The 282885-nt window shown below is 52.5% G+C and overlaps 7 protein-coding genes across 22 annotated transcripts; 2 read left to right on the top strand and 5 right to left on the bottom strand.

Moving 5' to 3' along the window:
- Positions 1-9215: 9215 nt before the first annotated feature.
- NUDT2 (nudix hydrolase 2) lies at positions 9216-22567 on the top strand. Of its 2 annotated transcripts, none has more exons than XM_004600201.2 (3): positions 9216-9323; positions 19466-19607; positions 21991-22565. In XM_004600201.2, exons 2-3 carry the CDS (start codon positions 19481-19483, stop codon positions 22305-22307), a joined length of 444 nt encoding a protein of 147 aa, XP_004600258.1. In that variant the 5' UTR covers positions 9216-9323; positions 19466-19480; the 3' UTR covers positions 22308-22565. The 2 variants fall into 2 exon arrangements, with proteins under 2 accessions (XP_004600258.1, XP_054998904.1); XM_055142929.1 differs by lacking the exon at positions 9216-9323 and adding an exon at positions 11369-11389 and having other exon boundaries at positions 21991-22567.
- Positions 22568-50332: 27765 nt separating this feature from the next.
- On the bottom strand, positions 50333-58614 carry MYORG (myogenesis regulating glycosidase (putative)). Its single transcript, XM_055145203.1, has 2 exons — positions 58489-58614; positions 50333-54193 (listed from the first exon to the last, which is right to left on the bottom strand). The coding sequence occupies exon 2, from the start codon at positions 54119-54121 to the stop codon at positions 51983-51985; it is 2139 nt and encodes a 712-aa protein (XP_055001178.1). The 5' UTR covers positions 54122-54193; positions 58489-58614; the 3' UTR covers positions 50333-51982.
- A 1230-nt stretch (positions 58615-59844) lies between these two features.
- On the bottom strand, positions 59845-77586 carry C1H9orf24 (chromosome 1 C9orf24 homolog). Its single transcript, XM_055124008.1, has 7 exons — positions 77064-77586; positions 65805-65952; positions 64182-64300; positions 62883-62955; positions 62404-62677; positions 60751-60837; positions 59845-59968 (listed from the first exon to the last, which is right to left on the bottom strand). Exons 1-7 carry the CDS (start codon positions 77196-77198, stop codon positions 59869-59871), a joined length of 936 nt encoding a protein of 311 aa, XP_054979983.1. The 5' UTR covers positions 77199-77586; the 3' UTR covers positions 59845-59868.
- Positions 77587-77722: 136 nt separating this feature from the next.
- FAM219A (family with sequence similarity 219 member A) lies at positions 77723-129825 on the bottom strand. Of its 10 annotated transcripts, none has more exons than XM_055124019.1 (7): positions 129381-129423; positions 114458-114569; positions 85310-85358; positions 82038-82140; positions 81707-81787; positions 80634-80688; positions 77723-80314 (listed from the first exon to the last, which is right to left on the bottom strand). In XM_055124019.1, exons 2-7 carry the CDS (start codon positions 114461-114463, stop codon positions 80156-80158), a joined length of 453 nt encoding a protein of 150 aa, XP_054979994.1. In that variant the 5' UTR covers positions 114464-114569; positions 129381-129423; the 3' UTR covers positions 77723-80155. The 10 variants fall into 10 exon arrangements, with proteins under 10 accessions (XP_054979994.1, XP_054979989.1, XP_054979990.1 ...); XM_055124014.1 differs by having other exon boundaries at positions 85259-85358; positions 129381-129420; XM_055124015.1 differs by lacking the exon at positions 114458-114569 and having other exon boundaries at positions 77723-80311; positions 129381-129825.
- On the top strand, positions 128054-204579 carry DNAI1 (dynein axonemal intermediate chain 1). 4 transcript variants are annotated; one of them, XM_055124003.1, is made up of 20 exons: positions 128054-128710; positions 155005-155037; positions 156656-156754; positions 156963-157043; positions 169524-169650; positions 169896-169996; positions 170233-170352; positions 171232-171291; positions 172227-172361; positions 177235-177319; positions 182509-182626; positions 182884-182927; positions 191333-191580; positions 195149-195238; positions 195352-195439; positions 195975-196054; positions 198038-198186; positions 198277-198376; positions 200316-200501; positions 204289-204579. In XM_055124003.1, the coding sequence occupies exons 1-20, from the start codon at positions 128594-128596 to the stop codon at positions 204385-204387; spliced, it is 2160 nt and encodes a 719-aa protein (XP_054979978.1). In that variant the 5' UTR covers positions 128054-128593; the 3' UTR covers positions 204388-204579. The 4 variants fall into 4 exon arrangements, with proteins under 4 accessions (XP_054979978.1, XP_054979979.1, XP_054979981.1 ...); XM_055124004.1 differs by lacking the exon at positions 128054-128710 and adding an exon at positions 130098-130330; XM_055124006.1 differs by lacking the exon at positions 128054-128710 and adding an exon at positions 133857-134024 and having other exon boundaries at positions 156963-157030.
- Positions 204580-204657: 78 nt separating this feature from the next.
- On the bottom strand, positions 204658-206586 carry ENHO (energy homeostasis associated). Its single transcript, XM_055138952.1, has 2 exons — positions 206362-206586; positions 204658-205387 (listed from the first exon to the last, which is right to left on the bottom strand). Exon 2 carries the CDS (start codon positions 205224-205226, stop codon positions 204996-204998), a length of 231 nt encoding a protein of 76 aa, XP_054994927.1. The 5' UTR covers positions 205227-205387; positions 206362-206586; the 3' UTR covers positions 204658-204995.
- A 6411-nt stretch (positions 206587-212997) lies between these two features.
- On the bottom strand, positions 212998-270272 carry CNTFR (ciliary neurotrophic factor receptor). 3 transcript variants are annotated; one of them, XM_055145737.1, is made up of 10 exons: positions 270095-270272; positions 261564-261678; positions 249662-249746; positions 245605-245838; positions 237899-238016; positions 237626-237792; positions 236587-236750; positions 232815-232995; positions 232307-232478; positions 212998-214375 (listed from the first exon to the last, which is right to left on the bottom strand). In XM_055145737.1, coding segments are annotated over exons 3-10 (1122 nt in total). In that variant the 5' UTR covers positions 261564-261678; positions 270095-270272; the 3' UTR covers positions 212998-214374. The 3 variants fall into 3 exon arrangements, with proteins under 3 accessions (XP_055001712.1, XP_055001698.1, XP_055001705.1); XM_055145723.1 differs by lacking the exon at positions 212998-214375 and adding an exon at positions 231123-231748; XM_055145730.1 differs by lacking the exon at positions 212998-214375 and adding an exon at positions 231125-231745 and having other exon boundaries at positions 270095-270271.
- Positions 270273-282885: the final 12613 nt, after the last annotated feature.

The following is a 282885-nucleotide window of genomic DNA, read 5'->3' as shown; positions in this document are numbered from 1 at the left end:
ATTATAAATAATTTCTAAATATACATATATAATGCGTGTACTTTTATAAGCACATATTTATATCTATATGCCTTTCCATTGATAAAAGGCATGCAACATTTGAAACTTTAAAAAAAATGTATTATTTTTACTTTTGAATACATCATATATTACATAGTAACAACAAAAAATGTTTTAGGGGCTAGAGAGATAGTACAGTGGATAAGGTGCTTGCTTTGCATGTGGCTGACCCAGATTCAATGCCTGACATCCCATATGGCTCCTGAACCTGCCAAGAGTGATCCCTGAGCAAAAAGTCAAAAGTAAGCCCTGTGGGCTAGAGCAATAGTACAGCAAGTAGGGCGTTTGCCCTGCACGCAGCCAACCCGGTTTAGTTAGATTCCCAGCATCCCGTACGGTCCCCCAGCACCGCCAGGAGTAATTCCTGAGTGCAAAGCCAGGAGTAACCCCTGTGTATCACCGGGTGTGACCCAAAAGGCCAAAAAATAAAATAAAAAGTAATCCCTGAGTACCATTTGGGTGTGGCCCCCAAACAAAAAACAAAAAACCCGAAAATGTTTATTGAATTTTAATAAACTTTAAGCCAAGAAAACTTCAGAGTGCAAGTGGCTAAGCTTGGGAGCAATTGCCTAAAAATAAACACAAACTGTAGAACCCAACTATCTTAAAATAATGAAAACCTCTATTACTAATAATAGAGGTTTCATTCTGAAAGAATTCCCAGAACAGCTGGTAACCAAAGTTAGGTTTAAATTCATTGCTTAAAAAAACTTTGGTTTTGGGGCTGGAGCGATAGCACAGCGGGTAGGGCGTTTGCCTTGCACACGGCCGACCGGGTTCGGATCCCAGCATCCCATATGGTCCCCTGAGCACCGCCAGGGGTAATTCCTGAGTGCATGAGCCAGGAGTAACCCCTGTGCATCGCCGGGTGTGACCCAAAAAGCAAAAAAAAAAAAAAAAAAAAAAAAAACCAACAACTTTGGTTTAAAAAAAAAATAAAAAAACTTTGGTTTACAGATCAAAATGGATTAAAGACCTCAACATCAGAGCACAATCCATAAAGTACATTGAAGACAAGTTCAGCAAAACCTTTCATGACACTGAAGCTACAGGTATCTTCAATGATGACTCGCCACTGACCAAGCAAGTGGAAACAGAGATAAACAAATGGGACTAACTTAAACTGAGAAGCTTCTGCACCTCAAAAGATACAGTGACCAGAATACAAAGACATCTAGAGAATGGGAAAGGATATTCACCCAATACCCATCTGATAAGGGGTTGATATCAAGGATTTACAAGGCACTAGTTGAACTCCACAAGAAGAAAACATCCAACCCCATCAGAAAATGGGGTGATAAAATGAACAGAAACTTTCTCAAGGAAGAAATCCGAATGGCTTAAAGACATGAAAAAATACTCATCACTAATCATCAGCGAGATGCAAATCAAAACAACACTGAGATACCACAGAGACTGGCCCACATCTAAAAGAACAAAAGCAACCGGTGTTGGCACGGATGTGGGGAGAAAGGGACTCTCCTTCACTGCTGGTAGGAATGCCGATTGGTTCAGCCCATTTGGAAAACAATATGGATGCTTCTCAAAAAATCAGAAATTGAGCTCCCATTTGACCCAGCAATACCACTTCTGGGAATATATCCTGGAAAGGCAAAAAGGTATAGTAAAAATGACATCTTCATCTATATGTTCATTGCAGCACTGTTTACAATAGCCAGAATCTGGAAAAAATCTGAGTGCCCGAGAACAGATGACTGGCTAAAGAAACTTTGGTACTTCTACAGAATGGAATACTATGCAGCTGTTAGAAAAGATGAAGTCATGAAATTTGCATATAGGTGGATCAACATGGAAAGTATCATGTTAAGTGAAATGAGTCAGAAAGAGAGGGACAGACATAGAAAGATTGCACTCATTTGTGGAATATAAAGTAACAGAATGGGAGACTAACACCCAAGAATAGTAGAGATAAGGGCTGGAGCGATAGCACAGCAGGTAGGGCGTTTGCCTTGCACGCGGCCAACCCTGGTTCGAATCCCAGCATCCCATATGGTCCCCTGAGCACCGCCAGGGTAGATTCCTGAGTGCAGAGCCAGGAGTGACCCCTGTGCATCGCCGGGTGTGACCCAAAAAGAAAAAAAAAAAAAGAATAGTAGAGATAAGTACCAGGAGGATTACTCCACAGCTTAGAAGCTGGCCTCACATGCTGGGGGAAAAAGCAGCTCAGATAGAGAAGGGATCACCAAGCAAAGGGTGCTAGATGGGCCCGCTAGGGATGAGAGATGCAGGCTGAAAACAGACTATAGACTGAACATGATGCCTACTTAACACCTCTATAGCAAACCACAACACCCAAAAGGATGGAGAGAGCACAAGGGAATGCCCTGCCACAGAGGCGAGGTTGGGGTGGAGGGGAGGGGGGGATGGGGTGGTGGTGGTGGGAGAGATGCTGGGACCATTGGTGGTGGAAAATGGGCACTGGTGGAGGGATGGGTATTCAATCATTGTATGACTGAAATGCAAGCATGAAAGTTTGTAAGTCTGTAACGTTATCTCACGGTGATTCACTAATAAGAAATTAAAAAAAAAACAACTTTGGTTTAATCCAACTGCAAGAAGTTTTATTTGCAGACTTTTGCTATCTTTCAGTCATAAAATATTTTAAACAAAATATATTTCACGCATTTAATTTTAAAACACTACCATAAGTGCTTATAAATTATTAAAATATAGGTAATAGATTTTACTCATTATCACAATGGCATTGGAAAATATTTTAAAGAGATGACAAAAATTAAAAAATTCATTTGCTGATATTAAATTATTAATATAAAATTAATTATTAACATATAATTAAGTGTGCTACTTGAGTAATCATCTCAGACTTTTTTGAGAGAGATGATGATTATCATTATTTCTCTTTATAAATAAAGAAAACAAGAACACATGTAATTTATTCAGAACAACTATATGGAGACCAGAGAGATAGTACAGTGAGTAAGGTGCTTGTATGCACTTAGCTCACCTAGGTTTATTCCCAGGCACTGCATGCAGTCCCCTGAGAATCTCTAAGAATAATAGCTGAGCACAGAGCCAGGAGTAAGTCTGAGCAGTCAGGTGTGAACAAAAACAAAACAAAAAAAAAAATCAGGACAGTCTGATTTCTTTTTTTTTTTTTTTTTTTTTGCTTTTAGGGTCACACCCAGCGATGCACAGGGGTCACTCCTGGCTCATGCACTCAGGAATCACCCCTGGCGGTGCTCAGGGGACCATATGGGATGCTGGGATTCGAACCCGGGTCGGCCGCGTGCAAGGCAAACGCCCTACCCGCTGTGCTATTGCTCCAGCCCCAGGACAGTCTGATTTCTGACAGGTGAAATCTAAAACAATCTAAAGGAATCACACAGAAAAAGATCAAAAAGACAATGTCAGGAGAGCACTGCCCTACGGTGAGAGTGAGCACAGTATGGATAAGCAGATCAACCAACAGAAGAGCAATTTGGCTGTGGCACAGATGAAAGGAGCCTGGTGTGAGGTGGGACAGGAAGGCAGGGGCCAAAGGAGGTCAGGTCTGTCGGGCCAGGTAAAGATGTCTGGGTTTGAACTAAAAGTGAAACAATTTTTTCTTTTCTTTTCTTTTTGGGTCACACCCGGCGATGCACAAGGGTTACTCCTGGTTCTGCACTCAGGAATTATCCCTGGCGGTGCTCGGGAGACCATATGGGATGCTGGGAATCAAACCCAGGTCGGCCTCGTGCAAGGCACACACCCTATACCTGCTGTGTGATGGCTCCAGCCCTGAAACTCAATACCTATACTGCAAACCACAACACCCAAAAGGAGAGAGAGGGCAAAAGGGAATGCCCTGCCAGAGAGGCGGGGCGGGGGTGGTGGGAGGGATACTGGGATCATTGGTGGTGGAGAATGGGCACTGGTGGAGGGATGGGTACTTGATCATTGTATGACTGAAATGTAAGCATGAAAGTTTGTAAGTCTGTAACTGTACCTCATGGTGATTCATTTAATTTTTTTTTAATTTTAAAAAAATTTCTTTTTCCTCTTTTGTGGACAGCGTCCAGAGGCATCAGAATGGTCCAGCATCTGATACAAGGTTGTCGGCTAGTGCACATCATAGTCTCTAACAAAACTAGGCTATCCTGAACTCCTGGTGATACAACAGTTTACCTTTATAATTAATCCACATGTGGCGTGTGCCAGGCCAACTTGGAGATCACCACAGGGGAAGGGCTTCCCAACTCTAGGCTCAAGGAGAATTGCTATGTGGGCCCTGGATGTTGGTGCTCAGGGGCCACACTAGATGGACTGAGGTTTAACCATTTTATGTCTGCAGACTGGGGAAAATAGAATTACTTTTATAGACTAGCTAACAGTTAAGACAGAGACAAAAACCAATGTAGATGATAATTTATTGTTTTATTAATTAATGGTAAGTAATCTATTGATTTAACCCAGCATTTTAAAATTTATCATTTTTGGCTACTGTGACATCTGCCACCCTTAACTACTACAGGTTTGGCAAGCGGGGGCATTTGATTTCTGCCAGTCCATAGACCACAGACTGAAGAACAGAAAAGACAGAGATAGGACAGAAGGGGCTATGGTAGGTCCATATGGTATACTAAACATAGAATCAAACATGTGTGTTTTTTTTTTTCTTGGCAGGAGTGGGGGCGCACTCAGTGATGTAGGGGGTACTCCTGGCTCTGTGTCTGGAGATGCTCCTGGAGGTGCTCAGGGGACCATGCTGAGCCAGGGATTCAACCTGACCTTACAAAGCAAACTCAGTGCTCGAGCCAACTGATTCATCTCTCCAGTCCAAGCACGGTTCAGTGTGAGAAGCAGAAAATGGCTGTGACAGTCTTAAAGACATAAGGACAATGTCAAGTAAATAAAAAAAAAAAAGAGGAAGAAAAAAAATCAAAAGGTTTATAATTTTTTTTCTTTTTAAGTGAGAAGCCAGGGACGTTATTAGATTACAAGCCTCAAATGTGGAAAGCCTGGGTTCGATCCTAGCACCACATGCAAACTGTAGAATGTGTGCCCCACCACCAAAAAAAAAAAAAATTAAAGAAAAAGGATGTCACTATAGGATTCAAAATGGGGAATGGACATGACTTGATGTGTGTATTTCTCTATCTTTGGCTTTGGGCCACATTAGAAATGCTCAAGGCTTACTCTGCACTCAGGGATCACCCCTGGGGCACTCGGGGGACCATACAGGGTGGCAGCATACAGAGTAAGTGCCCTATCTACTGTTCCATTGCTCTGGTCCCTAATATGTGTCTTTTAATATCACTTGACCTGTCCGGTAGGAATAGATTACTAAGGCGTGGGCAAAAATGAAAGAAGCTAGATAATTTTAAGACGTTGCTACAGAGAGAGATAGAACAGGGCTGGTTATGCCTTGCACACAGTCGACCCTGCTTCAGTCCTTGGTACCACCTCATGGTCCTTTGAGCAGTGCTGTGCAGCCCAGCTGGCCAAGAATCACCGGGAGGGCCCCGGGCCATCTCATCACTGCTTCGGAGCCCTGTACCTTCACCAAAAAAAAAAAAAAAAAAGTAGCACTGTAGCACTATCGTCCCGTTGTTCAACGATTTGCTTGAGTGGGCACCTGTAAGGTCTCCATTGGGAGACTTGTTACTGTTTTTGGCATATCGAATATGCCACGGGTAGCTTGCCAGGCTCTGCCATGCAGGCAGGATACTCTTGATAGTTTGCCGGGCTCTCTGAGAGGGACGGAGGAATCGAACCTGGTTCGGCCGCGTGCAAGGCAAATGCCCTAGCCACAGTTAAATAGCAAAAACACTTTTCTGACTTGAAAAAGATGTCTTATGAGGATTAAGTGGGATAATGTAAAAAAAAAAAAAAGCACAATTCAGTTTCTGATATATAAGCATTCAATACTGAAATGGTATAAAATACTAGAAAAAAATTATTGATCGCCGCCTTGCATTCCTGGCACAGAGCTCCTAAAGCTTATAGTATCTTGGGACTGGGGAGAAAGCTCAAAAAGCTAGTGCACATGCTTTGCAAGCAAACAGTCAGATGCGACCCTGGCACTACACAGGTCCACCGAGTTCTGTGCCTGGAGCAGTCACTGAGCACCACCAGGAGTGACCCGGAAAACAAACCAAAAAACACCAACCGACAACAACAAACCTTGTACTTTCCTAAATGATGAGAACATTATTTGTTCTAATATTTAGTCCTTGATCCCTGACACAAGAGTCCACAAACCTTATCCATGTCTAAGTGATGAGAACATCAGGAACATGTTTTGTTGTAATAACGCCATGCTGGATAGGTTTCTGGACAGCTCCTGATAGGGCCCAGTTGCCAGAAAGACCAATTAGAAACCTGAACTTCTCAGCCCCTGCCACACAACACTAGCAAGGGGAGAGGACCTGGACGTGGAATCTTTAACTCAGGCTGCCTATAGGATGCAGTCTCCACAAAGTCTCTACAGTGACGTGGTTCAGAGTGCTTCTAGGGTAGTAAACACATCCACACTGGGAAGGAGATGAACCAACTCTACGGGGACAGAGCTCTGGCACCTGGGGCCTCCCACACTCACCTTATTTATCTCTTCGTCTAGCTCTTTATTTGTATCCCTTAGATCCTTTAATAAACTGGTAAGCAGGGCCGGAGGGAAAGTACAGGGGTTAAGGCACTTGCATGCAACTGAACCCAATTTGATCCTCAGAACCATAGGCCCCCCCTCCCAGCCCTGCCAGAGCACAGCGCCAGGAGTAAGCGGAGTGAGCACTGGTGGTGTTGCCCAAAAAAAGCAACAACAACAATAATAATAGGGCTGGAGAGATACTACAGCAGGTAAAGTGACCCAGTTTTGATAACACAGCACCACATACGATCGTGAGCACCCCAGGAGTGATCCTGAGCACAGTAAGGTATGTTCCAAAAACCAAAAAAAGGGCACATTAACATATTATAATTTTATTTTATTTATTTTTTTGCTTTTTTTTGGGGGGAGGATAACACCTGGCAATGCACAGGGGTTACTCCTGGCTCATGCACTCAGGAATTACTCCTGGCAGTGCTCAGGGGACCATATGGGATGTTGGGAATCGAACCCGGGTCAGCCTCATGCAAGGCAAACTGCCCTACCCGCTGTGCTATTGCTCCAACCCCAAACATACTATACTTTTAAAAAAGAATTATTTGTCAAGCCCTAATGAAGTCCTTGGCACAGGACTTCAGCAAGTACTGTGCTGAATACTCAGCAAATACTGCCAGCTGCAAAGCCACAGAAATCCTAACTGAATTCAGCTTTTTGATTTTCCAAATGAAGTGAGGCTTAAAATGACCAGGTGATCCCAGATAGACTAGCCCAGGCTGAAAACTCTGGGGCTTTCTCAATTGGGGGCTGGCAAATCCCCCTTTCTGCCTGAAGGCACAGCAGCCCACAGCCACACCTGATGCACCCTAGCATATAGAATCCAGCTCCACAGCCGAATCTCATCAAATTGCCAAAAATCATTCCAGCTCCATAGCTCCTGGCCTCCCAACACCTTCAAATTTCATAGTGCTACCATCCCAGTAGGAGCACAGTAATGTGCCGGTAAAGCTGTATAGAGGCCCCCAAGCTCGATGCATGAAAACAGTGACGCAGAAGATTCAATTAGCACCAACCAGCCCAGTAAATTCTCAATGGCTTTAGTAACACCATTGTGAGATATAACAATCATCACAAATTGACTTTCATTGATCACATTTTTTCCCCCATAATTCCACTTGCCTCGATGTTGTAACAAGCAATTCGATATAAACTTGTCCTGCCTGCTAAAGGGGGTGTGGGGGGACAGGCTAGGGTGGTGGATGGGGACGTTGGTGGCAGGGAAGTCACACTGGTAGTGGGATCCGTGTTGGAACACGGAGTGCCTGAAACAACTGCATAACGAACAACTTGGCAAAACACGGTGCGTTAATAAAAAATTTAAAACAAAAGGGCCAAGTGACTTGCAAAAGCCCAGCACAAGTTAGAAATCGGGCCAGTCTGGATCCAAACCTGGACACCCCGTCCAATTTTCCATTCCATGTCCAACAACATAGAAAGAAAAGAAAGCGGGGGGTGTGGGGGGAACAACACTGAACTGGAAGGGAAAACCGGGATAGGGAGACAGGGATGAGATGGGGACCCAAACCTACATCTTGCGTGGGTGCGGGGGGGAGGGGTGTCGGGTAGTCAAACTCAACCCGTATTTCCGGAAGACTTTTTTTTTTTTTTTTTTTTGCTTTTTAGGTCATACCCGGCGATGCATAGGGGTTACTCCTGGCTCATGCACTCAGGAATTACTCCTGGCGGTGCTCGGGGGGACCAATATGGGATGCTGGGAATCGAACCCAGGTCGGCCGCGTGCAAGGCAAACGCCCTACCCGCTGTGCTGTCGCTCCAGCCCCTTCCTGAAGACTCTTAGCGGGTTAAGACGCTGTGAATGATGCTGACCTCCGAGTTACACGGGAGGACACGGATAATCAACCCGAGGCCGAATAAACGCGCTCGAGTTTGCCGGGGTCGCCGGCCCAAACGCAAGACGGTTCCGAAAGCTTCCCTGCGAGAGCGGGCGTCCAAGAGCATCGCTGGAAACAGAACTACGGGAACCAAGGGCGGGTGAGCGTTCGGGTAACGGCGAGGCACCAGCTCTCGAGCCGCCGCCGGCGGGACCCAGTCCTCGGCGGGCGCCGGGCGCAGCCGCTTCCCCCTGGGCGGGCGCCACAGCCCCGACGCCGGCTGCCTGGCCCTCCACCCCCCACCGCCTTTCTCACCTCAAAGTTCCCTAAAGTCCCGACTTTTAGGTCAGTCCTGACCTAGGAGGGCAGGAGAGAAGGCCAGCGGCGGCGGCCAGTCCCAAAGCAGGGGCTCGAAGCGTGCTGTCACGAGCCAGAGGCTGTAGTCAGGCCGCATCCCCATGACAACGCCGCCCCGCGCCGTTTCGAACACCCGCGCTGTCGCCCGCGCACCCGGGACCCGCGCCGTCCGCCAATAGGCATCCAGGGATCTAGTGGACGTTTTCGGCCTTCTCCCAAGAAGACCAATCAGCGACTCGAGGAAACTATCAATTTCCGTCTTGCAACCAATCATTCGGAGGGGCTGAAGATCTCGCGACGTTCTCCCAGAGGGAACGGCCCCTTTCTGAGGCGGGTCGAGAATCCTTCTGCCCTTTACTATTGGTCGGGCAAAGTTCAACGGCGCTCTCTGGATTGGTCAAGGGACTTCCGCCTCTGGCGAAGGCCCGCCTCTTGCCTCCCTTCCTCTGGCGGTGAGTAATGCGAGCCTTCTGGCTTATTCTCTTCGGGCACCGGGTTTGGAGACTGGAAGGGGTTAGAAACCCACCTCTGACTTGCGTCGGGTGGCTGCAGTCGAAGGTGGCTGCACCCTTCTTTAAGCTGGTCTTGAGTGGCTAAATCAGGCCCTGGTGGCTTGCAGGACCAGTTTTGTTTTGTTTTGTTTCCTGAAAGCACAGGCAGAAGGGAGGGTTCAGTGGTGCTATGAGCCAAACTTGCACAGATGCTGGTGGTGATGTGGTAAGAGTTGCGGGACCCCAGGGTGCCCGGTTAGGGCTCTCTGGCTCGAGTACCTCTCCTCGGACCTGCCTGTTCACTCTGCCTACTTCTGGAAGAGTTTATAGCACCTGTTTCGTTTATCGAATGCATGATGTGGTGGTGCTAGCAGGAGTACAGGAAAGACGAATCTCTCACCTTTGGTCTGTACTTATCTCTTAAAATGTGTGTGTGTGTGTGTGTGTGTGTGTGTGTGTGAGAGAGAGAGAGAGAGAGAGAGAGAGAGAGGAGAGAGAGAAGAGAGAACGAGAGCAGTCAGATGGAAAATGTGTGTCTCCTACTAACCGTGTCATGCCCTTTAAACAAAGGTATCATGCCCGTTAAATAGGAGCCCCTGAACGAAAAGTAACCCTAGAAGAGAATCCAGCCCTTAAAGTCTTTTGTCGGTCAAGACCCAACTGGACTAGTCAACTACTGGAGCCAACAGGTTGACTGTACTTAGGTGCCCAATTTAGCTCAAAATTGTGCTTAGAGAAATAACTAATAGGCAAACAGATCTGCTCAAAAGATTTTCCCTGCCTTGTACTGAATGTTAAATCGAATTTATTTCCCTCACACATCATAACTATATTTAGTGTGATGAACCATTAAAAGGCCCTGTGCTGTCAACAGAATAGTTTTTTGTGGTGTACTGGGGGAGTCTTTGCTTATACTCCTCCCTTTGCCTGAATACCCATTAGCTCTACCTCTACTCTGCTGATAAACTCAGCCACCCTTCAAAATTTTGGGCCAGTGGCCAGTCGGGCCACATAGATAGTACAGTGGGTAGAGCACTTGCCTTGCATGTGGCAGACCCAGGCTTGATTCCCAGCACCCAGTATGATCCCCTGAGCCCACAAAGAATGATCCCTGCTCAGAGCCAGGAGTAAGCCGTGAGCACAGCTGAGGTTGGTCCCCAAACAAACAAAAACCAAAAATTTGGGCCAGAGAACTACTATAGGAATAAGGTGCTCCATGCACACACTTGACCCTAGTTCAATCCCCAGCTCTTCATATAGTCCACCAAACACCACCAGGAGTGATCCCTGAGCACAGAGCCAGGAGTAATCCCTTAGCGCATCCAAGTGTGGTCCCAAACAAAAAACCCAAAATATTTATCGGAGGGTACCCTTCTTTTTGCCTCCTTTCCAAATCTTACACATACCTGCAGAGACTCAAAATGCACAAGCAAAATATGTGTTTAAATATCTTCCACTTCTCACTAGGCCGTGAAGCCCTCAAAAGCAGAACTTTGTAGCCATCAGCTTCTTACCTATTGTTTAATCCCACCATATTTCCCAGGGCCTGAACAATCAACAGATATTAGATAAATAAATTAATGAATCCCTTCAGGCGCTGTCAGAATTCCCCATGTTTGTTTTCCAGAATTGTACAGCAGATGGCACTAAGAGGCCATGTAAGAGATTTCCCCTTGCCTGGGAGTGACTTTTCTCTCAACCTTGTCTGACTTTGACCTCCTCCTGGAAGCCGGTATTCCTGTCCTTGCAGGGGACATCTCTGGTTTCCTCCCTCAGTGAAACAGCAGACAGTAAGATGATTCAGCAGCTCCGTCTCAGAAAAGACAGTTGTCCAGGGAAAGGTGCATCTGAGGAAAACAGTTTCTTTGTGTTAGTTTATGCGGGGCCTATGGGGCTTTTTTTTCCTTTTCTCTTTCTCTTTCTTTGTTTTTTGAGGTACTGCTCAGAGTTTACTCCTGGTTCTCTGCTCAGAGATCACTCCTGGTGGGCTTGGAGGAACCATATGGGTTGCCAGGGATTGAACCCAGGTACAGCTGTACTGTCCCTCGGTCTCTCTCTTCCCCCACCCCTTATCTCCCTCTCCCTCCCTCTCTCCCCTTTCCTATCTAATCCTCTGACAGTGAATTGGCTGATTAGAAAAAGGACTGGGGCTTTTTCTAAGCTTTGTGGGGCTGGAGTGATAGTAGTATAGCGGGTAAGGCATTTGCCTTGCATGCGGCCGACCCGGGTTCGATTCCCAGCATATGGTCCCCTGAGCACTGCCAGGAGTGATTCCTGAGTGCTGGGTGTGACCCAAAAAGCAAAAAAAAAAAAAAAAAAAAGGGATGTTGTGATGCGGGGAATGTGGGGAAAGTTGGGAGTCGGAGTTGCCGTGGGCACACAACCTCAGCGTTGAGTGGCCTGGGCCGATTTCTTGGACATCAGGGCCCTGAGTGAGGTGCTGGTGTGCTTGGCCAAGGCGAGCACCGGTGCCTGGTGCCTACTGCTGGAGAGAGCGGAGAAGGCTTTGAATCCCTTCTCAGATAGACCAAGCAAGGGGACCTCTGGTTACATTTGACCCCTTTAAAGCCAGCTTTGGAACTTCCTCTGCACCCTGCTCCAACCAAATCCCCCTCAGTGGCGAAGACTGCAGCCAGGCGTCTTAAAAGCCCTCCCTATAAACATGAATCAAAGACACTGGAAGAAATGTGAAGAATCATTTGCTCAGCCTTTGCACCGAAGCTCTGTTCTTTCACCATCAGCAGAGCTGTGTAATGGGGGGGGGGGGGGGGGCGGATATACAGACTTAATTTTATTTGTGGTTTTTGGGCCACACCCAACTGTGCTCAAGGCTTACTCCTGGCAGGGCCCAGGGGACCATAAAATACAGACTTTAGAGTTAGACTTGGATGCAGATCCAAAGCCATTCGACAACCAGCTAGGCTTGGGGCAAGTATTTTAATCTTTTCTAATCTCAGTTTCCTGATGTAAACGGGAGGTATTAAGTAGTTAAAGTGAAAGGTCGACTAGAGCTGTTTTTCAGCCTTCTTCCCACGAGGGCCCCCACCCAGCCTTGTTGCCTCCTGGTGTGTGTGCCCTCCCCCTTTACTGGCTATTCCTCTCGTCTCATGCATGTGTGGCCCCTACTTACACGGTTTTCACTTGGACACTCTTGGGGATTACTTGGCCCTCATTGAGAAATGCTGGCCTAACGCATTAGAAAAGATACAAGAACCAAAGAACAGAGCATGTGCTTTGCATGCAGGAGACCAGGTTCCCTCCCCAGCCTTGCATGGGGCCTGAGCGCCACTGGGTGTGGCCCCAAAAAGCAACACGACTTGAAGTGTAGAAGCTTGATGGGTAGCCTGATTTTAATGTCTTGTGCTAAAGGGATTTTAAACTCTGAAGAACAGGTTGGAGGAAAAAAATGATAGCTCTTCCTATGCCCAGATGTATGTGTGTGTGTGTATGTGCGCTTTGGGTGGGGGGTGAGTCCTGCTTGCAGTAGCACTCTGATTAATCCGATGAAAACAGTGGAACACAACACATCAGCATCGCCACTTATCTGTGAATTATTTTTTGGCACCTAGGCTCTGAACCTCCTAGACTGTGAAGGGATTGTATACGTAGAGAAAGCCAAGAGCCCTTTTTCCTTAGCTTCTGGAACTTTCTGATGACATTGAAGCAGAGGTTTTTTTTTTTCTTTTGGTTCCCAATTTTTAAAAGCACACACACACATGGAAGGCACTCTGCCACTTTCCTAACGTGTGAATTGCCTGCTGTCAGCCTGGAGTTCTCACCTCCAAAATCCTGGCTACAGGCATATTTGTATGTTGGAATACCGTGTGCTTTAACCACCACCACCACCACCACCACCACCACCACCACCACCCACGCAGATCTGAATCCACTTGGTGTGGGTCTCTGTGTGTGTGAAGACGGGGAGAGGGGAGAGAGAGCAGGAGGGAGAGAATGAGATGGAGAACTCGCTCCGGTTGGCTGCCTTCAAACCCCCAGACCGGTTCAGCTTCAAGGTCTCCAGAAAAACAGAAACCCTCCCAGCAGGGCTCCGTTGACTTTTATGTAAATGACACTCTTTAGGAAAACACTGGGCTCTTGCCCAAAGCCCCAGAACAGACCCTGAGCATTTGTTTCAGTGGGAGGTGGGGAGAGTTCTGTGGAGTCAGTGAACATCTGTTGGGAGCTGTGGAGCTGGGAACCGGGAGACAGCTCCCCGGCAGGCCCGCTCACTGCTGCCAGAGGCGCCGGGATTTACCCTGCTCCGTATGCACGCTCGGGGGGTGCCTGGGGACCAAGTCCACTTAGCGCAGCTGGAGCCAAGTTCTCAGCATTCCTTTCCTCTAGAGGAGGTCAGTCTTGACCTTCGGAAATTTTGTGCGAGATTTGGAAAGCTAGAGTGACGTGGCCGATGGTCCACACTGAAGTCACCGCAGCGTCCCAGGTGTGGTGACGAGGATTTATTTGCATACAGATCTGCGGACTCACCCAGCGCTGGGTCCTGCAGCTCCCCCCACCTCCTGCTGAACCTCCTCCTTCTGGGACTCTGAATCCAGGACCAGGCTTCCGTTGGTGTCTGTAACCAAGGGGTCTGGCTCCTCCCGCTTGGCTGTGTTCCCCCACTTCACATCCACCTTTCCTTCCCACTGCCTCACTGAGCCGCGCCCAGGCCCAGCCCCGAACGGAGAGATGGCCCCCTGGCTCTCTCGGTCCCCTCACGGAACTGCACCAGCTCCCATCCTTCTCTCAGTCCTTCGTTCGCTCTCGCTCTTCCGTGTTCTTCTCTGCTCAGTGGCTCTGGAGCATTTTATCCATGTTAGGGACCCCCAGGTGGAGTGCTGAGATGCCTGAAGGCTTTACAGACCAGGTGACATCATTGGAACTGCTTCTGAAAGTATGAGTAGGAAATTGGGTGGGGATGGGGGTGTGGGTGTGTAATGAACTTTAGAAAACAGCTGCCTCAGGACAAGCAGTTGCCAGGGCAGGTGGGAATTCTGCCTTTCCAGAACCTCTCCTTTTGCCTTTGGTGCAGAGCACAGGTGAAAGTGAGTCTGTGGGACTGGGAGGGAGCTCACAATGGCGTGCTAGGCCCGAGTTGGAAGTGGAATCTGGTACCGCATGGCCCCCACCTCCCCGCCGCACCTCCAGGTACTATTTGCCCCAGTGGCCCCCGGTAGCTTCACTGAGCCTACGCACTGAATCACAAGGCCCACAAGGCCAGGTCGAGTTGCTCTAGGAGTGGTTGGTTCCAGGGCCCCCTTGGCACTGCTTGGGAGGATCCCAGAAGAAAGAAAATTCAGGAGAATAAAAAGGATCAGTGGGTAGGGCAATTTGCCTTGCAGGGAGCTGATCAGGGTTGATCCTCAGCATCCTATATGGTCCCTGGAGCCCCACCAGGAGCGATCCCTGAGCTCAGTCAGAGCCAGGAGTAAGCCCTGAGCACTTCCAGGTGTGGCCCCCAAAGCAAGAGGACAGTGAACAGGTGAACCTAAGTCATGATCCAGCCTCTTCACGTGCCACTGAGATGAATCACTGACTGGCTTGTTTCTTAAATGTGGTAACCCCTGCACCCTGATGTCCGCTGAGGTATATTTGTTAGGGGCACCCTTGTCACTCCCTCAAGCGTCCTCCCTGGAGGGGTCCATAGACCTGCCGCCCTTTCCCTGGTGGCTTCGCTGGTCACCCCAGGCCGGTACATCTCGCCCCTCAATCTTGGCCTCCCAATGCTGTGTTGAGTGACATGAGGAAACGCTCTGGGGCCTCCTGTGGAGGGAGAGAGCAGTGTCCTCCCATCCAGGGTCTGTAAACTTCTCTGGGAGCTCCCACATTCCCTCCTGCTTCTCCACACCCGTCTTCTGTAATGCTTGCCGACTGTCTTTTTGCGGAGTGTGGGACCAATTCCCTCTTCTCTGCCTGAGCCAGGTGCTGGTCCTTTATTCGCCCACTCTGTGGTGGCAGGGTGCTTCCGTCTGGCCTTCCTGAGCAGGAAAAGTTCTCAGCAGAATTGGGAGAACAGGGGAAGCAGAACGGAATGTTTAATAAAATGCTACCACTTTACAGGCAAATTTTAACGCTCAAACAGGATTTCAAGTTTAAATATGTATAATGCTATTTTGAGATACGCTCTTCTAAACCCTACTTTCTTTCACCTAGCCACCTGAAAATCTTTATACAAGCTGCAAGTTTAGTACTGCCTCTTTGTTGTTGATTTTGGGGTCACTTGCAGGAGCTCAGGACTTACTCCTGGCTCTGTGCTCAGGGATCACTCTTGGCGGTGCTTGCAGGACCCCATGGAATGCCAGAAATCAAACCCATGTTGGCCAGCTGCATGCAAGGCAAGCGCCCTGCCCACTGTACTCTCTCTCTCTAGCCCCACCAGCCCTATTGTTTTTTCTCTGTATTTTTTGGACCACACCCAACAGTGCTCATGGCTTACTCCTGACTCTGGCTTTGTGCTCACTGATCACTCCTGGCAGTGCTCAGGGGACCACATGGGCGTTCCAGGAATCAAACATAGGTCAGTTGTGTGTAAGTTAAGTGCCTACCCACTATCACTATACCATCTTTCTGGACCCAAGGCCTTAACCCTTGTACTATCTCTCCAGCCTTCCCACAGTTGGGTGGGGTTTTTTTGGGGGGGCGGGGGGTGCTGCACTGGCAATATTCAAGGGTTACTCCTGGCTCTGTGCTCAGGGATCACTCCTAGCCAGCTCGGGGGACCACATAGGATGCTGTGAATTGAGCCCGGGTTGACTGCGTGCAAGGCAAACACCCTACCCGCTGTACTATTGCTCTGCCCCCCCTTTTGGATACTTCTTTTGACCTTTTTTGGGTCACACGTGGAAGTGCTCAGGTCTACTCCAGGCATTTTTCTTAGGGGTTTGCTCCCTACAGTGGTACCCAGGGGATCATGTGGTACTGAGATGAAAGCCAGGCCTCCTGCATACAAAGCATTGGTCAGCCCTTTGAGTAATCTCCCCAGCTCTCATTTTGACGTTCCAGACAAGAGTATATTGAACATCCCTGTGTATACATCTGAAAACTGCTCTCTGCATATCTGAGTGCCTAGAAATGGCATTGGTGGGTCTAAGGGAATATGAATGTTGATAATTGTCAACTTGCCTTCTTATGGATTCAGGCCTGTTTGCTCTCCTTCCCACTGTCTAGGAGAGCACAGACATTTGAAAAACCCATATTGACATTCTTTCTAGCCTTTAAAAACTCATTCCAGGGGCTGGGGCAATAGCACAGCGGATAGGGCATTTGCCTTGCATGCGGCCAACCCAGATTCAATCCCCAGCATCCCATATTGTTCCCAAGCCAGGAGTAATTCCTGAGTGCAGAACCAGAACTTCTGCATCACTGAGTGTGACCCAAAGAGCAAAAAAAAAAAAAAGAAAAGAAAAGAAACCTCATTCCACAGTTTTAAAAGGTTCAGAGAGGTCATGGTGTGGGGTATGACTAGCTCTTTGGTGAGAAGAATAAAGTTCCCTAGAGCCTACCTTGGTCCATGCCCTCTTGGGAAATTCCCTGGAGCCCAACTTCTTTCTTAACTGTGTTGTGACCTGATGTGGAGGTGGTTTGAAAAGAAATTTCTGCGTGACGTGTCACCAGTAAATGTTTGGTTTCTATGCCTAACTCATACCTATACGCCAGGGTCATGTGACAATTTCTCGGGCGAGAAGGGATTGAGAGTGAGCCCGAGAGCCAACTCCTCGGGCCAAGTGTGTGGAAGAGCCGGCCCAGTCTCCTGCCAGCACAGCGTCAGCTGCCAAAGAAACCAAAACAGAAGAGGGAAGGGATTGTGAGTGGGAGAAGTTTAAGCAGCTTTGCCCTAAACCACTGTGTTATCTCTCAAGTGACCCGCACCCCCTTTTCATTGTTGTGGGGCCCCCTCCCGACTGTGCCTTGCCTTGCAGTGCTTGGGAGCTGTCGGGGCCACTGATGGTGGTGCAGGGCCAGGTTTGGGGCTGGAAGATGTGGTGAGCACTATTCCAGGGCTTTGCTCTCCCACTTGAGTCCACAACCCCAACCTTAAGGCAGCCTTTAATTCGCTTCGCTATTTTATTAAATCTGCCTCCCTTCATAGGACATGAGCTGCATGAAAGCAAAGGCCTGGCACAATCACAGTGGCTCAGTCATTTCTTGTTGGGACTGGAGCCATAGTACAGCAGGTACGTAGGGCGCTTGCCTTGCTCACAGCTGACCAGAGTTTGATCCTGGCATCCCATATGGTCCCCTAAGCACTACCAGGAGTAATTTCGGAGTGCAGAGCCAGGAGTAACCCCTGAGCATCGAAGGGTGTGTCCCTCCAAAAAAAATCTTGAACTTTTTTTTTTTCTTTTTGGGTCACACCCTGGTGATGTACAGGGGTTGCTCCTGGCTCTGCACTCAGGAATTACTCTTGGTGGTGCTCAGGGGACCATATAGGATGCTGGGAATTGAACCCAGGTCGGCCGCATGCAAGGCAAACGCCCTACCCACTGTGCTATCGCTCCAGCCCCAGAACTTTTTTATTTTTTATCCTCTAGAGCAGGGCTTACACTCTGTTACTGACCCCCACCCCTGGGCCTTCTCTTTTCTGTTACCTTGTTTATATGTTCCCTTGCAGATGACAAGTGTTTTTTGTTGTTGTTTTCACTTCTACAGCTATTCCTTTTTTTTTTTATCACTTTCCTACCTTTTGTTGTTGACATATTTCCCCCCTGTGGGGAGGTAAAAAGAAGATTAAATGCAAAGGCAAAGAGGAAAACATTGTGGTCTTTATTGTATTGCTGATTTTAAAGTTAATAAATGTTCTCTGTGAATTTCCAAATACAGAAATAAATGGAGTAGAAAATGAAAGTCTCTCCATAATCCTGTCTCCAGAAAACACTATTAATGGTGTGTGTCCTTCCAGACATTTTTTCCAAGCATGCTGAAATCTATTGAGTGCTTATTATGTGCCAACAACTGTTTGAAAGCACTCTGCAGTGTGTAAGTCATGTAATTCTCAGAGCAACCCTTTGAGGTAGAACTGTTATTATCCTGTTTTAGAGAGAAAATGGAGGCAGAGGAGCTGGTCACACAGCAAGCACACGGTGGGGCCAGAACTTACTTGAATCCAGGCTCCAGACTCAGACTTGTGACCACCTTGCTAGTTTGCCTCTGATGGGATGAGAAAAAAGACTTTCCGCCATGAATTTTCTTTCTTTCTCTTTCTTTCTTTCTTTCTTTCTTTCTTTCTTTCTTTCTTTCTTTCTTTCTTTCTTTCTTTCTTTCTTTCTTTCTTTCTTTCTTTCTTTCTTTCTTTCTTTCCTTCTTTATTTTCCTTCCTTCCTTTCTTTCTTTCTTTCTTCCTTTTTCTTTCTCTCTTTTCTTTCTTTTTCTTTCTGCTTTTTGGGGCCACATCCTGTGGTGCTTAGGGTTACTCCTGGCTCTGCACTTAGGAATCACTCCTGGCAGTGTTTGGGGACCATATGGGATGCCGGGCATCAAACCCGGGTCGGCAGTGTGCAAAGCAAACGCCCTCCCACTGTCCTATCACCCAGACCCCCATGTGCCATGAATTTCAACTCACATGAATACATAGTAGTAAAAAACCATGGATAAACAGAAAGCCAGAAACAACCCACACCCAAATCCATTCTTAGTCCATCAATCCCCTTCTCTAGGTCTCCCTTGGAGCATTTAGACAACGCTCTGTGTGTGTGTGTGGGGGGGGGGGGGGCGGGGCGGGAGGTTGTCTCTTGGCTCCCAAGGTGCAGGCTGGAGGAACATGGTTTTGGGGACTGATGACCAGATTGCACTGCCTCTCCCGCATCTGAATTCCTGGGGTTTGCTTCTGGGCACCTCCAGTCTCTGAGTGGACACACCCCAGCCTGTGTTGCAGCAGGGAGACCTAGAAGAGTCGGGCTAGAATTCTACTAACAGGGTGGACCCCAGGTTTCTTGCACTGACACACATAAGCCCGTCTCTGAGTCCTGACCAAAGCCCCCCATCCCCGTACACCCCCATGGCTTCTTGGCCCGCTCATGAGGTCACTCTGCTCCTCTCCAGTGCCACAGTGAGGCCCCCAGTCTGTCCCTTCATGTTGGTTGTGTGTAACTTTCCGCCTCTTTTGTCAGGTTCTCACATAGACCATGGCCCTGAGAGCCTGTGGCCTGATCATCTTCCGGAGATGCCCAGTTCCCAAGGTGGACAGCAGTGCCATTGAGTTCCTCCTGCTGCAAGCGTCCAACGGCATCCACCACTGGACTCCTCCCAAAGGTGAGCGTTCCAAGGGGCTGTTTCGGTGGGGGGGGCTTCGAGGGGAGCGGGAAATGCCGAGTGGTACTAGAAGTCCACCCTGCTGGGCCCCATGCAAGATTGGCTTTACTTTGGTCTGTGCACAGAACAGGGGGTAGGCAGGAGCCCTGGAGCCTTTCTGCATGCAAGGCCTCCAGGCCAGAGCAGAGCTGGAAATAGAACTGTGACTGAATCCAGGGCAGAAGCAGCACCTGTGGTGTGTATGTGAGAGAGAGGGGCGGGGGTGTACATTTTGGTGAGTATCATTCGCCAGAACATCCGCCTCTGGGTGGGTAGGAGAAAGAACCCTGGACTGGGGGCGGGAGACCTGGGGTAGAGTCCTGGGCTAGGTTTTAGGGGTTCAGCGCAAAGAACCCCCAGACAGAAGGGAAAGGACAGGGGATGAAGTCGACCCAGCATGGGAAGAAGACAAGGCACTGGGAATAGGAAGCCACTTTTGCACATTTGAGTTTTACTAGGTAGAAACAGGGTGGGAAAAAAGAAAAAAAAAGGAAGAGAAGTGTCCCCGATACTATGAATAGGAATATTCGCACTTGTCTCCTGACCACCCCTCCCCCCCAAGTCACACTGCAGGGGGGCTGCTCACCTCGGGTGTCATAGGACGCTCCTGCTCTGTCCCTGCTCCGGCCAGAAGGGGCCCTGTTCACGTGGAGGGGCAGCAGACCACCAGAGAGGGGCTCCCCCAGACCCCTGCCTGCTACTGCGCACCCTGGGTCAGTGTCTTTCCCTCATACGTGGGGCTCTGCGAACAAGTCAGCGAAAACCCCCCTGAAGCCAGAAACTAGGATGAACCTTGAGGCGCTGACCTCCTGGTCGCTTTCCGTGGGAGCCACTGATTGGAGGCACTGCTCCGAAGCCCCTGGGGAGGAAGTGGGCAAGGGTCTAGCCCTGTGTCCAAACCCAGAAGGGGACAGCAAGGAGTGCCTGTTCCCCGGGGAGCTCCTGAACCAGGAGGTCCCCAGCCACTTGCCGGAGCCCGTCCTCTCCGGCGAGGCCCCTCTGGCCCTCGGAGAATGTGCCGGGAGGGCCGCTCAGGCTTCTCCAAGTCTGCAGAGCTTCAACTTCTTCTCCAACAGTTTTTTGGCAGCTGTCTGCTCGGGCTCGGGTCTTGCCAACAAATTTTCTTAGAACTGGCTCTCAGCTGGTCCTTAGTCTTAAGTTCCCATCAGGCCCTTCCCTATGAAAGTGGAATCTGGCCTTGCTCAGTTAGAAAGATGAAAACAATTTAGAGAAGCCGTGATAGCTACTTGGAAACAGCTGCTGGCGCCTGGGTGCGGGGTTCTGAGCCGTCTGCAGGGCCCCGAGACTTCAGGAAATCCTCACTGCGGGCTGTCGGCAGAGCGCACCGCCTCGGCCTACCTGCCAGGAAGGCCCTGCCCCTCCGGGAGAAAAAAATCACTCACAAGGCTTCAAGGGCAAAGTGGTCCCTGAGAACATGAGGTGCAGGGAGTCCCAAAGAGCCAGACAACAGGTTTGAGGCGGCATCTTGCTCCCCGCCCAAAGCAGTAGTCTTCAGCCTCGATGCTTAACACTGGGTTGCAACCCCATATGGGGGTGCAGAACTGAACGTGGGGGTCGTTGGAGAACTTTCTTTCTGATTTTATTATTAGCCAGTGTTTGATGTGTATACCTATTTCTATAGACCTATCTGCCCAGGGTCATGTGAAAGCTTCTCAGGCAAGAAGGGTTTGGCAAGTGGGAAACATTTTTTTTAGACTTTTTTTTTTTTTTTTTTTGCTTTTTGGGTCACACCCAGCAATGCACAGGGGTCATTCCTGGCTCATGCACTCAGGAATCACCCCTGGCGGTGCTCAGGGGACCATATGGGATGCTGGGATTTGAACCCGGGTCGGCCGCGTGCAAGGCAAACGCCCTACCCGCTGTGCTATCACTCCAGCCCCTAAGTGGGAAACATTTAAGAAAGCCTGTTCTAGGGGCTGGAGTGATAGTACAGTGGGTAGTGTGTTTTCCTTGCACTCGGCTGACCCGGGTTTGATCCTCAGCATCTCCTATGGTCCCCCGAGCACCGCCAGGAGCAATTCCTGGGTGCAGAGCCAGGAGTAACCTCTGCGCATCTCTGGTGTGACCCAAAAAGCAAAAAAAAAAAAGAGAGAGAGAGAGAAGAAAGCCTGTTCTAGATGAGACTTGTCCCACACGTCTGTTTCCCTCTGTGCAGAGAAGATGGGATTGGAAGGCTAGCAGGGGTTCTGCAGAGCCAGAAGCTGCCCAACCCAGCACCCCGAATCCCTAGGCTGGCTTGAGCCTCACTCCCATCTTTCAGTGATCTGGCCTGGCCCACCCAGCTTGCTTGAAAGGATCTCCTCTCTATCTTCCTTCCACGCAGGCCATGTGGATCCCGGAGAAAGTGACTTGGAAACAGCTCTGCGGGAGACGAAGGAAGAAGCAGGCTTAGAAGCAGAGCAGCTAACCATCATTGAGGGCTTCAGAAAGGAGCTCAACTATGTGGCCTGGGAGAAGCCTAAAACCGTCGTCTACTGGCTAGCGGAGGTGAAGGACTACAACGTGGAGATCCGCCTCTCCCATGAACACCAGGCCTACCGCTGGCTGGGCCTGGCCGAGGCCTGCCAGCTGGCCCAGTTTGAGGAGATGAAGACAACGCTCCAAGAGGGACACCAGTTTATCTGCTCCACTGCGGCCTGAGTGGGCAGGAGCAGGGGCTCTGGCCACAGCAGGAACCTGGTGGGCCTTCTGAGATGACCTCTACCCCCCCACCCTCCATTCCACTGGGGGAAGGTGATACCAGTGTGGGGCTCATCCCAGCAGAGAGCAGACAGGTGATGAAACCAGCTTAGCATTTTCGGATGAGAAAGAGAGACAGGGGTGGGGTGGGGAGGGAAGAGAGAGTAACTATAAACCTGAGCTGGGAAGAACGGAAAGCAAGGAGGAATGGAAGGATGAGAGCAGGCCCAGCTAGTGCATCCTTGGACTTTATCAATAAACCTCAAGCTGTTGATCAGGCCTTCTAACCCTCTATCTTTATTTTATTTTCACATGTTTGGCCCTGGGTAGGGGAGAAAAAAGCTAAAGGGAATGGGTAGGGTCCTGTGTCCGTGCACTCTGCCCCAGAGAAGCTAAGGTCAGAGTTAAGACCCAAACTGCGGGGGGTTGGGGGAGCTGTCTGGCTTTCAGCATGCACACTCACCCTGCCTCCACCTGCGTCTAAGGCTCAGGGGCCTGCTTGCCTGCAGGATATGCAGGGAAGTGGGACTGGAGTCCAGGAGCGGGGTCTGTTCTCACTCACGCGGCCCTCTCAGCACCAGGCACATATGTTGCAGGTGCTTAGTAAATATTTGCTAAAACCATTAGGGACCTATGGAACTCGGGGCCGCATCCCAGGGCACCATAGGGAGAGGAAGGACCGGGAACCCGCAATCACCAACCTCTCAGTGTCAGCCTGGACCTGTCAGCTGTGACCGAGGTCACTGGCAAGAGGCAGGTCTGGGAGGGGAGGGTGTGTGTGTGTGTGTGTGTGTGTGTGTGTGTGTGTGTGTGTGTGTGTGTGTGTGTGTCCTCAGCCGGGCCACCCAGCAGCCCTGTCACCACACCTGTCACGCTGCCCTCCTTGTCTGCAGCTGCCTTCGCTGCCTGGAACCTACCTTCACTATTAGCATTTCTCTCTTCCTTCCCACTTCCTCCTCTTCCCCACAATGCAAAGGCAAAACCCAGAGGTGCAAGAGTTAGGGCTCAGCCCCCTTCTACCCTGCTCCTTCTCGGACTGCAGGAATGTGGGGCAGGTGTGAGATCCCCCAGTCCTTCCAGGAGCCACTCAGCGAGATTCCTGCAGATCGTGGTAGAGGCCGGTGGCCCGATGAAGTGCAGAAGATTGAGTGAGAAGGGGCACTGGGAAAGGGCAACCTGGATTACCAGGGTCAGGACCCCCCCTATAAGGGAGAGAGAAGTGGCCCAGGCCTTGAGCAGGCTTCCAGATGTTTTCAGTCACTGCTTGTCCGTGCAGACACAGCAGACGCACTAGCGAACAGGATCTTGGAGGCCCGCCAGGGCCCTGAATGGTTTTGTTCCTCCCCCTTGGAGTAGTGCTCTCTGAAGGAGGCCTGCTGCTGCAGGAAGTTTTTGGAGCTTAATGTTCTCTTTCCAGGCCAGCAGGGACCACATCCCACTGATTTAATAAATGCCTGCTGGGCAGTGGTGCCAAGCCACAGACTCGCTGCCTGCGGAACAAGGGCTGGCTTGCCCCGCACGCTCGGCATGGGAGGCTGGGGAATCTCAAGACGCTAAAAACTCAGATGACAGCGGCAGGAGGGAGCTGCACAAGGGCCCGATTCTGCTGCTTGCTTATGGATCTGGGGAACTGGAGTCTTAACAAGGAGGATGGCCCTGGCCTTTCCTGACCTGTGGGGTGCTCTGACGGGGAGGTGCCAGAGGAAACACTCTGCTTTGGAATATATTGGGCAAGGGGGGGCGGGCAGAGAGACAGTTCAAAGGGCTAAGCAGGCTTTGCTTTTACTTTGTTTGCTTTTGGGTTCACACCCAGCGATGCTCAGGGGTTACTTTTGGCTCTGCACTCAGGAATTACTCCTGGCAGTGCTTGGGGGGAACCATATGGGATTATAGGATTCTGGGGATCGAACCTGCTTGGCCACATGCAAGGCAAATGCCCTACCCACTGTTGCTCCAGTCCTGAGCACAGGCTTTGTATGTGGGAGCCCTAATTTCTTCCCCAGCATCACACCCGGTGCCCTGAGCCCGGTCTGGGGGCAACCCCTGAGCATAGAGCCAGTAGTATCCCCTGAGCACAGCTAAGTATGGCTCCCCAATTTTTTAAAGGAGGTACATTAAATAGGGGGATAGTGGTAGTACCTTATATACCTGCTTGCTTTGCAGCAGAGGTTCCCAAACATACCTACTGTTCCCTTTTCAAAAACAAAACATTACTCAGTGCCCCGAATTGCACTTGAGGCTACTCCCCTTCTCCTCCGCATCATGCTGCTGCCCCCCATATCACTGCTATACAGGAAGAACTGATGGTGGGAGGGCTCAGGGCATGTTCTAGGAGAGGCTGAGGGTGGCAGGGAGGGACTGAGATGGAGCAAGAGACAGGCTGTGTCCCACTCTCCTTCCATCTGGACTCGTGAACGGGAGCAGAGCCCCAGAGCACTGCAAAGCCCCCCTCCCCTCCTTCACGTCTACCATAGTTGTCCCAGTTGATAGAGCCACGCCATGCCCAGCCTGCCCCAGGGCCGTGCTGCAAAGAGACTGGTCACAGACTTGTACCCGTTGGAAGGTTCTTATCTGGAGGGCAGATTGGCCAGGAGAGTCCTGCCTGTCGGGTCCAAGCTTCACGCTGCCCTTTGGGACCTGAGACCTGGGCACTGCTTCTGGGTTCTGTGTGTAGAGATACAGGGGATCGTGTGAGGAAGGCAAAGGCAAGCGTGGGGGGAGGGGGAGCTGCTGCAGGCTTCCTCCCATGGCCCTGTGCAGTCCTGTCCCCCAGGGAGCTGGAGAGGTTTCTGGGGCACCTGGGGTTGGCTCTGCAGGACAGAGTGGGTGATCAGGAGAAAGGGGACATGTTGTCCTCCAAAGACAGGACCACGGCTTGAACAGTAGCCTCTGCCTCGAGAGGCCTCCATGGAAACATGGAAATAACTGGCGCTTTTGTGGATCTAAGGCGCCACCCTCTGTGGCTTTCCTACACTTCTCCATTCCTCTAGTGACTTCTTCCTGGAGGACCGCTCAGGACTTGGGAATTCGCTGAATGGCATGGCCTGGGCTGAATCAATCCTGGTTCTCGGTTCCTTCTTCATTCGGCTCAGGGATCTTCTTCTTTTCTTTTTTTCCTTGGGTCACACCTGGCGATGCACAGGGGTTACTCCTGGCTCATGCACTTAGAAACTACTCCTGGTGATGCTCAGGGGACCATATAGAATGCTGGGAATCGAACCCAGGTCAGCCATGTGCAAGGCAAATGCCCTACACACTGTGCTATTGCTCCAGCCCCAGGGATCTTTCTTCTTCTTTTTTTTTTTTGCTTTTTGGGTCACACCCGGCGATGCACAGGGGTTACTCCTGGCTTTGCACTCAGGAATTACTCCGGGCGGTGCTCAGGGGACCATATGGGATGCTGGGAATCGAACCTGGGTTGGCCGCGTTCAAGGCAAATGCCCTACCCGCTATGCTATCGCTCCAGCCTCAGGGATCTTTCTTCTTAACTGGAATGACCTCCCTTTCAGCAGGACCATGGGACTCTTCCAATCCTAAGGCTTCCCTCCCATGTCCCTCCTGGAACACTCCCAGAGACCCTTCCCTGAAGCAAAGGCTCCAGACAGTGGGAGACAGTGGGCAGTGTGTGCCTGGATCTGACTCAGGCTCTGTCACTGTGGTACAAATTGGATTAAAGCTCAGGTGTTTTTTTTTCTTTCATCTTTTTAAAAAATTTCACTTGTATCACTTGTCATCCCATTGTTTGTCAATTTGTTTGAGTGGGCACCAGTAATGTCTCCATTGGTCCCTGTTGCATGCTAGTACTAGTAGACCAATGGCTTGCTCCAAGAACACCAAGAGCCTCAAACCGTTCATTCAGGGTCTTGATGAAGAAGTCTGACCATCTTGTAGGTGGGTGGCCACACGGTTTTTTGACGTCCTGTGGAATCCAGTCGGTATCAGCTCTAGTCGAGCGGTCATCTCTAAATCGCATTACTTGTCTGGTCCATCTGATTTTCGACACCTTGGCAAAGGAGACAGCGTTCCTGATTCTTGATCTTTGACGGAGGTCAGAACTCCAGATTCCTTCTCTCACGAGTGAAACATGATACTCCAAGCGTAGTTCTTTTGATTCTTCTTTGAGATACACAAATAGCGTTTTCATCTGGTTTTTGTAGGGTCCAGGTCTCTTAGACATATGTTAGTGCAGGAAGAACAGTGAACTCAAAAAGATGTGCCCAGAGCCGGAGGTTCTTCATCCTCTTAACCACTTCTTCGATGTTCTTGAAGGCGTTCCATGCTGCTCTCTTTCTCCTGTGCAGTTCAGGTGCCAGGTCGTTTGTCATGTTGAGTTCTCGACCTAGGTACACATAACTGCTGCATTCGGAGATGTTTGTTCTGTTGAGGGCAAATGGAACATCAGGAATTGGTCCATTTCTCATGAACATTGTCTTGGTGAGATTCAGCTGCAGTCCGACCTTTCCACAATCACAGTCGAAGTCGGCCAGCATTCATGCCGCTTGGCTGATAGTTGGTGTTATTAGAACAATGTCATCAGAGAAGCAGAGGTGGTGTAGTTGCCGACTGTCTATCTTCACTCCCATTCCTTTCCATTCCAGTCATCGAATGATGTTCTCGAAGGTGGCACTGAAGAGTTTCGGTGAAATGGTGTTGCCCTGCTGAACCCCTCTCTTTACATCGATGATCACTTCTTTGCAGAATGGTGAGATCCTGGTGGTGAGTCTGTAATAGAGTTCATGGAGGATCCTGATGTATTGAGTCTGAATACCCTGTTTGGCTAGGGCTTCGATGACCACTTCAATCTCAACAGAATCAAAGGCCTTCTTTAAACCAATGAACTTTAGACAGAGCAGCATCTTGATCTCTCGTGAAACTTCAATGAGCTTGGTCACCATGTGGATATGGTCGATGGTGCTGAATCCTTTTCAGAACCTGGCTTGCTCACTTAGTGTTGTCCTTCATCTAGTGTTCTGCCAATCTTATTCAGGATGACTCGAATGAACAACTTGTAGACGATGGACAAAAGGCAGATCGGGCGATAGTTGCCAATGTCGTGGATGTCTCCCTTCTTGTACAACAGAAGGGTCCTACTGGTTTTCCAGTGGGATGGAACCTTGCATGCAGACAGGTAGCATGTGAAAAGCCAAGCCAGTGTATTGACGAGTACTGGCAGCAGATTCCTCTGGTGTTCGGGTCTGGCCTTGTCTGCACCGGGTGCTGGTTTGATTTAAATTAAATTAAATTTTAATTTTAATTAAATTTCATTTTAAATTTTAATTTTTATAAACTTTATATAATTGCTTATATTCAATATTTCAGCACCAATCCCAACACCTTTATTTAAAATTTTCCCACCACCACTCAAGCCTGCCGCACAGGCAAACACTAAATAATTTATTTTGTATTGCTTGTTATGAATAGTATGAGATGTCCCACAGTTGCTTTTGTGGCTGCATGCTCCTGGAATTCTAATTTTTTTTTTTTTTTGCTTTTTGGGTCACACCCGGTGATGCACAGGGGTTACTCCTGGCTTTGCACTCAGGAATTACTCCTGGCGGGACTCAGGGGACCATATGGGATGCTGGGATTCGAACCTGGGTTGGCTGCGTGCAAGGCAAACGCCCTATCCGCTATGCTATTGCTCCAGCCCCTAAAATTTTTAAATATTCGGGGTCCAGAGGCATCTCTGTGGCATGCTAGTCTCTTTCAAGATTCATTTGTGAACCTCTGAATCACGGCAGTTAATGCGCTTAAATTTTAGGCCTGATTTTTTATCTCTTCCAAGACTCATCTATGGGTCTCTGAAGCAACGCCAATAAATGAGCTTGTATAGCTGAGCCGGAGGTAGTTTGTGGACGTGACTCCCACATACCTAACTTTTGGCCATTTAATTTCTCGGGAAACTTGGTCCTAAGTCGTTGGGGTCTGGCCAGAGGCACAGTAGCAATTTTGGGGTATCAGGAAGCCAGAGGGCACCATCAGGATGCTGATGCACTCTCCCTGCGGGTACAGCTTGACTTGCTGGGTGACATTATACACCCTAAATTGCAGTTTTTGCTTTTCTCTTTCAGTACCCTTGGAATTGAACTGAAGCAATAGCACAGTGGGTAGGGCGTTTGCCTTGCATGCGGCAACCTGGGATCAATTTCTCCATCCCTCTTGGAGAGCTTGGCAGGCTACTGAAAGTATCTCGCCCACATGGCAGAGCCTGGCAAGCTACCCGTGGCATATCCGATATGCCAAAAACAGTAACAACAAGTCTCACGATGGAGATGTTACTGGTGCCAGCTCCAGCAAATCAATGAACAATGGGACAACAGTGTGACAGTGCTATCCTTGGAATTAAGAAATAGTTTATCTTAATGTGTTGTTTTAATGATGGGCAAGTTAAAAACACTCGCAGATAACTAAGCACGGTTAATTGGGGAAGCAGCCAGAGGCTGGAGCTATGAGTGACCCATTTTTGGAATGGATTATATGTCAGAAAGCTGATCAGAAGAGAAGGACCCAAATCTACCTGTTACCTGTTACCACCTGAGGCAGGAAGGGAAGCAAGGCCACAAAAACAATTAGTAAATTAATAAATGTCTCTATGGAACCTAAAACAGAATTTATCCACCACAAAGATTCCCTGCAACAAGGGCCCCCTCTGTGTCCCCTGTGGTGTCCCTCCTGCCTCAGTGTCCTTCAGTGTATTGTTATGATGCAACCGATCAAGAAGCTCCATTCTTTTTTTTTTTTTTTTGAATCACTGTGAAATACAGTTACAAAGCTTTCACGTTTGGGTTTCAGTCATACAATGATTGAACACCCATCCCTCCACCAGTGCACATCTTCCACCACCAATGTCCCCAGTATCCCCCTCCCCCCCACCATCCATCCCAGCTCTTCCTCTTCCTCTATGGCAGACAATTTCCCCATACTCTCTCTCTACTTGGAGCATCATGGTTTGCAATACAGATACTGAGAGGCTATCACATTTGGTCTTTTATCTACTTGCAGCACACATCTCCCATCCCACACGATCCCTCCAATCATCATTGACTTAGTGATCCCTTCTCTATTCCACTTGCTTTCTCCCCCAGCCCATGAGGCAGGCTACCAACCATGGACCAATATTCCTGGCCCTGTCTTTACTGTCTTTGGTGTCAGTTTCATATTATGTTATTTTATATCGGAGCGATAGCACGGTGGGTAGGGCGTTTGCCTTGCAGGTGGCTGACCCGGGTTCGATTCCTCCATTTTTCTCGGAGAGCCCGGCTGCATGGCAGAGCCTGGCAAGCTACCCGTGGCGTATTCGATATGCCAAAAACAGTAACAACAAGTCTTACAATGGAGACATTACTGGTGTACGCTCGAGCAAATCAATGAGCAAGGGGACGACAGTGCTACAGACAGTGCATATTCCACAAATGAGTGAAGTCATTCTATGTCTGTCTCTCTTTTTCTGACTCATTTCACTTAGCATGATACTCTCCATAACCATCCACTTGTAAGCAAATTTTATGACTTCATCTTTCCTAACAGCTGCAGTGTATTCCATTGTGTAGATGTACCAAAGTTTCTTTAAACAGTCATCTGTTCTCAGACATTCGGGTTGTTTCCAGATTCTGGCTATTGTGAACAGTGCTGCAATGAACATACAGGTGCAGATGTCATTTCTACTTTGGAGAAGCTCCATTCTTGTGCCCTTTTCTGTTTAATTATTGCTATGATTGCCAGAAAAACTCCTATATAAAGTGTTCCATGTCCCTGCTCTGGGCTGCAACAAAGTAATTGCCTATTTGCGGTTAAATCTCCTTGCTTTCTTGTCTAACGATGTGATTACTAAGTGTACTTCATTAGGACATTACCACTGAGTTAGAACACTTTCCAACCTCTTTTTTTGTTTGTTTGTTTGTTTGTTTTTCCCTGTTTGTTTGTTTGTTTGTTTTTTCTCTCTCTCCTTTTTTCCTGGAGTAGTCGGGTGCACATCTGGCAATGCTCAGGGGTTACTCCTGGCTCTTCACTCAGGAATTACTCCTGAGTGGAGGACCATATGGGATGACAAGGATGGAACACAGGTCAGCTGCGTGCAAGGCAAATGCCCTACTGGCTGTACTATCACTCCATCCCTCATTTTTGTTTAAACCACACTGGGCCACACACCCTCTCTGGTGCCTGCCTCATCGGACAGATTTGAATTTTCATTTCTTCACTTAGTTTGAAAGGCCAAACTTTGAACAGACTCTTCCTCTCCAGTTACTCTGTGCATCTAAGACATTGGTTTTCTGACTCTTAGAGTCCAAAAGCTAATCATACATAATAACCGATGATCCAAAATAACATAGAGAGACAGTTCAAAGGGCTACTGAACATGCCTTTGCTTACAGAAGGCCCAAGTTTGATCACTGGCACCAAACGGTACCCTCAGAGTGACCCCCGAGTAAAGCGCTTGCAGTAGCTGCCTGAGCACCCCTGAGTGTGGCCCCAAACCCAAAACAAACAATTATGAATATCCAGTAGTAAAGAACTAATACATTGAACACATATTTGACATGTGGTATGATACAGCTATAAGGAAAAAAAGGGGGATGCAGAGTGGTAGTAATTGCCTTGCATGTGACTGATATGAGTTCAATCCCCAGGACCCCTAGCTCTGCACTCGGGGTCCTCCTGGTAAGTTTAGGAAACCATATGGGGTGCTGGGGTTGGAACACAGGTCTTCCAGGTGCAAGGTAAATACCCTACCCATTGTACTATCTCGCTGGACCCACGCTTTTATTATTTGGGGGGGAAAGCGTTGGGCCATACCCAGTGGTGCTCAATGGCTCTTCCTTCTTTTGTGCTCAGAAGTCACCCCAACAGTAATCAGGGAATCATATGTAGTGTCAGGGATTCGAATTTGAGTTGTGGCTGCAAGGCAAGCGCCTTACCTCCTGTAGTATCTCTCCAGCCCAGCCTTGCATATTTATAAAGGATATTGGCTGATCATTGTTTTGTGATGTCATATGAGGACAGAGTAATGCTACCTGCATATAATGAACTAGGAAGCTGTCCCTTCTTTTCTTTTCTTTCTTTTTTTTTTTTTTTTGGTTTTTGGGTCACACCTGGCGATGCACAGGGGTTACTCCTGGCTCTGCACTCAGGAATCACCCCCGGCGGTGCTCAGGGGATAATATGGGATGCTGGGATTTGAACCCGGGTCGGCCGCGTGCAAGGCAAACACCCTACCCGCTATGCTATCACTCCAGCCCCCTGTCCCTTCTTTTCTATTTTTGGAAGAATTCAACAATTATTGGTGAAGTTTTCTTCAAATATCTGGTAGAATTCACCGAAGAGATTATTTGGTGCTGGTGTTTTTCTAATTCCTATTTAATTTCTTTTTTGGTGGGAAGGGGCTTGGGCCACACCCAGCAGTGCTCGGAGCTTACTCCTGGCTCTGTACTCATTCTTTGTGAAACTCAGGGGAAACATATGGGGTGCTGTGATCAAACCTGGATTGATTATTTGCAATAGGAACTTCCCTGTTATACTATTGCTCTGGCCCCAAATTTCTTTCTTATAGATCTATTTAGTTTTTATTTCTTAAATCAGTTCAGTAATTTGTGTCTTTCTAAAATTGTATTTAGTTTGCTAGCATATTTTATATATTTTCTGATTTGCTCACAGCATTGCTTTGCTTTGTAATTCTCTTTCTGTAAAGTAGATAATAATGTTTCCTCCTCCATTCTTGATCTTAGTAATTATAGTCTTTGCTCTTTTTATAATAGTCAATAGAGCCAAAGGTTTTGTTTGTTTGTCTTATCCAGTTTGGTTATTCTTCTTTTTTAAAAAAAGACTTTTGCTTTTATTGATTTTTACTTATGTTTTCAATTTTTGAATTTATTTGTTCTAGTTTATTAATTTCCTTCTTTCTTCTTATTTTGGGTGTATTTAACTCTCCTTTTTCTAGTTTCTTAAGGAGAAGGTTTGGAGTAATTTGAGATCTTTTTCTAAATAGATGTTTACAACAGTAAATTCCCTTTTAAGTACTATTTTCATTGCTTCCTGTAAGTTTTCCCTCCTCCCTCTTCTCTCTCTCTCTCTCTCTCTCTCTCTCTCTCTCTCACACACACACACACACACACACACACACATACACACACGCAAATGATTTTGAGGCCACGTCTGGTGGTGCTCAGAAGCTACTTCTGGGCCTGTGATTGGGATGGAGGGGGGAGGTCACTCCAATTCCCTAAAGTGCTCAGGGAAGCAAATGCTGCCAGGGTCTGAATCCACATCCCCTGCATGCATTCCAGCCCATTGACCTCTCTCTCCAACCCATTCAAATAATAATTCTGCGGCCTTTTCTTTTCTCTTCTCTTCCTGGAATCCCTATGGTACTAATGTTCATTCCTCTTGATGCTGTTTCATAGAGAACCATGCTTCTCTTTGTATGTTTCTTTTTAAATGATTTCTACTGTTTCACCTTTGAGCTCCCCAACTCAGTTTCTGGCTTCTTCCATTCACTATTAAGTCCATCTCTATATGTTCTCCATTTCCCTTCTGTCTCATGATGTAGTTGCAATGACCAGGAGCCACATACATACTTCACGATGGTGCATGCACAGTTGGTTTGTACTGCTACCCGGATGAGCATATTGCTTGGCCACAGGGCCCAGCAGGGGTCACACTCCCTTGGTTGTGGTTCTCATGTGCATTCCAGTTGTGCTCTCCAGGGCTCACACATAGCCTAGCGGGGGGCTGCACACTGGTCTACGGTGCTTGCACATCATTTTGTCCTTTTGCTTTTAATGTTCGCCAGAGGTGACACCCTTACATTGTGGTGCTCACACACCCCAGGCATGACTGAAGCCGAAAATGGTTTGTGTCGTGGATTTCAGACAGTAGAACTGCTAGGACTGTGGTCAGGGCATGCCACACACCGGGTCTGGAACTCATGGCCTTATACTTACAAGGCAGGCTCTTTAGCCACTGAGCCATTCCCCAACAATCTCTATTATAATTCTGCAATTGTATTTTTGTTTTTGTTTCAGGGGGCTTTGAGGCTGCATCTGATGGTACGTGGGGCTTACTCCTGGCACTGTACTCAGGGGTCACTCTTGGCATTGTTCAAGGGACCATGAGTGATGCTGATGATTGAATCAGGACCTGCCGTGTGCAAGGCAAGAGCCTTACCTCTTGGATCATCTCCCCGGCTACCAGCAACTGTATATTTGAGCTCTATGTTCTGTCCAGATTTTTCTCAAACTTTTCTACTTTTTCTGTCTTTCATGCACTGATCTCATTCCAGTGAGCATCATTAGGATTAAGATGGCTGTTTTGATGTTTTCTCCAAGTAGCTTTCATCACTCTGTCCTATTAGGAGTTCTTTTTTGCCTGTGGTCTCGATCCACAGTGTAGATAAGTTCCTCCAGCTCCGTATCATGTCTGGTGCCTCACCTGGGCCTGTGTTCAAGCAGGCCTCAATGGAGATTTGGGAATTTATACTCTAAGGTATCTGTGTTCGCTGTGGCTTGGAGTTTCAGCAGGCCTGAGGTTGTGACTGGGCTATGTCTCAAGCTCCTGGCACTTTTTGTAATACCAAGATTGAACATGGCTGAGGTGACCTCAGTGGGCCGTTCAAGGTCGCCAGTGCCAGCGGCCACTGGGTGTGTGACTTGCTCACTAACTTTCAGAGGGGCCTGGCAGGAACAGGGTCTGTTTGTCTGTAAGCACTCTCGATAATTATCTCTCTGCCCACAGCCAGCTCAGTTATTTGTTAGTGGTGGGTGGATTGCTCAGGGATTTGCCCTCTGGCTCTGTTGCTATGGAGACCGAGATCAAATATGGTGTCTAGGGTCATGGTTTATCAGCAGGACTGAGAGAGGTCATCACACTGGCACTCCCCACCAACTCAGACGCCTGTTTATATCTGATATTTGAGGGAGTTGGGTGCCTGAGCAGCACATAGTGTGGCTGGGGTTTACTCCCAGGAGTGCTTCTGGGACCAGGAGGTATTGAGCATGGTACTGAGGTCAGCTGCAAGGAAGGCAAGCACCTTAAATCTGTACTAATTCTCTGGACCTATATCCGATAGTTTCTCGCTCTCGCGCCAGTATAGGACAATGGGATTTGGGTGCTGAGTGGCTCAACTCTTTACTGTTTCCATAGGGTAAAGCACCTTAGAAACCTCTTTCCCAGGGGAGCCCAGAGAGATAGGACCATGGGTAGGGCTCTTGCCTTCATGCAGCTGACCCATTTCAATACCCTGCACCGCATAGGGTCCACTGGCACCGCCAGCAGTGTTCTCTGAGCACAGATCAAAGAGAAAGCCCTGAACACAAGTGTGGCCCCAAAATAAACAAACATACAAAAAAATGAAAAGCAAAAAGTAAATCTCTTTCCCATGGCAGTTTCTTGATCTGTGGGGAATTTTTGGGCTTGATGGCACCTGTCCTCCCAAAAGTCTTAATTAAGGGTTGGAGCGATAGTATAGCAGTAAAGAGCTTGTCTAGCATGTGGCAGACCCAGGTTCAGTCCCCAGTACAACATGTGGTTGGTGCCTGAAGTCAGGAGTAAACCCTGAGCACTGCTGGGTGTTGCCCCAAAACAAAACCCCAAAATCTTATTTTATTCTTCCCCCAAAATTTTTTTTTTCTTTTCTTTTTGGGTCACACCCGGTGATGCTCAGGGGTTACTCCTGGCTCTGCACTCAGGAATTACTCCTGGCGGTGTTGGGGAGACCATATGGGATGCCGGGGATTGAACCCAGGTCGGCCAATTGCAAGGCAAATGCCCTACCCGCTGTGCTATTGCCCCAGCCCCAGATTTTTTTATTTTTAAACATTCTTTGGGGGGTGGGGAGGGGGGAAGAGTGGGCACACCCAGTGGTGCCCAGGGATTACTCCTGGCTCTGTATTCAGGGATCACTCCTGACGGTGCTTAGGGAACCATATGGAGTGCTGGGGATTGAGCCCAGGGTCAGCGTGCCCTACCCACTGTACTATCTCTCCAGTCCCAATCTTCCCAAAAGTTTCTTTTTTAATGTATTTAATTTAATTTTTGCTTGTCTTTTGGACGAAATCCAGTGGTGCTCAGGGCTTATTCCTAACCTTGTACTCAAAATAATTCCTAGCAGGCTCAGTAGACCTTAAGAGATGCTGGGGATCAAACTGGGTTGACCCTGTGCAAGCCAAGTGCCCTACCTGCTGTACTATCTCTCCAGCCCCTTCCCGAAAGTTTTAGTAGTTATGTTCTTATTTTCATTCACTTCAAAATTGTCCCTAATTTCCCTTCTGACTTCTTCTTTAACCACTGATTATTCGGAATTGTGTTTTTTAAATTCCATACGTTTGTTTATTTCCCCAATTTCCTTATATGGTTGATTTCTAATTTCATTCTATTGTGACCAGGGAATATACTTTTATTATTCCAATTCCTTTAGGTTTATAGAAATTTATTTTGTGGCCTAGTAGATTGTCTATCCTGGAGAATGTTCCATGTTCTCTAGAGAAGAATTGTGTGTTCTTTTGTTTGTAAAGAATACGATAGATGTCTCTTTGGTCTAGTTGACTTGTATTGCTGGTCAAGTATTCTATTTCCTTATTGATCTTCTGTCTAGTTGTTCAATTTATTATTGAAAGTGGGGCACCGAAATGTCCAACTATTATAGTTGAATTGTCTGTTTCTTCCTTCAATTCTGACACTTTTTTTTTCTCTTTGTGTTTTGGAGATTTAAAAAAATCTGGTGAAGGGGTGTCAGAGAGATAGTTAGGTGGGCCAGGCTTTTGCCTTGCATACAGCCAAACCAGGTTTGATCTCTGATTCCACATATGGTCCCCGAAGCTTTGCCATGGGTATCACTGATCACCTCTGGGTGTGGCCTGAAAGCAAACAAAAAATGGATCTTGTGAGTTTTATTTTTCCTAATAAATTTACTGATAGAAAAAGCACAATGTTACACTGATATTTAGAAGAGAAGGCGAGTGATTAAGTGGAATAAACTATGTCCCTTCACAATCAGAAGCTGACAAGAGTGTGTGTGTGTGTGTGTGTGTGTGTGTGTGTGTTTGAGGGGGCTTATGCCGGAAGGTTTGCAAAGTGGCCAGTTATCTCCTGCAAAGTCTCAGGCACAGGCTGGGAATTATGCAACACTGCTGACCTCAGTGGCCCTGAGCCCTGATTGGGGGACAGGAAGGCGGGGCTGAATCAAGACTGTGGGAGGCAGTGAGGGTAGGTGGTTCTTTGTTTGCAGATAAGGTTTCACCTATGAAGGAATAGATGTGGGTTTGGGACCTAAATTTCCCCTCCAGGTGAGGCCCAGGGGCACTGCCTAATGCCAGAAGCTTTTTTTCAGTACCCACCCTGTCCCAGGGAGCATGGCGCTCCTTCCCCACCACATTTGAAGGGGCTCCCCTTGGAACAGCCCCTGTGATTCCCCTCTGATCTCCCCACTGCTCCAAGGAGAAAAAACTGGGCAGAGCCGGCTTCTTAGGCTTGTTCTGCCTCCTCCCTTTCTGGCCTGAGAACATGTGCCAGAGCTGCCAGGAACGCTTTGGATTCGTGATGCCTTTGATTTTGAATTAAATTTGGCTGTTGCATGCCCAGAGACTTTTTACCATTGCCATTCCACACCCCTTCCCCCCCACAATCCCTACATTCAGTTTTGTGAGCAAGATGAGGTCATGGTCCATTGTTGAAGAAACTATACTCAAGGCTGGAGAGATAAGTACAGTGTGAGCGGGTAGGGCTCTTGCCTTGCAACTTGCTCAGGGGTTATTCCTGGCTCAATATTTCAGGACTTACTCCTGGTAGTGCTCTGGGGTCCTTATGGGATGTTGGGATCAAATCCAAGTGCCCTACCCGCTATATCTCTCCAGCTCCAGTGAGGCATTTCAAGCAGAAATTTAACAATACCTGGAGACAAATGAAAATGAAAACACAAGTGACAGAAGCAATGGGATGTGCAGAAGCAGAATACTCAAAGGAAGGTATCAGTGATGCAGACCTTCATAAAGAAACAAGGAAAATCACAGTTTACCCTCACAGCTAAAGCAACTGGAAAAAGAACAAATAAAATGAAAACTTAGTCAAAGAAAGGAAATAATAAAAATCAGAACAGAAATAATGAAATACAAACAACAAACCAGAAGATCAAGAAAATAAGAGTTTCTCTTTGGGGGGTTGTGGTTACCTGGCAGTGCCTGAGGCAATTATTCCTGGTGCCATGCTGGGGGACCATGCAGCACCAGGGTTCAGGCTTGCAAAGCATGCCCCCACCCCCACCCCAGCCCTTTGGGCTGTCTCCCTAAACTGAGAACTGCTTTAAAAAGAAAAAGATAAAATTCATAAGCTTATAGCTAGCCTTATAAAGAAAAGGGCAGAGAAAAACCAATAAACAGAGTAAGAAGCTTAAAAGGGAGAAACTAAAACAGATACTACAGAAATCAGAGTGATAGAAACTATTCTAAACAACTATATACCAATAATTTTGATAACCTAGAATAAATGGATATGTTTTTAGATAAATACACCCCTGTCAAGATTAAAACAAGAACTAGAAACCCTGCATTGACTGGCAGTGTATGGACATGAAAACAATTGTCATCATCATCAGCAGCAGCAGCATCAGCATCAGCATCTCGTTGATCGTCAAATTTTCGAGCAGTCTCAGTAACGTCTCCATTTGTCCTAGCCTTGAGATTTTAGAAGCCTCTCTTTACTCGTCCTTTCCAATGGATGATGCCGCATTGGAGGCTCTTTCAGGGTCAGGGGAATGAGACCCATCATTGTTACTGGTTTTGGCTTATGAATACGCCATGGGGAGTTTGTGAGGCTCTCCCATGTGGTCAGGAAACTCTTGGTAGCTTGCCAGGTTTTCCCAGAGGGAGGACAAGGCTATAAGATGGCTATAAGCTTCCAGGAGCTTGGTTTTATAGTCTCTGGATGTTAGCCGTTGGTGGGATTACATGACTCCGGGGGTAGTCTCTGGGTATGACCGCCTAGCTACTGGAAAATGGGGAATCTGGGCGGAAGAGGCCCAGTCCTGATCTGAGCAGGCTTGGAGGTCTCAGCCCTGGGTCCCACACACCTGGGTTCCTCTGCCAGTTCCTTTCCTTTCATGCGTGATGAAAACAGTAATTTTTAAAAATTCTCCACATGGATGTCCTGGGCTCAGAGACAGAGTCAATGGACGGAGAGCATGTTTTGCATGCTAGAGGCCCAGTTTGATGGCCAGCATGGTTCTGGAGTACTGGCAGGAGTAACCCACTAACACAAAGTCAGAGGTAGTGCCCTGCACTAGTGCCACAGCGTGTGGCCTATAAACAAAAACAAATAAGCAGAGGCAGTCTGATGAGCAACGCGGCCGGAGAAATGCTCCGGACCCGAATCCGGGCCAACAACACCAGGGATCCAGACGGAGGAGGTACAGCGGGCACACCTTCTCCAGATGGAGCCCTGGTGACACTGAGAAGCAACTAACACGGCTCCGGGTTGCGGGACTGGAACACATCCGAGCCGCGCGGCCGCGTCAGTGATAATATTGTGGGTAGGACCTTTTCTAAAAACTGAAAACATACAATCTTTTAATGACAAACCAATTATCAAATGCTTCCTTAGTAGGGCTGTCTTCCTTGGGGGGAAACTCCAACAACAATAGTGAGTTTTGTTTTGCAATATGGAATGTAATCAAGGTAGAGAGAAAATGAAGTGAAATTCATCAGTTATACAGTTGGGGGGGGCTGTGGCGGGGGGTATACTGGGGATTTTGGTGGTGGAATAGGGGCACTGGTGAAGGGATGGTGTTTGAATATTGTATAACTGAGACATAAACCTGAAAACTTTGTAACTTTCCACATGGTGATATAATAAAAATTTTAAAAATTTAAAAACAAAACAAAACAAAACAAAACAAAAAACAAATAAGCAAACAAAACAGAAGTCCTGAACCAGGTGATTTTGCCAATGAAATTTACCAAACTTAAAATTTCACCCTTTCCTCTCTTTGTTATTGTTTCTGTGGTGACCAGGGGGGGTCATACACATTTAAAGTAGTTCTCGCACATTTCATTTTAGTGCACAGGATCGCAAAAAACACAATGGCTAGAATTAGGTTCAGGTACATGGGTGGTTAGGGGATCAAACCTGAGGCCTCACTGACCTCACACTTGTAAGGCTGATGCTTTAACACTGAGTTATTCCTCAGCCCCTACCACTGTATGACTGTATCACTGTCATCCTGTTGCTCATTGATTTGCTCGAGCGGGCACCAGTAATGTCTCCATTGTGAGACTTGTTGTTACTGTTTTTGGCATATTGAATACACCACGGGTAGTTTGCCAGGCTTTGCTGTGCGGGCGGGATACTCTCAATAGCTTGCCGGGCTCTCTGAGAGGGACAGAGCAATCGATCTCGGGTCAGCTGCGTGCAAGGCAAACACCCTACCCACTGTGCTGTCGCTCCAGCCAGCCCCAACCAAAGTTTTATTTTAAATTTAAAAAAATAATTTTAATTTTGGAAGCCAGAGAGATAGTATAGCAGTTAGGGTGTTTGCCTTGCGTGCAGCTGACCCGAGTTTGTTCCCTGGTATCCCATATGGTTCCTTGACCCCACCAGGAGTAATCCATAAGAATCACTCAAAGAATAAACAGCGGTGAAAATAGATTAATGAAGGAAAATAAACAGTAACCCAGGACAAAGTGTCTGGTTACAAATTCAATATACAAAAATCTGTCACAGGGATCAGAGTGATAATATTGTGGGTAGGGCACTTGCCTTGCATACGACCAACCAGTTCTATCCCTGGCATCCCGTCTGATTCCCCCAAGCACTGCCCAGGAGTGATCCCTGTGTGTAGAGTCATGAGTGAGCTCTGGGCATCACCAGGTCTGACCTAAAAACAACAAACAAATCTGTTGCAGGGGTCAGAGAGAGAATATAGCAGGTGAGGTGCTTGTCCACACGGGTGTGATCCCCAGCAAGCCATATGGTTTCCTGAGCACTGTCAGGAGTAAAATCTAAGGGTAAACCACCCTCCCCAATAAAAACCAAAAATCTGTTGCATTTTGATTTGTAAATAGCTAGATAAGGAAAAATTTGGAAAGTAGGACCAGAAAGATAGTAGGGGTGGGGGACAGTAAGGTATTTCCCTACCTGGGTTTGATCCTGGCATCACATATGTCCCCCAAGCCCTGACAGTAGTAATTCCTAAGTCTACACTCAGCCAGGAGTAAATCCTTAATCCCGCTGGGTATGGACCAAAAAACAAATAAAAGAAAAAGAAATTAGGAAAGTAATCCTGTTAATAATTACACCACCAAAGAATGGAAAACCTAGGAATAAATTTTACAAAGGAGGTGGAGACCTATGTAACAAAAACTACAAGACACAGTTAAAAGACAAAATAAGACATCTTATTATAAAAAGGTACTCCACACGTGAATGAGGAGAGCTAATATAGCCAAAAAAGTACAAAGGTTTAATGCAATTCTAATCAAAATTCCAATGACCATATTTTAAGTTATTTATTTATGTTTGGATGTTACCCCTGGCAGTGCTCAGGAGCTATTCCTGGCTCTGTGCTCAGGCGTGACCCCTGGTGGTGCTGGGAATTCAAACCAGTTCCATGACTATTGCAGTCACAGGAGAAGCAGATGCCTTCCCTCCTATATTGCCACTTCAGCCTTCCAAGGACATCTTGAAAGAAAAGAGAACCCAAAATATTAAGGTTTAAACCCCTCCAAGAGTGATCACTGAGCACAGAGCCGGGAATATACTCTGAGCGGTGTCGAATATGGCCCAAACAAACAAACAAAATTAATCATTTTATGATGAGTAAGGAATCATAAATGACCTTGAATAGCTACAGCAGTTCTGAGAAAAAAGACAGCAGGTTACCTGACCTTAAACTATACTACTTGAGTGGTAAGAATTAAAAATTACCAGTGGAAGAGGGTGGCATTAGAATAAAAATAGACACTAATCAATCACTGTCACTGTCACTGTCATCCTGTTGCTCATCGATTTGCTTGAGTGGGCACCAGTAACATCTCCATTGTGAGACTTATTGTTACTGTTTTTGGCATATCGAATATGCCATGGGTAGCTTGCCGGGCTCTCCAAGAGGGGCAGAGGAATCGAACCCGGGTCTGCCTCGTGCAAGGCAAACATCCTACCCGCTGTGCTATCGCTCTAGTCTAGACACTAATCAATGGAATAGCATAATAGAAATAAGCTCATACATTTACTGGTAATTTATAATAAAGAATCCAATTAATCTAATGGAGAAAGGAATAATTCTCTTCAAAAAATGGTGCTGAAACTGGAGATATGATAGTACAGCGGATAAGACACTTGCCTTGCATTTGGCTGACCAGAGTTTGATCCCCGGCACCCCCAAGCCCTGCCAGGTTTGGCCTGTCACATGAAAAGCAGGTGCCTTACCTCCTATACTATCACTTGGGCCTCCCAATGACATCTTGAAAGAAAAGAGAAAAAATACCCCACCAAGAGTGATCTGAGCTGTGCCGGGTATGGTTGAAAACCAAAACTAACTTTAATCATGTCTGATGAGTGAAGAATCATAAATGACCTTGAATCGCTAATTGCCAGGAGTGGTCCCTTAACACAGAGCCCAGAATAAGCGCTGAGCACTGCTGGGTATGGCCCAGAAAAAAACAATAAAATGGTGCTGGAGAAAACTAGGCAGCCATATGCAAGGCCTGAAACTATACTTCTCACCAGAATTACTGGAGCCACATTTGTGGCTGTGTGACACCTTAAATTCTATGCCACTGATGTACCAAGAGTGGCACACCACATTTTTTTTTTTGCTTTTTTTTTTGGGGGGGGTCACACCTGGCGATGCACAGGGATTACTCCTGGCTGTGCTCTCAGGAACCACCCCTGGCGGTGCTCAGGGGACCATATGGGATGCTGGGATTGGAACCCGGGTCGGCCCTGTGCAAGGCAAATGCCCTACCTGCTGGGTAGCACACCACATTTGATGGGGTGTAAAGTAGAAGGCAGTCACTCTCAAAAAAAAAAAAAAGTTATTAGCACACAAGTCTCAATCTGTACTAACATGTTAGTCATCTCTTATACAAGGGCTCCTGGGCTCCAGGGCGAGATACAACAATCTTCACACACTTTCCTCTCAGGACACTTTTTGGCATCATTTTTTGCAGATGACTCATAACAAGCAATACAAAATAAATTATTTAGGACCTGCTTTGGGGGCAGACTTCGGTGGTGGTGGGAAAATTCAAAATAATGGTAGTGGGAAGGTGTAATGGTGTTTGGATTGGTGTTAGATTATTGAATATAGTTAGTGTAAACAACTTTATAAAAATTATATTAAATTTAAAAAAAGAAACAGGACTTCTCTCTAACCCCACATACAAAAACAAAATTCAAACTGGATTCAAATTCTAGATGAAAGGCTGAAACAGCAATGTGCATAGAAAAGAGCAGGTGAAACATTCCATGACACAGGACTAGAGAACTCTTTGGGGACTTGACTTCAACAGCAAGGAACATGAAAACAAAGATAAGCAAGTATGGGGGGCTGGAGCAATAGCACAGCGGGTAGGGCATTTACCTTGCCTGAGGCCGACTCAGGTTCGATTCCCAGCATCCCATATGGTCCCCCGAGCACCGCCAGGAGTAATTCCTGAGTGCATGAGCCAGGAATAACCCCTGTGCACCGCTGGATGTAAAAAACTAAGGCACGCGGAGGGCCATGTGCACTCACGGGCTCTCCGAGCGGCTCTGTCTCACCACCTGCGTTCGGTGCTCTGGAACCACTGTGTATGGCCGTTGGCCAAGGACAGGTGAAGGAAGAACGAGGACCAACTGGTTGCTGATTAGTTACCGTTTATTCAATCTTCCATCTTTCTCATCTCCCGAACTCGCACTCCCAGCTCTGTCCTCTTTCTGGATCTGCTTCTGCTTCTCTTGTCTCTCTCATCCCTCTTTCTCTCTCCCCCTTGCCCCTAGGCTACATACAGCCAGGTAGCAAAATCATCATAAGAAAGCCCTTCCTGAGGGCTGGGCATTCCAAAGTCCTTTAACATCTTAATACTAGTTATTTTTGTATGGACATAGCAAGAGATACCTTGAGGCTTGCAAGGCAGCTCTCCTGGCAACATCTTACCACAGACTCAGACAGACTACGGCACTCAGGCCAGATTAATCATTCCTCACCCAAGCAGGGTCCAAATCTAGTTATATTGTTTGGATCATGACAACATTTGTCCATGATCAAGCTCTTAACTTATAGTTAAGCATTAGGCACTTTGGCAAGGTCCATCTCGATGCCATGGTAGCATACAACTCACCGCTTGCCCTGGGTTCATCTTGTCCCTCGTCGGGACCTTGCTTTTGGGGGTGCTAGGAAGTAAGGGCAGCTGAGGCTTAGGTTGAGAGAACAGATGCCCAGCAGGAAAATAATCATGTTACAAAAGCATAGCATTTGCTAAGTTTTCCTGTGTCCATACAAAAAGGACATGGCTCTGAATAAACTATGCAAAGGACTCAAGGAGAAGAGAAAAATAATATTTGCAAGTCAACAGAACACTAAGAAAGAAGCTACAAATAAATGAAGAGGAATGCGGGCACTGTAACGGGAGTAACCCAATAAACCTAAACTACCTGAGGCTATGTTATCTTACAGCTGGGTGTGACCCAAAAAGCAAAAAAAAAAAAAAAAAGATAAGCAAGTATGTCTATGTAAAATTGATAAGATTTTGGGTTTGGTAGTCTGGGTTTTGAACCCAGGGCCTTACACTTGCAAGGAAAGCTATGACTAAGCTATATCTCAACCAACAGTTAAATAAAAATGTTTTTGTATGTTGAATGTAATATAAACAGAACAAAAAGGCAACGCTAAATGGGAGAAGATACTTCTACATAACGTCTATGAAAAGACATTAATATCCAAGATTTTCTTTTCTTTTTGAGTCACACCCGGCGATGCACAGGGGTTACTCCTGGCTTTGCACTCAGAAATTACTCCTGGTGCTCGGGGATGCTGGGAATCAAACCTGGGTCGGCCATGTATGTGCAAGGCAAATGCCCTACCTGCTGTACTATTGCTCCAGTCCCTATCCAAGATACATAAAGAACTCACTTAACAAAGGAAACAACCTAATTTGTTTTGGGGACACATCTTGCCATGCTCAGGGCTTACTCCTGATTCTGTGCTCAGGGATCACTCCTGGCATAGCACAGCGATACCGGGGACGAACCTGGGCCAGCTACGTGGAAGGTGAGCACCTTAGCTGCTACACTATCTCTCTAGCCTAGATTTTCTTGTTCTTTGGGAGAGAGAAGTCCACACCCAGCAGCGCTCAGGGCCACTCCTGAGGCCCAGGAGACTATCTGGTGCTGAGGCTAGAACCCCATAAAGGCTGTATGCAAAGGCTTTGCTCAGCTACTTGACCTCTTCGTTCTGGATAGATTTTAGTACACAGTCTCCAAAGAGGACAGGCAGTGGTAAAGAGGCATATGAAAAGCTGCTCATCATCATCATCATCATCACTACTTATTAAGGAATTTCAAATTAAGACCCTCATGAGGTACAACCTCACACCTGTAAGAACAGCTTACTTAATAAGAAGCAGTAACCAGTACTGGCTGGAGTGTGAAGAGAAAGGAACTCTCAAACACTGTGGATGGGAAAGTAAGCTGGGGCAACCATTTTGGAACAAAGTATGGAACTTCCCCTGGAGGCTAAAATTAGAACTATCTTATGATCTGGTAACCCCACTTTTAGGTCAGAAGAATAGAAAAATGTTAACACAAACAAGTTATATCCATTCTAATGTTTATTGCAGCACTACTTTTGTTTTTTTAGAGGGGGGAGGTCACAAGGGCTACTGCTGGTTATACTCAAGGGTTACTCCTGGCTCTACACTCCAGAATTACTCTTGGTGTTATTTGGGGGACCATGTAGGGCACTAGGGATCTAACTCCGGTTGGCTCTCTGGAAGGCAAGTGCCTTACCCACTATGCTGTCCCTCTGGCCATATTGCAGCATTACTTATAACAGTTAAGACATAGAAGCAATCCAAGTGCTTATTGACAGATGACTGGATAAAGAAGCTGTGGGATATTTATATAATAGAATTCAGTTACTAAAAATATAAAGTTCTACCATTCACAGCAAACTGGAAGGTACTTGAGGGAATTATGCACAGTAAAATAAATCAGAAGGGAAAAAGACATTGGATGATTTCACCTATGTGTGCAGTATAAAAATGAATGGATGAAACAAAGACAAACCAGGGACGGGAGGTGGCCCAGAGAGCTGGAGCAAATACTTGACCTGCAGGAGGCTCCATTTGCATTCCCACACCTAAAATTACCTGAGAAGAGGAAGAGAGAGACAAGGTGGAGGTGTGTGGGTTAAAAAAAGAAATGGGAGCCAGGGACATGCTCTAATCCCCACAGGCTCTGATTCCTGGCACCGTGTGTCACCCCAGGGATCACCAGGAGTGAGCCCTGAACCCCATTGAATGTGGCTCCCCAAACAACAACAACAAAAAACAAAAAATCCAGAAAGAAACAAGTGTGTAGGAATGGAGGTGCCCTTTGTTGGGGAGGAAAGCATGGACCCCATCAATGGTCCAGCCCAGAGCCCAACTGGCCTCTGTTCTGCACGGGGACTGGAGGGCTGTTCCCGTCCCGCATCTCTTCTGTGGGAATCCAGCGGGACTTGCTCTTCGCCTTCCCTTCTCTATGCTCCTGAGTGGGGTTGGCTACTAGGAAGTTTTTAGCTGGATTCTTGAGGTGGGGGAAGAGAATGGGGGGATGGACAGGAACAGCATCACACAACAGCCTAGAAGCTGAACTTCGTCCTGTCCCTCAGGCGGAACTCCCAGGCCCCAGACCTCCTCTGAGTCCTCCCCCAACCCCAAGACCTGCCCAACTCAGCGTTTGCCATAAAGGCTAACAATTCTCCCTCAGTTAAAGCTGCCGAAAGATTCCTGGGCACAAATAAAAAAAAAAGGGGGGGGGTTAGTTTTAAGATAAGAGTCAGGTTGTTCCTTGGGAACTGGGATATGCAAGGAGAGGGGACGTGTTTGCAGAACTCCTGCTGAGTCGGACAATGGCAGGAAAGGAGATGACTCAGTTGCCTCCCGGATCTCTTCAAGGCGTGGTCCAGCAGGCCTCCGCTCAGCCAGGTTTGGCTATAAGCTGCAGAAACGGAAGGTAGGATTTCTCCAATGCCTTTCAAGAATTCCCCGGGCCTGAAAGTCAGCTCAAAGGGCTGAGCACAGGCTTTGATGAGCCCCACCCAGCACTGCAGGAGACTTCAAACACTGCCTTGGAGTGAGTCCTCCAACATAAAGCCAGGAGCAGCCCCCAAGCACTACTAGGTGTGGCCCTGAAACACAACAAAAACTAGCATTAAGGATAAGGAGCGCTGTGTGGGAGCAAAACCGAAACAGAGGTGCAAGTAGGATTTAAATCACAGAAACCTGAATTAAACCAAAGCCTGAATTAAAGGCTGTGATCACGACAACAGGACTGATTGCAGGAGTATCTGGCTGTGCTGTGGACTGGAGGGATTCAAGATCAGAATTGCCAAGAGGCCCCAGCAGGGATCCAGGCTAGAATGAATACTCTGGTTGGGGGCATGGCCAGAGGATAGGGTCAAGGTGGTCCTTGTACTTGAGAGGAAGAGAAAGAAGCAGAAAGAAAGTTCAAGGGGGGGGAGGTATCATGAGGGGGCTGAGAGATAGTACAGGGGCTAAGGCGCTTGTTTCTGATGCTGCTGACCCAGTTTAGTTTCTGGGACCATAAAAAAAAACCCTGAGCAACACCAGGGGTTACTCCTGAGCATGGAGCCAGGAGTAGCTCGGTGACAAAATCAGCAGAAGACTTACTTTGGAGCCAGAGTCAGAAACACTCCATCTCAGTTTGGGGAACGTGGACAAACACTCTTAGAAAACTCACATCATGGGCTTAGAAGGACGGATGGGCTTTAGGGCTTAGGGCTCAGGTTTAGATGATGCGTATGCTGCTCAAAAACAAACGATTGCAGGCAGAGAGATAGGAGGGTAAGGCATGTTGGGGAAAAGCACTGTCTGGAATCTAAGGCAGCTAAAGGAGCCTGGAAAACCACGGAGATGCAGAATTCGCAAAATTCCAGGCTCAGAGCAGAGCTGGGACCCTTGGGAGGAGAGGCACCAGTGAGTGCCCCACTTTGTGGTGGAACAAAGGCCACACTAAGAGTATCAAAAGACCATCAATGGTTTCCAAGCTCACACCCCCTTGGCAACCACCCTAGCAACGGACTTCAGGGGGGAAGTTTGGGAAATTGTATATAAACTAACTTGGCAGAGGAAATTTGCTCTCATTTCCCCCTAAGCTATGTACTTTCTTTTTTTAAAAAAAATTTTTTTTTTTTGTCCATATCCATAGTGCTCAGGGGTTACTCCTGGCTCTGTACCCAGGAATTACTCCTGGTATTGCTCAGGGGGACCATATGGGTGGCAGGGATCATACCTGGGTCGTCACATGCAAGGCAAAACTCCTACCTACTACTGTACTCCCCTCTCTGGCCCCAAGATCTTTTCTAATTTTACGGTACATTTCCCCATTCTGGGGAAATGGCCCACACATCCCTGTTTGGGCTGTGAACTTTGCTTTTTTCTACTTTGGAGAAAGCTGTGTTCTCTCTAGTTTTCCCTCCCATTATTTTCTGAATAAACTTATTTCTCTGCACTATTCATCAAGTCCTGAAATTCTTTTCTGTGAGGGAAGGCAATGGACCTGGGTAAGATTTAGGACTGACTTTCCTGCAAAGAGCAAGTGATTGCTCCAGGCTCCTGGCTTCCATGACTCCCTGAGAAATCGCATGACAGTGATCATTTCCCAAGCTAAGCCAGGAGGAATAAGTGGGACCCAGGTTTGGTTTGGCTACTGCACCCTGAGACTGTCGAGATGGTGATGTCTGAACCATGCAGGGGATCACAAGTGACTCTCATCAGTACTAGATCTCCCTGGACACTTTCCACGTTACCGAGGTGAGTAGAGAGGGAAGCAGTAGACATTCTTTGGGAAGCTGCTGCCTCTCCCCTCCCCGCTGCACATAAGCCACCCAGGGAACCGGACTCCTGCTGGTGGGAGTCACATCCCCCACTGGCAATAAAACCAAGGCCATCTCCCAGAGCACACAGGTTTATAGAATGGGGGCATTCGGCCCTGCCCCGACTTCTTGTAGTGGGCACTCCGTCCCCACAACTTCTGGAGGAAGGCGCTCCCCATTCCTGCATATAAGCACCTGCAGCAGTTGAGTGGTACCGGGGACTCTAGTGAGAAATTCTGGTCCTGACAAGGCTACTGGAATCTCCGCACAAGAGGAAGTGCAGAGAGAAATGTGGAATGTTGGGAAGTGTTGGCAGGCAGGGGTGGGGGGCTGGACCAGGCTGATATCTTAGTTCTGGGGCAGAAAGAACTTCCCACCCAGTTCTCTCCCTCCCCAAGACCCAGCTCTTTCTCATGACTCCAGCCCGCCCAGCCCCACGCCCACTCCCAACTGCTCACACCTCTCCTTTTCTAGCATCGTATACAGGGGATACACTCTTTGGATGGGAATCCAGCCCCCTGGGTGTCGGCTTCGGAAAGGCATTTTGGCTGCTGTCCAGGTAGAGAACTCTATGGAAAGGTGAATGTTTGTCGGGCAATTTGGGGCCTCCGGATTCAGCCCATGAACCTCTCTCGTGGTTACTAATTTTCTTGGTGACCTCAGGCCTCGGCCATCCTCCTTTCCGCTTGTTTGCTGCTTTGCGCTTTTGTGATTAATGAGGTCAATCACAGAGCCAGACAAGGCGCCGGATCACAAGCCAAGAGCCAGTTCCCTGGAACTTGGCCAAAGGCGATCTTCCCTTCTGGCCTGCCTGAGCAGCACTGAAGGTCAGCAGCAGGTGTGTGCCTCTCTAGGGCCACATCAGACCCTGCTGCTCCCCTCAGGGGCCCTCCTGAAGGGGCTGCCACTGAGGCCAGACAGCTTAGGCCTGAGAGGCAAGCTTTTCCTTTCCATGCCCGAAACACACGCAGCTTGGGCCAGTGCTGCCAGCATAACTTTGTGCGACTATGGAAATGTTCTATGATCTCCAGTGCCTGGCGCGTCAGCCACCTGTCATACATCTCACTGAAATACTTAAAATGGGCCAGTGTACCTGCAAAAGTGGACTTTACACTTTGTGGATCTCGGGGAAAGGACTAACCCCCCTACCCTGTTTCCCTGACCCTCATTTCCCATTTTTGTTTGTTTGGGGCACATCCAGTGGTACTCAGGGCTTACTCCTGTCTCAGCACTCAGGGATCACTCCTGGCAGTGCTCAGGGAACCTTACAGGGTGCAAGGGATCCAACCTGGGTCAGCTGGTACAAGAGAAGTACCTTATCAGCTGTACTATTAGTCCAGCCTCTGTGTGTATGCACGTGTGTATGTTTGGGTCATACTGGCAGGACTCAAGGCCTGTTTCTGGCTCTGTGCTCAGGGATCACCCTCAGTAGGACTCAGAGGACCACACTGGGCCAGAATCAGCTGCATGCAAGGCAAGCACATTAGATTACTCCTGTACTATCTTACTGGCCTTGGAATCCTTTTTTTTTTTCCGGCTTTTTGGGGTCACACCCAGCGACGCACAGGGGTTACTCCTGGCTCATGCACTCAGGAATTACTCCTGGCGGTGCTCAGGGGACCATATGGGATGCTGGGAATCAACCCAGGTCAGCCGTGTGCAAGGCTGACGCCCCACCTGCTGTGCTATTGCTCCAGTCCTGGAATCCATTTTTTTTTTAATGTTTTAATTTTAGGTATTTTCAGAGGCCACATGGCTGCCGTGTTCAGGAGCTACTTCCAATCCAGTGCTTGGGAGTTGCTCCTGGTATTGCTCAGGGGACCATGTAATGTCAGGGATCAAACCTTGGTTTCTTACTATGCCGGGCACGTGCTCAGTCCTTTGAGCTATCTCTCTGGTTCACGTTTCTTTTCCCTCCCCTAAGTAAACAAAACCCAACATTTTAATAGCTACCTTTTATTGAGCACCTACATGTGCCAGGCACTTCACATTTGTGCTTATAATTTCCACTACAACCTAGGAGGTAGGCATTATCATCATTTTACAGGAAGAAATGTAGGCTCTGCAAGGTTCAGCAACTTGCTCAAGGTCACACAGCTCATGCACGAGTGGTAGAATCACCACTCAACATGGCCAACTGTGAATGCCCCCAAACGTTCAACCAGCCATTCTTCACACTGAAAAAGTAGAGGTGGTGGAGGATGGGCAAAGGCATGCATCGTCTCTGTTAAAGGGCCGTTTCTTGCTGTCCAAGCAGAGCCCTGCCGTGTTTTCCACCTCCCCCCACTCTGGTGAGCCACTCCTTTCCCCAGGCTCAGCTGCAGAGTCAGGAAAAACTCTGCGGACAAGACTGCTCTTCTGAGAAAAGGAGAATGGCTGACAGGAGGACTGTGTGTGTGTGTGTGTGTGTGTGTGTGTGTGTGTGTGTGTGTGTGTGTCTCTGTGTCTCTGTGTGTGTCTGTGTGTAGATGTCCATGTGCCCATGTTCACAGGTACGTGTGAACAGGAACACTCCATTGCTCCCTTTTAGACCACATCTTCCATAGGTGCAGGGATGTGGGCATCTGAGGAATCTTGAAAGGGTGTTTATTTCTTATAGGATTGAGGGCCGTCACCTGGGAGGGGGCCAGCTCAACCATCAGAATCTCAGCAACAAAAAATCTGAAACCTCTTTAGATTCAATTCAATTCATACCAATTTCTCTCATGCTCTCTCTCTCTCTCTCTCTCTCTCTCCCTCCCTCTCTCTCTCTCTCTCTCACACACACACACACACATACATACACACACAGGTTCTTAAGCTAAGGCACCAAGTCTGGCCTTCATGACCTTGAAAGTCCTTGCCCATGGGGCTGAGGCCCCGGCCCAGGGTCGAGTCCTTGACAGCCAGGTCAGTGCAGCGTGAGGAGTCTTTTCACAAATGAGGGGTGATGTGGATGGCTCCATGCTGAGCCCAGTCCTTTCTCCAAGAAGCCTCCTGGTAGGTTGGCCAAACACCTCCATCCCTTTTTGCCAGCCAGGTTAGTGTGTTCAAGTCAGTGCTGGGAACTCAGGGCTTGGCTTCCCCCCCAAGATCAAAAGCTGTGTTATTTCTGAGTGTGGCAGAGGGTTACTTGGAGGTGTCCACAAAGGATTAATCCCTCCTTTCAAAAGGACAAAAAAAAAAAAATGGCAATTTCGTCGGGGAATAGAGGGTGAGATTTCTCTCTGCTTTTAAAACCTGGCCACCTGTCATGAGAAGAGAGGGGACCTTTTCCACGTCCAGCTCAGAGCCCCCTCCTCCACTCCAGGGAAGAAGTTTCTGCAAGTGTGGACGGAAGTGGACGGAACAGCGGGTTTAGGATGATGTGCTGGAGTGGATGGCTGCTGCCGCGTCCCCTCTCCTAGCTTGAAGGACCCGACTCCCGTAAACGTCGGGTAAGACCCACCTTGTGGGTGGTGCGGAGGCTGGGGGACTTCCTGGGGCTAGGCGGGGTGGTTGTGATGGGGGCGGTAAAAGACCTGCCTGGAGATGCGGGTTAGCGCTGTAGGACTCCGGGGTGCTAACGGTGGGGGCGCGGCTGGCAGGGCGGGCAGGATCAGGAGACCCAGATGAAGTAAGCGACCTCATCCAAGTCGACAGGGTAGTCGGTGAGCAGCACGGGCGTCTGGTCGAAGAGCTCGCCCTTGTAGCTGCGCCACTTGCCCGCGGGCAGGTACACGTCGCGCTCCTGCTTGCCCGGCTCCAGCACGGGCGCCACGAGCAGCGTGTCCCCAATGAGGAACTGCGAGTCGATGCGGTGCGCCGTCTCGTCTCCAGGCGCGATCCACCAGAGCGGGCGCACGATGGGGTCTCCCGTGTGCGTCACCTCCCCGGCCAGCTCCAGCAAGAGTGGCGCCACCAGCGTGGCGCGGAGCGCGGCGAACTTGTGCGCGATGGCCACCACTTCGGCGTCGTACTGCCAGGGCGGGACGGAGAACTGCAGCGCGGGCATGAAGGCGGCTACCTCGAGCCAGCGCACGTAGAGCTCGCGCTCGGGCACCGTGCCGCCGCCCTCGGTGCGCTCGGGCACGGCGTTGCCCCCCACCATGTCGGGCAGGATGAACGGGTAGCCCAGCATGCTGACGGTGAGCACAGCGGGGATGAGCGAGCGCAGGCCCAGGTCGTGGCCCCACACCGAGTCGCGGTCCACGAGGCGGAAGAAGCACGAGATGTTCTGGGACTGGTAGCCCACGCGCACCTCGGCCATGGCGAAGAAGGGCAGCGCCATCTCCGTGTAGCGCCGGCTCCACACGCTGGGGTCGGACAGCGGCCGGTGCGTGCTGAAGTCCCGCGGCAGGTAGCTCACCTCGCCCGCGTCGAACTTGAAGGAGGCCACGCCGTAGCGCGCGCGCAGCCCCCGCAGCTGCTCCTCGAACCAGTCGCGCGCCTCCTGGCGCGTGAAGTCCAGCACGGCGCCGATGCCGTTCCACCAGCGCACCAGCGCGGGCAGCCGGCCCGTGGGCTCGCGCACGAACAGCTCGCGCTCCACGCCCTCCCCGAAGCGCGACGAGTTGTAGTTGACGAACGGGTGCACCCAGAGCGTCACGCTGAAGCCGGCGTCGCGCAGGCGGCCGAACATGTCACTGGCGTTGGGGAACTTGGCCCGGTCGAAGTCGAAGTCGCCGTAGGCCGGCGTGTACATGTCGTCGATCTCCAGGTGGCTGCTGTTGAAGCGGTGCTGCCGGATCTGCTGCGCGAAATGCAGCACCTTGCTCTGGTCCACGGCGCGCCCGTACAGCACCCACGTGGACCAGATGGGGTCCCGGAAGGTCTCCGGGGCCGGCACCCTGGACGGCTTGTTGAAATAGCGCCGGACCATGTACTTATGGATGGAGGTGACGTCGGAGCCCACGCACACGCGGTAGCTGAGCTCGGGCGCCGCCGTGCTGCCGGGTGGCGGTTTGTAGGGCGTGTCGTGGTAGCGCGCTTGCAGGAGTAGAGACCGCTCCGTGACATTCCAGCCCAGGTGGAAGGGCACTGAGTCGTTGACCTTGATCGCGGCCGCGCGCGACGAGAGCCAATAGCGTTCCAGGATGCCTCCGAAGGCAGAGTCGGAGGAGTAGACGTCGCTGGTGACAAAAGGCTGGGGTTCTTGGTGGCCCTCCAAACGGATGGGCCAGTGCTGCGTCCTCATCTCGGCGCCTCCGTACCAGTGCGCGGTGGCGTCGCCCAGGAACATGGCATGCTCCACCGCGCGCCCCGGCGCTGCCGTCTCCTCCCAGCGCACGCGGTAGCACATGACCGTGTCCTTGGGGCGCACAGTCTGGATGAAGAAGTGCAGCGGGCGGCCGTCTGCCGTGCGGGAGCAGCCGAGCAGTGACCCATTCCGGCTGCAAGAGTCCAGGTCCAGCGCGCCTGAGCGGAAGGCCAGGCGGAAAACCTGTTCGCCCTTCTGATTGCGGATGGAGAAGCCTGCGGCGTTGAGGTCCAGCAACTCAGCGCGCAGACGCTCGGCCTTGCGTAAGGAGACGCTGTAGTAGCACCAGGCCACCACCGCGGTCAGCACCAGCAGCAGCCCCAGCGCGCCGGAGAGCAGCAGCGGCCTCAGCTCTTTGGACGCCTTGGGCTTGGTGGGCGAAAAGTTATCAGGCAGGAAGGTGTACATGATTCCCGCGGCGGCGGCCTCCTGGCCCTTCGGGCTCCCAAGGGTCCGGCGCGGGTAGGCCTGGCTCTGCTCGGGAGGGTTCTGAGACATCAGCTCTCCATTCAGGCTGGAGGGTGCGAGAGGTCACCAGGTGAAACCCATCTGAGCCTGGCTTGGCCGAGTCTGGAAGGGGGAAAGAGAGACGACTGAGCTTTCTCGTTCCAGTAAAGCGAGGTTTGGGATGTAAGGCTGGGAACATACGGTTTGACTTAAGCACTCTTCTTTTGGGGGCGGGGGGAGTGGAGGGTGGGAGAGGGCAGGGATTTGTGCCATGCTTAGTGGACAAAACTGGGATTGGCTACATAGTAAGGCTAACATCTTACCCCCTGTACTGTCTCTGGCCCCAAAGCTTTTCACCCCTGCAGTTCTGGGGACTGAACCCAGACCTCAGGCATGCGAGGTGTTCACTTTACTACTGAGACTCACCCCAGCCCTCTCTGTGTGACATAATCACCCTTTCTCCTGGGCCCTATACTACTGGCTGCCTTAGAGTTCTGAGGGATGGGCAGATGCTGTGCCAGCCGTTTTGCTGGTGGAAAAACAAACCCAGACAGGATAAGGGAGCTGTCCAGGATCATAGAGTTTTTGCTGTTATTGTTGTTTTTGGGCCACCCTGGGAGATGCTCAGAGTTTACTTCTAGCTCTGTGCTCAGGGATCACTCCTGGTAGGGGCGGGGGCAAGCACCTGTCCAGCTGTACTATTTCTCCAGCACAATTCAGTTTAATTTTGCTTTTGTTTGTTTGTTTGTTTTGGGGCCACACTCAGCGGTGTCCAGGGGCCAAACCTTATTTTGTGCTCAGCGTCCATGCCTGTCAGTGCTCAGGGCACCATAAGTACTGCCAGGAGTCAAACCAGGGTTGTGGTTGTAGCCATTGCTAGACAAGTGCCCTAATCTTTGTTCTCTCTGGCCCCCCAGAATCACACGTTACCTTAGACTTCCCAGATCACACATGGGGATGAGTCAGAGAGAAGGGGAAGGCTCAGGAGAGAGGTGGTCATGGTGTTGGGGGGAGAGGGGACAGTCAGCCTTGAGACGGTCAACAGGGCACAAGCTGGCTCCCTTGCCCTTGGAGGGGGAAGAAGAGAAGAAGGTGAAACAGCTCAAGCATGGAATTTAATCTTGAGTCAGAAACCAGATTAAATCTGGAGATTAAATACCCAAAACCAGACTAAATTCTAGGGATGAAATTTTCTTTTGTTTTTGGGCCACACCCAGCATAGCTTGGGGGCTATTTCAAGCATCAGGGGGTTGCTCCCAGCAGTGCTTGGGAGACCTTGTGGTGCCAGGGATGGAACCAGGGTCGTCTGCATGCGGGGCATATACCTTAACCTTTGTACTGTCTCTCAGGCCCCTAGGGACTAATCTAGATGGAGGGAGGGGAGTTTTGGAGCCTGGAGGGGGAACCCTGGTAGCTTCTCAGGTCCCGTCCCCCTTGGCCTCAGATTTCCCTCTGATCTTAGCCATTGACCAGCATGTCCACTTCTCTGTCCACCTTTCTGCTCTCCTCCCAGTGCCACATCTGCAGGCCCATCTACCCGCCTTGGCTTTGTCTCTACCACTTACCTACTGTCCCACTGCCCTTGACGGAGTTTGAGCCCCGTTTCTTCTTCCCCCTGTTGTTATAACGCTTCCCTAGTTGGCCTCTGCTTTCCCGGCAGTGCTGTCTGCTCAGAGCAACCAGACAACCACCCTGCACCACCAGACCGCATCTCTCCCTCGATTAGAAGACAGCTTGGGACACCCCCTCCCCGACGAGTTCAGAAGTAGCAGCTTTCTACCTGAGGCTCAAAGTATGATGCTATGGTGTCATCTACCATAATTCCATCTCCAGACAGCAAATCCTGCCACTGCCAGCTTTATCCCTGCCCTAACCAAAATCCTTTAAGGCTACTTGCTTCTCAGAGATTTCATCCACCAACCCTGGTCCGCTGTTGCTCCTCCACCTACCCGCCCTGCCAGGATCAGTGTCTTCCCACCCCCTCTGACACAGTGCTCGTGAAACATCCAGACGTGACTGTGGGCAGCCGCAGCTTTGGCGGGGGGGAAGAGCGAGCACGTCTGAATGTGCTGCTTCAGGTCACTGACCCTTCCTGACCCAGCCTTCAGGACAGAGTCCAGAGGAGAAACAGCACCCTCCACATGGACACACACACAGACATACACACTGCCAGACAGCAGACAGACAGACAGCTGCCACCTGCTTCAGCTGGGGGGGCGAGGAGGAGGTTGGCAAATAGTAATTAGCCTCCTCCCAGTGCCAGCCCAGCACCCCACCCCACTATACATCTCCAGGGACTTGCAAGGAGAAGACAGAGCTGCTGAGGGTCCTCACCTCCCCCCACCTCTCCCATGAACACTATTAAGAATGCTGGGTGTAGATGAGATTCCACAACCCCACCGCACCCCCAGCCCCTGTGCCAGGAACTGAAGGCAGAACCTCATGCTTATGCTGCCTGTGCTCTACCAGGGACCCACATCCCTGGCCCCTGCAGATTAGAATTTTGACCCCAGGGGCTGGAGCAATAGCACAGCGGGTAGGGTGTTTGCCTTGCACGCGGCCGACCCGGGTTCGATTCCCAGCATCCCATATGGTCCCCTGAGCACCGCCGGGGGTGGTTCCTGAGTGCAGAGCCAGGAGTAATCCCTGTGCATCGCCAGGTGTGACCCAAAAAGGAAAAAAAAAAATTGACCCCAGATGTCAATACACACAGCCGCCTTGGGGTGGCGCTATTTCAGGGGAGCTTATTTCTGAGCTCCAAACCCACAGCTCTGTCAGCAGGTTAGCTCTAGGAGGTCCACAACAGCCTCCTATCTGCTTTTCTCTTAGCCCAGCACAACTTAATTTTCAGAACACCCCCATTCCAGAGACTCCCCAGCTCCTCTAGGCAAGGGCTAGAAAAACCATCTCAGAGATGCAGGCACTAGCCTCCAATAGATGTCCTCAAGGATCGGTTTTGCTCATCCAAGGCTAATTCTGTTGTACATTTATAAGTGCTCACTCAAGACAGCAAGCCCAGTTCTGGCAACTAAGGTAATGAGAGGAAAAGTTTCTTGTCTGAGTCAGTCAGTCAAGCTTATTCTCAGGACCTCATATTCAGTCAGCCACCAAAGAGACTCAAAACCTTTCCTAAGAATTTCCTAACAATTTCTTGAGAATCTTACCTTTCTAGGATTCTGAGGTTCTTTTGCGAACAAAACCCCACAAAACCTGAGCACCAACCACACCCTGCTGACCACTGCACCCCACCAAGTCCCTCTGATGGTCTCCCAAATGCCACCACAGCAGTCGCCGTCAAAATTAATGCCAGACAGGAGGAAAAAAAACCCTATGCCTATTTTATAGATGTGGAAACAGTGGCCCACGGAGAAGGAATTTATTTGAAGTCACTCTGATAGTAAAGTTGCCTCAGTCCCCCCAGACCCCCCCCCCCCAATTTAACCAGACCTAGCAGAAGTTTCAAGAGATTGTGCTGCAGCCCAGGAAAGTGAGACAAGTTTCCATCAAGCAGACTTGGGCAGTGAGGCCTGTCTTCCACCAGGCTGGCACTCCTGCTTGCTCCAGGGAAACTTCTTTAGGATAGAAAAATGATTTAAAAATTATTTTTATAATTACTTTTATTTTATTTTATTGGGGTAATTGGACCACACTCTGTAGCTCAGAGGCTACTCTTGGCTCTGTGGTCAGGGGTCACTCCCCGTGGTGCTTGGGGGAACCAAGCAAGCCACCCAGTGCCAGTGCCCCAGTAGCACTGACTTCCTCTCTCTCTCTCTCTCTCTCTCTCTCTCTCTCTCTCTCTCTCTCTCTCTCTGATGATTTCAATGACAACGGGAGGGGGCGTTGTGCAAATAAAACTGAGCTTGTGAACCTTGCAAAGTCCTGACCCCCACCCCCACCCCCCAGGAAGCCGCTGCGTCCGCCTTCTGGCGAACCACAGGCTCGCGGCTGCAGGTAGGGTAGCCCCGGCGAAGCCGCTCCCCACTTCACACTCAGCCTCAGCCTTGGCTGCCAGCCTTGAGCCGCTCCGAGGGCCCAGGCCCAAGTGGGAGCCGGCCATGCCACACTCAATGGTTTGCCCAGCGCAAATCCCAGGAGCTGGCAATGTTAAAGGTAACTCGATCCGGGCCATCTCCCTGCTCGGCCGGCGCGACGGGATGGGGGGCACACCGGGTGGGGGTGGGGGAAACGAATGACCTCCTGCTGCAGCCCAGCACCCCGCCCCGCCCCGACAACGTCCCGAAGGGACAGGCTGAGGTCAAAGGGGGCCGCTCACCCTCTGGGAACCGAGGCTCCAGGAGGGACCTGGGTGGTGTCCAGGCTGCTTCGCCCTGGACGAAAAGTTCACCTACTGGGCTCCCTGCTTCCCGCCCTCCGCCCCGCGCCCTCTGCAAAGGTCCCCCCGCGCTGGGCTCACTCACGGCAAGGGGTCACTCAAGTGCGGGGTGAAGGGAGCTTCCCGCGGATCCCCTCCACGCTGGCGGGAGCCGAAGAGCCACCGCGGTGCGGGGCGCTGCCGGGCTGGGGACAGCCAGGGCCCTCCCCCGCCCCGCCCTCTGCCTGCTCGGCCCCGCCCTGCCGCTCCGAGGCAGCCCCGCCCCGCCCTGGCTCCTCCCACATTGTCACGCGGGGTGAAGACCCCGCCCCCTAGCCCCCACCTTCCGGCGGCCACTCGGAGCCCGTCTCCCAGCAACCCGGGCCCGGGGCCCCTGCTCACCGCGGGCCGGCGCGGTTCTCTGGCCCGGGCCTGCTGGGGGAATACGGTAGTTCTGCAGGCAGGCGTCGCTGTGCAACGTCGGGGTTCTTGGCACTGCCCAGGCTAAAGTGTGGGGTGGGGATAAGAGCGAGTGAGGTGCCCCAGGGAAGATGGATAGGGTTGTACTCAGGATTTGCCCTTCCTTATTTAGGCAGGCAGGATGTGTTGGTTCGATATATAGCGCTCGCACTAAGTTTCTTATATGGAATAAAGGGTAGCGACGCTTCCGGGGGTCGCTCAGAATCTCAGTGCAGTGCCGATTCCATCAAGGACTCTCGAGAAAGGGGCTTTCCACCAGCGCTCACCTCCACCCTGTAGAGAGAATGTGGGTGTGACCCACCATATACCTGTCGCCCTACCCCAGAAGTGGAGTGGAAAAATATTGGCGATGTCCGTGATTACAAAATATCTCATCCTTGGCTTCCTGACGGACAGAGAAATGCGGTTTTGTTTTGTCATTTGAATTTCTTGGTCAACAAACACTCCAAAATGATGTTTGAACCCCTTTGACTAGGGCTGGGGGGAGAGAGCAAAAATATTAATATAGATGGGGAGGACTCTGAACATTCATTCTGGAAACAGATGAGAACTTTGGACTCTGGCCACAGAATGGAGGATTTGGGGTTCACAGAGATAAGAGGATGAGGGGGGCATCTCATTTGGGAATTATTGAAATGTCAACCAGTAGGCCTTCTGGGCATGGGTGGGGAGAGAGGGGGTAGATAGGTCCTCCTTGCAAGGAAAGGTGAACCCATTAGTTAGGGCTCTGAGGTGGAAGGGTAGAGGATGCTAGCTGGGGACAGGCCCGCTGTTAGGTGTCTGGAGACCCCTTAGAACACTCCTATAAGATGAGGGGTGGAAGGGCTCAGGGACTTTGAAAAAGTACATCTCAGTTGAGGGGGTTGGGCAGGGGCATAAGTAACTGATACTTTGGGATCCCGCTGGGTTAGAACACAGCAGCAGCTGTAAGGACACTGCTGGTAAGGATACATTGGAGTAAAGAGTATTTATTTCTCCACCCCTTTGTTCCCACCAGCCTTGGGTTCTAACAGCCATCAGGATAGATCTCTGATGTAAACTCAGGATGAATTACATAGTTGTCTTTCTCTGCACCACCGGTCTTCTCGAAATGACTTGTTTCCCATCTGTGGAGGAGAGACAGAAACCCTTTTGGACCATCGCACTTCTGATTCCAACTTTCACTTCCAACCTTAGCCCAAACCCAACATTTTGTCCCAACACTGATGATCTGACCTCAGGTTAAACTTCTCAATCTAAGTACCAGCTCCCTAGCATTGACTTCTTTGTTTTGTTTTTTGTTTTTGGGTCACACCTGGCGATGCACAGGGGTTACTCCTGGCTCATGCACTCAGGAATTACTCCTGGCGGTGCTTGGGGGACCATATGGGATACTGGGAATTGAACCCAGGTCGGTTGAGTACAAGGCAAATGCCCCACCCGCTGTGCTATTGCTCCAGCCCCGCCTTTTTATTTTTACCCTCAAGCCCTGAAACTAACCACCTTTGCTTTTTGGGTCACACCTGACGATGCATAGGGGTTACTCCTGGCTCATGCACTCAGGAATTACCCCTGGTGGTGCTCAGGGGACCATATGGGATGCTGGGACTCGAACCCGTGTGCAAGGCAAACGTCCTACCCACTGTGCTATCGCTCCAGCCCCAATATCTAATATCTTGATTCTAATTCCCACGGCCAACCTAGAGCCCCTCAAACTCACAGTGTCCACCATTTCTTTGTCAACTTTAATACTAGCCCCATGATACTAGCGCCCCCTGGTGTCCTCTTCCACCCGTGCATAACAGCGGACAGTGATCAAAACACCTGGCGCCAGGGCCCTGGAGAACCACGTGACCTCCCTCCCCAGCGCTTGCAAGCGCGCGTCTAGGTAGGCGAGCACTAGACTTACTTAAGATTGGGACAAGGGAAGAATGACGGCGGGGGCGTCAGAACAGCACACTGCATTCCGGGCCGGTGATCGTACGGTGATATACTCCTGGAAGAGGAAACAGTGGGTCAGGGAGAGGGGTTGGGTCTTTTGGTGTCCGGTTTCCATACCCTACCTAGACCCGGAATCAGAGCGCCCCAAGAGTCATTTCTGTGCCCACTGTCACCTCCCCACACCCCACTAAAAGTCAGTGGGGGAGTGCCTAGAGCAAGCCAAACTTTGAGCAGGGTCAGGTTTAATTGTTAAGGTCTTGGTAGTCCCTTACCCCATCCTCGCGTGGGAAGGTAATTATTCCAGAACTAGGGACCTCTTTGATTTTCAAGCACTTTTCTCTCGCTCCCACTTCTGCGTGAAGCATAAGACCTGATCTCACACAGCAATTCAGGCTTTCTCGGCCTTGGGAAGGGTAGGGGGATTGCCATGGGATTGGGGTGAGGCTCAGGGCCTGCCCCATCATGTCGAGACTAACACTGACTTTGCACCTCTCCCACTCACCACTCTCAGAGCCGCCAAGTGCCTGGACAAGGCTGCACCGCGGTCTGGGGCAGAGCGCTCCCGCCTGCGTTTCTCGGCACTAACTAGTGAGGCTGTCTACCTCGTAGTGGTGTGGGCTCTGGGGAGCTCAGGGTCCCACTGGTCATGCCCCCACTTCCTTGCTCACTTAGCACCTGGCCGTAGCCCTGCGCTTTATCCACAGCACAATTCTGAGGACGCATGACTCTGCAGACTAGAACCTGCATTGCCCAGAGCCGGGTGCCCAGGTAAGAGCTCCTGCGGGAGTATGAATGGGATGCCACGGGTATGCAGGGATGTGTGTATGTGTGTGTGTGGGGGGGGGGGGGCGGTGAGGACTGTCTTTCTCAAAAAAGAAAGAAAACACAACCCTTTCGGCAGGACCTCCAGAAGAGATACAAGAATCAGGATAACTTTGAACCCAATGCAGGAGAAAATGTAAAGGACTCTAAGCGCATGTTCTCTAGCTTCAGAGGTGGGCTCCGACACTGGACAGGGAGTGCGTGCATGGCAGAGCGGGCGGGCCGGGGAGTAGGGTCTGGCAAAAGGGACTTAAGGAGCCAGACGCGAGGCGGGTGGCGAGTGCTTAGCGGATCTGGGACTGGACCCTAGGGCAGTGTCCTGGGGCGTGATTAGAGGGCGCGAGGTTCTGGGGGCAGAGTCCTGAGCGTGGTTGGTTGTGGGCGCGACGAGGTTCTGGGGGCGGAGCTCTAAACTTGGCTGGTGGTAGGCGGGACGGGGTTCTGCGGGCGGAGCCCTGGGCGTAGCTGGCTGGGCAGGAGTTCTGGGCGTGGCTGGTCGGGGCGGGGCTGGGTTTTTGGGGCGGAGCCCTGGGCGTGGCTGGACCCCAGGGGTGGAGTCATGAGCGGGACTGGGTTTGGGGGCGAGACCGAGGGTGGGGCCTGCTCTGGGAGCGAGGCCATGGGCGTGCGGGTGGCCGGAGCGAGACTGGATCTGGGGGCAGAGTGATGGGCGTGGCTGGATACCAGGGGTGGAGTCGTGGGCGGGGCTGGGTTCTGGGGCGGGGCCGAGGGTGGGACCGGTTCTGGGGGCGGGACCATGGGCGGGACTGGCGGCGCGCTCCTGCCGGGTCCCGCAGACCTTACAATCGGTTGTTGAGGGCGCAGTGACTGCCGACTGGTCTCGCTGCAGGGGTCCTCGGTAACTAAGTAATCCATCCCACGCAGACAGTAGTGGCGTCCAGAACAAGAACTTTCATAGCCCTGGTAAGGCATGCGACCCCGGAGTGGGTCAAGGCAGCCGTATCGCGGTGAGATCTGCGGCAGCGGCTGGTACCGGGACAGCGAGTGCATCATGTTCGCCATCACCTGGTTCTCTGAGGCACAAGGCCTCAGAGAGTACTGAAGGTCCAGACCTAGAGCCACAGGAAAAGGACGAGGCAGGCAGGGGCAGAGACAGACCAAAAAAAAAAAAAAAAGGACAAGAGACAAGGTTACACTCTGTAGGGCCCTCAGCGTCCAGCCCGTTTCCCGCCCACCACCTCCAGGTCCCATGTCCCGAGCGCGCCCCCCCCCCCGCCCCGTGTCCCCCGCTCCTCTCCACCGCTGCACATCCATTACCGCAAGGACTGAATCGCTCGGGTCTACAGGGACACTCCTCCAGCATTCCTCCACTCGTCTCCATCCCTGGTATCTGCAACCAGCACAGCAAGCTTGTTCAATCTCTGACCGCCAAGACTTTCCCCTTCCGGAGCATCCATTCCCGATATAGGCTGCAGCCTCAGCGCCAGCGAGATGCCCACCAATCCTCCGAGGCTCTCAGAATTTGGGAGGGCTGCTGGGATTTGCATTTACTCCTCCTATGGGGGCTAGCGGGTGGGGTAGGAGGGTTGAAGTGCTCATTGCAATGAGAGCTAGAAAGTGTCTGGAACGCAGCCAAGTGACCATCTGGCCTAAGTGTTTGCCTTTCCTTTGACCCCTCTCTTGATCTACTTGACTGTCAAGAGGTCTCTAAAATACGCTTTCAATATTGCGTACCCACCGAATCATTTGGACACTTACAAATTTATTTTTAAATTTTCAGGCCACTCCCAATTGTGTTCACAGATTACTCCTGGCTCTGGGCTCTGGGGAGCTGGGGGATCCCAGGGGGTGCCAGGGGATCCCAGGGGGTGCCAGGGGTCAGATTCCAGTTGTCATGCATGCAAGGAAAACCCTCTACCTACTGTACTGTCACTCCAGCCCCTTATGAAAATTTCTGAGTAGACTTCAGCCACTCTACAGTTAAGAACCCCAGCCTTGGTCTTAGATTCGCCCTCTGATCCTCCTTTAGGACTGTGGAGGACAGCTCCTTTCTCCTCTGAAGGTTCCTGTCTGTTTTACAGGATCATTTGACCTTGGGATAAGATCCTGGGGGCTGGAGCAATAGTGCAGCAGGCAGGGCGTTGTTGTGCACACAGCTTGACCTAAATTCAATCCCAGTTCGCAGTGTGGTACCTGGAGACCCACCAAGAGTGATCCCTGAGTGCAGAGCCAGGAGTAAGTCCTGAGCACAGTTAGGTATGGCCCCCAAAGAAACAAATAAGGATTGCGCAGCAGGAGACCCTGGATGCTTGGGCTGGACCATGTAGAAGGGGGACAGGTCAAGGTGTGCAGGCAAGGCCTGTCCTCCCACAAGGCCCTGTCAAAGGACCCAGGGGCCCAGGAGCCCAGTCCCAGAGATCGGGATGCAGGGGGTTCTCGGCAAAACCCAACTCCTGGACTCCCTAGAAAGTATAGATCTGAGTTTCACCAGTGGGAAAGAACAGGATGAGGGGAAAGGGGTGAAATGCCAACAACATGACATCTCATTCACTGCCGTTTGGAAAGCAAAGGGTGCATGTCCCAGAGCCTGGAGGTGTGTGCAGGGTGAGGTGTTACCTTGGGCAGCTGGGGAAGGGGTGTGAGGTATCTGTTGTTCCAGCTGGTGTAGTAGGAAGGCTCCATCCTCCAGGGCTTGTACTGGTCTTCCCATTGGTAGTTTGGGGAGCATCTGTTAGCTTGATCAATCATAGGGGTGGAGAGGTCATATAGTGTTCTGTCTTCCTTTACTCTAGCATCTGTGACTCCCATGCCCCCAACATGTTTCTCCTCTGATCCCGGCTCAGAACTGGACTCTCACTCATCTCAAGCCAGACAAGCACACTGTGTCCCAACACTTGTCTTAGACATTGAGGTGCCCCCCCTTTCTGCCTTAGCTTCTGAGATGCACCCCATTTATGCCTTGGTTTCTCAGGTTCCTCTTAGAGCATCACTTTTCACTACAGCACTACTCTCTCTGTCTCTGCAAACTTAGAAATAAATTTTCCCCTAATTCCTTCTTCATGCTCATCTTCCACAACTGTACTCCAGTGTTTGCTTGTTTTGTTTTTGTTTTAGTTTTTTTTGCTTTTTGGGCCATACCCAATGGTGCTCAGGGGCTACTCCTGATTCTGCACTCAGGAATTACTCCTGGCGGTGCTTGGGGGACCATAAAGGATATTGGGGATCGAACCCAAGTCGGCCGTGTGCAAGACAAATGCCCTATCTGCTGTACTATCTCTCTGGCCCCAATGTTTGCTTATTTTGCCTTCTTAAAATTACTTGATCCTATCCTGCACCACCCCCCACCCCCAAGCCCCCTTTAGTTCTACAGGGTCTTAAGGAGGAGACAATTAAAGTCATGATAATAAGTATGGACTTTTCAGGAGGTGTGGGGGAAGGATGGGGGTGTGACACTATTGCACAGTTCAGCTCTGCAGCAAGGTATTAGCTGGGTGAATTCATTTATTTAATTCTATTGAATTTTGTTAATAGCAGGTAGCTACATTCTCCCTCATAGACTTGTGAGATATTTTTCAGGTTGCACACCCAGCGGTGCTCGGGGGCCTTCTCTTCCTCCTTCTTATTGAACCTTCCTCTTTTCTAGGACTGTGTCTTTTGAGGGAAGTTATTTACCATTTGATGTTCTGGGTTTTTCTTTGTGGGGGTGGGGGTGGGGAGGTAGGGACACACCCAACTATGCTAAGGGGTTAATCCTGAACCTGCACTCAGGAATCACTCTTGGTGGTGCTGGGAGACCATCTGGGATGCTGGGGATTGAACCCGGGCTGTGCATAGCCCTACAAGTGTATTACTCTTCAACCCCCTTATAATTATTTTTTGAAGATAGTTTCTAGCTCCACTAAGAGCTGTGAAGACATACTGTGCCTTTTAAAATAAAAAAGATAAAACAGATCTCAGTTGGCTTCAGATTGAGGATGACTCCTGGGGGCTGCTCTCTGGAGTTAGAGTGGGTGAACAGTGAACCCTACCTGGGGCTGGAGCAATAGCACAGCGGGTAGGGTGTTTGCCTTGCACATGGCCGACCTGGGTTCGATTCCCAGCGTCCCATATGGTCCCCTGAGCACTGCCAGGAGTAATTCCTGAATGTAAAGCCAGGAGTAACCCCTGTGCATCACCAGGTGTGACCCAAAAAGAAAAAAAAAACCAAACCAAAACAAAACAAAAAACAGTGAACCCTACCTGCCAATGGAGAGATCCAATATTTCTCAGGAAAGTAGGGGTGGCCTGTGAAAGAATCTTTATAGGGGTAGTCCTGCACAGTGCAGTTCACCATCCTCTGCAGAGCTGTGTTTGAACACTCCGGCTGCTGCCTGCGCTGAGTAAGGCCCTAGACAAGTGAAGAGGAGAGGAATAGGCTCAGGGAAGACACACCCAGCACTGGGGTTCTGCCACACATAGATCCAGGAGGTCCTAGAGAGTCAAGGCAGGTGGGTCTCCCAGCCCCTCTCCCTTCTACCAGCAGGGGCCCCATGCCAGCCTTTCCCCACTCCCCATTGGTCTTCCCTTTGAATCACTCTCTTGGAGGCAGGCGTTTGCCCTCAGTCTTGTGTTCTCACTTCTGTCAAGGAGCACTTCTGTCCTTTCCTTTCCTTGACTAGGAGTTTTTTTTTTGTTTGTTTATTTATTGGTTGGTGGTGCCAGGGATTGGATCTGGGTTGGCCACACACAAGGAAAAGACCCTACCCACTGTGATATTTCCTTGACCCAGACTGGGTGATCTTTAAGCTGGTATTCCTTTTCTCTCCCTTCCAGACAGTGCGACCAGGGGAGCAGGACCTGGGTCTACACGTATGGAACACTGGACCCCTAGAAGAATCTGGGCCTCGACCTCAGCATAGCCCTGCCCTGGGGAACTGGCCACCTTCTGCATATATATTTTTTTAATTTTTAATTTTTATTTATTTTTTTATTAGCGAATCACCGTGAGGTACAGTTACATACTTACAAGCTTTCCTGCTTGCATTTCAGTCGTACAATGATCAATTACCAATCCTTCCACCAGTGCCCATTCTCTACCACCTATGATCCCAGTATCTCTCCCACTACCCACCCCACTTTTGTGGCAGGGCATTCCCTTTTGTTCTCTCTCTCAGTTTGGGTGTTGTGGTTTGCAATAGAGGGAGGTATTGAGTGGCCATTGTGTTCGGTCTATAGTCTACTTTTGGCATGCATCTCCCAACACGAGGCGTGTTCTCCAAAAACCCTTTACTTGGTGGTCTGTTCTCTAGCTGAGCTGCCTTTTCCCCCAGCATGTGAGGCCGGCTTCCAAGCCGTGGAGCAAACCTCCTGGTCCTGATTCTTAAAAATTAGAAATTGAGCTCCCATTTTACCCAGCAATACTACTCCTGGGAATATATCCTGGAGAGGCAAAAAGGCATAGTAGAAATGACATCTGCATTTGTTGCATTTGCAATGACATGTTCATTGCAGCACTGTTTACAATAGCCAAAATCTGGAAAAAACCCGAGTGCCCAAGAACAGATGATTGGTTAAAGAAACGTTGGTACATTTACACAATGGAATACTATGCAACTGTTAGAAAAGGTGAAGTCATGAAATTTGCATATAAGTGGATCTACATGGAAAGTATCATGTTAAGTGAAATGAGTCAGAGAGAGAGGGATAGACAAAGAAAGATTGCACTCATCTGTGGAATATAAAATAACATAGTGGGAGACTAACACCCAAGAGTTATAGAGACAAGGATTAAGAGGTCTGCCCCACAGCTTGGAAACTGGCCTCACATGCTCGGGGAAAAGGCAGCTCAGATAGAGAAGGAAACACCAAGTAGAGGATGTTGGGAGGACCCATTCAGGTTGGAAGATGCGAGCTGAAAGTAGACTATAGACCGAACATGATGGCCACTCAATACCTCTATTGCAAACTACAACACCCAAAAGGAGAGAGAACAAAGGGGAATGCCCTGCCACAGAGGCAGGGTGGGGTGGTGGGGGATGGGGTGGTGGTGGTGAGAGGGATACTGGGATCATTGGTGGAGGTCAATGGGCACTGGTGGAGGGATGGGTAAACGATCACTGTATAAGTGAAATGCAAACACAAAAGTTCATAAGTTTGTAACTGTACATCACAGTGATTCTCTAATAAAATATTAAAAAAAAAAACAAAACTCCTGGTCCTTATCTCTACTATTCTTGGGTGGTAGTCTCCCATTCTGTTACTTTATATTCCACAGATGAGTCCTTCTGCATATATTTTAGACAGGAAAGGCTCTCTGTACTTGGTGCCTTGAAAGAGGCAAAGGGCAGTAGGTACTACCTGGGGGCAGGTACCTACTTCATAAAATTGAATTTTCTGGGGCCAGGGCAATTGTATAGCAGAAGGGCCCCTTGCCTTGCATGTGGTCAACCTTGGTTAAATCCCCTGTATCCTGCTAGGAGTCATCCCTGATTGCAGAGCCAGGAGTAAATCCTGAGTACCACCAGGTGTGGTGCGCGCGCACACACACACACACACACACACACACACACACACACACACACACACCAATACCCACACACATACCAATCCCAATTCCATGTTGACCCTGATCCTGCCATGGTCTAACCTGTCACCAGCATCCACTTTGTTGTGATACTCTCTCTATATTGATCTTTTAGCTGAACTGAGGTTTTGTTTAAGCCCTGTTCCTACTTTTTTTGTTGTTGTTTTTGGGTCACACCTGGCGATGCACAGGGTTTACTCCTGGCTCACGCACTCAGAAATTACTCCTGGCCGTGGTTAGGGGACCATATGAGATGCTGGGAATCAAACCCAGATCGGCCGCGTGTAAGGCAAATGCCCTACCTGCTGTGCTATCGCTCCTGCCCCCTCCCCCCGTTCCTACTTCTTAAACATTGCTTTTGGGTCAAGCATGGTGTTTCTCAGGGCTTACTCCTGGCTCTATTGGTTCTGTGCTTGGAGATCACTTCTGGTGGTGCTCTAGGACTGTATGTAGTGTTGGGGATCAAGGGGATTTGGCTGATCGCAAGGCAAGCATCTTAAACCCTGTACTATTTCTTCAGTCCCAAGATAAAAACTTTTCTCATATATATCTTATATATATTTATAAGTAAATATATATAAATGTACATATATACATATATATATATATATATTTGAGATTACACCTTGAGGTGCTCATTCCTGACTGTGTTTAGGGGCCACTTCTGGTGGTACTCAGGGTTCCCCTTGCTTTTTGGACTTCACCTCATATCCCATCACTTCTTGGAGGGCAAACGGTGGGATGCCAATCCAGTCTTCCTTTTGGGACCTCCTTGTCCTCAGCTAAGGGCAGATTGGAAAGTTAGTTGTAGTACCATCGGCCCTGCAGGCAGCTACAGTGAAAGATCACAGGGCTGAAGCACCTGGTAAAGACAATAGGAAGAGTGTGCTCACAGCGGGCACTGGGGACCCGGGACACTATCACACTACCACACACAGTTCCCCTTTATGATTGAAAGAGCAGAGTTTCACTCTAGGCTGGGCTGAGAACCCGCATCTTCTGGTGCTCCCACCATCTTGGAAACAGCCTCAAGTGAGGAATTTCTTGGATGCATGGAATGCAGCTGAAATCTTGTTCTGTGGATGAGTTCTGTGGGTGGAGGAACCCATCACTCGTCTTGTTGTTGATGAGCCTTACATACACACAAACATGCACATGTCCAGACACCCAGATACGCTCTCAGACTCCCAGCCAGCTGCATATGTATGTGCATACACACACACACACACACACACACACACACACACCACACATAAATGGTCAGAAGCAGCACACATCATCTGTTGGAAGCTTTCTTCAGCTGCCTGTAAACTTTGTACTGTCTTCTCATGTTAATGAGGAAGAGGCTGAAGCATCTTGCTGGAAGTCTTGCACTCTGGGTAGGATTTTGTCAACCATGAGCAACGGGTCATCTGTTTTTCCAAACTGTCAGTCTCTGTCGATCTTTTAATTTTGGGGGTTTCTGGGCCGCACCTGGTACGTGCTCAGGGATTATTACTCTTAGTTCTTCACTCAGAAATCATTCCTGGTGGGCTCGGGGGACCATATGTGGTCTTGGGGATCAAACCTGGGTTGCCTGTATGGAAGGCAAGCACCTACCTGCTGTATTATTGCCTTAGCCCTCTATAGATCTTTTAAAAATCTGAACAAATCCCTCAAAAGAGACTCCTTTCCAACTTTTTTTTCTTTTATGGAGGAGGCTTACACCCCATAAAAGTCAGGGCTTACTCCTGGCTCTGTGCTCAGGACTCACTCCTGGTGGGATGTGGTGGAACCATATAAGGTGCCCAGGATCAAACCTGGATCAGCCGTGTATAAGGCAAGCATCTTTCCTACTATACTATCTCTTCAGTCCTTGGTTTATGATTTTAGATCACCAGAAGTTCTTAATTTTAACATTGCTGAGTTTATTAATCTCTTCTTTTTTTGTAGGGCTTTTGTTTAGGAAACTCATTCATACTCCAACATAATTGGGATAAAATCCTTAATTTTTTTGTTGAAATATATACAAAATAACTTTCTTTTGAGCTTTTATTTGAGCTTTTAATCTGTTAGTAATTGCTTTCTGTGTCTTTTGTGAATTAGGAATCAATTTTTTTATTCATGTGGATAAATAATTGTCTCACCAAATAGTTTTAAATAGCTTTTCTTAATCCACAGATTTGTAATGCCACCCAAACCTGATGTATTGCATTCCATTGCTCTACTGTCAATGATTTCTGTTGTATAAATTTCCCATATTATGTAAATCAAAATGTTTTATTCCATTAACTATTCTATACTATACTAAAACTATGCCTTCTGAATTTCAATAGCATTACAGTAAATATTAATATCTGATCAGACAAGGCCTCTTCTTCAGTTGTGTTTTAGCTGTTTATTCAAATTCTGTCCTCCATAAAGGTTAGCATTAAAAAAAACCATATTCTGGGGCTGGAGGGATAGTACAAGGGTTAAGGCATTTTCTTGAATGTGTCTGACCCTGGTTAAATCCCTGGCATAGGAATGATCCCTAAGTATAGAGTCCGGAGTAAACCCTGAGCATCGCTGGGTGTGGCTCCATCCCCACAAAAATATTCAAAGTTTTATAATACTGTCCATAGTTTCTCAAAGTTTAGATTTATTTCTACTTATCTTTTTGTTGATAGAATATATACTTTATATTGTGCTTTCTAAATATTTGCTCATGTAAAAAGTGTGACTTTGTTGGGTTGTGGTTCTGGGGATCAAATCCAGAGTCTTTGCATGTATGATCAAATCCATATCAGACATCCCAAGTATGAACTTTACCAGTGAGCAATATCCCTAAGTTTTTAATCTTTCACCATTCCATTGTAAATACCCATATTCTAATGATCTATGGGTTCTGTACATATAACTATCATCTATAAATAATGGCAGTTTGGAAAATTTTCTTTCCATCTTGTTTCTTAGGGTAGAACACCTTCTGCACGATAAGAGAGAGAGAGAGAGAGGGAGAAAGAGAGAGAAGAGAGAGCAAGAGAGAGAGAGAGAGAAGAAAAGTGCTAGGCAGGTGGGGAGACAGAGAAAAACTGGAGAAACTGGTGGTGGGAAACATACACTGGTGAAGGGACCGATCTTGAAACATTATATGACTGAAACCCAATCCTGAACTACCTTGTAACTGTGTATCTCACCGTGATTCAATTAAAAAAAAAAAAAGAATGAGAGGGACTAGAGAGATAGCACAGGGGTGGGGCACTTACTGTGCATGTTGCCCACTCCAGGTCGTTCTCTGGCACTGCTTGTGGTCTCCTAAGTACCACTCAGGAGTGACCCCTGAGCACTGCCAGAAGCAGTTCCTGAACACCAAGCCAGGAGCAGCTCGAGCTGTTCAAAGACCCTATTCCCAGCAATAATGTTATCCAACTCTTCGTGTTCCTGGAGTGAGCAGATACCATTGGGCTACACTAGCACACAACAGGGATGAATGAAGACGTTATGAGCGCCCTCTCAAGCAAATCGAAAATCAACGGGATGACAAGTGATACAAGTGAATGTTATCCAAAACATTCTTAGTATATTTTCCTTTTTTTTTGTATTTGGGTCACATTTGATTATACTCAGGGCTTAAAGAGGACTCTGGCTCAGAGATCACTTCTGGCGGGGTGTGGGGGATTATATGGGATGTTGAAGATCAAGCCCAAGTCATCTGCGTGTACGTCAAGTGCCTTACCCACTAGGCGATCTCTCCAGCCCCCTCATCCTGCCTTCTGCTAGATTCATCGTTATGACTTTTTTGTTTACTTATCACTGCTCTTTCTTTGAAAGTTGTTCAGACATTTGTGCATTTTATGAATCTTACCAGAGTACCACTTTGTTTTTTCTTCCTTTCTCTTTGTTGTTATCATGGCTATGATGACCAGGGGTCGTACATACTTGCTTGTGGCATTCACATTCACATGCGGCTTAATCCTGGCTCTGGATTTGTGGTGCTTTGTTGGGCTGTCACTGTCACTGTCATCCCGTTGCTCATCGATTTGCTCGAGTGGGCACCAGTAATGTCTCCTTTGTGAGACTTGCTATTACTGTTTTTGGCATGTCGAATATGCCACGGGTAGCTTGCCAGGCTCTGCTGTGCGGGCGAGATACTCTTGGTAGCTTGCTGGGTTCTGTAAGAGGAGCGGAGGAATCGAACCCAGGTTGGCTGTGTGCAAGGCAAATGCCCTACCGCTGTGCTATATTGTTGGGCTAGTGAATTTTATTTATCATTATTTTTAGGGTGATGCATTTTATTTATTTTTTTTACATTTTTTTATTAGTTTATTTTTAATTAGAGAGTCATCGTGAGGGTACAGTTACAGATCCATACATCTTTGTGCTCATGTTTCCCCCATACAAAGTTCGATAACCCATCCCTTCACCAGTGCCCATTCTCCACCACCAGTAAACCCAACATCCCTCCCCCACTCCCCAGTCCCGTCTCCCCCCACCCCACCCTGCCACTATGGCAGGGAATTCCCTTTTGTTCTCTCTCTCTGATTAGGTGTTGTGGTTTGCAATAAAGGTGTTGAGTGGCCATTGTGTTCAGTCTCTAGTCTGTATTTGGCCCACATAGGGTGATGCATTTTAGTTTTGGTGTGCACACACTGTTGTGACACCATACATTCTAGAAAAAGGAGTTGCTTGAAGTGACATATGTGGGCAGCACTGAGATAGGACTCATGGCCTCAGGCAGGTGCACTAACCACTGAACCATCCCTTCGGTCTTCGGTCCCAAAGAATCAACTTTTTTTTTTGGAGGGGGGTGGTTGTGGACACACCCAGTGGTACTCAGGGATTACTCCTGGCTCTGTTTTCAAGGATCACTCCTGGCAGTGTTTCAGGGACAATATATGGTACCAGGGCCAGCTGCATGCAAGATAAGTGCCTCACCACCTCTATCTTAGGCCCCCAAAGAAGCAATACTTTTGCCTGATCTTGTTGAATCTTTACTTTCTAATTCGTTGATTTTTTTCTTATTTTTATTATTTATATTCTTCGACATTCTTTTCATTTACTGTACTTTTTATCCCAAATTCATAAGTTTGATTTAAGAATTTAAATGTCAGCATTTAAATATTTTTAGCTCATTGCAACTTTTCCCTCTGACAAGCATTTAGGTTCATCGTCTTTTCTCTCAACCTCTGCTACACTCCACAGCTTCAACATGCAGCCTTTTCCATTCTGAGTCTTTTTTCATTTTAATAAATTTGACCTGTTCTTTAGAATGGCATACTTTGTATTCAACCTAAGGTAATTTTGCATATCTTACTTTTGTTTGATCTGTAATTTAGTTACCTTAAGGTTAGAGTCAGGAATTTGTATGAAGATATTTACTTGAATTCTGTGAAGGTTGCATTTTGATATACTAGCTGGTACCTCATAAATGATCTACAGTGCCATTCCTATACCCCATGGTGCTCAGGGGCTACGAGGTGCTAGGGAAACATCTGGTACTGGGAATGGAACGAGAGCATGCATCCCAGGACTACTTGGTAAATTTTTTTTATAGTGTTCTGCTGCTTCAATGTCTATTTCTATTAATGTTAAATCAAGTTTTCAAAATATTTATGTTTGTAATATTTAAAATGTTTTCAAGTATTTTAGAGATTTTCTTTTTGTGTATCACTGTTTTACATCTCTCAGGAACTGAGGCATGTTAGAATATTATTAGCTGGATTTTATGTTTCTTCTTTTAATGTTTGTATTAGGTGAATACAAGTTTATTTATTATTTTTTGGTTTGGGGGCACAACTGGTAGTTGGGTATGTGTATGTGTGTGTGTGTGTGTGTGTGTGTGTGTGTGTGTGTGTGTGTGCACGTCTGTGTTTTGGGGGGCTCAAAAATGGTGCTCAGAAGGCCTGTGGGTCCCACTGTGGATTCTCAGCCACCACTGGTTCAGTGCAAGGACCCAAGGATGTGGTGCTGCTTAGGCCCTGCAGTGGTGAGGATACCTGGGTCACTCTGGGGGTACTAGAGGCCTCCAAGGCCACACCCAGCGGGGCTCAAGGGATCATGTAGTGCTGGGAACTGAACTTGGTAAGGTGCATGATGTGTATGTGTCCTAACCCTTGTACTATTCCCCAGCCCTGCCCCTCTTCCCCCCGTGGTTTTCAGGGGACGATGTGCAGCAGGAGATCAAATGTAGGCCTCCTATGTGGTAGGCATGTGCTTAGCCCATTTAGCTATTTCTCTGGCCCAATGCAAGTTTAGACTTGTAGGGCCAAAGAGATAGTACAGGGGTTAAGGCCTGGGTTCAATCCTGGCACTGCATATGGTCCCCCGAGAACCGCCAGGGGTCAGTACTGAGCACAGAGGCAGAAATAGCTCCTGAGCATTGCCAGTTGTAGCCCATGCCCTTTCTTTAAAAAAAAAAAAAAAAAAAAAAGTATTATTTACTCAGAGAGTGGAAATTTTGTCATTTATATGGGGATCCATCTAAAAAATGTATGTGTTTGGGGCTGGAGCACAGTGGGTAGGGCATTTGCCTTGCACGTGGCTGACCCGGGTTCCATTCCCAGCATCCCATTATGGTCCCCCAAGCACGGCGAGGAGTAATTCCTGAGTGCAGAGCCAGGAGTAACCCCTGAGCATCTCCAGATGTGACCCAAAAAGCAAGACAAACAAAAAGTATGTATTTAATATTAGGTTTCTTTTGTCTTTTGCTTATGAATTTATTCAGATTTTAGTTTTTTTGTTTGTGGGCCACCCTGGAAGTGCTTAGGGATTACTCCTGGCTCTGTGCTCAGGGGTCACTTCTGGAGAGGTTTGGGGGAATGTATATGGTGCCGGGAGTCGAACCTGTGTTGGCCACAAGCAAAGCAAACGCCTTACCTACTGCGCTTTCTCTGTAGCCCCAGCTTTGCATTATTGTATCCGAACCAGTCAACTTTGGATCAAAGCAGCAAAAACATTAAGAGTGACACAGCCTAGGGTATTTGCTCTGGGGATTAAAGATTTCACAACTGTGGGAACTCAAGGAACTCTGCACGACTGTTGACTCTCTCTATTGAGCCTGAAGTTGCAAGAGGTCAGCCTTTGTGGAAGTCAGGAAGGAGAGGGTTGGGGTAAGAGTAGGGCAAGAGTAAGAACAGAACCTGCCTGTGCCCCAGAGCAGGGATACTTGGCACGGCTATGCAGGTCAGAAGGCCCTGTGCATGGGCTTATAGCATACACAGACCAGGGTGCTGGGAGCCGCCAGGGCCACCCCTAGAGGTCTTCAGAGGCACCAGGGCTACTCCTGGAAGTGCTCAGAGGGTCATGAGGGGCCCGAGATCAAAGTTGGGGCCTTGTGTGGGCCAGGTATGTGCTCCAGCCCTTCAGGTTATCTCCCCAGCCCCTCATGGCTCCTGATGTTGATGATGGGATGATCTGGAAGAGACAGTGTGGAGATGCACCCTGAGGAACTGAAGAAGGTGCTTCCAGCTGGAGCTCAGGCTGCTGTAACGTGACCAGACACTGCCCTATCCCTGTCTGGTGAACGCAGCAGCTGCGTGTCCAAGCCGATACGTCCTGAACCTTTGACACAACTTCAGCCTTCAGCAAGTGAAATGCGTGGCTCAGACACTTAAGCTGCCAGATCACGTGCACTTTTCTCTCGTGGCCTCTTGGGGGAGGGCTTCCTGTGAGGAGCAGTTCCAGCTAGTTGGTGGCTTAAAAAACACAGCATCATCGAATCTGAGGATCACAGGATGCCCAAACTCTATTCTCTTTCAGCCAGCGTGATATTCTCCAGTATCTTGGTTCTTTCTTTAAGTTTCACAAATCGAGAAGCATTATGGTACTTATTGTTTAAGGATGGTGTTTACTTTAAATGTGTCTCACACCCATTTCTCAGCTCACCATTGTTTTCTGCACCTTAGATCATACTTCTGTGATCTTCCTTCTCCCAGAGGAAAGCCTTTGGAAGTTCTTTTATTGTAGTTCTGATGGCAGTAAACATTTCAGTTTTAGTTTTGCCTATCAATGTCTTTTCCTTTTGTCCCTGAAAGGATGCCTCTGAAAACAATTTCTCTCTGCCTGTTTTGAAGGCCATCTCTTAAGTTGGGTTTGATGTGGTTTCACTGGCAGAAGTGTTTATGGGGAATTTTTTCTTGCTTTCCTTAGTTCTGGAAACTTTGAGCCCTTTTTCTCATTGGATAATGCCTATTCTCCTTTGCTGCTTCCTCTGGGAATCCAATGAGATGAGTGTGTCCCGTCTCATTCTCTTTCATGCTTCGTATTCTCTTCATATTTTCTCCTTGTCTTTCTATGCTGTACTCTGGGAAATTTCATTTTTTCTTTTGATTTTAATTTTTTCATTTTTTGTTCTGGAAAATTTCTTTCATTTTATTAACACTTAAACTGTGTGCAATCCCCCTGCCTGAGTGTTTTGAGAGTTTGTTTGGAGGTTCGAGCAGGGGAGCGCAGAGACTGGAATACCCTTGACCAGAGAATGGTCAGTGTCTGGGGAAGGCCGTCCTTGACCGAGCATGCGGCTTCGGGAGGGACTCTCCGGGGCCTCTGCCTTGCCAGCCAGATCAGCCAAGTCAACCCTGGTGATCACTGAGGTGATGGATGTCGCAGCTAGATCACCCTCACACCCTCAGTGTGTTCTTTAGGGGGGGGCACACCCAGCAGTTAACTGGGGCTACTTCTGACTCTGTGCTAAGGGGTCACTTGGGGTGACCTGGTGGTGCTTGTGGGATCATTTGGTATTGGGACCAAACCTAGGCTGCTCCTTACTTGCCTGCTTTGATAATTTTGCATTTTGTTTGAAACATGTATAAATTGGCATTCTTTTTATTTTAGTTTAGTTTGGTTTTGGGGTTTACATCTGACAATACTCAGGGCTTGCTCCTGGCTACAAAAATGTGAAAATACCTAATTGCCTGTTATCCAGACACAAAGGACCACACACTCTGGTCGGTCTTCCCTTCCCGATAGCCACTTACCCTGGTCACAGACTTATTGGCCTCCCAGACGCGGAGAGATGGGTCCTTGTAGACCTCTTTGATGGAGGTAGGAACTCTGTAGGAATCAGTGTAGGTGCTGATGGGGGTCTTGGTCTTACGTGAGAAGAGGAACATATTAGGGCCTAGGGATGCTGTAATGGGCTCTGCCAATCAAAGGCCCCTGGAAAATGTCCGTGAGAACCGTCTCCCCCAGACAGTCAGCAACTGCTCGCTGTTGTATGAGTTCCTCCCTTTCTTTGGAGGATCTCTCAATTTTCTTCCCCCCACAGTCTTCCTGCTCCTACCACATCCTGCTTCTCCCTCCACCCCGCCGCAGGCTGGGCATTGCCCATTATGATATCACCTGGCTGAGGGAGCAGACTCAATTTCCTCCTGGTCCCCATCCTCTTCCTGCCTCAAGCCTTCCCAAAGAGCTCAGTTTCCAAAAGTCCCAGGGGCTCCTGGAGATCTGAGGCCAAGTGCTTCACTTGGACAAAGAGAATCGAAGGTGCTAAGGGGTTCGGGCAGCTTGCCCGGAGTGGTGCGGGCCTGACCTGGGACTCCTGCCTAGGAGGGCGGGGTGAGCTGCCCAATCAGTCCATCAGTTCTCCACCCACCCTCCCCTTTGTCCACACCCAGGTAAGGGAGCAGAGGCTGGCTTTGTTTGATGCTTTTTAATATCATTATTTGTGTTACACGATACACAACCAAGGATGATGATCAATACTGCGATGGAAAATGTTAAAAAAAAATATTTTACACGGCTCATGTCTTCCACACACCTTTCTGGAAATAAATTAGTGAGCGCGGAGAAACCTGGCTGGGTGGCAGCCGGAGCTGGGGGTAGGGGGAGTGTTAAGGCAGTATCTACAAGGGCGAAGGATGGCGAGGGGGCAAGCTAAGGCCTCGGTTCCTCCCCTCCGAGCTCCCGGGCCAGGCTGAAGGGATCACGCCCTCTCCTAGACCCAGAAGTTCCAGCTACCAGCTTCATCCCTCGCTCCACACTTGCATTCTGCCTTGTTGGAAGCCCTCAGCTGTCAGGGCACTAGGAGTATCCTGCGGGGTGTTGAAGTGGGGGTGGGGCGGGGCGTGTTCCCCTGGCTCTCGGTCCAGAGAGGTGGAGTAGTGGGCCAGATTCTACACAGCAGGCCAGCAGCACATCATCCAGAGTCTAACTGAGCCCTGTCTGGAAAAGAGGGGAGGACCCACCCATACTCTCAAGGGCTGGCATTTGTGGGGTGATGGCAATAGTGGGAGCTTTGCTCCGGGGCACAGGGGCTGGGAGAGGGGTCTTCAGAATGGTCCTTGCCTTCTCACTGGTATTTTGGCATCATCTAAGCCTGCACCGGAGGAGGAGGTGTGGATGGCAGGTGCTGAAGGGGGGGAGAGATGCACCCCAATCCTTTGGCGTTGGAGCCCCCCAGGTGTGACTGGGGAGAAGGGCTCTCCTTCCCAAGCCAGCAGCCTTGACTTGCCTCTCCCTCATGGCTCCAGCACCCCTGTTCCCGTTGGGGATCGGGGGGTTGGCCCGCATGCAGGAGCGGACCCCCGCTCTGGGAGAATGGGGGTGTTGGTGGGGTAGACCTGAGTGGTCTGAGGCTTCCCTTTAACTCTGCTTTGGGGACAGTCCCAGGGGAGGACCTTGGCCACTGTGTCTCTCCAGACCTTCATCCTTAGCTTTGGGCAGGCGCCCTCGCCCCAGGCGGCAACAGCAGCATCTACTTCCTGATATCCAGGCACCCCTGAGCAGCTTACACCCACCAGGTAGCCCCCCAGCACACATTCACACAGACCCTCTCCCCCCCCCGGCATGGGCAGACCCATGTCCCCATCCCCTTCTCTCGCCTGCCCACAGAGGCCTTCTCGGGAAGCCGCCCTCGCATTCTCAGACACCCAGATGCGGCCCTGGACACCTCTCCAGACGGTCCTGAGAGGACCCTCCTCCAGGCAGGAAAGGGCTTTCGTTTCAGCCGCGGTTCGTCCTGTGGTCCTGCGCACTGAAGCCTCAGGAAGGCCAGCAGCTTGCCGGGAGAGCTCAGAGCTGGGGGCCAGAGCCCACACGGTCCACAAAATGCCTCAGCATTTCCCTGCCATGGCCACCGACACCTACAGTCCAAGTGGGCAGCTGGTGGACACGGCACACAGACCCGGGCCCCAGAGGCCAGGGACACAGCCACCCTCAGCCCGCTCTCCCTGCCTGCCCGGGCAGCAGCTGCGTGTTCCCGGGCCTGCCTCCCGGAACAGGCTGACTCACACTGGACCCTTGAGGTAAGCCTCACCTTCCGCTTCCAGCCTGGGACTGGGACCCCCGAACAGAGGCTGCTGTGGGGAGGAGGGGATGATGGCTGCGTGACAGAGGCATTTGCCGAAGGGGCCGGTGTGGATAAGATGGCACGACCTCAAACTCTGACAGTCACTAAAGCCCACCTTTCCTGCCCCTTCAGCCCGAGCCAGGAAGAGGGCAAACAGGGCAAAGAGGAGGAAGGAGGCAGTGAGGGGGTCGGGGTCGGGTGTTCAGTGTCCAGCTGGGCAGCTTGGCAGGTCTTCCCATTTGTAGCCAAGGGGAAAACAGTGTCCGCCAGGGGTGTAGAGCCAGGGGTTAAAGGTGCTGGCCCTGAACCCACTGACCCTCGTCTTTCTCCCTCCCAGCCCCCCAACCCTTTGCTCGTTAGGCTGTGGATACGAGGGTTCATGGCTTTGCTGGGGTGGGGCCAAGCCCCTGGCTTTGTGATCCCTCCCCCCACTCTTTGTACACCGCCCCCTCCCCCAGCCCACCCCTGGACCTCAGCTATGGGGAGAGGAGGGCGCTGGGCGAGGTCTGCTCTCCCCGCAGGTTAACTGAACCAACAGCCCCCCCACCCCCCTACCCCGGGTGGAGAGAGACCCGCTCTGGGTTTCTCCGGCTCCATGGACACACAGAGGTACATGTCCTACCATAGGAGGAAGCAATGACTGGTACGAGGTTGGCGGCTGTTTGGGGATGTGGGGGCCGGGGGGCAGGCGGATGAGCGGCGGGGAGGGCTCTCTGCCCCTTGCCCCATCCAAACCCGGCCCACGGGCCCTGCCCCGCTCGGCCGCGGGGACCCCGCCCGCTACTGAATGTGGCAGGCGGTGGAGGACGTGGCCTGGCAGCACATGCAAGTGGGGTTCACGGACTTGGGGGGGATGAGGTCCAGGTCCTCGTCGTCGGGGATCTCGTCTAACCGGTAGCCGTCCTTCAGCAGCTGGATGTTCAGATCTTGGTTGATCTGCTGTAGACAAAGGGCAGGGAGGTCGGTCTCGGGGGCATCAGGGAGACCTCCCCCCGCCAGCTGGGCTGACATCTCCCCGGAACCTCAGGCTTCCACCCTACCCAGGCCCCGCCTCGCTGGAGACCCCACTTGGGCTAAATGAGGCAACTTCTGCCTAAAGTATCCATGTCTTTCCCGGGTGAGCCCAACCCGTGGTCTAGTGGCCACGCCCCCTCCACGCCCACCCGCCCAAGGCCCCGCCCCCCAGCAGCCCGCCAGGCTCTGCCTGGACCTGGTCCCTCCAGGATGCGTCTAAGGCAGGGACGGGTAGGGGCCTCACCTCCGCGGAGGAGTAGCCAGAGGAGGAGTATCTGGACATGTCAAAGTCATCATCGCTGGCCATGGAGAGAGAAGACAGGGAGGGGAGTGATTGCTGGAAGTGAAGTAGAAAAACTGCCAGCACCCTCATCCCCCCAGATCAGTCAAACCGCTCCCACAGTGCCACACAACCCATGCTCGATACAAAGCACGCTTGCAGTGTAAAGGGGGCATTTGCCTCGTATGCGGCTGACCCAGATTGGATTCCAGGCATGCCTCAGAACCCTGCCAGGAGTGATCCCTGAGCACAGAGCACCTGAGCACCACCAGGTGTGGCCCCAAAACACACTAAAAAATTAAATAAAAATAAGAATCGCTTGCTGTGCAAATGCAGTCCTGAGAGTCTCTTGATCCACCTTTCTAAATCACCACCCCTTTGGGTTTTAGAAGGGTCAGTGAGGGGGGAGCCAGAGGACATTCCCCAGAGCCTGAGACACAGGAGGGGGTAAAATTGCCTCTCAACTACTTCTCTTCTTCTTTTTTTCTGAGCAACACTGGGCTGACGCTGGGGATTGAGCCCGGGTCAGCAGCGTGCAAGGCAAGTGCCTGACCCACTATTTCTTCTCTCAAGTCTCTCAACTTCTCAATTTTCTTCTAAATAGAGCTGCTACTCCCTTCTCTCCCATACACTCCCTTCCCCCACTTTTTTTCCTTGACTCAAATGACCCTGATTTATTGCACTGTCCCAAAGTCCAGGTCTAGCTAGGCAAGTTTCAAGAGGGGGGACGGGGGCCTCGCAGGGGGCAGGGGTAGAGGCAGGGCTTAGAGCATCACAACTGCTGTCCAGAGACAGCTCGGGACCCATTTTAGGGGACTGTCACTGACAGCAGCAGACTGTACCCATCCCCCATTTCTCTCTCCATCCTCCCTCACCTCCAGGTAAAACGTTCCTTGGGAATTTGCCCTTGGCTAGCTGCTGGCTGTCTTCGGAATGCCCCTATCCTGACAATCTAGTGGGCGAGGGCTTGTCCATCCATTTGTGTGTTCTGAGGGTTCCCAGGGCCCGCCTGGCTGTCCCACAGTCCCCATACACACCTGTCCGTATCCAGGGCCACCAGTGGCTTCTCATCTGGACTCTGATCAAGTGAGGAGTAGCCTTTATTGGGAACGACCAGCCTGGGTGGAGAATGTGGGAGACTGGATTGGCAACTGGACCGCACAAAACTGGCCAGGAACTGAGCTGGGCCCAGTACCCCACTCCTGCTCCCCATGTCCCCCCCCTCAGCCTGTGTCCAGTTGCAGTTCACTCCCTTTCAGAGAGGAGCTGGGCCTGAAGAGGGAGGGAAGGAGAGGGAGGGAGGCTTGGGATGAGCCACCGCTGGCTGGCAGGTGGGTGGGGTCCAGGTGGGATTGCAGGGTCCTGTACCTTGTCCGGGCCATGACGTTGTTCTTCTTGGGTTGCTGGTTGACGGGGCTTCCCATGCTGCCGTTCTTCAGGGAGCCCTTCCGGGCTAGCTCCCGCTGCTTCTCTGCAGGGGCACAGGGGAAGGAAGCTGTGTCCCACCCTCCGAGCCCCTTACTTTCCGCTCCAGGCAGCCTGGGCCGGGCTTCCACTGGGAAATCCTTTCCCTCTCTAGAAACTGGGGCAGGGAATCTCAACTCTCTCCTCCGCTTGGTGGAGGCAGCAGTGGGCTGTGCCCAGCCGGAGGCACTCGGGCCGGTGAGGGGCAGAAGGAGCTGAGTGTGTGTCAGGGAGGACTGGACTGGAGGGACAGAGCAGCTAGTCAGGGTTTCCTGCAGGCGCTGCCTGGGGCTGGAGGGACGAGGAACTCTAGGACGGTGTCTAACCAAGTGCACTCATGTGAGCCCAGGAGATCAGGCCGGACAAGAAGGATGCGTTTCTTCAGCAAACTGCCTCACTAGCGATGTCGCGGGTCCCACGTGGAGGGGTAGGGACTTCCTTGGAGAGCAAGTCAGAGCCTGAAACTCTCAAATTCCAGGCAGAAGAATTGGGGACTGATGACAGGCAGGAAGGAAGAACCAGTGAAGGTTGTAGATGGGAGGGAAATAGAATGAGGCTCAGGGGGTAGAGGGCGGGAAGCTGGGGAACCCTCTGCCAACCTCTCAGTTCTCTGAGGCTCCAGAACCTGTCAGGCCCACGGGTCTGGGGGACTGGGCCATCAGAGGATCCGCTGTTCAGTGCGTGGCTCTGTCACCAGCAGCCAGGAGTGGAGGAAGCTGCATGCTCTTTCCTAACTGTCACCAGTACAGACCAGGTGCAGAGGAAAAGATTATTAGGTGGAAAGGGGTGTTAGGAGAAAGGAAGGACATCTCTAGCGACTGTGATACTGGGATTTCCCCTGACCTCCAGGTCCCTTATCTTTCTTCTCTGTTCATCAGACTGTGGGGAAGGGAGTGGGGGGAGGGGGGAATAGTCCATTCTCTTTCCAGTCTGGAGGCAGTTGCTATTACAACTCTAGGCCTCTAGGGGGTGCCCTCTGCCTTAAAGTTCCCAGTGGTGATTTTCTTGTCTGTAACTGAGACATGGGGGTGAATTCTCCTTGAGGAGCTTTGGTGGTACAATAACGGGGACGCAAAATGTTATTTTGTTTTGCTTTTTTGGTATACACACAGAGCTGTGCTCAGGGCTTATTCCTGGCTCTGTGCTCAGGGATCACTTCTGGTGGGACTCCAGGGACCATATGTGGTGGTTAGGATGAAATCTGGGTTGACCGCACCATATTATTGTCCTGACCCTTAAATGCTATTTTAAAAACCTTATTAAACTTTCTGAAACAACAACAAGAAAATTGCAAAGAATACACTGGCAAACCCAAACTATGAACTACTATGCAACCATTTAAAAGACTGAAGTCAGACTGAAGCGATTGCACAGGGGTTGAAGCATTTGCCATGCACTCTGTCACTGCACATGGACCCCCCCCCCCCAGCACTGCCAGAAATGACCCTTGAGCACAGCTGGATGTGGTCCAACCTCCTCCCTCTTAAGATAAAATAAAAGATTAAAGCCAGGGTCCCAGAGCTTGCTCAGACGGATAGGGCACATAATTTGCAGGCAGGCGGCCCAGGCTATATACTTTGCATCTCATGGTCCTTTGAGCACCACTGGAAGTGTCCCCTGTGCACAAAGCCAGGAGTAGCCCCTGAACACCACTAGGTGTAGGAAAAACCAAAAACCCAAACAAAACAAAAACCAAACAACATACAAACCCCCCCCAGTTCCCCCCAAAAATAGAGTAAAAGAATGAAGTCGTTCTTATTACTCTAAGTACAAAGTAAAAATGAGTTTCAGAAAAATGTGATCAAAATGATAGCACTTAGGCGAAAATACAAAATAAAACTGGGAACATTGAAAGAGGTTGGAATGATGGTCTCTAGGGAGGAGAATGTGATGAGGGAGGGGAAAGAACTCATACTTGTTAAGATACTTCTATGGTTAAATTCAACAGTAATGATGGGTTCCATCCCTGGCTCCATGCACACAAAATTAAACCATAATGAACAAATAAAACTGGCTGCAATGGGAATCTGATGTCCTAGGAAGATGAACCAAGTCCAAGGAGCGAACTGTCCTTTCCTTTAGAAAAATAGCCTGAGGGGCTCCCGGGATGAGTCTGGCAGGAGAAAGTGAAGTTTAAAAAAAAAGAAGAAAAGAAAAAAGCGAAGAGAAAAGAAAGCAGAAAAGAAGAACAGGACTCTGGGAAGATGAGGTGGCAGAGGGCGACGGGAAAGGGCCCTGAGGACAGAGAAGATCCCTTATTTGGCAGGTGGAGCGCCTGAGAGAAAAGACAGACCACGGGGCGGCAGGGGTGCTGAAGTGGAGGCGGAGAGCTTTTGTTTCACTGTAATCTCTTTCCTGTGCAAGCTGTGTTGTAATGTCTCCCCAAGAAACCGGTTTTGGAAAGTGTGTTACAGAGAAGTCTTGAGTGAGTGAAGCTGTGGTCCCTGGAGGGACGGGGGGGGGGGGGGGGGGCAGGATTTGGTACAAGGAGGAGTGGCAGGGGTGGAGGGTGCGAGAACATTTGTAGGAACTAGGGGATGAAAGTTGAGAGCCGAGTGACTTCAGAGGAGCAGGCTGCAATCTTAGATGACTTTGGAGTGGCCAAGAGAGTGAACACCCAAGAGAAAGGTCACCCTAGAGAGAGATGTGGTTTTCCTAAGAAACCAAAGGGGGGGGGGCTCCCTCAGACAGAGCCGAACTGGGCCCTAAGATATCCAGGTGGGCTGAGGAAGGAGCGGGGAGATGGACTGAGCTTCTAGGCTTCAGGACCCTCCTTTCTTCCATCCCTCAGGGCAGCCAATACCCCGTCTATAAATAAGAAAGCTTCTTCTCAGCCTGCTCCAATGTGTGACAAGTCGTCCCACCCTCTCTCTGCAGTTCGGTGCATGCTTTTACCCCTAAAATTAATCCCTGGAAGACCTGGCCTCAGAGCTGCCCCCGAGACTGCCGGGCACTGCCCTGGCCAGGCGGGAGATGCGGGCTGGGCATTTGCAGTGATGGTGGCCTTGAGTCTCAGAATGGTCTAGTCTGAGAACTGGCTGTGTGGTGGCCTCTCCTTGCCAGAGCTCGCCCGGGTTACCTCGTCTACTCCCCACATCTCCCTCACCGCCCCCAGACACACTCACCCAGCTTCATTTGGAGCGGGGATGGTTTGTAATTCATGGCTACTGACTCACCCTCCCGGGCGTCACAGTCTCCGTCGGAGATGGAGGCGGCAGCTGGGTCCTGGGGGGATAAAGCAGAGAGAACCAGAGTTGTTGAGAAGCAAGTACGGGGCGCTGCTCTCAGCCTGGAAGCTGGCCTTCCTGCCTCTCTGGTGAGCTTTGTGTGTGTGTGTGTGTGTGTGTGTGTGTGTGTGTGTGTGTGTTTGGAGGGGGGGAAGTAGGGGGTGCAGTGGGCAGCAGACAAAGAATTCTGGGAATAGGGATAAACCCATCAATCATGACCGAAGAGCCAAGGACCTAGCCCTAGCCACCTGGATTTGTCTTCAAGGTCCTGTGTGATCCAGCCTCCTCCAGAAAGTCCACTACGATCCCTTCGACCCCCAGGACAACCTCCAGTCTCCTAAACTGGTGACCCTGCTCCTTAGCGCCCTTCCTGTGCGCTGCTCTGGAAAGGTCTATCTAGCATCCTGTGACACTCTGGATGAAGGTCAGCACCAGTGCGCCTGAGACAGGCCACCTTCCCCTGTTAGTTCTATTCCCTGACAGGTCCCTTGACAGGACCCAGGGAACTGACTAGCTAGGCCAAGTTCCAAGGTGGCAGCCACTGGGCTGTATTGAGTTCTGACGAGGCGTTCTCCATTTGCAGCACGGAGCCAGCAAATCCTATGCTTCTCTGAGTGCCGATGTGGGGCCTGAGTCCACGAGTGACAAGCCAGGTACGTTCTGGGGGAGTACCCAAGCCGCCCATGTCGGGGTCCGCCTCGGTCAGTGGTCAGTATAAGGGTTGCGGATTGCAGAGGGGATCGAATTGTGCTTATTCTGCCTCTAGGGGTGCCAAGCGCAGAGACAGAACATTCTAGAACTGCCCCAGTGTGTCTAGCTTGGGGATCTAAGTGTCTGCTGGTAACTGCACAAGAGAGGGACTGTAACTACTAGAGAAGCTTCTATTTAATTTATTGATTGGGGGGGGTGCTTATCCAGCATTGCTCAGGACTTATTTCTGATTCTGTGCTTCAGGAATCACTCCTGGTGGGCTCAGGACCACATAAGATACTGGGGATCAAACCTGGGTTGGTCGCATACATGGCAAATGCCCGGCCTACTGTCCTAGTGCTCCGGCCCAGTTTCTATTCCCTTTAGAAGGAGGTACTGGGAATAAAAATAAGTTTGTCACTAAGGGGGACAGGGAGAAAGTCTCGGAAGTTTGGTCTTGTCTATGTGTCTCCCAACCCTTCCAGGGTGTGAGGCCCTGGGGAGGCTGTGTGGCCGTGCTGAGGTGATGTTTGAGTTCCTCAGGGCAGAGCCTGGGTCTCCTTCCTCTACTCAGACCTGACCGTCAGCCAGGGTTGAGGAGGAGGAGGGGCAGGGGGCTCTGGAAAGATCGATGCTGCAGCACCCACATCTCAGACCACTTCCAGTGCCACAGACCACTCCAGACCTCCCTCCTCTGCCCCGCCGGAGATACTCCTTATGACACTGTCTGTCCCCACGTGGCCTCGGAGAAGCAGGCTGCCGAGGCCTCTCTGAGGTCACAACCGTCTCCCAGGTGCCATCTGAAGAGGGGGCTCGCTTTCCCCCACAGGCCCCAGGGAGACTCATTCCCTGAGCAGTCCAGGGCAGGCGTCTCACAGGCTCAGTCCCATAAATGTGCCGGGGGGACCCTGCTGGGAACATCTCTTCAGCACGTTCCTTGACCGTTGACGGCATTTTCACATGTCCCGAATCCCAACCCATCTGGAAGTGGTTTCCTTCCGATCCTCGGGACATTGTGCTCCTGGGCTCATTTCACCTCTTTGACCATCATTTCTGTCTCGCCCTCAGCTCTCTTTTGTATCTGTGGGGAACGCCCGATGTCTCTGAGAGTTCAGATGAGCATTTTCCCACCGTGGACACACGTGTGGCCTTGTAAGCTCACGCCTGCTCTGTGACCCTCCACCTGTCCCGGGATGGTGTGGGCTCACTGTCCTTTCCCCATGCTGGACTCTGGAGGCAGGAGCTGCAGCCCTGGGGGCAATCCTTTCTCTCCCGAGCTCAGGTGCCTCTGTTGGAGCTGCTTCCTCTCCAGAACCTTGTGGTGTGGTGTTGGGAAGTTGTGGGGCAACTCTGGCCACAGGGATCCACACAGATCCACACAGGGCAGGCCCTGTTGGCATTTGACCCCTGAAACTGCCTATCCCTTTGGGTAGGGAGCCAAGGTGCAAAGCGCTAGGCTGAGAGGTCCCACGCGGAGCCCCCCTACTCAGCATCGCCCCTGTCACTTAAGTCCTGCCTCAGAGACAAGAACAAAGATCTCTGGCACGGTGCCTGCAAACACAAGCCCTCGCTGTGGCCTTTCTGCATGTCTTTCCTGAGAAACACAGCCAAGGCACCGAGACCAGCACATGGAAATGTAATCAGGGAGATTAAATGTGAAATAGTCACGAGTATAAGTATCAGAGAGGAATCCGGGCAGAAGGAAGCGTCTGGCTCCAAGAAATCAGGGAGAATTTAAAATGCCCCCAAGGACATCTGACAGGAGTTAGCTAGATCCGGGAACCAGAGTGGGGATTAGCAAGATTATTAATAAACACTCAGCAGAGACAAACAGTGAAATGCATCTCTAACAGCAACCCGGGTTTCTGCAACCCTTCAAACAAATTCTCCAAAGACTGCAGTGATGATTAATAGCCCAGTCACACTGTTTCTGGGACAGGATATATAGGCTAATGGCTATAGTGTAAAGCCAATATAACTAGAAGAAGACAGAAAGTACAAAGAGAATCCTGGTTCAGTGGGCTTTCATGAAGCTGCATTGCTTAGCTCTGTGCCCTGGGTGAGGCTGAGGGCGAGACAGAAGCAACAGGGTGCGTGTGTGTGCACGGGGAGTTACAGGGCTCTTTCCCGTACTGACCCACTTTCATCTCATTTATATATTAGCTTTCCCATGAAATTTCGGTTTGAAATGTTGGAGTAAGGATTGCTCCTTAAAAAACAAACAAGCAAGGGTAAGGTTCATTTGTTTAATCAATCTGAATTTTGAAAAAAATATCTTACTGGTCCAGGGAGGTAGCACAAAGGGATGAAGCACATGGTTTATGTGTTAGGGCCTGGGTTCAATCCCTGGCATCACATGTCCGCCCCCAAGTTCTCCCAGGAATGACCCCCAACCATTGAGCCTAGAATAGTCCCTTGAGCACCCCCTGATAGCCCCCAAACTAAATAAATGGTTTATTAGGAAAATTATTACATTTAAAAGCAAAAAGACACATAGATGAAAGAGAAAATATAGTGGAATATTCTATCTACTATCGATTGCTATCACTGTATCACTGTCATCCCGTTGTTCATCGATTTGCTCGAGCGGGCTCCAGTAACGTCTCCATTTGTTCCTGTCATGTGCTAATGTAACCTAATGGCATATTGGGGGCTCTTTCAGGATCAGGAGAATGAGGACCGTCATTGTTACTATTTTTGGCATATTGCGTATGCCACGGGTAGCTTACCAGGTTCTGCTGTGTGGGCGGGATACTCTCGGTAGCTTGCTGGGCTCTCCGAGAGGGACAGAGGCTTTTGGGGCGACCTCTAATAACCTTTACAGGTATTCCTAGTCTACTCAATGTAAGCTTTTGGTCAACTGGCATGTTGTAATGATCTGCACACTGACAAACAAGCACCTGCCTGCGTCTCTGGGCAGCACCTGGGACATCTGCAGCCTCAGGTTGATCTTCTTGAGGTTGATGGAGTGTGCCTGGAGGTTATTGAGTAGCTGGCAGAGCAGGACCCTATTGCAGAGGGTCTGTGCCAGGTCGAACACCTATGCCAAGTCCCGGTCACCCAGTGGTTGCCTGATAGCACCCCACAATGGATGAGCCACTGCGCGCACTGCTGCCAAGGTTCTATGTCCAATGGTGCTTTGACTTGGCCCCATTTCTCTGTGCCCTGCCAATGCCATTCTGTTCGAATCTTGCCAAAGAGCCAGCAATGTCCATCAGGAATCCCGAGTAGAGTTCCCGCAGGGATCACCTGTAGAGTTCCATGCCTGGCATGCTGAGCCGTGCATTGTCTAAGGCAAGATGGTGAGCTGGGTTTGGGAGAGTGGAGGGGTTTGGGCAGTGTCGGCGTCATCTTGCCTCCAATCAAATATGGTGTGGCAATTATGGAAAATGAGTAGGGAGTGTCTTATGATGTGTCACGCGGTCGTTTTTGCAGCTGCGTGGTTTAGGAATATGTTCACTCATACGTGAAGCTCAGCCCGAGTGAGTGGAAAGTGGCCTGGAGCGTGGCGGTGGTTGGGTTGTGGAGGTCGGCTGCTGGGGCTGGGTCCCTAGGGGCAAGAAGGGCTCTCACCCATCCCCCTCTGGGGCACTCAGTGAAAACAGCCTGGTGCAGAGTCCAGTGGCATGGTTATGGGGGGCCTCATTTTATGCCCCCTTCTAGGAGAAGCAGCCGTTAAGTTCTGGACAGTGGCCAATGAGGAGATTATCTCCTCATCAATTGAGACAATCTCCTCATCTACTGCTATATTAAAGAGAAAGTATAGTAAAATCCCAGATTCCTATCACCAACTTCAACAAATATCAACTTATCAACCCATCCTTAAGATCCTGCCTCTTGCTTTATTAGTTGTGTGACTTGGGCTTCATTCCTCTGTAAATGGGACTCACTTGTTAGAAGATAAGGTAGGTTTATATTTTTAAGCCCTTATGGTACACACGGAGCACTACATAGCACACACTGTGTACATTCAATATAGTAAATACATTAAACTATATAGTATAGATGAAGCACTATGTAGTATAAACTGAGCCTTACATAGCATATACTGAACACAAGTATAGTATATACAAGCACTGCATAGTATATACTAAGTGCTATACAGCATATACTCAGCACTTAGTTTAACACACAGGAGCACTATGGGGTATATACTCTCAGCACTCAGTATCATCTACATCGAGTGCCATGTCCAAGCTCCCATGCAATGGTTAGTAGTGCAGGCTTGGTGAGGCCCACGCAGCCAGGTGTGCCCTGACAATAACTGAATGGCTCATAGTTGTGGTCCTGGTATCACAGTGGGGGAGATACCTGTGGGCTAGGGGTCTCTCCACAGGATAAGGAGGGATCAGGGGGCATTATGCCTCCTTTCCCTTCCCCTGTACTGTGCTGCAGGCTCCTCACTTATTAATGACAAATAGAGACTAGGTCCATTTTCAGGGAACCCCTTAGGAATTATCAGTAAAGATAAGAAGAGACATGAAAAGTAAATGGAAAGGGATAATAGGGGGATGGGGGTGACGTGGTCAGAGGAAAGGTCACAGAGAAAGACACTTGAGATTGGAAACCATGAGTTCACCCGTTAATTCAGAGGCAGGAGGAAGGAGATTCTAAGACACGTGTGAAGGCTCACAAGCAGGTACTCACATAGCATGTCAAGGAGAAGCTGGTATTCTGCCATGCTTGAAACCAAGCAGTGTGGTGAAAGGAAATGAAGTCAGGGATCAGGAAGGCTCAGACCATGGTGAAAGAGGGGCTGTGATTTCATCTTTTTTGTGTTTGTGTGTTTCCACCCCCAAACCTTACTCAGGGGGACCAGGGTCATTCTTGGTCAACTGAGACAGTGTTCAATGCTACTGCCAGAGGATGTGGTGCTGCTCAGGCCCTGCAGTGTTGAGAGGGGGGTGCTCCAGGACCACCTTAGCAGTGCTTAGAGGCCTCCAGGGCCATGCCTGGCAGTGCTGGGGGCCATGTCGTGCCAGGGATCAAAGCAGGATCGGCTGCATGCAAAGCATATGCCTTAGCTCCTGTACTATTACCTCTGGTTCCTAATTTTATTCTTTATTCAGAAGATGATGGGGAGACAATAAAGCCATAGCAGGGAAGTAACAGGATCATATATGAGACAGAGAGGGCCCCTCTGGTCATGCGGCAGCTGGATGGGACGGGACTAAGAACCATCAGTTGGAAAGAAGTACAGCAGTGCTCGCCAGGAAGGACAGGGGCCAGAACTAGGCAGAGGCTGAAGGAGAGGAATGAGAATGTCAGGAAGGTGAGGTTAGCAGTATTTAGAGGTAAAAATGTCAGAGGCCAGATATTCCTCCCCCCCAAATCTGGAGTAATGGGGTATTCCTTGCTAAGACAGTGCAGGAAAGACAGCGACAATGTCAGGAGTCAGATGTGGGCAGTGTGGAACATGTTGAGTTTTGAAGTGCCTTTTAGGGACCCAGATGGCATTAGTAGTTTATGGGGGATTTTAAGGAAAGCAGCCTGACTGTAATAGAAGCTGCAGAGGAGAATAAGTCTCTCTGAAAGAATAAATGGAATCAGATACAGGACCAAGGTTGAAGCCCTGAGGAATACTCAACCTCAGGAAATAAGTGAAAGGAGACTCGTAAAAAATACAATCACGAACCTATGAAAAGATCTATGGCCATTTAAATAGAACCTCAAGAAAGAAATAGTCAACAATGTCAAACAAATTGGTCAAAATGATATAGACATTTAGAAATAAGAAAGTCATATGTGGCCTCAGCTAATATAGTTTTTAGTTAAGGGTAGGAATACGTCCAGATTATAAGGTATTTAAGTGGAAATAAAACATGAGAGGTATAAATCATGAAAGCAGACTAGTTTTTCAAAGAGCCCCCCCCCGAAAAAAAAGATAAAAATGGATGACAGGAAGTTCTGAAGATGAAGAATTTGTTTTAATTCCTCACCCCTTTCTTTTTAGTTTTTGGGCCACACCCTCCTGGTTCTGCACTCAGGAATCTCTTCTGGAGGGATTGGGGGACCATATAGGTTGATGAGGATCAAATCTGGATTGACTCTGTGCAAGGCAAACACCCTACCTGCTGTACTATTTCTCTGGCTCCTGAAGAATATTTGGGGGGGGCACTTACTAAAATGGAAGGGAGGTTAAGATGGGTGAAGTGATTGGAGCAGAAAAGGGGGTAGGAAGGAAGTGGGTGAATAGCAAAGGTTTTGAGGAAAGGGGGATCTTTGGTGGGCGACCTGGAAGATCAGAGGAGCTCCCAGGTAGAAAGAAATCTGCTTGTGGTTGGTGGGATGGTGGGAGCTCTCCGAGGTGCTGAATGAGTTCTCCCGCCTGTGCATGGTGCAGGGTAAAGACTGGTTTCCTTTTATTCTCTACAGGGAAGGTAACGTGTCTTCTTACCTCTAAGCAGCAATTCTCTAGAAGATGGAAACTAAATTGGGCTTGGAATGAAGTAAGAAGAGGTCAAGTGTTTGTGCCAACATTATCTAACCTTTCTTTGCCAAACACACATGAATCTTCCACTAGCTTTAGGAGGGAGTTTGGTGAATACAGCTCTGGGTCATGAAGTGCTAAAGATTATTTCTGGAATAGTCAAACTTTTTTTTTTGGTTTGTGTATTTTGGGGACACATCAATAGAGGCTCAGGGCTTGCTCTTGGCTCTGAGCTCAGGGATAACTCCTGGAGGGTCTCAAGGGACCATATGTGTGGTGCTATGGATCAAATCCCAGTTGGCTGCATTCAAGGCAAGCACTGTCCCACTGTATTATCCCTCCAGCCTCTCTATAAGTCCTATCCTATCCCTACCCAGTTCCCCTATGTGAAGGCAAGAAGCAAGGCAGAGCTAGAGCAGAAGCAGAATCAGGAAGAAAGGTAGTTCTGGTAAAGAAACAGGGAACAGCCTCCCTGAGAATACATACATTCATACATATACATATATATACACATATATATAGGTATCAGTAAGCCAGAGCAAGATAAGACATCATAGACCAACTCTGTTTCTATCACAATTTGGCCAGGGGGCAGCTTCTAGTAGGAACTACCTGTCTATGATTTCTCTGTTCAGGTCTCTGTCATTCCTCCAAAACATCTCTTGTCAGTTGGGGGTAATAAGCATTCATAGATATAACATTTTAGAGGAAGAGTCAGAAAATACAGCTCAGTGTCCATGCAAGGTAGAAATGTGACACTTGCAGTCTGGATGCTCCTTAAACTCTCTACTCCTCTCAAGAGGGTTGTTTATTCCATCTCCTAGGCATTCCATTCCCATGCATTTCTCACTCTGTACCTCAACAGCGAAACCTCTCATCAAAGGGCTCTTACTCTAATGTGTTGGGAAGTGCTGAATCCCATTTGCTAATTGCTGGCAGCTTATTTCCTATCTTCCCTTCTCCAGGATTTCCCCAGGAGTCATCTGCATTTCCTGGCAACTGGTCAAGATTTTGGTGCCTCAGAGATCGTACAACAGGTTGGGTGCTTACCATGCACACGGTAAATCTGGGTTTGATCACTGGCATCTCATATGGTCATCTACAGGGATAATTCTTAGGTGCAGAGCCAGAAGTAAGCCCTCAGCATTACCAGGTGTGGCCCCCAAACAAACAAAGCAAAACAAATTTCTATCCATTGGGAACACATTAAGACCTTAAGGGTCCCACTTAAAGGGTAGAACAAAGACCTTACCTCAGAGGGGCCTACCCAGGTTTGATCCATGGCACCACATAAGGTCCCATGAACCCCACCAGGAGGGACCCCTGAACGCAACACCAGGAGTAAGTCCTGAACACCACCGGGTGTGGCCCAGAAATAAAACACAACAAAAATGAAAATAAAACTAGGAAGATGGACTAAGGGATGAGTCAGGATTCAGGAGTGTGGTCTAAGAGCTAAGAAAGGCTCAGGGCAGGGAGCATCAGATCAGAGAATAGATCTGATGCTCCGAAGAAGCAAACACAAGCCCTTACCTGTTCCCTAGGCTTCAGGCTCTGATTTTATGACTTATTCTATTATTATTTTGGTTTTAGGGCCACCCATGGCAGTGGCCAGGGCTCACTCCTGGCTCTGCACTCAGGGATCACTCCTGGAGGGCCCCCATGCTGGGATCCATCCTGGGTAAGCCGCACACAAGGCAAGTTCCCTACCTGCTGTGCTATCTCTCCGGCCTTAAATGCCTGGTCTTAGATACTATCAAAGACCCTACCTAGAGTTAGGGTTGGGATGGAACTCAGTGAGAAAATGGATGCTTTGCATGTATGAGACCTCCTGATTGGCACGGCGTGGCCCCAGTTTGATCCCCAGCACTACATGGCCCCCTGAGCATCACCAGGCATAGCTCTGGAGGACCCGTCCCCCAGCACAACTAGGGTGACCCTGATGACCCCTGGCAAGGAAGGGCTCAAGCAGTGCTGGGTCCTTGCATCAAACCCTACAGCCCGGAAGCTGAGAATGATCCCTGGGCACTGCTTGAGAGGGTCCCCAAACTAAAGAACTACTAAGAAAAAATGCAAATTGGCATTAGAACACAGTCTACTCTCCATTTTGTTACTGTTTTTGTAACCTTCAGTGTAACGGCTGCATGATACCCATAGGAGATGTGTAATAACTTTTTCTTGGAGGGGGGCTGTGGGGATTAGGCCATATCCACCAGAGCTGGGGGGTTGCTCCTGCAATGCCTGGGGACCAAACAGGGCTTGGCTGCATACAAGAGAGGCAAGTGCCTTAACCACTGTACCTTCTCCCTGGCTCTAACTTATTAACCATTCTTTTTGTTTGTTTGTTTGACATTTAGTTACTTGAAAATTTTCGCTTTTAATTAAAAAAAAAAAGGCTACACTAGGACATATACAGAATGATATCTCTCCTGCACAGTGAGGAAATACCAAGTGACTAAAGGCAACAGAAATTGAGAACTGGTCTTCAGTAGGGAGTTTACCACAGCAGAGGGATGGGAGGCAATGGTGCAGGGAAGCCCACACTCTGGGCGAGGGTGTGGTGTTGGAATGTTTTGTGCACAAAACCTACCATTAACAGTATTATAAACCACGGTATTATAAACAACAGTATTACAAACAGTATTTATTACACAAAACTAGCAGTTTATAAATACCATTATAAAATTTTTAAAAAACTTTTTTTTTAGCCATACTGAGTGGTGCTCAGGGATTACTCCTGGCTCTATGCTCAGGAATAACTCCTGATGGGCTCAGGGTAGGGTTAGGGGTAACATCCTATGGGATGCTGGGGGCCCAACCCAGGTCAGTTGCATGCAAGGCAAGTGCCCTACCCACTGTACTATCTTTCGGGCCCCCCAAATTAAAAAATATATACATTAAAAGAAAATGGCTACACTGAAATTCCCTAAATAAAGCAGAATAGTTCAGTCAAGAAGCATAATTGCTTTTAAGGTCATTAATGCATCTCGCCAAACCACTTTCCCAAAGGATTGCTCCATTCAACAATGCTTCCAGCCTTGACTGAGAGCCACAGCTGGGTTCTGGAGTTTCATTTTTCACTGAGTGCCAGGGAATTTCAGGTCACTACATCTCTCCCCCATCTTTGAGGGCTTTCTGCCTCCGTGACATTTACCTGGGTTCCTCAGAGCAATCTCCTTTCAAAGCACAGAATTTCCTCAAGGCATCATCTGACAGTTAAAATACTTCTGCCTGGAAGCCACCCGTGAAGAACAAAAGGTGATTAGGCTGTTGAATGAGAAGATGGTGGTGGGGGGGAGTCACTGCAGTACCCTGGCACCAGCTGAGCCAGCTACACCACAGTACAGGTCCTTGGTCAGCTGAACTAGAAACTGCAGTGCCAGGAGCAAACCTCACTGGCTAGAGGTGGTGTCCTTGCTTTCAGTTCTGGAGGAGAGCACTGTAGCACTGTCTTTCCATTCTGTTGTTCATCAATTTGCTCGAGTGGGCACCAGTAACGTCTCCATTGTGAGACTTGTTGTTACTGTTTTTGGCATATCGAATATGCCAGGGGTAGCTTGCCAGGCTCTGCCATGTGGGCGGGATACTCTTGGTACCTTGCCGGGCTCTCCAAGAGGGACAGAGGAATCGAACTGGGGTGGGCCACATGCAAGGCAAATGCCCTACCCACTGTGCTATTGCTCCAGCCCCTGGAGGAGAGAACGAACCCAAACCCGCTCAGTGATCTCAGGGCAAATGGCAGCTCCTTCTCTTAACCCATGATTTAGTTTTCCAAAATAGCTGCTCCAAAATGGGAGAGAGCAGGCAGGATGATGAACAAAACGAGGCTACGACTGTGATGGCAAAGAACTAAGATTCATCTTGAAGACCACTGGTGCTCAGAGGTTACTCCTAGCTCTGTGCTTAGAGCTTATTCCTGCACCCCCCCACACCCCCACTTCTGGGTGGTCAAGAACAACAGCTCAGCTCTTCCCTTGCCACTAAGAGGCTCCAACAAGTGTCCCAGAGACGGGCCAAGAGACTCTAGGGAGGTGGGTGCAGTGTGTAACTGGCAAGACAAGCAGGGATGTGGAGTCCTCAGAGTGTGTGAGAGACGGGGCTTCAGGCCTGAGCAACAGTCCAACGGGGAAGGCACTTGCCTTGCACGCAGCCGACCGGGGTTGGAATCCCCGGCATCTCTCATGGTCCCCCGAGCCTCTCCAGGAGTGGTTTCTGAGTGCAAAGCCAGGAACAAGCCCTGAGTATGCCCAGGTGTGGCCCAGATATATGAGAGAGAGGCAGAGAGAGGAAAAGGGAGGGAAAGAGAGGGGTGGCCACAAAGGTTTAGATCCTCCAGAGGCTAGTTCTGCAGTTTTTCTCTCAACCACCACACTGTGTGTATATGTGTGTGTGTGTGTGCGTGCGTGCATGTGTGTATGTGACAGAGAGAGAGAGAGAGAGAGAGAGAGAGAGAGAGAGAGAGGAGAGGTGTGCTAGTTTAATCACAAAGACTAGCGCAAGCTCAAGCTCAAGGCAAGTCTTCTGCAGGGAAGCCAGCCATGGGCTGGTTTTGCATCTCTCCAGGGGAACAATGCTCATTTGCTGAGAGTGATGGTGCTGGTCTCTGCGGGTGTGTTTTCCCAGGCTCAAGGTGGTCGAGACTTCCCAGGCCCGTCTGTCACTCCCTGGTTGGTGCAGAGATGCGGTTGGGCTAACTCCGGGCTACAGCCTCGTTCTCAAGGCGGGGATAGGCAGCCCTGCGGCCCAGCCTCTGAGGAGCAATCCCTTTGCTCTCCCCGCCCCTCCCAGCTCCTCTCCACCAAGGCGGGTGCCCCTCATCTCCAAAGCTGCCACTGATGCTGACACATTGGCTCAGCCTCCACCCTCCACCCTCCACACCTGCTGAGCCGTCTGCGCGTCTCTAGGAGATTGCTGCTTAAATTATTATTATTATCATCATTACCATTATTACTATTATTATTATTATTATTACTATTATTTGGGTCTGACCTGGCTGTGCTCAGAACTCACTCCTGGCTCTGTGCTCAGGGATCATTCCTGGACATGCTCAGGGGGCCAGATGGGAAAGCCAAGAATTGAACCTGGTTCCAAGCACCCTGCCCTCTGCATTATCGCTCTGGCCCCAAATGCTGCTTAAATTTGAGTAAGCTATAAGTTCCCTGGGACCTAGCACTGAAATGCAGATTCTGGTTCAGGGCCTGCCATGGCACCAGGGCAGCTGCAGATCATACAAGCTCCCATACAGCCCTCAATACTCTCAGTGAGGGGCTCTCTGAACAGCAAGACTCCAGGCCAGCCCTGCTCTGCTCACACCACCCCCGGCACAGGCCTCTGCCCCTGCGCATCAGTGGTGGACAGTCCTCTCAGGTTCTGGCTGTGCCACGTGCGACATCAGGCTCTGGCAAATGTCAGCAAAGACTCCAGACTTCTAGTTCCCTGTGTCGGGCAGCTCGTGCAGCCCTCAGAGGAGCTGTCTGTGTGATGGGTTTTCTGGAATCCAGAACGCCTGCCCCAGTGGCTGTGTGCATCCAGCAGAGGCTCCCTCTCACCTCCCCGTCTCTGAGGGAGCATGGTGATGGGGTGATTGTGAGCTCTCACTCTTCAAGCCACCAAGAATGCTTTTGTGTAAAAACAAGAGTCAAATCTATAACCACTTAATTTTTATCAACGGGCCCCCTCAGGTATTATAATGGAGTTAGTTAACTGCATGACTTCACGGGAAGAGACAGTGAGAAATGCTGCCAGTTCTTCATCTCCAGCGTGCCAGCAAGCACCTCTGCTTGGGGAGCTGCGTGCACCCAGTCAGGCAGGGCGCAGAGGAAAGCAGAGGATTGTCCATCTCAGCAAGGCTGAGCTGATTTCTCCCCAAACCCTGACCTTGGGGACCTACTGCATTTTGGAAACACCACGTGGGGGTGATGAGACCCCATGCTTCTTTTTTTTTTTTTTCAAAAAGAGTCCTGAGGCTGCTGCCAGGTCCAAATGATCTGTTTTGACGCTCTTTGATGCATTTGAACTAACCCAATAAGCTGATTTTTTTTTTCCGTGAAAAGAATACTTGGTCTGTGGAATTAAATCTTGGTTATGATTCGAAAAACTCCAGAAGTCCCTGTGTTTCCTGGCCTGAGAATGGCGCTTTTCTCTTCACTCACTTCATAACCTCCTTGTTGCTTACAAGGTCTCGCATCTGGTTTTTAAGGAGGCCTGGAATAACTGTTTCCAGGAGTGAGCTGGCTTTCAGAGGGACCCCCAATTTCACAGGTGGTAATAACTACCTTACTCCTATTATAACTTCCTCTCTTCCCCCTACTCCTTTCTTGTACTCTGGGAAAAGTGCCGTGTTGGTGCCTCCGTGGTGACTTCTGGCCTATCCCAAAGCTGAGGGGCGTCATCGTTACTGTCATGCCCTAGTTACAGTTGTGCGGGACGCAGTGAGTTCTTTCTCTGTGTGTGTGTGTGTGTGTGTGTGTGTGAACTGACAGTCTACAGAGAGAAAAGCCCAGATCCCAGACTCCATCAACCCTGGGCTGCTCTGGATTCTGAGAGAATTTTGCCACCCACCCCCCACCCCCCACCCCTCCTGGCCCGGCTCCAGCCAGCTGCAAATTGTCTGGATCGAGCTGCTGCAACACGCTGATGTTATCGGCCCCAGTGCCTGGAGCATAGAGATAGGAGCGGGCAATGGCGCCGTCTCACCGGACGTCCGTAATGTAATTTAGTGTCTGAAATCCAAGTATAAAATCATGAAAGCTGATGTTTTTTATCTACCTCCGGAGGGGGGCAATGGTGGGGAATTCCCAGAGGAACCATCTGAATAGGGAAATGGTTTCTGTCATGTATTAATAAACAGTTCAAAGCCCTGGAAAAACGCACAGAGAGGGTTGGCAGGGGGAGTTAAGTGCCTCGTCTTTCTTGCATCTCCCCTCCTCCTCGCTCCGAGCTGTGCGGCCAGATGAGGCACGCTTCATGTGTGTGACGCCCAAGTGGGGTAGAAACGCCCCCCTGCAAGAGAGCATCCGGGCCGAGGGCTATGGGCTGGGCAGGGGTCTCGCTGGGGTCATGCCAGGGAGTTCTGGGTGGATCCTGATGAGCCCGTTTTTGAGGTATGAGCTATTCAGAGCTGGCCAGAAAGGATGGCAAAGAAACCCTCACTTGCCTTGCCTTCCTCTGCCCTTCTCAGCCACACCACAAGTCCACCCGCCCAGATTTCTATTTTGTTGTTGTTTTGGTTTGTGGCCATACCCAGTGGTGCTCAGTACTCATTCCTGGCAGTGCTCGGGGGACCACATGCGGTGTCTCGAATGGAATCCGGGCTGGCCGTGTGCAGCCCATTTATCTCTCACTATCTCCCACTATACTATCTCTCCAGCCCCTGCTTTCTATACCTTTCATGCCTTCTCTTTGTCCGCCCCCGCCCCCCGCCCCATGAAACACCAAGATCTTTTCAGTTCAGGCCCCATTTCTGGTGAATTTATTGCCTTTTGTGCTTTGGCAGACCTGTCTCTCAAAAGCACCTTCCTGGGGGCTCTGGACTTTTAAATCTACTTTCCTAGCCCCGCCTCCATGAAGTTCTTTCATGCCCTCAGTAAATCTGACATGATGATTTGTATAACTTACTTGCTTATCAAGTGCCGGTGAAGGCAGGACCCTGTCTGTCTCTGCTGTGTCGTCTCAGTGTCCAGCAAAGGAAAAGACAGGCTTCCATCTGATGAGGGACTGCCAGGAAGCTCAACAGAAGTGGCAACAGGCTGGTGGCCTGCCAGGACCATGCCTAACTGTGTGCTGGACAGATGCTTTGAGTGGGTTTTCATCAGCGTGCTAGTCCTGAGAGATTCCCTTCCAGGAGGAGTCCCCGAACCCTGCCTCTCTCCCTTGCTCCCCTAAAAGCCTTGTTAAAACCCCACATCAGGTGCACAGCCTAAGTAGCAGCTTGACTGGGTCAAGTTCTTGCTGGGAACTGAGCAACATCAGAGCAGACCCGCGTCCTCTGTGACCCAAGGGCCAGCTCAGACTTTGGAAACTTATATAGCCATTGTTAAATGGGGAAGGCCCGACTCTTGTCTGTTTGTCTGTTTGTGGGGCTGCATTTAGTAGAGCTTGCGGAACTTACTAATCCTGGAACTTACTACTCCTGGCTCTGGGCTCAGGGGTTACTCCTGGTAGGGGTCAGGGGATCATCAGGGGTGCCGGGGATTAAAGCGGGATCGGCCGCATGCAAGGCAAGCAACTTGCCCTTTGTGCGATGTTTGGCCCAAAAGGCCAGCGGCAAACGAGGGGTGTAGGAGAGTAGCCAGGGTGGGACTAAAACCATCGGGCCGTCCCGGGAGGGAGGAGCTACTCAGACCCTCTGTCAGATCGGAGTGTTTGAGGGAAACGAGGGACTTATGACCAAGTTGGCCAGCAGTGAACGGCTCACGAGCTCTCGGGAGGTCAGATCAGGGTGGGAAGGTGGCAGAGCAGTACAGGAGCCCCTCCAGAAGCAGTCCAGCGCCGGCCGCGGCTCTGACGCTGTCTGGACAGGCCACTCTGCTCCCCGAGGGCCAGGTCTGCTTGGATTCAGGCCCTGAGAGTCTGACTTTCTGAAAAAGTCTTTCCCCAGAAAGACCCTCCCGGGCATCGAGTAAATGAGCTGCCCGGGGTCAATGCCAGATGGCAGCCCGGCATTTGGAATTCGAGGGCCCTTCAATCCCAGCCAGCTGCTCCCTCCCCGGAGTCCTGAACCGTTTCTTCTTGGGAAAGCTCAGGATTGTGTTCAATTTACTAGGGTTTGTGGTCATGTCATCACGGCCCTTAAAGACAATGCTGGCTACAGAGCGTGTGCTGTCAGGAAGGCAAACACGCGGGCTGGGGGAGTGGGGAGGGCTCTGCCCGCTCCCCCGAGAGCGAGCGGGCCAGAAGCAGGGTCTGGCTGAGGTCAGGCCTGTTCTGCTTGAACAAAAACCAACACAAACAACTCTCTTGGGATCTGACAGAGTCCTTATCTGTTCTCGTGTCTTCTCTAGACCTCTTTGTGCGATGAAAGCCTGCACTTCACCCCACGGTAAGGGCCTCTCCGGGGAGCTGGAAAGCTGGAAAATGCTTTCCACAAGCAAGAGAAGGGGCTGAGAGGGATGCCTGGACTCAGGTTCCCGAGAATCTTTTCATCCATGAGTTGGTGGCTACCTTGCCAGCACTCCCGTCTCCAGACAGACATGCAGTGACAGACATGCAGTGACAGACATGCAGCTGCAGTTCTTTAGGTGGGGCAAGGGCCACCTGACTCCTCCGGCCCTGGCTCTCCCAGGTCTACTTCTGTTCCTTGAACCCCCAACATTCTCTTCCTCCCCCCACCCCCAGCAACCCTGCTGTTCCCAGCCCTGGGGGTTTCACTAACGCTTTAAGCTCTTTCCCCGGGAGTTTCTTGCAGGTGCACGTCATGTACTGGGCCCTGGGCTCAGTGGGTGTCTTCAGGAAGGGCCCCGGGAGTTTATGGGAGCTGAAGACAACCATGTCCAGGAAGCAGGAGGGGCCTTAACCCAGGCCCAGAGTGGGGTTAGCTTCGGGAAACGGGATGGCGAGTGTTTTCACAGTCTTTATCTACGTGGACTCGCGTCCCTCCTCGCTCAGCAGCTCGGGCGAGCTTTATTGCTGTGTTTACTCAGGTGCAGGGGCTGGTACCTGGGCCTTACACAGTGGGGCATGTCAGGTGCTCTACCACGGAGTCACAAACCTGGCTCCCCGTGCAATCTTTTTTGTTTGTTTATTTTCAGTCTTCTAAAACTGGGGGGAGGGGGTGTGTTCCGGTGATGCTCAGCCAACCGGGCCTGTAGTTCAGGGTGAGGCCCCAAGGATGTGCTCCTCAAGCTCTGTGGTGCTGGTGATCCTGGGAGTGCCCAGAGGCCCAAGGCTAATCTTGCTTGGGGACTTCCAAGGCTGCAGCAAGCGATGCTCAGACGACAATGTGGTGCCAGGGATGGCACAACCAAGGACAGCACTTTAGCTTCTGTACTATTTTTCTGGTCCCTCCCAGGAGAATCTTTTTTTTGTTCCCCCCTTTGGTATTTTTGGTCACATCCGGTGATGCTCAGGGGTTACTCCTGGCTCAGCACTCAGGAATTACTCCTGGTGGTGCTCAGGGGACCATATAGGATGCTGAGGATCGAACCTGGGTTGGCTGCGTGCAAGGCAAATGCCCAACCTGCCTGCTGTACTATTGCTCCAGCCCCTCCCCAGGGAATCTTAAAGTGAGAGCACAAAAATCTGTGTGGGGGCCCTGGTTTATTCAACTCTGGAAGAGACCAGGAGGTAGAGGAGGAACTTCCAGCTGAAAATGTTAATTCCTAGTAGATAATTTCGGCTCCTCACACACACCTCTCCCTTCAGATGTTTCGGGAGAATCGCCCTGCTCCTCTACAGGGCTACCTCAACTCTCCTCGCCCTGGGAGCCACATACATGGCCTGGGGTGGGGGTCCAGGCAGGAGCCACCAGACCCAATTGTTTCACATCCACTCCTCTGTGTTCTGCCTGTCCCCTTTACCTAAGTACATCAATGCCCTTCCCCTTAACAGAGAAAAACCCCTTGAAATCAAGTGCACCCCTGCTGCTTAACGGCAGGTGCTGTGGCAGCCCACACAAGGTTCCGGCTCAGCGCTCCTCCTTAGCTTCCGGTGCTTCCTGCCTGCCCCCCCCCACCCCCCACCATGAGTTCCAGATGGAAGCTGAACTCCGTGTTATTAAAGACAAAAGCTCTTTAAACATGCCCTTGTTCCATGAGACTCTTCCGGCCCTCCCTTCTGCCTAGAGTCCTTCAGGCCCTGGCTGGGGGGCGGGGGGGGGGGGGGGCAGCTCGGGAGATGACACTGTTGTCTTGAAAGCTCATTTCACCTTCAGAAGGATGGTGGCCTCACCAAAGAGCTGTTAGCACAGATGTGGAAGCGGGAAAGAGGGCCGGGGCCAGAGGGCACAAGGAGTTCTGGGATACACGGGGCTGATCCTGGAAGGAGAAGCTGAGCCCCGTGTGGGAAGGGAGCAGAGCTCAGGGACCCGGCACAGACCAGGCTCATCTCGGAGCTCTCCAGGGTTCTGAACGGCCTCCGCCTTGGAGACTTGGAGACTCTGGCCCGGAGCCCTGTGGGAAGGCCAACCGTAAGCGCTGCTGGCCCCTCTCTGTCCATCCTTGAGGCCAAACGCCCGCATGGACCGGTGACCCTCAGGGCCTGAAGCCCTGCCGTATAACTCCGCTCTCTCTGTGTCTGCCTGGGCTTCACGCCAGCAGCCTGGCTCTGATCAGATTTTCAGCAAGGGCTGGTGAGGCTGAGGATCTCAGTGTCTGTGCAAAAACACCTCCCACCCAGTCCCATGGAAGCCCAGGGCTAAGGAGTCCTGGCGCAGGGACAAGGTTGCGACAGGAGAGGGAGCGAGCTCTCCACGTGGCAAGTCCCAGACTATGTGGCACCTCCTCCCCACAGTGGCCACTGCATGTACGCACACACGCACACACACACAGACACACACGTGTACCCGACCGGCCCCCAGTCTGCTGGTCACAGCACAGCCCGTCCTGCTGCGGGGAAGGTAGGGTCCCCTTCGTCTGCGCTTGAGCAGGATGCACCTGCTTTGTGTTCTATCCTGGATCTGACAGAAGGACGGTGAAGCAGCCAAACTTCAAACTTATATAAACAGAATCAATTTTCTTTTCTGAATTCAAGGTGGAAAAAAAAAAGTCACTGTAAAAAGAAAACAAATGGAACACAAAAGAAGAAAACAGGGAGCCTGGGAGACGGCCCCGCGGCTAACAGCGTCTCCATCTAAGTAGGAGGAGTTGGTCCCTGGCGCTGTCCTCAGTGCCAAGTGTGGTCTCTCTGCCGTCTGGGCTCCAGTGGCTGCCATGGTGTGTAGGATCAGAGCACCAGAACTTAAGACATGTGAGCACTGTGGTCACGAATCTGACCCCCGGCACGCACACACACACACACACACACACATACACACATGAGCACCACAGCAGCCCCTACAAGCACTGCAACCAGAATGTGGGGAGGGGTCACAACTGCATGAGTGGGATGCCCAGTGAGCAGAGGCCAATGCAGGAACACCACAACCAAGCATGCATGGCCCCTGGTCACCACATCAATAGCAGTAGCAAGGGAAAAGGAAAGGGAACAAAAAGAAAAGAAATTCACCCTTAGCTGCACCATCTAGAGCTCTGTCAGTCGCTGGCAGATGGCCTAGGTCTGTGTGTGTGCACGCGTGCGCATAGGTGAGTAGCAGAAGAGGCAGTATAGTCCAGTGGTTAAGAGCATGAGTTGGGGGCGGGATATGGGCAGGGAGATAGTACAGTGGATAAGATACTTGCCTTGGATGTAGTCAAGTTCGATCCCCAGCACCGCTTATGGTCTCTAAGCCAGCCAAGGGTGATTCCTGAGCATAGCCAGGAATAACCCAACACCACCTCTCCCCCCCAAGAAAACCCCCAAAAGTATGAGTTTTGAAGTAAGTCCTACATCTCCCATTAACTTGTCTGTGTGGTTTTAATCAAATCTTTAACTGCTCCAGATCACAGCTTTTCATCTGCAACAGGGGAGAAACCACAATCCTCATTTCATAGGGTTAGTGGGAGGACTAACTGTGTCCATGTATATCAAGTTCTTACTGCACTACCTAGCACATGGTAATAAAATACACGCAGGAAGTAAGGGGTGGCCTTATTTATACACATATTTTCCCCTCCTGGAAAATATTCCGTAGCACTGCTTCATGCCTACTTTAAAGCTGTAGCTGATTCTCCACCTCAGAAAAGAGCTGAAGAGAATGAGTAAGTTCCACTCCATTTCCCGTCTGGTCTAATGTTCCAGATCACCGTGGATTGTCTGGGCCTTGGGAAACAGGATGGTGTCCTGGCACAGAAGGGGAGAAGCAGTCTAGCGCTTCTTGCTTTGGGCCTGAGCTCTGCAGACAGGAGACAGCAGGGGCGATCTATGGTCAAGTCTGTCTCTTGTTTTTGATATTTGTGATGACGTCCTTTGGCCCACTGGACCTTTGGACAATGTTTTCTGCCTCTCTGCCCAAGAATACCCCACTCTCCTTCCCCTGGTACCACACAAATCAATTTGCCTGGTGTGGGTAAGCCTGTTCTGCTCCATCTGAATCCTGGACACTTGATTTCTACATCCACCACACCGACACCTCACCATATATCTATATGAATGTACTAAATGCTTTAAAATTAATATAGTTGGAGTCATGCTGTTATGAAGTCAGCAGTGGGCTAGTTAAATCTCAGTGGTGCTGAGTTTTCAGGTGATTTTCTTATTGGCCAGGTCTTTATAGGAATTCATCATTTACGAAATTGGTCTCTTTATCCGTTTTAACCCTTTTCTCTACTGCACCTCCTCTTGTATTTTAGACACAGGTGCTCTCCCCAGTGTGATCACTGGCTCTTTCCACTTCTTCTCACATGTAGAAATAGAATAATAAAAGTCCTCCACTACCCCGCCCTCCCCCACCTAAGTGATGGCTCTCAGTTTCCTCTGTTTCTATCTCTAATCTCTCTGGAGCTACAAACTCATATTTCCTACTCCCTAGTGCTTCCACGGCTGTCTTGGTCTTCCTCTCCCCTGGTGTTTCACTTGCCACTATCCATATCTTGTTAACAGCACAACCACTTTCCGCATTAAATAAATGAAGAAGAAAATAAGGGGCCATTTGAAACTTTTATTTTGGAATAATTTTATAATTTTGTATTTACAGAGGTGTTACAAAGAGTGCAGAGCCCTGACATACCTTCACCAGTCTCCCCTAATATTACAAAATCTGGTGCTTAAGCAAATTGGTATTATCAACTAAACCACAGATTTTTTTTTTCTTTACAAATTTCTCCACCTTTTCCATTCATCTTCCTTTTCTGTTCCAGGATCCATACTTCACTTAATTGACATAGCTCCTTAGTCTTCTTGGCTTCTCAGTCTTTTCTTGACTTTCATGACCTTGAATTTTATTTTATTATTAATTTTTTTCTCTATTTTTCTTTTTTTTTTTTTAAGAGGGAGTGTTGGGCCACATCTGGTGCTGTTCTAGAACTACTCCTGCAGCAGATGCTCAGGGGGGCTGTGTAGTGCTGGGGATAGAACCCAGGCCTCCTGTATGTAAAGTACATGCTCCAGCTCTTTGAGACACTTCTCTGGCCTGGACTTGACTTATTTGGGGGTGTGTGTGGTGGGGGGGAGGTACGCCCAGCAGTGCTCAATCTGACTCCTGGCAAGGCTTGGGAGACCAAATGGGGTGCTGGGATCAAACCCAGGTTGGGCATGTGCAGGGCAAACACCTTAAAACACCCCTGTACTCTCTGCACCCCCCCCACTTTTTTTTTATTTTAAGAGCAGTTCTAGGTTCAAAGCAAAACTGAGAAAGTACAGCCATTTCCAATACACCCCCTGCTCCCACGTATGCATGGCAAGTCTCTTCCTCTACCAGGTGGTACTGCTGTCCTTGGACGATCTACACATCATAGCACGCAGTGTCTAGCGCCTGTCTAATGCTTCACTCCTGGGGCTGTTCTTTCTATGGGCTCGGACAGATGTGAAATGACAACATGACCACTGCCTAGTAGTTTCACTGCCCTGGACACCCAGCACCTGCTATTTGTCTGGATTACACACAGAAGAGAGCTAATGGCCTGAAACGCTGAGCAGCCCCCCTGAAGTCCTCTAGCCGGGACCTGGTTCCCAGCCCTTTGCCCACTCCACCATCTTAAAAGTCCATCTTGAAAATGGCAAAGAACAAGAACACTAATAGGGAGAGGCCAGAAGCCAAGGGAAGCATTCAATGCTGACACGTCAGTCAGTGGGGAATGAAGAATAATTTTGTTCCCTTGCTTTTCTTTTATGGTGAAGGCAAATTGGCAAAAGGTAAGAGTCAGGAGTCTCTCTGAACACTGCATTTTCTGCTCTAAGGAAACACCCTGTCTCCCACAACCTACAGGCTCTGCAGAACTTAATGAAGTGAAGAATTGAGTTATGGATGACTGACCAAAACTGGGGGTGCCTGGCAGGTACAGAAATGGCCGGAGAAGGCCTGGAGAGTACAGAGGTTAAGGCATTTGCCTTACATGCAACTGTGGCCTCAACAGTGGTTGGAAACCTGATACCTCATATGGCCTCATAGGTCACACCCCTGAGCACTGCTGGGTGTGGAGCCCCACCCCCAAAGGGCCCAAGAAGTGGCAGAAAGGTATCTTGGCAGTGTTTCCATAGCTTATTCATCTCACCAACTTATCAGTCCACCTCCCTGACTGCAAAATATGGGAACTATAAGGCAAAAGCTTTATTTGCTGGGCAGGTATGTACGATACAGTAGAAAGAGCATGAATTTTGAGCATTCGTTTCCTAAAATGGAAAAAAATTATTAGGGAAAAAGTAACACTGGTTTGTCACTAAACATTAAAATATACAGGAAATCATGAAAGTTCTCCTGTCAGAAGTGTTGGTCAGTTTACTGTACATGTTCAGGCTTTTAAATAAGTAATCAAGTGCACAATTTAAAAGAGAATGAGATGAATCAGGTAACCCATACCCCAAATGTATGTGAAGATGGCAACTTTTATGTTATTTGTATTTTATTTTTTAAATGTATTTACGTTCTATTACAATAAAAATGTTTATCTGGAACATATTTTATATATATATATATATATGTATTTTTTTTTGCTTTGAGGCCACATCTGATAGTGCTGAGGGGTTACTCCTGGCTCTTCACTCAGGAATTACTCCTGTTTGTGTTCAAGGGACCATATGGGATTTCAGGAATTAAACCTGGTTCGGCTGCATACAAGGCAAGCACCCTACTTGCCGTACTATCTCTCCAGGCCCAATGTGTCAATCCATATTAAATCTTGCCTCCTCCTCCTAAAAGCTGAGGGCCGGAGAGATAGGACAGAGATTTCGGCGCTTTGCCTTGCATGTGTCTGACTCCGTCCAATCCAATGGTCCCTGACCAGGAATGACCCAAGCACAGACCTGGCAGTAGTCCCTGCGCGCCATCAGCCCAACCCTCCTCCCAAATAAGTAAACAAACAAAAAGGTAGCTGATTATATATCTTCTGTGCCATGGTTTAGTTGATCAATGTACATTGGTAAAATTTATATATTTTTCTTTTCCTCCTTTTATTATAAAGTAGCTATTAAACTACTATAGTATCATATATCTATAAAGATTATATTGCTTTTTAAAAGCCTTTACATATTTGTATTACAGTTTTTTCTTTTTGGGGGAGGTCCATCAAGTGGAATTCAGGGGCTGCTTCTGGTTCTGTGCAGGGGCTGGCTCCAGGTGGCATGGGGGATGGAACCTCCTGCAAGCACACACGCAGTCCACTGAGCATCCTTCCGGCCCCTGATCCTTTCTTTACTTGAATACGTTCTAGTGGAATTGCTGAGGAGATGGATGGACGTGCATGTTCCAGGGAGGTTGTGAATATGCAGCTGCTTACCGAAAGAGTGCAGGGAGGACTAGAGAAAGTTTTGGTTAGAGGCCAGCCAGAAAGATAGTGCAGGGGTTAAGGTGCTTGCCCTGCCATTGGCTGGGTAACCCCTGAGCACGGAGCCAGGAGTAGTATCCCTGTGGAGTACTGACCAGTGTGGTTGGCCCCACCAATCACCACCGAAAAAGGGAGAAAGCTCTAGATTAGTTCTAAGACCTGATGGCTGTATGCCATTTGGCAAGTTTCTTCATGCCCCTTTCCTTTCTTTTTTTTTTTTTTTTTGCTTTGTGGGTCACACTTGGCAATGCACAGGGGTTACTCCTGGCTCTGCACTCAGGAATTACCCCTGGCGGTGCTCAGGGGGCCATATGGGATGCTGGGAATCGAACCCAGTTCGGCTGCGTGCAAGGGAAATGCCCTACCCACTGTGCTGTCACTCCAGCCCTGCCCCTTTCCTTTCTATGGGTATGGCATGATCTATTTTGGGGTAGGGGGCTCCCAAATGGTACTCAGGAGGGTCCTGTCCTATAGTTATCAGCTAACCAGACCAGCAGTTTAACACCAGGGCCCCTGGATGTTGGGATTGCCTGGGCCACCCTGTGTCCAGGAACCTCCATGGCCACCCTCTGCCGTGCTGGGGGGTGTCAGGATTACACCCTGTGATGTTCAGAGGGCCACAAGGTGCCAGAGATCCAAATGAAATCAGCTCCATGCAAGGCCCCAATATTACCTACTTTGAATGATCTGTTATGAAAATGAAATAATGTGTGTAAGATACTTTACACATGACAAACACAGACAACAACTGGAATGGGGTTTTATTTTATGTTGCTCACTCATGCTCTGTTTCCTTCTAAAGCACTCACCAGCTGAACTTCCCTGGCTACTAAAAGGAGTTTGGGATATCAATTAATTTAAGATTTTCTAATCAACAGCAGGAGATATTGCCTTTTTTTTTTCTTTTTGGGTCACACCTGGCGATGCACAGGGGTTACCTCCTGGCTCTGCACTCAGGCAGTGCTCAGGGGACCATACGGGACGCTGGGAATCGGGGAACCCGGGTTGGTCACGTGCAAGGCAAATGCCCTACCCACTGTGCTATCGCCCCAACCCTGATATTGCCTCTTTCTTACTGAGTCTGGATTTTCCAATTTCTGTTCATCTTGAGTGACTAAATCACAACAACAACAACAAAGACAGCCAAGCTCTCCCCCTTGGGGTGGTTTTTCCTAGGCTGTGAATCAGGCCAAGCTTACTCCTCAGGACACTGCTGATCAGGCCATTTCAGCTGCTGGCCCCTCTGCTCTTTCAAACAGGAGATTGCATTAAGCCCTAATAAAGGCCAACAAACAAGGGAAATGAGTCCTGAGCCACATGCACCTGAGACTCTGACATGGACAGGTGGAATTTCCTTTCCTGAGTCCTTCCACAGGCTGGCCCCAAAGCAGGAGGGCAGAAACCAAGCTATGGTTTCGTGGGCGTTAGCTTCTAAAAAGCACTGATATAGAGTGGAAACCAACCTCCCTCCAGAAAGAGAAGGCTGGGCACACCGACAACTCTCCAAACTGCCAAAAGGGGGCAGTGTCGTGTCATGGTTAAGCTCCTGAACGCCTCAGCTGTGTGACCTGGGGTCTAGTGAGCCTTCTCTGGAGATTAGAGGAAAACCTTCATATTGTTGAAAAGATTAAACGTGTGAGTGTATGTGTGTGTGTGTGTGTGTGTGATGTCAGACATGAAATAAATGCTCATGAACACCTGGTAATCGGTATATAGTTGAACTCTATGGTAAGATATGGCATAGGACTTAAAGGTAAAGGAGAAATGAACTCAGTCATTCATTTGACAGTCAGTGGCTGTCTACTATGTGTGGGGCACCTTGTAAGGCACTGCAGATATCACGGGAAGTGAAAATAGGTATGGTGTCTGCCTTTACAAAACAGCCTTCAGAAGGACTCATGTGGGGCCAGAGAGATGCTGCAGTGGGTAGAGTGCTTGCCTTGCATGCAGCACATTAAGGTTTCAATCCTCAGCCCCCCACCCCCACCCAGCCTTCCAGGAGTGATACCTGAGTATAGCGTGAGTCAGGATTTAAGTGCTGAGCACTGTCAGGTGTCACCCCAAGACAAAGAAAGAAAGAAAGAAAGAAAGAAAGAAAGAAAGAAAGAAAGAAAGAAAGAAAGGAAGGAAGGAAGGAAGGAAGGAAGGAAGGAAGGAAGGAAGGAAGGAAGGAAGGAAGGAAGGAAGGAAGAAAAGATAGAAAGGACCCATGTGAGTAGAGCAATCCTTGAAACACACCTGAAATTATTATTGAAAACAGTGCAACAAGGAGAAGATCACTTCAAGTAAGTCTTCAGTTCCAGGAAGAAATTATAATTGAGCCAAGATCTGAGGTAGAGTAAGACCCCAAGCTAACAAAAGCCCAAAAAAGGACAAAGACGAGGGAAAGGGCCTGGGGAGAGGTAACGACACACTCAGGGGTCCTAAAGCAGATGGGGATCTGTGGGATCAGGGAGTAGGAAGACAAGCTGGTGAGGGTGAATGCAACGATGGGGCTCGGGGGGTCTGAGGTGAGCTGGAGAGAAAGGCAAGAGTAAGACCTCCCAGGCACCTTGAGGACTTCAGTCTTTAGGAGCCCGGCGGTAGCTCATGGCTTAAGAATACCTGCACCACAAGTGCGAGGCTGCAAGTTCCATCTCTGGGGCCCCCACATGTGCTCAGGGTGATCCCGGCAGCTGTGCTGACTGACTGTGATCTCTGGTGTAACAAGCAATTGTCAGCCTACTGTGGTCAGGTGTGTGCACACACTACAACTATAGAGTGTGACCCTTAGCAGGCACGGGTGCAAGAACCACAACTAAAGGGGTGTGACTCTCAGCGAGCACTGTGGCCAGGTGTGGGAGCATCTCAGCCTAATGGGTGGCCCTCAGCAAACACCACAAATAAACGTCTGAGCACCAGAGCCAGGGAAGTGAAAAAAAAAATGGAGAGAGGAAACTGAGTCCTTCCATTTAGAGAAAGAGGCTGCTGAAATTCAAGGGCCCACCCTGGGCATCCCTGCTAGCTGGCAATATTTTGCTCTAATCTCTCCTTTCATAGAGATGAAGGGGGTAGCACTGAACAGAAAACCCGTGTGGCTGCCCAGGAGAGGGAGGCAAGGAAGCAATCTTGCAATATGTCTTTCCCCAAAACAGAATGAGGCCTCTGGATGATCTACTCTGCCCGGGGAAAACCAGTCCAAAGGAGGGTGTGGTGGTGGGGGCACCCAGGGATAGGAGCCCATCAGAAATCCTGTCCTGGGCATTGGGCCGTCACAGCAGAACCCTGCGTGCTCTCTGGCTGCCACCCGGCCAGGCCTCTAATCAGCCTCCACCTTTCCTACTTCCTGTCACATCAGATTCCCCATTGTGTTAGAGCGAGGGAGGAACTAACAGCTTGTGGGTTGGGGGGTGGAAATGTGGCACCCCCATGGGCAGTAGCGGTGTGCAGGCAGCTGCTCCCCACCTCGGGGTGCCTTCCTACATGGCTGTTCACAACACCCACAGTGGGCCGGAGGGACAGTGCAGGAATGATGGCACTTGCCTATCACAAAGTGACCCCAGTGTGATCCCCGGTACCACATAAGAGTCCTGAACCCCACCAGGAGTCAGCCCTGAACACCACTAGTGCATGGCCCAAAAGGAAAAAGAAAGAAAGAAACCTACAGATCCCATAGTCCATGTACTGTGTGTATCTGGAGCTTGTGCGTGTACACACGTGTGTGCGCGCGCGCACACACACACACACACACGCTGGTCTCTCCAGGGCCTCTTGTGAGGACAGATGTGGAAGTGGACCCTGGGCAGCACAGGATTGCTCAGGTCCTGGGTGGTGGTAGCCGAGCCGTGTCCCTGCCACCTTCTTGGACGCTGGGCTGGGCCGGACAGGAAAGAGTGCCTCGGCACGCTGGAACCGCCCAACTGTTCCCAGCCTCACGGCCCAGCTAAACAGGAAACCAGGCTTGGGTCCCTGCCAGGGTCCAGCCTGGGGCAGGAAGTTCAGGCAATGTGGGAAAGACCCTCTCGGCATAGAAGAAGGCTGCTCAGAAATCCCTGGGAAGGTAAACAGAGCCCAGTCCTGTCGCACCCTCTCTGCTGGCCTCGGCTCCCGCAGCACGGGCAACCCGGGCCCTGGCAGGGGTGACCAAGGGCCGCCTCAGGAGCTCCAGGAGGAAGCTCTCTCCACAGGAATCTCCCAGGAGAGCTCTCTGTACAAACACCAGTCTGCAGGGTGGACCTGGGGGCACTCAGGATCTAAGCGTGGTGCATGCACAGCCTTCAAAGTCACTGAACATCTTCCGGGCCCTTCCTCACTGGGGATCCCCAACAGCAGGGTCATCAGGGGCTTCTTAGCTCATGGAGGCAGCACCAAGGTATGAACCTGTGGCCGAGTCCTTGCCGGGGAAGCACTCTGATCCACTAACCCATCTTCCAGCCCATCTCACTGGGAGTCGTACATAATGGGGTCGCAATGACCTCAGCGTATATGGCAGCTCTAGGGCTTGGGATCACAACTCCCACTCTTGAAGGGTAAGCGCCTTCCTTACGCCACAGACTCATCTCGGGGCCCCAAGAGGGTCATCATACATTGATAAGGAAGGAAAGGATGGAGTAGGGCAAAGGACAGTGGTAGAAAAAGCGGATCTAGGGGACTGGAGATGTGGCTCGGTGGCAGAACCAAACGCCACGCACACACAAGGCCCTGGGTTCGGTCTCCAACATCACAAAAGGGCCAGGGGCATCTGTGACATCTTGCGGGGGTGTGAATGTGGGGGGGGTGGATAAAAGCAGAGGATGGACAGAGATGCAACCTGTGGTGCAAACGTGAAGGAAACTCCCGATGAAATGGTGGGCTGTGGCAATGGCCATCCATGGCTACTGAAAAACAAGGTGAGGGGAAGATCTGTGATGGCGAGATCGGATCAGGCTAACCACAGCACCAAGCACCAATCGATCCAAGCACCATGGAAGGAGGGCTAGTACCTGTCCCGAACCTCCTGGTGTGAAGTGGCAGGAAGTACATGGCACGCCTCAGAAGTGTCCTTCACAGGCAAAGTTAGATCAGGGCCCATGAGATAGCTCAAAAGGATGGGGCGCATGCCTTGCACGTACAGGTTCTATTCCCGGCTCCGCATGGCCCCCCACCCCCACCCCCAGCACTGTCAGGTCCGGTGTCGGTTCAGGATAGCCCCGGAGGCTCCTGAACCAGTTAGGCTGGGCAATGGCTTGGAAGTGACTGTCCCCACCGGACTTCGGGAAAGGCCCCTATTGAAAAAATAAAAATAAAAAATTTAAAAATGTTGGGTTTGAATCTGCTCACACCTTGAGATCTAACTAGTTTTCAGAAACAGAGAAGACAGAAGATTACAGATAAAATGACAACTCGAAACAACCCGGTGGGCGCGGGTATAGGTGAAACAAGATTAGCCTCAAGTTGATCACTGTTGAAGTTGTGGGTGATGAGTATAGGGGATTCATTCTTTACCTGCATTTTACCTTTACCTCGGATATGTTTGAGAATTTTCGTGACAAAAATATTATAAAAACTTGAAGAAGGTCAGCAGACAGGAAACGGCCTCCTTTTCTAGCTCACTGACCTGTGGGGAGAACAGTAGCCACATGGACCAAAGAACTGGCCTTAGGGTGCTGACGCAGCAGTGGGGTCCCCTGCACTTGCATTAGAGGAGGCTCCCCAGGAAGATCGCCCCCCCACCCCGCCGATAGGACCTGCAGTACCCACAGCCACCTCCAGCCCCAGCCCACCCAATGGCATTCCCTCTGGGAACCAATGGGTGCCCGGAGCACTTCCACCTGAGTCCAGCCTCACCAAGACCCTGACAAGAAGCCAGGGGATTTCTTCTCTGCCGATGGAAAGAATCCTCCATCTCACCCTCTCCTGCGAAAGCTCTCTTGGGAGCCACCAACAGAAGAAAGAAATGACCAAGCCCACTGTCAACCCTTAGCTCAGAAATGATGAAGCAATTCACAATTAATTTCCTCACATATTATTTATTCTATCAACAACTTGAACGACATCAGGAGGCTGGCCAAAGGTCAACAACCAAAGCTGTAGGGCTAGAATGTACCCAGGCCACTCTACCTGGGCTGGGCACAGCTCCTGCCCTGGGGCTCACTGCCCTCTTGAGAGCACCCTGACTTCCACACCCTATCGAGGATACTCCAATCAATTCCTGCCGTGGGTGTCCCTGGAGTCTGCTTTGCTGCAGCAGCCCAGCCAATGAAGGACCTGAAACAGGAGGCTCTGTCAGAAGCTGACAGACGGCGAAACTCTGGGTCTTTACTGGTTCCCTCTGGTGCCAATGTTTGCTTCTCTGAATATCACAGTCCAACCTGGCCCTCCTGCTTCACTCATGTCATTCTCCCTCCTCCCCCCTAACCACTGGCTGCCACCACCTTTCCATATCCTTACCCCTCACTTGACCTTTTTCTGAACTTAGGATTTCCTCTGAGTCAGGGCTAGAAGTAGCAGACCAGGTGAGAGTAGAGAAAACTTTTTGTTTGTTTATTTTGGGGTCACACCTGGCAGTAGTCAGGGCTTACTTCTTACTTCTCGGGGATCAGGGCAGCTTGGGGAAACATACACACACACACACACACACACACATACACACACACAGTGCCGGGGACTAAACCTAGATGCATGCAAGATAAATATGCAAGATAAATGCCCTACCCACTGAACTATCTCTCTGGCCCCTGAGATAACTTTCTGGAAGCTGATATCCTTGGGGAATCCCGTCAGGGTCTGTGGACGACCCAAAGGAGGTCCCTCTCCCAGCTGCTGTAATCTTCATGTCACGTGGCTGCTGGCCTCCCCACTGCAGGCAGCTCTGCCCTGGGGTATGAGAGCCCATAGCATTTGACTTTTATGGTAAGGAGAAGGTGAACTCCATGCCGGATGCTCCAAGTACAGACCATCCGGGATGGAACTCCTCTCCCCACAAGAGCTTAGGATACGTTTTCCATCTCCAGGACGAAGTGTGCAAGTTCTACAGTATGAGATGAGCCCAACAGCACAGAACTTTTTCTATGCCCACTCAATAGTCAACTCTTTATTAATAACTTTTATTAACAAAGCTACCTTGCAGGCAGAGCTATGCTACCAATAGGAGAGAGACGGAATTGGCCCTTCCATGTCCTCTCAATGGTCCCTCATTCCTAAAACCTTAGCTAATGCTGCAAACAGAGAGAGAAAAACCTTTTTTTCTCTCTTTTTTTTTTCTTTTTGGGTCACACCCAGCAACGCACAGGGGTTACTCCTGGCTCTGCACTCAGGAATTACCCCTGGAGGTGCTCAGGGGACCATATGGGATGCTGGGAATCAAACCCAGTAGGTTCGATGCCCTACCCGCTGTGCTATCACTCCAGCACCCGAGAAAGACCAATTTTTGAGGGAATCACGGGGCCAACTCAGCTCAAAGCAAGAAGCCAAGTGGCTTATTATTTTGCTCTGTATTCACTTAGTTTTGTCCATAGGCTACACCCAGCATTGCCTGGGGGCTGCTCTGTGCTTGCCAGCCTGTGGTGTGGGACTGAACCTGGGACTCCTGCCTGCACAGCAAACACTCGACCTGTCGGTCCAGTTCTCCGAGCTGCATGTCACTTTTCTTCTTTCTTTCTGGTTTCCTGGGCTAGTCCTAGCTCTGTGCTCAGAAGTGACCCCTGGCCATGCTTGGGTGGATCATGTATGGTGCTAAGGATTCGGACGAGGATGGACAGGATGCAAGGTAAGTGCCTTAACCCCTGTACTCTCGCTCTCTTGCTCCCTGTAAGAAGAGCCCTGGGCTCCTCCTCATCCTGTGGTCTGACCTTAAACATCACAGGCACCTCACCTGACACACCCCTGAGGTAATGTGGGAGACTCTAATAGCTTCGTCCATGCTGGTGTGGTCTTATCTCTTCCATCGCTTGTCTCAGTTTGTATTTGTAATTGTGTTTGGGCACCTTGTTTGCTATCTGTCTCTCCTACTGGCCTCCCAGCCTGTAAAGATATCCCTGTCTCTGGCATAGTCTTGTATATAGCAGATCCTCAAAATGTAATTTTTAAATAGTGAATGAGTGCCCCAATCCATGCATCCGTGTGAATTCCCCACAGCTCCCACGCGTACCTTCTATTCCTCTCACACTCATCTTCCTCATCTCCGAAACCTGTTGGTCCCTTCCTTAGCATCCCTTTACTTCCTCCTGTCCACTCTTGCTTATTCTTTTATTTATTTATTTATTTTGACTTTGTGTCACATCCAGCAGTGCTCAGGAGCTGCTCCCAGCTTGGGCTTCAGGGATCACTACTGGCAGAGACTGAGTTTCACTATAGTATGTGAAACCGAACCCAGGGCCTCACACAGGCAGCAAAAGCTCCATCACTGAGCTGCATCTCTGGCTTCCACTCTTACTTATCCTTCAAAGTACCAGCTGAATTTCTGTAGTTTTGTCTCTTAAGCACAAGTCCTGTCTTCGCCAGACTGTACCTCAGGGGGCAGATGCTATCTGCCATTTAGTTGAAAGGGGAGTTGGGATGAGGAGACATGTACCACAACACATCACAGGAGACACCACAAGTCAGGGGATCACCTGTATCGAGTTGTGCAAATCCAGAGGGTTTCTGGATTGAATGAGAGCTCAGGAGAAGAGTCAGGAAAGGCTTCCTGGGAAGGGAAGTTTATGCTGATCACTTAGGAATAGGTAGGGGAACAGAGAGATTGCACAGAGGTTCAGGTAAATGCCTTGCATGTGCTCAACCCTGATTCCATCCCTGGTACCACATGGTTCTCCAAGCACTTCTAGATGTGGCCCTCGAGGTCCCCAAGTACCACCAGGGTGGCCTGGATAATCCACAGGGCCCGAGCATCCTTGAGTCCTTGCCCAGTTGGCTGAGAATCATTAGAAATGGCCTCTGGGTCTCCTGAGCCATGCTTGGGTCCACTCTCACCCCAATCCCCCAAATTATAGAACAGGGTAGCAGTACAGGCAGAGGAAGGGGAAAAGAATTCTAAACAGAGGCACCTAATTGATAAGAGAAGGTGAAGGACTGGTTAGACCTACTAGAAAGAAAGCTGTCACAGATGACAGAAAAATAAGGGCATTTGAAATAGCAAGAGCTTAAGATAGGATGTCTCAAAAGTCAGTAGAGAAGGGACTGTGAAGTTGTGAAGGGACCATCATGGGCCCGCAATCAGCACTCCACGTGAGGATCTGGAAGAGGCTGTGCCAACCTTCAGCTGTGTCATGGCCAAGTCTATTTATCTTTCGAGGATTCTGCTCATACATGCATCAAATAAGCAAACATGATTTCCCCAGTCAACTTCACAAGATAGTTCAAACATTTTGGAAATATCTTGCCACCTCCGTTAAAACCATAATTCGAGTCAAAGTTAAGATAACTGCATCCATTAACTTCACATGAAGACGATCCGTCAGGGCCATAGGACGGATGTAATGGAGAGCACACTCACGCCTCAATGGAGGAAAGAGGAGACTGTATGAAGAAGGTGGCGTTTTATGATCTGCTTTGGAAGATAGGAACCATTGGCAAATGCGTATTAACAGAAAACCAAGAAAACACAGCTCACACTAAGTTCCATAGTGGGTCTGGGGGAACATCTTCATATTACACACACATAAGAGAGGCATGCGTATTGCTAGAAGGGCATTCCTCACTTTTTTCTTTAGACTGTAGCATTCTAAAGAGGGCAAATGTCTTCCTGATGCCTTGGACACTGGCCCTGTTTAAGAACTGCTGCCACAGAGACAAGAAGCAAGAGGGCCCAGAGGTAGGGGTGTATTCACCCGACTCCCTCCTGCAAATCCATAGGTAACAGGAACTGCCTTTCCTCTCCTAACTCCAGATGTGTAGGCATTTGAGAAATTAAAATGCTTTTCCCAGGGCTGGAGAGAAAGTACATGGGTCAAGAAGTTTGCCTTGGAGCTGGAGCAATAGCACAGCGGGTAGGGCGTTTGCCTTGCATGCGGCCAACCCGGTTCAATCCCCAGCATCCCATATGGTCCCCTGAGCACCGCCAGGAGTAATTCCTGAGTGTGGAGCCAGGAGGAAGCCCTGAACATCGCCAGGTGTGACCCAAATAGAAAAAAAAAAAGAAGTTTGCCTTTCAAGTGGCCGACCTGGTTACATACCCCATCACTGTGCATGGTCCCCAAGCACTGCCAGGTGTAGCACTGGAGGCCCCAAGAACTGAGCACTATGGGGTGACCACAGTACTCTCAGCAGAGCTGAGCAGTACTGCATTCTTGGGACCTTGCAAGCACTGACCTTTGCAAGCTTGCTGGCCAAGAATTGCTAGGAGGGGGCCCTGCACCTCCCTAGCACTGCTTGGGAGAAATCGCCACATAAATAACTTTTTTTTAAAAAGGGGCCAGAGCACTAGTACAGTGGGTAGGGCTCTTGCCTTGCATGAAGCTGATCTGGGCTAGCCTTATGATCTTCTGAGCACTGCCAGGAGTAATTTCTGAGTGCAGAGCCAGAAGTGACCCCTGTGCACCGCTGGCAGTGAGCCAAAAACAAAAACAAAAATAAGTAATTTTTTTAAATGCTTTTCCCTGATACTGTCTGTATCCAAACAGCCCTCAATTCTTCCAACTACTCTCATGTGACTTGGTTTGACTCCTTTTATCATTCCAGCTACTCCCTGTCTTAAAGGATAACATCAGCACTGACCACAGGACATCAGACTGTACTGACCCAGTGCAGATCTGGACTACTGCCTCCTAATATCTGAATTTCAAACTTCTGTTACTGCAGCCCAACAGCACACAGTTTTCCCGGTGGCTATGTCATGCGGTAAACTTCATTAGGTTTTCTGACTACTTAAATACTAGCTCTTTGACGTCTACCTTAGTCTACCCAATCACCAAGCCCCAAGTAGGGTTCCTCCAGAAAGTCTCCCTTGCCAAACTCAGCCGACTAGCTCTTTAAGAACAAGAGTGATGCTACACACAGGTGGTCTGATTCTGACCCTCACCAGTGCCAGTGGACCCCCTACTTGTATAAGCAGCCTGCCAAGCCCAAGATGTGATTGTGGGTTCTTGCCTTGACTTTACACAGCAAAATCAAGGGGCTACTCTATTTCAGGTGTGTCTGAGTTCAATATAACACTAGGTACAATTGTTAAATATGATATTTAGACCTCAACTGACAATACAGTAGTATGATATCAGCATCGTAGAGGGAAGCCCACAGAAATTGACTGCTCAGCTCACATAAACATGCTTGTGTCAAGTTCTAGGGGTAAGAAACTCAGAAGTATCTACTAGGAGCAGCAAGGATGGTGCGAGATTTTGAAACCACCCTCTGAAAAATAAGATGGGAGGCAAAAACTGGGCCTGTTTAGTCTGGGAAAAAGAAAGGGTGCTGTCTGCATATAACCCATGACACGGCCTTTCCCTCCCCTTAATTGCTGGCTTAAATGTCTCCTCTTGCAGTCTACTCCTTCTTGCTCCTTTGGTCAAGGACTTCATAGTTTCATCTAAGCGTGGCAAACCATTCAAGTGAGACCTCCTCTTGAACCTTCCTCTTGCACCTTCTCTTCTGGTCATATTTCCAAAGGACTAGCTTCATGTCACTACTTCAAAAGCCCATGCTGAAGGTCAAGCAGAAAAGGTCCTTTTTTCTGTCCTTCCACAAAATAGATTGCTGAGCTGGCTAACATCTCCAAGAGTCTCCATTCCTTTGTTCTTTACCTGCAATACCTAGGATGACTCAGTACACCAGGGTGGCGAGCAGAGTATGACGCCTGCTGCTTCATCTGCTGAAATTCACAGCAGTCATGGGAAATCAACCATGTCACTCTAATTGAGCCAGCATTCAGCCTCATAACCCACCGGAACACCTGCTCCAGGCAACCACTACTGATCACTGGACATTGGCATAAGGTGTGAAATCCAATGACCAGTCATGCCTAAGGAAGCCCCTGGAGTAGGGAGTATAACGTGATTGTGCAGAATGCTGCTTGGGCTTCCATGGCCAGTGAGGGCCAATAATGGTGCTCCAGAGGAATTAATGAAGCAACCCCTAGTCAGAGAATTGAGATGGGATCCTTTTTTTATTTATTTTTATTTTTTGATTTTTGGGTCACACCCAGTGATGCTCAGGGCTCTGCACTCAGGAATTACTCCTGTGATGCTCGGGGCACCATATGGGATGCCGGGGATTGAACCTGGGTTGGCTGCATGCAAGGCAAACGCCCTACCCGTTGTGCTATCACTCTGGCCCCTGGGATCCTTCTTGATGAGAGACTTGAACTATCACCCTTATCCTTTCCCCGATTCACCAGAACATGTAAGTGCAGAGCACAGCTCACAGGTGAAAAACAGAAAGGAGACATGTTAATAGGATATAGAGCAAAGCACCGATGAAGTGTATAACTTATGAATATCTCAATGAACCTGCCCCCATCCCCCAAATTAAGTACCATACCAGCATTTAGTGAAGGGACATGAAGGGTAATAAGCTCCCTTTGTAGTACCATGAGAAAAAATAGACCCTTAGCTTCTGCCTGTGCTCAAAGTGCATTAAGAACATCCCTCGGGCAGCCACAGAGCTGGCTGCAGCAGCTATACCTTGTGGGGCTAAACAGCGTGAGTTATGAAAGAGGCTCAAAAGAACTGAGAAGTTCTAGTCTGGATCAGAAAAGAGACACATTTCTAAGCCCGCTTCCCAAAGAGCATTCCATGAAACCCACTGGTTCTGTAAAATATTAATGAAAAAAGATAACAGTTATACAAGTATGGGGAGTTAAACAAAGTTGGAAATGGGGCGGGAGTGGCAGTACAGTGGGTAGGGTGCTTGCCTCACATGCAGATGACCCAGGTTCGAATCCCAGCACTGCATGTGGTCCTGCCAGGATTGATTCCAGGGCCCAGAGCCAGGAGTAAGCCCTGAGCACCTTCAGGTGTGGCACAAAAACAGACAAAAAATATAGCTGGAGAGATCTCTTTACTGTGGGTCTACTCAGAATCTTTGCAATGCTAGTAAGCATATACTATAGGAAATGATGACTAAGGCATACTTAGCTCATGTTTTCACTAATTCCCTTATAAAGACAAAACCAGAAGTTAACATGGGAATTATAAATCATTGTTTGTTCATATTATGTTTAAGTCAACTACACAAAAAACTCTAGAAGGTTCTCACCCTACAGTCTGGCTACAGTTAATGTTTCAAATTACCTCTTATAGTATATTTCTAAGTATAGGCCAGTTGAACTCTGAGTATGACAGCCAAGAGCCTGGTGACAAAAACAGGCAAAAACCAGGCCAGGAGCCAGAGTAGTTGGACCCAGTTCTACCAGGGTGTGGCCTCTTGTCATAATTAACGCCTCTCAGGAATTTAGACCGATGAATCAAAGAACACTTGCATGGCCATAAGTCTCCTCTTATATGACCCTTTGTATACCTCATCATTACAGAACTTCAGACTGCTCCTCTGAATGTTGGGAAAAATTTCAAATAATAATAATGGATCTTTTGTCGAAATATTGAATGTGATCAAAGGGGAGAGAGAGTAAGGTGGAAATCATCTGCCACATAGGCGGGGGGAGGGTGGGATGGGGGTATACTGGGGTTCTTGGTGGTGGAGGGTGTGCGCTGGTGAGGGGATGGGTGTTTGATCATTGTATGAGAGACTTAGACTGGAAAGCTTTGTAACTGTTCTCACAGTGATTCAATAAAAAAAAAAAACACAGTTTGACATCTGATTCTCAATCTGAGTCACAACAAATACAAAAATACAAATATGTATTTAGTTTGAAGAGGCACCTAAACATTTTATTATTATTATTATTATTATTATTATTATTATTATTATTTTGGTTTTGGGGCCACACCTGCTGTGCTCAGGGTTTACTCCTGGCTCTGCACTCAAGGATCACTCCTGGCGAGGGGCAGGGGACCCGATGTGGTACGGGGGCTCAAACCTGGGCTAGCCGTGTGCAAGGCAAGCACCTCACCTTACTATTGCTCCAGCCCCAGCAACTAAGAATTTAAAGCAGGGATAAACTTCTCTAGGTCTCCACACCAGATTCCCTGGGCCTCCATCAGAATCCCTCCCCACAGCCCAGGAGTTCACATGACTGCGTGAGGATGATATGCCAATTTTTGAACTCCCGAGCACAGCCAGATCCAGACCTGGTACCAGCTCTGCCTCCTTCCTTCCTTCCTTCCTCCCACCCACACAGCCAGATTCCCATGAGGGATTCCTTAGGAAACAATGACTGGACAGCCTGCTGACCATGCCTCTAGCTTCCTTTAACTAACACCTTTGGGTAGCCGCAGAAGCCTGGCTCTCCACCCGACTCCCACCCATGTGGGGCTCCCTGCACCAGTTCTTCCAGGGTCAGCTGGAAGGCCTGAAGAGGTTGAGTCTGCCTAATCTCCTTGCCAGATACAAGGATCCATCTGCCCTTTCAAGAACCGTGAGGAGGGGAGACTGTCCTTGAGGCTAATCAGGTTGTGGTGAAGAAGGTCCGGTCTTACATTTCAGTTCACTCTGGACTATAGTCAGTCAAGGGCAGCAAGGAAGCAAAGGGGCTGGAAAAGACACAGCCTGACTCCCAGCTCCCACGGAAGTACCCACCTTCGAAGAGCACACCTCTTGAGGCCTTCTGCTCTGCACGATCTCTTCCCGAAAGAAGAGTTTGGTTTGCTGTGGCACACCAAACCTGGGTGGTGTTCCTACCCTTACAACCATTTTCCATGTTGGCCTCTGAGAGTATATGTCCTTTCCCATCCTGACTTGCAGATGAAACAGCAACCCACCCATCCATTCTAGACTATCTCAGTAAAAGCTCTGCCAACCAGTCAGAAACCCCCATGTTTGATGAGAATAATGGTAACAGGCCAGCCAGAAACATTCTCTCATGCAACCAAGGAGTGTGTTTCCCCCTCATCAAAGAGCTACTGTAGGCTGGAGTGATAGTACAGTGGGTAGGGCATTTGCCTTGCATGCAGCCGACCCGGGTTCGATCCCTTGCATCCCATATGGTTCCCCCAGCACCACCAGGAGTAATTCCTGAGTGCAGAGCCAGGAGTAACCCCCGAGCATCGCTGAGTTTGACCAAAAGGCAAAAAAAAAAAAAAAAAAAAGAGCTACTGCAGGGACAGGGAGGGGGAGCATGCATTATCTTTTGCCTGTATCCAACCACCTCTATATTAGTTTTTTTTCCCCCTTTTTTGGGTTTTGGGCCACATCCAGCAACGTCCAGGGCTTACTCCTGGCTCTGCACTCAGGAATCACTCCTGGCATTGCTTGGGGGAATATATGGCATGCAGGGAATTGAGCCCAGGTCAACTATATGCAAGGCAAATGCCTTATTCACTGTACTCCCTCTCTGGCCCCATGTTAGTTTTTTCTAACCTGTACTCTCACAGGATGAGAGGTTGGAGAGACCTCTCATCCACCACTGGAGTAATAGTCCTATACTCAGACTTGATCATGTTCTTCCCTTAATTACAACCCTCCATTCTTTCCAGACACATCCTTTGCTCCTTTCTCCAGGCTCTCTTGCCTTTCTCTCCTCTTTCCTTGTCAAGCTTCTGGTCCTCTTTTAAGATTATCAGATACCAAGATCTCGGTGACCCCCTTCACTGACCACTTGGTGAGAACCCTTCCCGATTTCCTCTGCCCCTGCAGGACCTGGTTCTTCTCTTGCTGTGTTCATTATCCTGCAGTACCTCTACTTGTTTAAGCATAACATCCACCAAAGGTTTTTAGTGTCTGCTATTGAAAGTGTAGTAAGGATAAGTTAGAAAAACCCTGAGACTCTATGCATCAGAAAGAGACAGAGACAGAGACACAGAAAGAGGAGAGAGAGGGGGGGGGCCTTCCTAGAATCTAAGAAAAATGACTGGGTCATGAATTACATGTAACCAATAGGAGATTCTTTTTTTTTTTTTTTTTGCTTTTTGGGTCACACCTGGCGATGCACAGGGGTTACTTCTGGCTCTGCACTCAGAAATTACCCCTGGCGGTGCTCAGGGAATCATATGGGATGCTGGGAATCAAACCTGGGTCGGCTGTGTGCAAGGCAAATGCCCTACCCGCTGTGCTATCACTCCAGCCCCTAGGAGACTCTTTCCTTAAGTTGAAAAGCCACTTGACTACAAGGAGACATGTTATGGAAGACACGTAAATCATTTCTGCATACTGCCTTCTCTCTGTCATTTTCAGGAGCTGCTGCTGTGGCCCAGTCACGATACTGTCCTGGCCAGCCCTCATCCCTGTGTGGCAGAGGGCAGGAGGAATCTGAAACCCCTATCCAAGCCTATGCGTTCAAAGGGCCAGAGACTCAGTATTTCTTATCTTTTCCAAAGAGAAATGCTACTTTTCCTTGGGCAGACCCTCTGCTGATCACCACTCTTTCCTGAGACATCTAAAACCATCCAGTGGCCATTAGAACCCAACCTTCTAGCCTCCCACCCAAGAGATCTCACTTGTCTCTATCCTTAAAGTACTAGAAATTGAACATATGCTCATGAGTTAAGTAAATGGCTTAATGGAGAACCGTGGCTTCAGGGAGACCCGAGGCAAGAACAGCATTTCTCTCAGGGATACAGAGATTCGGTTTGGTGCTATATGCTGTCCCAGCCCTCCCCACCCACCATTTTTTTTTTTTTTGGTCACTGAAAGCACTGGAGGTAGGGCTTTGTCTGACACAAGTAAGTGATAAAAAGCTCCATTTGGTTTTATTTTGTTTTGTTGCAACAAGTCTCTTTTTCTTCCACTGCTGTGGAAAAAGAAAAGTCCCAGACTGCAGGAAGACACTGAGAGGCCAGGCAGACAGGCCATGGGGCCAGAGAGCCCATCCCTACTGCTCACACAAACAGCCCAGTTGCTCAACAGACGCTTGAACAGCTCAGAACTATCCAGACCTGTGAGCACGTGACCTGGATAGAGAACTGACACACGCTAGATGCCTCTGCTTGGCTGTTTCTTGGGCTGAGGGGCGAGGGGGTGGAAACTGTGTTCAGGGATTGGGCCAGAGAGAGGGACTGTGGGTAAGGCACCTGCCTTGCACGAGGCTGTGGCCACAACATTGGCTCAAATACTGGCAACACATATTGGGTACTACCATGCATACGAATCCTCCCAAAAAAATATTCTAAAAAAAGAGAAACACTTGGGATTGTCTGGGAGAGAGGCACAGAAGGAGTGGGGCCCTGGAACTAGGTCTCGAAGAGAATGGCTCGTTCCTTTCATAAAGAAACAGAAAGAGACCCCAGGGAACTCTCAGGAATAAGCCCAGACCTGGTTCAGCTGCTGAGATGCGCCAGGCCAATTAAATAGATGGTGTGATGGGGAGAAGGGGGAGGCCACTCCCTTCTGCATGTTCCCGCCCAGATAGGAGGCTGGTCCATGCAGCTGTGGTAACAGCAACAGCCAAGCAGGGATCTCTACCTCGTCCTCCCACTCGCTGGGAACTAATGCTTAAATTAGCACCTTGGAAACACCCAGATCTGCTGGCAGTGCCTTGTCGCCCAGTTCCTGCCACTCCCCTAGGCATCCTTTTTGAGCCTGAATTGCTCTTTCAAATAAATGGTAATAATACTATACTAATAATAATATTAATAACAGCAAAGATGCTCTTGCTCTAGAGCTCATCTGTCCAAGTCAGCAGTGAATGCCCTCTGGATGCTTCTCATGGTTGGTGGGAGAGGGTTATTTGATCATGCTGCCCATGGGGCAGGCCTTTCAGTATAGGTAGGTCCAGAAAGGGGTAATGAATGGCCTTAGTTCCCGTAGGGCTTCAGGAGACAGCCCCTACTCTGCCCACAGAGAGGCTCACACAAAGGAAGTGGGCAAGAACAATAAAATCCCACTGTAGCCCAGGGGGGCAGGGCCATGTCTGTGATCTTGTGCTATTAACCACTGTGTCCTCACACACCTGGTAGAATATTTAGAACAGAGCAGATGCCTAATACATATTGGTGAATTCATTTGCTAAATTAATGGTGTCAGGTTCCTATGACACAGTCTTTTGAAGAAAGTGGGAAGCTATTGTTTAAACTTTAAAGAGATTAATTTGCCTTCTTCTAAAGGGGAAAATAGTCCAGAAGAGAGACTTCCTAGAAGTCTCAATAAATAATGGCAAAAAGTATAAAATAGGTGGCAGTTGAGTGCAAGCCTGGAACCCAAATACCCTCCACAGAATCACTTTGCCATTCTCTTCTTCTCTTAGCTTCTGTGGCATGCCGTCTTGATACTTTTATGCTCCTCTCCCCGCTATGAGTTGGGGGGACTCCTCTAAAATTCAATCTGGGAACAGAACCTTCAGGCAATGTTGATATCCCTCCAATGGAAGATAACTTTATCACTGATTCCAGAAGGTTCAACCTCAACAAACTACTCTCTTCAAAGAGGCCAATTTAGCCTGGAGGGAAGCATCTGAAGGTGGTCACAAGTTTTCTGATAGGTGCGTCCATGCCGTGAACAGACCAGCAGCCGCTATGAATCTTCTAGGCCATCACTCACTCCTACTGCCACGGAATACTTCAGGTACAAATAAAGGCACCAAGGACAACTAGGTCAGGCTACCATCCCACTCCTTCCCAGCTGGCCTCAGATAACTACTGCTCCCTCCGTGGGAACCCCAGAAGGGAGAGAGGAACCAACTCCATGTCTTTCTTCTTCTAGACTCATCTGGACCTCCTCCTTCACCCACCCTTTCTTTTTTGGGTCTCGATTAGATTCTTAGCACGGCAAGGGGGAATCCAGTTTGACAAGTTAGATTGGCTGCGAAGATTTTCCAGAGAAGAAAGTTCTCAGCCCAATCGAAAGTTCTGGAAGTTCAGAAGACAAACTTCTTTCCAACATGACCTGGGCCCCAAATAACCTAGCGATGACATGAGAATAAGGGGAAAGCTCCTATAACAACTGCACCCCTAGTTTAATACTGTACGTGTCTGCAAAGCTTCTAGAACTGTAATCACAAGGTTGGGGGGGCGGTGTTGGGGAAGTATACTTATCTCTAGCTAAGGGGTCTCCAATGATTCTCTCTGGTTCTTTATGCCCCAAAAGGTGTGGTTTGGGGTCAGTCACAGGTCCCTGCCAAAGTCCCTCTTGGTTGCTGTGACAGGTAGGTCACTTGGTCAGGAAGCCAGGAACTACATCTGTCAGTCAGGGGTCTGGGGCCCCAGGTTAGATCTTGCCCCAGAACCTCAGGGGTCTTCTGAGCATCAGCACTTGGAGAGCTCTGGCTGGAGCCAGTAGAGCTCAGAGAAAAGGGGTTGGGGGTGTGGGGGGGGAAGTGGGGGCTACACGTTCAGGTCTCTACCCTGCCTTTACCTCATTCCAGCTCCCTCGGGTTCCCTGGGGGCCAGAAGAAGAAAGGGCGACCCGAGCCAGGACACTCCCTGCGTTTCCCTCTCTCCCTAAGGCGAGCTGGGTCTCCGCCCCGCCACCCCCGGAGCGGTGTCCGGCGGTGGCAGGGTCCTCCCGAGGCCCGGCCTGCGTGCGCCCGCGGCACCCTCCCTCCTCCTCCTCCGTCCCCTCCGCGCCGGCAGCGATGACATCATTCCTCCCTGACTCCCGGAGCGCGCACCGGCGGCGGGGACCGGCGCCCGGCGGGGACCCGGAGCACGTAGGCCCAGGATGCCGGGTGGGCCTCGGCGGCTCCCGCGGCTCCGCCCCCTGCCTCCCCGGCGGCTCCCGCATCCGCGCCCCCTGACGCTCCATCCTCGCCGTGGCGCTCCCCGCACCCGGGCTACGGTACCCACCCTCCCCGCCCGCCCGCGCTCTCTCCTCCAGAGAGAGAGAGGTGCAGGATCCCCGCGCCCTGCCCTGCCCTGCCCGCCCCCGCCGTTTCCACCCCGAGTCCAGCCAACCGGCGGGCAGGCCCACCCCACCATCCCTCCTTCCAGCGCGTTCCCAGTCCCTGCGACTCCCGCGCCCCCTCCCCAGCTTCGCCGCGAGCATCGCAGGCCTCCGAGGCTGGGCGCCTCTTCATCTTCCTCGTTGCCCCCCAGCTCCCCCACCACGGGCCTGCGGCCAGCTGCTGCACCCTCCCCTACACACACACACACACACACACACACACACACACACACACACACACACACACACGGTCGTGCGGGGCCTCCGCGCGCGCGGCGTGCACCATTGTGCCCCGTTAGGTTCCACCCGACGGCGGCGCCCCCCTCCACCCCCCACCCCTCCCACGGCCTGCGTCTGCGGACCTGACCCCCCCCCCCACACACACACCGCACACACACACCCCACGCCCGTCCAGGCCCCCTGTGCCAGGCGCCCCGGCGCTGTCCTCCCGCGGCGTCCGCAGCCCACCTCCCCGGAGAGAGGATGCGACCCGTCCCGACGCACCGTCCCCGAGGCCTTGCGTCCCTCCACCCGGCCTTGGCCTGCCCGCCGCCCGCCCCCTCACCAGCGGCTGCACCTCCGAGTGCGCGGTGGGCACCTGGAACCGGTCGATCTCCTCCATCATGGTGCCGGCGGACGTGGTGGTGCGGGGGGCGTCCGGGCGCGGCCAGGGATGCGGACAGGACCGCGCGGGGCGGCGGCCCCCAGCAGCCGGGGCGGGGTAGGGTGGGGTGGGGGGAGGTTGGTGCAAGGCTAGGCCGCCCCGGACGGTACGGGCGGGCGAATCCCGGCGCCGAGAAGACGAGCCGCGCGCGGGGGGCGCCGGGGGACAGGCTGCGCTGGCGGGCCGAGGCCGGCGGCGGGGCTGGCTCGCGGGCTCTGCCGAGCGCTACCGCGGCGGCGGCGGCGGCGGCCGGGTAGAGCAGCCTCAGGTCTTCCCTCGCCTCCTCCTCCGCCGCCGCCTCCTGTCAGCAGCTCAGCCACTGCGGTGACTCGGCAACTCCACTTCCGGGTCCGGGACACCGCCTGGATCTGCATTATTCATGAGGGGGCGGGGTGACCGCGCGACGCCCCGCCCCCATGCGGGAGTTCCGACGGAGCGCGGCCGCCGGACCTGTCCTTCTTCAGGGGGCGGGGCTTAATGAGCCTGAGGTTCCCTCCTCCCCCTTCCTTCTCTCTCCCCTCGGCGCGGTCCAGCCCCGCCTACCGCTCCGGGCCGGGAGGCGCCTGCGCCCAGGCCGCCGGTTGGTTGCTGGGTAACCGCGTCTGGGAGGAGCCCGATTTCACCCTGCAAGGCTTGCGGGGATCCTGACAGCCGCGGTTGCTGTCCCCAGAGAACCCCAGCGCCTGAAAATTGAAAAGGAATCCAGATTTCCTGTGCGTGATCGAGGAGACGGACAAACTTCTTGTCCTTAGAAGAGCAAGGGTGTTTGGGAGGCGCCGCAGGTATAGGGGTGTTTCCTGCTTGCTGCTGCTTCTAACATGTCACCGAAACAGCCACCACCTCGTAAGCAGGTAACACACACACTATCTCTCTCCCTCTCCGACATGCTATGACATGCTAACATGCCCTCCCGGTGACCTCTGACCTCTGCCTCCATGGCCAAGTCCACCTCTCCGACTGATCACCTTCTTCTACTCCTTCAGGGCTGATGTGTGTCCTTGTGAGTCCTGGACTGGGTCTCCCCTGAATCTGCCGGGCTCTCTGCCTCTGAGGCCAACCTCCTTGCATGCATATTCCCTGAGCCACTGTTTCTTTACTCTTTCCACTTGCTCTGGCCTCTGCTGCTTCCTTTCCCTCCCTCCACTCACTCCACTGACCTGTGCTGACTTGCTCGTTCTCCTTATCCGACTCCAACCCTCACATTCTTGTCCCAGAGAAATTCTTTTGCCAGCCCTTTGCTTGTGTGCTCAACCCTGGGTTAAGGGACACAGGCCTTGTCCTTTGGAAGCCCAAGATGTTTGTACAGCAGACACAGGGTCGCTTATGTGCAAGGGTTTGGTTTAGAGTTTCCATGCTGGGAGTCTTGTGAAGAGAGAGCAGGTAAAGAGGTAGGGGAGAGAGGCCACTTTCTCATCCCCAGCCCCCTCTTCACACACTGCATACTCCCCAAACTAGCTTCCAACTGTTTCTTGTGTGTGTGTGTGGGGGGTTACACCTGTCTCTGTTCTTACGAATCACTCCCTTCGGTGTTGTTCAGGGTGCCTTGCAGTGTCTTGCAGTGTTGGGGATTAAATCAGGATCTGTTACATGCAAGGCAAGCATCTTAACCCCTGTACTCTCCAGCTCCCAACTAGTTCTTATATGTCTCTCTTATCTGTGAGCCTCTGGTCCATTCTTTTTTTTTTTTTGAGTTTTAAAAATAGCTTTATTTTTTTTAATTCTTTTATTAATTCACCATGTGGAAAGTTACAAAGCTTCCAGGTTAAAGTCTCAGTTATACAATGCTCAAACACCCATCCCTTCACCAGTGCACATATTCCACCACCAAGAATCACGATATACCTCCCCCCTTCCCCCCACCTCCCCGGCCCCCCACCCCGCATGTGTAACTGGTAAATTTCACTTTACTTTCTGGTCCATTCTTGTGATTCCTTTGACCCTCTGAATACCTGGTCAGATATCATCCTGTTTCTCACGAAGCCATAGAGTCCTCCTCTTAAATGCACCACGGAGTTTGCTCTTGTCCCAAGCATCACCCTGGAAAGGGAGGTAAGGGCCAGTCCCCGGAAGAGCTGGATGGAACCACTCAGTCCTTCCAGGGTGATTATCCCCAACCCCTTAGGATGACCACCCTATACGACTCTGTAGTAGTAATTTGTTGTGAATTATGGCCGGGGATGTACCTCGGCAGCAGAGCACTTTTCTGTGTGATTCCCTGACTTGGATCCCCAACACCCCCCAAAATAATATTTCTCACTCAGGCCTATGCATTTTGAGACCTAGAAAGCACATCTGCGTTCATGCTGTTTGTGACTTCACGTACTTTAGTCTTATTCCTCCATATCATCCTTTGTTCCTTTGTTCCTTTCCTCTGGCCTCACACTATGTCTTAGATTCCCATACCCGTGGGGAGGATGCTGTTCCCCTACGACCACTGTGCTCTAGTTTTCTGTCGGGGTTACACTGCATTCTGGAGTGTGTGTACTATGCTTGAGCCAACTGACTCAAGTTAAAGGCAGTTTGTTTTGTTTGTTTGGTCTGGGGACTATACCTGGTAGTGCTCAGGAATCACTCCTGGTAGGAATTGGGGGAGCCCTAGGGGATGCCAGGGATTGAGCCATGGTCAGCCACATGCAAAGCAAGCTCCCTATTCACTGCACTCTCTCTCTCTCCAACCCCACGTGCAGTTTCTTTTTCAATTCTGAGATCTGGTTTGCACACAATGAAATGAACCATTTTAGTTGTACATGTTGACAAGTTTTAGAAAATGTATACACTTGTGAACACTGTAATCAAGGTATAGGCCCCCAAATTTCCCTGGTGCCTTATCTGTCAGTCTGTCAGCTCTCCCTAATTCTCTAGCTCCTGGTCACCAGGGAGCTACATTCGGTCACTATAGATTAGATTTGTCTGTTCTAGATTTTGCAGGTAGCTTGGGAATATGTCTTACAGGGGAGACATTAGAGACATTACTTGGAGAAGGGAAGATAGGAGAAAGGAGAGAGGGCAGTGGGGAGGGTGGAGGTGGAGAGAGAGAGAGAGTGAGTGAGAGACAGAGGCAGAGAGAGACAGAGAGACACAGAGAGAGGGGGCTGGAAAGCAGAGAAACCCAGGGTAAATGACCCTACACATATTAGCACTGCCCCCTGGAGAGAGGTTGTATTAGGAGTAAGAAAAAATTGTGTTGGTCTAGGTTGTCTTCATCACCCTTTTGTCTCAGGAATCGCAATCTGGGTCAGTAGTGTACTGGCTATGGGATAACCTGGAGTTCTTCGAGAAGTTATTCCTGTCCACGGGCAAATGGGGGGCTCCAAACAGAGGCATACAAATGGAAGGAAGGAGGAGGCGGGCAGCTGAGAGGGAGAGTCATAACTCAGAAGAGATTCAGAGAGGAGGCAGGCAGGACTGGATGCCTCCAGTGGAGAGGGTTGGCTAGAGTTGGATTTGTTAGAGAACAGACGAGTTCAAACTCCATTGTTTGTGCCAGAGATAGAGTGTAGGGGTGAAGGTGTTTGCCTTGCATGCAGCCGATTCTGTTTCAATTCTCAGTACCATAGAAGCACCACCTAAACTGGGAAAACCCCCTAAACATACACAGATCCAGGAGTAGCCCCTACGCTCCACTGGGTATAGCCCCAAGATAAAAATCCAAAACCCAAAACCCAAAACCACCACCAACAAACATCCAAATTTTTTGTCCATGTTATTCCACTGATCAAGACCTTTTTTGCAGCTCTTTGCTCTTAGGATTTCCAAAGTCTCTCAAGTTCCTAAAGTCCAACCTTGTTGGCATGGTCTTGCATAGACTGACCTTTGCTACACACCCTAGTGCAGATGCCACACTGATGTGACAGTTCCCCAGACCCAGCCCACTGAACTGCCCTCATTTCTTGGGAAGTGACATCCACAGTCTTTCTCCTCTGGGCCCTTGGAATTGCCATTTCCTCCGTCTGCCTGGTAGTCTCTTCACCTGCCCCCACAGGCTCCGTGCCCTAAATCTCTCTTTCATCAGCTGATCAGGCATTAGATGTCAGTTTGTCATCTTATTCTCCTACAAAGGATTAAGTCTCCTCTTTGGAAGCAAGATAGGAGTGAGAGGACTGATGTTGCCACTAGACTATAAACTGTGGTGGAAAGGTCATGTCTTCATTATTGATTCCCTGTACCTCGCACATTGCCTGGGATATATTAAATTCTAAGAAAATGAATTGAATATGAATTCTGAGTCACTTGACCTGTTCTTTGAGAACTTTTTGTTTCTCTCTCTCTCTCTCTCTCTCTCTCTCTCTCTCTGGTGTGTGTGTGTCTGTGTGTGTATTTGGGACAACCTGGATGTTCTCAGGGCTTTCTCCTGGTGCTGGATCTGCAAACAAGGATCATTCCCAAAGGGCTCTGGGACCACATGGGGTTCCAGGTCAGCGGTGTATGAAGCGAGCACCTTACAGGCTGTACTATCTCTCCAGCCCCTGTATTTTGGGAATTTTGATCTGAGTGCATTTGAAGGAAATGTGGAATCTGGAATGGAGAGCATAGTAGGGAGTGCTGGTAAGGAAATATCACTGTATAAGCATGTCTTTCTGGGTTCATATTTATATCTACTTTGGCAGGACTGTGACTGTTGTCAGATTTGAACCACATGTTTCCTTACCTTAAGAGCTGATTATTGGAGATTTAGAGGGTTAAAAATGCTCATTGCATAAATATTCATTCTCTTTTAATAGTTACTTATTGTGCATCTACTATGTGATCTAAGTATTGGTGATCTTTCAACAAACAAAAATCTCTGCCTTACTGGAGCTTCCCTTTTAATTGGAGAAAGTTATCAGTAAACAAACAATGGTATACACAGTATATGAGATGGTGGTTGGTGTCAAACATGAAATAAAGCAGGGAGGAGGACTAGGAAATTCAGGGAACCAGAAGATTATTATTTACATAAGTTGGTCAGGGAAGGCCTCATACAGGAGACCTTAGAGAGAGATGTAAAGTAATGAAAAGAGTTAGTTATGTGATTCTGGGGCCAAAGCATCCCAGATAAAGGGCCTAGCAGATGTAATATTCCCTAGATGGGAGTTTTCTATTCTGAGTCAGTAAGGTAGGGTGGGGGCAAGTGGTGGTAAATAAGGTCCCAGCGGTGCATCACCCTGTCCCATGGGTTAATCGGATAATCCATGGTGTATTACGTTGGTCATGATGGAGTTCCATGAATCATACTCTATAATTAAAATTCATGAGTGTCAGGTTCCGTAAACCATGACCAGCTTGAAACATCACTGGTGAGGCCCCAATAGCAAAGTGTCCTTCCTGAAAATTCTGAGAATTCCAGTGGACTGCATTTGTGTTTTTGCAGAAGGAGCTTTGCAACACTGCCAAACATCTCCTGGCAGCCAGACTGCTTAGTAGAGAGAACTGAATTGGAGTCTTCTGTGAACTCCAGTTAAAAGCTAATTTTAGTTTATGACTAACAAATTTTAGTACTCCCTTATAACTCAGTTGGTTACCATAAAAAATAAAATCAAAGCCTGGAATTTTACATCATTCATCTGTAAGTGCCAAATAAAAGACTTGCATTTTGGATTGCTTTGTGGTCTTTCAAGGGGCCCTTCTGAAACAATACTTTTAGAAATATTGATCTTTCTGGTGTGAGGAGGGGCCCTGAATTTTTCTTCCACCAACTGATCAGATGCCAGGTGTCAGCTTATCATCTTATTCTCCCACAAGGGCCCTTTCTGTAGGGAAGGGGTAGTAGGCAAGATTAAATGTAAGGCCTAAAGAGTTTTAGATGATTCCAGAATTTTCAGTGTGGTGACAAGGCCACAGAAGAACAGGTAAGAAGAGATGAGCAAAATGTAAGGGAAAGTGATGTGTTTTGTGTGTTCAAAGTGATCGTTCTTCATTCTTGTGACCCTTCCTCTCACTATAATCCTTACCTTTATCCTTTCCTTTCCCAATGCCCTAGATATGACCCTTCACCCCTTTATCTCTCAAAGCAAACCACTATTTTCTTCCTTCTTTCCTTTCTTTAGCAACACCTGGAAGTTTTCAGGGCTTATTCCTTGAGTTTTTATCCAGGGATCACTCTTGGCAGTACTCAGGGATTGAACTTGGGTCAGTCGCCTGCAAAACAAGTCCCTTACCCCTATACTCTCTCTTCAGCTCAAACCACTGTCTTCACGTTTACTGCTACCTTCCTAGCTCAACCTACAGTAATTCTTACTGAGAGTCCTGTGAAAGCCTTGAATTGGCATCTGTCTCATCCACTCATGCTCCTTCCAGTCCATTCTCTAGGCTGCATCAAGTGACCTTTTCAAACTCTCAGTTGGACTATGTCACTCCCTACCCAGAAACCTTGCTGAACTTCCCATTACGTTTGGGATAGGAACCAAATCTTAGACAGTCCTTTTAGGACCTGCAGAGGATGAGGCCTATTTGGATCTTTAAACCTTAGTCTGTACCATTCTTTCCCAGTTTTTGCTGTGCTTCAGTTTTACATACTCTCTGCTCTTTCTAGAACTTACTTTAGACCCTTCCTCATACCTGTGCTCCTAAGGTTTTATCCCAGACAAAAATATCTACCACCTACCCAATTACCCCTCTGCCCTATTAATGAAGAGAGGGTCAAGGCCCCTCTGTTATATAGTCTCATTGATCTCATTCCTTTCTTTGTATCACAGTGTTAAATAATTCACTTCATTGTGTACTTCTATGATTTTTGCACATCTCCCCCATTAAACAGTGAGCTCCTTATGAGCATGACCAGTGAATGTTGGTGCTCATATCTGTCTGCTCAGCTACTAACACGGTGAGCATCATGAGCATCATGCCAACAATTCCCATCGACTGATTGTTAAATTAGTAAGTATAGTTGACAAAGTAGCATAAAGTGTCATGAAAGTAGAAGGTATACAATACAAACACTGATTCTTGGGGGACCATAGAAGACTTCTAGGAGGAATACCAACATTTCAGGTTTGGACAGAGAAAGAGGGTCCAAAAGAGAGTCAGAAAGAGTAACCAGAGAAGTTAGAAGACAATAAGGAAGAATAATGTTCTAGAAGCCAAAGGAAGAGTGTTTATAGTGTTTATAGAGTCATGTGGTCAGCCATGTGGCATTGCTGCTAACGGGGTCAATGAAGATAAGAACTACGCGTAGCCATTACACTGAATAATTATAAAGTCATTGGGGACCTTGGAAGGAACAATTTGAGGTAAAAGCCAGACTGAATTGAGCTAAGAGAGCAGTGAAGAAGGTAGTGGGTCCGGGTGGCTTTTAGAGATGAAAGTAAGATTAACTATGTTAAATGCTGAGGGGAGAAATTTGGTCATAGAAGTCGAAGATAAAGGAGACAGAAAACAGCAACCAGAACTGTCTTTGCAAGTGGATCAGTTGTGAACAGCAGGAGAAACGCTTTGTAACTGGAGTGGAGAAAGAAGGAAGGGATGGATGAGAAGGTTGATCGTTTAGAGGTTTAGTAGCAGGAGGTCCGGTGAGTCTTCTAGTAGTGTTAAGGAATTCCTTCTGTAAGTGATAACTAGAAAACAAATTTTGCCAATGGCTGTTCCATTTTGCTATGATTACAGTCATGCTATTTTCAGAGTTATGGTCTGAAGTTTGTCATGCACAATTATCAGATTACCAAACAGCTGTGAGCATTTGAGGCCAGACTTGGTCTCCCCGCCTGTTTCCTGTGGAACCTAGCACATTGTTAAAGCTTAGTACATGCCAGGTATTCGAATAATAATGGCAGAGGGCACTTGTGTTTATCCCTGGGCTTTGTGGCCTGCAAGCCGACACTGAAGAGTAATTTTGATTTTCCAGTTCCAGCTGTGAACAAGCAGTGTAAAATTGCTTTCTGCCAGTTAGAAATTTGTATCTTTAATCTTTCCACTAGCCCTTTCTTGATAGAGCTTTATGAAAGAAGCAAGCAAAGAATATGTCATGTCGATCTTACTATTTGTATATCCACAACATTTGTCCTATGTATTGGAGTCACTGGAGTCCTGTTTGTAAGAGGTTTTATATTCTCCATTAAACTTACCTCCAAGATTGAGAACGTTGGGACTGAGACCAACTCAATCTTAATTCTTCACTTGCTGTTGTCCCAAAGATTGGAACATAATAGATGCTTAATAAATACTGGTTGAGTACTGAATGACCTGTTTAATAAGTGGATAGATGAATGATAGAAAGATATATACTTCAGTATTCTAAAAAACTAAACTTTTCTCTTTGGGCCAACAGAAAAAAAGCAGCTCTTGACTCTTTCATCCTAGCCAAAGCAACATAATCCTGTTCATTACACAGGGACTCTACCCCTGTTATTAAGCTTGTTTTCCCACTTCTATTTTTATCTAACATACATTTTATCACTAACTTGATTTTCCATGTCGCAATCAACCTTAAATCTTTCTTCGGGATCAATTGGAAGACTTGATTTTTTTAGAAAAAAAAATCTGGAGGATGGACTGAGGGTTCCAAGCCTTTGTATCTTTGTTAATAATTTTTGTTTCCTCTGCTTGGAATTTCCAAATCTTTTCTACTTCTGCACTTTATGGGTCTGGAAATCTCTAAGTCACATGTATTTAAAATAAGTTCTTTTATTAAGATGCAAAAAACAGAGGCTCCCTCATGTAACTGCAGATAAAATAAAGGAGGTAAGCAAAAGGGGAGGGCGTATGTGTGGACATTTGTGAGTGGATAATATAAATATGTAAGTAGACTACAATTGGAAGACACAGTTGAGAGATTGTTGGTAATGAATCCGGTGTAAGTCTCGTGATCCCTTTACAACTCTGATTTATTCCCGAGTCTCCTTTTCTCATCCATCATCTTTACTAGGTTACATCCTCATAATTGTAGTGTGTTTCCAACTTGTCATGACCGTTTTGGTATCTCTGTACTTCATAAGAAACCCCATCAATATCTCCACCTCCCTGTGGGTTCTCTCTGGAGTTTCTGCTCTCTCTCTCTCTCTCTCTCTCTCTCTCTCTCTCTCTCTCTCACTCACTTTTTGCTTACACCCAGCAATAGTTACTCTTGACTCTGCACTCAGGAATTACTCCTGGCAGTGCATGGGTGAGCCATACGGGATGTGAGGGATCAAACCTGAGCCTGGGTCCATCTTGTGCAAGGTAAACGCCCTACCCACTGTGCTATCTACCACTCCGACCTCACTGTTCACATTCTTGAAGAAGGCATCCAGGTCACATTCTTGACCCTAACTCATCTATTCATGGAGAAACAAGACATTGTAACTCCTTAAGTAGCCAAAGCTGTGAGCAGGGCAGTTTTTTTCCAGAAAGAGGTAACATTTTCTGTGGCTCCTCTGTGCAAGGTCTAACTTATTTTGCTTCCAGGTGGTTTCTGAATTGTTTTTTTCCCGCATCAGTTATGCAGGATGGGACCTCAAGTTTCTTCTAGTCTACGGTCTTTATTTGGGACTAATATTTACATTACAAAAGTAATTATCAGTAAATTTACAAGGTATCAATTAATATGCGATATTTACATTACGAAAGTCCTTACACTTTTTCCTTTTTAAAACTTTTTATTTTTTTATTGAACCACAGTGAGAAACACAGTTACAAAGTTGTTCATGATTGGGTTTCAGTCATATAATGTTCCAACAATCATCCAACCTTTCACTTTTTCTTTTTTTTTTTCTTTTTGGGGTCACACCTAGTGATGCACATGGGTTACTCCTGGCTCTTCACTCAGGAATTACCCCTGGCGGTGCTCGGGGGACCATATGGGATGCTGGGAATCGAACCCGGGTTGGTCGCATGCAAGGCAAACACCCTACCCACTGTGCTATTGCTCCAGCCCCTACACTTTTTCTTTATTAGTATATTTCTGCAGTGAATTTTAAAATGAATCACAGTTTAAAAAAATAGGGGGCCACACCCAGAGATGCTGAAGAGTTCTTCCACTTCTGCACTCAGGAGACCATATGGGGTGCCCTATCCACTATACTATTGCTCTGGCCCCTAAAATGCATCACACTTTTATCTGGCAGCAATTAATATTGAGCAATTGTTTACAGACTGCCCCTGCAACACTCCCTCCAACACACACACACACACACACACACACACAGAGAGAGTAAACTACAATCCTGAGTACAGTTTAGAAGCCTCCAGTATTAGGCATTGCTTCAGACAGTGATTTCTAAGGAAAGGAAAACACCCCGGATGAGTCACATGTTTATCCTTGCTCTTTGCCTAGGGACAATTTCTTGATCATGGCTCTGTGGGAAAGGGTACAGGAGAACACGATGGTACCAGTGAATAACCCAAATAAATATTGAAATTAGTAGTAATGACTTTAAAGCAGTTGATTTCAAGAAATCAAAGAAAATATTGTCTTGATGGACAGGGGGCTAAGCAGAAAAAAAAAGGATTAACTGAGGAACATATAAAGATGGAAAAACTTAGAGACAAAGAGCAAATGAAAAGGCCATACCAATGCTTCCAGTTAAAATGCAGAGCTTATCATGTTAGGAAAACAAAAGTGAGACTCAATCATATGCTGCCTACAAGAGATGCAATTTAAGTGCCCAAACATACAAAGCTTAAAAATATGAGACTGGAGCAATAGCACAGCGGATAGGGCGTTTGCCTTGTACGCAGCCGACCTGGGTTCAAGTCCAAGCATCCCATATGGTCCCCTGAGCACCGCCAGGAGTAATTCCTGAGGAGTAACCCTTGTGCATCGCTGGGTGTGACCAAAAAAGCAAAAATAAAAAATGGGGTGTGTGTGTGAAGGGGGGAGAAATAAAGAGATAGTACAGTGATTAGAGCAGTTGCCTGGCACACGACCCACCTAGATTCAATATCCAGCATATCAAATGGTCTCTGTGCACCATGGGGAGTAATTCCTTAGTGATTTTTTAAAATTTTTATTAGTGAATCACCGTGAGGTACAGTTCCAGACTTACAAACTTTCACGCTTGCATTTCAGTCATACAATGCTCAGTACCCATCCCTCCACCAGTGCCCATTTCCACCACCAATGTTCCCAGTATCCCTACCACCACCCCTACCCTGCCTCTGTGGCAGGGCATTCCCTTTAGCTCTCTCTCTCATTTTGGGTGTTGTGGTTTGCAATAGAGATATTGAATGGCCATCGTGTTTGGTCTATATTCTATTTTCAGAATGTATCTGCCATCCCGAGCGGGCCCTCCAAGCACCCTTTACTTGGTGGTCCCTTCTCTATCTGAACTGCCTTTTCCCCCAGTGTGTGAGGCTGGCTTCCAAGCTGTGGAGCAAACCTCCTGGTGCTTATCTCTACTATTCTTGGGTACGCAATGATTTTAATGCTCCTTTCTCCGCAACAGAAAAATAGAGGTCTGCTAATCAACTTGATCTAGTTAACATCTGCAGAATACTAAACCCAAGAATGAAAATTATATTTAACAACTATAGCATAGTCACCATATATTCAGTACATAGGACATAAAATAGGACATTAATACATCTCAAATATTTCAAAATATTAAAATCTTAGGCTTCAATTAAATTCAATTTTAACATCCATCATGACAAAAGGAATCAGCACACTATTAATAGTTTGGCCAATGTGGAATTAAAACAAATTACAATATCTTTAAAACCCCCAAATAGAAATTAAAGAACATACTTCTAAGAAGCCCTTGGGTCAGAAAAAAGCACGCAGGAGATTAGAAAATAGTTTTAATTGAATAGCAATGAAAATAACATCACAAATTATGAGCTGCTCTGAATTTGTGCTTAGTGGATGGAGCCCAGAGGAATAACACCACGGCTTAGAGTGCCTGCCTTGCATTTGTATAATCACGAGTCCAGATCCCCCATGTCCCCACATATGCTGATGAGAACCTGGGAAGCTCTGCTATCTGCAGTTTCTGCTCTGCAGCTGCGTGTGTGTAAGCACCACAAAGAGGGGTGTGACCCTTGGAAAACACTGCAGTTAAGAAGACATGCAAGCACCACGCCTGGGAGAGCTCACACATGAGCATAACCGTGACCCCCGGCAAGTAGCTTGACCACAACTGGTGTGCCTCAACTAGGAGTGCAACCTGTGGCAGGCCAGTGTGCAAACCAAGGAAGTGCAAACCTCAGGGGGCATGGTGACTGAGTGGGCAGGCACTGAAACCTAAGGTACAGCCCCTAATGAGCAAGGCTGTGCTTTGTGGAATGCCTGTTTTATTTATTTTTTTTTAATTTATTTATTTTTAATTAGAGAATCACCGTGAGGGTACAGTTACAGATTTATACACTTTTGTGCTTATACTTCCCTCATACAAAGTTTGGAACCCATCCCTTCACCAGTGCCCGTTCTCCACCACCCGTAAACCCAGTGTCCCTCCCACCCTCCCCAATCCCATCTCCCCCCCACCCCACCCTGCCACTGTGGCTGTGGAATGCCTGTTTTAGCTACACCTGCCATCTTGTCTACAGAGGAACTGCTAAGCGACATATCTCCATAAGATCATGATATTGTCGAATATTTCCAGGTTGACTGGTCCTAGCTGAAAACTCTGGGGCCTTCTCGGAATGGGGGTGGGCAAATTCCCCTTCCTGCCTGAAGGCCCAGCAGCCCACAGCCATACCCAACACCCTCCCACATAGAGACGGCTCAGCTGCACAGTTGAACCTCATCAAACTGCCAACCCACCAAGTTGCTATGGCCCTGGTACCACTCAATACCTTAAAATTTCATAGCACTGCCAACCCAGAAGGATCACAGCAGATCTTATTGGAAAGTTGTATAGAAGACCGCCAAGCTCAGTGAGCCTAAACAATAACACAGAAGGCTCAACTAGCAATAACCAGCATAGTAGATCCTCAGACAATGGCTTTACTAATATCATTGTGAGATAACACATTATCACAAATTGACTCTTACTGATATAAGATTTGATAGTTCCATTTGCCTTTGTGTTATAATGAACAATATGAAATAAACTTGATTGTGCCTGCAAGGGTCAGACAGGAGTGGTGGGTGAGAAACGGGAAATTGATGACGGGAAGGTCACACTGGTGGTGGGATTGGTGTTGGAACATTTAACGCCTGAAAAAAACTCTATTATGAACAACTTGGTAAATCATGGTGTATAATAAAATTTTAAAAATAAATAGAATAGCCTATTTTAGGGGCTGGAGAGATATCACAGTAGGTAAAGCACTTGCCTTGCATATAGCCGATCTGGGTTTGATCCCTGGTACCACATACAGTCCTCCCCCTGTCCTGCCAGGGATGATTTCTAAACACAAAGTCAGGATTAAGCCCTGAGCACAGCTGGGTGTGGCACCCAACCCCAAAACAAACAATATCTCTGTGTTAGAGAAGAAGGAAGGTTAGAAGTAAATATTCTAATTTTCCACCTTGAGAAAATAGAAAAGGAAGTGTAGAGATAGCCCAAAGATCTGAAGCACATGCTTTGCATGTGGAAGCCCTGGGTTTAATCCCAGGCACCATATGATCCCCTGAGCACCACCAAAAGCAACCTCTAAGCACTGTACCAGGAGGAGCCACCAAGTGTTGTGGGGTGTGACACAAAAACAATGGCAAAAAGAAAATAGGAAAGGCACAGGGGAATAGCTCAGTAGCTTAGAATGCCCTCCTTGCTTGCAAGGTCCTCCCTGGTGCCACTGCCGACGCCAAGGGCAATCCTGACAATTCTGCTGTTTGCACCTGATAGCTCTGCAGTCTGTTATGCCCAGGGCCTCACGCTATTTCCAGATGCAGTATAGTCAAGTAGGAGAATCTCCTCAACCAAGGGATGTCTGCTCTGGTTCACGTTACACTGAAACATGTGTGAACATCCCAGCCAGGAAGTAGGATCCCTCTGATTATACCTGAACACCTCAGCAACGCGCCAGCAAGTACTGCAACCAGAATGTGTGAGCCCGACTGACTAGAGCGTTGTGCAAGCTCCACAGTTATAGTGAAAGAAGTGCAACCCCCAGCAAACACCACAACTAACTGTGGGAGTACCACTGCCAGGCTTGTGTGCAATCCTCCACCCCCATCATCATGACAACAAAAACAGCAATTAAGAGAAGAGGGTGGGGGAAGAGAAGCAATTTAAACTCTCAATAACAGATTTATTCCATCAATCCCATTAATTGTATTGATTTATGTTTATTTAATTGTTTCACACAATAATGAGGAAAAAAAGGATAAAGAAAATTAAAGCCAGAAGTTTGTTCTCTGTATAGATCAATAGAATTGATAAAGCCTAGTAGGGCTCATCAAGATAAAAAGGAAACATTATAGTCTATGGCAGAAATAAAAAATGAGTTATTATTACAGATCTTATACACATTAAAAAGGATAATTAAGGAGTATTAACTTTATGACAGTAAATTCAACAGCTTAGATGGTGTAATTTCTTGACAAGCACAATTTATCTTAGGGGACACAAGAAGAAGTGGAAACTATGAAGTCACAATACCTAGGTGAAGGAATTTAATTCGTAATTTTAAACTTTCACACAAAGAAACTAGAGACCCAAATGATTTTACTGATGAAATATATCAAACATATGAGAAATAAATAACCTCAATATTTCACAAAATATTTCAGAGATAACAAATCTCAACTCAATTTATGATGGCCAACATAATCCAATACCAAGCCAGATCTTTATAAGAAAAGAATATGATAGGCTAATATCCCTCGTGGACTTCAAAACAGCAGAAAAAAAAAACCCTAGCAAAATAGTAACATTTCTGTTATATCAATATAGAAAAGAATAATGTATCATACAAAGGGAGTTTTCTCCCCAATACCAGAACCCCACATTGGGGGAGGGGCAAAAATTAATGAATGGAGATCAAGGATGTGACCCAAGTGGTGCATCCCAGTCCATGATTGTATGAAGTTTGATTCCTGGCAGAATATGGACCTAAGCAGCAATAGGAGTGGCCCCACAATTAATAAAAAAAAATCAATGCAAACAACCCAAGTGGCCAGTGACAGATTATAGGTACATATTGTACAAAGATCCCCAAAGAAAAAAATTTGCTTTTTGCTACAGTATGGGTGGAACCAGAGGAGGTCTTGCTAAGTGAAGTAACTCAAGGAAGAAAAACAAATACCACATAATATCATATGTGGGATATAAAGAAGCAAAGCAAGGATACAGACAATGTCCAATAAAAACAAACTCTCAACGTTTCCAAACAAGGCCAGAAAGATATTCAATGGGCTGACTAAAGCTTTGCAGGCAGGTTTGATCCCCGACTTTGCATGGTCCCCTGAGCACTTCTGGTTTTTTTTTTTTGTTTGTTTGTTTTTTTTTTTTTTTTTTGCTTTTTGGGTCACACCCAGCAATGCTCAGGGGTTACTCCTGGCTTTGCACTCAGGAATTACTCCTGGCGGTGCTTGGGGGACCATATGGGATGCCAGGGATCGAACCTGGGTCGGCCACGTGCAAGGCAAACGCCCTACCCACTGTGCTATCGCTCCGGCCCCCCCTGAGCACTTCTGGGAATAACCCCAGAGCACAGAACTAGGAGTAATCCTAAACACCCCCAAACAAAAAAAGTAAAATTAAAATGAATAGATTTGATGTTAAAGAAAAAATAAGGTTATATAGGAGAAGTGTGCAAAAGACCATGGTGGACATGTTGAAACATTTTACCTTTAAAATTATAAACATGGGGCTGGAGCAATAGCACAGCGGGTAGGGCGTTTGCCTTGCACGTGGCTGACCCAGGTTCAAATCCCAGCATCCCATATGGTCCCCTGAGCACCGCCAAGAGTAATTCTTGAGTGCAGAGTCAGGAGTAACTCCTATGCATTGCCGGGTGTGAACCAAAAAGCAAAAAATAAATAAAGTGAGTGTGTTTTTAAAAAATAAATAAATAAATAAATAAAAATAAAAATATAAACATTTGCAGGAACCAGAGAGATAGTACAGTGAGTAGGGCATTTGCCTTGCATGTGGCTGATCTGAGTCTGATCCCTGTCATCCTATCTGGTCCCCTGAATACCACCTGGAATGATTCCTGAGTGCAGATCCAGGAGTAATCCCTGAGCATCACTGGATATGGCCCCCAAATCAAATGTAAATGAATAAATAAACATTACATCCCTCTGTGCTCAAAAGCTATTCCTGGCTCTGTGCTCTGAAATGACCCCTGGCAGTGCTCAGGGAACAATATGTGGTGCCAAGGATTGAACTGGGGTCTGCTGCATGCAGGGGTTTCCCTACTGTTCTATATTTCCGACCCCTATGCCTGTTTTAAAACACTATCCTACCTTTCCTTCTGTAGTTCTATCAAGGAAGGGTCCCCGTGACATGGCTTCTGCCCTCTTCGGCTTCCAGGGAGACAGTAGCCTTCCCTTAAATCTCCTTTTTTCTTGTAGTCTTAGAGCTGTGCTAACAACGCATTAGTGGGAAAGAAAAACCTCTTCTACTGTATGGGACTGATATTTAAAAATTCTTGATTAGCATTTTAAATTATAAAAGCAATGCACAGTCACATTAAAAATATTAAAACCATGACAATGAGAACAAGATGAACAGCATTGTTCCCTTCCATAATTCACCAGTCACGGTCCCTAACAACCAGTGCCAATAGATTCTGTATACTCTTCTAGAAGTGTTGTGTGTCTATGCAAATACACATACTCATATTCTTAAAGTAACCAGATCGGTCATCTATTCCTGTAACTCACATCTTCATTTAACAATATATTTTAGAGAGCGTTCACAATAATATATATGCTTAATATTCTGTTGAATGGCTACATAGTGATTTATTTAGTAGGCCTCTATCGATTTGTTTTTTTCCATTTTAAAGATATTATAAACAGTGCGGCTGCAGTGAGCAGTGTTGAACATGCATCTTCTGTACATGTGTGAGTATTTCTGTTGGAGAAATTCAAGAAAATGGAGTTGTTGGGGTAAGAGAGATAGTATAGCAGGTCAGGTGCTTGCCTAGCATGTGGCCAACCTGGGCTTGATTTTCATCGCCACACATGCTTCCCTGAGCATGGCCAGGAGTGATCTGTGAGCACAGAGCCAGGAATAAGCCCTGAGTACTGCCAGATGACTCCTAAAAACAAAGAGAAAGAAAGAGAGAAAGAGGGGGAAAGAAAGAAAGGAAGAAGGGAAGGAAAAGAAGGAAGGAAAGAAAGGGGGAAAGAGTGAAAGGAAGAGAAATGGAGTTGTTAAGTTGAGTGGTGTCTGTATTTTAAGCCTAGCCAGGTGTTGCTAAATTTCCCTACTAAATTTTTGCATCCTCAGGCCGGAGCGATAGTGTAGAGGGTAGGGTGCTTGTCCCGAATGAGGCCAACAGGGGTTCTATCCCTGGTATCCCCTAGGGTCCCCAGAATACCACCAGGAGTAATTCCTAAGTGCAGAGCCAGGAGTAACCCTGAGCATTGCCTGGAGTTTCCCCCAAACAAGCAAACAAAATTTTACATCCTCTTACTCATAATAGTGTAATATTCCCATTTCCTTCCATTCAGTATTTAAAATTTTGAGATTCATTTCACCGCTAAACGCTTATTAAGTGCCTTCTGAGTGCTTTATACTGGGATTAGGCTCAGGATTTGAAACGCAGTCCATGTAGATTTGTTGTTGAATTACTGTTCCCTTGGGGCTAAGAGCTTTTACCCTTTTAGAAACGGAAACTGCAAGCTGGTGAGGTATTCAGTTTCAATTTAGCTTAATGGAAACCTGTTAGTGAGTTTTAAAATAAGGACTAAGACAACTGAAATGGTAAACCAGGTCTCTTGGGTCCCAGGAAGAAGGATACAGCGTCTGTGGGTTTACGTGCTTCCAAGAGCCCCTCTTTCCAGGAACAATATCTTTCCACAGTGAACGCCTTGGTGGGATGTGGACTGCGGAAGTCTAGTCATCCTTCTGGCAAGTGCTTCCTGTAGGCAGAGGGCGGCACCGACGCTGGATGGCTGAAGGCAGAGCGGGATCTGTGAGTGGGGATGCGTGATGGTTATCACTTAGTGCCCAGACTCAGCCTAGGCACCACACTGCTTGATATGTATTGACTCACTTAATCCTTGTAACTAAGCTGAATTAGTTACAATCTGAGTATATTGGCATGATTTCCATTAAAAAATACCCCTGAACTGGAGCGATAGCATAGCGGGTGGGGCATTTGACTTGCATGCAGCCGACTCAGGTTTGATTCCTCCATCCCTCTCAAAGAGCCCGGCAAGCTACCGAGAGTATCCCGCCCGCATGGCAGAGGCTGGCAAGTTACCCGTGGCATATTCGATATTCCAAAAACAGTAACAATAAGTCTCACAATGGAGATGTTATGTTGCCCACTCCAGCACATTGATGAACAACAGGACGACAGTGCTATAGTGCTACAGTGCTACCCCTGAAAGTGCTCAGGGCTTACGCCTCACTCTGTACTCAGGGATCACTCCTGGTGAGGCTGAGGAGACCATATGCAATGCCAGGAATTGAGCCCAGGTTAACTGTGTGCAAGGCAAGTGCCCTACCTGCCGTACTGTTTTAAAGCTAAGCACACAGAGAGGCAGCAGAGACCAGTGAGTTGCATAGACAGGATCAGAAACTCCCAGGTGGGAGAGTCAGAGACTCAAATCCAGATATAACGAACTTCATAGCCCACAGACATCTTTGTCTTCTAAATATTATATTTTCATGAAAGGAAACAGCTTCAGAAGTTTTGATCTTTTGTCCCTAAAACACACTCAGTGACAAATAGGCTCAGTGGTCATATGCACCCTCCCGTAAGGGAGGAAAGAGAAGGAGAGGCGATGGATGCCACAAGGGGGAGTGTGGAAGTCACCTTAGGGAAGAGGAGAAGCTCTTTAAATCAGAAGCGTGACATGCTCAAGTTTATGTTTTGGGAAGATCACATACAGGTAGTGATCAAGAGTTGGGGGTCCAGAACAAGCTCTCTCATATGTGGGGTATAAAGAAACATAATAAGCAAATTATAAATACCCAAAGGCAACAGAAATTGAGCGCTGATCTTGACTAGGAAGCATATCATGGTGGGGGTGTGTTGGATAACATTGGATTTTACTTGTTCCTCCCGCAGGGAGCTTAGGTTTGTTAAGTTACTCCCACAACGGTGCCCCTGAGGCACACCCAGTTGCATCAAGCACCAATAATCTTATACTGCTTTTCTCTTTCCTCTATGTCACTTGCATGGTTTAGCAATGTCCTTTTTGTATAGACACAGGAAGACAGCTCATGCTATGCTTTATAACATGGGAGTTAATTGACTCCAAAATAATATTTACTCCAGGGCATCCATATTTACTTGACTTAAAGTGGCCTTTAGTTCCTAGCACCCCAAAAGCAGGGTCCTTGCAAAGGGACTGGATGGACCCAGGGAAAGGTATAAGCTACCCTGGCATCAAAAGGAGACAAGCTAAGCACCATAAGTATAATAAGTTAAGAGCATGGTCATGGAACATACTCTCATGTCCCAAAAAGAAGTAATATTCAGTTACTTCCCGCAGAGGACTCTGCTTGGGTTAGGAAAGATTAACCAGGCCTGAGGACTATAGTCTGGAATATATAGTGAGATGTCCCCAGGAAGAACCAAACTTTAAGCTTAATATGTCTCCTACTATGTTCATAAAACATGACTAGAAATATTACAAGAAGTAAATTTACTCTGATTGTTTAAATGGATTGCTAGCCGAGGAAAGGATAAAACAATACATCCTGGATAGAACCCGCCCTTGAGTGGACCTCCTAGTAATCTAGAGTGCTGAATCTTCATATGAGATTTTTGTCCTTGAGATTTTGTCCTTAATAATTCCCTAGAACTTCCCCTGAAGGAGTGGCTTTACCTCTGTTTGTTGTTACGATAATGTTTAACCCACCTATGTAAATCCCCTCTGGGAGAACCTGGCAAGCTACTGAGTTTCCTGCCCACGTGGGAGAGCCTCGCATACTCCCCATGGCGTATTCATATGCCAAAACAAGTAACAATGATGGGTCTCATTCTCCGGACCCTGAAAGAGCCTCCAATGCGGCATCATTGGAAAGGACAAGTGAAAAGATGCTTCTGTAAAAGTAGACTATAGACCGAACATGATGGCCACTCAATACCTCTATTGCAAACTACAACACCCAAAAGGAGAGAGAACAAAGGGGAATGCCCTGCCACAGAGGCAGGGTAGGGTGGTGGGGGATGGGGTGGGGGTGTTGAGAGGGATACTGGGATCATTGGTGGAGGTGAATGGGCACTGGTGGAGGGATGGGTAAACGATCACTGTATGAGTAAAATGCAAACACAAAAGTTCATAAGTTTGTAACTGTACATCACAGTGATTCTCTAATTAAATTTTTTTTTAAAAAGATGCTTTTAAAATCTCAGGGCAAGGACAAATGGAGACATTACTGAGCCCGTTCGAGAAATTCAACGATCAACGGGATGATGATGATGATGATGATGTGTATCCCCACCCTTCATGATTCCTGTGTAACTATGCTGTAAGGGGTAAGAGGGAACTAGACTATGATGAAAATAAGGACTAGATGAGGACAAAGAGGTAGAGGACTTTGAGGTCTACGAGGAAACTAGGATAATGGGACTATGATGACTGAGACTACAACCAAATCTACGACTACGATTGTGCTATAAGGGAAGAGGTCAGACTACGCTGGGGAGGAGAGAGAAATAAACTGCCTACCAACCAACCTGGGGCTGGGGCCCTGTTTCCCCATTCCCCCGGTCCTTTGTCCGCCCATCGCTGCCTTCCAGTCTAAGGAGGCGGCTCTCAGCAACTGAACGCTCGAGTCCCACATGTGCCCATACTTTTCCTTTGAAACTCACAGGCATCAGGGGTAGTTGGGGTCTTCCCCCAACACTGGGGCAGTGGTGGAGGGAAGTGGATACTCTGGTGAAGGGTGTTGGGACATTTTGTGTATGAAGCCCTACCATTTACAGTATTGTAAATTATGGTGCCTAGAATTTTTTATTTTTTTTGGGGGGGAGGGTTAGCGATGCACAGGGATTACTCCTGGCTCATGCACTCAGGAATTACTCCTGGCCATGCTCAGGGGATCATATGGGATGCTGGGAATCGAACCTGGGTCGGCCACGTGCAAGGCAAATGCCCTACCCGCTGTGTTAACACTCCAGCCCCAGCCTAAAATTTTTTCAAAAAAGGGTTAGAGTTCTAATCTGGGTCACTTTTGGGTCAGTCATTTGATCTTTGTGTGCCTCAGTGTCCTCATCTGTAAAATAGGAATAGCTCCTAATCCATAAAGTGGTTATAAAATTAAATGAGATCACATGCACAAATTACTTGGTAAATGACCAGCCCGCCTACAAATTGCTCAATAACTGAAAATGATGATAGTTATATAATTGTTTGAGGGGAAAGAAATGGGTGCCAGCTGTTAGGCCTAAATTAAGAAGAATATAAATGGAGATGATACTTATGAACTGTATTCAAGAGATAGAATTATTAGACATTGAAGCAGGATGCTAATGGGAAGATGAGGAGAGGGTAGGCAGCTTTAATGCTTACCCAGGTGAATATCCAACCCGGGTAACTAAATGGTGGTTCCTTGGGACGAAACAGAAAACACTTGAGGAAATAGGAGTAGTGGTGGGAAAAGAACATACTGAAGTGTATTGGGGAGGGGGCTCCCAAGTGGCGCTCCGGAGACCTGACCTGCTTCTGGATGATTCTCGGCTTTGCTGGGGCTCAGATTGCATCCGCCGCGTGTGAGGCAAGCACTGGAACCTCCCTGTACTACATTTTCATCCCAATAAAGTGGATTTTTAAGATACTGGGTTTGAGTGGTGTGAGCATGAAATTCTGGGAAATCTAGGCTCTAGATTTGTGTTTCACCAGAAGGTAGAAGTTGAAGGTATCTATGAATGAGGATAAGACCTCCCAAAGGGAGTATGTAGAGTAAAAAGATAAAGGTATCAAGAATGTATTCTTGGGGCTGGAGTGATAGTACAGTGGATAGTGCATTTGCCTTGCATGCTGCTGACCCTGGTTCAATCCCTGGCACCCCATATGGTCCTCCAAGCCAGGAGTAATTCCTGAGTGCAGAGCCAGGAGTAACCCCTGAGCATTGCTGAGTGTGACCCAAAAAGAAAAAAAAAAAGAATGTATTCTTGGGGTCAAAAAGAGTAGTGCGGGGGCTGGAACGATAGCACAGCGGGTAGGGCGTTTGCCTTGCACGCGGCCGACCCCGGTTCTAATCCCAGCATCCCATATGGTCCCCTAAGCACCGCCAGGGGTAATTCCTGAGTGAAGAGCCAGGAGTAACCCTGTGCATCGCCGGGTGTGACCCAAAAACCCCCCAAAAAAAAAAAGAGTAGTGCGTAGAGCACTTGTCTTGCATGCACCCAACCTGGGTTAAATACCCGGCACCCCATATGGTACCTTGAGCACCGCCAGGAGTAATTCCTGAATGCAGAGCCAGGAGTAACCCCTGAGCATCAAAGGGTCTGACCCTAAAACAAAACATATAAGATTATATTTCTGCCCCAGGGATTGAGGACATTGAGAAGGAGCAATTAAAGAGATTGGAAATGAAGGTCAAAGAGAAGTCTGGAGAAGGAAGGGAGCCCTCAGCAATGTCAGGTCTACAGGAGAACTGGGAACTGAGCACTAGGCAACTGTTACCCATGACCTCTGTAAGGCAGGTGGGCCCCATCCACGCGTGACCCTCTGCTACTGGTCCAAAAATGAGTGAGACACACTGCCTGTGCCCGGGATGCACATACTAAAGTCGACAGCAGCAGAAACTGCACAGTGTTCCACTGTAGATGGATTGGGGCGGACACACCTGTCATCCCCAGTTCATCCCGGGAATCTGGCCCTGTGGAGGCCGGGAGGGTTTCGTTTGCTTGTCTCATTCCGCCCTCTCTAGCCATCCTCCCTGACCTAACAGAATGGCATCCAAGAGGCCCCTCCTGGTCCACAGAATAAAAATAGTGGCATCTCCAAGCTGCCTCCAGTGGCTACTGTCGTCTGTTTCTTTCCTTTTGCAGAGCCAAGGCAGGGAGGACTGTGTTTGAATATAGATATCCTTCCTGCCCCACAGCCAGTACTGTGGTGGGGAGAGCCTTGGGGGAATGAAGAGGAGAATGGAGGGAGGAGGACATAAGAAGGCAGCATGTCGGGGCTCACCTAAAAGATTAGCCGAGGCTAGTGGGCAGTGATCGTGGGAGAAGAGGGGAAAGGGGAGAAGGACATTTCTGAATGGTGAGGTCGAAGGCGCAAGCATGGGAAAGCAAGAGTTTGGGCTCAGGCCATGTGAGTGGCCTCAGGGGGTGCTGCACCCCAAAGCACTAGCCCAGGAAGGGTGGGGGAGTGGGCGGCGATGGAGACACGGAGCCAGATGATCGAGTTCTGGGGACCAGAAGAGCGGGGGTGGTGCTTACTTCTGTGGTTTGACGGCTTCTGGGAGGAACCATCAAAAGCTTTTCAGGAATTCAAGCTTGTCTGTCTCAGGCTTCTCCTTCTGGAAGACCAAGGGCCCAGAGTGGCAGCCTGACATTCAATCTCCCTTTGCCATGGTTGGGAAGTCGGGGCTGTAGCTGATTTCATTGGCCTGTTTTGCATTTATTATAGTGTGGCTTTTATAGTGTGTTAATTGAAATATTTCCAACTGCCAAAAACAATTACACTCAAATTGCCTTGTCAGTTCTTTTATTGCCAGATAAATGTTTTACAGACATATTTACGGGGGGCAGTGGTAACTGGAGCCCGTTTTCTATTTAAGGCTGGCAGTTTGGGCTGGGATTGGCCCTGCGAGGCTCTGTTGTGGGCCAGAAAGCTGTTGGACGTTGTGACGCTTCCATCCCGTTACCTTAGGGATCAGAGGCTCTTCAAAGGGAAGCAGCTTTCTGGCTCATGCGGCTGAGCCCCCCAAGAGGGGTTCCCACCCCTGGAAACCGTGGCAACCTGGCAGAAATCTGCACCCTGCTGCTGTCCTACGAGCCACAATCCCAGCCCAAGCTGAGACATGCTTTTTTCCTCCCCATCCCCGGAGTCCCTTTCCTGCCACTGCCATCAAAGCCTGCCAGGAAGGAGCCGGAATGACCCACTCCATGTAAATCTTTCTCTTTGCACTTGGAAAACCAGGGTTCGCGGACTTCCCGCCCAGATCACAGAGAGGTGGGAGCGGCTCCTCGCAGGTCTCTGCCCGGGGACCATCTGAGAAGATGGGCTGAGCTTCTGCCTTGCATGCAGGAGGCTCCGGTTTTATCCCCAGCACCGCCTGGTCACTGCCAGGAGTGACAGAGCCAGGAGAGCACAGAGCCAGGAGAAGCCCCTGCGCAATAGTAGACCTGGTAGCCCCCCCTCAACAAAACAAACAGAAGGACTCAGTGTGCCATGCTACCACCAACACAAACCCCGAGGTTTCTCTGGGGCCTTGAGAGCACCGCGCTCCCCTCCCCTTTACCCCTGGCCTGATGCTTCCAAGAGTTCCGCCCTCATGGAGCCCTTTTGCACCTTTTTGCACCTTTCTCTGAAATGCTTGCTGGTTTTGTGTGCATACGCAGTTTCTGTTTGCGGCGACTTTTTGACTTTCTGATGGTAACGGTTTCCCTTTACCTTCACCTATGACATTTTCTTCCTCTGGAGAGCACCTCTGAAAAACATTTACTCTGTCTGGACAAAACCCATTCTAGTGTTATGCCTGGCTGGATAGGTGTCTCTGGGCAACCCTGCAGCTTCCTGTGTGTTTGTGTATGTGTGTGTGTGTGTGTGTGTGTGTGTGTGTGTTGCCACACAGCAGACTTTCAAGAGAACATATGCTGAGTGAGTGTATTAGTGGGCGAGTGAGGGGGTTGGTGAAAAGGCTACGGGCATTGGTCAGACACATCTGGCCCTGGACGCTGAGAAACTTGGGGTAGGGACCTGATCTTCCTTCATGTTGATCCCAGGGCCTTGGATAGTGCTCCCTGCATAAATGGAAGCTCAGCAAATTTGTTAAGGGGAATTGATTATGTTTGTTCTTGGAAACATTTTAGCCTATGAAGGCCATCATAGCCAGGCCTGTGCATTTTGCTGATGAAGAAGCTAAAGCCCAAAAAAGCAAAACATTTCCGCCAGGGTCAGGCTGACTCACGGGTTTGAGAGCTTGTTCCCTGATTCAACAAACCCTTGGAACACCTCTTCTCTCTCTCTGAGCACGGTCAGAAGTGCTGTAGATAGAGGAGCAATGGACCAAACCAAGGGCCTGCTCACGAAAGCTGACGTGTGTCCCAAGCACGTGTTTAACGGATAGAAAACACCCTCAAAATCCCCTTAGTGCCTAGCCCAGAGCTGAGTGCTTCATATGTTCATAAAAAAAAAAAAAATTGGTTGAGCTATTTGCAAATAAATGCACTGCGGTCAGTTGGCTGGTTGGTCTGTGCAGGTCAGCGTGCCTGATGGGGCAGCTCCTCACAGGACTAAGAGGCCTACAGAGTGACTGTTCTGTGACAGGAACCTTCCACGTCCTTTGCAGGGATCTGGGGGTAGGCTTCCCCAGGAGACTGTGTCTGATGTTCCCAGGGAGACCTGCAAGCCATTTACCTTCTGTCTCTGTCTTTTCAGAGCGTCAACGTGAGCAAAGGAGCCAGGAAGAGAGTAAGTGCTCAGATCAACAAGTTCACAGCAAGAAGCTAATGGCAACTTTTCTGTGATAAATATTAGCTGCATCTTTTCAGAAGGTCTAAATGAGCAAAGAGAACCTACCACCCTAGGAAATTTCTTATTAACACAAGATTCCATCTTCCTAGATATTTCTATGCATATATAAAAGTCACAAGCATTTATTTTTAAATGAAATTTCATACTTATGCTAGTTTATAATCTGATTTTCACATTATATATTTAGATGAATTTTCATTGCCAATAAGTGCACTTTTATAGCATCATTTAAAATAACTGCGTAATATTTTGCCATATGTTCCTTCAGGCCATATAATAATCTGTCCAGCTCTTCCCATCATGGGATGTGTAGCTATTTCTTTTTTTTCTACTAGTTTGTTTAATAAATCCTCCAACAAGCATTCATATGTTTAAATAATTGGGGAAGCACTTTTCTATTTATATATTTTTAATTTATTTAATATATATTCCTATGCACAGAAATTCAAATCAGAGTACAAATTCTCATTAGTTTTTTGGTAAAGATTGTAAATTTATTCTTTAAAAAGTTTGTGCTGGGTGTTTGCCTTGCACGCGGCCAACCCGGGTTCGATTCCCAACATCCTGTATGGTCCCCTGAGCACTGCCAGGGGTGATTCCTGAATGCAGAGCCAGGAGTAACCCCTTTACATTGCCAGGTGTGACCCAAAAAGCAAAAAAATGAATGAATAAATAAAAAGTTTGTGCTAATGAATGGGATGGGTCTGTCAATTTTCCCACAACTTTGCCCACACTGGATATTGTATTTTAGTTTTACCCCAGTTTTATTGTGAAATGCATTGCTCCATTTGCATATATTTGAGCATTAGGGAGAATGAATTTGTGTTACTATGTCATAGGCCACTTAAGTAAGGTGTTTAACTGTCCTATGAGACAGAAAAAACTTATCACTGCTTCTTTTTTTTTTTTTTTTTTTTTTGCTTTTTGGGTCACACCCAGTGATGCTCAGGGGTTACTCCTGGCTTTGCACTCAGGAATTACTCCTGGCGGTGCTTGGGGGACCATATGGGATGCCGGGGATTGAACCCAGGTCGGCCGCGTGCAAGGCGAACGCCCTACCCACTGTGCTATCGCTCCGGCCCCCTCACTGCTTCTTTTGTGCTTCCAAAATCAATGAGTTTTAAAATGACCAAGCACAGATTATTATTATAAGAGTAACCTTAAGGTGGCACATGAGAAGGTAAAACATGAACTAGAGTTGAAGCAGCTTAAAGGAGAGCTGGGTCCATGCATTCTGCAGAAGGGCCAGGCTTTAGCAGCGGGCCCTGGCCAGCAGCCAGGAACCTAGAGGGAGGGGATCCAGTTCTTCCGGTTCCTCTCCTGGGATCGAAGCCCACCACAGTGTGGCCCCAGGGTTGAGATGGTCCTGAACTTCCAGGTAATGAGAACACTGGCCCTCGCTATTGCTCGGGACCCTTCTATGAATGGTCAGCTGTACATTTTATCAACTAACAGGTGGCAGAGCAGGGATGATGTGCAAGCCAAGGGGTTGCCTGCATAACTGCTGGCTGGGCCAAGCTCACCGTCTGAGTCTCACAAGAGGTCTCACATCCAGGATGAAGATTCAGGCACTGAATTGGGAGAAGGAACAGACGAATGGGCCCAATCCAAAACCATCGTTAGACCCCCTGACCAGCTGGAGTTGACGGATGCGGTAGGTGAACCACACCCGACCCGGCTCCTTCCTCCTCCTCCAGCCTCAGAAGTGCCTTTCTCCCTGGGACCTGGGAGCCTGTGCTCTCACCTGAGGGTGAGAGGTCTGCTGACAGCCTGGTGAGGGGTTGGGGCAGCTGGATGTTCCCAAGCCTCGGAGGCGGCGGGTGGGGGACCATAGATGACCTCTTGGTATTTCTCTTCCTTAGGAGCTAAAGGAGGAGTTTACCCGCATCCTGACGGCTAACAATCCACACGCGCCCCAGAACATTGTCAGGTACAGCTTCAAAGTAAGTTGCGTCTCCTCTGGGGCCTGCAGGGGTGGCTTGGCTTGGTGGCCACACTGCAGAAGTCCCTCAGCGATTCGAGAGACCACCTCTAAACTGAGGTTCTCGTATTGAGTGCCTATAACAAATCATCATAACAACTTTGTAAACCACAGTGTTTATATAAAGTGTAGCACTGTCGTCCCATTGTACATCAGTTTTCTCGAGCAGGCACCAGTAATGTCTCCGTTGTGAGACTTGTTGTTACTGTTTTTGGCATATTGAATACCCACGGGTAGCTTGCCAGGCTCAGGGAAAAAATATGTAGGCCTTACCTATTCAATGTAAACTCCAAAATACATCAACATAGAATTGCTTTAAAAGTTTTATTTATGATAGGTGAGAAATGATTATTACCATAATGAGATCCATGTAGAAAACAAAATTTAATGCAATATACTTTAGATTCCAGAGTTGAAAACTTCTATGTGTAAATGAGAATAGACATTTTATTATTATATTGTATTAAATGGCTTTAATTTGCTTACTTACATAGGCCAAATCATACAGTAATCACAAATTACTGGTTCTTTAGTTTTGTTTTGCTTTGGTTTTTGTTTTTTGGGTCACACCTGGCGATGCACAGGAGTTACTCCTGGCTCATGCACTCAGGAATTACTCCTGGCGGTGCTCGGGAGACCATAAGGGATGCTGGGAATCGAACCCGGGTCGGCCGCGTGCAAGGCAAACGCCCTACCCACTATGTTATCACTCCAGCCCCCACAAATTGTTTTTTTTTTTTTTTTTTGCTTTTTGGGTCACACCCGGCGATGCACAGGGGTTACTCCTGGCTCTGCACTCAGGAATTACCCCTGGCGGTGCTCAGGGGACCATATGGGATGCTGGGAATCGAACCCGGGTCGGCCGCGTGCAAGGCAAACGCCCTACCCGCTGTGCTATTGCTCCAGCCCCCCACAAATTGGTTCTTAATGATTTGTTTTTTGATCATTCTATTAGCCATTTCTAAAGTTTTATTGGAATAAGCAATATAAAATAAATTTGTTAGTGCCTAAGGGGGCAGGTTGGAATTGGGAGGGTAATTGGGGATATTGGTGGAGGGAACACCGCACTGGTGGTGTTGGATCACTAAATGCTTGAAACAACTGTATAAGGAACAACTGTGCCAATCACGGTGTTTCTAATGAAAATTAATAAAAATAAGTAAATAACCTGAGGTCCTCACCCAGAACCCTGAGATTCAACATGGAATTTTCCAAAGGCTTTTGAAAATTTTTTTTTCACTTTTGGAGGTCACCCCCAGCGATGCACAGGGCTTACTCCTGGTTCTGCACTCAGGAACCACTTCTGGCAGTGCTCGGAACCATATTAGATGCTGGGTATTGAATCCGGGTAAGCCACAAGCAAGGCAAACGCCGTACCTGCTGTGCTATAGCTCCAGCCCCAGGCTTTTGAAATTCTTTACCAATGTCCTTTGCCATCTTGTTCATGAATGAAGGCCCTACAGAGCCATCCTTTTTTCAAGAATCCTGAAGACAATTGTTTGGTTAGAAAACTACTCTTGGTAGTTGTAGAGATAAGGATCAGGAGGTCTGCCCCACAGCTTGGAAACTGGCCTCACATGCTGGGGGAAAAGGCAGCCCAGATAGAGAGGGGAACACCAAGTAGAAGATGTCGGGAGGACCCATTCAGGTTGGAAAATGCGAACTAAAAGTAGACTATAGACCAAACATGAAGGCCACTCAATACCTCAATTGCCCAAAAGGAGAGAGAACAAAAGGGAATGCCCTGCCCCAGAGGCAGGGTAGGGTGGTGGGGGATGGGGTGGGGGTGTTGAGAGGGATACTGGGATCATTGGTGAAGGTGAATGGGCACTGGTGGAGAGATAGGTAAACTATTACTGTATGAGTGAAATGCAAACACAAAAGTTCATAAGTTTGTAACTGTACATCACAGTGATTCTCTAATAAAAAAATTTAAAAAAGAAAAAGAAAAGAAAACTACTCTTGGGGCCGGAGCAATAGCACAGTGGGTAGAACGTTTGCCTTGCACAAGGCCGATCTGAGTTCGATTTCTAGCATCCCATATGGTCCCCTGAGCACCGCCAGGAGTAATTCCTGAGTCTAGAGCCAGGAGTGACCCCTGTGCATCACCAGGTGTGACCCAAAAAGAAGAAAAAAAATAAACTACTCTTCTAAGATGGGCAATTCATTGTTCACTAATACCAACTATTAGGTCTTTGAAAGCTGGATACCCTTCCATCTGGACACTGAGAGGGAGACCAACTGCCCTCTGGACAGGGAGCTGACCTCCTCTCCCCTAGCCACTCCCTCCTGCATCCCTGTGGGCTCCTGTGAACACTTTGGGGCAGTCAGCCCTTGTGGCCCTCCCTAGGTACAATCCTGTGAGTGGCACACACCCGCCCTTCTGGGCCTTCCATGGGTATAGTCCTGTGGGTGTGTTCTCATGTGGTGAGCACACACCCGCCCTTCTGGAAGTGCCCCACACTGGTTTCAGCCAGGTCAGCTCCTCTGAGTGCTGACCTCAGAGGATTTCTTTTTGGTTTTGGTTTTTGGGTTACATTCAGAAACACTCCTAGCTCTGTGCTCAGGGATTGCTCCTGGTAGAACTTGGGGACCACATGGACCAAACCTGGGTCAACCACATGCAAAGTAAATGTCCTAACTGCTGAACTATCCTTCTGGCTTCCCAAAAAGGATTTCTGAGTATTATCTGAGCAAAAATGGAAATAATATGTATGTTTTTCTTTCTCGCTGTTTTTTTTCTTGTTTGTGTGTGTGTGTGTGTGTGTGTGTGTGTGTGTGTGTGTGTGAGAGAGAGAGAGAGAGAGAGAGAGAGAGAGACCTGGTGCTGGGATTAAGCCCAGGTCTTCCATTGTAAAGCACATGCTCTAACCCTTCGAATGGTCTTATTTCATTATTTTTAAGATCCACTTGTAGCTTACTGTATGCCAGTGTCATATCCTATGTTAGATCGCTGTATTTCACACAGGCTATCTCTGGTGGTGCTCAGGGCTTCCTTCTGACTTTGTGCTCAGGGGTCACTCATAGTAGGACTCAAGAAAGCATATGGGATGCCAGGTATCAAACCCAGATCGGCCACATGCAAGGCAAGCACCCTATCTGCTGTTGTATTTCTCATATTTCTTATTGAATTTGAAACGTTATTTAAACACCACGATTGACAAAGTTATTCACAGTATAGTAGTTTCAGGTATTCAGTATCTCAACACCCTTCCTACCACCAATGTTCCCTTTTCTCCACCAGTGTCCCTAGTTTCCCACCCACCACCCAAGCCTGCCCCCTTATACTTATAAAGTAAAATAATTTACTTTGTATCGCTTGTTTCAACATATATCACGTAATGGTGTAGTTAAAGTCATGTCCTGAGCTGTTAGAGGCGAGTCGGGCCTGGTGTGTCAATGTTTTCACTCATTGAGCCTAGTAGGACTTCGACTCAGTTGTACCATCTAATTTTCTGTGCCATCAATTGTCCCATCTAGTTTTTTATTGGAACTCCAGCTCTGTGAAGCGTGGCGGTGTTGCAGCCACATGAGTCAGGAGCTTTGGAGCCTGGAGCATCAGCTGCCGACGACTGTCTGGCATCTCTCTGGGCTGTTTCTCTGGCACCTCATATTTCATTTGATATAAGCTTATTACAATTATATACAATTATTATCTTTATTTTATAGAAGTCCAAATTAGATTTTTTTAAATCTCATGCTTAGGATTCAAAAAAGATTTGAACTAGTTTTTCTGATTATTAGAGAGAGAGAAATTTATCTACTGTCTATCTGTCTATATCACTTGTATCACTTGTCATCCCATTAATTGTCGACTTGTTCAAGCGGGCACCAGTAACGTCTCCATTCGTCCCTGTCACGTGCTAGTGTAGCCCAGTGGCATCTGCTCGCTCCAGGAACACGAAGAGCCTCAAACCCATTCATTCAGGGTCTTGACGAAGAAGTTTGACCATCTTGTAGGTGGGTGGTCACGTGGTCTTTTGACGCCCCATGGAATTCAGTCGGTAACAGCTCTAGTCCACAAGTCATCTCTAAATCGCATTACATGTCCGGCCCATCTGATTTTCTACGTCTTGGCAAACAAGACAGCGTCCCTGATTCTCTGAATTCCTTCTCTCACTTGAGTGAAATGTGATACTCCAAGCATAGCTCTTTCGATTCCTCTTTGGGATACCCGAATGGCGTTCTGATCCTGTTTTCATAGGGCCCAGGTCTCTGAGGCATATGTTAGTGCAGGAAGAATGGTGGAGTTGAAAAGATGTGCCCAGAGCCGGAGGTTCTTCATCCTCTTAACCACTTCTTCGACGTTCTTAAAGACATTCCATGCTGTTCTCTTCCTCCTGCGCAGTTCAGGTGCCAGGTCGTTTGTCATATTGAGTTCTCGACCTAGGTACACATAACTGCTGCATTCGGAGATGTTTGTTCTGTTGAGGGCAAATGGAACATCAGGAACTAGTTCGTTTCTCATGAACATTGTCTTTGTTTTTTTTTTTTTAATTTTTTTAAATTTTTTTAAAAATCTTATCACCATGTGGAAAGTTACAGAGTTCTCAGGTTTATATCTCAGTTATACCGTATTCAAACACCATCCCTTCACCAGTGCCCACATTCCACCACCAAAATCCCCGGTATGCCCCCCGCCCCCACCCCAACTGTATAACTGATGAACCTCACTTTATTTTCTCTTCACCTTGATTACGTTCCATATTTCAACACAAAACTCACTATTGTTGTGGGAGTTATATCCCCAAACAAGATAGCCCTAATAAGGAGGCATTTGATACTTAGTTTTCCATTCAAAGATTGTGTGTTTTCAGGTTTTAGAAAAGGTCGCGTGGCTCGGATCTGTCCCAGTCCCGAATCCTGGAGCCGTGTTAGTTGCTGCTCAGTGGCGCCGGGGTTCCATCCGGAGAAGGTGTGCTGGCAGCACCTCCTCCCTCCGGCCCCCCGGTGTTGCTGGCCCCGAATCGGGTCCGGAGCATTGTCCGGGCCACGTTGCTCACCAGAATGCCTGCCGCTTCTCTGTGGTTTGTGGCATCCGAACATTGTCTTTGTGAGATTCAGCTGCAGTCTTTCCACAATCACCTTTCCACAATCACGGTCAAAGTCGGCCAGCATTTGTGCTGCTTGGCTGATATTTGGTGTTATGAGAACGATGTCATCAGCAAAGCGAAGGTGGTGTAGTTGCCGACCGTCTATCTTCACTCCCATTCCTTTCCATTCCAGTCATTGCATGATGTTCTCGAGGGTGGCACTGAAGAGTTTTGGTGAAATGGTGTCATCCTGCCAAACCCCTCTCTTTACGTCAATGATCACTTCTTTGTAAAATGACGAGATCCTGGTGGTGAATCTATAATATAACTCACGGAGAATCCTGATGTATTGAATTTTAACACCCTGTTTGGCTAGGGCTTCAATTACCACTTCAGTCTCAACAGAATCAAAGGCCTTCTTTAAATTGATGAACGTTAGAAAGAGCTGTGTCTTAAAACCCTCTCGAAACCTCAATGAGCTTGGTCATCATGTGGATATGGTCGATCATGCTGAATCCTTTTTGGAACCCGGCTTGCTCTCATGGTTGTCCTTCGTCTAGTGTTCTGCTAATACGATTCAGGATGACTCAAGTGAATAACTTGTAGACGACGGAAAACAGGCAGATCGGGCGGTAGTTGCCTATATCGTGGATGTCTCCCTTCTTGTACAACAGGACAGTCCTGCTGGTTTTCCACTGGGATGGAACCTTGCATTCAGACAGGTAGCGTGTAAAGAGCCAGGCCAGTGTATTGACAAATACTGGCGGCAGATTCTTCAGGTGTTCGGATCTGACCTTGTTTGGACTGAATGCTGTATGCTTCTTTACCAATGAAATGGCGTGTCAGATTTTGGAAGGGAGAACGCTGGGAATGACATATCCATCCTTCGGAATTTGGTATGTGGGCAGGTGGACGTGGCTATCAAAGAGATCCGAGTAGAAGTCGTGGATAACCTTTTCCATTGCCCTTCTGGAAGATGTGATAGATCCATCAGGATGTTGGAGGGCAGTCATCTTGGTCTTATAGTTGGTGAAGGAAAGGCAGGTGTTGCGAATACTTTTCCTGGCTTCTGCTGCATCAGCCAACACTGCTGCTCTTCTCTCTTTGAGGTCTTCCTTTATCGCTTCTCTGCACAGTTTTTTGAACTCAGATGTTAGCTTGTGATTGCCTGAGGCTCTCGACAGACCACGTTGGCAAATGAGCTCAAGAGTTTCCGAAGACAGGCAACTTTTTGTGCTTTCTCTCTCTCTCGGCGTTCCTCGCACAATCATGGAGGTGCTGAACCAGTCGATAGTATTCCTCATCAATGTTGTAAATGAGAGCATCTTCCCATATTGCTGCAGTTGTGCTAAAGAGCTCCCAGTTGGTGGTCTTTCTGGGAATTCTCTTCTTAAACTTTGCAGCCCTTTCTCCCCGCTCCATGAAGTAGAATTTTGCACGAAGGAGACGGTGGTCTGATCCCATTTGGAATTTTGGGACAACAACAACATGGGTCAGGCAAAACTGTTGATTGAATATGATGTGGTAAATTTCATCGTGGAACTATTCACCAGGAGACTCCCATGTGCATCATTTAGATTTGGCCTTCTGGAACTGCGAGTTACCATGGATGGTCTTGGTCAACATGATGAACTCAGACAGTCTCTCACCCTGTTCCCTGTTCCATTCTAGGCCGTGGGTCCCGATGTGGAGTTCTCGGGTGACTTGCTAGGTCCTATCTTGGCATTAAAATCACCGACAATGACCTTGTATAAGGTGTGGTTTTCTTTATAGAACTTCTCCAGCTCTGTGTAGAACTTCTCAATTTCTTCATCATAGTTGGATGTTGTTAGGCATTCTAATGAATCAATGCTCATGGTCAAGTTTGTGTTGACAAGGATACCGACACCACCGACACCTCTACTGTCGCATATTCTGAGGAACAGTTCTCCAGTTTCGAAAACGGTGTGATGTGTTCAATGCCTTCTCATCTCGGTCAATCCAATAACGTCGTACTTGATCTTCCACACTTGCACCTTCAGGTCCTTTATGGATGCTTCCAATACCAGCCCATGTGCATTAAAAGTGCAAACAGTCATTTTAGTCCTTCTTTGTTTTGGCAGCCTAGTTCAGCCCTGAGATTTTATCAGCGTCTCTTTGTTGATCCTTCTTAACGCTACCATATTGGGAGCTATTCCAGGGTCAGAGGAATGAGGCCCATTGTTGTTACTGATTTTGGCATATTGAATACACCACAGGTAGCTTGCCAGGCTCTGCCATGTGGGCAGGATACCCAACTGCCGCTATCTATCTATCTATCTATCTATCTATCTATCTATCTATCTATCTATATATGTATTTCTTTTTAGGTTACACCTGATGATGCTCAGGGGTTACTCCTGGCTCTGGACTCAGGAATAACTCCTGGTGGTGCTCAGGAGACTATATGGTTTGCTAGTTATCAAACCGAGGTCAGCTGCATGCAAGGCAAGTGCCCTACTGGCTATACATCTCTCCAGCCCCTTCTTTAAAAATATATCTATAGGGGTCTGAGGCATGGTACAGAGGTTAATGCCTTATGTTATGACTGGTCCCTGTTTGATGTCCAAAAGTCCCTGCTACTCAGAGCATCTCTGAATGCAGCCCTGGAGGCTCTGAGCACTACCGGGGCAACCTGGGTAATTCCCAACGCTGCAGGGCAGTCTGGCTGGCCAGAGTGTCCTCTGGGCATGCTCAGCAACCCTTGAGAGGCCTCCTCAGGAGCAAACACATATGTATGCAATACCTTTGCAAGGATGCAATTATCACCCTGTTCCACTTCCAAACATTTCACTTTTCCCCAAAGAAATCCTGGATTCTTAGCTGTCATCTCCTCTGCCCCTTCCAGATTTAGGCATCTACTAATCTATCAATTTTCCTATTCTGAAAAATTCACTTAGTTTAGTATTATTTTTTTTAATTTACTTTGCAGTGCCCAGGATTGAACCCAGGTCACATGCATGCAAGGCATGGACTTTGCCCCTGAGATGCATTCCCTCCCACACAGACATTTCATATAAAAGGAACCATATAGGGGCTGGAGCGATAGCACAGTGGGTAGGGCATTTGCCTTGCACGAGGCTGACCCAGGTTCGATTCCCAGCATCCCATATGGTTCCCCCGAGCACCGCCAGGAGTAACTCCTAAGTGCATGAGCCAGGAGTAACCCCTGAGCATCACTGGATGTGACGCCAAAAAAAAAAAAATAAGGAACCATATAGAGCTGGGGAGTGAAGCTCAGAGGTAGAGCACAGTTGTGCACCCAGAAACCCAAAAAATAAAGAGTCCTTTATAACGATGGCTTTTCTCTAATAAAGCCACTTAGTGCCCCCTTGCCCCCATCCCCGAAAGAAAAGATTGAGGAGTCAATGCTTCTACAAAGAGACAAAGAGATGAAGGATAAACTAAGGCAGGAGTAGTTTTTGAGAGGTCCCACTCCAAATTGCACAAATGGCCTTGGGTGGACAGCTCCCGAAGGGCAGAGGGGCAGAGGGCAGCTGTCCCGTCCACCACCCCCAACCTGACTCAGTCATTGGCCAAGGCTGGAGTGTGGTGCCCTCTGCGGGGCTCTCTGGGACTCAGTGTGCCCCCGTGCCAGGAAGGCAGCTGCAGGCAGCCCGGGGAAGGCAATGCATTTCTTCTGCCTCATGGAATCCCACTCCCTGGGAAACAAGACCTCTTCATGCCAACTGCCAGCCCCTTTTCCTGAGGTTGCCAGGCGGACCACCGACTCAGCCTTCTAAAACCCTCCTCACCCTGCCTGGCATCTCCTGCCCAGTGGGGCTCATTTCATAGGTCCCTCACGGAGTGCCAAGGCCTCTCTTTCGGTGCTGGGAAGAGGAGGAAGGTCATACAGCCCCAGAAATGTCTGCCCTGTTGTCACACAGAAATGGAGCCAGAGTTCCATCCCTAAACTCAAGAGGATGGTCCTAGTCCCCCACCGTCAGGGACAGCATGAAGATGAAATCTAAAAGGACAGCTCCAGAATAGAGAGGGGACCACTAAGTCAATGATGGTTGGAGGGATCGTTTGGGATGGGAGATGTGTGCTGAAAGTAGATAAAGGACCAAACGTGATGGCCTCTCAGTATCTGTATTGCAAGCCATAAAGCCCAAAAGTTGAGAGAGAGTACGGGGGAAATAGTCTGCCATAGAGGCAGGGGGACGGTTGGAAAGGGGGGTGATAATACTAGGGACATTGGCGGTGGAGAATGTGCACTGGCGGATGGATGGGAGTTTGATCATTGTATGACTGAAACTCAAACATAAAAGTTTTGTAACTGTATCTCACGGTGATTCAATTAAAAAATGCATAAAATAAAATGACAGCTCCAGGGCTGGAGAGAATAGGGTGTTTGCCTTGCCTGTAGCTGACTCAGATTAGATTCCTGGAACCCCAGATAGTCTCCCAAGCCCAGTCAGAAGTAACTCCTGAGTGCAGAGCCAGAAGTCACCCCTGAACATTGCTGGGTGTGGCCAAAAATAAATATATAAAATGACAGCTCTATGGGTAATTTATCTCCTGGGAATTTCCATTAGTCTAATATTGGTCACTAATTTTTCACTGAGGAGCCACACCCTGTTACTGTGCTCAGGACTCACTCCTGGCAGTACTCGAAGGGACGGTCAATGCCAGAGAACACACCTTGGACTCCTGCTTGCAAAGTCCATGCTCTAGCCCTTGAAACCTTCTTCCCTGGCCTAGTTACCCTGAGCACCGCCAGGAGTGATTCCTGAGCCTAGAGTCAGGAGTACCTCCCAAGCATCACCCAGGTGTGGTCCAAAAACAAAACCAAAAATACCCTAAGCTGTGACTGCCAAGTAGAGGTGGGGAAGACAGGAAACTAAGGTGTGGGCCAGGGTTGACGTCTAGGCTATGGTGGATGGTTGAGGGCACTTTAGTGGTGGGGAAAGAGGCAGTAATTTTGTACATCAAAACCATAAGCACGTGGGGGCTGGAGCAATAGCACAGCGGGTAGGGGGTTTGCCTTGCACGCAGCCGACCCAGGTTCGATTCCCAGCATCCCACATGGTTCCCCGAGCACCGCCAGGAGTAGTTCCTGAGTGCATGAGCCAGGAATAACCCCTGTGCATCGCTGGGTGTGGCTTAAAAAGCAAAAAAAAAAAAAAACAAAAAAAAAACACCAAAACTATAAGCTCGAACACTACTATAATTTCATTTCCTAAGCTGTCACTGTCACTGTCATCCCGTTGCTCATCGATTTGCTCAAGCAGGCACCAGTAACGTCTCCATTGTGAGACTTATTGTTACTGTTTTTGGCATATCGAATATGCCACGGGTAGCTTGCCAGGCTCTGCAATGCGGGCGGGATATTCTCAGTAGCTTGCCGGGCTCTCTGAGAGGGACAGAGGAATCGAACTCGGGTTGGCCAGCATGCAAGGCAAACGCCCTACCCGCTGTGCTATAGAAATTTCAACTACATAAAGTAGCAGTAGAAGAAGGAGGAGATCTCTGGTCTCCGTGTCAACTTTAGGACAAGAATGCAGGTCAACGAAGAGACCGTCTAGAGGGGACAGGCCATAGACAGCAGGAACCCGTTCCTGCTGTTGTGTCTGCTTTTGCTGAAGCTTTCTACCCCTGGCACCTAGAAAACACTTGGCACATTGTGTCTATTTAAAAATCATTTGTTAAAGAAGGAATAAACAGTGTTTCCTGGGCTTGAGGCCTAGTCCTGCTTCTCATTTGCTGTGTAACCTGGACAGATGCCAAACCCAAAACAGGATTTCTGTGGTCCTTTAGGATTGAATAGATGATTGGGGATTTGGTGTTTCTGAGACTCTGTTGAGCCTTGGAACCCACTGAGATGAGTCGGCACGAGGGCCAGGTCAGGTGGATTGGTGGCCTAGTGAACTGCCCACCTTCTGTGATGAGCCCGATGGGCCAGGACCCCTACTTCCCTACATCCCATCAGATGTAAGGACAAGGCCTGTGTGCCAGAGATGGGCAAGTTCAGAAGTTCCCAAAGTTGGAAGGAGAATGAAAGAATGTACTTGATCTCTTTTAAATTTAAAGAAATTGGTTTTTCCTCGTAGTGCTAGGGATTGTGGTTTTTTGTTTGTTTGTTTTGTTTGTTTGTTTTTACACCCAGCAGTATTAACGCCAGGAACAGAACCCTGGGCTTCTGCTTGCAGGGTTTCTTGCCATTTGAAAGCTCTGCCCGACCCTGCAGAGCTATGGGAGGACCCAGGGCTCCCATGTGTGAGGCACACACTCAGCCACAGCTTTTGTTTGATTAATTTTTTTATTTTATAAAGTAGTTCACAATATTTGATCACATTTAATATTCAAACACCTTCCCACCACCATATTTCGGGTGTTTCCATCCCAAATCCCAATCCCTGCCCCAAAGCAGAACTGAAATAATGTAATATTTCCCTCTGAGGTTGGTTGCCTCCTACTTTGAATCCAAATAAGTGTGGTGCGGTCCTCTTGGAGTACGGGCAGGGTGTGTCCTGTGAAGTGTGGAGGGGCACAAATGCAGCCGCGCAGCCCAGGGAAAGGTTCACTGGTGGGTGAGGCTCAGCCCAAGCATGTGGAGAGTGGCTGATTTCTGGAGGTTTTTGGCAGCCGGGGCTGGGTCCCTTGGGGCGGGGAGGGGTCTCACCCTTGCCCCCCCCACTCTGAGGCACCCTGAGTGAAACAGCCTGGTGCAGGGTCCAGCGGTATGGTTATGGCGAGCATCATGTTGCTCCCTTTCAGGAGAGAAGGATGTGCAATCTGGATTGTGGCCGATGTCAGCCGCAGCTTTGACCTGAGAAAGTTTTGGTTTTTGGTGTTTTTGTTTTGTTTTGTTTTGTTCTGTTTTTTAAAGCAAGATAGAGCATTGCAAAGCTGTTCATGATTAGGTTTCAATCATACAATGTTCCAACACCCAACCCATCCCTCCATCAGTATAATTTCCCAGCACAGTTTGCCTCTAAGGCAGGCACCTCTCTCTCTCTCTCTCTCTCTCTCTCTCTCTCTCTCTCTCTCTCTCTCTCTCTCTCTCTCTCTCTCTCTCTCACACACACACACACACACACACACACACACCCCTTTTAGGCATTATGTTTTGCAATACAGATACTGAAAAGTTATCATGTATGTCCCTTTACCTACTGAGAAAGTATTTTTCAATAAGCCTTTGACAAGAATTTTATTATCTAGATATAAAACTAATGATGTTGGGGCCAGGGAGAGAGTATAGGGGTCAGGGCAGGCGTCTGACCTGTAGCAGCACGATACCCTCAGGGCCTGGCACCCTGCCTGGTTGATCGAGTCTCTGTCAGAGTGACCTCTGGGCACCCCCCTGTCAGGCCCCTGACTCAACTCCGTTCTGACTCAGGCCCTGTGGGGAACACCCGGCCTGACCCAGCCCACTCTCTCCGTAGGAAGGCACCTACAAGGTCATTGGTACTGTGAACCAAATGGCAGTGCACTTCAGCCAGGTCGGGAACCTGGTCCCCAAAGACTCAGACGAAGGCCGGCGGCAGCACTTCCGTGACGAGATGGCGGCAGGTAGGCCTCGGGTCTTGGTCTCTCAGAAGCAGATTGCTGAGTCAGGGTCTGGCGCTCCTGACATAAGGTCTAGCTCTCCAAGACAGACAGAGCCAGGAGCTAACAGGTGTGAGAATCATGCCATGGTGGGCAGGGGAGTAGGAAGTGGGGCAGGGGCTGAGAGGCCGTAGAAGCAGTCGAGGGGTTAAATCACTTGACTCGCATGTGGCCAACCCCGTTCGCTTCCCTGGCACCATCTTTCCCAGGTTCTGAGGGGTCTATCAAGGTGATGATTTCAGAAACCGAGAACCTCGAAGAAGAGGAGGAGCCAAGAGAGGCAGAAATTGGCAGCCAAACAAACGCCGAGGTGCAGACCCTGCTGCCCCCCCACTCCCACCCTCCCCCGCTGCAATGGTAGCCATGCGCAGAGGCTGCAGGGCCGACTCAGTATGGCGGTATGGGGGGGGGCAAGGACCCTGGCCAAAGGTGCCAACGGCTCTGGCATCATCACCATCTCCCACTGACCACCCCACACACGCTCCTTGTCTGCCCTCCACTCCCCGAGGCCCCCCTGAGGCTGGTGCTGTAAGGGGTGTGTCATAGGTGACGGAAGCCATCATCGAAGAGGAGCTGCTGACGCCCAGGCAGCCGCTGGAACGCAAGCTCACCAACAAGTTCAACTTCAGCGAGAGGGCCTCGCAGACCTTCAACAGCCAGATGCGGGTAGGGCCGGCCCCGGTCAATGGGGGTGGGGAGGGCGGAGGGAGACAACGCCCAGCCCCAGCTGTTTGTTCTCTTTTCTTCCCCCCCTCGCCCCCCAAGAGAGCTGGGCAGCTGGGCTCCGGCCCCAGTTCAGAAGGGAGGTTCAGGGAGAGTAGAGTGAGGAGGCCGCCACTCCTCCAGGCTCCCGGGGAACTTGGGTTAAGCTCTGAAGAGGAGGTTTCTATGGGAGAAAGGTGGGGCGCGGGGGAGCGGGGACCCGAGTCCCTTGGACAGAAGCTGACGATCCCTGCCGGGACAGGCTAGAAAACATGCCCGACTCCCTAAGTTCCAGGCCCCAGACCCTCTTGGGAGGTCAGGTGAGAGACTCACATCGAGGCTGTTCTGTGCGATGACTGAACGGAGGCTGGGCTCGGGGGCAGCCCCTCGGCAGTACTCGGTGCTGTCACTCTGCAGGCGTTTGGTAGTCAGGAGTGACACACCTTAACGAGGGGCATGCCTCTGCCATGGAGTCAGAGGGACTCCAGCTTCAGGGAGAAGCCGCCCCCTGATTGAGAGACATTGGCTGCCGAGTTCTGCGGGAGGCTGGCCCGAGTCTAACTGTCCCCGCACCCTCCACTCGCCTCGGGATTTTTCTGGTAGAAGCTGGCACTGCCAGTCTTCACTGCCCCTAGTCTGTAGCTTGGGATTCTCCTGTAGGAGGCTTAAATGGAGAGACAGACAGACAGACAGACAGACAGACAGACTTTCCCTGCGGGAGGCCCAGACCCCTTTTCTTCAGCCCCATGTCCTACCCCACCCTTGGCCCTAACTGAAATCTTCCCCTGGGGAGGTGAGAAGTGATAAAAGTGCTTTGGGGGGGGGGTTCCTATTGTTCTCTAGAACCGGGAATGCCAGATGGAGCCCCCTCCCAGGACAAACTTTTCAGCCACAGCCAATCAGGTGAGACCTCAATCAGCCTACAAGCTGTCATTCATTCCGCCCCCGACAGTGCATTCTCCCCAGGCGGGGCAACAAGGAAGAGAAGTGTGCAGCTCGGGACTCCTGTGGCCACCTCCTCTACCCAACCCCCTGCTCCTTATCTGAGCCCCAGGCACCTGGGACAGAAGGCCCTGACCTAGTGACCACTGGACCAGTCACGTGCCCCCAGCTCAGCATCTTGCTTGTCTCTCTGCTGCTGTCCTTGGCCTTCTCTTGATGTCAGGCAAGGATTTCCTTCCTTTCTGTTTATCATGAGGAGGTGGGGTCAGTGCTGTCGACAGCCAGGCCCTGCAAGTAGGGTTATCCCATCTCCACACTGAAGGTGGAGGCTTTCTTTCAATCTCCCGGCTTGCAATCTTAGACATCACCCACAAATGCAAGCCAACTTGATGTCCGCCCATTTCTTCTGCCTGGTAGGGATTTTATTCATTAATTTATGGTTTTGAGTCCCACCCACTTAGGTTGCTTAGGGTTGACTCCAGGCTCTGTAAACCTGGAGGTTGCTCCTGGCAGAGCCCGGGGAGCTCATATACAGTGCTAGGGACTGAACTGGGATCGGCTGCATGCAGGACAAATGCTGGAGCCCTTGTGTGATCTCTCCGGCATCTGGTAGGGGTATGAGCCAGGAACGGTTCTGATCTCTAGCTGACAGTGCAGCCCTATACTTCAGGATGGGGAAATCGAATCTGCAATTGGCCTACAAACTCATCATTCCTGCCCTAGAGCAGATGTTGGGCAGCAAGGACACTGAGTTGCAATGGGCCAAGCAGGTGCTAAGTGCGCTTGTGCTGGAGGCAAGGGGGACAATTAATTCCTCCACCCCTAACAGCTGAAGAGTTGCTGGCAGGGTGCAGAGTTTCCCCTGAGATGACACCTCTCATTTTATTCTGGCCTAGTGGGAAATTTACGATGCTTACATGGAGGAGCTGGAGAAGCAGGAAAAAACCAAAGAGAAGGAGAAGACAAAGACTCCAGTATCTAAAAAGGCGGGAGAGAAGGCTAAGAGGAAGATGGCCTCCATGGAGTCTCAGGTTCGGTGAGGGTTCCTGCGGCTGAATGAGACCATGTCCCCTGGGTAGACAGAGCCTGGATGTCCAGGAGGGCATCTGCGGGAAGGTGTAGGCCCACTGCAACTGCCCCTGGCATTCCAGCCCCCTCCAATATGACATAGGTCGGGAGGCCAGCAGAGACTTTGTTGGGCTTGGGGCAACAGAAAATGTGATCATTACTGAAAGCTCAGTGTGTAGCCTAGAAATCCTGGGGAGCTCACCCAGAGTTAGGGGATGTGAGAATAAGGCATCACCTACCTGGGCAAGAGTTCATGGGGCTTGGGGGGTGGTTGGACTTTCAGTCCTTGAGCCTATTTGCAGTCCTGTCTTTTAAGTGAAGTCTTCAGGGCTAGGTTGTTTTCACTCGGGGCGCCCTAGAGGGGGGCAGGTGAGAGCCCTCCCCGCCCCAAGGGACCCAGCCCCGGCAGCTGACCTCCACTACCCAACCACTGCCACGCTCCAGGCCACTTTCCGGACACATTATAAGACACTTCCTACACATTTTCCATAATTACCACACCATATTTGATGGAGTTCAGACAGTAGGCAACAATCGTAGAGAGTAATATATATATATGTATATGTGTGTATACATATATATGTATATAGATACATATATATATATATATATATATATATATCTTTGAGAGCCCAGCAAGCTACCGAGAGTATCCCACCCACATGAGTAGTCTGGCAAACTACCTGTGGCGTATTCGATATGCCAAAACCAGTAATGATAGGTCTCATTCCCCTGACCCTGAAAGAGCCTCCAGTCATTAGAAAAGATGAGTAAGGAGAGGCTGCTAAAATCTCAGGGCTGGGAGGAACAGGGACATTACTGTTGCCTGCTCAAATCAACCGACGAACAACAAGATGACAGTGATACAGTGGTACTTCAGGGCCAGGAGCCATGGAAGCACTGAGTACAGGCACTAGCAAGTCAGGCATGGGCTGTGACCACTCAGCACCGGGCATCAGGAGTCACACAGGCATCATTACAAAGGTCTTTTGGTTAGGGAACCCCGGGGGGAGGGGGGTACACGCAGCCAACCTAGATTTCGGGATCATCATGATGGGAAAGATCAAGGCAGGGAGAGGCTGAAGGATCCCATTTGCCTTTTCAGCTTCAGAGAAAACTGGGTCAAGAGCCTGAGGGCCTGTGTGGACATGAAGGTGGGTCGGGCTGGCGGCAGTCAGGTTTGAAGAGGGAAGATTGCGTTCAGGACCGCGGAGAGCTCCCGCACCGGGAACTGCTTCTGCCCCACCCCAGGGCCCAGGCGGGTCAGTGAAGGAAGGTGCTCCCTTTGCCTGCGGGACCCTAGCCAAATGTCCACACTTCCCGGTCCAGAGCAAATCTTTCTCGCCTAACACAATCAGCCCCAATTGGGTTTCGTTTCTAGGCTGAGCAGTTAGTGATGGTGACCATCATGGGGAGACTGGAACCTTGAAATGAAAGGGGGGGGCGGGGGGTTGTCTCTGCCCCGTGGACCACCTTTGTCCAGAACCTCCCTTCCCCCTGCATCTTTCCCTGGAACTTAGCAGCTTCAGAAGGGGCGGCTGTCCCACACCTGGGTTCTCACGACAAGTTTGTCTGTGAGCTCGTGCCAGGACAGTTCATTTCAGAAACCCTGCTGATGGTCACGGAGTCCCCGTGGCTGAGACTGAAAACTCTCCTTGGGTCTAAGCCCTCCCAAGGAGTTGGTGGCAGGACTGGCCTCCACGTACCCCTATCATACCATGTCCTTTGAGCTTGGCCAGCGCAGAAGGCTGTGATTCTGGCAGACTGCAGTCACTGGAGGACACAACACACCCCGCCCCATGATTATCTTCGTGTGCACCCTTCCCCCAAGAACTGAGCTCTCACCAAGGACTAGGCTGGGCTCTCAGTCCCCTGACATGAAGAGAGTGATGGCCCTTCCTCAAAATTCAGGTCTGGTGAGGCACTAGTGAGATTCAAGGGAGGGGAGAGAACACAGTAACTTGGAAGTACTTGTAGGAGAGAACAAAGTAACTTGTGGGATGGTTTCTAGGGTGAGGTCTCAGGCTTTGGCCTGGTTAATAGTTTGGGGGAGAGGAGTGGAGCAATAGCACAGCAGGTAGGTCGTTTGCTTTGCACGTGGCCAACCCGGGTTTGATTCCCAACATCCCATATGGTTCCCTGAGCACCGCCAGGGGTGATTCCTGAGTGCAGAGCCAGGAGTAACCCCTGTGCATCGCCAGGTGTGACCCAAAAAGCAAAAATCATCATCATCATCATCATCATCATCATCATCATCATCACTGTCACTGTCATCCCATTGCTCATCGATTTGTTCGAGCAGACACCAGTAACATCTCTCATTGAGAGACATATTGTTACTGTTTTTGGTATATCCAATACATACGCACGGGAAGCTTGCCAGGCTCTGCCTTGCGGGCTCCATACTCTCGGTAGCTTGTTGGGCTCTCCAAGAGGAATAATAATAATAATAATAATAATAATAATTTGGGGAGAGTGTTCAGAAACAAATTCAGGCTTGTCTGAGCTGGAAGACTAAGGCAGGAGTGACTCCAATCCCTGATACAGTCTGCACCAATAATGAAGGGCCCCTGAGGAGCAAAAAAAAGGGGTGGTTAGGCTGGGAAGGAGACGAAAGACTGGATCCCAAAGGCCACAGGTCCTAGCTTCGCCACTTACTAGCTGGGTTTTCTGAAACTGTCTTCTCATCTATAAAGATGTCCAGTGAGACCCACTTTGCAAGATTGTCATGAGGACCCCAGTTGATGTAGGTATCATCCTGATATAATGCTCGCTTGATTCTGATTGGTCAGTGGTGGCTGTTATTAACATGTGATACCAAGACATGGCTGACAGCACCCAAGAAATGCCAAACTGTGGGGGGGTGCTGTTCTCTGGCCTTGGAGGCGCCATCACCACATCCATAATTCAGCTGGAGAGGGCCCATGGGTAGGAAAACCACTGAAATTGGTTTAGGCTGATGCTCTTTCTGGACCCAGAAGATGCTTGTGACATGGAAGCATATTGCCAAGAAAGCTCCAAGGGGAAAGGAATCTTGGGGTCTGGGCATAGGGGCCGCACTGGTGCCAGAGGAATGCTGAGGACTGTGGCTCTCAGTCACTGGGCGACTGTCCCGGTGACTTTTCTGAGGTAAACTTGGAGTTGGTTTGAGACCTGACAAACAGAAGGTCGAAGACAGGTGCCCAGCTGGGACTTCACCACCATCGAGTGCATGTTAGAGCTGATCCTTAAGACCACCCAAGGATGGAGGTGCCTCACGCAGCCCCTCTTTTCCACCCTCTAAGACTTAGAGCTTAGATAACTGACCCAAGGGGCCATGGCTACTCTGTGGTGTTGTGGGGATGCAGGTGTGGGCCCCAGAACCCCTCTTCAGCCATACCCAATACTTCCCCTAAGGAAGTCTCACCCTGAGTTCGTCTGGAGGACCTTGGGCTCTGATTGTCCCACCTGCCACCTGCCTCAAACTCTTTCCTCCTTTCTTTTTCTTTCTGTTTTTTTTTGTTTGTTTTGTTTTGTTTTGTTTTTTTGCTTTTTGGGTCACACCTGGCGATGCTCAGGGGTTACTCCTGGCTCTGCACTCAGGAATTAACTCCTGGTGGTGCTCAGGGGACCATATGGGATGCTGGGAATTGAACCTGGGTCGGCCGTGTGCAAGGCAAATGCCCTCCCCGCTGTGCTATTGTACCTGCCCCTTTTCTTTTTCTTTTTCTGGTTTTTGGGCCACATCCAGCAGTGCTCAGAGTGTCACTCCTGGTGGCCTCTGGGGCCCGTATGGGATGCCAGGGCTCAAACCTGGGTTGGTCACATGCAAGGCAAGTGCTCTACCTGTTGTGTTATCCCTCCGGCCCCGTTTTGCTTTTTCTTTTTTAGCATAGTTTATGGTCCACTTGAGTGATTTTGGGGGATTTCATGCACTAGGCACTCGTTCCTGGTTCAGGTGAGTTATTCTCCCTGACATGGAGTGGCCTGTTTTCACATCTACACAGTGAGTAGCTCCCTGGATCAGGACTCGGTTCTGCCTTGAGCACTTTGTATGCAAGTCCATCTCTCCCTTGCCCTAAGCATCTCTGTCTTCTTTAACTCTCTATTGGCTTTTAGCTTTTTGGGGGATAGATCTTACCTGGTGATGATCAGGGCTTATTCCTGGCTTTTACCTGGTGCTCAGGGCTTACTCCTGGTTCTGTGCTCTGGAATCATCCCTGGTGGGAATCAGGGGACCATATGGCAGGACTAGGGTGTAGTGGATTTAACCCAGATTCTGTGCATGTGAGGTACGCACCTTACTGGCTGTACTTGCTCTGGTCCCTCAGGTTTTTGTTTTCAGTTTTGGAAAACACATGATGGTGCTTGGGGGTTACTCCCAGCTCATTGCTCTGTAAAATACTCCTATAGGTGCTCAGGGGGGACCCTAGCATTCTGGGGATGGAGCTCCAGCCCCTTCAGACATCCCAGAAACCTCTGAGGGTGGCTTTCTGGGGGGGTCATTGCTAGTGCTACAGCTGAGGGAACTTTTGTGCCCCCCCAGAGGAGTTTCCTAGCCTCCCTTGTCTGCTTTCCTCTCCATGATTCTTCTGGGCTCCCTGGGGTGCCCTGCACATGTGCTGAGAGAGGTACCATCTGCAGAAGGAAGTGTGTGAAGTGGCTCCAGACGGGTGCCACCCTTGTTAGCACAGAGTCCCACGATGCTTGTGAGCTGGGGCTTCCCAGCAAGAGGTGACAGAGTGAGACACGGTGACTGAGCAGGGCAGTATGGGGCGTGGGGGACAGACAAGCATTGCTGGGCCAACTGCAGGCCTGGCTGGGGCTCTGGGCCCCACTCTCCCTGTGTCCCCACAGAGCGATGACATCACCAAAGTGGCACAAGCCGCAAAAATCGTGGAACGGATGGTCAACCAGAACACGTACGATGACGTTGCTCAAGGTAAGAGAGGAACGACAGAATAATAGTAAGGGTGCTTACCCTGCATGTGGCCAACCTGGGTTCAATCCCTGGCATCCCATATGGTTCGCTGATCCCACCAGGAGTGATTTCTGAGTGCAGAGCCAGGATTAACCCCTGAGCATCACTGAGTGGGTCCCCAAACCAAACAATAATCACTGTATCACTGTATCACTGTCATCCCATTGATCATTGATTTGCTCGAGCGGGCCCAGGAACGTCTCCATTCATTCTAGCCCTGAGATTTTAGCAGCCACTCTTTACTCGTCCTTTCCAATGGTGCCGCATTAGAGGCTCTTCAGGGTCAGGGGACAAATAATAATAATAATAATAATAATAATAATAGTAATAATCACTCTATCACTGTCATCCCATTGTTCATCGATTTACTAGAACAGGCACCATCTCCATTCGTCCCAGCCCTGAGATTTTAGCAGCCTCTCCCTACTCATCTTTCCCAACGATTGGAGGCTCTTTCAGGGTAAAGGGAATGAGACCTGTTATTGTTACTGTTTTTGGCATGTCGAATACACTATGGGGAGCTTGCTGGGCTCTGCCAAATAGTAATAATAATAGTTTATCATTACATGGGGAAGTGTGGCCAATCACCATGATGAGGGCACATTTTTGTGCGACCCTGCTCCATTCTACAGGTGTGGGGGAGAAAGAAGCCACCCCTTCCCAAGGCCAGGGGAGCTCTCGAAGGGCCGGTGTGCAGGCTTTGCATGCTGGAGGCTCAGGTTGGATCCCCAGCACTGCATGGTACCCAGAGCACTGTCCATTGAGATTCTCCAAACAAAAACAACCATAAAAGCACCCCTTCTTCTTCTGGGTATCTGTAGGGAGATGAGACCTGCGTAGGTGTCATTGGTGGGACCGTAAAGTCACCAGCATATTAGGAATCTGGGGTCCTCTTCCCACAGCCCCGAAGGCAGCAGAGCAAGACTGTCACCCCGGGGCCAGAGAGAATAGGACAGAGGGGAGGATGCTTGCCCTTGCATGAAGCCAAGTCAGGTTCGACCCCCGGCACCCCCATATGGTCCCCTGAGTCCTGCCAGGACTGATCCCTGAGCGCAGAGCCAGGAGTAAGCCCTGAGTAGCTGGATATGGCCCCAAACCAAACAAACCAAAACTGTCACCCCCACTTTTCAGAGGAGCAAACCAAGGCCAGCTAGTTGGCAACTACCGAGGGTCCCAGAGCGAGGTCTTGAGTTTCCCGGTCAGTCCAGGTTGGGGTGGCGGGGCAGGGAGGGGGTGGGGGTGGAGAACAACACAGACCCTAGAATGTCGTGGAGAGACAGAAGCTGCTCTGGGGAGCCTCAGGGATGGAAGAAAGGAAGTGAGGGGTGATGGCAGCCATCAAGGAAGACTCGAGGGAGGCCGAGTGCAGAGGCCAGAGACAGGCAGGTGTGAGAGGGCAGGAGTGAGACGGGGAATGTTCTGGGCAGGGGAAACGGACTGGAATGGGATCTGACCTGAGGCAGCGGGCTCAGTGACCCGGAACGGGGCTTTGCTGGACAGGGGCCAGGGCTCAGGCGGGAGGCATGGGTTGGAGCCCGGGAGGCGCTGGGGGGCTAGAGATGAATGTAGCAAATATCCTGCGGAGAATCTGACCTTTCTTTACAGAGAGTTCAAAGAGAAGAACATGGCGGGGCACAGCCCCGAGAGCAGGGCGAGAGAGGTTGGGGCTGGGAGGAGCGCAGAGAGAGAGAGAGAGAGGTGGCTCAGCCTGGGCTGGGCTGGGAGCCTCGCCACACTTTACCCAGACCCCATGATAGAAGGAGCCATCTGTCATAGTGATGGGCGAGCACCAGCATTGCCTGGGAATGGCCAAGGTACCCGGGGTGGTGCATGCCATTGACACGGATTATTGTATTTCCTTCTGACAGCTGACTGTCAGGCAGACACTGTTATCATCTCCCTTCTGTAGAGGAGGGATTCAGGCTGGACTCAGCAGTCTGTGAAAACTCCAGCTGGTAGGAGACATGAGTAGGGGCCCTGGGGACTGGAAGGATGCGCCCCCCCCCCACCCTCGAGACTCCTCCACGGCTTCTGCCCTTGGGTGCCCATTGCAGGGTCACTGGACCGGAAGAGGCATTTCAAATACGCACTCAATAGGTCTGCACTGGTGATTAATTAGCGATGAGGTGGAGAAAGAGATTGATTCAGAGCCTCTTAAATCCCAGGGGCCTGGGAAATCCTGATGCCTTGACAGGTCCGGGGCGCTGGGATACTTCCCGTGGCAGGACCCGCACATTCCCCCAGTGACTTGGGTTCCCCTGGGAGGTGGCGCTTTCAGTCGGTCCTCAAGGCTGGCAGCTCCTTGCTGCTGGCAGGTCTCTGTCCCCGACAGCCTAGGGGCTCTTCTTGGTGACTTGCTACTTGCCGCTCACCCCCGGGGACAGAGAAACCAGCACTGCCAAGAGCAGAGGCTGAAACAAGCCCCCTTGTTATCATTCCGGCTGGAAAACGGCCTTGAGTGCTTTTCAAAGCTGTCAGAGTACACAGCAGCCATGAATGAATTTGTCACTCACACAGCTTGGCTTCCTGAAACCCGGCCTCTGCAACCAGCCCACAAAAGGGCCGCAAGCATGATTAATAACCATGGAGAAACTGGCCGGGGCGAACCTTTTTCATTTATAAGAACACAGTCACATAAGAATGCATTGAACTTTGATTTTCTTTAATTGCCTACTCTTTTTCCCTTTGGGAAAGCGCAATCATGAAGGCGAAGGGAAAATAGAGAAGCGTTTGCCAATTAATCTCCTCTCTGAAACTAAACGTTTTCAAAGACAGTCGGGAGCCCAGGGATGGCTCATGGGATCAAGGCACTTCTCTCGCTGGCCACCGAGGTCTTTTTTTTTTTTTCCTTTTGGTCTCAGATATTTCTGAGGTTTGCCTGTGATCTCACGACCTCTAGGTATGGAGCTTTGGCTGTGCTTGGGCACGGATGTCCTTGACTGGGCTAGAGAGGAGGATTTTCATTTCTAATGACTCACCCTGGGCTGAAAAGAAGGCACAGGAGCATTTCACTGATGTTGGTTCGTTTCACTGCATTCTTGGAGCAAGCAGTGGGAGTCTGCTCTGTGGCCCATCCTGTGCGGGGGTGGAGATGAATGGAACAGGTGTCCTGTTCTCCAGAAGCAATCTTGAGGGAAACCAGGTGAAAAGATAAATAGATGCAACCCAGAGCGGGGTTTTTTGCCATTGCTGTTGCTTGGGGATTTTTTTTGGTGGGGGGGATTGGTTTTTGGGCCACACCCGGCAATGCTCAGGGGTTATTCCTGGCTCTGTGTTCAGGGATCACACCTGGCGATACTCAGGGACCATATGGGATGCTGGGGATCGAACCGTATCAGCTGCATGCAAGGCAAATGCTCTATCCTCTGTACTATCTCTTCGACCCAGAGAAAGATTTTTTTTTAATTCTTTTATTGAGTCACTGTGAGATATAGCATTACAAAGCTGTCCATGATTCGGTTTTAGTCATACAGTGTTCTAAACACCCATGCTGGGGCTGGAGCGATAGCACAGCGGGTAGGGCGTTTGCCTTGCACGCGGCCAACCTGGGTTCAAATCCCAGCATCCCATATGGTCCCCCGAGCACCGCCAGGAGTCATTCCTGAGTGCAGAGCCAGGAGTAACCCCTGTGCATTTGGGCCGGGTGTGACCCAAAAAGAAAAAAAAAAACCATGCCTCCACCAGTGCACATTTCCCAGCACCAATGTCCCCCACAAAACACAACTCCCCCCACCCCAGCCTGTCTCTATGGTAGGCACTTCTCTTCTCTCTGTCTGTCTCTCTCTCCCTCTCTCTCTCTCCCTCTCTCTTTCTCTCCTTCTCTATCTCTCTGTCTCTGTCTCTCTGTCTCTCTGCCTCTGTCTCTGTTCTGTCTCTGTCTCTGTCTCTCTGACGCTTTCTGTCTGTATGTCTCTCTCTCTCCCTCCTGCCCTTCCTCCCTCTCTCTCTCTCCCCCTACCCTCTCCCCCTCTCCCCTCCACCCCCTGCCCCCAGGGAGAGATTTTCAATAGAAGAGAGGTGAGGCTGGAATGGAGGAAGAAAGAATCCACTCAACCAGAAAGTGAAGGTCTCACAAAGAGCTGGAGGGGGAGGAGGGGAAGGGGGAGGAGGAGGATGTGATATGGAGTAGATGTAGGGGCAGGGTATTTCAGACATGGAACAGTGTATAGAACCCCACAGAAACGTGAGGCCACTCTGTCCTTTGACGCTCTAATGGACAGGGTACAGACAGTTGGCTGGAAATGTCTTCGAAGCAGTGACCGGGACACTGCCGTGGCCAAGCAGCCTCCGTGCAGAGGTGCTGTTGAGCGCTTGTGCCGGGGTGATGAGGCGGGCTGAGAAAGGGGTCTCCCTGTTCCACAGTTGCAGCTCTGTGGAGCAATGAACTGGAAAAGGACTGACGTTATAAGCCAGGTAACAGCTACTGGGGCCTGAACCTGGACAGTGGCTGAATTTGGAGAGCTGTAAATGTATTAAAAAAAAAAAAAAAGATAACCAGGGACCAGAGAGAATGCTCAGTGAGCTGAGGCAGGCTTTGCAAGCAGGAGGCCCAGGCTCCATCCCCCAGTGTCACACGGTTCCCCCAAGTACCACCGTGAGCAACCCCCAAGCACAGGGCTGGGAGTAACCCCTGAGTAACCACTGTGCCCCCCCAAAAAGCCAAACACATTTATGGGAAGTTCATCAGAGAAAACTCTGAGAGAGAGTGAGAAGATAGCCACCAAGGAGGAGGCCGCTTCCAGTGGAGGGCAGAGAAAGGAAGGGGGACTCTACCCAAGTTAGAGAAAAGGGGAGACAAAGCCTATCAGGAAAGAGATAAATTAGAGTTCAGGGAGTTTGCTGAATGGGTGGGAAGCCTTTGTCCCTGCCTGCCCGCTGCTTTGGTGTCATTTACCTCAGCACCTAGGGCAGTACAGGGCCTCATTCAGAGAGCAGGCTGCATGTCAGTTAGGGCTCGGGGTCTGGTTTTCTCTCTCCCCAGCAGCTCGCATGTGCTCACTCACGTCCCCCTCACCACAGCCCTTTGCGGGTTGCAACGACTCCCGCTCCTACTGGGAAGCCCCAGAAAGGCACATCATTGAGGGCGTGGGCTGGCGACGCAGTGCAGTGGGGCAGCCCCCAGGACCGACTCTCGCCTTTGCGTGTTTAAGATTTTAAATATTACGAGGATGCTGCGGACGAGTACCGGGACCAGGAGGGGACCCTGCTGCCACTCTGGAAGTTCCAAAACGACAAAGCCAAGCGCCTGGCCGTCACCGCCCTCTGCTGGTGAGCGCAGACATTGCAGCAAGCCCGTGGGGAGCCGAGGCCCCGCGCGGGGCGCTTTAACTACACTTACCCACCTGTAGGCAGTGTGTGTGTAGCGGGGGAGGAGGGAGGGATGAAAGGAGGCTGGGATTCTTAGGATACTGCGCAATCTGCCCAGGTCTCCAAAAGCGGGACCGTGGACGTCTGCGGTGCAGTGTCCTCGGAAGAGCCCCATTCAAAGGTTTTCCTGGGCCAACGGGTTTGTGTTTCTCTGGCAGGAATCCCAAGTACAAGGATCTGTTTGCAGTGGGGCACGGCTCCTGTAAGTACCGAGGCTAAGTAAGTACCCACTTGCTCACGCAGCGCTGCGTGTCTGCAGGACTCACTGCTGGGGTGGAGGAGGCAGTGACCAAGGTGGTCGCTGCCCTCGGGAGGCTCACAGCGGCAGGGCGGGGGATGACCATCACACCAGCCCTTAATGCTGGGTGAAGGAATGGGGCAAAATGAGCCCGAAGGAGCCTTTGTGGTGGAGAGAAGGGGACCCCAGGGTGCCAGGTCTGGGGACTCAGCCCCAGAGCAGGAAAGGAGCCTTCGAGGGGTTCCGGCTCAGGCCCCTAAGGACCCCGTGGGCCGTTTCAAGAACCTTCACTGACGATGGTCTCCAGACCTCTTGAAGAAGGTGTTTTTTTTTGTTTTTGTGTTTTTGTTTTTTAGCAGGGGGCACATCCAGCCATGCTCAGGTGGGAGTTGCCCCCAGTTTAGGCTAGAGGTGGCTCCTGGCCATGCACAGAAGACCCCAGGGTGCTCGAGACTGAGCTGCACGCCCAGCAGGAGGCCTCTCCCGGCCTGCCTCCTCTCAGGGACCAGCATAGCCAGCAGGCAGTGGGCAGCATTCCAGCTTGGCAGGGGAGGCAGAGTGGGGGGTTGAGTGGCATGGTAGAGGGACCTTATGGGGTCAGGGGGCAAGCAGAGGGTGGGGAGGCCGCATGTGCTTGACATTCATCACTTGGCCCCTGAGCCCTGGGAGACCCCTGTTGTTCATAGTGCTTTGACCCCTGCCCATCAATCCCCGCCCCCACAGCTCCTGGTACTGTGGCTATGGGCCGCCCTGGTCTCAGATTTGGGGCCCCCGGAGAAAGCCCTACCTCCAGGCTGGCCCGAACCCTGTCCCTTCCTGATGGGAGAGGGCCCCCTGATTTACAGGAGCAAGCTGCTTCCAGAGTGACGCAAGAAGGGCCTGGCCTTTCCCAGGCCCCTGCCAGCCCTCAGCCCTCTCCCCTCGGACAGGTCCGCCCCTTCTCCCCCAGGGCCCGGGGGTGTTTGTTATTCTTCTCAGGGAGGGGACCTTGGAGCTGCGCCCGGTCTCGTGGTCTGGGCGCCTTGGAGGGTGCCCTCAATGGACGCTTTGTGTGTCCACTCGTGAGAGAGGGCTGCTGCCCAGCGGGGCATTCCCTCCCTCTCGGGCGGCCGAATTCAAGCATTCCTCCCCTCCACCTCAGCTACCGGGCCTGGAACCCAGCCGACCCCCCACAGGCCCTCCCAGGAAGGGCAGGACCCCTCCCCAAGAGACTGAGGGCAGGGACCTGTCCCGGGGGGCCTCCCTGTCCTTTGTAGGTCCTTTCAAGCATCTCTGCGCCACTGGACACCTCCTGCTCCAGGCCAGAAAGAGGCTGCCCCCTCCCCACTTTAGCTTGAGCTGCTGTGAGACCCCCGTGAGGAGCCCCATGAACACAGCATAGCTGGGGCTTGGAGCAGGCCTTGATGCTCTAGGTCCTGAGTTTGATCCCTGGCTCTGCCTGGCCCCCACCCTCTCCCCAGCACCTCTGCTAGTGGCGCCCAGTACCACTGGGCCTGAGCGGTACCACATTACCAGCCCCAAGCACTGAACTGAACTGCCCACCTGCTCAGGCCAGCTGAGTGTCGCCGGGAGTAGCCCTCAGTGCTCCCTGAGCACTGCCTAGTCCCCCTTTAGCATCCCCCTACCTCTCCCCCAAAAAAAGAGCAACGATAACCAGTGAGCTCTAGGCCTCACCCACACCCAGAGGACAGTCGGTGATGTGCTGAGTCTGTCCTCGCCTCCTCGCCCCCAGTGCCCCTGAAGGGCCCGGGGGGTGGGGGCGGGGGCGGGGAGCTGGGGACAGGTCAGAGGGGGCAGTGGCGCCCCCATGGCAGGGCCTGAAGACCCAGAAGTTCATCTCTCCCTTCGCTCCTCCCCCACGAAGGGCTGAGCAGGCACCCACAGCACCCGGAATTCCCTCCTGGGGTCACCGGGAGTCCCGCATTCCCCAGTACCCAGGAGCTTCCCTGCAGGCTGCAGAGGCAGAGGCCAACGGTCCTGCAGGGGCAGGTGATGTTGGATCCCCTGCACCCCGCCCCTCCCTCCACACAGTCCTCAGGAGCTCCCCAGACCCCCTGCCCACCCCACTCAGCCTCACCCAGACAGACCCTGACCAGAGAATTGGGGGCTGCTGTCGGGTGAGGCCTCCCCCTAGCCGGGGGTCCCTCTGTGCAGAGGGGTTCCTCCCAACCCGTCTGTAGCAGGGGAATGAGGCCCCTCCTGGTTTACCAGGCGGGTGCAGTGGGGTCCATCCTGGACACCCTGTCTGGTCCTGACGGATGGGCAAGCCTGCGAGCGAGGGAAGGAAGTGTCCCAGTGGCCACCGCTGGGAAGGACAGAGGATCCAGCTGTCCCTCGGCCCAGTCTCCTGTGGGCGGCGGCTCAGAAGGGGGTCAGAGTCCCAGCACCGGACCCATTCCCAGTGGTCTGGCTCGGCCTGTCCAACCCCCGCCCGCCCCCGCCCCCAAGAGCCCCTTGTCGGGAATTCAATCTTGCCCCATCGTTTGTCAGCCTCACTAATTAAGCAGTGTTAATTTCATTTACTGAAAATGGAAATTCATCCACCTCATTTCTCCCTGTTCATCCTCCACACACAGAATCCATCACTCCTCAGCTGCTGGCTGCATAAAATTTACAGGACTAATTATGTTGTCAGGTCTCTCTGTAAATAGAGTCTATAAAGGCCACCGAGCTTCCCCGGGCTGGAGTGGAAGGGCATTCTCGTTGTGAGCTTAATTACTGCTTAGTTATTTAGGTTCTCAAATGTTTGCCTCATTTTCCCTAAATCAAATTAAATGTCCCGCTTGATGTATTCTGTCTCAGAGGCCTTGCTCCGAGTTCCCACACTGTTTAAATATGAGTCCTAATGAATGGGCGCGCTTGGAAATGGAGGCCGCTCACTGCCCGGAGGCCGAGCCGGGGCCCTGCGCCGCCTGGGGCCACGCTGGAGGCCTGGGGCCCTCTATCACCCTTGCTGGGAAGGCCAGAGTCGGGGGAGCCTTTCAAGAGTCTTCTGCCTTTGCAGACTGAGGCAGTCCTGACCAAGGGAACATTTCTCTCTCTCTTTTTTTTTTTTTTTGGCTCTTTTTGGGTCACACCTGATGATGCTCAGGGGTTACTCCTGGCTCTGAATTCAGGAATCACTCCTGGCGGTGCTCGGGGGACCATATGGCATGCCGGGGATTGAACCTAGGTAAACACCCTTCCCGCTATACTATCACTCCGGCCCCAAGGGATCACTTCTCAGTTCCCGGAGTCCAAGGCCACGGGGCCAGGCCATGGGAAGGCACGGGAGGCTTAGCAGAGCGGAAATACAGCGGATAGCACGTTTGCCTTGCACGTGGCAGACCCAGGTAGGATCCCCAGCACCCCATAAGCTTCCTTGAGCCCTGCCCAGAGTGATTCCTAAGCGCAGAGCTAGGGAGTAACCCCTGAGCAATGCTGTGTGTGCCCCCCCCATCCAAAAACAAAAAACACACAAAAAACATGTGGTCCCTCCAAGCATCCCCAGGAGCAAACTGCTCTACTCCCACCTCTTCCGAGCCCCTGAGCAATGTAGGGTGGGGCCCCAAAGAAAAACAAAAGGTGAGCTGGGGACAGGGAGGGGGGGTCTCTGCTCCCACCACCACCACCACCTCCTGAGACACGGGTCAGAAAGCCAGCCTGGTGCAGTGACACTCAGCCACATCCTCAATGACACAGAGCCATGCGGACACACCCTCCGGTGGCTCTGCAGGGGGAATTTTGTCACCTCACTTTTTTCCCCCCCAGTTCTAGAGGCTGCCCACATCCCATGGCTTGTGGTCTCCTTTCCAGTGAGCCACTGCCCCCTCCCTGCCCAGTGGTGGTCACCTTCCTTTTGCCGCTCCTGCCTCCCCCCGCCCCTTGTCTCCTCGCCCTCCTTGACTCAGTCCCATCTGTAAAGCCTCTCTTGCTGTGCAGAGTAACGGATTTGTGGGTTCTGGGGATTAGGACATTGGCGTTCCCGGGACAGGACGGGGTTGGGTGGGCGGGGGGAGGAAGGGAGTGGCATTATTCTGCCCATCACACTCCACCCCCAGGCGTTATTGCATAACTCAATTAGGGGCTTATTAAAAAGCAAGAAAAAAGCAAGCAGGCACCAAGGTGGCCGGCCTGGCACCTGCCGCCTGGCTGTTCTGGCTGCTGTCGCTGCAGCTTCGCTGGTGGCCACTGACCTGGCTGCGGCCTGAGCCCCGAAAGCCCTCCACCTGCCTCGTCCTCCTGGAAGTGCTTATTGTTTGTCTTTGGGGGGGTAGGAGACCTCCATGCTCAAGTCTTGTTCCCGGCTCTGCCGGTAGGGATCCTGGCTGGCAGGGCTCAGGAGACAATATGTGGTGCCAGGGATGGGACCCGGGCTGGCAGGCACCTTCCCCACTGTCCCATCGCTTGGGTCCTTACCCTCCTTGAATCCTGGGCAGGGGCCAGGCTTCTGACAGCCAGAAGGCTCCGGAGTAGCACACCCCGCCCCCACCACCTCCACCGGCTACCTACAGGTCAGGGGTGCAGCCCTGGGATGAAGCTTCACTGGTCCTTGCCAGTCTGACAACATCCCACCTTCCCCCATTGGGCACCAACTGACTTAGCCCCCTCCCCCAAAACTAGCGCCTGCTGAGAGCTGTTGGGGGTGGGGCTGGAGGAGTGGGATATGTGTGTTCATTCTGGTCCCTGCATCTTGCAAACCAATGCAGAGGCCGGCAGAGGGAGGGAGACCTTTGGGATTATCCAGTGCTGCAAGGCTCGGAGGAGACCCTCCCTGCCCACAGGAGAGAGAAGGCCCCTGAGCACCCGGGCCAGGCTCGTGCCCTCGCTCCGCTCCGTGTCTCACTCAGTAGCAGGTGAAGATCCCTGATAAACAAACAAGGCCTGAGGGGCTGGGGAGAGTAAGACAGGCACAGCCCAGGCTCTGCGTGCAGGACACCCAGTTCCGTCCTTGGAGCTGCTTGTTCCTAGCACAGAGGGGGAGTAACCCCTGAGCACTCCCACAAGCAATAACAGTGACAATGTTGATGTTCCTGAGACGGGCAGAGGGACGCCTCCACGCAGACTCTCCCGGAGAAGAAAGAAAGCTCCTGGAGACGGGGAGAGGCACCGAGAGGAGGCCAGCTAAGGTCAAGCGTCCACTGGCCCCCCCGGGATCGCTTCCCCCCCAGGTCTCCTCTTTGCCCTCCTCCCTGCCTCCTGTCCTTTTCCCTAGCCTTAAATGCTCGTAGACACCCCTTCATCGATGCCTCACCCCGCCATCAGCGTCTCTACCTTTTGACACGGCCCACTGGGGAGTAGAAAACTTTATTTATGCTTGAGTTGCTAAGGGGTCTGTAGAGTTCGGGACAAACTCTACAGACCCTCGGGGTCCAAGGTCCCAGGCTCACTGGGAGCCAAGGCCCTAAGGTGACCTAGACGCCAGGACTAGCGGGGGGCGGGGGGAACCATGGTTTGCTGACTGGTGGCACCGTGCCAGTGATGTCTGAGGGCTGCCACTGGCAGCCTGAGCCCTGGGCCCCTAGGGGGGACCACAGGGTGGTGGTGGTCATCAGGAGGGCACCAGTTCAGGGTGCTGAGATGGACATGCGGCCCACTGTCCATCATGACCAGGAGGAGAAGGGCATGGTGCATTCACTCAGGGATGGGCAAGACGCAGACTAGAAGGAGGGGAGAGGAGGGCTGCGGGCAGTGGGGCACTGAGCTTTTTCTGCTTTCCCAGGGGTGGGGGGCTGACAGGTAACAACTGCAGTGAGAAGTGGGCACCTTTATGTGGAGGCCTGGGGGTGGCAAGTAACAAGGGACACTAGAGTCTGCCCTGAACAACCCTGGGTGTGGCCCCAAACCTGTAGCACTATAGTACTGTCGTCCCATTGTTCATCGATTTGCTTGAGTGGGCACCAGTAACATCTCCATTGTGAGACTTGTTGTTACTGCTTTTGGCATATCGAATACGCCACAGGTAGCTTGCCAGGCTCCACCATGCGGGCGGGATACTCTCGGTAGCTTGCCGGGCTCTCCGAAAGGGGCGGAGGAATCGAACCCGGGTCGGCTGCATGCAAGGCAAACGCCCTACCCTCTGTGCTATCACTGCAGTCGCCCCAAACCAAAATAAATATAAGAAGGTCGAAGGCTTCTTGGCCAGAGATGGCACAGAGGCCCAGTGTGCCATGCCTTCCACAAAACTGACCCCACTTTGCTCCAAGAGGTCCCATCTGGTCCCCTGAGCATCACCAGGAGCGATGAGAGCCAGAAGCCCTGAGCACCATCGGGTGTGACCCTAACACACCCTCTGCACCCCCCAAAAAAGAAAGGGGTGTGTGTATGTGTGGTGGTGGTGGTAGGGTCCTTGTCAGGGCATATGACCCAGGATGAAGGCAAGCTCAGGACAACCCAGGGGAGACCCAGATCAAGGTCCTGGGAACCGCACGGCACCCTCCGTCCCCCAGCCCTCCAGACACTGGGCTGTCACTCAGCCCAGGCTGAGCCCTGGGTGATACAGCAGGAAAGGTGGCACCCTGCCCGCAGTCAGCCTCAGGAGCCAGGCTGGAGCCGGCGGGAGAGAGACGGCAGCTCCCCCACCCCCAGCCCTGTGTTCCCTGGGTCCTGAGCACCCGGGAGGGGGGGGGGCGCGTCTGGAAGTCGCCCAGCTCCTGCTTTACACAGCTGCAGCCAGCACTGGGGCTGAGGCATCTTCCCCCAGACGCCCCCCACCCCACCCCCCACCCCGAGAACTCTGTATGCCCTTTCCTGGGCTCAGGCTGCAGCCCTGGCCCCTGTCTCCCAGGGCAGACCCTCCTCGCAGGTGACCAGGAGTCCCAGATTGGCCAGGGAGATTGGCAAGGAGAGTGGCCTCGGCCCTGGGAGCCAGCCAGCTGGCCTCAGCCTCGACCTGACCCGCCTCCGGCCAGCCCAGCTCCCAGCGGCGGCTCCTAGGAGTCCTGGCTCCTAGGAGGCACCAGCTGCGGGGTGCAGGGGCGGGGATCTCTCGGGTCAGGGCCCAGACCCACCCTGAGCCAGCCCCGTCGCTTCCTCTGCAGCCTCGGAGAAGAGAGAGGAAAGGACCCGCTCCTTGCAGAGCCAGCCCAGCTGGGAGCCCTCCTCCAGACAGGGTCTGGGAGGTGGGGAGGCTCAGGCCAGCTGTTGCCAGGAGCAGAGCCAGAAGCCCTGGGGGAGGGGGTTGCAAGAGGAGGGGGGAACCCCGGTATGAGCGGAAGGGCCCCCACAAGACAGCCTTGCCTACACTTCCACCGCCCTGGCTCTGGGCTGTGGCAGGGAGTAACAGTGTTTCCAGGTTGGGTGCAGGAGAGCACACAAGAGTGGGAATGAGCTGGAAGGCACCCCCCCAACACACCTCTGCTGAGCACTCCAAGGGCTAGGCCTGGGGGTGACCCTGGGCAGGGATGGTTGGGGGAGGTCAGGGAGGGGGTCATACCCCCCCCATGCTGGAGACTGCTCCGCCCCGCCCCCCAGCAGTGCCAGGGTCTGAACCCAGGGTGCCCACATGTGAAGCCTGAGTCCCAACCCTTGCAGCCATCTTTCCTGATGGGGCCCCAAACTTCTTGATTCTGGGAGCTGGTGCGGTGTGAGAGTGCAAGCTTCCGAGGACCGGGGCCTGGGGCTGCAGAGGTCAAGGGGGAAGGTGGGGAGGCGTATGGGCAGTTCCAAGCTAGCCTACCCTAAGGCCCTGTTCTTGGCTGGGCAGCGAGGAGTGCAGGGACATTCCTGAGGCCTCTGCAGTCAGCGACCTGCCTCTGAGCTGGGCATTGAGCCCTGTCCAGGAAAACTGCCCCTCCCCAAGCCCACACACCTTCATTTTCCATGTGTATACCTGTGCATATGTGATGTGATGTGATTTGTGTGTTAAATGTGTATAGATGTATATGCTTGTATGTGTGATTTGTGTGTGTGTGTGTGTGTGTGTGTGTGCTGCAGGGAGAACCAGTGGAACTTCCTCAAACATGCAAACCATGGGCTCTAACCACTGAACCATCCCCCCACCCCCCACCAGGTACATTCTTTTTTTTTGCGGGGGGGTGGGGGGGTACACCCAGCAGTGCTCAGGGCTTCTCCTGGCAGGGTTCAGCCCCAGGATCGCAGACTGTAGCCGTGCCTGCAGGTTGGGTCTTCCTGTGAGAAGCTGCTGGCTGGAGAGCAGCAAGCTGGAGTGTACCCCTGAGTGCCGGCATTCTTTCTGGGGGGAGGGGGGAACAGCCGGCGATACTTAGGGCTTCCTCCTGGCTCTGTGCTCAGGAATCACTCCTCGTGGTGCTCGGGGGAACCCTACGGGATGCCGGGGATGTCACCCGGGGTGGCCATGCGCAAGGCCAACGCCCTCCCCGCTGTAGTCCGGCCCGGCCCCACTGAGCGGCCCGCTCTCTCCGGAGCAGATGACTTCATGAAGCAGAGCCGGGGCATGCTGCTGCTGTACAGCATGAAGAACCCCAGCTTCCCCGAGTTCGCCTTCAGCAGCGAGAGCGGCATCATGTGTCTGGACATGCACAAGGACCACCCGTACCTGGTGGTCGTGGGCCACTACGATGGCAATGTGGCCGTCTACAACCTCAAGAAGCCCCAATCCCAGCCCTCCTTCCGCAGCTCGGCCAAATCAGGCAAACACACGGACCCTGTGTGGCAGGTCAGTGGGGGGGAAGGGGGAGGGGGGAGGGGAGGTAGAGGGGAGTGTGCACTTGGAGGGGCTGGGTGTGGGGCTAGGGAGACTGGGTGAGGATCTGCAGGTAAGAGGGGCTGATATCTGGAGCTCCCGGAGCTCCCCGCATGGGTGAGGTCCCCATCTTGGGATTTTGTAAGTGTGGGATCCACAGCCCAGAGCTCAGGAAGCCCACTGGCTCTGTGCCAGGTACCCTGGACTTCCCTGGGTGAAGGGGGTTCCCCAGAGGCAGGGAGCCGGGTCTACGAGCCTTCTCAGGAAGCACCCCTCTTCCCCAGAGAGGCACAGAACAGAATTTTTTGCTGGGCATCGGGGGCAAGGTTACACCCTCAGCTCAGCATGTCCCACCTTCTCGCCCTGGGCATGGACCCCCACAGTCTCTTCGTGGAAGTCACCTTGGCGCTGACAGCCCAGGAGCCCCCTGGTTGTGCTCACTGTTTCCTGGGCCCTCCTGAGCTGAGTTTCTGCCTCCTGCTGGCCCCACGAGGGGCTGACTCTCCTCTCTCCCCATCCTCCGCCGCCGCCGCCGCCCTCTCAGCCTCACCATGTGCGGGGAGCTGGGGCATGGGCACCCCTGCCACCCAGCTTACTCCCTGCAGCTCACCTCCCAGGCAGGACCTGGGCGAGGTTCATCACCTCCAGAGGGGAGCACCCTGCCCCCAAGGAGGACCCTGGAGTCAGCTCCAGGACTAAGCTGTGTCCCCGGGGCTGCCCCTGCCCTCAGAGATGCCAGGGCCAAGCAGGACCCGAGCCAGGAGCAGGCGAGGAGGTGAGGGGGTGAGTGCCCAAGGCCAGCCCTCTCCTCAGTCAGGCCGTGGGTGCGAGGGGCAGCAGGAGTCCCACTTCCCTTTCACTGGGCAGATGCAGGGGGATGGGTGGCCTTCTGGTACCTCCCTGCCCCCGTCTGGTCAGTCTGGTCTGGAAGACCCCCTGCTCCAGTCTCTCAGGGGCTCACTGTCCCATCCCCTTTCAACTCCGTCATTCCCTCACTCTGTCCCCCTCCCAGCCTTCTGTTCCCATCCCTGACTGGGAGCTGAGGTCGCTGCAGGTCTTGGCCTCTGGGGTGCCTTCTGGGGGGCATCCACAACTGTACTGACCAGGACTGGACAAGATGCAAATTACTCCAGAGGTCTGTGGAGCGGGGTGGGGGAGGGTACTGAGGAGGGGTGCCCAGATTGTTCGGGATAGGGGAGCAGGGGTCAGGGAGGGCTTCCTGGAGGTGGAGGGTGAGTCTACTAAAGTTTTAGGCCAATGGAGGACACAAGGAGGGCCCTGTGTGCGGTGACACAGACACACCCCGCCTGAGAGGGCAGTGGGGTCGGGGGCAGGACCCCGGCGAAGTGCAGGCACCCTCCTGATGAGGAGCTTCCCGGCAAGTGCGCTCAGACTTTCTTACTCTCTGATTTCCAAGGAAGTGCTGGTGCAAAAGCCCAGTGGCTGGCAAGAGGGTGGACAGGCCAGAGAGACCGTACTGGGGCAGGGGCTCACCTGGTATCCCTCAGGACCCCGATTCAGTCGCCCACACTGCGGGGTGCCAGGTGGAGAGGGTGCCCCCTACACCCCAGTTCTGGATAAAAGGTGAAGCTGAGAGCACACCCTGTTCCCAGAGCCAGGACTAGCTCCTGAGCACTGCTGGGTGTGACCCAATACACCACCACTACCACACACACACACACACACACACACACACACACACACACCACACACACACACCACCACACACACACACCACCACACACACACCACCACCACACACACACACACACCACCACTGTGTGTGTTGCTGGTTGAGGTGTATGAATACACGTGTGCAAACACACACACACACACACACACACACACACACACACACACACACGACAGAAGCTGGAAGGATATGGCAACAGACTGGGTCAAGCCCATCTGTCCTAATCAGCAAAGGTCAAGAAAACGAGATAGTGAAGCTGGGGTAGTGAAATGGCTCCATCTCTTCTTCCCACCTGCTTCCTGGCTATTCTCCTGCCATCCCTGCTCCACCCAGGAATACCGATAATTCTTCATACACACACACACACACACACACACACACACAATCCACTCCTGAATACACACTTCACCCCCCATTGGGCATCAGGCTGCTAAGTGGGGTGTGAAATACAATTTCCATGAGCGCTGGCGGCTGCTCATTAAACACTTCCCTTTGCAGCTCCCTCGCGCCTCTTAGAGCCAGGCCTTTGACACCTCCCACCCCCCCACCCCCCACCCCCGCCGCACCTTCCCCCTTTACAAGGACTTGCTTCGCGCAGCAGGAAAGGGGTCTCACAGGCGCTATGGGGCTCTCGCTGTACCCTCGGTGAAGTGCAAGAGGACTGGCTGCCCAGACAGGCCCAGGCAGGCCTCAGCCCGCCCTCCCGCCTCCCCTCTCGGCTCCTCCTCGGATCCACCAGGCCTGGGGTGGGGGAGAGAGAGGGGGGTGGAGGAACAAACTTCTTCCCCTCTCCTCCCCCTTCCTCACTCCTCCGCCCTCATCCCTTCAAAGTCCTGGTGGCGACTCTGGTTCTGGGCACAACGCTGGGGTTCACTGGATCTCTGCTTGGCACCGGGGAGTGGGGGCTGGGGGTCCCGGCCTGGGAGGTCTGGAGGGAGCCAGAGGACAGAACGCTCTGGGCACCCAGCCCCGCCCCAGCTCGCTAGGACATGGCTGGGCCAGGCCTCCACATCTGGCAGCAGAAACTTGAGCCTCAAGCGTGTCATCTTCATAAGACAACAGCTCAGTCTCCAAAAAACACTTTCCCATATGTTTGCTCCCAGCCGTGAGACGCTTGGATGGGGCGGCATTATTAACCTCAATTTGCAGCTGGAGAAATGCTGCTCAGAGCAGAGACCGGGCAGGAATGTTCTAGGAGCAGGAGCTGGTGGTGAAGTGAAGGTGGGAACCACGGAGAGTCCGCTGAGGACGGGAGGGCCAGGCCTAGAGCTGGAGGCTGAAAGGAGCGGGGCGGGGGGGGGGGGGGGGAGGGAGTACCCCCTGGCAGAGCCGTGGCTCCTAGAATGACCATGATAAATGAGCCGAGGGCATTCTTCGCTCTCACTCGACAGAGCTTGTGTTCTGAGCTCAGGGCTTTGCGTCCGTCATCTCATTTATTCCTTAGGACACGCACGTGCTGTGAGGGTTCCTGTGACACGGGGAAGCTGGTGGGGAGATAGGCCCCATCGTTCTAGGACGCACCTGTGGAAGACAGTGGGGCCCCACGTGGCTGCCTTTGGTCCCCGGCCTGACCCCTAGGACCAACTCAGGAGGTGGTGGGCAACAATGCTGCTGAAGCAGTCACACTGGGCAGTGCCCTGGCTGGCTGGCCCTATGTGCCTCCCCAGTGTTGGGGAGAGAAGGAGACTCAGAGCCCTTGGGCAGGAGGGAAGGAAGGTGCAATGCTCTGGACCACCAAGGATTCACTTTGGGACTTCAGAGGGGGTCATGGGAGCAGCCCCGCTTGGCTCCCCTCCCTCAGTCGGCACCCAGGCAGGCTCCCCGCGTCCTCAGTCCCTCATGATTTAGGTCAAGTGGCAGAAAGACGACATGGACAACAACCTGAACTTCTTCTCCGTGTCCTCTGACGGCAGGATCGTGTCTTGGACACTTGTGAAGGTACCTGGTCCCCAGAGAGCCAGAGATGGGGAGAGTTGGGGGAGCCGAATGGCTTAAGGGTCCCCGGCCCTGTCCCCTGACCACGCGCCCACGCCCCCTCTCTGTGGCCGCAGAGCGAGCTGGTGCACACGGACGTCATCAAGCTGAAGGTCCAGGGCAATGGCTCGGAAAGCCTGGAGGGCCTGCAGCTGCACACAATGGGTAGGACCCCAGCAGGGGTGCCCACGGTCCCTCGCCCTCCTCCCCGGTGTGTGTGTGGGGGGTGCCGGAACCGGAAGCGGAGGCGGCGCGGACGCCTGGCTCACCTGCCCACTGGCCGGCCCAGTGCAGCCCCGCTGTTTAGACAGGTGCCCGCCCTGAGCGCAGACCCGTCCCGGGAGGCTGCTCAGGTGGCGAGATGCAGATCCATCTTGTTTATGCAGATGAGGCCCCTGTTTACCCAGTCCCCCATCCCCGTTTACTCAACCCCCCTCCCTGTTTATGCAGACGCCGCTGTCCCTGTTTGCAGAGCCTGTCCCTGTTTACCCTGACCCCCGACCCTCTCTAACTCAGTCCCTGCCGTGTTTACCCAGGCCCGGCTCCCGGCTGCTGCTGCTGCGCATTGGCCCGCTGCTTTGTGTCTGCTCGGGCTGGCCACGCCCCTGCCCTGTCTCCAGGGGCGCCAGCAAAGGAGGGGTGCGGGGCGCCTCACCCTGGAACCCCCAACCCTGCTGAGGTCACGTCTTCTCCTCCCCAGGCTGTGGCACCGCCTTTGACTTCCACAAAGAGATCGACTACCTGTTCATAGTGGGCACGGAGGAGGGCAAGATCTATAAGGTAAGGCGCACTGCCCCCTGCTGCCCCCCACACTGCCCCCCACACTGCCCCCCACACTGTCCCCTACTGGCCTCCTTACTGTGCCCTACCGCTCCCCTGCTGCCTCCCCCACTCCCCACCTTTGCCCCTCATAGTACCCCACTGTTCCCCACTGATCCCCACTGCACTGGCACGGAACTGCTGGAACTGAGTCCAGGAGGTTCCTGCTTTTCAGAAACTCTGTTCTGGCCTTGGGGCCCGTGTCAGCTGTGCACATCACCCCCCATCCCCCAGTCCCTGGGTTCTAAGGCTCCTGGCGGGGAGACAGGACATTAGTTAGCCCTGGTGGTGCTTGGGGGCTGCTCCCGGCTCTGTGGCCGGGGGTCCCTTCTGGCAATGCTCGGGGGACTATGCCAACGCACAGCAAGCATACCAACCTTTGAACTAACTTCCCAGACTGGCTGAGAATATGTTTTTATCTCTCTTTTTTATTTTTTCCCTTGGAGTGGGGCCACACCTAGCAGTGTGGAAGGGCTAGTTGGGCTCTGTAGTAGGGGACCATATATGATGTCATGAATTCTAATCAAGTCAAACATGATACAAGACAATTGTCTTAACCTCTGTACATTCCCTCCAGCCACGTGAGAAGGCTTTTTTTTCTTCTTTTTTTGTTGGGTTTTGGGGGGTTGGGGTAAGGGCCACACCCGGCTATGCTCAGGATTTCCTCCTGGCTCTGTGCTCAGAGATCACTCCTGGTGGTTCTCAGGGAACCCTACGTGGTGTCGGGAATTGCACTGGTGTGGGCTGCATGCAAGGCAAGAACCTGAAGTCCTGGACTATCTAGGTCCCAGGGGACACATTTCTGCGGAGCCGGAAAAGGAGCTGAGTGTAGGACAGACGAAGAAAGCAGACGGCTGGGGCCGGAGGCACAGTATAGCAGTAGGGTGCTTGCTTTGCACACGTCTGACCCAGGTTCAATCTCTGACACTCCGTGGGGTCGCCCTGCAAGGACTGATCCCAAGTACAAAGCCGGGAGTAAGCCTGAGAGCAGCTGAGTGTGGATCCCTGAAACTAAAACAGAATGCAGAGAACAACCTTAATCCTGCCTCACTTCCTTCCCTCTGGGCCTTCTCCTCCTCCCCCCACCCTTGGCCGTGGAGAAGACAGAAGTGTGGGAGTGGGGTGGGGGTGGAAGACTTAGAACTTTCTGGGATATTTCCTACCGGAGATTTGAACCTCAACTGATCAGAAAAATCTCTCCGAATGCCAGTGCCTCCTGTCTGGTGGGACGGAGCCTCTGGCCAGTCTCTGCCAGGTCGCAGTGTCAGTAGGTGACCATCCGGCCAGAAATAGCTCTGCTGCAGCTTTTCTTAGGATCCCAGATTCAGAATGTTAATTACAGGCAGCCTCCCGGAGCCCCAGAGGCCCAGCCAGGCCTGGATGGAATGCAAAAGAGGTCCCCAGCCCCCCCTCCGCTCCCCCAGAGGCAGCTGTGAAGAGGAGGGAGGGACAAGGGGCTGCTAATAGCCTCACGGACCCCCCAGTGGAAAATCAGGAGGTGGGTTCCACAGGGGAGTGGGAGGGGGGGGATAATCTCTGCACCTGCTATTCAGTGGCTGCAGGTTTCTGCCACCGTTCCCAGGATTCTGTCTGGGGTTCTCTTTGCCCATACACCGTGGCCAGACTCAGAGTGAGTTGAGCCACACTGCACCCGAGCTCTTCCCAGACCTGCTCCACCCAGAATGGCTTTTTCTGCCTGGCCCAATGCTGGGGGTCCAGCACTTTCCCATCAGCGGTCAGGCTGGTGGCATGATCCATCACTCTCCTTTGTGCTAAGGGAGGGGCATGCAGCCAGCAGCGTGTCAGCCTTTCAGGGGACACCAGAGGAATCTCATGCCCCAGTGCTCCAGAGCCACCCCCACCCCCACCCCAGGAATGTGATTGCCACTGACTTCTGGGGTCATCCCTGACCCCCCGACCCCACCCCTTCTTTTCTCTCCCTAGTGCTCGAAATCCTACTCCAGTGAGTACCTTGACATCTTTGATGCCCACAACATGACAGTGGACGCCCTGAGCTGGAACCCGTACCACACCAAGGTCTTCCTGTCCTGCAGCTCTGACTGGACAGTGAAGATCTGGGACCACACCGTCAAGTGAGGAGCCTGCCCGGGGCTCGGGGGCTCTGGGGCTCGGGCAGGAGGAGTCCTTGCAGCCATGAGCTCTGCCCCTCATTGCCCCGGCAGGACCCCGATGTTCATCTATGACCTCAATGCTGCCGTGGGGGACGTGGCCTGGGCCCCCTACTCTTCCACGGTGTTTGCAGCCGTCACCACCAACGGGAAAGTGAGTGTCCCCCTGCCTGGACCCAGACTGAGAGAGAGGACTCAAGGCATATCCTGCAGGCACTGGAGTGATAGTTACAGCGGATAGGGCACTTGCCTGGCCGCAGCTGACCGGGCTCCCATTCCCCCGGCCTCCCATATGGTCCCCTGAGCCTGCCAGGAGTGACCCCCTAAGTGCAGAGCCAGCAGTAACCCCTGAGCATGTCAGGGATGGCCCCCAAACAAAAAAATAAACAAAAAAGACATTTCCTCCCGGGGAGCTTGCCCTGTGCTCAGACAGAGGAGGATGGGGATGGATGTTCTCGAGGGCCCTGCTGTCTACAGCCCATCCTCAGAGGGCTTCTTCATCCCAGGGGCCTCAAGGAGCAAGGGGGGAGAGGGACTGCTGGTCTTGAAGGAGAGGACTCTGGGGAGTGAGGAATCCCCTGTGGTCCCAAGGCATGGGGCCCTGGGGAAGGGTGGGGAGCTGGTGCTGTGAGTGATGGTGAGTGTCCGAAAGGCAGTGAGGCCCCCATCCGGGGGTGAAGGTGCACAATCTGAGACAGGAAATGGTAGGGATCTGTGAGACTTTTAAGAACTGGCGACAGGGGCCTGGAAAGCAGCTAGGTTCAATCCCCACCATCCCCATATGGTCCCCAGAACACCACCGGGAGTGATCTCTGAGTGCAGAGGCAGAAGTAAGCCCCAACTACTGCTGGGTGTGGTGCAAAAACCGAGGGGGGAAAAATTTTTTTTTTTAAAGAACTGGCGAGAGCTCAGAAATGAAGATGTTTTCTGAGACGAGTCTTAGATGCCAACCTAGCTCCCCTTATGGACTTTAGCATAAAGGGAGCAACGTCTGCCCAGGAAGGACCGTGCTGAACACTCAGTACTCTGAGTCGGTCACCTAGCTGCTGAGTGGCAGCAGTGCTCACTGCCCACACTGGTGCCCGGTTCCCATTTAGGGCCTGGGGATTCGGGGGTTATATTCTGAATCCAATTAGGGGTGCCTTGGGGGCCCCCAATCCTGCCTTCCCATTCCTCTCACCTGGAATACTGTTCCCAGCTGCTGGACATTTGGGGACCCTCCTTACACCAGCATTTATCCCTTACCTCACTATAGAGACCAGTATCCCCGGTGGGTCCCTACAGTGGGGTAAGGGACAGAGAGAGGATAAAAGGAAAGGGCTGTGTAGTCTCTTTGAGAGCTCACTTGAATGAGGGAGGACCGACCTTGTGAAGCAGAGGCATGACCTGCGGGTGCTCCCACACAGAGGGAACTGCTAGTGCAAAGTTCCTGAGGTGGGAATGAGCTTGAGGGGTTTAAGGGACAGGCAGGCAAATGTGCCTGGGGTCTGGCAAGTGAAGGAAGGAGAGTAGAAGATGAGACTGAGAAATTGGGAGAAAGGTTGGGAGGGGTTGGTCACATGCCAAGGGAGTTGGCTGGAGGAGTTTCCCCACAGGGGGAAGTTTGTCTACCGCCCTCAGCGATGGACTTGGAAAGGCCAGTGTGGGTGCAAAGAGGCCAGTTAGGACACCGCCAGGCTCGTCCAGGCAAGACTTATCCAGGACTCACACTTCGGTTGTGGTGAGGATAAGATCAAGTGTGCATGGAGCACTTCTGCCAAGTACTTGCCCATATTCATGAGGTAAAGCCTAGTTCTGCCACTTACTAGCAAGAAGGAAGACCCTCTGTGCTCATTTATAAAATGGGGATAGTAACAGCACCAGCTTGTACTTAAACCTTGTACCTAGTAAATGCTCAATAAACACTAGCCACTCTTCTTGATTCTGTATAAACTTGAATTTTCTCCTAGACTTTTCCTTCTGAGTCCTTCAACCACAGGAACACTGGAAACCGACACAGATACCCTCTCTCACCCAACCCCACTCCGCCCCCCCATTCCAGGGTGCCAGGCTGGGGCCCCACCCCACGGGCTGACCCCCTTGCTTCCTCACAGGTTCACGTGTTTGACTTGTCTGTTAACAAGTATGAAGCCATCTGCAGCCAGCCCGTGGTGGCCAAAAAGAAGAACAAGATCACACACGTGCAGTTCAACCCTATCCACCCTATCATCATCGTGGGTGATGACCGCGGGCACATCATCTGCCTCAAGCTCTCCCCCAACCTTCGCAAGATGCCCAAGGTAAGGGTTGGGAAGGGGGGTGTTCTGTTCCAGGAGACAGTCTCCAGGATGGTGGGAGAGAAGGGAACTAGGGAAGGACCAGGGGCTGGGCCCCCATTATCTGGCTTGGAAGTACCTGGGGTCCAAGTGGTATTGTTCCTTATTTAAGGAATGGGATGGGGGGAAGGGTGGTGACTCCACGGGCTGGAGCACAGGCTTTGCATGCAGTTCAAACCCTCAGCACTGCATGGTCCCCTGGTCCACTACTGGGAGTGACCTCTAAGCACCACGCCAGGAATAGCTCCTGAGCACCTCTTGGGTATCAACCCCCCTCCAAAAAAAAAAAAACCACAAAAAACAAACAAAAAAAAAAAGGAGCAGCTTTTTGCCGTGCGTACAGTGGCTTTGGCTGAGACAGTGGTTTGAACCCTGGCACTGCAGACAGTCCCCTGAGCCCTGCCAGGAGAGATTCCTGACACGGAGCCAGGAGTAGACTCTGAGCACTGCTGGTGATGGTCCATAAACTGAAATTCTTTAAAAGGGGGAGGGCAGGGAAATGGCTCAATAGGCTGGAGTGCGTGCTTTGAATGTGGGAGTCCCGGGTTTAATCCCTACTACCACATGGTCCCCCCTAGCACTGCTAGGAGAGACCCTTGAGCACTGAACAGGTGGTAGCCCTACCCCTTCTCTTCCACAATTACTGCAGGGCATGGCAAAATAATAAAAGGAAGAGAGGAGGAGCATTGTGGGAGATGAGAGCTGAGCCTGCCGTGGGGCTCCGGGGTGGGGCAGGGCGAGCTGTCTGGTGAGCAGAGGACTCTGGGCCTGAGAACAGCGGGAGACACGGAAGCGTGTTCAGATCAGGTCACCCAGGTAGAGGTTCGAGCTCAGTCACTGCATTCTTGGCAGTGGTGGCTGGGTGTATCAGGGAGGGCGGAGAGCAGCCGGAGGAGAGAACTAGGTCAGCAGCAGGGCGCCCTCCTTTCAGCTCTGCCTCCTTGATGGCTTCACTAATGACCCGAGACCCTGCCCAGAGCCCCAGGGCGCCAGACACAGGCCACTGAGTCCAGAGCCCCAACCTCAAAGTGAGATCTCCAAGTCCCGGTTCAGACTGAAGAACACAGACCTTAGGGCCAGCCAGGCCACAGCTCAAGGGGCAGGAGCCTTGCACGTGGGAGGTTCATTTTGATCCCCATAACCCCATGGTCCCCGCCCCCCAGCCCCATGCTCAGTAACCTCTGACCTGGGTTAATGGCCTTCCCAAATGCTGACACCCCCACCTAAGAACCAACTCTGGTGTAACCCTGGAACAACGTGGGGTGTGGCTCCAAACCAAAAAGAAACAACCCCCTCCTCCTCCCCCCCCAAAAGAAATAAAATAAAATATCCAAACCCTGGATTTGCCTAGCCCATTTGGGTGCTAGTCGAGAACATGAAAGCCGCTTTCTGCCAGCTATCCCGGTCAGGGTCTGATCAGGCCTGGACTGGGTCTAGCTGCCCCGACGGCCATCCGTCCTGGTGGTGGACTGAGACACTGGCCGCAGCGTGGGGCAGGGTCTGTTGTCTCGGAGCCGCTGACACCTGTCTGCCATGTCCCTACCAAGACGGGGGTCCATGGCCCTGCACCCTCACCCTGCTGCCAGCCTGGCTGCTCCCCCGCCTCGGCCAGGGCGGGCAGGGACTGGGAGTTTGGCCCAGCCCGTAATTGTAGCCAGCTGGGGGAGGGGGTGGACTTGGCTATAAATACTCAGAAGGCTGTTAAGCGCCTGCAGCTGTGGCCCAGAGGCTGTGGTGGGCTGGGATGGGGGGGGGGGGCCTCGGGCGTGGTCTGAAGCTCTTTGCTGAGCCCAGCTAGTTGGTCTCCGGGAGGGAGGGGCAAAGAAGCAGCACAGTTTGTGGAATGGATCAAATCTGCTCTTCATTTAGGCGGGGGATGAGCCCCCAGGCACGAGCTGGCAGGGCTGGACAGCCCAGCGGGAGGACTGATAGTCATCCCACCCCCTGGGGAACTCCCAGAGGGAGTAGGATGCGGGCACACCCTGTGCAGCCCTTCCAGACCCGGGGGAGACAAGGATCTCGAACAGTTCCAACTCAGAGGGGGACCTACAGGGGCCGAGAGATCACCTGCAGGGGCGACATCCAGGGGTGGGAGGAAGGAACTTCCTGTGCACTTGCCATCACCCTGGCAGCCTACAAACTCTCCTGCCATCCCCGCAGGCGGCAGCTCCCGTCCGTCCCTGTCCCAGAGCCGGGGCCACAGAAGCCACAGGCTTCCTGGGCCAGGGAACTTTCCATCACTGATGTCAAAGCCCAGCTCATCGGCGGCTTGAGAGCTCTTATCTCCCTAACTGTAGATGAGGGGTGTGTGCAGAGGGGGGATGGAGAGATGAGGTTCTGGAAATGGCAAGGGCTCTGTGTCCTCTAGGGAACTGAAGGCAAGGCAGGTCCCCCGACTCCCAGAGAATGGGGCTGGAAGAGGAGCTTGGGGCCACAGCAATAGCCTTGCACAGGGCCGACCTAGGCTTGATCCGTGGCGCCTCACGTGGTCCCCCAAGCACTGCCAGGACTGACCCCTGAACTCAAGAGCCAGGAGTCAGCCTGAGCACAGCCGGGTGTGGCCCAAAAAAACCAAGAGGGTGTGGCTTAAAAAACAAGAACAGCAACAACAAACAGGGCTTGATTCCGGAGGGACAGTGGCAAGAGAAGGGGAAGGACACCTTTGCTCTGCATCCAGGGTGTGCAAGGGGATGGGGGAACAGCAGGTGGGGAGAGAGATTTGGGAGCAGGTGCAGGGGTCACTCCAGGAGGAAAACTGAGCTCCGTGTGGTGTCAGCAGTCAGGAGAGGGCCAGGTTAGATCCAGGCTGGGCCCTGGCCGGCAAGGCTGGGCAGGTGCCCGTGACCCGTGGGCACAGGTGGCTGGTTGTGGGGGGCAGGGGCTCTGGAACCCAACAAAGGCAGGAAGTGGCAACTGCCCCAGCCCAACCCAGCCCAGCCTAGACAGAAGGGAGGGCAGGTGGGTGCTGAGGTACCAACAGTTCAGGGGCTGTGAGTGGTACCCAACCCCACCAGCACCTAGACTCCTCCTCAGGCCCAGCTTACTAGCTAAAGCACTCAAGTGCCCTGTGGCGGGGGTGAGGGTCACACACAGGATCTGCTCCTCTGAGGGTCTGTCCCCCAAAGACATCTGGAATCACAAGGGAGGGGGTGTGATTCCTGCTTCCTGGGTTTCCTCACATCCTTCCCTGCTTGGGCTGGGTCTGACTCAGCAGCTGACCCCACATGGCACCTCTGCCCTGCAGATTTTAGATTAGAGAAGGGGATGAGGGCCCGGGTGGTTTCCTGCGCACCCAGCTCCCTCCGCAGATATCCCCCTTCCATCTCCTTCCTGGGACTCAGCCCAGGAGCTTCCTGGGAGAGGGGTGAGCCCAGGTCCCAAGGTCTAAGAGCTCCGGGGCCGGCTCCTTCTCTCCCATCACTCTCAGGATCCTATGTCCCCCTGAGATTCCCAGAGGACCTTGCGGGGAGGCAGGGATCCAGAATCCAACTGGGCAGGGCAGGACAGATAGCACAGGAGCTGAGGACTTCCCTTGCACATGGCTGGCCTGGGCTGGACCCAGCACATGGCTGACCAGGTTCAATCCCCAGCAACACATGTGATACGACGAGTCCTGCCGAGAAACGATCCCTGAGCACTGCTGAGTGTGGCCCCAAGCCCCACAATGTAACTGGGCTGGGGAGGAGTGGGCAGGAGGTGCCGCTGGGGCCCAGAGATAAGGCCTTCATGTGTTAACCCTTTCTCCTCGCAGGAGAAGAAGGGGCAAGAAGTGCAAAAGGGTCCTGCGGTGGAGATCGCCAAATTTGACAAACTGCTGAACCTGGTGAGGGAAGTGAAGACCAAGAGCTGACATCTGACCTGTCCCTCCCACTTAATCTCCTGGTACTTGTTGCCCTAACCCAGCCCCCAGGCCCTGACTGAGCCCCCCAGTATGTGACCCCATTCGTGGTCAGGTCGTGCCTTGGTCACCCTGTCCCAATACCTTTCCCAGGAACCTCCCCCCCACCATGACCCACCCCCTCCTCTGCACAAATAAATTCATTGGAAGCCCACCCCATGCTTTTTTCTTTTTTTTTTTTCCTATTATGGGGCTTTCGTGCAGAGAAGAAAAACCTCAGGATAGAGCCACAGTTCCATTTATTGTCCACCAAACAGGGGGAGGACCCGAGGAGGGGCCCAGCTGGGACAGCCTCCCGTTATTGCCATGGATTCCAGTTTGCTTCCCCAACCCCGGGGGGCCTCCCAGAGGTGCTCAGCCTAGCCCTTGGGACAGAGCAGAGTCCAGACAGCCCCCGCCCCAGCACCAGCTCGGAACCGTCCTCCCAGGCCCCGTCACTCTCAGCCCCACCAGTTGCCGGAGACTCGAGGCTGCTACATCCAGCTCCAGAGGGGCAGGTTCTGGGTCTCCGCCGCCAGGCTCAGGCCCCCGATTCCAGGTGAGTGGGGGACCAGGGGCGCTCAGGGCTGCAGCAGGTAGCTGCCCTCATGGCTGGGCTTCTGGGGCGGGGGTGCCTTCTCGGGGCAGGGGCCAGGGCTGGAGTTGGGGCTGGATTCGGAGAGCGAGTCAATGTCCGCCGAGCGGGAGTGGCATGCCCAGCAGAGAATGACCCAGAGCAGCAGCAGCAAGAAGCCCACCAGGCCGTTGCAGATGATGGCGATGAGGGCACCCTGGGAGAGGGCTGCCCCCATGACGGGCGACCCTCAGAGCAGCGGACACCGCCGGGCCACCGCAGTGGCCAAGCCCATGCCGAGGGAGGTGGACTCGGGGCAGCCGGCCTTCCCTTCCGAGGGGGCGCTCCTGTCCGCTCACTGATTCCTGGGATGTGGAGGCCTTGTCAGCAATCCTGAGCCTGGGGGAAGGGGGGCGGGGGAAGGGGACACAGAGCAAAGGACAAGCATGAGGTCTCCAAGGAGAGGGGGAGAAAGAGAGCCCACTCCCATTCCCTGAGCCCCCTGATGGAGGACTTTGGGTCCCAGCAGGCCTGAACACCCCACAATACTCCAGCCCCCAGCCCCCAGGCCTGCCCCTGGGCAGCCGGATAGCGGTTGTATCCACAAAGGGAAGTTGGAGGCGACAGCATCTATCTTATGCCCCTTAGGGACCAGTGGGGTCTGACCCTGCCCACTGAGCTTCCAGTGGCCCCACTCCGCCCCCACCCCCCCAAAAGCATCCATGGGAGTGGGTGGGAGAGTGGAGGATGGGGATGTGACCTGTGTGGCCTGAGCACCTCCCAGCGAGCAGGGCTTGGGCCGGCCGCCTGGTCCAGCCCGCCCAGGGCGCCGGCCAGCACACACAGAGGGAACTTTGTGGAGGCCCGGCGGGGTGTTCGTGCCGGGCTGTGTGCACCCGGTCTTGCCGCTGCCCGGGACCGGCTGGGCTTTCGCGGGGGCGGGAGGCGAGAGGGGGTCGCCGCGTGTCCGCGTGTCCGCGTCCCTCTGCACCCACCTGTGTGCCTCCGAGCGCAGTCGCTGTCCGTCCGTAGGTGGGTCTCTCTGTCGCCCCGTCTCTGAGAGTCTCCCCGTGTGAATGTATGGGGGGAGGGCAGGAAGGGGGTCTCTCTTCCTCCCCAGCGGCGTCCTTCGCCCCCCGTGGACGTGTCTCTCTCCCCCGTCTCCCAGGAATCTCCCTCGGAGGGCTCTGCGCGAGTCTCTCCTGTCCCCGGTCTTTTGTCTTTCCCTTTCGGCGTGTCCCTGCGGGGGGTCTCGGTCTCTTCTGTTTCCCCCCCATCCCCCAGCCAGTCCGCCCCTGGGTCTCTGGTTCCCGGCCCCCGTGCCCGTACGGGGGCGGGGGCGGGGAGACCACCACCCCCGCCCCCAGCCTTACCTGTGCTTGCAGCCCGGTGCGCGCCCGCGGGCGGGTCCCGGGAGCCCGCGGGCGGGGACAAGGGCGACGTCCCCTCCCCCGGCCCTGCCCCTGGGCCGCACAGCCTGGCCGGCCGCTCCCGCCGCGCCGCCACCGGGGCGGCCTCGGCCGCGGGCGGTCTGCGGCGAGCGGGCACCTCCTCCTCCCCCTGGGGCGGCGCCTCCTCCGCGGCCGCGGCCGCTCGTTCGCTCGGCGCCGCTCGGGCGGGCGGAGGCGGCCCCGGGCGCGGAGCTCGGCTGGGCTCGGCTCCGCTCGGCTACGCCCGTCTGCGTTCGGCTAGGCTCGGCCGGGTTCGGCTAAACTCGGCGGGTCGCAAAAAAAATAAAAAGCGCGAAAGCCCCGCCCCCTCAAGGCTGACGGGGCGGGGCTCCGGGATAGGGCGGGGCCTGCCCGGCCGTTGCTGCCACGCTATTTGCTGGCCGTGCCGGGTCTCCTGCGTGCCATTGGCCGTGCGCCGGGTGGACCGGCGCGCCCCTTTGTACTGTGGGGGGCGGGGGCGGGAAGAAGGCTGCAAGGGCTACCGTGGCTCTTTTGGTCCAGAGCGAAGGGCGCGGGGGCAAGGCCCACCCATTTGCGGGAATTTCTTGCATCTCTCCTCACCTGAAGAAAAAGCTGCGCACCTAACATCTGAGACAAGACCCCGTATCTGAGGAGACCACCCCTTTACACATGGGACCTCATGCCTAGACGGAGATTAAGCCTCCTCTTGGAAGCCCCCTACATGCTGCATCCGTGCTCCCTCAGCCCCACTCCCCCACCCCCGGGCGTGGGCGCTGTATCCCCCCACTTCAGAGGGTCTGTAAATGGGACCCTCATCCTTGGCCCCAGGAAATCCGGGGCCAGCCCCGACGATCCAGGTGCTTGGGGCCCATTTGCAGTGTCTTGGTAAGCTGCTTAGGTTCTTGATTTGCTCTGGGACTGAGGGGATGCCCGAGGGTTGCCTCAGCCCTGGCTGCACGAGGACCAAGCGGGTCTGTCCATCCTAGAAGACCAACTTGGGCAGGGCGTCAGTGCTTTCCTGAGTTCTGAACCAGACGCTCTTCCCAGCCCTGTTTTCACACTCCGCCTGGCTGAGCACACCCACCAAGACTTTCCAGGTACCCTAAAGACTTAGTGCTCCCAAATCCAACTTTAACTTCTCTCTGGAGTTCTAGTCTCAGATCCAAACGCCTATGGCAATCCATGCTTTGTAAATTCCAGATTATGTCTAATTTACCATACTCTGGGGCAAGTTACTTAGCCTCTTTCAGCCTCTGTTTCCTCAGCTGTAAGACGGTTATGGTCATGGCTAGCTATCTCTTAAGATAGCTATAGTGATAGCTACCTCTCCGCTTCCCCTCCTAGTCAGCTGAGTCATCTCTGCCAGACCCACCACCTCTCCTCAAGTGTCATCCTACTGAAGCACAAAGACCAAATGGCTGAGGAGACCCTTCCCCCAATGCCATGACATTCACACAGGTCTCTAAAACCAAGGGCTCTCTTGACAATGAGAAAGAGATGTGAACTATTTGGGAAAACTGAGTCATCTGAACCGACTGAATTACATAGAGACTGACTGGAATAAAAGTTTGGACCCTACTGAGTTTGGCCCTAAAGTGGATTAATTTTAGTTCCCCTGCCCCTGTTTCCCAGCAGGGCGGGAGCTTAGTGAGCAAGATCAAATCAGTGCTAGGAAACAGCAGAAACTTCTAGCATAGCACGTCTGAGTGTAATGTGAGTGAATTTGCAACCCAGCTGCAGCAGTTGAGATTTTTATTCAGAAAACAGTAGGGAACCACTGAGGAATTTTGAGCAGAGAAGTAATGTGATCATATCCAGAATTTAGAAGAACGATTTGGGCTGTGGGATGGAAAAAAGGCGACTGAAGACATTTTTGAGAGTGAAGACAAAGAGTAATGACAAGGGACCTAAAGGAAATAGGAGAACCAGAGCAGGGAGTTACCATTGGCAGAATTCAGACCTAAACCTGGGGATGTATGAGAGGTAAGAAGTGGGAGAAATCTGAGCTGAACCTCAGTGGGTGATGGGGTACTGTGATGCTGTCTCTACTGAGACTGAAAACACTATAAAGTGGGATAGGGATGGAGGTTATGAGTTCAACTTTGTGGGGTTTTTTTTTTTTTTCTTTTTGGGTCACACCCAGCAGTGCACAGGGGTTACTCCTGGCTCTGCACTCAGGAATTACTCCTGGCGGTGCTGGGGGACCATATGGGATGCTGGGAATCGAACCCGGGTCAGCCGTGTGCAAGGCAAACGCCCTACCCGCTGTGCTATCGCTCCAGCCCTCAACTTTGGATATGTTGAATTTGAGGTATCTGTTGGATACCCAACTTAAAATGTCCAATTGAAAGGTGGACAAGGATCAGCAGAAAGGTAAAAACATAACTGAAGATTATTTGTTGTGAGTTTCAGCAAAACAGTAGTAGAAAAACCAGAGAGTGGATGAGCTTACTCAGGAAAAATAACCGGCTTAAGCAAAAAGATATATTCACCATCAGATACTGAAAAATCAGAAGACTCAAAAGTCATGAGACCCGGGGTAGGGCTGGAGAAATAGTAAATAGCAGGTAAGGTGCTTGCCTTGTACGTGGCTGATTCTGGTTCAATTCCTGGAACCCTGTTTGGTCCTTGATGGCCAGGATTAGTATGGCCCCCAAACAAACCAAAAAAATCATTAAATTGTTTTCTACCTCTCATCTTGAGCACTTCCTGCCTGTCTCCTTCACTTCCCTTCCTGCTGCCCCTAGCCCCCCCACCCCCGCCCCGACCCCCGCCTGTGTCATTCCTGCTCCAGAGTGATTTCTGTTGTCCTTCTGGCCAACAGAGTGAAAAGCATGACTTCCAACAACCCCTGAGTGTTAAAGTCTTGTTGTCTAGCCCTCTGAGGGGATACTCATTTCCTTTTAGTCTGATAGAGTTTGCAAAATGCCTCAGAAAGAACTCTGATTGGCTTGACCTAGTAAGATGCTTAATTCTGGGCCTACTAACTGTGGCAAGGAATAGATGAGGATCCAGTTGCCTGCGATGACCCACATGATAACCACATGGATTTTAAAGAAAAGAGATTTAAAAAAGAAAAAAACCCAGACTGGCAGGTATTCACTATAGCCATCCTCTGGCCATCTCTCTCTCTCTCTCTCTCTTTCTCTCTCTCTCTCTCTCTCTCACACACACACACACAACACTCCTAAATATTTTAATTATCCTGCCAAATTTGTGCCAATAAATTTATTTCCTCTCCAGTGGAATGCAACTTCTGAGCTAGGTCCCTATATCACAGGACTCCTGTTCTTCAAATACAGGTTGTCTGCACAACATCCCTCATGATCTAGTCAGGTCTTTATTAAAGTGGGTGTTATATCTAATAATACTGTTACCTTGATTGAAATTCCATTTAAATGCCTCTCCTTCTCCCCAAAGAAATTCCACATACTTAGAGATGGAATTAGTACAGGGACCAGAGAGACAGTACAGCAGCACATGGCTGACCCAGGTTCAATTCCTGGCATATGGTCCCTGAGCACAGCCAGGAGTGATACCTGAGTACAGAGCCAGAAGTAACCCCTGAACATGGCCAGGTGTTGCAAAAAAAAAAAAAAGTAGTGGAGAACACACACACACACACACACACACACACACACACACACACACACACACACACCACAAATAAGACCTCTGTAGTTCCTAATCCAGGGCACCATCTATATTTTTTTGCCCTGAAGAACAATGAGAATAATAGAACCAAGTAAGCTCGGCACCTCCTTGTTGGCTCACTTCTTCCTTGGCTACACCGTTCCACAGTCGGCCAATCGGCTACCCTGGTACTGCCCTCAGCATGAGATCCCTGCTTCTGTGCTGAGGGTGTCACTGTAGAAGACTTCTCTGAGGGGCACTAATTAATACTACCCTTTTGGGTGGTGTCTTGGGATTATCTTAATAATGAGCAGTCACAGATCACAACCTCTGTGAGGACTGGTTGTGATTTTACTTTTCCTCCCAGTTAATACAATCTTTTTGAAAGCCATAATCAGTTATCTGTCAGTTTCATCTGGTAGAGAGTTCTTTCAGTCAATAACATATTTCTCTGATCCTAAGGCACATTTGTTTCTAGCTTAAACAATGCGAAAATAAGAATATAGCTTACGATGAATGGCGTGTAATTGTTTTCTGCCTCTTATTTCTTTACTTGTTCATAAAATAATTTGCCTCTTAAAACTGATGGAACGTGAAATTTATTAAACACAGTAATTTTATCAGTCAGAGTTCCTTTACAAAATAACAGGATTCATAGTGGATAGTTGCAGCATAAAAAGAGTTTGTTAAGAGACATTTATTTGGCTCAGACTTTTTTGGAGGACTGGAGAAACAAACTCAAGGCTCTGTTTCCAGGAACAACACCCAGTCACACCACAGAACCTGATGAGAAAAACCACAGCCATTGCCACTCATATACCAAGAGTTCAGTTTGACCACCAACTTTACAAGCTCTATGGTGCTTCTGTGGTATGATCTCAATATTGCAACCACTGGAAAAACCATTGCTATTAACCATGACCACAGCCCCCAGAGCTGGACACCTGTGATCCTACTACCAGTAATAGCAGAAATCGAAGCTCTCTGTCCCACCTGTTTCCTCCCTAAATCAGGATTAGCTAAGTATCAGGAAGTTACAAATAGCTCTAATATTTTATTGGCTTTAAGTTATAAAGAGGCATTTCTGGCCAGTGCTGTAGTTCTGAGTGGGTGGAGGGGCAAGAAGGAATCTTTCTCACTGTCGTCTTTCTGCGATCTGGGCTATTGAACCTCCACCATCTTAATAATGATGCCACCTTGTTGATTTGAATCTTCTGAGTTTTCTGTAGCAGTTAGGAGTAATGAAACATATTCCACTGGCTTCTGCTCATTCGAATCTCCCAGCCCAGGGAGAGCAGCCCTCCCAGTGCTTGGAAGGAGAGGAGAACCAGGAATATTGCTGAACTTCAGTGGCATTTACCTGCCTCATATTTAATCAAAGTCTCACATGTAGGAGGTGGCAAGCCAGTAAACAAGCTGCAAGGGATTCTGGGAATTTTGGTTCTGGCGTCTGTACTCAGTAGGGAGGAGGCTAGGTTTTTAAATGAGGATTTAAAAAATAAATATAAGCCAATAATAATAATGATAATAATAATATAGTAAAATGGGGGAAATCCCATATAGAAATATTTCTACAATTTTGTAGATCCTTGCCCTCTAATCTTCAGGTTTGCTGAAATGCCCCTGCCAAGTTGTGGAGTATGATCTCTCTCTCTCTCTCTCCTCTCTCTCTCTCTCTCTCTCTCTCTCTCTCTCTCTCTCACACACACACACATACACACACTCTTTTTTGGGGGGCCCTTTCCGTCTTCAAACTATGGTTTCTGGCTTCATGAGACATCATAGGCAGAAGTGGCAGGGCTGAACCCCTCTCTTCTTCAACTTGCCTCTGGGCCTCTTGCACATTCCACTTGGGATAGGAGTGGGGCGCCCTCACATTTGCCTGCTAGGGTGGGGGGGCATCCAAAATGGATGGACTGCAAGTGGTTAGAGGACAGCAGAATCAGTATTTCTCTTGGATTGGGAAATGTGTTTCAGTCCTTACATCAGAGTTCCAAAAGCAAAATGATTAGATTTGATAAACTGAGTTATCGGCTTTAACATGAGCGTCTGATTGGAAACTGAGAGAGCCTGACATTTGGGGTGGAGGTACTCAGGCAGAAGAACTGGGAAGGCCAACGCGGGGATCCCTACCTTGCCTCCTCTCTCTCCTTTTTCCCCCTCTAGACAAGCTTCCTCTGCTTCTCCACCCAACATAATAATAAACCCAACTTCTGACAGTTCTCGACTTTACAGCTTACATCCAGGCACCCAACAAAGTGTCAGCTCATATTTTTAGTTCCAGTTCTAGCGTATTCTTCTCAGTTCCAGTTCCAACATCCCCAGGGACTAGTTCTCTCAACCTGGCTTTGATCCGATGCCATTTCCTGCACCAGAGATCCAGTAATCCTTGGGGGCTGGGATGTATATGTATCCCCCTAAAGATGCTGACCCTTCTAATTACCAGATAAGCCCGCTGAAAGGGAGGGATACCCCAACAAAACATAAGGGAGTCTATCTGACTAATATTCAGGGATATAGGAAGAATGAATTATTTTGAAATCAGAAAGAAGCTAGTGGAGAGGTAGAAGGAAAACCAGGGGGAGCCCAGGATGCAGCTCAGCCCACTTGCCCCTGGCATGTGGGAGGCCCCTGGGTTCCATCCCTGGCACAGCCAAAAGGGAAAAAATAAAAGAGAACCAGGAGGAAACAGTTTCAGAGAAGCCAAGGAAGGAGGTTCCAGGAGGGAGGAGTGAGTAATCTAAAATGTCAAAGAGAAGTCATGTTGTTTACAGAAACCTGTCTGAGGTCAGGGGACTAAGAGTGAGGAGGTGGCTGGCTGTCTTGGTCAGAGTCGCCCCCAGCGGTCAGGGGCAGGAATGTGGTAGATACCAGCATCCCATGATTTCAAGAGCCAGTGAGAAGCAGAAAATGATTTAAGAAGATATAAAAATTATGAAGAAAGGGAATAGACAGGAAAAGATGTGGAGTCAGAGAAAATGTTTTAATTTCTGAAAACGTATGAGATGTTCCTTCCATGAACATATTTAAATACTGGGGCTGAGGGGGTGGGCAGAAAGATAGTACAGCAGGTAGGGGGACCCCAGAACCACATATGGATGGCGATTTTGTTGGTAGTAGTGGTGTTTTTTGTTTGTTTGTTTGTTTGTTTGGGGGCCACACCTGACTGTGCTTAGGATTTACTCCTGGCTCTGTGTTCAGGGTTCTCTCCTGGTAGTGCAGGGAACTATATGGAATGCCAGAGATCAAACCTGGGTCAGCCATGTGCATGTAAGTGCTCTACCCACTGTGCTATCTCACAGGCCCCCTGGATGGTTATTTTTATTATGGTTCTTCCAGGAACAGGAGAGGTGCACCGTGATCTTTACCCAGAGAGGCCTTGTGTGGAGAGAAACTAGAGCACATGCCTGCAGGCACGTGATGAGGGTAGGTGAGGCACAGAACAGCTCTGCTGTGGGTACACTCGGACTTCCCATCACACACCATGCCTGCCACCCGCCAGCTGTCTCCTCCTTCCCCAGCTCCCTTCACCCAGCAGCTGCCAGGTCTCCTCTGCTCAGCCGCGCTCCCCATGCTGGCTCCTCAAGGTCACTTTTCCCTCCTCCCTACATCCAGTGAATACTTTGTAGCCCTACTTCAGTTGATTCTTGGCAGCACCTCAGTGCTGCTGTTGATCTCTTTGAAAAGTGTCTTTCTTAATCTACTCTCCCTGGAAACATTTTCTTCTCCTCCCAGAACAACTATTGTTTATTAAGTCCCTCAATGCTTGATGCTTGAGACATTTCCTAACCTGTGTATAGATTTATTTTTCTTTTTGGATCACACTTGGCGATGCACAAGGGTTACTCCTGGCTCTGCACTCAGAAATTACCCCTGGCAGTGTTCAGGGGACCATATGCATGCTGGGAATCGAACCCGGATTGGCCGCATGCAAGGCAAACGCCCTACCCATTGTGCTATTGCTCCAGCCCCCTGCGTGTAGATTTAAGACCCATCATGGAACTGGTAGGAATGGGCGCTAAAACAACCAAAGGGTGCTAATACAATCCACATCTCAAAACCTCTGCAGAGAGAGAGGAGACATGAGCAGAGAACCTTCTCCAGAAGGCACTGCTTCCAGCAGGTGTAGTGCAAGAGACACAGAAGGGAGCGGCTTGCAGGAGGGCACACGCTGGGGAGGGGCCGTGAGAGGAGCTGGGACCCACCTCAGCCCTAGCTGCGCAGTGTTGTTGGTCGGCAATGCATGGTTTCCGGGGCGTCTTCCTCCTCCTCCTCATCTTCTGAGCAGCCACAGCTCTTGGAGGCTCGGGTCTCTCACACTCCACAGAGACTGTGACGAATTCTGGATTAAAATTCAAATGTAACTTGGGTAGCAGAGAAATAGCACAGCAGATAAGGCACTGGCCTTGCACCTGGCCAACCCAGGTTTGATCCCCAGCACCACATATGGTCCCCTGAGCCCTGCCAGGAGTGATTCCTGAGTCAGAACCAGAGCATGACAGGGTGTAGCCCCCAAACCAAAATAAAACTCAAATGTGAGGGGGTTGGGGAGATGGCTCAAAGACTAGAGCACTAGCTTTGCATGCAGGAGGCCCAGGTTCAATCCCCAACACCACATGGTCCCCCAGGTACTACCAGGAACAACCCCATGCAACACACCAGAAGTAGCCCCTTAGTGCTACTGGTTGTGGCCTAACAACAAACAAAAACCTCAAGTGTGGAGCCAGAAGGCAGCTCAATGGCTAAAGTACCTGCCCTGCAAGTGTGAGGCCCTGAGATGAATTCCCAGTACCACCCACATGCATTAAGCATGCTCAGCAGCTATGTCGTCTGTGCCTGGCAGCCTGGCTGTCAGTGACCCCTTGCACTTACGCTGTCTGGGTGCACCGCAACTAAAGGCAAGCACGCAAGTAAAACGATGCACAGGGGGCGGGAGAGATAGTACAGTGGTAAGGGTCTTGCCTTGCATGCAGCTGACCCTGGCTCAAGACCTGACACCCCATATGCTTCCCCAAGAGCTGCCAGGAGTGCAGAGCCAAAAACAAAACCTTAAGCACCAAAACAGAAATGTGCAAGGACACACCCAGGATAGTCACCCCCTGGCCAGCATGCTTGCATGTGTGTGAGCACAACAAGGAAAAGGTGGGACCCTCAATACTGCATCCAGGCTGTGTTCAAGGAGGAGTGGGCCCCTCGCTTACACGCAGTGGGGAAGAGGGCAAGCATCCCGGTGGAAGCTCCCCCAGCCCTCATGCCGTGTCACCGTGTCACCGCAACATCAACATGAAAGAGGATTCCTCAGTTTCCCCTGTCAGTTGCCAGGAAACGCTCCATCTCAAAGCATCTTAAGAATTCCATCACACTGCTACCTTGGAATCAAGTGTGCACTCTGCAAAGGACTGCACAGAGCCAGAGGTATTGTTTATCAATCAATCTTCCTGGGCCAAGGCAGGAAAAGAGTCAACAATCCTCTGCCAGAAAACAAACAATCTTTGTGGGCAAAGGAAAAATCTGTAGCCTCCCAGATCTCTGACCACTAGCAGAGCCTGCAGCTTCTAAAGGGTTGCACCAACATCGAATCTGCCCAGATATGCATTGCAGACCAAGGACATGTCAGACACAGCTCTCAAAATCCTCTCTGGAGAGGTCGGGGTACCCTAACTCAGTCTGGCAACTAAGACATAAACAGAGAGCGTTATTAGTCATTGGCTAATGGTGAAGAGAACTATAAAACTCCTAGAAAACGACCATTCTCTGGCTCATGCTCCACTCCCTCTCCGATGGCCCTCCCTGTGGGAGTCCTTTCTGTTCTTCCTCTCTGTAAACTTTTGCTTCTTTACAACTTTGAATTTCAGGTCCAGTTGCCAATTTTCTGCAGCTCATATGAATCCCGAACCACTCAACAGAACTCTCACCAGAGAGACTTAACACCTGTCTTATCTGCAACAAAAGAGGGAAGGGGGGCACTGGAATAAACCCAGCCTCCAGCACATCTCTCTCACCACATTGGCCCCCCTTGGCTCCCATTGTCTCCTCTGCGAAGGGAGCTTCCTTGGCATCAGGACCCTTTTTATTTTATTTTTCTTATTTTTGCACTGGCAGTGCTCTACCACCAGTCCAGACCTCACTCCCACGTCCCAGGCTGGTATTTGTTCTTGCTGCTCTTGCCACTATGCGAGAAGATTTATGGAGTGTTTACAGCATGGCAGGCACTGTGCTAATTTCTTTAGCTACATCATCTCATTAAATCCTGACAGCAGCCCTATGATCTAGATCCTGTTATCCCATTTTCCAATTAAGAAACTGAGCCATTGAGAGATTAGCTTATCCAAGCCTACAGGCACTCAGATTTAGCTGACCCAGAGCCTATTCTCTAAATGACTGACCAGATGTTGCTACCAAGAGGTCCTGCGGGTGCTCTGTGAAGGGACACTGTTATGTCCTGGGAAGGGAGTTTCGATCGCACACTGACCAGATGAGATGTAAATGCAAGGCACTCTGTATTGCTAGAATTTCAATGAAGCAGTCACTAGTCTGTGAGCTAATTGGTCATGCCCACCTGCTGTGCCCAGAGATACCCTGCTTATCATAGGACTGGCTAGAGGCGTCCTGCCAGATTTCCAGTTTCAGCCAAGGATAGTCTCAGGGAATTCTTTGGAGGGGAACAGAAATTTAGGCTCACTGCTTATTTTGCTGAAGTGCAGACTGTCATGGCTCGGATGAGGTTCTTTCTCGGCCTCACAACACGTGTTTATCTGTGCTTCCCACTCCATGCTGTGTGGTCACAGGCAAATTGAACTACAAAGTCATGGTTATCACCAACTTCCCAAGCCTACCCTCCTTAGAGCCTCCTGTTCTAGGGACCTGAGTGATAGTACAGCAGGGTGGGCGTTTGCCTTGAATGTGAGCCAACACATGTTCAATCGCTGACATCCCATATGTTCCCCTGAGCACCGCCAGGAGTGACCGAAAAGCCAAAACAAGCAAACAAACAAACAAAATACTCCTGTTTCTCCCTATCAACAGGGTTGTACCAGAGTTCTTTCTCCCTTGGGGCTGGAGTGATAGCACAGCAGGTAGGGCGTTTGCCTTGCATGCGGCCGACCCAGATTCGAATCCCAGCATCCCATATAGTCCCCTGAGCACCACCAGGGGTCATAAGCCAGGAGTGACCCCTGTGCATCGCCGGGTGTGACCCAAAAAGCAAAAAAAAAAAAAAAAAAAAAAAAAGAGTTCTTTCTCCCTTTCTCCACTCAGTTTGGTCAAGATTGGGGGAAGCACCCTCCTCACTTACCCTCCCTAATCCCACCCCTTCCTGTCTTAGTCCCTCCCCTTCCTGTACTAGTTCCTCTTACCTGCTCCTGAGCCTTCCACTTCTTTCATTTAAAGTCTCTTGCTCCTGCTCTCAGCCACCAGTGCCCCCACCCTCCTGTGCCCCTGCAGCCCTTCTCAAACATAGGCCTCATCCAGCTCCCCAGGCAATCTCAGCAGAAGCCTCTGAACCTCGTTTTGCTTTGGTTTTTGTTTGTCTCTTTATTTTTTGGGCCACACCGGCGACGCTCAGGGGTTAGTTCTGGCTTTGCACTCAGGAATGACTCCTGGCGGTGCTCAGGGGGACCTTATGGGATGTTGAGGGTAGAACCTGGATCAGCCGTGTGCAAGGCAGATGCCCTCCCTGATGTACTATGCTCTGGCCCCTGAACCTCATTTTGACTGCCCAAACCCAGACCTGACCAGAGACATACATATTACTGGAGTCATGGCAGTGCCTGCCTTGCATAGGGCCAATCCGGGTTCAAGCCCCAACACCACATGGTGCCTCCCCCACCAGCCACCCCTCTCTCACCCCAGCACAGAGCCAGGAGCAACCCCACTCCTTACCCGAGCTCTGCTGGGTGTGACCCAACCCCGCCCCATCTACTGCCCCCCCCACCCTCTGCAGCCCCAGCTCCCACATTGTCCCACTAATCCCACCAAGCCCTCCTGCCTTCCGCCTTCCCCCAGAGATGAGGGGAGTGTCTCTGCCTCCACCCAACGCCCTCCCCCCATTTCTCTACTTTATAATGTGTCTTTGCAAAGTAAGTGGCTGCACAAAACGCAAGTATATGTAATACCAGAGAGCTGTACACTTAAAAATGTCAAAGTCAGGGGCTGCTAAGAGGATTATGTGAGGGCATTCTCTCACCCCATCTTCCCAACTGTGCAGAGGTCCTGGGTAGTTGATGTCACGATTTCCATGGTCTCTGTGAGGGCCAGATTGGGATCTCAGTGTCTGGGCCCCAGGCCACCCTCACCCAACTCCTGGAGTTTAATTAAGAAACGTTTGTGGATCCCACCTGCCCAGGCAAACACAACCCTCAGTCTTCATTTGAGAGAATACTCTAGGTTACTTTGCTCTCTCTACCTTCTCCTATACAGAATCCTCTTAAAAATAAAACAACAGCCACAACAAAGGGAACCTTTGAATTCTGGGTTGGAGCACTCCAAGGACTGTGCTCATGCTTTGCATGCCAGATTCCATCCTGGGTACAGGATGGTCACCCAAGCACTGACAGGAACAGCCCCTGAGCTGAGTTGGGAATAGCCCCGGTAGAACACCTGTCATTGCCCCAACTTCCCGCCAACGGGGGCAGGGGGTCAGAGAGAGGGTGCAGGAGGCATATATCTTGCATGTAGCTGTAGGGGGCCTAACCCTGGTTTGATCCCTGGCAGCAAAGATGGCCCCCTGAGCACGGCCAGGACTAGTCCTGAGCACCACCAGGTGTGACCCCCCCACCCCCGCCAAAACAAAACAAAAAAGCCCGCAAACAAATAAAAGTCCTCCAGAGACCAGTGAAAATAAAGCTTCAGTCTTGGGTTGAAGATCCTTGTCCAGAAAACAGGGAACAAAAAGTCCCGACTACTGTTTTTCTCTTATGGTTTCTGAGCCATTCCCAATGGTGGTCAAGGCTTACTCCTGACTCTGTGCTCAAGGATCACTCCGAGGAGTTCTCTGGGGACCATATGCCATGCTGAAGGAGTCAGCTGTATGCAAGGCAAGTGCTTAACCCTTGACTCTCTTGCTGCAGCCCCACTTTCTTCGAGACAAGACAGGAAAAGGATTTCCCCAGTGGGAACAGGACTGAGTTCCTCTCCCACACTGAGCCCAGCCTCCTGCTTCCAGTGACCAGATCTATCTTTTTGGGTGAGGGAGAGGGATAGGCCACAAGCAGCAAGCACAGGGGCTAGTTTTGGCTCTGTGCTCAGGAATGAACCTAGATTGATGCTGCAGGGACCATATGTGATGCCAGAGATTGAACCAGGGTCAGCCACGTGCAAGGCAAGAGCCTATCTATCTCTCCAAGGGCCAGATCTCTCGAATGCCATGCTTCTCTGCACACACACACACACACACACACACACACATGGGCACACACCTCACAAAGCAGACACACACACATATAGAGAAAGACACGTGTATAAAAATGACAGGCCGGGGCTGGAGCAATAGTGCAGCGGGTAGGGCATGCATCCCTCATTGTCCCCCGAGCATCACTAGGAGTAATTCCTGAGTGCAGAGCCAGGAGTAATGCTGAGCATCGCTGGGTGTGATCCAAAAAAGGGTAAAAATAACAGGCCTCTCCCAGACACAGGCAGACGTTCCATGCGGAGACCCATGTCTGACCCTGACCACACTCCCCCTACACAGGAAAACACATGCCATAGTTTACAAGTCTCCATCACACACACACACACATACACACACACAGGTGCACAAGCACATGTACCCACAAAGCCAAGCCTAGTGACACACTCCACAGATATATCTTTTGACCCAATGAGAAAAGAAGGAAGTCAGAGATAAAGACAGCTTGGCTTTCCAGAGAAAGGGAGAGTGAACGTGGAGGACAGACGGCAGGGATGGGGTGCCGGGGAGGATATCTTGGTATCAGGAAAGAGAGTGCTGGCTACTTCCCAAGCCTCCACTTCTCACCTCTCTTGGCTCTCAGAGCCCTTCCTAGCTGTCGAGCTAGACCCCCTGGTGGGCCCACGGAGAGGGCAGGGCCTGGCATGACCTCACTTATGCACTCTCTCCCAAGAAAGGACCCCACCTCTGGGCAGCTGTGGAAGCTGGGTAATGCCAGGGGGTCCTTGACTTGATAACAAGCAGGTAGGAATTGCTGGATGAAAGAGACAGATGGGGAGATCAGCATGAGTCAAGGGAGCAGCAGAAGGAGGTGCAGTTGCCAGAACAAATCAGCATAAATTCAGTGACTTCAAACAACTCCGCTCTGGTACCTTACAGTTTGAAGGAGAGCCATCTGAAGTCATTCTCACCAGGTTAAAGTCAAGGTATGGGGCTCCAGAGGAATGACACAGGGATTTAGCTTACAAAATTATGGTCACGGGTTCAAATCCCCAGTGTCCCACATGTGCCATGCCCGATCCTGGCAGCCTTGCTGTGGGGGTCTGGGGGCTGTTCTGTCCATAATCCCTGGCACAACAAGCAATTTCTGGCTGTGCTGCAGTAAAGTATGTGTGGTCATTGGAGAGGTGCACAGGGCAAGGGGGAGGGGTGAGTCAGCAGTCGGGGGTGCCTACTTGGCATGCTGCTGGGCCATAACTCATGCCTTAGTACTCCATGGCCCCTAAAACACTGCTGGGTATGGCCCTAGTGGCCCCAGCCTCTGGGCCTGAGCCACACCGTGTCGCCAGGCTGAGGAGTGACCCGCACAGCCCAGTTGGCTAAGCAAGGCCAGGAATGCCCGCTAGGCTTTTCAGACACCGCTGAAGAGACCCTAAGCCAAAAAATGAAGTGCAATACCTTGTGAGTACTGCGACTGAAAGGTGTGTGAGTGGGCTGGAGAGAGTACAGAGGATACGGCCCAGGTTCAATCCCCAACACCTTGTGTGGTCCCCCAAGCCCTGCCTGGAATGATCTCCAAGTGCAGAGCCAGGAGTGAGCCCTGAGCACCACCGGGTGTGGCCCCCAAAGAAACAAATGGTATGTGACAATGACTACCAGGACGTCTTGCAACCACGTGTGTGAGCAGATGGGTACCACAACCACAGCCTGTGTGCCTTGACTAAGAGGGGAGCATGTGTGCAGCAATGCAACTAAAGGAGTGCCAATAGCCACGTGTGGGAGCACCACGACCTGCTGTGCAAGCCCCAGTGAACACCACAGCTAATATATGCAGAAACCATGGCTAACACATGTGAGACCATGGGTAACACGTGAAAGCACCACTGCTAACCCATGTGGAAACTACAGCTAACACATGTGGAAACTATGGCTAATGTGCAGAAACCATGGCCAATGCATGCAAACATTATACCTAACACATGTGGAAACCACAACTAACACATGCGAGCACCACGACAAACACGTGTGGACACCACAGTTAACACGTGGAGACCATGGCTAATATGTGAGAGTACCACAATAATCATGGATCATGTGAGAGTACCAGGGCTAACACTTGTGAGCACCATGGCTAATACATATAAACACCACAGCTAACATGTGTGAGCACCATGGCTAATACATGCGGGAACCATGGTAAACACCGTGAGTACCAAGGCTAACATGTGTCAGCACCATGACTAACGTGTGTCAGCACTTGAGCTAACATGTGTCAGCACCACAGTTAATGTGTGTGAGCACCAGGGCTGACATGTGTAAGCACCATGGCTAATACATGTAGATACCATGGCTAACACATATGAGCACCACAGCTAACGTGTGTGAGCACCATGGCTAACATTTGTGAGCTGCACAACTACCGTTAGCAAGCACCACAGCCAGTGTGTGTGCTTCTCAAACCCCTCTCTGTCATTGCAACAACAGTGACAATAACCACTGGGAAGGAGATGGGGGAGGAAGTGAAAAATAAAATAGAAATTTCAAAGGAAGTCTGGTGTGGGCGGCACGGTCTCCTTGCATGGGCTCTAGACAAGCACTCCCCTGGCCTCTCAGCTCCTTGGTCACTGGACTCTTCCTCCTCTTCCATCCCCCATCATCTCCCTCTTCTGCTGCCTCGGACTCTCTTGCCTTTTCCTGTTAGGGCGGTTGGGATGACATGGGACCACCCAAGAATGAGGTCAGTCTTCCCAGCTCAAGAATCTTAACTTCATCATAGCTGCAGAACCCCTTTGCCACTTAATAGTCACAGGTCCTGGGAACTGGAGCACAGACATGTTTGACGGCCGTTATTTCGCTTACCACATGGGGGTGGCATATAACCTAATCTTCAAAACACTCTTCAATGTAAATAAAAATATCCTTGTCATTCCCGGATTGAAGATGAGAAATCTGAGGGTCATAGAGGTTAAGTGATTTGCCTTAGGCCAAAAGAAATAAGAGAGTTGGATGATAAAAAGAAAAAAGACACATGTTTATTGTTTAAAACTTAGCTCAGCGCCAGGGACGTGGCTCTGGGGCTGGAGCACATGCCTTGCATACTGAAGCCCCCTGGTTCAATCCCTGGCACTGCATGGTTCTCTGAGCACCACAGTCCTCTGAGTGACCCCCAAGCACTGAGCCTGCAGTAGCCCCTGAGCACCATCAAAAATTGGTGCAAAAACAAAGCAAAACAAAAAAATTGGTCCAAAAACAGGATAAAATTCAAAATTGATTCAGAAACAAAACAAATTTGGGCTGGAGCAATAGCACAGCGGGTAAGACGTTTGCCTTGCACGCGGCCGACCCGGGTTCGATTCCCAGCATCCCACATGGCCTCCTGAGCACTGCCAGGGTTAATTCCTGAGCGCAGAGCCAGGAGTAACCCCTGAGCGTCGCTGGGTGTGACCCAAAAAGAAAAAAAAAAATTTTTTTTCAGAAACAAAACAAACTTATAGAAGATCAGGGGCTGGAGTGATAAGCCAGCAGGCACAGCGCTTTCCTTGCACACAGCTGGCCTGGGTTATATCCCTGGCTTCCCAGAGTCCCTTGAGCACCAATGGGAGTAATTCCTGAGCACAAAGCGCAGGAGTAACCCTTGAGCATTGCCAGGTGTGACCCCAAAAAAACAAGAGAGAGAGGGGGCGGAGGCAAAAGGGAGAGGGAGAGGGAGAGAGACCAGGAGACAGCTCAAAGGGCTGGAGCACAAGCCTTGAATGAATGAGCCCCAAACTCTCCCTGAAATCACCTGCTCCACCTCTAGCATCACAGTGTGTCCCTGAGAACAGCTGAAGAACGGCCCCTCCGCCGCCCCCCCCCCAAAGCCCTATGTTAAGGCCTACAAAAAGTAGAAAAATGCAATAAATCACCCAAAAACCTCACTGCCCAGAAATGTTTGGTATTCCTATTTTGTAAGCATAAATACATATCAGAGAAAGAAGCGCCGAGAGATGTTTGGGGACGTTCTAAAGGGTTGAGACAGAGCAGCTGGGCAATAGCTCAGCAGCCCCAGCGCACGCTTTGCAAGCCGGAGGTTCAGGTTTGGTTCCTGGCACCGCCTGGCGTCCCCAGGGCACCACCAGAAACAACCCCCAAGCCCAGAGCCAGAAGCCACCCTTGAACACTGCCAGGTGCGGGCTCAAAGAACTAAAAGGGAAAAAAACCAAAAGTACTTTTACTCACATTTAATAGGGAGGAAAGAAACTCAAGAGAAGAGGAAGGAATTGTTGATTTGTTTTTTCACTGAAACTTTCTTCACCTCAAAATGCCTTCATTCCCGAAACACCCCTCTCAAATTAAGAAGCAAGATTTTGATTAAGATGTTGGAGTCAGACTTTCACAATCATGTTCCAATTTTATACAACTGCTTAGTCGCCTGCACTGAAAGCTGAGATGAGGGCTTCCGCCCGCCTTCGCGCTCCACTCCAGAGTCCGCGGCCAATGTTGTTCTTACTCATCAGGATTTCTAATACTTACACTCTGTTCTGTAACTAGAATCCCCACAGTTCCATCTCCTCCTCAATGGACTTAGCGCTGGCTGCCAAGCCTCCCGCCACCACGGCCTCCTCAGAAACTCGCATTTGCTCTTGTCTCTTGGGCTGCGTTTTGTCACTGAGTAGCTCCTTCCAGAAGGACTCTCGGCTCCCTGCACTCATAACACATCAACCGCTTTGTTGGTGTGCTGGGGGGGGGGGGGCAACACGTTTTCACCCTCGGCGCTTCGAAGAAATTGCTCCATTATCTCCGTTCACTGGCTGCTCTCTCGGCGAGGTCTGAGGTCAGACCGCATTTTTCTCCTTCGACGTGATTTGTTTTTCTGCCTAGGTTCCTAGAATCTTTCTATTTTATCCTCAAAGTTTGGTAACTAAATCAGTTTTTGTTTTTTTTTTTCCCGGAGGGTGAGTGGGTGTTGGGACTACATCCAGCTGTACTCAGGAGTCACTCCTAGCAGAAGTAGATTGTGGGTCCAAACGTGGTGCCAGAGATTGAACCCGGAGAGGCCACCTGCAAGGCAAGTACCTTCCCCAGTGTGGCCCCTAAATTAGTATTCTTCTCTGTTCATTTGTTTTTATTTGGGGAGAAACACCTGGAGGCGTTCAGGGGCTGCCCCCCCAGCCTAGTATTTAGGGTCACTTCTGGCAATGCCTGGGAGACCATGTGGCACTGGGAATTGAACCCAGGCCCTCACACAGGCAGGGAAAATGCTGAGTCACATCCAGACCCAAAATTAGTATCTCTCTCTTTTTTTTGGGGGGGACGGGTGGGGGCTGGGAGGCCACACTCAGTGATGCATAGGGGTCACTCTGATGGGGCACAGGGATCAGACTTGGATTGGCAGCATATAAGGTAAACACTTTAACCCTGATATTATCTTTCCAACTGCCCAAGTTAGTACATCTTAATGCCAGTTACCTGTATCAATGTTTCTGATAGATGCGGTATCATTCAGTCTGACTATTCAGAGCTTCCTTCTGAATAGTCTTGGCAGTGTTCAAGAAACTGTATCGTGGGGCTCGAGTGATAGCACAGCGGGTAGGGCGTTTGTCTTGCACGCAGTCGACCCGGGTTTGATTCCCAGCATTCCATATGATCCCCTGAGCACCAGGGATAATTACCAGGGGTAATTCCTGAGTGCAGAGCCAGGAGTGACCCCTGTGCATCTCCGGGTTTGACCCAAAAAGCGAAAGAAAGAAAGAAAGAAAGGAAGGAAGGAAGGAAGGAAGGAAGGAAGGAAGGAAGGAAGGAAGGAAGGAAGGAAGGAAGGAAGGAAGGAAGGAAGGAAGGAAGGAAACCGTATCGTGCCAAAACCTGGCCTTCTGCATACAAGCACATGCTCCCACCCATTCAGTTATTTCCTTGGTTCCCCTATCTTTTTCTGCTTTACTTTTTGGTCAGCTTTTTTTATTTTCTTGGCTTGCACTCAGTGGTGCTTGGGGGCTATTCCTGTCTCTGTAACTCTGGAGTGACCCCTGGCAGCATTCAGGGCACCTCTGTGGTGCTGGGGATTTGAACCAGGGTCAGTGGGATGCAAGGCAAGTCAGTGCCTTAAGCCCTGGGCTAGTTCTCTGGCCTGTCCTTATCTCTTCTACATCCATTTTTGAAATCTTTGCTTTAGGTTTATTCTCCCCCCCCCCTTTTTTAAAGTGGGGGCCACACCTGGCAGTGTTCTGAGCTTACTTCTGTTCTGTGCTTAGGGATCCCTCCTGGCAGGACCAACTGGGTTGTCAGGAACCGAACCCAGGTTGGATGCAAGCAGAGCAAGCGCCTTCCCCGCTGTCCGCGATCTCTGCCCCCCTGTTCATTTTCTTCCCCATAGCTCTCTTTGGGTCCCAGGAAAGTAACACTGCGTGGGCCTCTATAATTATTTTTTTAAACCAGTATCACTCTCAGCAAGGCTTCACACTGGGTTCAGGGGCCACGACTGCTGCATGGAGGAAGGCCATATGGTGCCAGGGACAGAATCCAGGGTTTTGTTCATGCTAGATATATGCACTACCCCTTAAGCCATTTTCCCATTCTCTGGACAGCTATTCTTTGTTATTTTGTTTGTTGCTTGGTTTGAGGGCCACACTCTGCAGTGTTCAGGGGCTATTCCTGGTGCACTGCTTAGGATTCACTTGAGAAGTACTCGGGCGACCATGCAGTGCTGGGGATCAAACCCTGGCCTCCCATTCTCTTACCCCATCAATAATTATCTTTGTTTTACTTTATTATTTTTTTCTATTGGCTTATGGGCCACACCCAGCTGTGTTTCGGGCTTACTCCTGACTCTGCACTCAGGGATCACTCCTGGAGGGGGTCGGGGAACCATAGGGGGTGCCAGGGGTCAAATTCCAGTCAGTCACTTGCAAAGCAAGCGCCATACCAGTTGTACTATTGCTCCAGTCACTCAACAATGATCTTTGTCCCATCTATTTGTCGTACTTCATTCTAATGACTTTAATATCTTATCCTTTTCTCATCACCTTTACTCTCAATATGTCAAGACTCTGCAATACAACATTACTTCGATTTTTAGCCAGACCTCTTTGTTTTGCTATTTGTAGCTTATTATATCCATAATGGTATTATTTTGGTATTATTTATTGTTTTCCCTTTTCATCTTATTCTCTTATTTCATCATCTTGTCTTGAGTGCTTGCTCTATTTATTCTGTACTATCATTAAGTCCTTCTGTAACGGGGGAACTAGCCAGCAGTCTGCTTTTATTCCTTTGGTTATGTTTTCTTTGAGAGTGGGTTCTTTGGGCTAGAGACAGTACAACAGATAAGGAAATCACCTTGCATGAGGCTGACCCCGGTTTGACCCCCAGGGTCACATAAGGTCCCCTGATCATCAGGAGTGATCCCTGAACACAGCCGGGAGTGAGTTCTATCACTGCCCAAACAAGAAACAAATAAACAAAAATAACCAAGAGTGGGTTCTTCGTTCTTGTTTTTACATTTCCTTCCCTGCCTTGATTGAGTCTCTCTGCTTAAGGGGCCACGTCAACTTGCTCTGACAACTTGCTCTGTGGCGCTGATGTCTGCTCTCCTGTCAGGTCCTTGAGCTCTTTCCCATCTCACCTGGGCCAGCTTCTCTTCTCCATGGGACCTACGATCGGAGAGCTATTGTTTTCGAACCTACCCACCCCACATGTGTGGCTTGCAAGTGGCTTGGCTGGGCCTGGCTACTTCTTTGAGGCCCCCTCAGATACCTGATTTCTGGCTGGAGATGGGGCCAGCCCAGCCTTTCAGCCATGGCTTGTCCCCCTAGATTCGGCCCCATACTCTGGAAGATGCCAACCCCTGGAAATGTCCTTTTTATTATTTTTTTGGGGGGTGGGCTAAACACAGTGGTACCCAGGGCTTACTCCTGGCTCTGCACTCAGAAACCATTCCTGGGGGCTCAGGGGATATACTGGGTATCAGGGGTCAAACTTGGGCTGGCCCTGTGCAAGGCAAGTGCCCTACCCACTGTGCTATCACTCTGGCAACCTTCTTGCCTCTTCTGTGGACTCTGGAGGGACCTGGAGCTTCCCCAAACTACTTCTAGAACATCTGTACGCAGCACTATACCCCATATTTCTCTTCGACTACAGAACATTACGGAGAATTCCTGGTGTTCCTTTAGCTCACGTTCTCAAAGTTATTTTGGAGGATGGGGTTAGGAGACATCTCCTTCATTCCTTGCACCAGAATCTTCTCCTGCTCCCCTTGGCCACCTCATTTAGAGGAGGGAAACTGGGTTTTTAGGCCACACCTGGTTTACTCGGCTCTGTGTTCAGTGGTCACTCCTGGTGAGGCTCGAATGATCCTATGGGGCTCAGACAGGAGGTCAGCCATGGGCTAGACAAACACCTTGCCCGCTGTACTATCTCTCTGCCCACATCTTCTCCTCCCCCCCGCCCCGCCCCACGCTATCTCATTTTAAGGTTTACAAAAGAATGTCCTTGTTCGGTTGGATTGAGTTACTTGCATAGCTTTGGAAGATCTGGTTTGTTTGGGTCAATTCATACGGCCATCAGGGCTATCGGGGCCATCAGGGAGTCTGTCACAGCCTCACACTGCCCTCCTTCCAGAGACATCCAGCCTTGCTTAGCCCCCGCCTGCCCCCTGGAGCCCCAGGATTAAGCCTTTTAAGACCCCGGCACACGGAGGGGCTTCCAGCTGCAATAGAGAGGGGATGAGCGGGGAGCGATCCACCAACAGGTCCGACAGCATCACGAGAGTCAGAACATGGACACGGCAGAGAAACGGGGCGCCGGGCAGGACGGGGGAAGGAGGAGGGGATGTGGGAACATGGACGCAGACCTTGTGCTTGGCTCTCGTGGGAGGAGACTCCCGAGGACCATTTGGTGGACCCCTTGGGTCTCTGCCCACGCCCCACTGTGCTCTCCCCCCTATTCAGGGATCTTGGCTGGCCTCCCGCCACCACACACAGCATGGTCCCCTCACAGACACGCAAACACAGCCGCAGAGTGGCACTGTGACCGCACCACACCCGTGCCAGGGCCGCCACCCTGGTGGTGTTGTGGCCTCTCCCCTGCCTTGGCCTCCCATTGTCCCGAGAGCTCGCCCTGCCCCCTGGTGGTCAGTGCCCTCTAGACGCCTCTAACTCCAGCTGCCCAGCACCCGCCCCTTCCCTACCCCACCAACCAACCACCACCGAGACTCACTGGAGATCAGACCTCAGGCTGTGGGGCCTCAGAAAGTCCCTCTCCAGGCTGCTTCCTCACCGTCCGCCTGGCCCCCCCCACACACATACACTGACCCTTCCAAAGAAGCTCTCCCCATACCCCGAGTTTTCAGACGAAGCTCAACTCGCCTTCCTCATCAAAGGGGGTCCTGTCAGATACATCCCCCCAGCCTCCTCCTTGGCCTGGGTCCATCAGACACCCCTCCTTCCCCTCTGCCCCTCTCTGAGAAGGAAGGGTGGGAAGACACCCCAAATCTTTCCAGCTTTAGCCCTGCAGCACTGAATGGTATGACCACTAGAGCACCCTCTATGTGTCTCTTCTATCTCTCTGTCTCTGTCTCTCTCCAGCTCTGGACTGTGGAACCAGTGGACTGTGGGGTAGATGACATCAAGGCTCAAAGGCCAGGTACCAGGCTCAGAACTGGGGAGCTGGGGCTGGAGACACCCATGTCAGCCTCCACGTGAGAAGGAGGCAGCGACCCCCTCGGTTGCTGTGGAAGCGGCCCAGGAGGGCATCCAGCTCAGTGAGTGGCCTCCCCCGCCCCCACCCCTGCTCCCGCACAGCAGTAACAGGGCAGGAGAGTGGCCGAGAGGGGGCAGCAGAAGCCAGGACAGCCCCGAGGTGGGGGGTGCTGGGGTCTGGAGTTGGACAGGGCCACGCAGAGGGACAGCCAGGCTCCACGGACTCAGGGACAGGGACAGACACACCGAGATGGGGATGGACATATCATAGAGATGGACACGAAGGAAGAGAGGAAACTGGTGTGTGGGGGGTGGGGGGGGCGGTGTCAGACAGCAGTCAAGAGTCATGTAGGGAGACAGGGAAGCAGGTGGAGATGGGGCTCGGAACCAGACGGAACCCCCAAGATGGCCCCGGGACGGGACTGTTTCCACAAGGAAAGAGAGAAGGAACCAGGTTTGGTGCGAAAGGCAGGCCAGAGACACACAGGCGGAGGGCGGAGGGCATCCCAGCTGCACAAGGGGTGCCTGGGTCCCAGGCCCAAACCTCCCCAGGTGCCCCCACCCCCGGCAGGGCTCAGATTCCCGGGGGTCTCTCCCAGATCTGGTGTCTGTGCTTGTTCCCAGCTCCCCAGAGCCAGCGTGAGAGGACAACAGATGTGGGGACAGTCTTCAGGGAGGCGGCAGCAGCCCACAGCCGAGACCCTCTGAGGTGAGCGGCTTCTGGGAGGTCAAGCTCCAGGAGAGAGGGCCCTCGTATGGGCCCGGGAGAGACTGAGGCACCCCGAGGCTGGGCACGGGGCTGGGTCCCTCTCCTAGGAGTGGGGGCAGGGACACAGCCCTCTCCTCTCTCCCTCGGCCTCTGCGGCTCCAGCAGGCCCCCTCCCCTTCTCCTACCCAGGCCCCGTAATTGCTTTCCCATGTCGCTAATGGAGGCCAGATTGCTGATGCCCTGGGTGGGCGGCCGTGGGTCAGAGCTGACCGAGGCTCTCGGGGCAGAGAGACCCTCAACGCCGCCCTCTGCCCCGCACAGACTCGGACCTATTCCAGGAAGAATCCTGGGTGACCACTGGCCCCTCCATCCCTGTGTGCTGGGCCTGGCACACAGGGTCTGACCTGGCCACGCCCGTCAGGGACCAGGGCTGGGGATGCAGGACACAGGGTCGGGCCCACGGCCACTTCTTGGGAAGTCCCCAGCCGGGCACAGCCACGGCCCCTGCACCCTTGGCTCTGTGCGGCTGCTCCCGCCTGGACCCCTTCTCTCTCTTTACTGGCAGAGCGCCAACACCTTCCCTGGAGCCCCCAGACGGGCCTGACTCCCAGCCTGGTCCTGCCCCGTCCGGCTGAGCATCGGGGGTAGCACTGTGACAGCCCAGGAAGCACCTTCTGTGGCCTGAGAAAGGGGAATTGGGAGCAGGTGTGACTCATGGCAGGGCGGGGGGGGGGGGGTGGCGGTCAGGGGCTTCTGAGGACCAGTATGCAGCGGGGGGGGGGGCAATCTTTCAGGGCACAGGGATGGTGCTGGGGCCTCTGTTCCACCTGCCCAATGAGGCTGAGGCTGACCCCGCAGGATGGGCTGTGGTTTTCGCCCATGTACCCCAATCCTAGGCGTTCTCTGCTCAGGAGCCCCTGTGAGGTGTCTGTTAAAAGGGGGCTGGACCCGAGCGGGCTGGAGTCCAGACACCCTGCCTCTGAGGAAGGCCAAAGGGCCCTGGAGTCCAAGACTAGGGTCCAGGGTTGGGCTGGGGGGGCGGGTGAGGGGGCTGTGGAAGTCAGGCCTGGCTTCTGCTACCCCTTCCCCCAACGCCCTGCACCATGCACCAGGATTCACCTGCAGAACCTGTGGACTCCGCCCTGGAGCAGGGAACCCCTTCATTCCCCACAACTCCTTCCCAGGGGCCTCCAGAAAGTCACCCCCCACCCCCGCCCAAGCAGCCACAACCTCATCTCAGACGCTCGTGCGTGGTGCAGAAACGCCTCTCCCCACCCACAGCCCCTCTCCTCCAGGCCTCAGAAGGGGGGTCCTTCCCAAGTGGGTCTGTTTCAAGGAATCATGAAATGGTGACGTTTAATGAGAACCCCTGGCCCCCACCCCACCCCTGTATATACAACTATAAAAAATTCAAATACAGCAAGTTACCATTGAGTCAGACGGGAGGGAACAGACGGGCGGCATTAAATACTGTCGGGCGGGAGCTGAGAGAGGAGAGGGGTATACAAAACAGGGCGGGGCACTGAAAAGTGTGGCTGCTGGGGGGAGGGGGCGGCTGAGACCCCCCAGCATCAGGAGCTTATAATCTGATGGTGGCAACAGAGACCCTGGGGCAGACAGGAGGCGGGGTGGAGGGAGAGACTAGATGGGGGGCTCCCCTCAGGCCCCCCATGGGCTCCTGGGAGTCGCTGGCATTGGAGGGTCCAGCCCGAGGGGGTGGGAGATGGTCTTTGGTGGGTGGGTTAGCTGCATGGCCCTCCTCTCCTGAGGGAGGGGTGAGGGCCTGGTGGGTGTTGGGGGGTGAAGGTCGGGGGTACGGCAGGCCCGGGCCTGCCGGGGTCTCTACAAATTGTGTCTGAAGAGAATGCAGAAAGGCCCTCCTGCCCGTGTGCAAAATAGAAACGGGGTCTGCGGGCTCAGCTCCGGCCTCTGCTCCTCCGCAGGTGCGCTGGCCTCTGGCCTGTCCTGGCGGGGAAGCCGGCTCTGCTGAGACAGGGGGGCCGTGAGGGAGGGCGGGGGGAGGGTGCTGCCCCCCCACATACACACATGTACACACACATGTACATACATTTACACACATACACATATGTCCACACATACACATGTACACACATGCACACACATACGCACACATGTACACACTCATACGAATACACATACATTTACATGCATACACACATGTACGCACATACACATGTGCACACACATGCACATATGTACACATGCACCATACACATGCATACACATGTGCACACGCATGCACATGTGTACATACATGTACACATGCACCGTACATATGCAAACACATACACATGTGTACATGCATGTACACATGCACCGTACATATGCAAACACATGCACATGTGTACATGCATGTACACATGCACCGTACACATGCAAACATATACACACATGTACACATACACACATACGCATGCACACATGTATACACACATGCATACACATATACACATATACACACATACACACACATGTGCGCATGCACCCCCTCCCTGTGGCTCCAGCCTGCCTTACTGCACTGACCAGATCAGGAGACTGCTGGCGGCGGTGGCAGCGGCGGTGGCCAGAGCCAGAGTGACAGGGACGCTCATGCCCACGGGTGCCGAGGGGCCGCCTCCGCTGCCCAGCTCCCCAGGGTCACAGATCTTCGTGGTGGGTGGGGGTGTCAGTGAGCTGCTGGTGCTGGTCGTGGTCTCTGGGGAGGAGGGAGGAAACTCAGGGTGGGGCTGGGGCTGGGATTCCCCCCCAAACACACACACCACCCCGTACACACACATACACGCTTCCTGCATCTGACCCTGCTGCCTCTCCCATCCCTCCATCCTGCCTCCTCTCTCAGACCCGCGGGCCTCCCCCTCAGGCAGGCTCACAGAGGCCATCTGCACCCCACCGTGTGTAAGCAGAATGTGTGGACAGCAGGGGCTACGTAAAAGGTGGGGCGCCCTTTGAAGGTCAAAGGCCCAGAGACAGTGGGGCAGCGTGTGTGTGTGTGTGCGCGCGCGCGAGTGGGGAGGAGTGGGGAAGGGCTCACCGGGGGCCTGGGCCTCTGTGGTGAGGTGTCGGGGCTCCTCGGTCCAGGGCGTGGCGTGCGCGGCCACGCTCCAGTCGCTCCACGTGCCGATCTCATTGTCCTTGGCGGCCACCTGGATGATGTACTCCTTGCCGGCGTAGGCGTCTGTGATGGTGTGCGCCGTGCCGTCCGACAGCTCCACCTGCAGCCGGAGCGGGACGGGGGTGGGCAAGGACACCCCTGGGAGGGGCAGTATCGGGGCGGGGGCAAGTGCTGGGGAGAGTGAAGACAGCTCGCTGAGGGGTGGGGGGTGCAGGCTGAGAATATTCCCGCTTAGAGTGCCAGTGGGAGAGAGACGCCCCCAACCCCAGTAGAAAGGAAAAAACCCCTCTGCCAGGGGGAGACAAGCCTGTTCCTCAGGGAGAATGAGGAAATCTTCTAGTTTGGCTGGGGGGTCGGGAGCTTCCAAGCGGTACTTAGGAGGGATGGAGGGGGGTGGTCCACAGGCTCAATGCCAGGGCTGAGGACTTGGTGCTGCTCAGGTACTGACACGCTGGGGACACCTGGACGGCACAGGGGCCCAGGCAGTGTGGGCACTGGAACCCACGCTGGGCACATGTCCTGACCACCGTGCTAGTCGGAGAGTAAGAAAATCATTTTGGGGAGGAGCAGAGTTGGGGGGTGTGGGCCACACCCAGTAGTGCCCAGGAGTATGGGGTGCCGGGGATTGAATCCAGGTCAGCCACGTGCAAGGCAAATGCCTTACCTGTTGTACTATCTCGCCAGCTCCCAGTAGAAAGGAAAAAACCAATATTTTGTTTTGGTTTTGGTTTGGTTTTGGGGGGGCCCATGCCCAGTGATGCTCAGGGCTCACTCCTGGCTGCACACTCAGGGACTACTTCTGGCAGTGCCGGGTTCTATCCCTGGCAACCATACGGGGTTGCCAGGGATAGAACCCGGATCGGCCGTGTGCAAGCCAAGTGCCCTACCCCTACCCGCTGTACTATCTCTCCCGCCCCGCCCCTGCTCCCACTTAAGTAAAGAAATCTGTGAGGAGGCTGGAAAGAGGCAGGAGGCCAGAAAGATGACGGAGGGGTTGGGATTGTGCTGCCCCCATTCCAGCCGCAGGTCAGACAGGAAGTTCCCCAACAGATGGAGTGAGGCTCCTGCCCCACCTAGTGAGGGGACAGAGACCCTGAGCACCCCCATGCTGATGGCCCGCCCTGTAAAATGGTGTTAACGATCCCTCTCACAGGGCCGGAACGAGGACTCGGCACACGGTCAGCACTGCAGACCTCTCTGCCCTTCCCGCGCCCACTCAGAGCCAGGGATCCCGGCTGTCCCGGGCACCCAGCCGCGCCTCCTCGGCAGGCCCACCTCTCAGGAAGGCCTCGCGGGCTTGATACCCTGCCGGAGGTGGAAAGGGGGGCGGTGGGGGGACACCAGGACAGCTGCTCTCTTTCCTCCTGAAGGCACAGCAGTGCACCCCCGCCCCGGCCAGCCCCCATCCCGCTGGTCTCCCCGCTCCAGGCTGGCCTGCCTGTCCGGCGCCCCTCCAGGTCCGGGCTGGGCTCTGGTTCATCTCAGCGGCACCCGCTGCCTCATTAAGCCGCCTCGTAAACAGGGGCAGCCGGCAGGGGTGGAGGGGGCCCCCACACCCCCGCTCTGGGCCATGTCTGGCTTTAGGGCTTTTTGGTCCCTGTTCCAATACTCGCCCCCTAACCCCAGAAAAGAGGGGTCTGGGTTACCTGATCAGCCAGGCTTTGAGCACATGCACGCATGTGTCTGCGTGTTCTTAGGCGTGCAGCTGCGTCTGTGTGTGTGGCCCCTCTAGCCCCCCCCACCCCCAAACTCCCGAATTAGAACCCTAGGGACACTGGCAAAGGTCAGGATCAGGCAAGAGCCGAAGTGCTTGGTAAGTCCTACTTCCTGGTGGACCCCCAAGACCATCCTCACCTGGAATCGGATACCAGTCCCACCGCTGGTCCCCATGTCCTGGCTCTGCCAAGGTCCCCATCTGCCGGAGCAGCCCTGGGATCCTTGGCCCCAGCCCCTTCCTTCCTGTCCCCCAGAACCCCACACCTGTCATTCTCTCGAGGGAGAGGGCCCTGGGGAGTAGATCCAATCGCCACCTTGTTGATAGGCTTCTGGGGGGTCCCCAAGTCTCTAGGCACGTGGCCGGGGCCCTGGGCAGGCAGCCGCCCACCGCCAGGCCCTTCTTGCTCGCTTATCACTGATCCTTTAATCCCGCTCCTTGAGAGAAGGGCTCATCCACTGGCAAGATTTCCCGGGTGGCTGGCATGCACCTCACTGTGGTGCCCTCGGCAGGTGCCACACCAGCCCCGCCAGCCTCCTGGAGGAACAGAGAAGATGCCGCAGGGAGCCCACACGGCCCCCCACATGCACACACACTCGCTCACCCCTTCCCCAGGTGGAGGCGGTCACTGTCAGAGCTCGGGGCGCCCATTTTTGGGTGATTCCTACCCTGGGTTCTCCCTCGTTTCCTTTGGAGACCCTGTGGTCGTTCCCTCTGCCTTGCCCAGGGGCCCCCTGGCCCCGAGACACACCTACCTCTCTTCAAGGCCAGAGCTTGGGGGCTCCTCCGTGGAGCCAGCCACGATGCCCAGGAGGCAGGGCTGGCACCTGCTCCCGGCCAAGCGGGGCTTGAATGTGGAACCCTTAGGGACCCACGGGTGGGGCGGGGTCAGGTCTGCCCATGGCAGGTAAGTGGCCCCCGCATGGGGTGGGGTGCGTATCCCCTGGGGGGATATGGGCGAGGGGCCAGGCTCACGGCCTGGCGTGTGCACCGCACGGCACAGGGATGCTGCCTGCAGCTCGTTAGCGGGGGAGGGGGGCTTGTGAAACTAGACCCTGGTTATTAGCGGTACATTAGGCGCAGGCAGCTGGCCAGGCGGGAGGGACTCCGGACTCTGTCAGGGAACATGTGAACGTGAGAGCAGCCTTTGTGGGGGCCAGGCCTGCCAACCCGGACAGGCGCCCTGGAATCAAATTACGCACTTTAAAGGCCAGCCTGGGTGGGGAACTGGAGTCTGGTGGACGCGGTCATCAGGGGTCCAGGTGAACCCAGGGAGCCCGCCTGCCTTGCCCTCCCTGTGCGGGCAGCCGCCCCAGTGCCAGCCCAAGACCCCAAAGTACCCACAGCTCTCAAGAAGAGAGAACCACACCCCCAAGGCCTCTCACTGTGCACCAGCGCCAATGACGACCCCGGTTCAGGCCCCCTGACCCATGACCTCACCATGACCCCTCGCTGAGACCTGACTCTGGTGGACCCACACCTCCATCCAGCCTGAACTCACAGCCCGGTGTCAGCTTCCTAAACACTGTGGCCTGACCTCACATGGGAGGCCCGAAGACATGGGCAGTCCTGCCTCTCGGGGCCAGCGCAGGCCCAGAGTCCAGGCGAGCGTGCGAGGAGGAGCTGTCTGGGCCAGGGAGGTGGTGCTAGAGGGAGCAGAGGCCCTGCACGTGGAGGGCCCAGGCTCCGTCCCTGGCACCACACGGTACCTGTGAGCACAGGCGGAGCGGCCCCCTCTCCCCAGCACCACTGGGCACAGCTCAAAAAACCAAGAACAAAACAAAGTGGGGAGTGGGAGTTGCCTGAGAGTTGCCTGGGCAGGGCTGAGAGCTACCCACTGCCCCACCCTCCCCCCAGAGAGCCGGCTCCCCTGCACCGTCACACCTGTCCTTCTCTCGCCCAGGGAGCCTTTCCTCCCTGGGGGGAGGGGGAGGCAGATGCCACCCAGAGCCCAGAGCTGCAGCCTGGGACACTCACGTGCTGCCACTGGTCCAAGATGAGGGGTCGGTAGCGCAGGAAAAACTTGAGCGGGAAGGACTCAGGGTCGGGCCAGGTCGAGGGGTTCTGCCATGTCACCTCCAGCCGGCGAGGGTTGCTGGGCACCGGCCGAGCCACTACATTTTCTGGAGGATCGGGCTTCACTGTGGAGGGGACGGAGCTTCATGGCCATATGTCCCTCCGAGCTCCCTCCACCCCTTGCACCCTAGCCACCAGGGCCACTGTCTCACCTTGGCAGCGTCACAGTGGCCAGCCCTCTCCATGGCCTCTTGTGGCTGTTACCCTGACCAACATCCCTGCCCTCCCCCTGATATCCCATCATCACCAATCATGGTCATCCCATCCACTGTCGTGACACCCACACGGCACATCATCCCACCCACCGATCCCTGCTCACGATGAGCCACATTGCTGGTCCTGGGGGTGGGTGGGGGTCTCTACCCTCAGCCCCCGGCCTATCAGGGGGCCTATCTTGCACCAGCCTCTCGCACTGCCCCCAAGCCTGAGTCTGGGTTCAAAGCTGAGTCAGGGTGAAAGCAACGTCCACCAGGGTGGCAGAACTGGGGACCTGATGGGTGCATCAAATGGCCCCGCTAGGAGAGAGAGGCCAGTGTAGTGAGGGACCCCCGATCACGAGGCAGAGAGTGAGGCTGCAGGTTTGGCTCGGGTGGGACAGAGGTTCTGTCTGGGAGGGGGCTGGGCGAGGGCAGTATCTGTCCCAGTCCCGTCTCCTGTTCTGACACCTCATTCATCACAGGCCGTAAGGAAGCCATTAACATGGGGGGGCGGGGGGGCCGCAGCTGCTCTGCGCGGGGTCTGGCCCAGCCTGCCGCCTCCCCCTCCTGCCGACTCTGGGAGCCAGACAGACGATGGAAAGGGCCGCCGGGGTGTCCCTTGGCCCCGCAGGTAAGGGACGCCCACTCGCCACGGACAGACAAGTGGGTGCTGTGCACGCCACCCCCATCCACCCCCTTCTGCGGGCTGGGAGGCGGTGGGCCCTCCCCTGCTCCTCACGCACCGATGGTGAACTCGTCAAAGGTGATGGCCGTGGCGTTGTGGCCCAGGGCATTGCCGACGCTGACCGAGACCTTGTATTTGATGGTGGAAAACAGGTGCACGTAGCGGATGTGGCAGCGGTTCTTGAGGGCCGGGTCCTTCTCACAGGCCATGAGCTTGGAGCCGTGCCTGGCACCGTGACGATACCCAAGGGGTTAGGTGAGGGTGGGGTGGTCAAGCCCCCCTCCCTGGGGCCACACCCAGCTGGGCGGCGAGGGCGGGGCGGGCTACTCACAGCACTGTCACGTTGAAGGCGTTGGGGATGTAGGTGGGCGCCGGCAGGTGCCAGCTGCAGTAGAAGCCCTTAGGGTAAGTGTTGGAGCGGCAGCTGAGCACCGGCTCCCGCGGGGGCACTGCAGGCAAGGACAGTTTGGTCATGCCCGGAGCCTCTGGTCCCGGGTACTCGGGCGAGGGGACAGGGGGGCCCCACAACAGCCCACGCTCTTCCCCGCTTCAGCCCCTCAGCAGTACCAGAGGCTGCGGGGGCTCTGTCAGCGAGGGGCTGAGGCTTCCCAGGCCACGCAGAGCCAGATGTTTAATTAAAGAGAAACGAGGGCTGCGTGGAGCAGGAGCCCCCCCCCCACCTGCTCCGCAGAGGCGGGGACGGCAGGGAGCCAGGGGGCTTCGGGCCCCGACTCATCTGTCACAGGACAGATGCTACGGGGCTGGAAGCAGCACCCTGCTCCTGCCACCGAGTCGTGTCTGTTCCCAGGCTGGGTGCAGGAGACCACCCCTGGCAGTGCTTGGAGGGCTGCTCCCAGTTCAGTGCTCAGGAAATGGGGTCTCCCTGTCGCCCAGGCTCCGGAGGGGGAATCAGTGTGCCCGCTGGTTGCTGAGGCGTTGGGGTGCATTCCCTGGAGGTCTCAACCTACAGACCCTAGATGCCCCCCTTTGTGGGCTGAGAACTCCAGGAGGACAGACACAGAGACTCTGCAGAAACCACAGCATGGACAGGCCTGCATGTGTGCACGCGTGTTTACATGCATGTGTGTGCATGTGCACGGCATGTTATGAGTCTCTGTGTGGTTTGAATGTGACCCTCAGTGGCAGTGGACGCAGAGGCAAAAGGGCCCCCCGACTGACTGACATCCAGCGTGTCTCCATATGTGGCTGGAAGGGAGTAGGGAAGGCCTACTCCCCTTGTTTTCATTTTGTGTTTTTTTGGGTCACACCGACAATGCTCAGGGGTTCCTTCTGGCTCTGCACTCAGGAATCACTCCTGGCGGTGCCCAGGGGACCATATGGGCTGCCGGGGATTGAACCCGGGTTGGCGGCATGCAAGGCAAACACCCTCCCTAGTGTACCGCTCTGGCCCGACACTGCCCTTGTTTGGCCGGTGGGGGAGTGCCACAACTGGGGTGCTCAGGACTCACTCCTGGCTCTGTGCTCAGGAGATCATAGGGGATGCTGGAGATTGAACCAGGTCGGCGAGTACAAGGCAAAGGCCCTCCCCACTGTGCCATCGCTAGCGTCCTGGAGGACTCTGCCTTTGGCCCGGTGAGGCCCGGCTCCAGCAGCCGTCTGCACTGCAGGCATGGGAGAGGGTCCTGCTTAGGGCTGCCCAGCAAGCCTGCGCCAACGCCCCCCGCGGGAACTCTGACCTGCACCCCCACACCCCATTGCGTGTGCGCCTGGAAGTCCTTTCTGCCTTCTAGCCATACTTTTTTGCTGCTGCGAGCACTTCTCCCAGCTGTCCCACACTCAGGCACGGGGGACAGCATGAGGGCAGCCGGCTCAGGTTCCTGGAAGGAGGCAGATTCTGGGATCTGACCCAGGCAAGGAATGTCCATCCAGGGCTCCGGGGACACTGACACCTCCCTCCTGTTCCCGCCCCCCTCCACCCCCTGCCTGACAGGTGGACAGGAAACAGGGCGGGGGGGGCGGGGCGGGGGTGTGCTCAGGAACTAGGGACACCAGGAGAACCCTATGCTTGCCAAGTGGCCACAGAGACAAGAGGGGCACATGGGTTCGAGAGGGAGGGTGTGGTTGCACGGACATGTCCAGTCTGTGTGATGTGTGTGTGTGTGTTTGGGGGGAGCCAAGGCCTTATGTGGCTTTACAGCAGGGGAAAGCATGGGCCGTGACGTGGCTAGTGGAGTGGGCTACGCAGGCCAAGGCTGTTCCCGGGCCTGGGCCTATAGGGGATGCTGCGAGGGGATAAGCACCCCCACGCCCTCCCCAGGGACAGCCTCCTGCCCACAGCTGCCTGCCCTCCAGGAAGCCTTCCTGGCCTCATTTCCATCTGCTTCTGCTCCCTGCTCCTCCTAGTGTGTCCCTCATCTCCCCTTCCCCATCTCTCAGGGGACTCTGTGGTGTGTGTGTGTGGGGGGGGGGTGGCCAAGGACACAGGAAGTACCTTGTGGGGGCCTGTAGGCCAGGCCAGAGTTGGCAAGCACCCCAGGAGAAAGGACACTGTGAGGTCGGCCAGCCGAGACGCCTCCACTGCCCCTCCTGCTGCCACCCCTCCCCTTACCCCCAGCTTCAAAGGAGAAGGGTGCTGGCGAGCAGGGCCGCGGGCTGCTGCGTCAGCGTCCTGCACCTGGACTCCCGCGAGGGCAGCGCGGGCCATGGCAGCGGCCTCCTGCCTGCCCTGGCCCTGACGCGCCTGTGCACCCCCCACCCCCTGGCACTCCCTGCAGAGCCCCCCTCTCACTGGGCAGGTCGCGGGGCGGCAGGGCCAGGCAGGACTTCGTCTGTCATCTGGCTGCTCCTGCCTGGCCCTGGGCCCTGAGCAGAGAAGGGCTTGGGTTTCCTGACAGGGACCAGGTTTCTGCGAGGGAAAATGAGGAAAGAAAAACAAAGACGAGGGAAGCAAAGGAGAGACTCGCTGCAGCTGGAGCCCAGCTGAGGGGCCGGGTGGGCGGAGGTGGGGTGCAGCGAGAGAGAGCGTGGAAGGCTGGGGGACAGGGCGATGGGGGCGGGGGGGCCTGTGGAGTGGGCTTTCCAAATGTGAAAGGGTGTGCAGGCTGTACGGAAGACCCTGCGGTTTGGGGCAGTGGCAGAATCGACGGGGAAGGAGGTGGACCCCGCCCGTGCTGTTGGCTTTGGGGCTTTGAGAGAGCGGTGGGGGGGCTTGGGGAGGGGGCAGGTGCCCTGACAGCTTGTGGATGGGATGTTGCTCCATCCCTAGACCACAGTCAGGACCCCCAGGGCTGTTGACCACGTGGCGGGGCGCTGGGCACTGTGTGTGGGGTGCCCCCAATTGCAACTGTGCGCCCAGGCGCGCTGCACTCCGGGTGAGCATGTGTGCGAGGGCGGCGCCGATGAAGACGCCCGGGGAGCCCCCACTCCGAGCGGGCGGGCCGCCCCTCCAGGCCCCACATCCGGAGTCTCTCTCTCGGATGGTGATGGGAGCTCCGGGGATGCCCGAGCGAGTGTTCGAGCGAGTGGCCGCAGCGGCGCCCCTGGGCTCCACGTGGGGCTGTGCGCGCGCGCGCCTGCGTGCGTGCGTGCGTGCGTGCGTGCAGGCGTGCAGGCGTGCGCCCCCGCTGGCCCGGGCTTTGTTTGTTTTCCTCCTAATTGGCTTGTTTTTCCATGTCCAGCCCACCAAACCGCATGTTTTTCCTCTCATCTCGCCAGCCCGCCTGGGCTGGAGCCCCCGGCACGCACGAGGCCTGCCTGCCGGCCCAGCGCAGAGAAAGGGCGGGCTGCCCACACCCCGGGCCCGGCCAGATCAGGCGGGGCGGGACGCAGTGACCCTTCCAGCTCCAGCCCTGCCCCGACCCCACCCGCGGTCCTCCTCCCTCCGCGGGGCGCTCAAGGTCCAGGGCAGCCCTTCTGACAGCGCTCAGGCACCCCCACTTATTCCAAAGGTCCCCCCCACCTCCTCCCCACCCGGTCCTCTCCCCAGACATCTTCAGCTATAGACGGTTCCTTCCTTCCGGGCCAAACAGGCCCCAGAGCGTGTGGAAAGTTCAGTCCGGAGCATCAAAGCCGAAGATGTAGAAATAGTCCAATCAAGCCGATTAAGACCTGGCCCCCCCTGCTTGGCTCAAGTGCTGGAGCACAGGCCGCAAATGTGTGCTGCCCTGGGTTCGACCCTGGCACCGCTATAAGGGGGGGGAGGGGAGGAGGAGGAGGAGAAAGAAGGAAGGAGAAGGAAAACGGAATGGAAATAGAAAAGCATCCATCCATCTGATTTGCTCTAGCCAGAATCCGAAAGGCGGGGAATGAGCAGCGGATCACGGGCACCTATAGCCTGCTTGCTCGTGGGCTCCTGTCATTGGGCAGGGGACTGTGGCAGCGGTGGGCCCCTGACGCCGGAGGCAGAAGGAGGACAGGTCAGAAGAAGGCAGGTCAGTCTGGCTGAGGACCTCGCCCAGAATGGTTTTGTGATCAGGTTCTCTTGGAAGCCGAGCAAGGAAAACCCTGGATGTTTCAGATAAATCCTAATTGTCGGTTTGAATGGCCACACGTCAGGGGGCGCTCTGCCTGCTCTCTGCAGGCTGGCGGGGAGATCACTTGATACTGAGTGTCGCCAAGCCCAGCCCTTTGTTACTAACATCAAGTGACTGAGACCATGAGGATGCGTGCGCTCTGCTCCTCGGCCACTCTCTAGAGGGCAATAAGGCAATGAGAGGTCAGCACCTGTCACTGCTGCCAGAACCTGGCCAGCACGGGGCGGACAGGTGGGGCTGGGGGAGGGTCGTGAGTCTTAGAACTCCAGTTCCACCTCCTGACTACAGATGGTCCCCGAGCAGCGCCAGGAGTGATTCCTGACCACAGAGCCAGGAGTAAAAGCCCTGAGCACCACTGGGTGTGGTTCTAACTCCCCACCACCCCCCCAAAAAAAGAAAAAGAAAGGCAGACATTACTTCGAGGTGCAGTTCCCCTCCAGACACCTCTCAGAGCCAGCAAACTCATGCAGGAGTTTGCAGATTCAAAACTGAGACGATGGGGGGCTAGAGCGATAGCACAGCGGGTAGGGAGTTTTTTGCCTTGCATGTGGCCGACCCGGGTTCGATTCCCAGCATCCCATATGGTCCCCTGAGCACCGCTAGGAATAATTCCTGAGTGCAGAGCCAGGAGTAACCCCTGTGTGCATCGCCGGGTGTGACCAAAAAAAGGAAAAAAAAACCTGAGACGATGGGGTGTGGATGATGGGTGCCAAGTTGGCCTCTTCCATCCCTCTGTGGCACTCAAGGCCGAGGCTGGGGAGCCGGGAAGGGGCCGCCAGTGAGCTGCTCCTGCATTTCTCACACTGACCACAGGGGTCGCTCCAGCCTTTGGCTTGCAACTAAGACATTTGGTTAAAAATGCCATCTCTTCCATTTAAACACAGACAAGGTTTTTATGTGGGAAAAGGATCCTCCCCACCACCAGAATATCAACTTTTCTTTCGGGGGGGGGGGGGCGGGGGGAGGGCACACCTAGAGCTCGGAAATCTCTCCTGGGCCAGAGAGATAGGATAGCAGGTAAGGCACTGATCCCGGGCATCCCATATGGTCCCGTGAGCACTGCCAGGAGTGATTCCTAAGTGTAAAGCCAGGAGTAACCCCCTGAGCATCGCCAGATGTGGTCCCAAAACCAAAATAAATAAATAGATTTTTTTTTTTTAAATAAAAGAAAGCACAGAGCCAAAAATAACCCCTGAGCACTGATGGGTGTGGCCCCAACCCCACCTCCCCCAACTAAGGAAGTCACTCCTGGTGGTACTAGGGAGGGGGTGGGGAATGCATGCAGTGCTGGGGGGCCAAGCATGCACCCCAGCCCTTTGAGCTTTCTCCCCTGCCAAAACGTCTCCATATTACAGGTGGGTTGTGCAAGCAGGGCCCGAACCCATAACCTCTCTGAGGCTGAGGCAGGCACAGGCTCACCTCTGTACCAAAACCCAACTGCACCCCTCCTGGAGCCCCAGTGGGGTGGTCAGTGGTGTCCGTAGGGAAGCCTGGGCCAGAGCCAGCCTGCCCCAGTGTCTCAGGCGTCCCTCCTCTCAGCAGCACCCAAGAATCAAAGAGCTTCCTTAGACAGTGGGGACACAGCCACCCAGGCCACCCAGGTGGAGGCCAGAGTCTCTGGGTCACGGAAAAGCAGCCCTTCAACTACTATCCCTATCGCCGCTCTGGTTTTCCAGGACTGACTTTGCCTGCTAAAGCTGAGCTCCCCATGACCCCAACCTCGCCATGCCCATGCATGCAAACCCTCTCCTGAGGCACTGCCCCCTGCCCTCCAGACTCTCCCCCAACCTGCTCCCTTCCTTGGATATTTTTGGAGGGAAGACCACACCCGCAGTGCTCAGGGTTTACTCCTGGCTCTGCACTCAGGGATCATTCCTGGTGAAGCTTGGGGAACCAAATGGGATGCCGGGGATCGAACCCCAGGTTGGCCGTGTGCAAGGCAAGCAGCCTCCCCGCTGTACTAGCTCTATCAATCTCTTACCCAGTGCTGTTTTCTGGGGTTTGGCGCTGTGTCCTCTCTCCCCTTACCCCACAACCTCTCTGCCGAGTGAGTCCCTGAGTAACCCCCACTGTCTCCCAGCCAACCTTCAATGCTGAGTTGTCCCCCCACCCCGGGGCCCCCTGCCATGTCTGCTGCAGATGCTAGGGGTGCCAGTGCCCTGGCTCGCACTGGCTGCCCACTTCTGCAGTGATCTGCCTAAGAGCTTTCTCTGGCCACCAGAACCTACATCGCCTGCCCAGGCACCATGCCAAAGGCGCTGGGCTCAGCCCAGGACTGAATCCACAAATCCAACTCCGTTCCTGAGGTGTGTGTTCAGCAGTGGCTCCTGAGCATCCCCGGGTGGGTGGGTGGGTTAAGTTCCTAGTCCCAAGGGAACTTCCTCCTGAACGGCCACCGCTTCCGCAGTGCCTGTCGAGTGAAGCCCTTGTATATGAATTCCCATCTCGGGTTCCAGATTCTTGGGAACCCCAAACTAAGACACTGTCCACCTGGAATCCACTATGTCTTCTGCCCTCCCCCGCCCTGCATGTGCGCATGCACACACACACACACACACACACACACACACACACACACACACAGAGATTGTTCTGCTGTGCCTGCACCCTAGATTCTCCCCCTCTCTCTTCTCCCAAGTCCAAGCAGCTCCAAAGGCTTCTGCTCAACTTCCTCCCAACTGCCCACCCTGGTGGCATGTCTTCACCGTGTCCTCTGCATACCCACAAGAGCTTCCTCTCTTCCCTGGTTTTGTCCCCCTGTGCAACCTGCCTCCGCTCTTTTGCGGGGCCAGAGGTGATGTTGGGGGCTACTCTGGGCTCTGCGTCCAGGGCTAACACGGGCCTCCTGCAAACAGCACATGTGTCCCAGCCGGCTGAGCTTTATCTCTCAGGCTCCAACCTGCCTCTCATCTGCAGGGAAGTGAGAAGGAATCTTTTTTCTTTCCCTTTCTATTATTTTGTGGTTCCAAGGATCAAACCCAGAGCTCACACTGCCAAGGTCTGCTCTCTAGCACCAAGCCACCTCCCTGGGCCCCTGCTCCCGTGACTGCCCAGTTTCTAGACTCTGGGCCTGAGCCGCCCCCCTCCCCGGCTCCCTGTTTACACCAGCCCAAGGGGCCTTTTCCTGCTCCAGAGTCACACTCAGCCTCTTGCCCAGCCTGACTTTCTCACTATTATTCCCCCTCTCCAAATCTCCCTCTGGACCTTCTCCCTCTGGACCTCCCTGCTTGCCTGGGCCCTCTCCAAGGACCTGAGGGCTGGGTGCCCCTCCCCCCCACCCCCCCCCACCGTGGCTGTTCTGACTGGAGTCTGGCCCGGGTATACCTCCCCAGCCCGGCTCTCCTGGCCAGCTCTTCTGGGCCCAGCTTGTCAGAGGGAGCAAGAGGGGAGACCCCAGGAGTGCTGGGCTCAGAGGCCAGAGCAGGTTGGGCTAGGATCAGCAGACATGAGTCATGGCGGGACGCCCCTACCCCCCTGCCGCCCCCCAGTAGGACACGGGCTGACTAGGGGTGGTGTTGGGGTGTTGGGCGGGGGTGGCACTTACGGCCCACGTGCAGCACCACCTGGTGCCGCTGGTGCCAGGAGTCCCGGTGGAAGCAGTCGTAGAGGCCGCTGTGGCCCAGCTCCAGGCCCCGGAGCACCAGCTGGGAGCCGTTGAGCAGGTCAGCCGCCAGGTCCGTCCCGTTCACCCGCCAGGTCACAGCAGCGTCCCAGCTCGCTGTCCCGCATGGCAGCGTCACATCAGAGCCCAGGCGCTCATACTGCACGTGGGGGGCCTCTGGATGGGGGTGGAGGGGGGCAGCACAGGGAGGAGGTCACAGGTCACAGGTCACAGCGGCACCGCCCAGCCCTGGGAGGTGGCCAGCGCAGACCACCTGTCTGCAGGGACCTGGGGGTGTCCTGGGCTGGGAGCAGGGACAGGCGGGTGGGCTGAGGCTTCAGAAAGCTACAGGTGCAGGTTCTCTGCAGGGAGAGCCCAGCCGCCCTCCAACCCTTCGTATCTTCGCGATCCCCACGCACCCAATCTCTTGCCACCTTCCTCCTAAACCAGTTCTGGACACCGGCTTCCTGTGCAGGGTGGAGCCGAGGACCCCAATCCAAAATTTCTTTTTCTGTGCACCCCCTCCGGCCATCTTTTTCTCTTTTGTCTCCAGCCTGCCTCCTCCCGCCCCCCACCCCCACTCGCGCCAATCTGGCTCCCCTGGACACGCCCCCACCCCCCACAATTAGCCAGGGCTGCCTGGGCAGCAGCAGGGAGAAGGGCCAGGACCCAGCTCCGGAACCCTGGGGAATCCTGGCAGCTCTCATCTCCGCAGGCAGGAACTGCAGGAGTGGGGGTGGGGAGCCCTAGGACAGGTCCTCTCCTGCTGCCCTCCCCGCTCTCCCCCCGCACCCCCACGGCAAGGGACTGTCAGGGCCAGAAGCACACCCCAGCCCTGACCAAAGCAACAACGCAGGGCGGGTGTGATGGACAGAGCCCAGGAGGAGTGGAGAGAGAGGTGGGAGGGAGCGCTGAGCCCTGGCCGGCCGAGTTGGCTGGGGACAGAGCTGCAGCCACCAGGCTGGGGACAACAGCTCAGCAGAGCGGGGCGGGAGCAAACCCCCCCTCCAGGCTGGAAGAAGGACAGATGCTTTCCCAGCCAGACCTGTGGAGCGAGGGTGTGAGGAGAAAGCAGGGGTGGGGGCAGAGCTGGGGGGGCGGTGTCCCTCGTTAACACTCCCCGGTATCTCCCCTCCAGGGCGCCACCCCGCTGAGTTGGGGGATTTTCAGAGGCAATTCCTGTTAACGAGCCAATTAAGTTGGGCCAGTGGCCTCTTAATTAGACTTGTTAACACCACTGGGACCACAGGGGGTAGGAATCCCTCCACCGCCAGCCGCCCCCTTCCTGACAGCCCCCAAGCCCCCTTCCCCGCCCCCCACCACCACTCTGCCCAGCCAGCGCACGGGACCAGGGCTGTGTCTGGGCGGGCGCGGCCTGTGCCAGGGTCTGCCCAGAGACCCGGCTCTGTCCTGCCCTTCTCCCAGCCTCTGTCCAGAGAGAGGGGAGCAGGGCTCCCCGCCAGCCCCGACCAATCGTCTGTGGGGCCTGGGACCACAGAGCAGGGGATGAACGGACGGAAGGGCGGCGGCTGGGGGCCTTGGAGGCCACAGCTGCGAGGCTGGACCAGAGGCTGGACGCGGGCCTCCCCCTGACCAGAGGCCCAGTGTCCACAAAGCTCAAGCCATAGAGCCCCCCCAATCCACCAGCCCTAGCCACTGAGCCCCCCTCCAGCCTCCCTTCCAAAAACCTGGAGCTTCCAGGAAACGTGCCAAGCCCCTCTCTCTCAGCACCACCCCCCAACAGAGACTCCGCATCCAGCTGCGGAGACGGAGACGGAGACACGGGAGGAGGAGGAAGAGGAGGAGGAGGAGGAGGAGGAGGAGGAGGAGGAGGAGGAGGAGGAGGAGGAGGAGGAGGAGGAGGAGGAGGAGGACTGACCGTTGTGGAAGGGGCGTGGCCATCGTGGTGTCGGTGAATACATCCAGACCTCGATAGCAGCCCTGGACACCAGTGGACCCCTCCAGGCCCACTCACACCGGGGGAGGGGCAGTAGAGCCTCACGGTCCTTAAGGGGGCAGCACCCAGGATCACACAGCAAAAATGACCACGGGGAGTCACTTCCCCACCTCCCAAGGAGGTGACCAAGCCAGCGGGCAGGGACACACGCAGGCAGGGAGAAGAGGTGACAACACAGTGACAGCAGACAACCGCAGGCCACACTGAGGGGCGGGGCAATCACACCCAGGGCCACAGCCCCTAGAGGCAGCAACTGCATCCTTTGTCTCCGGAGGCACCCCCACCCCCGCCCCGGGGGTGCCCCAGTGATGTGCTGTCCATTTCAGAAATTAAATCAGGCAGGAGGGGGAGGACGGGGTTCTTGGCCCTGAGGCGGTGACAAATGCTCCAAAGGAATCAGCTGTGAAAAGGTTGTGAGCAGCCAGGATGAGAGACAGAGACAGGATGAGGTCATGGACGGGGAGCGCGCGGGGGACCCGGCCGAGGGCGCCCTCACACCTGCGCATGGGCTCACGCAGGGGACCACTGGCCGGAAATGATCCCCCTCCCCGGGCGGGCAGGCAGCGGCACCGCCACCCCCTGAGAGGACCCTGACCACAGAGGAAAACACTAGGAGACAGTCACCCGGGGCCACATCCGCCTCCAGGAGCGTGACACCCAGGATGGACGCGTTCCCGTCTGTGCCACAAGGACCCCCCACCCAGAGGCACAGCTGCGTCAGTGCCTCAGCTCCCGGGATGGATGAAAGAAGCGACACACTGAGGATGGACTCTCTCCTCTCTCACTCCTCTCTCTCTCTCTCTCTCTCTCTCTCTCTCTCTCTCTCTCTCTCTCTCTCTCTCTCTCTCTCTCCTCTTTTCCTCTCTCCTCTCTCCTCAATCCTCTAGCTCTCTCTCCCCTCCCTCCCTCTGTTCTCTCTCTCAGTACAGGACTCACACACAAGATACAAGACACACACAGGGTAAGGACATAGACAGGGCACACATGGGGTACAGAACTCAAAAGGAGTGCAAGACTCACACATGGGGACAGTACAAGCACATGGGCTATAGGACACACATGGGGTATAGAATACACACACACACACACAGGAGACAGGACACACACATACACACATGGGGACAGGACACATACAAACGAGACAGGACACACACAGGGGGACAGGACACACACACGGGCAATAGAACACACACACAGGGGATGAGACACACATAGGGGGTCAGGACATACACACAGGGGACAGGACACACACACACCACCGTCCCTACCATCAGCCCCCTAGGGTCATGTCTCCAAGTCAGACCTTGTGCCCCCACCCCGTCCATTCTAGGAGCGGGCGGAGGTGCAGTGCCTCCCCTGGAAACGAGGAGTTGGGGGCACTCCCCAGCCCAACTCCGCAGCCATCCTCTCACTGACCTGTCCCTTCTTGGGGGTGCCCACCCCATTCAGTGTGCCCTGCCCAGCCCCCTCTTGCTTTGTCCCTATCTTCCCTCTAGGGCAGAGTTCCCCAAACTTAACCTGGTCTCCTGCCCCCTTCTCAAAAAAAAAATCACTCAGTGCACCCCTGGATCTCTGTCCTCTCGCGTGTAAAGACCCTTCCCAAGCAGCGGCACCCCCCAGATTACCCCAGCGCTAGCGGGGCGGCGGTGTGGGGCGGGGACCTGGGCAGTGCAGCCAATCTGGGGAAACCGTGCGCTAGACAAGAGGATCTCCAGGGACCCCCCAGGAGAGCCCGAGGGGGGCAAAGGTTAAATGTTGCCCGTGGAGGACCACAGCTCGAGGCCAGGGGGCCCCGAGGGAGAGGCTACCCTGGAATAAGAGACTGACCATGGCCTTGCCGCAGCCCCGGGGGACCCCATTACACCAGCTACAGGGCCCTCCCACCCCACCTGTCTGGGCCCTACAACTCAATGGGAAGCCAGGCAGCCCCCCCCCCCCCGCCTTGCTGTGGTGTAGTGGGACTCTCGCCCCTCTGCCTGTGGGACAGCGAGTGGGTGCTCAGCTCCCGCCCCCACACACCCCCACCCACCCCCCAGCACTCACCCTGTGGACTGTGTCTCTGCGCGTAGACCACAGCGGCGGCGGCGGCCAGCACGGCACAGCAGGCCCAGGGCACCGGAGCGGCCATCTGCGGGGAGAGACAGGGAGCTGGGAGAAGGCACAGCGGCAGCCCAGCGGGGGCCTCCTGTGGAGCCCCCCGACTTCTCAGGGCAAGCCTGGAAACCCCAGCTGGAGGGCCCTGGAACCTTGACCCCAGTGTCCTTAGTGGGGCTCAGGATCCTCTTTCAAGCAACAGAAAGTGACATTATTGGCATCCGTGGGCCGAGGCTGGCTAAGGCGGCAGGAGGCACCTGGCGGCGGTGGTTTGCTGTTCGATAAGGCTGGGGCTGCAGGAGGGAGTCGACCACGGATGAATTATGGGGCGTCCCTAATGCGGGGGCCAGTTTTCTACCAAAAAATAATAATGGCTTTGCCTGTGAAGTTGGCTACTTAGCCGCCACGCTGCGCCCTGCCAGAGAGAGAGGTTGTCTGCACCGGCAGCTCCGGGAATGTCCGCACTCGGAGAAAACCTGAAAGCTGGGTGCCCCGGGGCCCCTCGGGTTTGCTCTCAGGGGGTCCGGCCTCTGGGCTTGAGGTCTGTGGCAGCTTCTGCGGGAGGGTACCCCAACAATCAGGAGGGAAAATGAGGGGTGCTCACTGAAGCTCCATCAGGGACTCTTGCCCTCGGAGCCTGAGATCTCACCCCACAGAAGACGCGTATCAGTGTCTACAGGGATCCCTGAGGCACCCAGAACACGCTCAGGACAAGTCCCCGGAAGCCGAGGAGGACCCTCCTCCCTACTCTTGGGATGTGCCCATCAGCAGACACTCGAGACTGAAGACGGAAATAACTCTGTGCACCCCAAATCTGACCCTCCCACTCATCTCAGGACAGTGGGGGCTGTCAGCCAGGGAGAAGCAGAAGGGATGGGGGGTACACAGTTAGAGCCAGAGTCAGAGCCTGAGCAGAGACAGGGGCCAGGGATGTGCCCCAACCAGATGGGACAATCCAAGCCAGAGAGAAGGGGCTGGAGCCATCACATAGACGCAAGGGCTCTTGTCTTGTACACAGCCCACCGTGCGGGTTCGATCCCCACCACCCCATCTGGTCTCCCGGGCCCCGCCAGGAGTGATTCCTGAGCCCAGAGCGAGGAGGAGTAAGCCCTGAGCACTGCCGGGTACAGCCCCCAAACAAACAAAATCAGAGAGAACCAGGTAGACCCAGAGTGGAACAACTGGCACCAGCCACCACCCAAGGCCCAGCCTGGTAGGCTGGAAATGACTCGGCCAGATGCAAGCTGACACCTCACGGGACAAAGATCCAGAAAACCAAGCAGCTGTGACACAGCCTGGAGGGTGTCAGAAACTGTGCCCGAGGTGGACAGCCTGACGCACAAGCCGAGAACAGCCAGAGAAACGAACAGACCCAAGAGCAGGCACCACCACGGAGAGACGGCTAGAGGAAAGAGCCAGAGACGGCCAGCCACGCATAGGCTGTGCAAGCAGCGACACACGCCCTTGCACACACTGCCTGGGAGACTCGGACACAGTCAGACAGGGGAGAGACGTGCCCCCGGCCTGGTCACTGAGACACTCCAGCGGGTGTCAGCCTGGAGCCGTGCGGGAACCCTTCTACCACAAAAGACTCCACGTCCCCTCACTAGGAGGGCTCCTCATCTGCACTCACAGCCTCAGGGGTCACTGCGCCACCTCAACTGTCCTGTCCCACAGGCAGTGGCTCCCAGGCCTCAGCTTCCCCTCTGCCTGGCATCTCTGAGCCTCCCCACTGCCCTCTCAGGCAAGACCTGGGGTAAGTCACCACCAGCAAGTGCAGAGGCCCAGAGCTGAACCCCAGAGTGTCTGCACTCAGAGACCAGGGCCTCCTGCCTCTCCACGGCTGCCTCTGTCCACTCCGCCTCAAGGGGCGCAGAAACCTGGACATGGCAGGAGAGGGAGCGGCAGAGTGGACCGCGGGGAGAGCAAGGGGGCAGCACACAGGGGGGCTGTCTGCTCCCGGCCCCTTCCCAGTGCAAAGATGCATCACACACACACACACACACACACACACACACACACACACACCTACACTCACTCATACACACATTCACACACCCCACACTCTCACGCACACACATTCATCCATCTCCACACACCCAAACACACTCCACACCCCATATACACCCACCTCCACACACTCATACCATCCACCACACACACCTCACCTCACACACACACACACACCTCCACACAAAATCACGCACACATTCACCCACCTCCACACACTCACACACCACACATACTCACACACCATACACACTCACCTCCACACTCCCCCACACACATCCATACACACTCATGCCCCACACACTCACCCACCTCCACACACTCACCCACACACATTCACCCACCCCCACATGCACATACCCTGCACACACACACCTCCACACACTCTTTCTCACACATACACACACAGGTGCGTGTGTGCGCCCACCTCCCCACACTCTCTCTCTCCCTCCCTCTCTCTCTCTCTCTTACTTACACACACACACACACACACACACACACACACACACGCATGCATGTGTGTGCCCACCTCCACACACTCTCATACACTCCACCCTGCGGGGGAGGGGCGGCCTCCTCATCAAAGTCGCCTCCATCAGCCCGATGAGTTACTGTAAGGGCCGGGCCCTGGGCCAACGGGGCTGCTGCCATGGGAGCCAAGATGGGCCCTGCTGCGGGCAAGCGCTGCGGAAAGCCGGCGGGGGAGGGGGCACCAGGCACTGCAGGATTGGGGGCACCTCACAGGAGGGAGAGACCCCGGAGACCACAGAGGCAGGGAGAAAGGGTAAGTCGTGAGCGGAGAAGGCAGAGCTAGGGAGAACGGGAGCAGGGAGGGAGATAGAGAGTTGGGAGGAGGGTCAGGACGGGGGGAGAGACCCAGAGGGCGAGCTCGCAGGGTCTCAGTGCTGCCCCCGATATCTCTCGGCCCCCTACTCCACAGAGGGCCAGAGGAGACACCCCCCCTCAGCATCCAGGATGCCCCAGCAAAGCCCCAGCTCACCGTGTCTCCCCTCTGTCCACTCCTTCCCAGGCTGCGAGCTGCCCAGCTGCGGCGGGAGGCCTCCAGGCTCCCCACCCCTGCCCTCGCTCAGCGCAGCTACCCAGCCCAGGGCAAAGAGAACTTTCCCAGGAATGTTCCGATCCACACCCCACCGTTCAGGGAGGTTCAGGCCCACGGAGCTCCATCCACGGGCCCTCCACGGGGTCAGTCCAGTTTCTGCCCCCCCCCCCGCCCCACCAGGAAGAGGGGACAGGGGACATTGGTAAGAAAAGAGTCCAGTGGTCAGCAACCCAGACAGTCCTGTCTCAGAACACCAGAGTGTCACCACCACAGACACACGCACGGAGGTGATGCAGCCAGAGACAAGTAGTTCTGGGCCGAGGGAGAGAGGCTGGAGTGGGGGCCATGCAGGAGCTCAATCCCGGCACTGCAGGACACCAGGAGTGACCCCTGTGCATAGAGCTGGGAGTCGCCCCAAAGTACCGCCAGGTACCCCCTGGAAAAAAAAAGAGACGGAGAGAAGTTCTAGAGCCCCAATTTTCTTTTTTTTTTGCAAATGTTTTGTTTGGAGGGGGAGCTGTTTGTTTGGGGGCCACACCCAGCTGTGCTCAGGGCTTATTCCTGGCTCTGTGCTCAGGGATCAATCCTGGTGGGACTCAGGGGACCCTGTGAGGTGCTGGGATCAAATCCAAGTCAGGCACATGCAAGACAAGTGCCCCTACTGCTGTACAAGCTCTCTGGTCCCCGCCCCAACTTGCTTTTTTTGAAGGGCTGGGGGCTTGGGCCACACCTGGCATTGCTTAGGATTCACTCCTGGCCAGGATCAGCCGTGGACAAGGCAAGTGCCTCACCTCCTGCACTGTCTCCCCGGCCCTCAGGGGCCCCAGCTCCCGCCACTGTCTCCCTGAGATGCCTGCTGATATGACAGTCATCGTGACAGGGACCTCAACGCTACAGCAAGACTGAGAGTCACGGCTAGGGAGGAGGCAGCTCAGCAGGTGAGCAGGTACCTTGCATGAGTGATGTCCAGGGTCCAATCCCCAGCACCACACACACACACACACACACACACACACACACACACACACACACACACACACACGATAATCTCAGTGACACAGACAATCACTGGGAGTCACCACGTCACAGTAATCCTGGGGCACGGAGCGCCCGCTGGACCATGAATGGGCCGGTGGCCCTAGGTGGTGTCTCTGAAAAACCAAGAACCGGCGAAGGCCCCTGCTCTCCCCAGGGGCCCCGGAGGGGAAGTCGGGCTCAGCCATCTGCCCGGGGCCTCAGCACAGGGCCAGGCCCTAGCTTCAGGCCCACAGCCACCCGGCCTGACACCATATGAAGAAAAGTCTGAGGAGGGGGTCTCAGCCCCTCCCTCCATCCCTGGGGCAGCCGTTGGGAGGCCGCCTGGGAAGAAAGCACAGGCCGAGACAGGACAGTGCAGGGTCTAGCTGCTTGGGGGTGCCCGGGAAGGGAAGCCTGCCCTTAGGAGATGGGGAGGGAAAAGGAGGCAGACCGGGGCAGAGACTGGCCACGGCGTGGCGGCCGGCCGCAGTGGGCAGGGAGGAGCAGCACTGGCTGAGGGGGAGCTTGGGAGAGACAGTCCGGGCGGGAGGGAAGCTCCAGGAGGGGGAGGAGGGGCTGAGGCCAGGAGGCCCCCGGATCCCACCAGGCCCCTAGGCAGCCTGGACAGCGTGGGCGGTGGGGGCGGGGGCAGAGGCCTGAGCGGCCAGAGGCTGGTGGGGGGGGGCGCAGGCTGGGGAGGGAGGCCTGGCCCCTGGCAGCTGGCCCGGCAGGCCCCCCACCAGGGAGGGGGCGGGCTGGGTCAGGGGCCAGCTCCTGGGCTGGGGCTGGCGGTGGGCGCAGGCCCCCACCCCCTCCGTGGCTGCACTCGGGCCTCCAGCTTCTTCTCTCTGAGTCCAGACCTGATCCTTCCCTAGGCCCGAGGTGCCCCCCCCCCTCACATGCACACACCCCGCCCCCTACCCGCAAGCCAGACCTGGGTTCAGGATTCAAGCCTCATCTCCTGCAGGCTGACCGAGGGGTGTCGACCCACTGCAGGAGCCAGCTCCCCGGGCTCCGGGAGAGGACCCCTGCTCCCCTCCCCGAGAAGGGGGTAGGAGAAGCTGCAGTGGGAGGGGGCCGGGAGGGAGGGGGGGTGTTGTGGAGAGCGGTCCCCCAGCTCCAGCGCTGGCTGAGGCTGTGGAAAGGAGGCGGCCCATTGTCAGTGAGTGGGGGGGGGTGGGTATCCGCACCTGCTGTTGTGACCTCCACAGCCGGAGATGGGGGCCTGGGGGGGACAAGATTCCGATGGATTTTGGCAGCAGCCTGGACTCTGAGTGCTCACCGCTCCCCCCCCCCCACCCCGGCCTCTTGCACCGTGGGGACCCTGAGATCAGCGTGTGCGTGCCCTGTTGCACGTGTGTGCGGGCGTGCTAGGGAGGAGGGCCTGGGGCAGCTGGGAGGTGTCCCGGGGCAGGGGGCACCCCACCGGTGGAGCACTTCTCAGGGGCCCCTGCAGGCTGCCCGATGGCCAGGCAGGGTGCAGGGCAAACGTGCAGGTCCCCCCACCCCCACCCTGCCAATGCAGGTCTGGTCTCTCCCTGGAAAGCCCTCTGCTCCCAGGGCCCTAGCACGCCCGTAGGGAGCAGGAAAGGGCAGAGAAGTTCACAGCCTCCCTTTGGGCACAGGGGGGTCCTGGACAACTTCACAGAGCCAAATGCCCCCATCGCCCAGCCTTAGCCAGCGCCCTTTGGCTTTTAGCAGCATCGGAGCAAACCTCTGCCCAGGACAGGCCTGCACACAGGCAGGTTGAGTGTGCGGGAGAGAGGAAGGGGTTGCAGGAAGGACCCCTGTAGCCAGGGAATAGTCACAGAACAGGCTGAGGGGGGCGTCCCTTCGCTGGGGGCGGGGGCTTAGGGGCGTCTACGGAGGATGAAATAGGGCAGGAAGGGGGTGCAGGAGACCGACTGGAGGAAGGACAGCCCAGCTGGCCGGACTTTGGTGGCTCGGACAAAGACCTATTTGCCTCAGAAGCTCTAGCCCCTCCTCTCCCCAACACACACACACACACACACACACACACACACACACACACACACACAGAGCGCTACAAGAAGGCAGACACTCCCTCCGACACACACAGAGGTCGATCCTTGCAAGCTGGTGGGTGTGCACACAGACACACGAGCAGGCATGCACACACACACCAGCACACGCATGCATGTGCACACACACACACACACACACACACACGGTGGGAGGTGGGCCATCGGGGCCATCAGGACATTGGCTATAACAAAAAAACACTGAAGGGGTCTTTCCGAGAGCTTGAGCGGCGTGAGGGGGTCCCAAGCCCAGTCTCATGGCCCAGCCCTGCTTTCTCGCCCGTAACACGCATGCACGGCACATAAGACTGCTGAGGAAGTTTCTGGTCTGCTGGGCAAGAGAAAGCATCTTTCCTCCCCCGTCTCCCTCCTCGCAGCAGGGAAGCCAGAGCAATCTGTTCCTGATGGGTAAACACAGGCATGAGTACTCGCGCACATGCTCACACACACCCCAGCCGCTCAGGGGGCACCCAGTGCCCAGTGAGACAGGGCATACATGAGGGCCCTCACTCCCCTGGGCAGAGGTCCCCAATACCAGCCACCTCCATGGGCGCGCCCACAAACACACACGCACGCACACACACAAACACACACACACAGAGCCAGCCCTGAGGAACAGACGTGCCCAGGCGGCCCCTGGAAGACAGGGGCACCCCGGGGAGTGAGTGGACCATTCTGCCCACATAGCCTGGCTTCCTGTGTGGACACCCACTGCCACAGCCTCCCCGGGGCTGGGGTGCGCGCACACGAGCATGACAGCCAGAGTCTCACAGACACACGGGCTCTCGCGTTTGCTCAGCAGAACAGCCCCGGTCTCACATATGGATACCATCACACACTCGGAACGGCCGATCTTCCGCACAGATACCATCGCACCTCCAGAAACTGGAGCCCCCTGTCACCCTCAGCCCCTTACACACCCCCAGGCCAGACACACTCGGAATCCTCGGCCAGGCTAGGGGGGTGGAGGGGGTGGAGACTGTGCTGGGGGGGCGGGGAATAAAGCTCAGTGTGGCCTTAGGCAGGGCGGAAGAGGGAATGAGGAATTCTGGTGGTTCCTGCAAATCTGAGGAAATAGAGCTAGCAGAGTCTTCCTCAGCCGCCCCGCCCCCCACAAGCTCTAATGCTCACTGCGGTCAGGGAACCAAGAGGTCAGGCCAGAGACAGGGCTAAGGAAGTGCCGGGACAAGAGTCCAGGGTGACCGCGACAGCAGGCATCAGAAAGCCCTGGAGACCAGCCACTCCCCAAGTCCCTCCTGCTCTCTCGGTCCTCCGCAGCTGCCGCTTTCGGCCGAGCGACCTGCTAGGGGACTCCAGGTCTCCCCAAACTTCTCTGCACCCACAGCTGCAGGGCACCGGAGGGTGGGGGCAGGAAAGGAAAGGACAGGGGGCCTCTACCTCAGACCCCTGCCAGAGCCCTGTCATCGCCCGTGTCAGGTCTGAAGCGAGATGGGGACAGACGTCCTGCAGGAGGCGGGCTGGCCAGCTGGCCGACCTGGGCCTCGCCTGACTCAGGAGCCCCAGAGAAGCAGAGTCCCAGAGCATCCATGGACCCGGAGGCACAGCCCTCCCCAGCACACACCCAGAGAGAGAGAGAGAGACAGAGAGAGAGACAGAGAGACAGAGACAGAGGGACAGAGACAGAGAGACAGAAAAAGACAGAGACAAAGAGAGAAAGAGAGAGACAAAGACAAAGAGACAGAGACAGAGATAAACAGAGACAGAGACAGAGAACAAGGGACAGAGACAGAGAACAAGGGACAGAGACAGAGACAGAGGGACAGATACAGAGAGAGACAGAGAGAGAGACAAAGAGATGAAAAGAGACAGAGAGACAAAGACAGAGGGACAGAGACAGAAGGACAGAGACAGAGAGACAGAGAGAGGACAGAAAGACATCGAGAAACAGAGACAAAGACAGAGGGACAGAGACAGAGATACAAAGACAGAGACACAGAGAGACACAGAGAGACAGAGAGAGACAGAGAGTCAAAGAGTGAGAGACAGAGAGGGCCATGTCGCTGTCCAGGCAGAAGAGAGTCCAGGTATGGCCAGCCAAGCCCCACACCCAGCAGCTACCGAGGCTCTTAACACCGCCCCCAACTGCTACTCCAGGTGCCACTTGGGCCCTGAGTCCTCGTCAGAGGAGTGTGACACAGCTCCCAGGACCCCGGGAGCAGGCCCCAGCCTAAGGAAAACAGGCGGGACCGTCCCTGGAGCACTGGGAGAGAGCGGGACCAGCTGAAACCAGGCGGCGGTGACAGGGACGGGGACCAGGCAGAGGGGACTAAGTTGGCTAGGAGGTGGGGACAAACCAGCCAGGCTTCGTGATCACATTCCATGGGGCCGGATGTGTGAAAGAAAGATATCAGGGGCTCATCCCCGGTGCAGCCGGTCACCCCAACTCGCGGGCCTCCCGGCAGCCCCCTTCCCACAGGTGGTGCCCCCTCCCCCAGGCCTGCGGACCCGCCCGGGGGAGCCCCCTCCCCTCCCTTCTCCTCTTTCTCTCTCTTTCTCTCTCTCTCTGCAATGAGGCTGCTGCAGGCAGCGACGGCCCGGCCCCATCCCAGGGACCTCAGGAAGTCCCAGTCCCTCCCACCGGCTGCAGAGGCCGGGGGGCTGGGGGAGAGGAGCGAGGGGAGCAGAGGGGAGCCGCGCCGAGGAGCGGAGAGAGACAGCTTGGCAGGGGAGCGCGCCGAGCAGCCGCGGGGGGCGTGGGGCCGGCGAGGAGCGGGAAGCGCCGGGGCGGGCGGGCGGGCGCTGCGCGGCCCCGGCGGGGTGACAAGCTCCCCGGGCCCCCGCGGCCACTGACCTGGTCCCCCGCGCAGACATCGGGGCCCCCGGGGGTCGGGGCTGGGGGTCCGGCGAGCGGGCGAGGCGGCGGCCGGGAGGAGGGAAGGCAGGAGCGGCGCGCGGAGCGAGCGGGCGAGCCGAGGGAGCGAGTGAGGGACGGCCGCGGGGAGTGAGGTCATCCTTTGAATCTAATTGTCTGAGTCAGGAGGAGATGTGGCACTTGATGCAGGGGGGAGGGACGAGTCGACCCTCCGGGCTGGGGGGGGCGGAGGGGGGCCAAGCTGGCTGGGTCAGGGGGCAACTTGGACGGAGCCCCCGGCCCCACCCCAAGCCCGCCGCCTGCACCCTGCAGGTCTGTCTCTGGGGCTGCCCTGCCCAGGGTGGGGGGGATTGCTCAGAGAGATGAGGGCCAAGCCTGCGGCCGCTCCCTTCTCTCCTAGGAAGTGACCCCACCCAGCCCAGTCCCAGCCACCTTCCTGCATTTCTGCAGGGAAAGAGGGGGGCACTCCCACGCCACACCACCAGGGTGACGGGCACGGGCACAGTCCTCTGAGGTTGAAAGGGGGAGGCCTTCAGCCAGTACCCCCAGCTACGGGGGACAGAAGGGGGTGCAGAGAGAGGAACGGAGTCCCCATCGTCTCATCTCTCTGCCCCGAGTTATTCTAGCACTGACACTGCGCCCCGGCTCACCCGCCTGCCACCTGAGGATGAAGGAGCAAAGCACCCAGCCCCCATCACTGCCCTTGGGGGAGGGGGGCATTCCAGGAGCAGGGAGAGCCACCGAGGGGGTCAGGGCCCAGCCACGGGGCCAGGGCCCAAGGAAGGGAGTGATGGGAGCCGGGTGGGGGTGGGGTGGGGGGGCGACTAGACTGCTAGGCCCTGGGTCTGTCACATGTACACGCCCATCCTGCACACAAGGACATGCACACATGGGTGCACACAGGGGCGGGGGGCACCCTGCAGCCGAGGCTGTGCGCACCCAGGGCCACACACCTCTCCCCTCGCCCCCAGGGGGGAAGGGTGATAAATATTTAAGGGGCTTTTAGCTCAGAAGGGGCTGAAGCTGGGGGAGGGAGGGAGATCCACGATGCCTGATTAATGGGGTTACGGGCTTGGATCAATCCGTCCGCCCGCTGCTGCCTCCTCCTCCCTCCCTCCGCCTAATGCGCTTTATCAGGAGACGCTTTTCTGACTTGGCAGCGTCGGGTGTTTTAAATAGACCCATTTAGAGCAGGGGTTGGGGGGGAGAAAGGAAGGGGGGGGAGGGAGATAGAGATTGAGACAGGCCGGGAGACAGAGACGAATCAGGAGAGAGACGCCCGGAAGAGAGAGCGCGGGAGACACAGGGCCAGAGGCTGGGCCACATGGAGGCTTCAGCGAGGGGCTGGAGGGGTGACGGGAGGCCACGGAGAAACTGGGGGGCCCCGAGGAGCAAAAACAAACAAATCTCTCAATCTCTCTCTCTCTCTCTCTCTCTCTCACACACACCACACACACACACACACACACACACACACACACACACACACACACACACACACACACGAGGAGTCTCTGGTTGCGGGGAGAAGCCAGGAGACTCAGCGAGGGCTGAACACTCCAGCGCCGAGCAGATACCTTTTATTTCCAAAAACAGTTTTTCATCCACTTTGTTAAATTAAAAAGCCGTCTTTAAAGTGGGGCTGGAGGTGCTCTGCAGGGTGTGTGTGCGTGTGTGTAGGGGGGTGGACATCCTGCCAAGTCCTCCCTCCTGGCCTCTTCCTCAGCCCCCACAGAAGCTGCCTGGGCCCGACCCCACAGGGTTGTTCTCCAGCCCCACTGTCTGGGCTCCCCGGGGACAGGGTCAGGGGATCCGAGCTACTGGCCACTAGCGGAACGTCCTTCCTGACCACCCGCCTCTGACCTCAGGGCACCCCCACCCCTCAGCTCAGTGGTTCACCTTCCCAACAAGCCCCAGGGATTGAGGGGGGAGGGGGGCGACCCCCACACCTAGACAGACTCTGTGATGGTGGAAATCCAGCTTCTCTCCACCCCCCACCCCAGCCCTGCGCCCTCGGCCCTCGGGAGCAGGGGGAGAGGGAAGCATCGCTCCGCCATCTGGTGCTTCCCTCCTCTTCAGAACCCCAGTTCCATCCTAAGCCCCTTTGCTGGCCCCCTGGGAAACCCCACCCCACTCCCCACAACACCCCAGTCCCAGTCGTGGAGGGCTGGGTCCCCCCCACTCCGGGCCAGGAAAATGGCCAGTCTGTTTGGGAGTTGAGATGAAAAGCCGGTGGCCTTTGTGGGCCTCTGGCGGGCTTTGGACAATAGGCCCTTCCGTTCCGCTCCAGCGCCTCGATTCCTTGGACGCCCCCACCCCCGGGCTGCCAATCCAGGGGCCTTGCCTGGGTTGAATGAAAGGCAAGGAGAGTCAGGCCCAGCCCCGTGGCTGGCCCCAGAAGATTCTGGACTCTCTACCCTCCCCTGCACACGCGTACATCGATCCTGTCTCTTTCAAAGCCCCTCTCCTCCCCTCACACCGGAGAGATTCTTCTGGGGCTTGGCGGTGAGAGAGAAGCACCAGCACACCCAGGATCCACGCCCCCTAAATGCAGAACCCCCTTTTCCGGCCTGGCTGTGCCATGGCCTGTGTGGCAGAGGGGGTCTCTCCTTCCTCTTCACAGGGTATGAAAGTGCCCCTGGATAGTGCTCCCCAAAAGGGAGCCACACTGCCCCCAGGGGACCACTGGACCGGAGTGGTGGGGTAGGTCCACTCCCCGGAATAAGTTAGCTGTTGGGCAGGATTGCAGGGACAGCTACGCCAAACAATCTCCATAAGCCCAGCTCTATTTTTTGGCGGGCGGGGGAGGGGGCTGCTCCCCGAGGGAGGAGGGGCCTTCCTGCCCCCCGCCCACCCCCGCCACCCCCCCCCACCCCCTCCAGCACCTACCTCTTCACCTCCGGCCGCGCACAGAGCACATCAACGTCCACCGGACTCCTCCGCACCAGACTCTGCCCGCAACTTCCAAAACCAAGGGTGCCAGATGATGAGACAAGGCTGGACTCTAGAAGGGCAAAGGGCACATGTCAGAGGTCTCTGGGGAGCCGTGGGCCTTTGTTCTCTCTCTCTACTTGAGACTCCACAGTGGGAAGAGGGAAACAGAGGCAGGCAGCACGGAAGGATCTGGAAGAGGGAAAGCTGGGACGAGTCCCAGCACCCCCCAGCACCACTTGCTGACCTGAGGTCCTGAACCACCCCGGGGACAAAGGGAGACCCAAAGTCAGTGGCCTGTCCCCCACTCCCCCACCCTCCACCTCTCCCACCCCCGACACAGTTTTTACATACCTACAGGCATTCCCATGTCCCCACCTGAGCAGCCGACAGACACAAGTACCTCTGAATCCCACACATTCTCCCATGCTCGCTCACACAGAGACATATGGCCACCGGCAGGGCAGAACCCTCCCCCCCACCATCCTCTTCCTCTGCCTCATCCACACTATGATTTATTGAGCATCTGTTATGTGTCAGAAGCTATGTCAGGCACTGTGTGTGCATTATCTCATTTAATCCTCATGACTTCGCCATGAGGTAGGTTCTATTCTTATCCCTATGGACTGCTGAAGAAACCGAGATTCAGGAAGGTTAATTAACTGGCCCCAGAGCACAGGGCTGATGAGTTCCAGAAGAGGGATTTGAGTTCGAGTCCAGCTCCAAAGCCCCTCTGCTATACCGACACCCTTCCTTCTCTCCTTCCTTCCTGCTGGTGCCTCTGAGGCAGACAACCTAAGTTCTCAGCCTACATTTTTGTCCTAAGGCATCAGAACCACCTTTGGAGGCACTCCTGTCTCCATTTCACAGATGAGGAAAACCGAGGCTCAGAGAGAAAAAGCATTTTGCCAGCTCAGACAACTGGCCGAAGAAGGTCAGGCGGCAGCCACTATTCTTCAGGCTCTGAGGATCTCACCATCTCTGACATCCCCGGAGATCCTGAGGTCCAATTGCCCATCTCGCCAAAGAAAAACCAAAAGCTAAAACAGGTCTCGGAGAGACGTGCTGAGATGCCTGAACTCTCACCCACTCACCCACCATCCAACTCTACCCAGAGAAGCAGAAATCCCCCACAACCTGCCACACACAACACACACACACACACACACACACACACACACACACACACACACACAGACATGGGAGATGGCCTGAGTCCAAAACACCGTGCAGAACACAGACCGGCTGGAGGCAACAGACAGAGACACCATGACACGGGCCCTGGGAGAGGGGGCCTGGGAAGACAGATGCATGGAGGGCAAGGGGTGGGGCCCAGTTGGAGACTTGTCAGAAGAGACCTCTACACAGGCTCACGGACCAGGGGTGGGACAGGAGGGAGGGCACTTGCCTTGCATGTGGCCAACCCCAGCTTGGTCCTCAGCACCGCCTACGGTCCCCCTGAGCACAGAGCCAGGACTGATCCCGGAGCACCACGGGCTGCGGCCCCAAGGCCAAGAAAACTAACTTAATGAAATACTATCTATCACTGGAGGTAAGAGAAAACAGAAAGAAAGAAAAGGAGGCAATAGAGGGAACAGAGCTGACATGATAAAACACCAGCGTGCACCCAGACACATTCTCCAGCTTGCACAGGAAGCCAGTTGTGAAAGCGAACTCGGCCTGGCTGCGTGTGGTGGTGTGTGGACATGTGCATGTGCGGGGCGGGGGGGGGGGAGCTGCAGGCTGTATCGCCACGCACATTACACCAGCTGCTTCCAGCAATCTCATCTGATTAATAATAAATGCCCTGTAATTACAGCCGCTCCCCCAGTCCTTCTTCCTGTTTTTTGTCAGCTGCCGCCAGGCCAGCCCCCCATGGACCCCAAGGACCCCTCCGCCCTCACCTGCTGCCTTCCAGGAGGAGGAGAGGATGTGGGCTGACCAAGGAGGCCAGAGACCCGATCTGAGGGGGAAATACACCCCTACTGGGACTGACGCCCTCTACCTCCAAACCAAAGGTCATTTCCCTTAGGTCTGACCTGGAACTCCCCTTTACCCTGGATATAACCTGTAGCCCCCAAAATAGCCTAAGTCTGAGATGAACTCTGAAGTCCCCTTACCCATTCTTTCTTTCTTTCTGTCTTCTTGTGGGATTTTTTTTTTGGGGGGGTGGGGGGAGAGGGCACACCCAGCAGTGCTCAGGACTCACTCCTGGTTCTCTGTGCTCATGAGACACTCCTGGCAGGGCCCAGGGGTCTATAGGGGGTGCCACGACCTGACCCCGGTTGGCCACGTACAAGGCAAGAGCGCTACCCGCTGTGCTGTATAGCTCAGGCCCCTTTCTTTCTCTTTCCTTCTTGGAGGGAGTTTTCGTCACACCAGGCAATGCTCAGAGGCTACTCCTGGCTCTGCACTTGGAAGTGACTCCTGGTGATGCTCAGGGAATCACGTGGGGCTGGGGCTGGAACCAGAGCCTCCTGCATGCAGAGCATGTACTCCAGCCCTTGGAGCCGAGGAGGAGCCCTCTCCAACCACAGCTTATTCATTCTTTATCTCTCCCTGGCTAAAAGAAGGCGCCACTCACAGACTCCCCCCTCGCCGGGCACCCCACAGGCTCGAAGAATCAAAGGACGGGATGTGGACCCACCCCCACGCCCCAGCACCCGCCCCCAGCCCATCGCCCCACCTCGAACAGCCCCCGTGTCTGCCCACTGAGTCCCCTCATGCTCTGGACACTTAGGCAGCCCCTCCCCCCATCCTAAGCCCCCTCCCCAGGTCCAGCTCCCTCCAGGCCTCCCACCCTCGCTCTCCAAGGCAGCTCTATCAGAATCAGCTGCGGGTTTGTGCTGATCTGTTTCTAATCGCTGGGGCCTGGTTCACGCTTGCCCCCCCACCCCAATATTGATTCCATTATTTGGAGAGTCATTGACGTCAGGGGCCTGGATGGGTGCCAAAACCGCCTTCTCTCCAGGCCTGGGCTGGGGCCCAGCCCCCCCCATCCCACAATTTCACGGAGGGGCCCCAAAAGGTCAACGCACAGGCCAAGGTCACACACGGTCTACCCTCAGAGGCCAGGCACATCTTACCTTCTCCTAGAAAGAGGGTGACCTGGAGGCCTGGGGGGCCGAAACAAGGTGGGGGCTAGGAAATGGGGGGTGCAGGAACCTCAGTGGGACTCAGATTGCTGGGCGGGGCTGGGGAGAGGGCGCAGTGGCTCAGAAAAGCCTCCTTGGAGAAAATGTGGGTTTCTTTGCCACACACCTACTTGGAGTGGCCTAGAGAGGAACTTGATGTTCACAGTGTGGTGGCTCTGCGTCCCCCGAGCAAGGCTGTCCTGGAAGGAATTCTCTGTGCCCCGAGCCTTGGCCATCGGAGCCTACCTGGCACCCCACCCGTCCGATCCATCTCTGCTCCCTGTGAAACAGAAGCAGCTCTGTGTGCAGGGCCTCTCCCCCACAGGGAGCCTCCGTTTCCCCACATTCCCTCAGTCCCCAGCGGTCTGAGAAAGGGGTATGTGTGTGTGTGTGTGTGTGTGTGTGTGAGTGTGTGTATGCGTGTATATGTGTGTATGTTGTGTGAGTGTGTGTGTGAGTGTATGTGTGAGTGTGTGTGAGTGTATGTGTGAGTGAGTGTGTGTGTGTCAGAGTGTGAGACTATGCGTGTGACTGAATGTGAGAGTATGTGTGTATGTGTGTCACAGTATGTGAGAATATATGTGAGTGTGAGTATATGTGAGAGAGTATGTGTGTATGTGTCAGAGTATGTGAGAGTATGTGTGAATGTGTGTATGTTTGTGAGTATGTGAGTGTGCTGTGACTGTGTGTGTATATGCGAGTGTGAGTGTATGTGTATGTGTGAGTGTACTCATGTATCTGTCTCTCTTTCTCTCCCTCTCTTTGTCTCTCTGTCTCTGTCTGTCTATCTGTCTCTCTTCCTCTCTCTCTCTCTCTCTCTCTCTCTCTCTCTCTCTCTCTCTCTCTCTCTCTCTCTCTCTGTGGTGTCTCTGAGATAGAGCCATGGCTATACTCTTCCACTGGCACTGTCCAGGCTCTCTGGCCAGGCAGGGATTTTTGTTTTTCCTTATGAGTCAAACCCTATGTTCTGAGACGTGACTAACCCATACGGACAGTGGCTGATGCCCACTGCAGTGCCGTGAGCCCAGCGCCAGCCTTGGGGCTCAGCGATGGCGCCTACTACCTTAGCTGAGGTCTGAGAAACCCGGGCCCAGAGAGAACAGGGGACACGTGGCCACAGTGGGAGAATGGGGCCTTCTCACCTTGGGAAAATTCCACAAGTGGGAGAAAACAGACTTGGCCTCAGAGTTGGGGTCTGTACCGTGCCCCATCCCCTCCCAGTCAGACCTCTCCCCTGCTACCACTTCCCTGCTTTGGTCTACCCCATAAACCACTCAGGTCCTCTACGCCAAATAGCAATGAACAGCAGGAGCTATAGACACGGGGGTCTAAATCCCCGGGGGCTGCAGTCTGGGTGAGGGGCAACAGGGGAGCCATCTCAGCAGCGGGGGGCTTCTGGCCAGTCACCAAGCCTGGCAGGGGGCAAGCATCCCAGCTGGGGATGGGAAGACAGTGCAGGTCTTGCCTTGCAATGGACCCTGGGTGAGAGCCCCGCAGCACCAAAAGTGATTCCTGAGCATACAGACCCGGGAGTCAGCCCTGGCGTGGCGAAAAACCAACAAAATAAGCACTGGGAGTGGAGGTGGGGCACGATGACAGCACGGTGCTGCCCAGAGGTCACCACCAGCAGCTCTGGGGAGCTGCCGGGCTTGGCTCCTTCCCCAGGCCTCCTCTGTCCCCACACTCCTCCCTCCACTGGGCCCCCTCCTCCTGACCCCCCTGTTCTGCAGGGACCCCGTGCCCTCTGCAGAGTGAGGGGGGTGATGACCTCAGCGCTCTGGGCCCACTGGCCTCCCAGCCCCTCCCCACAGGAAGCCTGGAGTGCGCCCCATGGAGGGTGTGGTCACCCAGGGAGTTTACACAGCTGAAGTCCCCCCCAGCCCACGGTGGGTCTGGAAGAGGGGTCAGCTCTCTCTTCTCAGCCTCTGTGCTCTCTGGGACCCCCCCCTCCACTAGGCACACATGGTCCCCCCCCAACCCATCTGCATTTCAAAGAAAATCCACTCCATATGTTTCCGATTCATTTACACTTCAACTCGCCATGGGGGGGCAGAGAGCAGGGCGCCTCCACTCCAAGCCCCCCAGCCCCAGAGGGGGGCTGGAGAGCACGTGTCCCCTTCTGGGGCAGAGCAGTTCCACCAGCGCCCAAGGCAGAGCTCTACCCTGACTCTGAGGGGCTCCCCGTGGGGGTGCAGGGGTGAGGAACCTCAAGCAGCCCCTCCGGAGTGGGCCTCCGGAATCAGGGGGAGGGGCTGTCTCCGAGGCAGGTGAGGCAGGTGGAGTTGTGGGGTCGGTTGGTGGCCCCTTCAGCCCTCCCCCCAGACCTCCCCACTCTCTGGGCCAAAATCCTGATCCTCCCAGGAGGCCCTTGGAGAAGGCGGGGCACACCCCGGGGTGGGCGTCAGGGCTGAACAGGCTTCCCAGAGGAAGGGAAGGTGGGCGCACCTCTAGGAGCCCTGCTCCCACCAGGCAGAGGGGAGAAGCGAGCGTGGGTCCAGCACAGGCCCCTCTGTCAGTGGCCTTCCCACCCCACACCTGGGGGAATCCGGAAAGTCTACATACACCTTGGAAAGGTCCAGCCCCTCTGTCAGTCCCAAGGTGGGCTGGGGGTGGGGGTGGGGGCGGTAGGGAGGACATAAGTCTTGTCACCCCACACCTGACCCTCTAGACCACAGACCAAAGTGACTTAGCCTGGGGGGGGGGGACACATATGGACTCTAGACTCCACGCCCATCCATCAAAGCCACCAAACTCCCCAAGGCTTGGCAAGAGATTGCTCTCATGAGAAAGGCCAAGGTCTGACTGGGCCCAGGAAGCGTCAGGGGTGACCCAGCTTGTATACCTTTCCCGCCCCCATCGCCATATACACCAGGACGGGCACCTCTTCCTTGGCCCACGTGTCCTCACAAATGCCATCAGAGCTGCTCGCCATGAGCTCTGAGCATCACAGTCCTACTTGGTCTCAAGGGGAGTCAGGGAGCCAGGGTGCCCCTGGCAGAGCACCCCATCCTCCGTGTAAGCCTACGCCAGTGTGTGTGTGTGTGTGTGTGTGTGTGTGTGTGTATGTGTGTGTGGCCAGGAGCCAACCCATCCCGGTCAGCACAAGCAGAGGAACCCTGCGTGAGGCGGAGGTGCGCCCGCTCTCCGGGAGGGCCTGTCTCAGGACCAGGTGCCTCTGGTAGTCTGAGTGGAAACAGATCCCAGAGTGATCCGGGGATGGAGGGACACTGGCGGGGAGCGCCTTGGTCCTGTTGGGAGACTGTCTGACAACCTGAGTATCCCAGAACCCTAGAACCTTAGTGTGAGGACCCGCTGCGTGTGGACCCTCGGTGACCCCCAGCAGGGCCCCCGTGAGCCTAAGGGTGAATGTGAAGACAGACAAGGTCATGGAGTCCAGGGTCCATGGCAGCCTCAGGCTTCCGCTGTGAGTCTGAGGGTTGTAGCCAAAGAACATTCCTGCGCAGGTGAGAAACTCTGGGGTCCCCGGGGGAGTTCACCCAGTGAGTTCTGAGAGGGGCCGAGAGGTCTCAGCATCAACCTCAGAGCCCAGGGCTAAGGGTTAGCCTTGAAACCTAGCCCCCCGCAGCCACAGGCACCCCAGAACACGAGTGAGTGTGTATTTGCATCCTCTTGTTTGTGTGTGTCCTGTCACGTGTGTAACTCCCAAGGCCCCTCAAAGGAGTCAAATGCCTCAAGTGCAAATCTGAGTACAAATTCCAGGTCCCAAGCAAGGAGTCTTCTTGCTTGAGTGTGAAAATTTTGGTTCTGTTTTTTGGGCCACACCCGACAGTCACTCTCAGCCGTGCTTAGGGGACAAGGTGGTGCCAGGGCTCAAATCCGGGCCTCCCGCGTGCAAAACATGCACTCAGCCCCTCGTGTCCCTGTGACTTGGAAACTCCTAGTCTTTATAGGAGGTGCAGAGTCCCTCAGCCGGGGTGGAAAGGGAGCTCAGCTGGGTCACCAGCCTTCCCCAGGAGCCCCAGGAACCAGCCCAGAACTTTGTGTGAGTTATGACACTGGGGGTACATACAGGCCCTTCCAGCCCACCGTGGCCTGCTTAGTCCCTCAGTCCTAAGATTGTCTGACTCTGCCAGCCCCATCTCCACCCATACAACGGGTCCAGCATCATCTCCAGAGCAAGACACAAAACGCAACCCTAGGCACATCCCACAGATGCACAAACACACCCAACACTTCAGATACCCCAGCACTGTCCCCGTCACAGCTAGGCAGAACATCCCTAGCTAACTCAAGTACTACAGGCGAAACCATCAGTGTTACAGACATACACTTGCAGAGTGGCAGGCAGACCCACACCCAGAATTGCAGACAAGCTGCCACACACACACACACACACACACACACACACACACGCTTCTCAAAGAGGGAGAGAGGAGACTGGAAAGAGAAAGAAAATCCTGAATTTTCAACAAGGCGTGAAATAGTCCTGCCCGCCTGAAGCTACCGGAGGGGGAGGGGGCGGGCGCGAGGGCGAGCGGCTTGGAGGAGGAGAGGCTGGGGAGGAGAGCGAGGCGAGGAGCCGAGTCCCAGAGCTGTCCGTCTGCTGACCTCCCCGCGGCCCAGCCCCCACGCACCCGGAGAGCCACGACTCGGAGCCACACCGCCGCCGGGGGCCCGCTCACAGCCACGCGCGCTGGGCGCACACGGCGGACTCACAAAGAGCCACTTGGGGATAAGGCACGAGCGGACTCACCGGACACAAGAAGGCAGGACTTACAAAGAGACGCTGGAAAAAGCCACTCCAAAGAGCTACACCGCGCGCGCCCTTACACACACACACACACACACACACACACACACACACACACACACACACACACACACACACACCGGATTCACACGGACACGCATACACCGGCTGACGCGCTGCCGTCCGTTCACACCCCTGGGCGCTTTGAAGTCCAGATTTGTGCAAGAGAAGGGAGCCGCCACCAAGGGTGCGGGGGTCACCACGACCCCCCAGCTCCGGAATTTTCCCAGACCCCGAGCGCTCTGCGGAGGTCTGGGGGAGCCCCGGGCGGCCTGGACGATCCGCCCCGGCCACCACCGCGCCAAGCCGATTGTCCGCCCCCACCACCAACCACCACCACCGCCACCACCACCACCACCACCACGCCCAACCCCGGGCGCGCTCGGACGTGGGGGGCCGCTTCTCCAGCGCTCTCGCCCCCGAGTGTGCGGGCAAAGTTTCCGGTGAACTTTCCTCCCCACCCTCGGCCCCGGGCCCACGCGTGTCCCCTTCCCGCTTCCCGCGCGCACGGGGCGCCGCGGGGTTGTCGGGCCGCGGAGGGCTCGAGGGTCCGGCCGCGCGCGCTCTGCCGCGGGGGAACTCACCGCGCCCTCGGGCCGCCGGGGCTCCGCGCTGCGCCCTTCGGCTGTCCGCGGCGGGGAGCGAGCCCCGGAGCGCGGAGCTCCCACCGCTGCCGGATCGCCCCGCCGCCGAGCCCCGCGCCGCGCAGGCTGGAGCCGCCGCCGCCGCCGCCGCCCGCTCTGCACCGGCTCCTCGGCGCTCGGCGGCTTTAACCCCCCCATCCTCCTCCCTCCCTCGCGCGCTCCCTCCCTCCTTCCCTCGCCCATGTGACCGCGGGCGCCCGCTCGGCCGCGCGCGCCCTCGCTCCCCTCCCCCTCCCGCCTTGTCTCCCCGCGCCTCCGCGGCCGCGCGCCACGACCCCCTCCCGGCCACGGCCCCGGCGCGTCCCCGCCCGGGCCGGCTCCCGCGCCTGGCACGCGCGGGCACACTTACCAGGCGCAGGCCGGGAGGGTCCCCCCCACACCCCGACTCCCACCAGCCTGGCGCTGCCACGCGCCCTCCCCACCCCCAACCTCCGCTGGCACACTCGCCGCACTGGCACGCGTGGCCCCCTCGCATTCGCCCTTTCTCGGGAACGCCCTCCAGACGGCTGTGGCCCCCGAGCTTCACGCGCAGCCCAGCCACCGCGGGGCTCAGCCGCGCGCGCACACGCGCACCCACACCCACCCCGCCGATCCCCGCGGGCCGCTGGGCGCGCACCCACCCGGGGGTCGGTCGCTTATTCCTACTCCTCTGTCAGATCTCCGCTGCGCACGCTCCCGGCGCGTTCAGGCCCTGACTGCCCAGCACCGACATCCTGGCACGGCGCCGGTCCACTCTGGGGTCCTTCCTCCCCACATCTCCGCGGGAGGAGCTCGAGCCCCCCAGGCCTCACTTACGACAGAGGTGGCCCGCTGCCCCCAGCCCGCCCCTCTTCCTACAGCTCCCACCAACACCCTCGCTCCGATCACAGACAGACAGACTCCGGTCGCTCGGTCGCTCGGCAGAAAAGGGATTTCATGCTTTCGTGACCGGAACGGACAGGCCCGATAGCCCCAAACCTTGGACTCCCACCCTCTCCTGCCCTCGGCCTCCCTCTCCTCCCCACCCCCTGCACGTGGTCTGGAGCCGAGCTCCACTGATGAAACCCGAGGTGGGCTGCGCCTCCAGAGCGCGGACCAGGAGCAGGGCGCTGGAGGTTCGCCCCTGCTGCCTTTCTTGGGCAGCCTGGACCTCTGGGGACGGGAGAGTGCTCCCTTCCTCACCCCTGGCTCTGGGGACTCACTACCCCATGCGGAGTTAAGTTTACACCATCCCACCAACTTCAGTGGTGCCCACCCAGAGCGCCACAGGAAGGGTGAATTGGAAAGGCAGGGATCATGGGCCACCCCTAACACCACCCCTGGGCTGCTTCGCCTGACCTTTGACTCCGAGTGCCTGCCCATTGCCCCTCAAGGGACAGGCTGGGAGTGCGAGGACCCCGGGGCGAGGAGAAAGGAAAGAAGGAGATTTCTTACTGTTTCCCCACACCCTTCCCCAGTTAGCTGCCCAGGGCACCCGGGCCCTTTCCCAACAAATGCCTGAGGGACTCCCCTTGCAGGCAAAACCTTCCAACATACCCGGGTTTTCACTTTCACTTCCCTGGCAGCAGAAGGTGGGTAGTCCGCTGGGCTGAGGCTCCGCCAGGGCTTGGTAGGGGCTTCAGGACGCACAGCGAAAGCCCGGTGCGCGCGCGCGCGCGGAGTCCAGCCCGCTGCCGCCCAGACACAGTAGTTGCCCCTGCCTCCGCCCCCCACGCCGGCATCCTCAGGCCTGGACCATGGACCAAAAAACCCAGGTGTGGATGCCAGGAAAGGACTGGGGCGGGGAGGCTGCATCTGAAGGGACGGCAGTGGGGATGGGGGTGGCGGTAGGAATTGCCCCGTTCCTGGCGCCGAGCTGAGGCCTGGGCCAGGTTCCCCGGTCCAGAAGCGCCCCTCCCCTCTATAGGGCCGAACCGGAATCGAGGTCGGCTGCTGATTCGCGGGCCGACTTGACCTCCGGGTGCTTCGGTGCCTGGCCCCTACCTAGCCTCTTTGTTGAGACGGGGGTGAAAGCGGGTGGGCCCCAGACTAACGAGCGCCCCTCTCCATCTGAAGACACGGGGCGGGGGGAGGGCGGTCGGAGTGCTGTAGAACTCAGAGCCGCAGTCTGGGGGTCTTGGCACAGAGTCCGCACGGGATGACCGAGGTCAGGGAGCCGGATATGGAGGTGTGTGGAACGATGAACGAGGCGGGACGCACGTCGGACCCCTTCTGGGCGTCGGTCAGTCCGCGGCTTCTGCAGGCGCTGCAAGCCGCGCCCGCTTCCCCGGGGCCGCAGCGACACCTGGCGGGCACTGCTGGACACGCGCGTCCCCGCTGGCGGCAGCTCCCACCCACCGACCCAGCAACGGGTGAAGCCCCTTTTTCTCTCCCAGGCCACCACTGCCATGCCCTGAGCGGATACACGCCCCACATGACCCGGGGTAACAGATCCAATCTGGCTTCAGCTCTTGCCATTTCCAGATAGGGCCTTCTATCTGCTATAGAACTTTTGAGCTTCCTGAGTGGTGGTGGGGTGGGGATGTCTTAACTCTGGAATGGGGTCTAAGCAAGGCTTCTCCAGCTCGGCTTCAAAGCCCCCAAGGATGAGCTCCTGCAGCTGTTCTAGGTGTCTCTATGGCTGAATTGTTTCCCCAACACTGAACCAGACTGACCCTTTAGCCAAACCCTGTTTTCTAACCTCCTCCCAACCCCACCCCGTCTTCTCCATCGGGATATCATGCCCCCAGTTCAGTCCTCAAGTGATGGGGATCCTGGGTTTAAGTACTCTGGAATTGGAGACCTTGTGCATCTCAATTTCAAGTTTGTCCCTGTAGTAGGGTTTGCGTGTGTGTGTGTGTGTGGGGGGGGTTCTTGTTGTTGTTCTTTGTTTTGGGCCACACCCAGCGGTGTTTAAGGCTTACTCCTGGATCTGCACTCAGGGCACCACCATATTCAGTGCCAAGGATTGAACGAAGGTGCCTTAACCCCTGAATGTCTCGCTAGCCCCTGTTCCTGTAGCTTTACACCCAAAGGTAAAACTACTCTGGCTCTGTGGCCAGACTTTTGGCTCCACCCGGCACTTGGCAGGTGACAACTTGACCCATCTCCCACTCCCTGTATCAGGAGCCGACCAAAGACCCTTTCCCCCTGGTGGCTGGTGTGTCTTCCAGGAAGGGGCGCCCCCGCCTGGCTTCCTGAGATCCCTTTGCCAGGGTCCTACAGGCAGGGCGCTTATTTCTAAGCTGCTACATCCGAAAGTTTCACCTGGCAACACCTACCTAGCTGAATGAAGCTCAACACACACACCCCGATTCGACTCACCGTGTGTCATCAAGGCACGTGCGCGCGCGCGCGCACACACACACACACACACACACACACAGTCTCAGCGCCCATCAAGCATCCCGCTTCCCTGGGGCAGCCTAAGGGAGGTAAGGGTTTTCCCCCCCAACACTGGGGGTTTGGAGTGCATCACAACCCAGAAGGACGCTCCCCTCCCCCAAGCCCTCATGGACACGCCACACACCAACCACACACACACACACACACACACACACACACACACACAGAGTCCCGGCACACACACACACACACACACACACACACACACACACACACAAAGTCCTGGCTTCACTGTGTCACCCCGGCACACACGCAGGGTCGCACGTGCTCGCAATCACACCGAGTCCCACGCTGGGGTTTGGCGGGTCGCGGCGGGCTCCGGGAGGCAGTTACGTAAAAGTCCTCACCGCCCCCTCTCGCTCCCCCTCTCCACCCCCCCTGCTTCCTTGCGCAGTGCCAGCGCCCGGGGCGGCTTGGCCGGGGCCCGGGAACAGCTCGGCCTCGGAGGCTCCAGGCGCCGAGAAACCCGATCCCGACACAGCCCCAGGCCGAGCCGGGGAGGGGAGGGCGCAGAGCGTGCGCGCACACACACACCCCCACTCAGGCCCGGCCCCCCGGGACCGCTCCCCCCACCGCCCGCACTCGGCTCCCAGCACCCGCGGGGGACAGCGTTCAGGGACCGTTCACACGCCACCCACCCCCCGTCCTGCGCAACCCCTTCGGGAATCCCTTTCGCTGGAGCCCTTCCTCAGCCCTGACCCTGTTCCCTTCTAGCGCCAGAAAAGAGGGTAACCAGCCCCTAAAGGTAAAAATAAAAGGGGGGGAGAAGAAGACTAAAGTCGCAATGAGGACACCCTGGGGAATTCTGCCTAGAATTGCCCCCCAATTCTTTGGAGAGTCGCTGAGAGTGAAGGAGGTGCTGGGGGCACTCCCATGTGCGGTCTCTGGGGCTGGGAGGATGGTGTGTAGCAGGCAGGGGTTTTGCCTTGCACGTGGTGGACCCAGGTTCCTGCATCCCTATTCCTCATGCGGTCCCCCAAGCCTGGCTAGGTGTGATCCCTGAGTGCAGAGCCTCTGGAGTTAGTCCTGAGCAAGCGGGGTGTAGTCCAAAAGCAAACAACAGAAGGTCCAGCTAGGTGATGCCTGCCCCCTCATCCCATCGTCTCCACCTCTGCCACCGGAAGTTCTAACTGCTGTCTAACCCCAGTTCTTTCTGTTTTACTGAGAAGGAAGTTTGAGGGCAACTTGACACATTGGCGGGAACTTCTCTGCCCCCACCCCGCAAAGGAGGAAGAACCCAGGCTCAGGAAACACCACTAAGTCAGGAGTCTTCTAAGAAGAGAAGAGGAAGCTGGGTGAGAGCCTGTGTGTCCCCCACCACCACACCGCCCCGGTCAGCGTAGCCCCCACTTCACAGCCCAGACTTGATTTTTCACAATAGCTTTTCAGTATCTGCCTGGGCTGCCCAGACCCAGGCAGAAGGGGAATTTCCTCCTATGTTCTCTGTTAATGAACAAAACATTTCATGTTGGAATTCCTCCGCTGCCCCCAGCCCCGCGTCTCCAGGGCCCCCCCAGCCTGACCAGGCAAGGGGGATGGCTCAGAGAGGACTCAGAGAGGAGGGGGCAGCCCCCCAAGGAGAAGCATGATTTATATGGGGGGGCATCTTCTTTCATAAATAATTAGGATGGCTTTTTAAATTTTTTTGGCTAAAATTACCCACTCCGATGGCAGCTGCCCAGAAAGGGCGGCAGGCGGCCGGCCGGAGCTGTCCCGAGGCCCAGGACATGCCCCCCCCACCGCCCCTCCCCCCGGGCAAGGAGCCTTCCCCAAGTTGTTTTCCTGGTCTCTTCCTCTTGGATGTTATGATTATTAATCACATTTTCCATCCACAGGCTCAGTCCAGACCCCCTCCCCCTGGGGTCAGGGCTGGACAGAGGAAGGAGGACCAGGCTCCACAGGATGAGTTGGGGACAAGATAGGCAATGACCCTGATCTGGGCTGCACCCAGAGTCACTGTCAGCAGCCATCACAGATGGCTCCCGCCATACTAGTGAGCCGTGGAACCGTCCTCCTATAAGCAGAGAGCAAGGGAGCGGGGGAACCGGACAAGGTGGCCAGTTTGTGTAACACCCAGCTTCTCCGGAAGGCAAAGCACCATGTGTGGGTCCCTGATGCTACAAACAGGCTCGGAGAGGGGAAGTCACCTGCCCGGAGTCACATAGCATTTAGTGCCAGGGCCCAAACAGGGCTCCTGGAATCTCCACTCCTTAGGTAAACTGCCTCTGAGTATTGAGCCCCTACTGGATGCCAGGCATCATCTAAGTCCTGGCATCCAGCCCTAAACCAAGCAAACAAAAGTCCCTGCCCTCCTAAGGATGAGAAGCAGCTAAAACGCTAATCACTGCTGGAGGGCATTGCGCAAGGTCGGCTAAGCTAGGCAGATATCAGCTTATCTGTGCCGTCCGTGGCACGTGGGATCCGCTCCTAAATATATACTCCCAAGAAATTGTTATGCATCTCTTCACTAAGACCGTTTGCAGCAATTTTACTGATAATGGTCTTAAACTGGAAACAGCCCAAATGGATGGGCAGAGTGTGATATAGTTAAAGCAATGGAAAGGAGCCAACGTGCTAGCTACACATAACAAAAACGGATAAAGCTTACAGACAAATGGGGAGCAGAGAAAAAAGTGAACACAAAAGGTTCACTTATAAATGATTTCATTTATAAAAGACGGGCACAGGAAAAACTCATTTCTAGAGCTAGAAATCAGACTTCAGTTATCTTTGCTGGGAGTGGGGAGTACAATATATAGATGTGTGTGTGTGTGTGTGTGTGCATGTCCAATTTTTACCTGTACTCTTAATGTTTGCACACTTTACTTTTTGTCTAAAAAGAAAACAAAACCTGGGGCTGGAGCAATAGCACAGTGGGTAGGGTGTTTGCCTTGCACGAGGCTGACCCAGGTTCGATTCCCAGCATCCCATATGGTCCCCTGAGCACTGCTCGGAGTAATTCCTGAGTGCAGAGCCAGGAGTAACCCCTGTGCATCACAGGGTGTGACCCAAAAAGAAAAAAAAAACAACTTGAAATGCAAAGTTTAAAAATTCTTGGGGGGTAGGGGCCCGGAGAGAGAGTCCAGGAGCTGTCACCCCCATGATCCCTTGAGTATTACCAGGAGTGACCCTGAGCACTACCAGTTGTGGTCCCCAAATAAAGGAATTAAAATCCCCCCAGGCCAGAGAGGTAGTACAGAGGTGAAGTCACTTGCCTTTCATCGACCACCACAATTCCAATCTTGGCCACCCAGAGGTCACTCCAAAGCACCTGGCCAGCAGAATCTCTGAGCACTCCTGGGCAGGGCCCAAAAAACCTCCTCGGAAGGGGAAGTCCCACACATGAGAGAGATCATTCTGTGTCTGTCTCTCCTCCTCTGGCTAACTTCACTCAGCGTGATACTCTCCAGACAACTGTGGAAAGTTCCAGAGATGGGCGAGGAGGGGGGGAGGGGGGAGGGCCGGGAGGGAAACTGGGGACATTCGTGGAGAGATGTGGACACTGGTGAAGGGACAGGCGTCAGAACATTGTATGCCTGAAACTTATTAATGAATAACTTTGCAACTCTGTAATTCCGGGTGATTTAAAAAAGAAGAAAAGAAAAAATTCCCTGGAGAATCAGGAAGATAAAAGGCTGCTGGGAACTGAAGGTCCTGAGCACCTCAGGAAGTGGCCCTGAAGCATGGAGCCAGGAGCAGGCTCTGAGTGTGACTAGGTATAGGCCAAACCTCCTCCCCAAATTCAAAAACAATTTTAAAAAATAATAATAATAATTCCTTGGAGAGGGTCAGAGAGCTAGTATAGGGGTTAAGGCGCTTGCCTTGAATTTAGCCAAGCTGGGATTAATCCCCGGCACCCCATAGAGTCCCCCGAGCCCTGCTGAGAGTGATCCCTGAGCACAGAGCTTGGAGTTAGCCCTGATCATAGCTGCGTGTGACCTAAAAGCCAAATCAGGGAATGCAGTGATAGCACTGTGGGTAGGGCGTTTGCCTTGCACTCGGCCGACCTGGGTTCGATTCTCAGCATCCCATATGGTCCCCTGAGCACTGCCAGGGGTAATTCCTGAGTGTAGAGCCAGGAGTGACCCCTGTGCATCACCGGGTATGACCGCACTCCCCCCCCAAAAAAAAAAAAAACAAATCAAAAAAAATTTTTTAAAAAGGTCCCCTGGAGAGTCAGGGATGTAGCTCAGAGGCAGAGTGTTCTCTGTGCGTGTGTGAGGCCCTGTGTTTGATTCCCAATGCACCAAAAATCAGTCAAGTCAATAAAGTCTTCTGGGGCTGAGGTGGTGGCAGAGCACTCGAGACCCTAGATTTGACCCCGACCTCCTTAACCATTTTCCTTCCTGGTGGCCCCCTCCCTCAGCCCAAGTACCACAGTGAGCATCCCCCACAACAATTAGTAACAACTAAAAATTAATAGCAATAATAAGTTATTATTAGTCATGGAAGAGAAACACCACACAAATAAGCATGCAGTCAGGCCCTCGGAAGGGGCTGTGCCTGACCCCCAGCCCTCCAGGCAATAGGAAAAAGAAAAAAAAATGGGGGGAGGCTTTTTCTGGCTGGTGCAGGAATTGGTAATTGGTCCTCAGCACCCAAATTCTTGGGGAGCCATGGACTCAGGCTGGGGTGAAGAATTACTCTATGCAGAAAAAGAGAATAAGTCTTAACCTCTCTATAGATGCGTGGGAAGAGGTGGTTAGGGCCACACCTGGCAGTGCTCTGGGCTTACTCTTGGCTTTGTGCTCAGGGGTCACTCCTGGCCATGTTTATAGAACATGTGTGATACCAGGGATCCAACCAATCAGCATCAGCGGAGTGAGGGCAAGGGCTTAAACCCCTGTATGATCTCTCGGGCCCTGAAAAGAAAGGTCGAAATTAAGACAGGAAGGAAGGAAGGAAGGAAGGAAGGAAGGAAGGAAGGAAGGAAGGAAGGAAGGAAGGAAGGAAGGAAGGGAGGGAGGGAGGGAGGGAGGGAGGGAGGGAGGGAGGGAGGGAGGGAGGGAGGGAGAGAGGATACAAGCCAGCAAAATGGTCAGGGTTGGCCTTGGGATTATTCTTGGATACAGTTGGCCGGAGGGGACAGCCCGAATGCCTCAGACATCACATCCTTAAGACCTTTGCTGCCAAGATCACGCAGGCCTTGAGAGGCATAAAGTAGGTGAGGACAGAGGCTGCCAAATTCAGAGCGGGCCAAGGAGGAGGCCACCGGGCCATGAGCAAGGTGAAGGAGCTGGGGAAGAGGTGCTGAGGGCCCCAGAGACAGACCCTCTGGCCTGTTCTCACCTGGGCACGGCTGTGGGGCTTGAGGGAGAGAAGGCGGCCCTGGAGGGAGGCCACAGGGTTAAGGCGTTTGCCGTCCATGCAGCAGGTTTAATCCCTGGCACCACATATGGTCCTTCAAACACCTCCGGGAGTGATCCCTGAGCACTGAGCACAGAGCCAAGAGGAAGCCTGAGCACTGCCGGGTGTGGCCCAAATTCCTCCCAGCCCCCCCAAACACACACACACACACACACACACACACACACACACACACACACACACACACTCACAATAAAAGGGAGAGAGAAGACGGGGGTTAGAGAGGAGACCCTCAAATGTCTGGTCTGGAGGAAGCCCCACGTCACCCTCTATACAGGGCCCTTGGACCCTTAGTCCTGTGTCTCTGCCCCCCAGGTGATCCTGGGGTCTGAGCTAGGTTTGGAAAGAGAAACAGGGCAGGGAGGACAGAGCAGACCCAAGGGTGTCTGACGCCCAGGAGCCTGGGCCTGATTGGCTTTTCCTTGGCAGCCCATGGTCCCCAGGCCTGGACTGTCTGGGCGAGGGGTCGTGTTATGATATCTATGCGACCCCTGGCAGATCCATGCTTTTAAACCCCTGGATAAGAAAGGGCTAAAAATAGGGGTCTAGGTCTGTGTGGGAAAGCAGAAGAGGGGGGTTGAGACTCACAAATCGCAGATGTGGTTTTCTTTCTGTGTCGCAGAAATTTGCATGAAATGAATTCCCAAGGCACCAAGTCCCCTCACCCCAGCCTCCGCGCCCCAGCAGGCTCTGTTCTCCCCCGGCTCTGTCTTTGAAGGGGCCTGACTCCCGGCCAGAGTCTGGCCCGGCCCTCGGCAGCTGGGCCCAGTCTCGGGTGCCCTGATAACAGGTTCAAGGGGACCTGGTGCTCTTCAGGCTGGCTTCCTGCCAGGAAAGGGGGAGAGGGAAGAAAATGGGCCCCTCGCTTCCTCCCCCTTCCCTCTGGCCGCCCGTCCACCAAACTCCAGTTGTGCAGCTTGTGGAGGACCGAGAACATGGAAATTGGCAAACTGATTGCCAGCCACACCAAGTCCCCGTGGAAACCCACAGAGGCAGAGGAGGAGCAGAAGAGGGAAAATTGAATTAAATTCCACTCAACAGACATTTATTAGCACCTACTGTGTGCCAGGCCCAGAGGGAACATCGTGTCCAAAAGCGCAGCCGACTCCCAGGGTTTGGCACGAGCTTCGGGGGGAGGATGCTGCCACTCACTGGCAGGGAGGGAGGAGGGGGTGTGTGACATGTCCAGTCGAAGACGCTGCGGGGTGGTGGCCAGGGGAACAGATGCATCCTCCAGGCGTGCGGAGAAGGCTGCTGGCGGTCAGAGGTGCACAGACCCTGCCCCACAGCTGCCAGGGCCCAGGGCTCTGGCTGTCCCTCCTCTCGTGGCTGCACGTCTGCCAGCACCGCAGACTGATCTGGCCCCGACAAGGCTGAGGTAGAAACGCTCAGAGGAGACAGCTGGAGGAGAGGACATACATCTACATGTGGGGGCCCCCAGGGTCAATCCTTGGCCCTGCTTGATCCCCCCGGAGCACCACATGATGTGACCCCAGAGCCAAAAACAAAACAAAACAGTTAAAGGAACAGCAGGTAGGACTCTTGCCTACCATATGACCAACTTGGGTTTGATCCCCGACTGCCCACATTGTCCCCCGAACACACCAGGAGTCATTCCTGAGCACAGAACTAGGAGTAATCCCTGAGCACTTCTGGGTGTGGCCCCAACCCCCCCAACCCCCCTCAAAAAATACAGTTAAAGAACCAAGAGGATGAGGAGGACGAAGGTGAGCCAGGAGTCCAGGTGCCCCGGAGATAAGAAAGGAGCCTGGGGAGTTTCTGGCAAGAAATAGCTGTGCCCGAGTGGGCTAGCCAGGGTCCACCAGCCAGCGCTCCCCAGAGTGGACCATGGCCCCTGCAGGACCCTGGGCACATCCAGCGGGGGATGTAGTCCTGGGGTACAATTAGGGATGCTTTGGATGAGTTCACTTAAGGTGCATTTGCAGGGATCAGTTTCTGTTTTGTTTTCTGGAAAGGGGGTGCGTTAGGCCAAAGAAGTGTGAGACTCTCTGGCTTTCCCAGCTTCCAGGGCCCTGCTGAGTCTGGGGGCCGCTGTCAGGTGGGCTGAGGGGCAGAAGCGGATGAACAAGCACCCGGTTCCCAATTGCCTTCCCAGAGTCCTGATTCCTGCCTTCCCAGGGAAGTTCCGAGTCCTCCTGGAGCTCAGGAGCCTGCAGTGACCAGCCCGGAGAGCCCGGGAAGCTGGGGGGTAATTGCAAGCAGGACTGAGACATGAGGAGCCATAACTCGACACCCCAGCTCCCCGGGAGAGCTCCTGGTTTTCCTCCCGTCCCCTCCTCCCTCCTGCTGACAGCACAGTTCCCCCGGCACCCACCAGCTGGGCCCATGACCCTCCTCCCCGGCCCACCAGAAGGGCCTCCCACCAGAAAAAGCACCCAAAGCCAGGCCCTCGGGACCTCTTTCCTACGTCCAGACCCCCCTGAGCCTGTGCTCGCCTACCCCCCACGTCGAATGGGTCCCCAAGTTCTAATCTAAATTCTTTATGGCAGAACCTCTCTGGGGGTTGAATGTAGACAACACGAAGGATTGCTCAATAACGAAAGGGAAGTGGGGGAGGCAGGAGGTGGGGGACGGGAGTGTCCCTCGGACACGCAGCTGCTTACTGAGCGTGCGAAGAAAACCAGGATCTCAGAATCCAGGGCCTGGACCGTGCACCAGGGGCCGAGTTCGGGCAGCACAACAGAGCTGGGGGGAGGGGTTGCCCCTTCTAGACGTGCCCCCCCAAAGCCAACCTCAGGCACCTCAGAGAGAGCTCTGGCTGCAGCCCAGGGGCGTGCGGGAGCACCTTCTGCAGCTCCCCAGGAAGGACGGGAAGCCCCGTGCACTGACCGATGGAAGGGGCACCCGGCACAGAGACCCGATGATGGGGAAGGAGGTGGCGGGGGGGGGGGGCATCTACCCCCTCACCTCTGTGTCAGACTCTCTCCTTGATCCTGGGAGAGGTTGAGGGGTGCAGCTTCCAGCTTGGTGTTTACCGGCTGCGTGGCCTGAGGCTAGTGATCTCACGCCCCGGCCCCCATCACCCCATTAAGGAGTGAAATGGGCTCATAAATGGTGCCTGTTTTCTGGGACTGCGGTGGAGATGCCATTCAATGAGATAATCCAGTCACGTGCTTAGCGCCAGCGTGTTTGGGGGGGGGAGCCCCCTTCCTCCTGGCTTTGCCTTGCTCCCCATCACGGCTGCGCTCCTTCTCCCTCCCCCCCCCCCACCCGTGGGCCCTCCCCCCTACCCGTTTTCTTCTGATCTCTCAGCCTCTCCCTGCCTTTGGCTCTGCCGGCAACCCCCACCATGGGCCCGATTTGACCCTGCTCCAACCCCCTTGGCACTACTGGCCCAGGTGGGGTGTCCAGAGAGGTTTTGAATTCAAACACGAAATTCCTGACGGCAGCTCATGCCTGGGCCTGACGCGGGTGAATCACAGTCGGTGGGAAGCGCGATGGCGTCTGTGTCCTTTCCTGGCTGGGCAGGCGAGCAGGGGGCTCGCTGGCACCCTCTTCAAGGAGGGGGGACTTGCCCCGACGCCTCTGGCCGCCCCCACACCTGGGCCCCAGCCAGATCCCCCAATGTGTGGTGTCTGCCTGCAGGTATGTAGCCTGCCCAGGGCCCGCAACACACCGGGAGGCTGCCCGCCAGCCCGCCCCGCTGGCCCACCCGCGCCCTCCCAGACTCAGGCCCCAACTGCGTGCGGAGGGCCCTAGCTCTGGCTCTCTCCCTCTCTCTCTCTCTCTCTCTCTCTCTCTCTCTCTCTCTCTTGCTCACTCTCTCTCGCTCTCGCTCTCTCTCATTTTCTCTCTCCCTCTCCCCTTCCTTCTCTGTCCCTCTCTCTCTCTCTCTCATTCTCTCTCCCCTCTCTCATTCTCTCTTCTCTCTCTCATTTTCTCTCCCTCCCTTTCTCTCTCTCTCTCTCTCTCTCTCTCTCTCTCTCTCTCTCTCTCTCTCTCTCTCTCTCTCTCTCTCATATCTAAGCATTTTTTTCCAA

This window comes from Sorex araneus, chromosome 1 (assembly GCF_027595985.1).
Source record: "Sorex araneus isolate mSorAra2 chromosome 1, mSorAra2.pri, whole genome shotgun sequence".
NCBI lineage: Eukaryota > Metazoa > Chordata > Mammalia > Eulipotyphla > Soricidae > Sorex > Sorex araneus.
This window is presented reverse-complemented; position numbering and strand designations above follow the sequence as displayed.

Excerpts from the sequence above, each read along its gene's own strand:
- CNTFR (XM_055145723.1), bottom strand. The coding sequence starts at position 249,746 with ATGGCCGCTCCGGTGCCCTGGGCCTGCTGTGCCGTGCTGGCCGCCGCC. Across the intron at positions 236,751-237,625 it reads CTTTGACGAGTTCACCATCG|TGAAGCCCGATCCTCCAGAA; the intron begins GTGCGTGAGGAG and ends TCCCCTCCACAG. Across the intron at positions 232,996-236,586 it reads TCTTGGACCAGTGGCAGCAC|GTGGAGCTGTCGGACGGCAC; the intron begins GTGAGTGTCCCA and ends CTCCGGCTGCAG.
- DNAI1 (XM_055124003.1), top strand. The coding sequence starts at position 128,594 with ATGCCGGGTGGGCCTCGGCGGCTCCCGCGGCTCCGCCCCCTGCCTCCC. Across the intron at positions 157,044-169,523 it reads TTGTCAGGTACAGCTTCAAA|GAAGGCACCTACAAGGTCAT; the intron begins GTAAGTTGCGTC and ends CTCTCTCCGTAG. Across the intron at positions 182,928-191,332 it reads TGCAGTGGGGCACGGCTCCT|ATGACTTCATGAAGCAGAGC; the intron begins GTAAGTACCGAG and ends TCTCCGGAGCAG.
- ENHO (XM_055138952.1), bottom strand. The coding sequence starts at position 205,226 with ATGGGGGCAGCCCTCTCCCAGGGTGCCCTCATCGCCATCATCTGCAAC.
- NUDT2 (XM_055142929.1), top strand. The coding sequence starts at position 19,481 with ATGGCCCTGAGAGCCTGTGGCCTGATCATCTTCCGGAGATGCCCAGTT. Across the intron at positions 19,608-21,990 it reads CCACTGGACTCCTCCCAAAG|GCCATGTGGATCCCGGAGAA; the intron begins GTGAGCGTTCCA and ends CCTTCCACGCAG.
- C1H9orf24 (XM_055124008.1), bottom strand. The coding sequence starts at position 77,198 with ATGTTCCTCTTCTCACGTAAGACCAAGACCCCCATCAGCACCTACACT. Across the intron at positions 62,678-62,882 it reads CGAGCGATTCAGTCCTTGCG|GTCTGGACCTTCAGTACTCT; the intron begins GTAATGGATGTG and ends CTGTGGCTCTAG. Across the intron at positions 60,838-62,403 it reads CCTCAACAACCGATTGTAAG|GAGTATATCACCGTACGATC; the intron begins GTCTGCGGGACC and ends TTCCTCTTCCAG.
- FAM219A (XM_055124009.1), bottom strand. The coding sequence starts at position 129,440 with ATGATGGAGGAGATCGACCGGTTCCAGGTGCCCACCGCGCACTCGGAG. Across the intron at positions 85,359-129,380 it reads ACTCGGAGGTGCAGCCGCTG|GACCCAGCTGCCGCCTCCAT; the intron begins GTGAGGGGGCGG and ends TTATCCCCCCAG. Across the intron at positions 80,689-81,706 it reads GTGGCCCTGGATACGGACAG|CGATGATGACTTTGACATGT; the intron begins GTGTGTATGGGG and ends CTCCATGGCCAG.
- MYORG (XM_055145203.1), bottom strand. The coding sequence starts at position 54,121 with ATGTCTCAGAACCCTCCCGAGCAGAGCCAGGCCTACCCGCGCCGGACC.